The following is a 243390-nucleotide window of genomic DNA, read 5'->3' on the forward strand; positions in this document are numbered from 1 at the left end:
ACTTATCACTATGCCTCTGTTATAAAAACAAATTTTTTTAATGGGAATATTTGTAATCTACTAGAATGTGTGTGTACTCAGTCTCTTAGCCATGTCTGACTCTCTGTGGCCCCATGGACTGTAGCCCACCAGGCTTCTGTGTCCATGGGATTTCCCAGGCAAGAATACTGGAGCAGGTTACCATTTCCTCCAGGGGATCCTCCCGAAATGATTTGATCTAAATGTTTCATTTTTATCCTTTGATTACTCATTATCATGATTACTCCTTCTAGCTTCATTTGGCTAGTGTAGGGAGACACCTGGTGGTGATCCAGTTTTTTAAAACTTCTCATTATGGAAAATTTCACACATACACACTGGCGTGCTACAGGCCATGGGGTCACAGAGAGTCAGGGACACGACTGGACAACAACAACATAAACAGGAGAGAATAATAAATCCCTTCTATAGCCATCACCCAGCTGCAACAATTAAGAGCATTCTGCCATTCTGTTATCATCTTCACCTCCATCCACTCTGGATCCTCCACTCCCCCCCACCCTTTGATTATTTTTATGGTTCTTTTCAAAACAGAATTTACATGTATCAAAATGCACAACACTGTAGCCATTTATCTTGACAAATAGATACACCCGGGTAACTCGTAGCTGCACCAAGTTAGAGAATGTTTCTATCACTCCAGAAATGTCCCCATCCCCCATAACCAGGCAACAGTTGTGATTTTCACTGTAGATTAGCTTTGCTTGTCCTAGAATGCCATATAAATGGAATCATGCAGCATGCAGTCTTTTGTGTGTGAGCTCTTTTGCTCGGCACAATGTCTGTGTCACCGTGCACACCTGTCGTTTCTCTGTTGCTGCTGTACCCATTCTATTGTGTAGATGCTCCACTTATGCGCTCTGGTTGATAGGAACTTGGATTGTTTCCAGTTTGGGGCCATCGTGAATAAACTTGATGTAAACCTTCATGTTCCAGTCTTTTTGTGGACCTATGTCTACATTTCTCTTGTGTAAATACTTCGGAATGGAACTGCTGCATCAAAGGGTACGGGCTTGGTTAACTTCATTAGAAACTGCCAGACGTTTCCCCAGTGATTCGTCCAGTTGATCTTCCTGCCAGCAACGTGTGAAAGTTCTATCGTTTTACATCCTCGAGAATGTCCGATGTTGTCTTTTTCATTTGAACTCTTCTGGTGGCACCTCATTGTGATTCTAAGGGTACATTTCTCTGATGACTAATGATGTTGAGGGCTTTTCTGTGTGCTTATTGACCATCTGTCCGTCTTCATTTGTGAAGTCTTTTGCCCAGTTTCTGTTAGGTCTGAGTTTTTATTTTTTCTTTTAACCAAGCTGAGTATTTTATTCTAGATACAAGTTCGTTGCAGGTATATAACTCATGAATATTTTTTGCCAGCCTGTGGCTGGCTGATTTATTTCTTAACAGCGTCTTCTGATGAGAAGGTTTATGTTTGATGACGTCTAATGGGCATGACAATAGCACGTCATAGGGTCGGAATGAGGATCAATAGAGATAATACTTGTCAAACGGTTAGTGTCATGCTGAAGCAGTGGATGCTGAGTCCCTGGCAGCGCTTCTGGTGCTATAGCCACTGCTTTTCCTATCATCACTTGGATCCCTAACCAGATCATAAATGCTTAATGAAGAAAGCAGAATGTAATCTCTGCTCTCAGCTATCCCCAGGGTCTGGGATCTTGCTATTTCCATACTAGACATGCGATAAAAATGACATGATAAGTGAGTTGCTGAGGAAGGTTGTGTTTTCCGTAGAAAGAAGAAGTGAGACGCAAGCACATCCGTCTGCACGTGGAGGGCACGCTGACCGCCCGGGACAAGGTTGGGGTACAGGATTTTGTGCTGCTGGACGCGTACACCAGTGAATCTGCTTTTCTGGACAACCTCCGCAAGCGTTTCAGCGAGAACCTCATCTATGTAGCGTAACTCATTTCCCAGCTGTTTTTCCTAGTGTGGTGGTTCCCTTCTGGTCCTTGGCCTTAAAAAAAATTTTTTTTTAATTTATTTAATTTGTTTAGCTGCACTGGATATTAGTTACGGCATGTAGGATCTAGTTCCCCGACCAGGGATCAAACCTGGGCCCCCTGCATGGGGAGGGTGGAGTTGTAGCCACCAGACAGCCAGGGAAGTCCCCTGGTCTGTAGTCTTGATGGCTGTGAACAGTATCACTCTAGGCTAACCATCAGAGGGGGCATGTCCAGGAACCACCGGCAGGTGTACTGTGATCTTTTGTATTAAGACCTTTCCGGCTGCCAGTGCTGGAGACCCAACTAAAGTCAGCCTAAGCCCTGAGAGAGAATCTGTCAACCTATGTACTTCAGGGTCCAGAAGCAGATCTCCAGGGTCTAGGATGATGTCTTGAGGACTCTTTCCCATACTCTGCTTTCTTTTGCATCGGTTTCCTTCTGCAGCAGCCTCCCTGCATGGTGGCAAGGCGGCTGCCAGCAGAACCAGGCCTTTCTTAACACACTAAGTGGGGCAGTCTCGATCACTTGGTTGTTTGTCTGCCCGTGCCAGCTAGGTTCCATGACAGTGGAGACATCCCCCCCAACACACACAAGCTGACTTATTTATTGTGTTGTATCCCCAGTAGTGAAGGGGCACATGGGGATCATAGCACATGATGGTCTATTGCCAGAGCCATTTGCACCCTGGAATTCCTTACTAGTGCTTTGGTCTGTTCCTCTAGACGTATATTGGGACCCTCCTTGTGTCTGTGAACCCATACCAAGAGCTGGGAATCTATACTCTGAGCCAGATGGAACTTTATCAAGGGGTCAACTTCTTTGAACTGCCACCACATGTGTAAGTAGCACCCATGGAATCAGCAATAGAAGTATTTTTCTCTTTCTGCCTCTCTTTCCTCCCCCGACCTTCACCACATATGTCCATCTATTACCCACCCACCTACCCATCCATCCACCCATCCATCATCCACCCCATTCATCCATCCATCCATCCACTATCCACCCATCCACTTGTCTACTCATCCATCCATCCACCCACACACTCACCCACATACCCACCCACTTATCCATCCATCCATCCACTAGTCTATGCATCCACCCATCCACCTACACATCCACCCATCTACCCATCCATCCATCCATCCATCATCCACCCCATTCATCCATCCATCTACCCATCCATCCATCCATCCAACATCCACCCCATTCATCCATCCATCTACCGATCCTAATCATCCACTTGTCTACTCATCCATCCATTCACCCACCCACCCATCCACCCATCCGTCATCCACTCCATTCATCCATCCATCTACGTATCTACCCAGCCACCCACCTACCCATCTATCCATCCACCCACTCATCCATCCATTCATATACCCATCCATTTACATTCTTGATGCATGCTCATTAGGTTCTGTACCTCATTTAAATTACTCCCTTCTTCTGAATCAAGTCTTTCAACACAATAGAAAACATCAGCAGATCATTATCAAATCTCATTTTAATTGTGATGAAAAGTAGAATCTTTGTATGACCCCTGTAGCTAGAGTTTCCTTCTCTGGGAAGTGGATTGCTATAGTGCCACCTACTGGTGCTTGAATATCATGGCAGCTGAGAAGAATGCCGGTGACTAGGAACTTAACCGGAGAAGGCAATGGCACACCACTCCAGCACTCTAGCCTGGAAACTCCCATGGATGCAGGAGCCTGGTGGGCCGCAGTCCATGGGGTTGCTAAGAGTCGGACAAGACTCAGTGACTTCACTTTCACTTTTCACTTTCATGCATTGGAGAAGGAAATGGCGATCCACTCCAGTGTTCTTGCCTGGAGAATCCCAGGGACAGGAGAGCCTGGTGGGCTGCCGTCTATGGGGTTGCACAGAGTCGGACACGACTGAAGCGACTTAGCAGCAGCAGCAGCAGCAGGAACTTACCAGGACTGGTGATCCGTTAAGAAAAAAAATATTCTGCCTGGTCTGCATGTGACTCTCGGGCTTTGCTGAATTTCCCTCTTCTCCTCCTTGGTTGACTTTTGGGCTATTATTTAGGGTCTTGCTTCCTTTTTCTTGATGATTCACCTATTCCACTCCCAAGGCATTTATAAATCTTTCTGCCTCACCACCACCAGCGATTACAGAAATACTCAGCTTTCAAACGGCCACATCCTAAAAGTATACCCCGGGAAACCTTCATGCTTCAGTTTCTGATCTTGTAGATAAAGCCTTTATCATAGTATCTGATCTTGTATATAAAGCCTCTATAATAGTGCCCTAAACTTCTGTTTTTAAAACAGAAGTTTTAAATAATTTTTTGTTTCCTATCTCTATATATTTAGTATTTTAGGTTTTGAAGGAAAAAAAATGAGCTCTTTTATCTGTTACATTATTTCCACCTACATTTAATAGAACATCTCTTGGAGATGTAGTTTAGTATGTAGATTATTCTAATAAGAAATATTGATTTTTTTAATTGGTAAATTCTGAAAAAAATTTTTATTCCTGCCCCAAGTCTTCACTTTAACTTTCCTACTATGAGAGTTTGGGGGCTTCCCTGGTGGCTCAGATGGTAAAGAATCCGCCTGCAATGCACGAGACCCAGATTCCATCCCTGGGTCAGGAAGATCCCCCTGGAGAAGGCAATGGCACCCCACTCCAGTGTTCTTGCCTGGAGAATCCCATGGACAGAGGAGCCTGGAGGGCTACAGTCCATGGGGCTGCAAAGAGTCGGACACGATTGAGTGACTAATACACACTAGAGGCTTGCTATCTAGTGGGTAATGGTGAAGATTGCTGGCTCTCTGAGCTAAGTGCCTGGAACCACAGTCTGGATGTGGCTTCTGAGAGTCCGGGTAGTTTGTCCTTCTGCTCTGATGGGCATCAGAGCCAAGGGAAGTAGTGTTATAGTCACTTCCACTCCGTCTTTTAAAAAATTGCCTGGTCTTTATTGCAGCAACGTGGAATCTTTAGTTGCAGCCTGAACCGTTAGTTGCGGCATGTGGGATCTAGTTCCCTGGCCAGGGATCCAACCCGGGCTCCCTGCATTGGGAGCTCAGAGTCTCAGCCACTAGACCGCCAGGGAAGGCCCTACTCCTTCCGTTTCTGTCTCACTCCTTCTCCAGCTATGCCATAGCTGACAACGCTTACCGCATGATGTGCTCTGAACTAAATAACCACTTCATCCTCATTTCTGGAGAGAGCGGGGCAGGGAAAACAGAGGCCTCCAAGAAGATCCTCCAGTATTTTGCAGTGACCTGCCCGATGACTGAGTCACTGCAGATAGCCCGTGACAGACTGCTGTTCTCCAACCCAGTGCTGGAGGTAAGTGATCTTTAAGGACCTAGAAAGGGGAGTTCCAGGGAAGTCAGTAAGTAAGAAGAGCCTCTGCTTGGGTGGATCAGTCAAAATGGGCAGGTCTGGGAGTTAAGAAGAGAACAGATCACAAAGGTAGCACAATCGGTCCCTTATATACGAACAAATTGCATTCTGATAGAGTGCTCGTAAGTCCAATTTGTTTATAAGTCCAACAAAGTTAGCCTAGGTACCCAACTAACACAATCAGCTGTACAGCACTGTGCTGTAATAGGCTTATAATGCTTTTCACACAAATAATACATAAAAAAATAAATAAACATTTTTAGGCTTATAGTACAGTACCTTGAAAAGGACAGTAGTACAGCAGCTGGCATCCAGGGGCTGGCATCAAGTAAACAGGCAGGAAGAGGTACCGACTGGTTGGGGGAGAGGAGGTGGGACATGGTAGAGCTGAAGGATCATCAGCAACAGGAGATGGAGGGCAGGCTGCAGGTGAGACGCGCATTAACTCACGAGACTGGACAGCAAACACGTGTTTGCATCTTTGAAAGCTCACACCTCGAAGGTTCGTACATAGGGGACTTACTATACTATTAGTATATAGTTAATTGTGTTGGTTGGGTACCTAGGCTAACTTCGTTGGGCTTACAAACATGCTTTCAGAACAGAGCTTGTTTGTATGTAGGGGACTTACTGTATCGTGGTGAAAGGTGTGACCCTGAAGTCCAGCAGGCATGGAGACTAAGCCCAGGGTTATCACGTACCAGCAAGCTTCTTCATATCATTCATATCCTGGAGCCAGTTCCCCATCTGGAAAGCGGGCCTACTCATAGTACCTGCCTCTTAGGAGGTTTTGAGAATTAAGCAAGACGAATGCAGAAAAAAAAATGTGATTTGTAGCTCAGTGGGTAAAGAATCTGCCTGCAGTGCAGGAGACCCAGGCTCGATCCCTGGGTTGGGAAGATCCAATGGAGAAGGAAATGGCAACCACTCCAGTATTGTTGCCTAGAGAATCCCATGGACAGAGGAGCCTGGCAGGCTACAGTCCACGGGGTCGCAAGAGTCGGACACAACTTAGTAACTAAACCACCATGCATAAAGAGCACACAGCAGAATTAGTAAGCACTAAAATAATACTCTATTATTCATTAATATTTTTATTAATTAAAATCATCTTGATTATTATTTTTACTACTATAATTCTCTGACTTGTTGGATGATTTTGAATATGTTATTTTCTCCTGTGTTTTTGTTGCTTTTTGTGTAAAAGGCATTTATGGTTGAAGGGATTTTCCCAGTAGACCTTTGGGCTGAACAGTTTACATCTATACTATAGGAAGATGTCTGCTGATGGGGGCCAGCAGTGATGCCTTCTAGAACAGCCAGGGCCTAGGGTCCTATCTAACTCTCCTTGCATTCGTGTTAAGTCACTACAGTTGCTACAGTCATGTCCAACTCTTTGCGACCCACCAGTCTCCTCTGTCCATGGGATTCTCCAGGCAAGAATACTGGAGTGGGTTGCCATTCCCTCCTCCAAAAGATCTTCCAGACTCAGGGACCGAAACTACATCTCCTGTGACTCCTGCATTGCAGGCAGATTCTTTACCACTGAGCCACTAGGGAAGCCCCAACTTCTCCTTAGGCCATTTCTAATATATTCCTAGAATGGATTCTAGAGAGAAGATATTTTCCCCTTCTTTTCTCTGTGTCCAACCCCAATATTTGGCATCAAATACTCTGTAAATAGTGATTTCTTCTTAGCAGATAAAGTGGCTTCCATTCCTGGCTCCCCCTTCTCTCCTCCAATGAGCTTGTCATTCAGGGTCAGGAATTCTATGAACAGGAGAGCTTCAGTGTCAGAGAATGACAGATGGGTTCAGTGTCCCCTCCCTTTGTATTCCAAGGCTTTTGGAAATGCCAAAACACTCCGGAATGACAACTCCAGCAGATTTGGAAAATACATGGACATACAATTCGACTTTAAGGTACACTGACGTTCCTATTACTGCTTCCCGGGGACCCCTTAACTTGAGAGCAACAGAAAGTCAACTCAAGGCATCTTAAGAGAGGAAGGGTTTCTTCTTGGCTCAAATAGTTGAAAAATTTAGGGTTTGCAATAGTTTTAGGAAATGCCAATGAAGACCATGATGACAGATCATATGAGTATATGGGCAAAAATGAAGAAGTCTGGTGAGACCAGATGTTGGCAAAGACATGGATCATGAGTTCCAACACATGGCTGGTGGCAGGGGTGTACGTTGGTCAAACCCATTTGGAAAACAGTGTATCATCTTGGGGTGCTGAAATCACACAATCTAAGGTGGGGCCATTCCACTCCTGGAAATATTCCTACGGATGGGTAAGCATGGCCTCAGCAGCGCTGCTCATGAAAGTAAAGGGACTGGAAAGAACCAACATATCTGGCCAGGATTGGATGCCCATCAACAGGAGAAGGGCCCAACTGTGGGGTGCTCACACGATGAGACGTTTTATGGCAGTGAGAGCATGTGAATGCCAGCTGCATGCAACCTGGACAGGTCATGAGAATGTACTACATGTCAGCGAGATGCCATTTCTTACAAAGCTTGAAAAGATTCCAGAGTAAACAACCTATTGCTTAGGCGTACATGACTTTATGCCATGAGTTGGCAGACTTACATGGATAGGGTCTTGGGCTTTGTGGACCGTACAGCCTCTGTCCCAACTACTCAGCTCCACTGCTGTAGTATGAAAGGAGCCAGAGAAGATACATAACGTATTGTACACAGAGTTTAAATGGGGGCTCACGCAAGTAGGAGGGGTAGGCAGAGCTCTCAGGGACATGTAATTGCAAGTGACACCTTAGGCTAGACAGTAGCTGGCTAGGCGTTTAGTATAGTGAGGAAGACAGACTGACCAAGGATTTCCCAGAGGCTGGAACATGGGTTTCTGGTCATGCATGCACAGACTTGGAAAACATTTTAATAGCATACATATTTTTAAGGTTTTTTTTAGAATCCAACACATACTAAAAAGGACACAGCTCATGGCCACAGCTCAATAAATTTTTCCATTTGAATCTACTTGTGTAACCACCACTCATCTCAAGATATTAACATTTCCAACACCTCGAAATTTCTCCTACCCATCTCTGACAAATATCTGCCCCCCCGCTTCCCAAAAGTTATCACTGTCTGGCATCTATAATCACAGATTCATTTTGCTGGTTCTTGAGCTTCAGAAAAAATGGAATTATATAGTTGTTCTATTTCATGTTTGGCCTCTCTGAATCAGCGTGTCTTGTAAGATTCGACTGTGTTGCTGCATGGAGTTGTTCATTTTTTGATTGCTCGACTTTTATCACTGTTTATAAACACATCATTGTAAAACAATGATGTAAACACTCATTTATGCCGGGTGTAGTCCCAGAAGTTGCACTGCTGGATTCTTACCAGCAATGGTATCACTGAGTTCCAGTTTCTCCACGCCCTTGCCAACATTTGGTATTGTCAGTCCTTTACATCTTAGGCATTCTGGTGGCATATAGTGGTTTCTCTGGTAGGCTGCCGCCTACGGGGTCACACAGAGTCAGACACAACTGAAGCGACTTAGCAGCAGCAGCAGCAGCAATTTTAATGAAGTTTTGCTCATTGGTCCCTTAAAGACCTTCTTGTATATTAAAGTCTTTTGCTCATTTTTAATTGGGTAATTTTTTCTCATTGATTGGCAAGTGTTCAATATATGTCATGGAATACAGATCCTTCATTGAATATATTATTTAAGACAATAATTAAGACAATAATAATTAATATTGGCAAAGAATATATTGACATTAAGAGGCTGATGACCCAGAACAGAGGCTAGAAGCAGCCCAGCTCTCCTTACCTATATGTCACCAGACTTATGACCAAAGCACCACTGAGATTCAATATCAATCAAATTGTCTTTCCAATTAAATGGTGGTCAACTGGAAATCCATATGGATAAAGAGAACTTTGGCCTCTGTTTCACTCCATAAACAAAAATTAAATCACGTTGTATCATAGTCTTAAACATGGATGGTAAAACAGTTGATTCTAAATGAAAACAGAAAATATCTTCATCACCTTGGGGGGTTAGGAATGGAACCCAGAAAACGTGAATCTTAGAAGATGGATAGATCAGGTTGATTCAGACTCACAATTTCAGTTCATCAGGAGACACCAGTAAGAGAGTGGCCTTGATTGTTGTCTTGGCTGGATTTTTTGTTCTCTTTTGAAGGGCATTCCCGTAGGCGGGCATATCATCAGTTACCTGATAGAAAAGTCTCGAGTTGTCTATCAGAATCAGGGCGAGCGGAATTTCCATATCTTCTACCAGCTGCTAGAGGGTGGAGAAGAAGAGCTCCTTGCTTACCTGGGACTGGAGCGAGACCCCCAGCTGTATAAATACCTCTCACAGGTTAGAAGGACCATAACCTGTCTCTGGTGCCCCTTTGGCGGTGAGGGGTGGGGTGGTGTTAGTTCTGTGGGATGTTCAGTAACTTTCTCAGGGCCACGTTACCGGATCCTGATGCCACAGTGCCTTTGGAAATGGCTCAAGCATTTCACCAATACTATTTTGATTGATTTCACGATCTTCTGTGACTTTGGCAAACTTGGTGCCTGTGCTTTGCAGTATATTCGCACTGTTTCCAAACCTCTAGGTGTTCTTTAAGGTCTGACTTAAACTAGCCCTGTCCTTGAAGGGGAGGGAGTGCACGGTGCTGGTTGTGCGGGAGGGATATTTGGGAGGTTGCAGATTTAACATTCCAGTTCACCGGTGAATATTTTCATGGTATGACACCTTTGTTTTTGCTGTGCAACAAGGAACTCTTTTAAAATGATGAATCTTCAGGTAATCAGGAAAAATCTGTACTACAAAAGCAAAATAATAGTAAAAAAAAAAAAAAAAACCCTCATGTAGAAGATTTTCCCTTTAAATTGTGACACTGGTAGTCTGTTACTTATTTAAAAGACAACTTCTAGACTTAGTGGGAAAAGTCTTCTCACACCTCCTGTATCATCTGTATTTCTCTAGATACAAGCTTTTATTTCCTTCAGGGAAGATCTCCTTCTATCTAATCCTGCCTTGAAGTTTTTGATGCTGGTTACTAAGTGTATCAAGATTGTTTTCTTGAATTTAAACACTGTCATTTACTGTATGTTTTGGTAGATACCTAATGACATAAATGTCTTCAATTTGTTCAGCAAAAATGGCAAGAAAGCCTACTTTAAAAAACATACACACAGAAAGATATAGCAGATTTTTTTAAACAAAATTCCAAATTTGAAAAAAGCTGCAGTTGGCAAATCATCAGGTGCTAGACAAGTAGAATAAAACCTGTTTTTTCACAGCTCAGAACATTATAGAACTAGCTTTTTAATGCTCGCAGAGAAAAATTTTGACACCTAACTGTCCTTATGAAAATGCTGTTAAGCGGCCCAATTCTGTGTCAACAGGGTCGCTGTGCCAAAGAGTCATCCGTTAACGACAAGAATGACTGGAAGACTGTTTCCAATGCCTTTTCTGTCATCGATTTTACTAAAGATGATCTTGAGGTATGAGCCCCTCAAGGGTGGAGCTCCCTGTGGTCAGACTTGGGGTTGAGGAAACCATCCTGGTTTATTGGTGATGACACAGAGTTGCCAGAGGGAGCAAATAAAGATACAGGATAACTAGGTACATTGAATTTCAGATAAACACTGGCTGGGTTTGTAGTAGAAGTATGTCCCAACATTGCGTGGGACAAGCTTCATGCTAAAAAAATTAGACACTGCTTACTAACACAACATTGTAAAGCATCTTTACTCCAATACAATTTTTTTAACTAAAAAGAATTAGACATTAGACATTGCTTATTTGAAATTCAAACGTTAGCTGGGCATTCTGCATTTTATCCAGCAGCCCCATATTTCCCCAGTATGGGGTGTCAGCAGGTAGTCGTGTTTCTTCTTCCTCTCAAACCCAGTCTCAAATATTTAATCCCCTAGAATTCTAGGAACATCATTTATTTATGCTTTTATATTGGAACAAGTTGGACCAAATTGTAGGATTTATAAACATTTTGTTTTTACATCTTTTGTCTTATTTGGGGGGTGAGGGGGATTGTGAAACTATTGACTTTTTGAGGACCAGAATACAATTTAAGAAAAATTTACGTGTGTATGTGTGTATCTGGGGCCATGGCATTTGAACACTGGATGGCTTATTGGCAGGGACAAAGGGAGATACCGGCATAGTGGTGTTCCATGCTGGACATAGTGAGGGAGCATCCTGCCCCCCACTGAAGTTCCTTCCCTCTTCCCTTAATATCAGAAGTGGATAAGAGCCCACAGGGCCAATTTCTAGGGGAGGATCTGTGATCTCCAGTCTGGAATTAGGGGTGCGGGGGTGGGCAGGTCTCCCCCGGGTACCACCTCTGATGACGTTTATCAATCAGGCGGCCGCCGTCTTCTCTCCCTGCCCTCCTCACCACTTCCCACGTTCCTAGAATCTCTTTGGCATTATTGCCAGTGTCCTGCACCTGGGGAACATTGGTTTTGAAGAGAACCAGCAAGGTTGTGCCTCTGTACCAGACACTCATGAGATCAAATGGATCGCCAAGGTGATGGTCCACTTTGGGAGAGTGGGGGTGGCAGGCAGGAGAGGCCCCAGACCCTGTCGGGATGGAGGGGTAGGGGAGGAGAGCAAGACAGCTGGGTGCCAATGTCCCAGGTGGCTACCATCTCGTTCTCCCACTTGACGCTGGTTAGGAGGTGGGCAAGGGAGCGAGTGAAAGCCAGTTGGCTGAAAGACCAGACATGCTCTGTGTTGCACCAGAACACGATTAGCAGGTGGGAAAGGGAACCTGAGCCCAGAGACACCACCGACTTTTTACTAGGGGGTCAAATTGGGTTGCTGAATGGCATTTTGTTTTCCATTTATTCAGCTCCTAGGGGTCGACCCATGGGTCCTTCTGGAAGCTCTCACCCACAGAAAGATTGAAGCCAAAACAGAGGAGGTAAAAATGGCTCTAGTGGGGAATGTGCCCACCCTCCCCACTGCTGCTGCCAGTAGGATGGTGGCCCCAGGGGAGGCCAGACTCCTGGATCCTGCCCACCAGGTCCTGTGTGGTCCAGCTTGTCAGCATCTCCAGCCTTAACCTCCCCCATCTCCCGACATTCCACCATCACGGGCTCTTGGTGCTTCACGCTCGCCCTGCCTTCCCTCCATGGGGTCTTTGCATATACTGTTCCCTCTGCTGCAACACCCTTCCCTGTCCTTCACCCAGTTAAATCCTTCCCATCCTTCAGTTCCCAGGGATCACTTCCTCAAAGACCCTCCCCTGCTCATCCCATCCCTGCCCTAAAGCACCATGTGTATCTCCGAATAGCGCTTGTCACTTTCAGCTTCAGGACTGTGATGCTTCTCTGTGTGAGTTGTTAAATGTTGTGCTGTGCTCAGTCACTCAGTCTTTGTGACCCCATGGCCTGTAGCCCGCCAGGCTCCTCTGTCCATGGGATTCTCCAAGCAAGAATACTGGAGTGGGCTGCCATGCCCTCCTCCAGGGGATCTTCCCCACCCAGGGGTCGAACCTGCGTCCCTTATGTCTACAGCATTGGCAGGCGGGTTCTTTACCAGTAGTGTTACCCGGGAAGCCCTGACTTGTTGAATGCCCTCTGCCAGATATGAGCCCACAGAGGCTGAAACTCTTTGTCTTGGTTGAGGCTGTATCTCAGCACAGTGCCTGGCACTCAAGGAACAGCACAGGCGGGAGGTTCCTCCCCCATCAAGTATCCTTCTCTAGTCATCTTTATTTATTTATTTGGCTGTGCCAGGTCTTCATTGCAGCATGTGGGATTTAGTTCCCTGACCAGGGATCGAACCTGGGTCCCCTGCCTTGGGAGCACAGTCTTAGCCCCTCGATCATCAGGGAAGACCACCCCTCTCCCCCAGTCATCTTTAAACCTGGGTTGAAAACTCTGAGGGCTTTAAAAAAATTTTAACCTCTGTAATGATGTACCTGTTGTTCTTCTCAGGTGATATGCCCATTGACACTAGAGCTCTCTGCCTATGCTAGAGACGCAATGGCAAAGGCAGTTTATGGGCGAACATTTACTTGGCTGGTGAACAAAATCAATTCCTCCTTAGTGAACAAGGTTGGTTCATGCATATTGTGTGCCCTGTGCTCTTTAACATGGCCGTGTTTTATAACCAACACCTTTGAAGAATTTGTGAGAATTGAACGTAAGCTCCTGGTGGGCAGAGATACTGTCTTTTCACGTCTACATTTCCAGTCTCTAGCACACAGTAGGCTCACAAAAATGCACTGACAAATGATCTTGTCAGTGGGTCCCCAAGTCTGGGATGCACAGCATTTGAAGTGTACACAGAACCTTTTCATTTTAACAGTAATATATTTTAATGTGTATAAGAAAAAAAAAAGACAGCTCCTTTGAACTCACCCTAAAGGCATATTTCCTTTTTAAGCAGAATTATTTAAATTAAAAAGGGAGCTGACGCAAAGCTGGAAGCTGAGGCAATGATATGAGGGCAACGGGGTGCATGGATATGGTGAGACTCATGGAGGAAATGTGCAAAGGATGGATTTGGATACATTGACTCAGCGCATCATACAGAATGCTACATTGCGTCCCTTAAGAAGAAAAGTCATATTCTCCTTCAATAGCCATCCTTGCCTGACAGCACTTGGCCCTCTGTTGAAAATGATCCAAAATATCTGCTTTCTCTCCAGGGTGAACATCTTCTTCCTAATGTCAGTAGCTTCCTTCCTTCCTCCTTCCCTCCCTTCCTCTCTCCATCTTTCTTTTTCTTTCCCTTCCTCTTCTCTTCCTCTTTCTATCTTGCTCTGCTTTTTTTGGACTGAATGTGGGTTTGGGGGGCTGAGGAGGGCTGAAGCAAGGAAGTGAATCAGAAGGGGAAGGTCAGTCTCTCTACTCTGATGATGAATATGAAAGCCAGGATGGGACCTAGGGAGGCTGCAGGCAGGAGGAGGCAGGCTGGGAAAATTATCTGCACCCTGTTTCTTCTGAAAGCCTTGTTGGAGAGATGAGATTTATAGCCACATCCCAGATTCAGGGGCAGTTGCCAAAGTAAATAACCTCAATGATTAATGGTGTGTGTTACTTTGACTAGGACTTTACTGGGAAAACTGTGATTGGATTGCTGGATATCTATGGGTTTGAAGTCTTTGACAAGAATGGGTGAGTTTGTTTGATTTCATTGTGATCCACTGGTTCTTCATTTTCCTTTGAGGTCTTAGTCTGGTTTATGGCATTTCTGATGTTATTGAAACTCATTTTCCTGTTCCTAGAAATTCTCCAGGTTTGCATAGCCCCTGCCTCATAAACTTTTCTAGAACCAGAATAGCCATTAAAAATGCAAATGTCTTTTACTTTGACTCTTATCAGTTTATTAAATTATTTGTTTAATAAGGACTTCAGTTTTCTGTATGGAAAAAGCATCCTTAAAAATAAGTAAATATAATTTTTTGGAAAAACTTGGTCTACTCACGTAGCTTTAGTTACTTAAATCTTTTGCACCTCCAGTTTTGAACAGTTCTGTATAAATTACTGCAATGAGAAACTCCAGCAACTGTTAATTGAGAGAACCCTAAAAGCGGAACAGGCAGAATATGAAATGGAAGGTATAGAGGTAAATGTTTCAATGTTTTCTCCTCATTTGATTTCTTAACCAAGCAAAAGACATTTCCGTGAGAAATATAATTTCATTGGAGGTTTTTCCTGATGAGTACTAAGAATTATTTTTTCATTCCTTCTCTGCTTGTTTCCTGGGAAATTATGTTGATATTCAGCAAGTATTCTTTTTGAAATGTTAGAGATAAAAATCAGAAAAGAAAAGCTGGACAATCAATTTAAAAGAAATATATTTGATGCTCAATCTTAATCCTTCCTGGAGAATTCTTTCCTCATTGTCATTTTAGTGGGAACCAATTCAATATTTCAACAACAAGATCATCTGTGATTTGGTAGAAGAGAGACACAAAGGAATCATTTCCATTCTGGTGAGAAAATTAACGTTGACTTGGGGCTCATTCCATGGTATCCTCAATACTCAGAAGATCTTTCCCTGGGCTTACAGAGAGTTAAGAGTGAAATCCACTGTATTATTGAAGGATGCAAGTTGAACTCTTTTGCTGAATTTTTGCTCCAAGTTTTAGACTGAGCTTTCCCCTCTTATTCAAATTCATCTATGGTTTGCCACAGATGGATTCAGAGAGCATAGAAATGTTGCTTTGTAAGAATTGTCTCACCAACCTGAACCCAGTTTTCTTGTTGTTGTTTTAATAAAAGCTACAGGGTTGATTCATTTAAAAAAATATTTTATATTAGACTTCAGTACTAGTTTCAGGTATACAGAAAGTGATTCAGTTACATATATATATATATATATATATATATATATATATTCTTTTCAAATTCTTTTCCCATTTAGGTTATTATAGAATACTGAGCAGAGTTCCCTGTACTACACAGTAGGTCTTTGTTGGTTATCTGTTTTAAATATAGTAGCGTGTCTATGTCAATTTTGATTCATTATTTTTTAAGCTTTATTTCTCAGTTATGTTACATATTATGGGTCTGTAAGTGGTGGGTGTAGAAGACGTTCTCTGCTTCTGTCTTTTGGCCATACTGCTTGGCATGGAGGATCTTAGTTCCCTGACCAGGGACTGAACCCACTCCCCCTGCAGTGGAAGCACAGAGTTCTAGCCGCTGGACCACCATGGAATTCTTTTGATTCATTTTTTTTTTTTTTAAGATGGTCATTTAAATGTTAACACTGTTGAGGACCCAAAATAGAAAGTAAAAACAGTTTGTGAACTGGGGAAGGTTAGACTTAACTAGTTTTATGACTTGCTTTTTCTGAAGGCTTTGCTCCTCATTAAAGAGGGTTTGTTGTTGGCCAGCTGGCTAAAACTGGTTAAGAGACACCGAAGTTGAGTGTCTCAGCTAGTTATGGAAGCTGCGAAGTGTCCCTGGGAAGTCTTTGGAAATAGACGTCAGATAGGTGGGAGAGCTGACTTTTCATGGAGTTTCTAGTCCCTCTGGTTCCATGGTTCCTTAATCAGATTTGATACGATGATTACCCCTTCCTCCTCCTGGTAATGTTGACCCAGACTTGTGCACAAGATGATATATTTCAATCCACTGCATTTTGCCATAGCTGCTGGAAATTCCATTTAAACTTGGAATTGATGGAGTGTGGTGCAGTGACCGGAAACTTCTGCTTCTGTTTTGAAGGATGAAGAATGTGTTCGTCCTGGTCCTGCTACAGACTTGAGTTTCCTGGAGAGGTTGGAGGAGAAAGTGGGAAAGCACGCACACTTTGAAACGTAGGTGTCTCATCTGCCAGGCTGTTGCATGGGGGAAGGTCATGCGTTGTGGAGTTGACTTCTAGTGTGTGTATATGGCTGTGCTGGGTCTTAGTCATGGCATACAGGGTCTTTAGTTGCAGCATGCAAACTCTTTCATTATGGCCTGTGGGATCTTGTTCCTGGACCAGGGATTGAGCCTGGATCTCCTCCATTAGAAGCATGGAGTCTGAGCCACTGAACCATCAGGGAAGTCTCCTGTAAAGCTAACCTTTGAACAATACTGGTTTGAACTGTGCAGATCCACTTATACATGGGTTTTTTGTCTCAATAGTAAATGCTATAGTACTACATGACCCCCATCCCCTGCTGGTTGAATCCATGGATACAGAAGGCCAACTATGAGTTACACACAATTTGTTGACTGTGTGGAATCCCTAAGCCCCATGTTGTTCAAAGGTCAACTGTACATCCATTTTCTTAGGTCTGTGGACAGTTCTCCCCAGTAGTACGAAAGTGAAAGTGAAAGTCGCTCAGTCGTGTCTGACTCTTTGCAACCACATGGACTATACAGTCCATGGAATTCTCCAGGCCAGAATACTGGAGTGGGTATTCTTTCTTTCACTTCTCCAGGGGATCTTCCCAACCCAGGGATCAAACCCAGGTCTTCTGCATTGCAGGAAGATTCTTTACCAGCTAAGTCACAAGGGTAGCCCCCTTAGTATAGCTCCCCAATAGTATAGCTACTACAAATTCCAGCTGAGCTATTTCAAGTCCTGAAAGATGATGCTGTGAAAGTGCTGCACTCAATATGTCAGCAAATTTGGAAAACTCAGCAGTGGCCACAGGACTGGAAAAGGTCAGTTTTCATTCCAATCCCAAAGAAAGGCAATGCCAAAGAATGCTCAAACTACCGCACAATTGCACTCATCTCACACGCTAGTAAAGTAATGCTCAAAATTCTCCAAGCCAGGCTTCAGCAATACGTGAACTGTGAACTTCCAGATGTTCAAGCTGGATTTAGAAAAGGCAGAGGAACCAGAGATCAAATTGCCAGCATCCACTGGATCATTGAAAAAGCAAGAGAGTTTCAGAAAAACATCTATTTCTGCTTTATTGACTACGCCAAAGCCTTTGACTGTGTGGATCACAATAAACTGTGGAAAATTCTGAAAGAGATGGGAAAGCAGACCACCTGACCTGCCTCTTGAGAAATCTATATGCAGGTCAGGAAGCAACAGTTAGAACTGGACATGGAACAACAGACTGGTTCAAAATAGGAAAAGGAGTACGTCAAGGCTGTATATTGTCACCCTGCTTATTTAACTTATATGCAGAGTACATCATGAGAAACACTGGGCTGGAAGAAGCACAAGCTGGAATCAAGATTGCCGGGAGAAATATCAATAACCTCAGATATGCAGATGACACCACCCTTATGGCAGAAAGTGAAGAGGAACTAAAACGCCTCTTGATGAAAGTGAAAGTGGAGAGTGAAAAAGTTGGCTTAAAGCTCAACATTCAGAAAATGAAGATCATGGCATCTGGTCCCATCACTTCATGGGACATAGATGGGGAAACAGTGGAAACAGTGTCAGACTTTATTTTGGGGGGCTCCAAAATCACTGCAGATGGTGACTGCAGCCACGAAATTAAAAGATGCTTACTCCTTGGAAGGAAAGTTATGACCAACCTAGATAGCATATTCAAAAGCAGAGACATTACTTTGCCAACAAAGGTCCATCTAGTCAAGGCTATGGTTTTTCCTGTGGTCATGTATGGATGTGAGAGTTGGACTGTGAAGAAAGCTGAGCACCGAAGAATTGATGTTTTTGAACTGTGGTGTTGGAGAAGACTCTTGAGAGTCCCTTGGACTGCAAGGAGATCCAACCAGTCCATTCTGAAGGAGATCAGCCCTGGAATTTCTTTGGAGGGAATGATGCTGAAGCTGAAACTTCAGTACTTTGGCCACCTCATGTGAAGAGTTGACTCATTGGAAGACTCTGATGCTGGGAGGGATTGGGGGCAAGAGGAAAAGGGGACGACAGAGGATGAAATGGCTGGATGGCATCACTGACTCACTGGACGTGAGTCTCAGTGAACTCCGGGAGTTGGTGATGGACAGGGAGGCCTGGCGTGCTGTGATTCATGGGGTCGCAAAGAGTCGGACACGACTGAGCTACTGAACTGAACTGAATTTGGTTTTGGTTGTGCTGTGCAGCATCTTAGTTCCTCAACCAGAGATCAAGTCCACATGCTCTGCATTGGGAGCTCAGAGTCTTGACCACTGGACTGCCAGGGAAGGCCAGCTACTAATTCATACATAGAAATAGCATGATGATACACCAGCTGCACAGCTTTCATTGGTAGTAGTCAAGCTCATGTGAATTCCAAGTAGAATTATTTTTTTAAGATTTTGTATCTTTATTTATCATCATTTCATTTTGGGCATGTCCACATGCATGAAATAGTCAAAAAATGCAGGTGTAAAACACACGCAGTGATGTGTGTAGATCTGAAGTGTGCAACCTGGTGAATCATTATATGTGTGTGTACTCACATCAGCTCCCCACAGATGAAGACACAGAGCATTTACAGAGTCCCAGAAAGTCAACTAGAAATGGAATGCACTCTGAGACAAGGAGGAGAGAATGTAAGGGCATGTGCTCTGGAGTCATAGGGACCTGGTTTTGAGTCCCAGCTCAGACACTTAATAGACACGTGACTTTAGGCAAGCAGTAAGTACTCCTGAGTTTGAGTTTCCCCTTCTGCTGCTGCTGCTGCTGCTAAGTCACTTCAGTCGTGTCCAACTCTGTGTGACACCATAGACGGCAGCCCACCAGGCTCCTCCATCCCTGGGATAATTAATATGCCTACCATACAGCATTGTAAATGATCATTTAAATCACATAGTGTAATTTCTGGTCATGGCAAAGGGGAGCCTGGTGGGCTGCCGTCTATGGGGTCACACAGAGTCAGACACGACTGAAATGACTTAGCAGCAGCAGGAGCAGAGGCTTTATCAAACCTATAGAATATTGAAAGGATAAGTGAGTGGAATTGGATAAATGTATGAATCCAGATTGGAAAAATAGGACTTCCCTGGTGGCTCAGTGGTAAGGAATCTGCCTCCCAATTCAGGAGACACAGGTTTGATCCCTGGTCGGGGAAGATCCCACATGCCTGGCAGCAACTAACCTCACGCACCGCAACTATTGAGCCTGTGCTCTAGAGCCTGGGAGCGGCAACTGCTGAGCCCTGGAGCCCCTGCTCTGCAGCAAGAGAGTAGTCCCCGTTCTCCGCAGCTAGAGAGAGGTCTGAGCAGCGACAAAGACCCAGCACAGCCAAGAATAAATGAATAAATTTTTTTAAAAAGATTGGAAAAATAAATTGTGACATCTTTACAGATTGGGATAATATATGGCCGGGAGAATGAACAATCTAAATACATGCAGTGATGTAAATAAACCGCAAAAACAAGAGAAATGAGACACACAAGAGCACACTATATGGTTCCATTTCCCTAGAGAACAAAACCAGGTACAACCAACCTATTCTGTTAGATGTCAGGCTGTGCCTGGAGAGGGCTCGAGGTGGGGGGTTCTCAGGGCCTAGAGATGTTCTGTCTTTTGATCTGGTATTATTTACGCAGGAGAATTCGGTTTGCAAAAATTCATTGAGCTGTGCACTTCAGAGATGAGTGCTATCAATACACTTGTGTATGCTTTTCAAGAACAATTGTAAAAAACTGTAAATCACCCGAATCTGAAAAACAATGTTTCGTGACTATTTAGTCTCTCCATGTCATAAAAATGTAAAGTAGTAAAATCGGGTTTTAGTCATCACCAAGGAAAATGAACATTATTTCATTGTACAAATAAATGTGTTTGTGTGGCTCATGTAGGTTTTTCATCCCTCAGAGCTCGTGAGAAGGAAGGGTCTAATTTTAGTGAGACCTTGGTCTGTGGCCGGAGGAAATAGTTGAAACAGACTTCAGCGCTGACGTGCAGCTGATCGTCACAGTCCTAAACAGCTCTTCTGCTTTATACGCTGCTGCACTTTGCTGCAGTGAGGTAGGAAGGTTCAGCTCCTGTCTGCTTCTGTTCTGCTACAGCCGGAAGCTGGCGGGTCCGAGGGGCAGAAAGAAGATCGGCTGGATGGAGTTTCGGCTCTTCCACTACGCGGGAGAGGTCACGTACTGCGCCAGGGGTGAGTGTCTGTGGGGTAAAGGTCATAGGTCACGGCCACGCAGGTGCCCCCGAGTCCACTCTAAACATGCTGCATATCCATCTCAAATGTTCCCTAGCCCCACCGCAATCACGGCATTTCAGAAGGATTTTAGGGACTTCCCTGGTGATCCAGTGGTTAACCATGCCTTAAACGCAAGCATGGTTGGGCGCTAAGGTCCCTCACGAATCGCAGCCAAACAACCAAAATGTAAAACAGAAGCAATATAGGAGAAAAAAAGAAGCAATATTGTAACAAATTCAATACTTTTAAAATGTTCCATATCAAAAAATATTTTAAGAAGTATTATAAAATGTAGTAATTGTATATATAACTACTTTCTTGAGAGAATTCACATAGCCCCTGTTTCACTCATTTAAAGTGTACAATTGATGAGTGTTTAGTGTATTCACTGTGCACTTGTGCAACTGTCACCAATTCTATTTTAGAATCACCCCATCACCCCAAAAAGAACCCCTATACACGGCAGCAGGCACTCCCCATTTTCCCCTAGCCCGTCTTCCAGAGCCCTGGGCAACAAACCAGTCAACTTTCTGTGGATATTTGCCTATTCTGGACATTTCCTAAAAATGGACTTACACAGTGTGTGGGGTTTTGTGTCTGGCTTCCTTCCCTCAGAATAACGTTCCCAAGGTCCACCCGTATCCTCTTTCCTGTCTAATTGCCAAATAGCGTTCCCCTGTACGACTCTGCTGCACTTGTCAGTTCACTCATCAGCAGGTGGGCATTGGGGTCTTTGCACTTTGGGGCTGTTATGAATGATGCTGCTGTCCACATGACTGTGTTTTTGTGTGGCCGTATGTTACCCTTTCTCTTGGGTAAATACCTGGGTGTGGCGTTGCTGGGTCCTGTGGTAACTCTATTCTTAATTTCTTGAGTACCTGCCATACTGGTTTTCCAAAGTGGCTACATCATTTTGCTTTCCCACCAGCAGTGTGGAGGGTCTCGGTTTCCCTATTTCCTCACCAACACTTGGCATTGTCTGTCTTCTGATTCCAGCCATCCTAGTGGGTGTGAAGTGGTGGTTTGGATTTGTATTTTCCTAATGCTTAGTGAAGTGGAACATTTTTCCTTGTGCTTATTGGCCATGAGCATTTGTTCCTTGGAGAAATGTTTGTTGAGATCCTTTACCCACTTTTTAAATTGTTTTTGTTACTAGTATTGAGTCGTATGGTTCGTTATGTTCTAGCTACAAGTCCCTTATCAGATAGATAGTTTGCAAGTATTTTCTCCAATCTGTGAGTTATCTTTTTCACTGTCTTGATGGCATCCTTCAAAGCCCAGAAGTTCTTAACTTTGATAAAGGCCACTTTGTTCTCTATTACTTAGAGTAATGTTTTCATGGTTCATCCCTGCTGTTACTATTTTTTAATTGCCAAATAAGCTCCCACTGCGCGGTTACAGCACATGTTGCTTATCCCTTCATCGGTTATGTGCATGGGGGTGGTTTCTACTTTTTCGCTTTCATGAATAATGCTGCTGTGAACATTTTTGCAACACATTTTTCATACATTTTCTTTTGTCACCTCTGCTTTAGGTTCTAGATAATTTTTACTTCTATATAAATTCATTTCACCAAAAAGCTTTAAAAAATAAAATACCATGTATTAGGGTTTTTTTTCCCTTAAATATGTAGAGGTATAAAAAATAAAAGTGAAAGTCACTCAGTCGTGTGCGACTCTTTGTGATCCCATGGACTATACAGTCCATGGAACTCTCCAGGCCAGAATACTGGAGTGGGTAGCCTTTCCCTTCTCCAGGGGATCTTCCCAACCCAAGGATTGAACCCAGGTCTCCTGCATTTCAGGCAGATTCTTTGCCAGCTGAGCCACAAGGGAGCCCAAGAAGGGAAAAAAAAAATGTTAAATAGGACAAATCTCTTTAAGTAGATAACCTACTGATTTTTGCTTAAAGAATAAAGTAATTAAAAAAAAGAATAAAGTAATAGACATGTAGGGTTTCCTTGGTGGCTCAGTGGAAAAAAAAAAAAAATCCACCTGCCAATGCAGGAGATGAGGGTTCAGTCCTGGGTTAGGAAAATCTCCTAAAGAAGGAAATGGCAATCCACTCCAGTGTTTTTGCCTGGGAGATCCCATGAACAGAGCCGCCTGGTGGGTGCAAAGGGGTCAAAATGAGTTGGACACGACTTAGTGACTCAACAATACACATATAAGGCTAGAAATTGCTCACAATACAGAAAGGTACAGAAGGAAAACTAAAAACCCCTTTACCTCCTAGTCTCTCCCTGAGGTAACCACAAGAATCAACTGGAAAATAAAAATATCTTATGCATATAATTACATACGTGGGGACACGTATGCCCACGCATCTAAAGAACACAAATACACATCTAAACAATACGGATTGTTATTTTGTGTTATCTCCTTTGCATTTTTCATTTAATAGATATTGGCGGTGATTTGGACTCCAGCTAACATCCACTGAGCACTTTCTGCGGACCAGGTCCTGCCCCAAATGCTTTACCTCTGTTGCTTGTTTAAACCTCACGGAACGCAGGGAGCTGGGCAGCCTTACTGGTCCCCTTTTAATCTATGAGGCACTGAGCTCAGAGATGTTAAGGCACTTGCCCGCGGTCACTCAGCTATTAAGCGGCAGAGCTGGAGGTCAGACCCAGGCCTTTTACCTCCAGACCTGCATTCACTCTCCAAAGTGGCAGATTCCTCCACGTTTCTTCTGAAAAGCTACACGCACGCCCCATGGGGCCGTGTCCTGTCACCTGTCTGAAGGCCTCTGATTGTTTCCAGCTTTGTCTCTTGTAAACAATGCTGTGTTTGACATCTTTGTATATTTCAGTTAGCCAGTCTGTGCTCCTTATATGCCTGCTGCTGCTGCTGTTGCTAAGTCACTTTCCGACTCTGTGTGACCCCATAGACAGCAGCCCACCAGGTTCCCCTATCCCTGGGATTCTCCAGGCAAGAATACTGGAGTGGGTTGCCATTTCCCTCTCCAATGCATGAAAGTGAAATCGAAGTCGCTCAGTCATGTCTGACTCCTAGAGACCCCATGGACTGCAGCCTACCAGGCTCCTCCATCCATGGGATCTTCCAGGCAAGAGTACTGGAGTGGGGTGCCATTGCCTTCTCCGTCTTATATGCCTAGGATAAGTTTTTCAGAAGTGGCTTTGCTAAGGTCATCAAAAGTTTATTTTGACTACTTCTGGGTAGATATCCAAAAGAACTGAGAGCAGGAATGTGAACAGGTATCTGAACACCCGTGTACACAGGAGCTTTATTCACAGTAGCCAAAAGGTGGACGCACCCAAGTGTCCATCGATGGATGAATGGACACACGAAATGTGCTCTGTCCTTACAATGGGACATATTTCAGGCTTAAAAAGGCAAGAAATTCTGACACCTGCTACAATGTGGATGAACCTTGAAAACATGATGCTAAGTGAAATAAGCCAGACAGAAAAAGAAATATGAAAGAGTTCCACTTATGTGAGGTATGCAGTCCAATCCATAAAGACAAAAAGTAGAACAGTGGTTATCGAGGGTTTCAGGAAGCGAGGAATGGGGAATTAGTGTTTAACCCATACAGAATTTCCACCAGGGGAAAAGGAAAGGGGTTTTAGAGATGGATGGTGGTGATGGTTGTGCAACAATGTAAATTCACGAAATGCTCCTGAACCACACACTTACAAATAGTTTAAATAGTAAATTTTATATTGTGTATCTTAACAGAGCCCAGGACAGCCACCCAAGAACAAGAATGACCCAGCCCCAAATGTCAGTATTGCCCAGTCTGTGAAACTCTTAATTAAGAGATCATTTTTAGGATTTCCCTTTGCAACCAGTATGGAATTATATTTTTAATCAAAGCCATTGATTCAGAAGGTTTTTTTTTCCAATGTTTTACAGGATTCTTGGAAAAGAACAATGATCTCCTCTACAGACATCTGAAAGAAGTAAGTCTGAAACTTAACTCTATGTATTTTTGAAGGTTATGAGATATCACTCAGAATACTGATTTGGGAGGTTTGGCCTTCTGGATTTCTCTCTTTGATGTATTGTATTAGAATTCCAGTACATCATGGCCAGAACAGACAATTCAAGATCATCTTTGTTTTCATTTTTTGGCCGTACCACACATGGCATGAGGGATCCTAGCTCCCCACCCAGGATTCGAACCCTCGCCCTCTGCAGTGGAGGTACTGAGTCTTAACCACTGGACCACCAGGGAAGCCCCCTTTCCATCTTCTTTTTCATGTGCTCCCAAGGCAAACAGCTCTGGTCCGTCATGTACACACTGATGTGAACTTTCCTGAAGAGCCCTTCGTGATTTCTGAGGCAGCCAGTGTGGTGTTCATCTCTCTCTGCCTACAGGTGCTGTGCAGGTCCAAAAACAGAATCCTGAAGGAATGCTTCCTGGTAGCCGAGTTAGAGAACCGGAGAAGGGCGCCGACGGTGAGTGTGTGTGTGGTTGGTGGGGGGGGTGCCTGTGCAAAATTGGAAAGGCAGCAGAAACCACCCAATTTGCACCAACGTGCAATCACTTAACTGTATTTTGTAAGCTGTCCACTCCTTTTTCTGGAAATATCCTCCTCTAACAAGTTTTACTAAACATATACTTTCCAAGGTTAGCAACCAGTGTGCTCATTGGCAGACGTTCATTGAACACCTACTGTGTGCCAGGTGCTGTTCTGGGCACAGGGGAATCCAGGAACAACCAAACAGATAGGGGTCTTCCTCTCCTTGTGGGGTTTACCGTCTATAGGAGGATATTACCCATCAATGAAAGAAACTACTATAGCGAGCCTTTCATAAAGGAAGCTTGGTAACAAGGGGACTGGCTCAGAGGTAATGCTGGCTCCTGCAAGGTGCTCGCTTCATATTCACTGGGTGATAAAACCATCCTGGGATAATGCTTGCCCAGACTCCGCTGCACCAAACGGAGTTCGGACTTCTCAGGCCAGGACATCCAAACCCTTCTCTTCATTGGCAAAACGGCTCGTGACAGGTAGTAAGTATTGGGTTGGCCAAGAAAGTTCATTCTGGTTTGGCAGTACCATGCCTGAATGAACTTTTTGGCCAGCCCACTAGAACTGGTCTGTTAAGAGTTTGGGTCTGAAAGATCAGTCACCACCTTGAGCCAGTCTTCTCTGTATAAATAGGGAGCAATGCTGTGTGGTCAGCTCATTCTGTCTCCCTGCAGGTGGGGACTCAGTTTAAAAACAGTCTGAGCAGCCTTCTGGAAATTCTCATCTCCAAGGAACCTTCGTACATCCGTTGCATCAAGCCCAACGAGAGCAAAGAACCCAGTGAGTTGAGAATCGTTTGGAACCCCGAGCTAAGGGAAGGGAGGCCGGGAGGAAAACCAAGATGGTAGCGGGGTAAAATGCTAAAAACCAGCACAGGCTTGCTGCTTGTCATCAGTATTTAATAAGAGAAGGTAAACGGGGCTTCCCTGGTGGCTCAGTGGTAAAGACTCTGCCTGCCGATGCAGGAGACACAGGTTTGGTCCCGGATCCGGGAACATCCCACATGTTGCAGAGCAACTAAGCCCGCGCAGCACGTCCACTGAGCCTGCGCTCTGGAGCCGGGGAGCTCTGAGCCCTGGAGCCTGTCCTCCGCAACGAGAGAGGACACTGCGGCGCGAAGCCTGCGCACCGCAACTAGCTACAATTAAAGAAAAAGCCCGCCCGGCAATGAAGACCTTGCACAGCCAAAAATAACATTTTTAAAAAAGAATACTTTAAAAAAACATAAAGAAATAGAAGGTGAATGAATAGGGAGGAAGGTGACTTGTGGGCCCGTGTGAACATGGCTCAGAGCCTGGCCAGTTTAAGGCCAACGCAGCTGAGCCTGGCAGAGCTCAGCGGTGAGGGGAAGCCACCTGCTTCTTTCCAGCCAGTGCACAGTTTTCGAGATGGTCTAGGCCTCAGGTATTTGCTGAACCTGTGCCATGCTTTCACAATAAGGTCATGCAGTCAAAGGCTTACAGCAGCCAGGCTGGAAGAGCAAATGAGGGAAGCAGGCTGGCTGTGAGGCAGTAGGGACTGGAGGGGACTGCGGCAAATTGCAGGAGGCACACCCTGTCTACAGGGCACTTATTGCCATATGAGAGTCTAGGTCCAGAATGACCAGATCTTATGGCTTTTCTTAAGATTTTTTTTTTTTTTTGGATATGGGCCATTTTTTTTTTTTAAGTCTTCATTGGATTTGTTACAAAATGGTTTGTTTCTGTATTGGCTCTTTTGGCCACAAGGCATGTGGGATCTTAAGACCCTGACCAGGGATGGAATCTGCACCCTCTGCCCTGGAAGGTGACATCCTAACCCCTGGATCACCAGGGAAGTCCCATCGTGGTTTTTCAAGAGAAACCAGAAGTTCAGATTTTCCTGTTAAACCCCACCCCCATCCCCCACTAAAAGAAACACACTTAGAACCTAACAGGACATATCTGTGGCTAATGGCAACCCACGCCGGTGTTCTTAGCTGGAGAATCCCAGGGAAGGGGGAACCTGGTGAGCTGCCGTCTGTGGGGTCGCACAGAGTCGGACACGACTGAAGCGACTTAGCAGCAGCAGCAGCAGCAGACCTAGTCCAGAGATCGTTAGCGTGTAGCCTCTGGTCTGGTCTTAGATGAAGCACGCCCATGGGGTCCTTTACCGTCACTCTTCCTTCTGTGTTTCCAAAGGCAAGTTTGACGACTTCCTTATCAGGCATCAGGTCAAGTACCTGGGGCTGATGGAGCACCTGCGGGTGAGACGGGCCGGCTTCGCCTACCGACGGAAGTATGAGCATTTCTTGCAAAGGTAAAGTTTGTTTTGTGGATCTTAAGCCGATGAAGTGAGCGACGATGAATAAAAGGTCATCCCCCCAGGGAACTCATTTGCTTCTTACCTGCTGAAGCTGTGACAGTGATGGCATTCCAGAGAATAGGAAGCTGACTTGGTTTACCACCTTCCCTTCATTTTGCTAAACCACTAATGTATTGGCTTGGCCAAAAAGTTCATTTGGGTTTCCCAAAACCTGAATGAGCTTTTTGGCCAACCCAGTACTTCATTGGAATCTCGAAAGTACAAGGGCCAATGCACAGACTTGCCACCAGAAGGCAGACGTGGGCCACACATCCCTGGAGTCTGAAGTTGGCTGGATAAGTCTGTTCCCATGGCTGCTGGTTTATTGTGGGTCAGTCTGGGAGCAATCCCCTTGGCCTCATGGGCTGTCAAGATACGCAAGTGTTAAAAAAAAATTAAGATGCAGGGGTAGTGGTAAGAAGGTGGGCATTGGAGCCACAGATTCTTGGGTAGGAATCCCCAATCTTCCTCTTCCCCCGTGACCTAATTGCTCACGTGCAACACGGGGATTAAGCTGCTCTCAAGAATTTGGTAAGGATTTAATGATATATCCACCCCCACCACCACAGCCCAAATTGCTTGTGCATCAGTTGGGCTGCTTGTGTGTGCAAACAACACATTTTTACCCTTTCAAGAAAAGCATAATAAAATGGTTGTTTTTGTAGGTTAACATGGTTGAATATTGTTAATTCCATATTTTAACTTAACATTCGACTTCTTTTGCACTTTTTTTTGGGGGGGCATGCCTCACAGCAGGTGGGATCTTAGTTCCCTGATCAGGAATAGAATACGCGACCCCCTGCACTGGAAGTGCAGAGTCTTAGCCACTGGACCGCCAGGGAAGTCTCTGAAGTACAACTTCTTTATAATTATAAAAAGCACAGGCATAGGTTACACTTTAAATCTAATTCTTTGCATTATGCCACTTAGGTCAAGATACTGCACTCTGAAATTTCAGCATTTTGGGGTGTTTATTTTCAGTCTTCATTTAATATCAGATTTTTCTCTGCCAATGGTGGTGCTCAGTTGCTCAGTCATGTCCAGCTCTTTGTAGCCCCAGGGACTGTAGCCCACCAGGCACCTCTGTCCATAGGATTCTCCTGGCAAGAACATTGGAGTGGGTTGCCACTTCCTACTCTAGGGGATCTTCCTGACCCAGGGATGGAACCCGCCTTTCTTGCATATCCTGCTCTGGCAGGCGGATTCTTTATCGCTAGTGCCACCTGGCGGAGAAGGCACTGGCAACCCACTCCAGTGTTCTTGGCTGGAGAATCCCAGGGACGGGCGAGCCTGGTGGGCTGCCGCCTGTGGGATCGCACAGAGTCAGACACGACTGAGGCGGCTTAGCAGCAGCAGTGCCACCTGGGAAGCCCTTTCTCTACTGAGGATCTTGCTTAATTTTCTCCCAGAAGCCTTGTGTCTTGATAATGTCTGTTTATATGCATTTATTAAGTAACAATCTCTTCCCCCACTGCTATTTTAATAATTTATCTACCTGCTAATATAAACCTCTGATGAGTAGTGTCCTCCTTCCCAAACTGACATCCACTTAGATCCTCAGAATGTGATTCTTATCAGAAATAGGGTCTTTGCGATGTTGTCAAGGTAAAGATTGAGATGAAATCACACTGAATTGGGGCTTCCCTGGTGGCTCAGAGGTTAAAGCGTCTGCCTGGAATGCGGGAGACCCGGGTTCGATCCCAGGGTCGGGAAGATCTCCTGGAGAAGGAAATGGCACCCCACTCCAGTACTCTTGCCTGGAGAAACCCATGGAGGGAGGAGCCTGGTAGGCTACAGTCCATGGGGTCGCAAAGAGTCAGACACGACTGAGGGACTTCACTTTCACTTTCACAGTCCAATGAGAGTGTTCTTACAACAGAGAGACTCACAGAGGGACACAGGGGAGGAGGCCATGTGAGGACAGGGGCAGAGACTGGAGTGACGCTTCTAGGAGACTTTGGTGTGAAGTCTCCTCTGAGTGGTTGGCATGCCCAGAAGAGCAAAGCAGATCTCCAGGGGAGCCCGTGGAAGGTGTGTGCGTGTGCACGCTCAGTTGCTCAGTTGTGTCCTACTCTTTGTAGCCCCAGGGACTGTAGACCACCAGGCTCCTCTGCCCATGGGATTTCCCAGCCAAGAATAGTGGAGTGGGTTGCCATTTCCTCCTCCAGGGGATCTTCCTGACCCGGGAGCTTTCTAAATGTGCCTGTCCTCTCCCCAGGTATAAGTCCTTGTGCCCAGACACCTGGCCGCACTGGCACGGGCCTCCAGAAGAGGGCGTAGAGCGGCTGATCAAGTACATTGGCTACAAACCCGAGGAGTACAAGTTAGGGAGGTGAGTCCCGGAAATCGCTGTCACAGTGTTTTACGCAACGGTTCGTCTCCATCTTGAGCCTGGAGGTTCATCCTTCAAGAGTTTACGTAGATTTATAAGCAGATACTTTCGTCCACTCAATTTAAATGCAGTTTTGTAAAGAAAACGCTCCTCTGTGTGTCTCCTCCACTCTCAACACTTCACTCACACTCAGAACCCTCCAACACACACACCAGCTAGCTGGGTGTCCTGCAATGAAACTCACGTCTGTCAGCTCCCTGGAGGGGGTGTCAGGTCCCACAGGTGGGGGGCTCAGTCCCCCAAGACTGTCCTCCCCTCAGAAGCCAATCACAAGAGCTGTTTGTCACCTGAGTTTCTGACCAACGAGTTATACGCTGGAGGTTCTCATGACCCCTGTCTTGGGTTTGATTCATTATTCTAGAGCAGTTCAAAGAATGAAGAAAAATAGAGGGTTGGTCAAAAAGTTCATTAGGATTCTTCCGTAACTTCTTATGGAAAACCCTGAATGTTTCACCAACCCAATATTTTACTCACTGGATTACCAGTTTATTACAAAAGGATATAACTCAGGAACAAGGGTAGCAGAGATGCACAGGGCAAGGTATGTGGGAGGGGGGACACTCTTCCAGGTGTCCCCAGAAGATCTCCAAATTGCATTCTTTGGGGGGTTTTCTGGAGGCTTCATTACGCAGACGTGATTGATAAAATCATTGGCCAAGGGTCATTCATTCCACCTCCAGCCCCTCTCCCCTCCAAAGCAGTGGGGCTGTAACTTCCAACTCTCTAATTTCAAGACTGGTTTCCCTGGCGACCAGTTCCCAGCCTTAGGTTATTGAGGGGCTTTCCAAATATCACTTGTTAGGTGATAGTGTGGTTGAAAGGGGTTTGTTATGAATAATAAACGATACCCAGGGAAAAGGAGTTTGGGGGATAAAATAGAAGTGTGGGATCGGCATATAAAACTATATTTAAAATCGATAAGCAGCAAGGTCCTACTGTATAGCACAGGGAACTATATTAAACATCCTGCAATAAACCATAATGGAAAGAAATTTTTAAAAAGACATCCATTTCACCTGTATTGCTTGGAAGCTATTTCAGGAGCAAAAACCAAGAGCGTCAACAAAAGAGGCCCCCGTCGCTGTAATCACTTGGGAAATCACACAGGTTTGGGAGCTGAGACACTGCAATGGGACAAAGACCAGACAGATCTCTTTTATAATAAAACCCAGTATCGCAAACTCTAAATGGCAAGAAAGAAAGGCTACATCGCTGCCTACTGGAGATTAAGTATAAAAGAGCCCTGGGTTCTTAACCTGCATCGGGAGCTGGGAAGAACTTGGTGTCAACGGGAGGACGGGAGCCATGTGAGCCCCTCACCTCTATGTGCCTGGATTCCTTCCTTTTCCAACTGTGGGCCCGACTTCTCAAGGAGTAGTAGGACCTCTGTGATGTGAAAGCTCCTCCAGCTCCCCAGAAGGTGGTGTTCTGGAACTCGGGGTATCATTACTGTAGACCTGTCATTGTTGGCGAGCAGAAGGACTCTCATACATGTTGAAGGCTTGAGGCAGAACTCAATGGGGCCAACCAGGATGATTTTCATCCGCTCTGTTGGTCATTCTGCTGCTGCTGCTCCTGCTAAGTCGCTTCAGTCGTGTCCGACTCTGCGTGACCCCATAGACAGACCCCACCAGGCTCCCCCGTCCCTGGGATTCTCCAGGCAAGAACACTGGAGTGGGTTGCCATTTCCTTCTCCAATGCATGAAAGTGAAAAGTGAAAGTGAAGTCGCTCAGTCGTGTCTGACTCTAAGTGACCCCATGGACTGCAGCCTACAGGCTCCTCCGTCCATGGGATTTTCCAGGCAAGAGTACTGGAGTGGGGTGCCATCGCCTTCTCCAGTTGGTCATTCTGGTCAGCATTAATTTGATTGCATAGGACAGGGTACAGGCATGAAGAGGCTCCATTCTCAGGCCGCAGAGATTGCGGCCTTAGGGATCTCTGCCTTTGAATCTGCCAATGGGCTTTCCCTGCCAACATGTATATCCCATCCTTTACTCTTGTATTCTGGGCCCTGCTCCAAGAGGCAGTGGCCTTTCCAAACCGGATTTCTGAGGAGAATTGGGCGTAGCACATTTGAAGGGAGGTGGGTCATGGGGGTCAGAGGTTGTATCTGCTCCCCATCCATAACCTCCAATGAGAAAGTGGGTTCCTGTGACACCACGCAGTGCTGCCCCCCCAGTGGCTGCCTTGGGAAGTTTCCCTTGAAGTGTTGGGGCTGGGGGAGGGGGTGGTCTGACAATATAAGATCCGTGAGTGGCTCACTGGTAAAGAATCCACCGCCAAGCCGGAGACGTGGGTTGATCCCTGGGTCAGGAAGATCCCCTGGAGAAGAAAATAACAACCCACTCCAGTGTTCTTGCCTGAAGAATCCCATGGACAGAGGACCCTGGTGGGCTTCAGTCCATGGGGTCGAAATAAAGAGTCAGACACAACTTGGCAACAAAACACACACACATTTCTAATTTATCTTTGCTGCTTGGTGGGATCTTCTCTTAAACTTGGACCCATATTCTGTGTCATCACCTTTTAAAGCTCAGGGAAGTAACTTGGGGTTTGGATGGTGAATTAGTTTCCTAGGGCTGCATTACAAATTAACTGTAGGCTGGCTGGCTTAAAACAAGGGAAATTTATTGTCTCACAGTTCTGGAGGACAGAAGGCCAAAACCCAGGTGTCAGCAGGGCATGTTCCCTCCGCAGTCTTGCTGGGAGGCTTCTCCCATGCCATTTCCAGCTGCCTTCTCCCTGTGTTCCTCTGTGTGTCTTTCTCTAAGAACACTCTCATTGGATTTAGGGTCCACCCTAATTCAGTGTGGTTTTTTCCTCAATCTTTACCTTGATGACCTCTCCAAAGACCCTATTTCTGATAAGAATCACATTCTGAGGATCTAAATGGATGTGAATTTAGAGGAGCGGATACTAGTCAACCCACTACAGACAGTGATGACCAGTGAATAATGAAATGATTTTTTTTTTCCTTTCTAGAACCAAAATATTCATTCGCTTCCCCAGAACTCTGTTTGCTACTGAAGATGCCTTTGAATTTAGTAAACATCAATTAGGTATGGTTTCTTCCTCTGCCTTGATTTTTTAAAATTTATTTATAACGTTTGGCTGTGCTGGGTCTTCATTGCTGCGTGTGGGCTTTCTCTAGTTGCGGCGAGTGGGGGCTCCTCCTCGTTGTGGTGCTCGGACTTCTCACTGTGGTGACTTTTGTTGTGGAGGGCATGGGCTCCAGGGTGTGTGGGCTTCACTATTTGCATAGGAGCTTAGCTGCCCCGTGGCACGTGGAATCTTCCCTGACCAGGGATTGAACCTGTGTCCCCTGCATTGGCGGGTGGATTCTTAACCACTGGACCACCAGGGAAGTCCCTGCCCTGATTTTAATAGGGTCCTTCCTGTCACATCCCAAGGCTTCTGCGGTCACCTCTACCCTGCGTGCCCCCAGGGCCACTGCTGATACCCGCTTCTGAAGGTCATAACTGCTAAGATGCCCAATTGAAAGCCGCTTCACCAAAAGCTTTGTTTTCTTTTAAGTTGCGAGAATCCAAGCCACGTACAAACGCTGCCTAGAAAGGAGAGCGTATGTGAGAAAAAGACAAGCAGGTAAGAGCTGGACAGGACCTCTCCAGTTTCCCATGGCCCACCATGTCATCCACAGTGAACACCCAGGACTGATTTCCTTTAGGACTGACTGGTTTGATCTCCTTGCAGTCCAAGGGACTCTCAAGAGTCTTCTCCAGCACCACAGTTCAAAAGCATCAATTCTTCGGCGTTCGGTCTTTTTTATGGTCTGACTCTCATATCTGTACATGACTACTAGAAAAACCATATCTCTGACTATACGGACCTTTGTTGGCAAAGTAACGTCTCTGCTTTTTAATATGCTGTCTAGATTGAGTAGTGATTATAACACTGCAGCCTCTACTTGTTTTGTGGACATGTTTTATTTGATCCACAACATATATGTGTGTTTAAAGAGCAATTTTCTTTTAAGGTTATTAACACCATGACTGTTCTTGGAGCCCCTGTGCTCTGTCCCTCCCAAATCACTTCTCAGCATCACCCCCTCCCTCCACACACACCACTCTTCTGAACTTTGCATTATTATATCCTTGTTTTTCTTTACAATTTTATCATCTCTGGATGCATCATGAAATACTACACTTGTGGGACGGTTTTGAACTCCATAAAATTATACCATTTCTATTTTTTTTTTGGCGACATTATTGTTGCAATAAAACTTTATTTACAAATGGGGCAGTTGGTCCAGGGGGCCACAGTTTGCTGACCCCTGGTGCTCTATGAGCATACCACAATTTAGCTGTTCTGTTGACAGACATTTGGATTGCTTCCGGTTGTTTGTAACAGTGTTGCCATGAGGAACACAAGCAAAGCACTTTGAGTTTCATAATTAACTGGAAAAAAATCTGAAAAGCTTTTAAAAATTGGGACGTGAGCCAGAAGTCTAATTTTTGTATGTCCCGATTTTTAACGTAGATGACTAAAATTATACATGAGCTAGAGACAGGGCAAATGCAGGGGCGAGACCAACCCATGCCACCAAGGGCCACTCTGCTCCCTCAGAAAGGCCTGGGGAACCCGGCCCCCAGCACGATTGCAGGCCTTCCCTTTACACGCCCCAGTTCCCTCTGTTCCTCTGTCCCCCTGGTTCAGGGGTCCCTCTGGGTAGAGACTGAAGACTCTCGCCCCACTTTCCATCTCGGGGGCTGGCGGAGTGCTGCAGCGGCGTCCAGGCATTTGTGGAGGGGGTGCGTCATTCTTGAAGAGGCTCTTGTATTTAAGGGATTGCTCTCACCTTCTAATGCCAGCGGTGACCTCTTTCAGCCATTACACTTGAAGCCCACTGGCGTGGAGCCCTGGCTCGGAAGGAGGCCAAGAGGAGGAAGTGGGCGGTGCAGACTGTAAGAAAGTAAGTTCTCCATCAGCTTTGGTAAGGCGTGGAGGTTTCTGAGTGCTGCCGCCGTACTGCAGAGGGTGGTCGTCGACTTGGCTGAGATTTTTGGCTTTGGGCAGAAAACCCGTCTTTCCTGCAGGATGTCAGCCCTGAGGACTTCCATTCCATCTCCTTTCTCTGAGTACCCTCACTGGACAGTGATCACAGCTCACAACATTTGACGTTTCTCTTAGCCTAGTTCTCAAGTCACAAAGTCAAATGCCTTCTGAGGCCAGGCTGGTGCAGCAGGTCTCATAAGCTGGGATGAAGAAGAACGGTAGGGTGGGTACCGAGGCCAAAAGAAACCCTCGGTGCACCTCAGAGGGGCGGTCATCACCCCGCTTCAGCCCACAGCTCTCAGGCCAGTCTGGCCAGACCTTTGGCTTTCTTTCAAGGAAAGCTGGAAATCTGGCTTTCACGCAATACCTCCAAATTGTTGCTTTTGGCAACAGATTCAGGTTACTCAAAACAAAACCAAAACATGGTGTGGGTGAAATAGAACATGTCTCTGGGGGCAGGTTTGACCCTCGTGGCCCTATGTGGTGAGCAAATTTAATCTCCCATCGTTTTGGCTGACGCTGAATCAAACCAGTGTGGGAGAGAACTCTGAAGAAACAGGAAGTGAGGAAAGAGGCAACTAACAACTCTCTCTCCCGTGTAGGTTCATAAAGGGGTTCATCAATCGCAACAAGCCCCTCTGTCCTGACAACGAGGAGTTCATCGTGTTCGTGCGCAAGAATTACATCTTGAACCTTCGGCATCACGTCCCGAAGAATGTCTTGGACAAGAGCTGGCTGAGGCCTCCTGGCATCTTGGAAACTGTAAGGACCATTCCAGAACACATGTGGCAGATGGCGTGGGTGGAGCTTAGTGAAAGTTGCTCAGTCGTGTCCGACTCTTTGCGACCCCATGGACTGTACAGTCCATGAAATTCTCCAGGCCAGAACACTGGAGTGGGTAGCCATTCCCTTCTCCAGGGGATCTTCCCGACTTAGGGATCGAACTCAGGTCTCCCGCATTGCATGCGGATTCTTTACCAGCTGAGCCTCTAGGGAAGACTGTTGCTTTGTGCTGCCTCACCAGATAAAGCATTTCCCCGTGAGGGTGATGCCTGAGAAACTGAACTCAGAATCTGTCATATTCTCTCTCGAAGTATGACACCAGAGGAGCTCTGTTTACACACAGCACTTCTGAATGGCTTCTGTCCTTATTGGAACCTTTCACATGGGTTCAGGGACGGTCGCCTAGAATAGTGTTTCTCAGAAGATGCTCCGGGGACCCTGTGTGTCTGGAGCGCAAAGTAGGGGCGATTGTAAGATTCCTGGGCCCCCTCCCACCGGGGCCCCTGAGTCGGCGTCTCTTGGAACATCCTAGCCAGCAATCCAGGGGACTCAAGACTCATTCAAGGTTAAAAACCACCAGTTCAGCCATAAGACAGTTTAGCAGAAAGACTGGAAGATGAGCAGCTCTCTTTGATCAGAAAATATTAACGCTGTGCTTTTACATCACACTGAATTCAGCCCTACTTTCAAAGCTTCTGTTTTGGTGGCTGAAGCCTAAAAGTGGGGGCAGGTGAGGGAGGCAGGTGGAAAACGGCGTGTTCCCCACACAGGCATCCGATCTGCTCAGGAAGATGTGCACCAGGAACCTGGTCCGGAAGTACTGCCGTGGGATCACCGCCGAGAGGAGAGCCCTGGTAGGCGCACGGCATGCGGGCAGGTGGCAGGACCAGAGAGGGGTGGGTGGAGCCCCGCGAGGGCCATTGGTCCTCATTCACGTCTCACCTGTAAGCCAAGGCTCACATAAGGCTCATGCCTCATACACGCCTTGAGGATAAGATGCATGTGGCCACTTAGCACAGAGCCCTCCTTAACTGGCAAGTGGCATAAGCACCACCACGCTCTTGCTAGCACTGTTACCATGGAAACACCACCTCGCTCTTGCTAGCACTGTTACCATGGAAACACCATCCAGACAGCCCCCTCTCTGGAGGTGTGGTTTTATGTTCATCTGCCAGTCAGCAGATTTTTTTTTTTTCTATAAAGAGCTAGAGGGCAGTATTCTAGGCTTTGTGGGCCACACCATTTCTGTTGAAATTACTGTGCCACAGCAGCACGCAAGCTGCCGGAGACAACCTGTAAATAAAGGGCACAGCCATGCTCCAAAATATACACCACTCACAACACTTTACTGGATTTGGCCCGCAGGCTGTAGTGTGTCATCTGTGACCTAGAAGAAAGTGCTCTCTGAAACAGTGAACATTCTACTTCCAAGAAGTCAGTGCAAGTAGAGACAAGCCCAAGCATCAACCGCAGTCTCTAAGCAGTAGAGTGTTTGGAGCTTTGGCCCAAGCCAGATGTGTTTGACTTCTGCGTGCTCTGACTCCTCAGCAGAGGTGTGGCAAGGCTCACCAGGGAGCCTGACTTGTTCAGCAAAGTCAGTGCTAACATGGTCCTCTTTGGATCCCCAAAGCCTCATGGCTACCGTTCTGTACTTTTAACTCTACCAGATGCAGGAAAAGGTGGTCACGAGTGAAATATTCCAGGGAAAGAAAGAAGGCTACGCAGAAAGCCTACATCAACCCTTTGCCAACAGCCGAGTAGGTAAGTCCCTTTTTCCATCTACATGCTCATTTGCCCTATTTGAAGAAAAAAAAAAGTCAAAGGACGATGTTTGACACCTAGCATTTCCTGACAGCTATCTCCCAGCTTGAGGTCTAGGTCACAGGGGGATGTAAAACCAGCCGATGCCTCTGGCTTCTGCCCAGGGCTGGTACCCAGTGATGACTCGCTGTGTTCTGGTTGCCTCCTTAGATGAAGGAGACATTAATCCCAAAGTGCTTCAACTCCTCAGCAGCGAGAAAATCCAGGTAGGGAGCTGTGTGTCCTTGCCTGAGACGGGACTTCCCCCCAGGGTCTGAGAATAGGGTGTCTTCTACACAAAGCGGGGCTGGAAGCAGTATCTAAAAGCAGGGGTGCATGTGTGTGGCCCCAGCTCTCAGCTGTGCTGCTCCAGATGCTGAGATGACGGGGACCCATAATCTTTGGTACCCGTTGCTGTTCTTACGGTCCTTATCTGTCACGCCACTGTGTCTGATGTCCTGTGAAGCTGAGTGGAATGTGGCCATGCACGTAATCATTAAACATCCTGTTAGAAGCAGTGTGGCGGGGGTGCCCGGGAACCCATGTGGGCTTCGTAACTGAGCTGTGCAACCCCTGGGCAGGTGACTTACGGTCTCGGTGCCTTCGTGTTTCTGTGAATGGGGAGGACGGAGGGGTCGGGGGGTGTGAGGGGTGCAGGCACGCAGCACCCAGTGACTGTGGTGGCTCGGGGGCTGCTGGATCACTTGGTCTCCTGGGCACCAGAGACCTGTGACTGGGTCATCTCTGCTGAGTTTTCAGAGCAGCCTGGTGAGGCCGATGCCAGGGCCTTGAATTCCTCAGGTCAGCACCATAGGCAGAGCCAGGAATCACGTCTATCTCACAGAGAGCCAGGGTTCAGAGAAAACCCATCTGTGCACCATGTGAGTGCCTGAAGCCACGATGCTTGAGTCCGAGGAACAGGGAACTCAGTAGTCTGCCCCTCGCCCATGATTCGAGCATCCCTCGCAGTGACGGCCACCTCTTTGCAGTACGGCGTTCCGGTCATTAAATATGACAGGAAAGGCTTCAAGACGCGGCAGCGGCAGCTCATCCTCACTCAGAAAGCAGCCTACGTGGTGGAACTTGCCAAAATCAAGCAGAAAATAGAGTACCCCGCCCTCAAAGGTAAGAAGCAGGCAATCTTAAGCTGACTCACTGGGTGGACTCAGCTCCCAGGAGCACCAGCAAGGAAGCAGCTCCTTCACTGAAAGACCAAGTGAGGGACTTCCCTGGTGGTCCAGTGGCTAAGACTCTGCGCTCCCAACGCAGGGGGCCCAGAGGGCCCAGGTTCCCTGTTCAGGGGGTCCTGGACAGGGAACCAGATTCCCACATGGCACAACTAAGACCCAGCACTGCCAAATAAATCAATATTTTAAAAATGACCTAAGTGAAGGGTGCCCACAAAACCCAGGGCAGCCCCAGGCCTGGCCTGTGCCTCTGATTCTGGCATAAAGGCCCATGGCATCTCACTCCAGCATCCAGGTAGGATGCCAGACCTGTGACAGCTTCTTATTCCAAGCACAGATGCTGACTGCTGGAGTATGTGCCCGCCACCCCATAAAGCCCAGCCAGGAGGGAAAAAGCATGGGGTTGGGAGCCCCCAAGCGGGCCTCTTTTCTTGGTATTCACGTCAACTTGTCCAGTTCCTGGCCCCTGACTTTGCATCTGTCCTAAGGTGTCTCCACCAGCAGCCTCAGCGACGGGATCTTAGTCATTCACATTTTGCAAGCAGACATCAAGCAAAAGGTAACTGCTGGCCACGGGGCTATTAACAGGGAGAAACACTGCCGATATCTTTAGCTGCCCCCAGTGAAACCTCAATGGCATTTTTCCTTGAAGCCACTACGGCTGAAGGGCTTCCCAGGTGGTGCTAGTGGTAAAGAACCTGCCCACCAATGCAGGAGACTTAGGTGCGGGTTTGATCCCTGGGTCGGGAAGATCCCGTGGAGGAGGAAATGGCAAGCCACTCCAGGATTCTTGCCTAGTGAATCCCCATGGACAGAAGAGCCTGGCGGGCTACAGTCCATAGACTCACAAAGAGTCAGACACAACCGAGTGACCGAGCACACGCCGCTGAAACGGCTGTGTCCTCTCCTCTCTGCCGCAGGGAGATGTCATCTTACAGTGCGAACACATATTTGAAGCGGTTACTAAGCTCGCCATGCTGGTTAAGAAGGAGAACCTCGTAAATGTTGTTCAGGGAAGGTAGGTGGTTGCATCTGGACTCAGTAAGTCCCTCAGTGTTAAATGTCTATTATCTCATTATTGACTGGGGGAATTTAACAGAAACAAACATCTGTGGCCAGTGATTTTTATTTTGGCCGGCCAAAAATATAATTGTTAATTCACTAACTATTGAATATAACACTAATATATTCAAGTTACACCTGACACCTGTAAAGTCTTCCCCAGCACCGCCTCATTTTCACTTTCCAGATCAGAACCAATCACTCAGGTTTTTTGTCTTTTTGTTGGTCTAACATGCACACCGTCTGAATCAGAACTATATTCTGAAGAACTATCGTCTTCTGAGACACTAGTATCTATGTTGCTCGGGCAATCAGAGAAAGTATCTGCGTAAGATTCACCAAAACATCCTTCTCCATTCAGAATTTCACGATGCGTCAATTTTGAAAACTACAGTAATAAACTTGGCATTTGTGATACACACAAGGTTGGAACAAAAATCTGATGGGGCAAAACGTGAATGATAATGACAACCCTAAGTTGTATACTGAACCTTTGATCAATTTTAAGCCCTAACAACTAGGTACAGGGATGTTAATTGCATCTCTCTCTAAAAATGTATTGATACAACTCCAGTCAATAACATTTGGGTAAGAAAAGACATATTAATATGTCTCTGGTCAATAATGTATTAACAGATCAAGGAAGATGCAAATGTTCATTGATTCACCATGCCTGCCCCTCCCCGAAAAGGAAGCACTGCCTACCTGCAACAACTTTCTTTCCTCCTCAGCTCCTAGGACAAGGGCTCCAGAGAAATGAAGTCAGTGATCACTCGTTTTCCTAAGGGAACCAACAGGGGTCTTACCATCTAGTTTTCCAAAGAGGTGCTTATGGTCTTAAGGGAAGCTGTCACCAGGTGAAAGGGGTACCCCTGAGCCAGAGCAGGTGACAGCCACGCCCCTACTGCTGATGCCTGCGGAAGAGCTGTGCCAAATTGATTTCAGAGTCACTACAAGAATGCATGACCGTTTTCCTAGCTGCAGAAATGGTTTTCTTCTGATCACTCAAATATACAATTAAAGTCTGTAATGAAACAGGAATTTGATCTTGAAACCAGTAAGCATCACAAGTGAATTTCTTTTGCAGAACCAAAGGTGGGGGAGAAAAATAATGGAGCACGTCGGTAATTTATCACTTTGTGTATTAATATTTTAAGTTTACAGTTTTGTATTAGTCCTGGAAAAGAAGGCACAATAGTTTTTGACACCGGACCAGAGGAACAAATCTATAAAGATAAAAACGGACAGTTAACAGTGGTGAGTGGCTGGGTCTGGGGGAGGGAGGCGTAAGCTGTTTTAAATGAGACTACAGGTTAAAATCCTCCTAATTTCAGTCTTCCTTGGGCTTCTTTGGTGGCTCAGACAGTAAAGAATCTACCTACAAAGCAGGAGACCTGGGTTCAGTCCCTGGGTTGGGAAGATCCCCTGGAGAAGGGAACAGGAACCCACTCCAGGATTCCTGCCCGGGAAATCCCATGGACAGAGGAGCTTGGTGGGCTACAGTCCATGGGGTCACAGAGAGTCAGACATGACTGAGTGACAAACACTTTCATAGACTGACCGCAATCACCATCTAGTTTGTTTCTTCCTCTGTCTGAATCCACACTGAACAAGTCAGGAATGGGTACTGGAGGGACAGATGCAAACACTGAATGAAAAAGGAAACAGTTTACTCACCACATTTAGTTGTCAGTGGACCAGAAGCTGACAGTCCATTCTTCTCAGTATTAAATATCCAAGCCCCACTCTTTACTGGGTGGCGAAGGCCTGATGCCTTACCACGTGGTTCTCAAGCGAGTCTCCATGTGGGAAACTCCCAGCGAGCTTTGAAAAATACCCAGTGTTCCTGTCTCCCCCGTCACCACCCCCGAGACACCATGATGCTACCGGCGGAGGGTGAGGCCTGGGCTCTGGAATGGGAGGAGGCTCCTGGGACCAAGCAGCAGAGATTTGGGAAACAGGTCCATGTTAAAAAAAAATCAAGCCTAGTGCTCCTCCCTAGCAAGCCTGATCCAACTTGGCTGGGAAATGACAACTATTCCACCCCAAGGGGTTTGAATCTTTAAGATTATGTTGTATAATATGTACCAAGGATTCACAGTTTGCTATAAACCAATTTGAAAATGGTCTAACAACATAGAGCATCTCGTACACATTGAATGATGAAATGTATTCTGTCAACAGGACAAAATATTTAAGCGTGATTTTTAACCTAACGAATCAGGTGACTTTTTGGTTTACATGCTGTCTTAAAGCCTTCGCCCCGTATTCCTCCCTGGCTGGCTCAGGCTGAAGCTAGCAGGCCTCAGGGAGCCCATTTCTAGATGTGGCTCGGCTCACGGCAGGGGTCGGGCTGTGGGGATGGTACAGGTGGCGGGGCCGGCTGCTCACAGCTTGGCCGCGTCCGCCTCGGCCACGTGGGCAGCTGGGGCGCTAACGGCATCCTTCCAGGGAGGCGAGACCTCAGCCCCGCGTGCACCCCTTTGCCAGGTGTCGGTCTGCCCCAAGTCCTGATGGAAGATGGCGTCTGACCTCGCCCATCGCCATTGTTGTTGCCACTGAGGAGAACGCCCAGGAAGCTCGAATCTGGGGCTGTGAGCAACACCTTCAAGCAAAGGTTCCAGCAGTTCTGGGAAAAGGATCACCCTTGAGGGATGGGAAAGGCATCTTACGCCAAACCCTCAGATGTCCTGTGGCACTAAAAGTGCCTTCTAGGGAGCCAACCTCAAATCGCCCAAAGGGGTGCTTTTAAACGTCCCCAGTAGGACCTGCGCTCAATGGGCACTTGAGTATGTCATTACGGAGGGGGCGACAAGGTCTGTCAGACTGCCCCTGAGGCAGAATGAAATCGTGATCTGAGCGCCTATGGCTGCAAAATGTGAATTCTGCTTTCAGTAAGTGGAACTCAGGAAAATCCCCAATCCTTCACGGCTTTAGGCTCCGCGGGGGTGAGGTGAAGCTCTCCCCACCCCAAACCTGCGCTCAGGGCGAGAGCCGCTGACCGACCATTCACGTTTCCATCAGTCCTGAAGCCTCTCCACCCGACACTTCCTGCCAGTGTTGCGAGTTCAAACACTCCAAAAAATGACTCTGCTTTTCCCATCCTGAGCAACCTGGAGGTGGATCTCTGCTCTGAACCACACCTCAGTGCAGTGGCCGGACTGTGCTGAGCGTTTCTGAAAAGATCCACAAAAACAAGATTTAAGTAGAAGCATTACATATAACTTTTATTTTACATACGTCCACAGAGGCTGGTACAACATACAGCGACTGCTTCTGAAGCTCATAGTGTACTTTTTCCCGTGGCACAAAGACAGAAAGGTTAGTGACACACACGTGTTACGGTGACTCTGGGTGGTAGGGAGCACACATTCCAGACGGAGGGCTGGGGTACCTGCACGGCGACCACCCCGCTGAATCACTGCAGGGGGGCGGCTGTGAGGCCTGGCCAGGAATTGTCATGGGCAGAGGCCCCCCCAGTCACCGCAATCAATGACTTATTTGGAAAGAAAACCTGATTATGAGGGACCTAAAGCCGTATTGGTTCTTCCCACTGTAAGTTATTACAGTGTAATAAAAACTACACTCTAACAAATCTTAGGGCCAGTGATTTGCTTGGATGGTTCTTAAATACAGGTATTGACTTTTGCTGACCCTTCGTGCTCACGTAAGAAATCAGTTCCTTGAAGAATGTGTCTGATAACAGAGCCTTGGGCCAGCCAACGCTTCGTCATCATCAGCTCACGGCTATAGGCAGCTAACAGTATCTCTCTCTGTGGAATGCTTTAATGAACTTGTTCATATCCCAGGGAAGCAGAGAGTCCAGACTCCAAGTGCAAAGTTGGAGGAGACGTGAAAATAGACATGGCCAGAAACATTATTAAGTCATAAGGTGTAGAAGCCCCCGACAGCTCAGACTGATCCACAAACTCACTCTTCACATAAACATTTAAACACAAAAGAGAACTTACGTGATGGCTTTTCCATTCCTACAGAAAACATCAGAACTGACATTCACTTTACCGTTCTAGAAAAGGACAACCCCAACAGCAGGGTTGGTGTTTAAAACTTCCACAGTAGAAAATATTTACAAACCATATTTAATTAAGCCCCCTCCCTCCCATCCTCAGCACTTAATAAAATCCAGGTGGCCTATATACGAAAGTTGCCCACGCAACAGTTTAAAAAGCATCTACCCCTGTATGTGATTTTTAGGTTTGATCATGATTGTTTACAAGTTTTACTGTAGGCTTTGCTGCTGGATACAAAATAAAGGCATACAACTGTCCCAAGTAGGGCCGGATGTACAAAGTCTAAGCAGTAAAAACCATTTCAAAATATAAACTCGTTTCTTGGGGAATACACTGTCAAAGGCTGCCCGTATTAATACCTTTGGTATAAAACAGTCACTTGAATAGCCAACAAAACCCATCCAGACCGTACACACACCCTCACTTCCTGGAACTACTCTACCAGCCTAGTCTCAGCCAGCCACATTCGTCACAACTCCCTCTGGGCCGACACGGGCGTGGAACGGCGGGGAGGTAGGTCACCGAGAACGTCCGCCCCCCACGAGCGCCGTGCGGGCAGCAGGGCTCCAGCGTGGGCCCCCCGGGCCCCCCAGGCACACATCCGCATCCAGTCACGCACGTCCCTTAAACAAACATGAACACGGAAACCGACCGGACCCCAGAAACCTGCACAACCGCTCGGTCTGCTCACTGACGGCTATGTCACACTGTGTAAGACTCTGAGGCAGAGACCCGGAGGGCATCTCCAGGTGACAGCCATCCTGAGGCCACTGTAGTAGGCACTGGTCCTGCCTGGACGCCAGGACAGAGTCTGGGGCCAGATTTCCTTTCTTCTAAGCAAAGGAGAGGGCATCTGCTTGGGGCAGCAAGCCCCGCTTGACAGGGCAGAAGGCCGGGGAGGAAGGAATGGAGCCCACCTGGCAGCAGTCTGTGTGCTGTGCCAGTGAGCAGGCCAGGTGGCCGGCCTGGAATGGAGTGGGTCCCCAAGGTGGGGGGGGGGGCGGGGGGGCATTGCCGCAGCCAGACCACAGATCGCCCGAAGGGGCAACAGGTCTGCCCTTCGGCAGAGCTGGGCAGCCAGGGCCACGCTGGGAACCGCAGCAGAGAGGCATGAACCTCCAGGGCACACCTCCCGCTGCCAGGAGCTGTGGGTCTCCACCCACAAGCTTGGAGCGGTGCCCATGGCCGGATGGGCAGCTCGCGAAGCCCTGGAGCCTGTGCCAGGCCCCGCACACAGGAGCGGGGCCAGGGCGCTGGGCTGCAGGGTGGGGAAACGTGGGGACTCCGCTGGTGACCACCAACCACAGGGCCCCGCTCCCAGCTGGCAAACTGAACCCTGGAGGGAAGGCCCCCGAGATCAGAGGCAGTCAACACCCACCAAAATAAATACTGCACAGGCGCTTCTCACATGCATGTCCACCCGTTCACCCACCCCCTCCTCTGGAAGCAGGGAAAGCCTGGCTCCCGCGCTGCTCGGATTCTCTGGGAAACAGAGACTGTGGACCCGGCTTGTTCACCAGCTGGGTGCATTCACCTGGGTAAAGACATCAATTCACCTTGTCGAGAAACACTAAAATCGTTTGGTTTGTAGGGAAGTCTCTTCAGACTCTGGGGGAAGTGGCAGGCTGGGAGCCGGTGGGGGTGCTCGGTGCACAGCAGCGGGGGGGCGGGCGGCAGGTGGGGGGCGGCAGGGGCCCCCACCCGCTCACTGGTGGAGGTGGGCCCGGTCGTCCGGGCGCTTGATGTGGATCCGCCGCACGCGCTCGATCCGCTCCCGTTCCCGCTCCTCGTCCTCGTCCAGGTGGTGGGAGCGCCCGGCCGCCCCGCCCGTGGCCTCCAGGAGTGCGTTGTCAGGTCCCCGGCCATCCTGGGCCTCGTACAGCAAAATGTTCAGGGTCTCCTCGTAGATCCGGGCTTCGGGGAACTCCACCTGCAGCCCCACGAAACACAAGGCAGAAAGTTAGCATTTCACAGCTCCCCCACCGCCTGCCTCTGCTGCTGCTGCTGAGGACTTGAGAGCAGCGCCGTCTGGCCCCAGCAGGCCCCCAACAATCTGCAAGATGGTCATGATCACATCCCAGGTGGTTACTGTTTTCAATGGGCAACACCCACACGGCGCTGGATTCACAGGAGACAAAGTGGATGCGTGCAATGCGTCTCTCTGCCCCTCGTTGCCCTTCCTTGGACACTGGCATCCCTCCCAACATGGTGCTTCTAACAAACAGGGCTGCATCCTTGCACATCTGTCATTCCACACCTTAAGGCAGCATTCTGTCCAAACAGGGGCCACCAGCAGGGGGCCCTCATGAAACAGACAATTACAATCCCTCCCCGCTCGGTAAAGCACCACGTCTTTTCACCGCCCTTCGGGGTCAGGCGCCACGAATAAGAGGCAGGTCCCAGGCACCTGTCTCAGGCAACAGAATGAATCAGTGAGAGTTGGCAAAGCACTTGCGATGCTGCACCAAGGAAGATGGCAATGATGCAGAAACCCAATTGGGACATCAGTACAGTGACCTAGGGCAACAGAATCCGAGTGTTGGTGCCAAAGCTCAGCTTCTGGAGATTTGGGCTGAAAGGAGGAAGAGGAAACAGTCCCTATGAAGGGGTGGCCATTCCAACACCATCCCCCTGGAGACAGGAGCCTGACGGGATAGGACGCAGAGTGAAGGAAGCCGGGAAGGGAGTCCTGGCCTCCGTCCTGGCTCCACCATGAACCAGCTGCCCAAACAAGAGCTCAGGCTCACTCCAGAGCCCATCCAAGAATCTATACACAGTTGGGATCCGACCGTGAGGTCTCTCAGGACCTCTCCTGCCCCTTAAACTCCAAAAACATAAAGTAACTATTTTAAAGTTCAATCAATATGATGACTAGACTTTGAATATTCAAGGGAAGATTCAATTCACATACAGACACACAAAAAAACAAACTAGGAGCACTTTCCCGGTTTTCCAGTAGTTAAGAAAATGCAGTGGACTCAGGTTCGATCCCTGGCCTGAGAACTAAGATCCCACATGCAGCAAGGCAACTAGGCCTTTGAACTGTGGTGCTGGAGAAGATTCTCGAGAGTCCCTTGGACAGCAAGATCAAACCAGTCAATCCTAAAGAAAATCAACCCTGAATATTCATTGGAAGGACTGATGCTGAAGCAGAAGCTCCAATACTTTGGCCCCCCAACACAAAGAACTGACTTCCTAAAGAAGACCTTGATGCTGGGCAAGACTGAGTGCAGGAGGAGGAGGGGGAGACAGAGGATGACATGGCTGGATGGCATCACTGACTCAATGGACAGGAGTTTAAGCAAACTCCAGGAGACAGTGAAACACAGGGAAGCCTGGTGTGCTGCAGTTCATGGGGTTCAAAGAGTCGGACCCAACTTAGCAACTGAACAAGTAGAGATTATCATATTATGCAAAGTCAGAAAGAGCAAAACAAATACAGTATGGTATCACTTATGCTGGGCTGTAATTAGTCACTCAGTCGTGTCTGACTCTTTGCGACGCCATGGACTGTAGCCCACCAGGCACCTCTGTCCACGGCGATTCTCCAGGCAAGAATACTGGATGGGTTACCGTGCTCTCCTCCCTCCAGAGGATCTTCCCAAAGCAGGGATTGAACCCAGGTCTTCCACATTGCAGGTGGATTCTTTACTGTCTGAGCTACCAGGGAAGCCCAAAAATACTGAAGTGGGGAGCTTATCCCTTCTCCAGGGAGCTTCCCAACCCAGGTATCTAACCAGGGTCTCCTGCATTGTAATTCTTTACCAGTTGAGCTACCAGGGAAGCCCAATATCACTTATATGTAGAATCTAAAATACGGCAGAAGGGAACCTATCTATGAAACAGAAACACAGACTTGAAGCACAGACTGGTGGTTGCCATGTGGGAAATGGGCAGGTGGATCAGGAGTTTGGGATAAGCAGATGTAAACTATTACATACAGGACGGATAAACAACAGGGTCCTACTGGAAAGCACAGGGAACTAGATTCAGTATCCTGTGGTAAACTGTAATGGGAAAGAACATGAAAAAGAATATATGCATGTGTAACCGAGTCACTCTCACAGGAATAACTTAATACCACAGTGTATGATCAACTATACTTCAAAAAAAAAAAAAAAAAAGGAAGGGGGAAGAAAAGAGAAAGGGCACATAAGGGAGGGAGGCAAGCAGAGACGTAAAGGGAGTGAATTCAGTGAGCGTGGGACCTGATCTCTAACCACACTGCAGCATGATGGGGCTCTGCAGAACACAGGGACAGAGGCCAACGGAAAGGTCAGGCCCACTGGCTTGCGGAGGATGACATAAAAATGGGTCCACAGCGTCCAGATCAGTCAGGGAATCGCGCACTGGGAAGGAAGCCCCCGGGGTTCAGGAGGAGTGCCCAGTGAGCCCCGTGAGGGCGGAGGGCTGCCCAGGTCAGTGGGGAGGACAGACGACAAGGAAGGAGTAGGTCACAGCCAGACGCTCAAGGTCAAGACCTTGGAGGGAGCACTGCTCCTGATGAGCGAGATGGATGCAGCCAGGCTGGTGGGAATACATGTCGTGTGGAGGATGGCAAGGTGGTGTCAGATCACTGATGGCAGAGGAGAAAACACGGGTGGCAGGGTACATGTGGGGACAAGGATCCGTGTGAATCCCAGTCACAGAAAAGGAACCCAGCAGCAGTGCGACTGCCTCTCCTTGCTGGGTGTCCGAAACGAAATGCCATGCTGTTTTTCCAAGCCGACAATGGGACCTTTCCAGGGCCCTAGAGATAGTAAGCACCAGTGAGGAGTTGAGTCCAGAAAACATCTTTAGAGCCTTTGCCTCTTGCAGTGGATTTGGCTGAAGGGAAAGGGAAGTTGGACGAACATGGATTTCAGCCCAGCCACCTGGCACCGCCCTCTGCAGGGCCTTACCTTTGTCTGCTTCTTCTCAGTGGCGTAGACGATGGAGGTGCAGCAGACCTCGGCGATCTTGCGGCCCTGGCCGTAGAAGGACCAGCAGCAGATTTCGTCCCCAATGACGTCCTTTATGAACAGGACCCTTCCGTTAAAGCGCAGAGACAGCTTATCAAACAGTTCGATGTTTTTCAACATATTGTCGTCAGAATTGCTGCAAAAGAGCAGGTGATAAGGCAACTGATCACCAGCAGGTGTTACGGGCCACCACCGGTGGGGCAGTGTTTCCACATGCAGACCCCTTATTGCCACCAACCCTTACCAACCTCACAAGAAGCCCAAGAAGGCGGCAGGGTAGTCCCTACTGCTCAAAGGAAAGCAAGGATCAGAGAAATCAGGGAGCTGCCCAAGGTCAAAAACTAATAAATGGCAGAGCTGAGTCTCAAAAAGACAGCTCTGGCCCCCAAGGCTGTGCTCGAGTGGCTGCCCTGCTGTGCCAAAGACAGGGACGAAACGCTGAAAACACAGGGCTCTGCAGGTACAGGCGGCAGGTGGGGGACACAGAGGCATGCTCCATGGAGCCCCGTGAAAGGCTGAGCAACCAGCCCAAAAGAGACTGCTTATCCTGGGTCCATGTACTGGTCTCGACTGACTTCATCAACCCTACTTCCTGTAATTCTTGATTTGGAGCCACATGTTCCCAAGAGGCAAACAGCACTCTAGAAACCCATATATATTGCTAGTGGGAACATAAAATGGTGTAGTAGTCACTGTGGAGAACAGTCCGGCAGGTCCTCAAATGATTAAACCTGGAGTTCCTGCGTGACCCAGCAATTCCACTCCTAGGTATCTACCCAGGAGAAATGGAAATGTGTGTGCGCACACACACGTCCACAGCAGCGTTATTCCTAACAGCCAAAAGGTGGAAACAACCCTAACTGCCCAACCACAACTGGTGGATGGAGAAACAATGTGGTCTGTCTGGATGGTGGAATATTATTCAGCCATAAAGAGGAATGAAGTACTAATCAGGCTACAACATGGATGAACCTTGAAAACATTATGCTGAGTCAAAGAAGCCAGACACAAAAAACAACGTACTGCATGATTCTATCTACATGAAGTGTCCAGTGTAGGCAGATCCACAGAAATAGAAAACACAGCAGTGGCTGCCTAGGGCTGGGGGAGGTAGGAGGGAGGAGCAGTACGGGGAGTGACTGATAACGGGTCCAGGTTTCCTTCTGGGATGATGATAACGGCTTAAAATGAGGTAAGTGGTGATGGGTACACAACTCTGTGAACATAGTAAGAAGCACTGAGCTGTGTATTTTTAAAAGGGTGAATTTTTCAGTGTGTGGGAATTAGATTTCATAACTATCTATCCAGCAGGGCACTCTAGAGGTGCAGAAAGGGAACGTGTGTTTTCAACTGAAGGGAATGTGGGGGCAGGGAGCTGGGCCTGGCAGGCATGAGTACAGAGGTCTTTTCTGGCCAACACCTTACCTGGTATACGAGTATTTGTTGTTACTTCTGTTGTAGAGCAACTTCACAGCTGGCTGTGGGTTGTTTTAGGGAAAAAAACAGAAAGAAGAAAGTTACTTGGGAGTGCAGGTACAGAGAACCACTGGCTTCCCTCGGAGTTGGGGCCCTGCCACCAGCCTGAAGAGGCAGGTAAGCGTAGCCTGCGGGGTGGGGAGGGGCTGAGACGGAGACGGCATGACCCCAATACCAGGGGCAACACAAGGTGAGCCGCAGGCTCCCATTCTTGACCCCATCTCAGACCTTGTGCAAGCAATTTTAGACATATTTCAAAACCTATTCAGAAGAATCCCCACCATTTCAGTAGCAAAAGAAATGCCACAAGGGTGCCTCCAACATACCTTATTCGACGTCGCTATAAGTTTCTGTTCTTCCTTGGATGACGTAATGACGGGAACTTTGCAGAATGGCTCGTAAGTATCTTTGTTCTGCTGGAACAAAACATACTTTCAGCCTGGGAGGCCTGCCCAGCATTGGATTGTTTAAGCTGGCCTGTCAGGCAAAGACAGGTTCTGGTGAGAGAGATGGGGCAGCCACGGCTGCGAAGAGAGGAGGACGATCTTATAAGCTGGGCAACGATCAAGAGTGGAGTTCTCCAATGAACCTGCTCTTTGGCCAGGAGTCTTACATGCCAGAGTGTTCCGTAAATACTATGATAACATTTTTTCATAGCCCAGTGAAAGTGAAAAGAAAGTGAAGCTGCTCAGTCGTGTCCAATTCTTTGCGACCCCATGGACTGTAGCCTACCAGGATCCTCCATCCATGGGATTTTCCAGGCAATAGTACTGGAGTGGGGTGCCATTTCCTTCTCCAGGGGATCTTCCCGACCCAGGGATCGAACCTGGGTCTCCTGCATTGTAGGCAGACACTTTAGCGTCTGTGCCACCAAGGAAGTCTTCTTATGGCCCAGGAAGCCACTCAAAAATAAACCCTAAACAAGGCAGATGAAATATGATTGCATCAAAACTCCTACAAAGTCCACTGCAACGACTGTAGAGAAATGAAAAGGTATCAGCCCGTAAGGAGAAAAGGACAGGAGAAGTACGGTCAGCAGGCAAGAGATGTCACGGATTTGAGGCTGGAAAGCAGGCCTCCGGTGAGTGATGACCAAGCAGAAGGGGAAAGCTGAAACCCAAGCCGGCTGAAAGAGTCTGGGAGATCTTCCCAGAACAGCTCTGAAGGCTGGGGGGCTGAGAGCAGGACTTGAGGACTGCCTGCTTGTTGGCAGAAACACTGGTGAGACCCCAGATGGATGCCCTGCCCCAGCCTGGCAGGAGAAAAGCCCACTTTCCTGGAGAAGTTTGTACAGGAGAGGACAAGGCTGACTTGCTATTCTGAAAAGGGGGGATTCAGTGAATTATCTACACGCTCAATGGTGATACCTACCCCTTCTGCTCAGATCCCAAAAGACAGCCAGTCAGGCTCATACCAACCAGGCTAGAGAGGGGAGGACTCCTCTACGAGAACCACCTGTCCAGAAGAAGCGTTTATAGATTCTGACGTTGAGAGTTCCCACTGAAGAAGTCAGTCTTATCAATCGCCACTGAAGCCCACAGAACAACAAAGACCAATACCTACAGTTTTTTCAGAGCTTAAATTTCAACAGACCGAGGACCATCAGATTAGATTCAGAAAGCCTCTGAAATATGAGACTGAAACCAAGACAAAGAGAACAAGTAAGAGGAGGAGCCACACGATGAAGGCAGCACAAAGGAAACTTCCAATAGTAAGACGGGAATGACAAGAGTATCACATCCTATGAAACAAGGCTGGCGTGCCACATTAAGAGCACGTGGAGAACAAGAAAGGGCTCTTGGGAGTCAGAAATACGAGAGCAGAAACGAAAAACTCAACAGAAGCCTTGAAAAGATACAACTGTCTGAGAACAATAAAAGTGACAGAAACTAGGCGGCCAGGTCCCTGAGGTTTAATCTCAGACTAACAGAAACCACAAAAAGGAGCCAGAGGGCGTCTCTAAGACGAAGGCGAAACAGATTCCCTGATGCGTCTGAGCAGACCAAAAGGAGACTGTGGTTTCTGAGAACTTGGGGCTACATTTGGATTGTGTGCTTAGAAAACCAAGCCAACAAAAAACAATGAAGCAACGACTAATTCTGGCAAACTGAAAAGTTATGAGAGAAAGGAAATAATCGCTGTATACTCTATGGCTCAACTGTTAACAATATTCATATGACTCACTGTGAGCTCTGAGTACCGATTTAATCAGAACTTTGAGAACGATATTGAGAGAAGGAATACATGCATGCAAGTTTGGTAGTGGTTTGGGGTGGTGCATGAGCTAACTTTCCACTTTCTATAGAAATGTCAGTAGATAATGCCGAAAATGGACAATCAATAAATAGCAATGTAAGAAATACGGGAAAAAACAACTGCTGTAAGAATCAGAAGAGGCTGCTTCAGGGTGGGAGGGGGTAGAGGGCGTATGGTAGTGGTTTAGACATCAACCTTACCTACAGTACTGACTTGCCTTTGTAAATGCTTTACCTGCATTACTTTAATAAACATAAACACGAAATGAAAAGAAAAAAGTAAAGACTTCAACGTTCCATTAGATGTACAGTGAGTTCACAGACTCTCAGGGGAGGTGGTATGTGCAAGCTAACAGTTCCTCAGGCAGATAGGCGTGACGGGGCTGTCTCCACGGGGAGTCACGCGGACAGGCGGCTGGGAGAGGCGCAAACGTGAGCCTCACGAATACAGATCAATGCCTCTGACAACCTACAGGGACTCTTCCGATTCTCTGCCGCGTCTTCACAGCTGCTGGCCCATCAAGAGGCTCTAGTTCTGCAGGATTTTACTCTCCCTAGACTTGATGGCACCACGCTCCAGTACTCTTGCCTGGAAGGCTGCAGTCCATGGGGTCACTGAGGGTAGGACACGACCGAGCGACTTCACTTTCACTTTTCGCTTTCATGCATTGGAGAAGGAAATGGCAACCCACTCCAGTGTTCTTGCCTGGAGAATCCCAGGGACGGGGGAGCCTGGTGGGCTGCCGTCTACGAGGTCGCACAGAGTCGGACACGACTGAAGCGACTTAGCAGCAGCAGTAGCAGCAAACTTGATCCCAGTGGTCTTGCCCCAGGTCCAGCTGAGGAGTGAGGGGTATCTGTCTGCAGAGATTATGGTGGACTCTCAACAATGACTCATGGGTAAGTCCCCAGAAGGGTCCAGAAAACAGAACAAGTTGTGTACCCCATAGCTGGGTACTGAAGGGCTGCAATGTACACAGGAGAGGACCCGAAACCACGGGGGCTGAAATACGCTGGAGAGCAATCAGGTGGCCCGGGCGTCCCAGGTAAGCCTCTCAGGGGTCAAGCTGGCCAGAGGGGAGCAGCCCCGAGGTCAACTCACTAACTCGCACAGCAGCTCAGTGAGGGAGAAGTGCCCTCCTCCGCAGAGAGGGGAACCGGAGGCGGGTGGCCCGGCCGGGGGACACCTACTTGCAGGGCGGCCTGGCACTCCTCCACCAGGCCCTGGACCAGGTAGTACTTGGCTTCTGCCAGCAACTCTTCGATCTCCCGACGGCTCTCGGGCAAGGGGACCGCCCCGTCGCGAAGGTAGTTGAGTATCGTACCGAAGTGCTTGCCACACCGGTCAATGAGGATCCAGCCTGCGGTGGGAGGAGGCGGGAAAGAGGGGTTCGTCAGCTGGGTGTGCCTTTCCTGGAAGGTCCTGAGGGGAATGAGGTGGCTCTTGGTTCCGTCCACCTCCCGGGGGCAGCAGGACCACGAAGAAGGCAGCGGCCTCACCCGCCTGGCTCCCAGCAAAGGGCTGATGGAGGTCCTGCCTGGCAGCACCGCCATGGCCTCCCAGCCCTGCTGGCTGCAGACACCACATCCGGACTCACTGGTCTCAGGCTCTTCCAGGTTCAGGGTCCCTGCGTCCTGAAAGTGTGTTTCTAAGTTGCCTCAAAAATCCCTTTGTCAAGTGCATCCTAAGAGGGCCTAATGCCCCACATCTGGATAAAAATAGGGTCCCAACGACCACAACCCATGGATGGTGGGAAGGCTTCTGGGGTGAAAACATCCACCACTCCTTTTTCAACAATACTTTTTTCAGACTCCCACACAGCAGAGCCATTTCTAAGGAAGCAGAAGGCTCGCTGCCCACAGGCTGTGACATCTGGCTCCCAAGGGTGCCCTCCAGGCACTCACCAGCACCACCAGAAGAAATCCCATCCGTGACCCCACACAAGGCATTTAGGGACCTGAGATACAGTGGTGACCAGACAGACCCTGCCCTCGAGTGGTTCAGCCTGACCTGGGGAGACGGCGCTGGCATTTATGAGAAATGGAAACGGCTCCCAGCTGCTGACAGGAAGTAGGCATGGTGCAAAACTGTGCCTTGGGGGTGGGGGCAGGACAAGGCAAGCCCTCTCACTTATCAGCATCCTCTCCAATCTCCAATCCCACACTGGCCTGCGTTGCCCGCTTCTCCGCCACTACAAAGCCATGCTTCTCAGGATTCCTCGGCTGAAACATACATGCTATTGGGAGGGGGAAAGTGGACTAGAGCCTGGGAAGAGGAGAAGGAGGTACCAGAAAAGGAAGTAAGACCAAGCACGCCTCGAGAGAAAATGTGAAGCCAGACAGATGGAGGGGTCTGGGCCTTCCCAACCCGTGGCATCACCCCAGGAAGGGGGCCCCCCCGTCTCCTGTTGCATGCTGCAGGGGAAGGGCAGTTGGGAGGTTTACACAGCAATCAGTCACACTCTGCCTCTGCTTGCTCAGTCTGGGAAAAGCGCCAGGTTTCCACTCCTGAGACCACTATGTCCTCCCCGAGTCCTCCTCAGACCTAGGCCCTGGATCAGCAGAAGTCAACAAAGGCCAAGATCAGCCAAGGCACCTTTTCACACCCGGAGTGGCAAGTCGGCCCACCTGCCCCTAACCCAGCGCCACCAAGGGTGCGCAGGTGCTCTAGCACACGAATTGGGTGGTGCCTATCACCATCACCAGGAATGCTGACAAGGCCATTTCCATGCTTCCCGAGCCAACTACTGCTCAGTCCACGGCTCCCGGGCCTTTGGTTACAGGTTGGTCACAGGCTCTGGATTCCTGAGCACAGTGAGAAGTTTATCTGCAGTCTCGGCAAATGCAAATCAAAGATGGGGGCCTGGATCCGAGGAAGGATGAGGTCTTCACGGGGTGGCGAGTCCTGTCATCTTGACGGTGCCCGCTGATGCTACCGCTCCTTTCTCCAGTGGAGACAACACAGTACAGGCTCAGCGTCTGTCCCGCAGCTCAGATCCTTGAGCAAACAGGACCACTGAGTGTGTATGGGCGGGGCCAATCAGAGTACAGGCCCCACTCCCCAAAGGAAGCTCCTCCCGCTCTAGCCAAAGTGTGGCTGAGAGGCCCAATACTCCAGGAGAAGCCAAAAATGCAGACTTCCCTGTGAAATCTGATTTTTCAGTAAACTGAAGAACTGGAAAAGATCCTGATGCTGGGAAAGACTGAGGACAAGAGCAGAAGCGGGCAGCAGAGGATGAGATGGTCAGACGACACGAGTGACTCAATGGACGTGAGTTAGAGCAAACTCTGGGAGATACTGAAGGACAAGGAACCTGGTGTGCTGCAATCCCTGGGTCTCAAAGAGTTCGGACATGACTCAGTGACTGAACAACAAAACTAGCTGTAAACCTGTCATTAACCCCCCACAGGGCAGCCAGAGCCGGGCCTGCAGGCCACTGCCTTGTGACCTCTGCGACTGTGGATCAAGTGCCCCCTTCCAATGAGCTGACTCAGTACGGTAAGGCCGGATTACCTTCCCACCAGTTCTTGATGAGAGATGCTCACTCTCTTACATTTTCCATAGATAAAAGAGAGGCTCAGAGAGGCTCAGGGACATCCCCTATTTGGGGAGGCAGCAGTAAGCCACAGAGAACAAGCGAGAAACTCGTTGGAAGACTCCTTTCATCTTACAGAACTGAGGAGCCACGGGGAACCTCGGTCTTTGGGAGAAATGGCAACCAGCTCCACTCAGCTGCTCCGGGAAGAAAACCTCCTCCCCTGCCTTCACTGAGTGGACGACTCGGCAGCTAAGAGCAAGGGCCCCTGAAATCAATTACCCGAGTGACACTCCAGAGTCTCCATAAACCAACAGGCGGACCGTGACACTGGGCTCTGGCTCAAGAATGCTGCCAGGAAATGCTTGTGGCGAAGGAATCATACTTTGGACAAATAAGGGAAAAAAAAAAAAGGAGAGCCAGGCGCGCTCTCCATGAGGTTTCAATTAGCATTGTGACTTCAAAAATATTTTTGCTGCTTTCATAGCAGGAATCGATCCCTTTCAAACAGTCAGCTCTGGTTACTAGCGTGTAGACAAGCTGAGAGAGGCCAAGCCACATCAGGATGACCTGGAGTCCCCCAGCCCCTTGGGCAGGGCTGAAAGAAGGGTGAGGGGTGCAGACCCAGAGGCTCTTGGACGGACGGGCTGAAAGACGCACCCAGCGTGGGCCTCTGCTGGAAACCCAGCTCCGCGCTTGCCTGCTGGATGACATCGGCATTTCACTGAACCTCTCGGTCCGGCAGTTTCCCGTTCTAAAATGGTGCCTCCCTGCGCTGGCATAAAGGCGAGAGAATGTACTGGAGCCACAGAGCACAATGCCGGGTCTATCGGCAGCACTCAAACCAGGTCTCTGACGCTGAGCCCTGTATACAGGTCCTCGTGACTGGAGACGGCGTGTTCCAGCCCCGGGGACAGTGGTCTGCATGGCTTCCGGGGAACCTGGGAGAAGGCTCCACTTAGGGTCGGGAGCAGCAGATCACATTCCTCCTCTCTCCTTCCTTCCCCCACCTCCTCCAGGAAGCTTTCACCGACCTCTCCTTTGCCATACTAAGGTAGATCTTTATGGCCCCAAACTTGCCTAGGTACTTGAGTCCCTGTTACAAACTCAGACTCTTGGAAGCAGCCTCCTTCCTGAATCGGGATCTCCAGGGCAGGGTTTCTCTGCCTCGGCACTCCTGACACTTTGGGGTTTTTTTGGCTGCAATGGGCCTTCATTGCAGCACACAAGCTTTCTCTCTAGTTGTGGCTTGCGGGCTTCTCCTATTGCGGCGTGGTCTTAGCTGCCCTGTGGCATGTAGGATCTTAGCTCCCTGATCAGGACGTTGAACCCCTGTCCCCAGCACTGGAAGGTGGACCTTTAACAAGCAGACCACCAAGGAAGTCCCTACTGACACTTTGTGCTGTGCTCAGTCACATTTGTGTCCGACTTGGTGCAACCCTATGGACCGTAGCCTTCCAGGCTCCTCTGCCCATGGGCTTCTCCAGGCAAGAAAACTAGAATGGGTTGCCATACCCTCCTCCAGGGGATCTTCCCAATCCATACGATATACAATTCAGACAGGCAGAAGGGCGTGGAGTGCAAGAGAGTCTGCCACCACCCAGGACCCCGGGTCCCCTCTCCAGAAGCCACCAGCTTCTCAGGTATCCTGTGGAGATTTCTACCAACGCAATGCACACAGTTTGGGGCCTTCAGGGCCCTTGTTCCGTAACCAGAAAGCCGTCCTGCTGGCTTCGCCCACCTGTTTGTGGCACACTTCACTGTCACCGACAGCCTTCCCACCTAAAGGCCAGGATGACGCTGTGAGATGCAGAAAGTCTACCCTGTTTTGCAGATTTGAAGGCATGCTCAGGCCATGGGTGGGGCTGTGCAGTGTTTCCCCAGGGGCCAACAGGATTGCTCTGCCAGCACAGTGCTGGCTGGAGGACCAGACACCCAGCCTGACGTCCAGGCCTGAAAGGGCTTCAGTTCTAAGCTGGTGGTTGGGCCACAAGGCTGCCACACTCGGGCGCCCCAGCCTGAGGGCTGAGCCCACACCAAACTACACAAAGCAGATAGTAAGAGCTAGCCAGTTCTGCCTTCAGTAGCGTCCTCGTTTCCAGCTCTGTATATTTTGAAAAAGCCTTTCACCTCTCTGAGATGTGCCTGAGTGTCAGCTGCTCAGTCATGTCTGACTCTTTGCAACCTCATGGACTGTGCCCCCAGGCTCCTCTGTCCATGGGATTCTCCAAGCAAGAACACTGGAGTGGGTTGCCATGCCTTTTTCCAGGAGATGTTCCCGACCCAGGGATCAAACCCAGGTTCCCCGCACTGCAGACAGATTCTTTACCATCTGAGCCATTAGGGAGTGGATTTCTCACTGATCCGTAATAGCAGCAGCCACCCCTCAAAGGGTTAGGGTGAGACTTAAATGTAACAAAGCCCCCAAAAAGCCATACTGTGAGCTTTTCCTAATGGCTCGAAGGGGGCTGGTGCTCCCCTGAAGTGAAAACAGCTGTGGTTTGGCATATCCAAAAACCACACTCCTTCCCTGGGGACGCTGGGCTTTCCAGGAAGCCCCAGGCAAGCACACGGTCCGGCAGCTGTTGAGAAGCCCACGCAGGCCTGCTGCTGCCACTCCCGGGAGCCTCCCAGCTGGGGGCGGGAAAGCCCCGGACTGCGTCTCCTTTGTGACATGGCATCAGGCCACCACAGGCGAGGGCCCTTCAGGGAGATGAGGCTCCCACTTTGCTTCTGAAGCAACTTGGGCGCTTTTCCTGAGCCCTGCCAAGGACTGGGCAGGGCGGAAGTAAAGCCACAGTGATCCTGGGCTCTCAGATAAGGTCTGTTTCCTTCGGCAGCTGGGGCGCTATTGTCTTGATTTCCACAAACACTCCCGCGATGCCGGGTGTGGCCCAGCAGAGGGGACCCTCCCACTCCTAAGCAGCTCGGCGCGGACTTCTGGGCATGGCGTGGAGGCAGCTCTGGGGCTCTGGCCTCACTCGCCTGCTGCTGCTGGGCCAGAAACCCAAGGTCACTGGGAGCCCAGGGAAGCAGGACTTCGGGCCCCACAGACTGGCTTCTCCAGGACACAGGGAGACGCATCCAGTGGTGGACAGCTCAAGGGTGCGCTCTCTTAGGATCTGAGAACATGATGTGCACACCGGGCCCAGGGCCCCCAATCCCACCAGGGGTCAAAACTCGCCCCTCTCCCAGGCACTACCATCCCCAGAGAGGCAGGGCGTCAGCACAGATGCCAGCCTCAGAAACAGGGAAGGTAAGGTCAAGCCAGGCTGTGGCCTGGTCTCAAGGAAGCTCAGGACAAGCAATGAAAGATGGGGCCATCTTTCAACCAAATGCCACCTTCCTCCGTAAACCCGGTCAGAGAAGGATGCTCTCTCTTTCAGGGTTCTGAGCGTTCCTGGTGGGTTGGAAGCAGGACCACTGGAAGCCAATTCTTTATCTTGTATTAACAGGACTTTCCACGAAAACAAAAAAACCACACACTGAATGCACATATACTGAACGCTTCCTATGGACCAACAGCCCCAGGAAGTAGGTGCCACCGTGCCCATTTAGCAGATGGAGAAACGAGATGTCAGCAGATTAAACAACTTGAGGAGGGTCACCAGACACGAGAACGGGAGCTGCAACCCCAGTTCAGGTCGGTGAGTCCTCAAAAGGCCCCAGCCTAGGAGAGCAAGGGTCACGAGCAGACGCTCCTGCCTCGGTCACACCTGAGTCTCACTCTGAGATCACAGGATCTTCACGAAGAGAATGGGAAGGGAGCCAACCAGGGGAGCCAGTCCAGTGTCTGCTGCACAGAGCTGAGGCCTGGGGGCGGGGAAGTGACATTCTCAAAGTCACAACGCAAGCCAACAGCTAAGTGGAGACTATGACCCCACCCACTTCCCCCCAGGTCTCAGCTTAGGTGTCACCTCCTTAGGGAAGCCCTCCTTGACCACACCCTGAATAGATGTGGTCTCCATTACTCACACTCAAGGCTCCCTCCACATCTGGTAACACTGAGCACAACAGGAAACCCGAGCCGGTTTTGTGTTGCTTTTCTGAACTGGAAGGAAGCCCTCGACCAGAAGCACAGCCCCAGCCCGGGACCCTGGGCTTACCTTCACTGTCCGTGAGCACCTCCATGCGCCCGCTGAACATGGCCTTCAGCATGGTGTCCTGCTTGGTCAGCGTCTGCATGGTGGTGTAGTAGAGGGCTCCACCCACGTTCAGCTTCACGTACTTGGAGCTAGGGCTCGTGCCCTTGAAGGAAGTGGTGCGGGTCGCAGCCGCTGGCACCGCTGAGCTCACCACACTTTCTCCTGACATCTCTTCCTGCCCGGGGACAAGACGCAGGGTCAGCAGGGTCAGGGCACCAGGCCTGATTTCCTTTCCTCAACCAGTGGGCTGCGGCTGGCCTCCAGATGAGTCCTACTTAGTCCTAGTGTGTCCTGCACTGAGAACAAAGTTCACTCCCGGTCTTCACAGCTCAGGAAGAGTTCAGAGGAAAACCTGGATTTCTGGCTTCTCTTAAATCAGAGGCCAGGCCTTCCCTGGTGGCTCCGGGGTAAAGAATCGGCCTGTCAACGCAAGAGACGCAGGTTTGATCTCTGAGCCAGGAGGATCCCACATGCCATGGAGCAACTAAGCCTGGGAGCAGCACTGACTGAGCCCGCAAGCCTAGAGCCTGTGCTCTGCAAAGAGAAGCCACCGCAGTGAAAAGGCTGCACACAGCAACTAGAGTAGGCCCTGCTTGCCACAACTAGAGAACAGCCTGCACAGCAACAAAGACCCAGCGTAACAACAACAACAAAAATCAGAGACCAACTAGGCCAGCAGGGGAACGCATGGTGTGAGCTGGGGTGCCGGCCGCCCCGTAGGCATGCGTATGCAACCCCAACTGGCCCCAAACTCCACGCAGACAGCTGGGCTCACACAGCGGCTTCACCTGTTGACCCTGCAGATCTGCATTTACCACCGAGTCCTGCATTACAAGGAGTTCCTTTGTGTCTACTGCTGATATAACTAAAGGACACCCTGGCTGTGTCCTAAAGCGGCTAAGAGCGCTACCTGGGTCTCTGTCCCCTTGTTGCCATTCACCACGCAACAGATGAAAGTGACGCCTTTCAGCTGAATTACCCATGAAACAAGCTTGGAAGAAATTGAGTGTGATCTCAACTACCATTCCCCTCCAGGGAAACAGTGTTTCCCAGGACTCAGTGAAAGACATAAAGATGCGGTGAACCCAGTTACTGCAAAATTAGAGGCTTCCTGCACTAGCGTCGCCCCACAGCGCAAGATTCACCGAGTCCCTCTAAGAGCCCTGCTGGTGACCATGGGCATCTCAAGTCGTAGAAGCGGATGCCGCTTCTGATCAAAGCAGACGGACGACGGGAGACTGGAACCTGGCGCGCGTGTATGCCAAACTGTTTATAAAATTTAATTGCATTTCTATTGAACTACGGTTGATTTGCAACGTTGTGCCAGTCTCTGTGGCACAGCACTGACTCAGTTACACACACACACATTTTAATACTCTCTTCACTGCGGTTCCCTGTGCGCTACAGTAAGACCATGTTGCTTATCCAGCCTCTATATAAGTCAAGTGGCCTTATGAAGCATCACTACAAACAGAGCTCATGGAGGTGATGGAATTTCAGCTGAGCTATTTCAAAGCCTAAAAGAAGATGTTGTGAAAGAGCTGCACTCAATATGCCAGCAAATTTGGAGAAGTCAGCAGGGGCCACAGGACTGGAAAAGGCCAGTTTTTGTTCCAATCCCAAAGAAAGGCAATGCCAAAGAACGCTCAAACTACTGCACAACTGCACTCATCTCACACGCTAGCAAAGTAATGCTCAAAATTCTCCAAACCAGGCTTCAACAGTACGTGAACCGAGAACTTCCAGATGTTCAAGCTGGATTTAGAAAAAGCAGAGGAACCAGAGATCAAATTGCCAACATCTGCTGGCAGGAGAAATTTCAGAAAAACATCTACTTCTGCTTCACTGATTACGCTAAAAACTGTGACTGTGTGGATCACAACAAACGGAAAAATTCTTGAAGAGATGGGAATACCAGAACACCTGACCTGCCTCCTGAGAAATCCGTACGCAGGTCAAGAAGCTACAGTTAGAACCAGACATCGAACAACAGTCTGGTTGCAAATCGGGAAAGGAGTACGTCAAGGCTGTATACTGTAACCCTGCTTATTTAACTTATATGCAGAGTACATCATGCGAAATGCTGGGCTGGATTCAAGATTGCCAGGGGAAATATCATTAACCTCAGATATACAGATAACACCACCCTTATGGCAGAAAGTGAAGAGGAACTAAAGAGCCTCTTTATGAAAGTGAAAGAGAGCGAAAAAGCTGGCTTAAAACTCAACATTCAAAAAACGAAGATCGTGGCATCCAGTCCCATCAGTTCGTGGTAAACAGATGGGGAAAACAATGGAAACCGTGACAGACTTTATTTTCTTGGGCTCCAAAATCACTGCAGATGGTGACTGCAGCCATGAAATTAAGAGATGCTTGCTCCTTGGAAAGAAAAGCTATGACAAACCTGGACAGCATATTAAAAAGCAGAGACACTTTGCTGACAAAGGTCTACATAGTCAAAGCCATGGTTTTTCCAGTAATCACATATGAATGTTGAGAGGTGGACCATAAAGAAAGCTGAATGCCGAACTGATGCTTTTGAACTGCGGTGCTGGAGAAGACTCTTGAGAGTCCCTTGGACTGCAAGGAGATCCAACCAGTCCATCCTAAAGAAAATCAGTCCTGAACATTCATTGGAAGGACTGATGCTGAAACTCCAATACTTTGGCCACCTGATGCGAAGAGCTGACTCACTGGAAAAGACCCTGATGCTGAGAAATACTACAGAAGGAGAAGGGGATGACAGAGGGTGAGATGGTTGGATGGCATCACTGACTCGATGGACATGAGTTTGAGCAAACTCCGGGAGTTGGTGATGGACAGGGAAGCCTGGTTTGCTGCAGTCCATGGGGTCGCAAAGAGTCGGACACAAATGAACAACTGAACTGATGTAATAGTTTACATCAGCTAATCCCAACTCCCAGTAGAAAACTTTCTTGGGTAGGTAAAATTCTACAGCTGGAGAAGTGTCCGAGAATGGCTGAGTCTTTACTGAACCTGTGGTTTGGGGCTGAGAAGGCAGCCCCTGACGGCCAGCAGCTGCCTGGCCTGCACGCTGAGGCTCTGGGCTGCCTGCAGCCCATCACCACCAGACAAGGCCACCTGGTGGCAGATGGATCAAGATCCAAGCAAGTCCTCTCTGTGATTATGTCTGAACACGGACAAAAACACTGTCCCAAAAAATGACCAGTAGAAGCCAGGGCTGCTTCTTTCCCAATTAGAGCCCAAGCCCCATTCCATCCTTCGCACCTTAAAGGGAGGAATTACGGAGACCCAACCACAGAATTAGCCCTATTTCCTGACAGCATTCAACACAAAGTGAAGCCCCACTTCCCTGATTTCTCCCCAAACTCACCCACCGCCAGCCAGAGTCTCCTGAGCCACCTCACACTTCTCCTTCAATGTATCAAGGAAACAAACTCAACTTTGACTGCAAACATGCTCCTGGTTTTGGCTGGAGGGCATAAAACTGTACTCTGATAACTGCAAAAGGATTTTTTAAAAATATTCTTTATTCCTTTGTCAGCCTTCCCACAATGAACATGTATTATGTTGATAACTGATAAAAACAAACAAAAAAAAGTGTCTTTTTTCTGCTGCAACACCTGGTATGTGGGATCTCTAACCAGGGATGAAACCCACATCCCTGCAGTGGAAATGTGGATTCTTAACCACTGGACCACCAGGGAAGCTCCACAAATGCTATCAGGGACTAACTGATAGCAACCTGCCATCTATCGGTGCTAGTAGAGACAATGGCAAATTTGCTCGACCTCCATCCCCTCAAGAGTGGCCTGGGGAACTGGTGTCAGGGCCTGCTGCGGGAAAAGATGATGAATGGCCTCCTGAAGAGTAAAGTGTTTTCTAAAGAAACTGTTCCTGCTCCATCACGCAAAAACGTCACAAGCAATTAAGGTTTGAAAAGTGCAGGCTGAGCTCACCTGGGGTCTCTGTGGCCTGATGCCAAACGCAAAAGACAGAGGCCAAGAGGAAGCAGGGCCCTCACCTCCCAGCTTCCTTCTGAAACCAGTCCCAGGATTTCAATTGAAATTCGATCCCTGGTTAGAGATCCCACATGCCAGGTGTTGCAGCAGAAAAAAAGACACTTTTGTTTATTTATCAGTTATCAACATAATACATGTTCATTGTGGGAAGGCTGAAAAAGAAAGGAATAAAGAATATTAAAAAAAAATATTTTGCAATATCAGGGTATAGTTTTATGCCCTCCAGCCAAAACCAGTTGGTGACACTAACAGTCATCACCAACCACTTACCCCAGAAAGACACATCGTCCATGGGATGACAGAAACAGCTTATGGGAATAAGGAATTTTGGAAAACTTTGAAGACCTGGAGCAGGGTGGTTAAAAAGCTTGTAGTTAGGGTCTTCCGGTTCAGGATGGTGGAGAAGGACTTGTGCTCATCTCCCCCTGCAAGAGCACCAAAATTGCCACTAGGTGTCGAACAACCATCAACAGGAGGAACTGGAACTCACCAAAATAAGACAGCCGACAAAGAAGCCGCAGCAAAACGGTAGGAGGGGCGCAATCACGAAAAAAATCAAGTCCTACACCCGCCGGGTGGGTGACCCACAGACTGGAGAACAGTAATACCAAAGAAGTTCTCGCACTGCTGTGAAGGTTCTGAACCCCAAGTCAGGCTTCTCAGCCTGGGGATCCAACAAAGGGACTGGGAATCCGACCCTGAAGGCCAGCAGCATTTGATTATAGGACTCCCACAAGACTGGGGGAAACAGACTCCAGTCTTAAAGGGCACAAATGAAATCTTGCCCACACCAAGACCCAGAGGAGAGGAGCAGTGACCCCCCAGGAGACTGAGCCAGAACTACCTGCCAGTGTTGGAGGGCCCCCTGTGGAGCTGTGGGTCAGCAGGGGCTCACCACACGGACGGGAGCACTGGCAGCAGCAGTCCAGGAGTCCCCCTGGGCATGAACCCTCTCGGAGTTCACTGCTAACTCTACCACAGAGCCCAGGGCTGGGTCGTCTCAAGCCAAACAACTACCAGGAAGGGAGTGCAATCCCACCTATCAGCAGACAATTGGATTAAAGCTTTACTGAGCAAGGCCCTGCCCACCAGAGCAAGACCCAGTTTTACCCACCTCCAGTCTCTCCCATTAGGAAGCTTACACAAGCTGCAGCCTCCTCTGTCAGAGGGTGGACAGAAGAAGCAAGAAGAACCACAGTCCCACAGCAAATAAAACAAAAACCACATTAATCAGCATGAAAAAGCAGAAAGTTATGTCCCAGATGAAGAGACAAGATAAAACCCCAGAAAAACCACTAAGTGGAAGTAGGCAATTTTCCAGAAAAAGAATTCAGAATAATGATAGTGAAGATGATTCAGGATCTCAGAAAAAGAATGCAGGCAAAGATTGAGAAGATGCACAAAATGTTTAACTAAGACCTAGAAGAACAAAAGAACAAAGATGAATACAGTAGAAGGAATCAATGGTGGAAAACTGAGCCAGAAGAACACATAAATGACACGGAGGACAGAATGGGGGAAATCAAAGCCACGGAACAGAATACAGAAAAAAGAAATGAAGACAGCCTAAGAGACCTCTGGGACAACATTAAATGCACCAACATCTGAATTGTAGGGGCCCCAGAAGGAGAAGAGAGAGAGAAAGGACCTGAGAAAATATCTGAAGAGATAAGAGCTGAAAACTTCCCAAATATGGGAAAGGACATAGTCAATCAAGTTCAGGAACCATAGAGAATCCTAGGAAGGATAAACCCAAGGAGGAACACACTGAGACACACAGTAATCAAATTGACAAAAATTAAAGAGAGATAAAATACTAAAAGCAACAAGAGAAAAACTACAAATAACATTCAAGGGAACTCCCATCAGGCTATCAGCTGATTTCTCAACAGAAACTCTACAAACCAGAAGAGAATGGCATGATACATTTAAAGTGATGAAAAGGAAGACCCTACAACCGAGAATACTCCACCCAGCAAGACTTTCCTTCAGATTTGATGGAGAAATCAAAAGCTTTCCAGACAAGCAAAAGTTAAAGAGAATTCAGCACCACCAAACCATCTTTACAACAAATGCTAAGGAACTTCTCTAGGCAGGAAACAAGAGAAGGAAAATACCTATCTACAGAAAATAAACCCAAAACAATTAAGAAAACAGTAATAGGATCACACATATTGATAATTACCTTATATGTAAATGGATTAAATACACCAACCAAAAGACACAGACTGGCTGAGGAGATGAAAATATGTGCATATGTGCCCTTCCGCTTATCACATCGCTCTGCTTGGTCCTTCAAACTGTATGTATTTATTTTATATTGTTAGCACATTCCCCTGTGGCCTGCAACTGTAATGACCTTTTATTTTTTTATCTGGCTACTGATTGTGAAAACCAATAAGCATCTTTCATTATTGTGATTATGTAACTATTACTCACTTAATAGCATTGTATGATTGGTCAACAGGAAAATAATAGAGTTTTATATCACCAAAATTATCATTTAACAGAAAACCTGTAATCACTTTTTAAAATCCAGATGCATATCAGAATTATCTTGGAATTTTTTGAAAAATACAAAAGGCCAGACATTGCTATTTTTTTTCTTTCTGCCAGAGCTCAATATGTTTCCAATGAGCAGCCATGTTTAAAAACTGGACTATATAAGGATCTTTTACTTTTATCTAGTTTGTTTCACTTTTTCTATTTCATATTCAGCGCTCCCATTTAATTTAGTTTGTTTTCCAATTTCTCCATCTCTCTTTTTGATGTTCTTTCTCAAGCCTTTATCAAGTGTAGTAAAGCTCTTGTATACACATATAAAAATAATATGTGTAACATATATTTTAGAAAATATGAATTTTTGCCTAACTAAAAAATTTATGACATTTTGATTCCACTTGTTTGACTTAGCCTGAATAGAATGTTAAATTTCTAATTTAAAAAAATAGATATGCAACAAGCAACAAAGGTTTAGTGTATAGCACAGGCAACTATGGTCAATATCTTATAATAACCTATAAAGGAAAATAATTTCAAAAATAATATATATGTATATCTCACATTTCTGTGTACCTGAAACATTGTGTCAACCACACTTCCATAAAATACAAATATTAGAGGAAAAAAGCTTGTATTTATGGATTTTGGGGGGGTCTTGGGTGGGATGGGAGTTCATTAAGGAAATCTGCCCCAAAATGTAAATATTTTTTTAAGCACCCTTGTCAGATCAAAATTTACACAAAAATAAATGTTTTGGGGAAATGATGTAGCATTTTGTAAGGCACCTAACATGAAACAGGTAAATAAAAGTCGTAACAGATAATTTTGTGTACTGTACTTGCTTTGCTTTCCAATACCTTTTTAAAGATAATGTATATACAATAAATGTTTTTTTATATCTGTTTTGGTCACATTGGGTCTGAGCTGCAGCACGTGGGGTCTTCGTTGAGGCGCATAGGCTCTCGAGTTGTGGCGTGAAGGCTTCAGAGCTGGAGGGTTCAGTGGTTGCGGCATGGCCTCTGCCTTGAGGCATGTGGGCTCTTCCCGGACCAGGGATCGAACATGTGTCCCCTACACACCGCAAGGCAGGTTCTTAACCACTGGACCATCAGGGAAGTCCCAAAAAAGTGTATTTTAAGTGTAGAGTTGGATGAGCTTTGATCAATGGATGCATCTATGTGTACTTTAGCTGCTCAGTCAGGTCTGACTCTTTGCAACCCCAAGGACTGTAGCCCGCCAGGCTCCTCTGTTTATGTGATTTCCCAGGCAAGAGTACTGGAGTGGGTGGGCATTCCCTTCTCCAGGGGATCTTCCCGACCCAGGGATGGAAGCCTGGTCTCCCTCACTGCAGTTAGATTCTTCACTGTTTGAGCCACCAGGGAAGCCCATATATGTAGCCCCTACTCAAGATAGAGAACATTTCCATCACTCCAGAGAGCCCCTTTCCTGAAGATGCCACTGTTCTAATGTGTATCATCACAAACAACCATTTAAAATCCAAATAGGGACTTCCCTGGTGGCCCAGTGGCTGAGACTTTGTGTTCCCAATACAGGGGGCCCAGGTTCGATCCCTGGTCAGGGAACTAGATCCTGCATGCGGCAACGAAGGCCTGGCGTAGCCAAATAAATAAATATTTAAATAAATAAAATCTAAACAGTGGTGGAAGCCAGCTATCATTATTTCCCTTTTGTGAATTTGGATACCTTGAGCCCACATTCAGTCACTTCCTGAAGTGCATGGTGACAGAGGCGGCCTGATAACAAAGCGAGAGAAGAACGTGGGCAAGTCCTGCCTGGCCTCAAGCCCACGATTTAATCAATGGTTACACTTGGTACATACAGAGCTATGACACAGAAATTGAGAAAGGAGACCTCACCTCAGTCGTCTTCAGAAAAGCTCCAAAATAAAGACAGGAAGCCATGTGTGGCTGAGGGCTTGGGTTTGCAAATCAGACCTGAGTTTAAGCCCCTGGCCCTGTAACTGACCAGCTGTAGGAGCCTGAAGGAGCCATTCGAGCCTGTGCTTAGCCACTCAGTCATGTCCAATTCTTCTCTACCCTTCAGGCTGCACCCCGCCAGGCTTCTATATCCGTGGGAATTTTCAAGCAAGAATACTGGAGTGGGTTGTCATTTCCTCCTCCAGGGGATCTTTCTGACCCAGGGATCGAACCTGCATCTCTTGGGTCTCCTGCATTACAGGCAGATTCTTTAGCTGCTGGGCCATCAAGGAAGGCCGTCTGGAACCTAGTCTGATCTAGCAAGCAGGACAGGAGCCACACCTCCCTCCCAGGGCTGTGGTGACAGAAGCCCCAGAGGGTGCTGGGCCCAGCCCCTGGCTCAGAGCAACATGAAGCACCCAAAGCATAATCTGAGGATGCGCTCCAAGTCTCAAATTCTCTTCTCTTCAGAGACCATTTCCAGCTCTTCTGACATCTGACTGAATTACTAAGAGGACGAAGGTGGAAAATATCTTGGTCTAGCTTGAGAACTCTGAATAGACAAAGCAAGCCTTGCACCTTTTTGGAGCACACTTCAATACAAGGAGAGGACCTTGGGAAATACGGTTCTGGCTGTTGTCTGTCCCTAAGCCCGAGTCAGATGGAGCGGGGACACAGAGCAGCAGACAAGGAGGCTCTCACAGCCAAACCTCTCTTCGGAGGACTCCCCAGCCATCCCCGCTGGGGTCCTGCTTTGTTCCAAAGGCTTGAGTTCATTATCAATGAGGTTGGGGAGGTGAGGCAGGAGAGAGCAAAACTGGCTATAAGAAACACAGGTAATCAATACTTGACATACTAGTTACCAATTTTATTCAATCAAAAGTTTACTCTAATTATATCAGTAAGTCTGGCTTTCTCTTTCCCAACTCAGAATCAGCACACTGTTGCTGATTCTCAATGGTGGCTCTCCACTTACCAAAAAAAAAAGAGAAAAAAATACTGATGCCTGGGCTCAACCCAGGGAAATTCTGATGTAACTGGTCTGGGGATGTAGCCTGGAAATAGAAATTTAAAATTCCAACTCCCTGGGTGATTCTAGCGTGCAGCCAAGATCGCAACCCTCAGTTCTAAAAGATCTGTGTCACCCCCGGGTCAAGCAGGCTACATTTAACTTCCTGGTCTTGCAGAAGCTGCCCCTCCTCTGGCTCCATGGGCCCTATGAATTCTAGACCACACATAAAAACAAGCCAAATCAGAAACAAAAGCAGGCCTCTGATTCACAGCTTCAGGCCACACACAGAGAGGAAATAACTGTACACTAGCTTAAAAAAAATAAAAAAAATATCAGCCGTGGGGGAAAGCCCTTGACTTGAAAAGAAATCCAGGCAAGTAAGTACAATAGGAAAAAGATACTGAATCCCTCAACCTCCGAAGTGTTCTCTACCATCTCTCTGCAGAACTATGTTCCTTGTTGTGTGTTGGAGGAGACGTGTATGTGGAAGGTTTGGACATGAGTTTAGCAAACTTGGACTGCAGTTCTGTGTGACGCTTAGACACACCAAGTCTCAGTTTCCTAACTTTTTTTTTTAAACTATGGGTTCTACCTGGGAGGATCTGATAAGGGTATTTATTGATTTATTCGGCTGAGCCGGGTCTTAGCTGTGATACGTGGGATCTTTGACCACTGTGGCATACAGAATCTCTAGTTGCGGCATGTGGGATCTAGTTCCTGAAACCAGGGATCAAACCCAGGCCTCATGCATTGGGAGCACGGAGTCTTAGCCAATGGATCACCAGGGAAGCCTCTCAGTTTCCTTACTCGTAACATGAAGTTAAAGTCAAAATCTTCAGAATAATCCTCAAGGAATAAATGTTTAAAAAAAAAGAGTGTCCTTTTCCTTCTGCTCAAGCTATCCTTAAGACCAGAGGGTCCTAGCCCTGGCAGTACTGGAATCACCTGGGTGCTCTTAGATGTGCTGAGAGTTGGCTTCAGCCCAAAACAATTAATCAAATTGTGGAAAGGTGTGGAAACTCAGAAACTAGTGTTTACAAAGCTCTTCAGGTGATTCTAATGTGCAGCCACAAAGCTCAGGTGTTCCTTTAACTAACTAGATCTAAGGGTTCACTGCCTTGAGGCTAATTATAAAACTTCCCAACTCTGGGCACTTCTGCAATTCAAAAAAGTCTGTTCCATTTCAAATCAACTAAATTCAACCAGCCACAAAACTGTAGCATTATCTGGTATCTAAAACCTACAGGACAGCCACTGCTACTTCCAAGTGTTCTGTCAAATTACTTACTCTTCCAGTGTTGAGCACACAGACCATTGTCCTATTTCTTTCAACAGTCTAGTGAGAAAAACGTCATCATTAATCCCATTTTCAAAGGGAAAATGAAAGTATCACAACTATTAGGGTCCTCGGACTCCCACTCTCATGCACTTCTCCTAACAGCCCAAATCAAGAAATCATGACTTTAATCGTTTGCAGGGCTTGCTGGGCCTTACCCCCAGATTAACTCAGTAGTCCGGTAGGGTTTGAAAACTTGGCCACTTCTAACAAGTTCCCAGGTGATGCTGCGGGTCTGGGGACCACAGTTTGAGAACCACTGCTTCAGTGCCGCCTTCCCTTAGGGTGGAACTTACTTGGCACAGAAATGGAGTAGTTCAAAGTCAGATACAGGTAGAGTCATTTCTTCTTCCATATTGGCCTTGGGACTGGTGTTCCCTAAGACTGCACTTTTCAGGGAAGAGACTCCGGGCAAACAAGTGAAGAAAAAAAAAAAGGGTCTGGGCTGAAGTTTGGTCATTCCCACTCAGGGACAAAGCCAAACAGCAAAGCCCTGAAGGATTCCAAGCACAGAGAAACATTCCCACAGATAGGTGATGAGAGGGTGAGACACCCCGAGCTTCTTAGGTGTGGCCACCCCGGTCTCGACGGAAGTTGACTAGATACGTACCCGGGCACCAGTTAAGGTGCTGAACTCCGTGGCTAAAGTATCCTGACCTGAGGCCCCTGGCATCCCTCCGCGGAGTTCCCAGCATCTAATCCACGCTCTCCCACATGCTCCTTCTCGTTTCTTTTCTCCACGCCACTGGCCCGAATACTCAGACGCACCTTGCCAACTTCCCCGAAACCCAGAGACTCTAGCACAACTTCCAAAAACCCCAAACGCCCCGCTCCAAGCAATCTCACTTCGCTCTCTGGTCACCTACACATCCACCTTCACAATCCTTCCTATTTTCCTCATTTTCCACCCCAAAAGTCCACTTTCAATGACATCTCTTTGTTCTCTTCGCAATCACCAATTCTCATTTCTAACCAGCACTCAAGTCTTAAGAGGTGGCCCGGCTCACCACTACCACCCACCCCCCACAACTTACTCAAGTACATATCTACTCCCCAAGCCCAAATACCCTTTCCCGCGTCCCCAAGAGCCAGGGATAAGCCCCCCACCCTACAACAGAGGCACAATTCTCCGCCCAGAGCCCTTCCCCCACCCCCAACCTCGCCCCCCATCCAACCTCCCAACCTCCTCTCCCCTATCGCGACAGTCCATCGTCGCACCCCTTCCTCTCGGTCTCTGCCCTCTCTATTCTGCCTCTGACCGGCTCTCTCAAGCGGCTCTGCAGCCCCTAGTCCGCGGGCAACGCCCTCCTTACCATGAAAAGCCGGAGGAAGCCGGAGTCTCCAAACCCGGACTGAAAGAGACAGGAAACACCCAGCTCGCGTGAGCCGCGGGCGGAGGCGGGGCCGGGGCGGGGACTTCCGCTGTCTGCACCTCACTTCCGCCCCGCAGAGGACACCCTCCTAAAGGGTCCGTCGTACTACTACTAGATAGAGACCGCTTTTCTTCCAAGCTCCCTAGTTAGAATGGGTTGCGTCTCTTCTCGGCTGGGTCAGACGTTTATCCCTCTCCTGAATGCTCCGCTTTTGCAGCTCCCATAAATGACAAGATGCAGGGAGGTTTTCCCATCCGGACGAATAAGCTCTTCGGAAGTGTCGTTTCCGGAACTGGTTGTTGTTTTCCGACGGAACTCTCAGAGTGAACACCCCGGGGCAAGATGGCGGTCGGGCCTCGGCCGCTGCCCCGGGTCTGGCAGAACTCGGGGGTATTGGGCTGAAGCGGTGATAACTGCGGCCTCGATCCCGAGCGCCGGGGCCTCGAGCAGATAAAGGTCTACGGCCTGTGGGTAGCGAGTGGGAACAGGGTTGTGGGTTCTCCGGGTGGTGGGATCGGGGTCTGGGAGGGAGTTAGCCCTAGGGCCGGGTCCCTGCTTCGCCTGGTCGGGGTTGCAGGTGCTGGGGGCTAGTTTTGGGGCTTCAGGGGACGTTTCTCCGTGGCCTTTTTATTTCCGGAGCTACTGAGATAAAAAGAGGCAATAGGCCTTTATAAACAGACTTGTGCTGGATGAAAAAAAATTGTTATTGTGATTGATGCCGAGGACAGACGCCGGGCCTCAGAAGTAATCCGTACCGGAGTTCCAACCGATTCTTTATAACCTTGAGTGAATTCCCTCCCTTCTCTGTGCCTCAGTTTCCAACTCTGTAAAATGGAGTAACTAGCTCCTGTCAAATGGAGGATCTCGTGTGACTCAAGTTTTAGTACGATGCCTGACGGCTCTCAGTAAAAACAGCTGAAGTGAATAATAATAGTAAAGAAAAAGCTGGTAGTAATCTGACTCCATCTTGGCCCCACGGGCAGTCTAGCATTCTTGACTTTGCCTTCTGTGAATGGGGGCGTCCCTGGGTCTTCTCTGTTTCACTTGAAATAAGTAATTGTTTTGGAGTTGGAGATGAGTTCAAAATCAGGAGCCTTGTGAACTCTGACAAGTCATGTCCCTCTCTGAATATCGTTTTCTCTGTGGGAAGGTGGTAGCATGCACCTATATAGGCTATAGCCTTCAATAAATGATAGTGATAGCTGTTATCATTAATAATCTAAGTCCTATTGCTTATTCTTAAGAAAATTAGGCTATTGAGACCTGATAGAGCTGTTGAAAAGTCAGAGGTGATTAAATATCTGTATAGTATTTGACCCATGGTCCACACTTAACCAATGGTGATGGTCGTTCAACCTGGCTGCCCAGCTGTTCCCACCATGCGAGTGGAGAATTCTGTGGGCCTCAGACAGCAGTTGGTATTTATGGTGCTTCACTTTGGGATGACCCTCCCTGGACTGTCAGGCTCTTTCATAGTTCTCCATGACGTTGACCTCATCCAGAAAAGACTGAATCTCTTATGGAACTGTAGAAGTAGGGTCCTAACTCTATTAAAACCTTGGCTCTGTCCCTTACTAGTGGTCTAACCTGGGCTACCTGTGTGTATGTCAGTTGCTCAGTCATGTCCGACTCTTTGTGACCCCGTGGACTGTAGCCCACCAGACTCCTCTGTCCATGGAATTCTGCAGGCAAGAATACTGGAATGGATAGCCATTTCTTTCTCAGGGGATCTTTCTGACCCAGGGATCGAACTCGGGTCTCCTGCGTTGCAGGCAGATTCTTTACCATCTGAGCTCCAGGAAAATCCCAAACTTCAATTTACAGAAAAGGAAATTGAAGCGTACAGAGGATAAGGAACTTGACCAAATGAGAAAGAATCAGAACTGAAAAAACCCAAAGGCTGCTTTGATCCAGGTCTTTCTCTGCTATACACAGCCTTTTCTTTGATCATCCAGGGCATTTAGCAGAGTAAGTACCTCACAAATACTTCTGATGTGTTTTTATTTGATTGATGAACTGTAATAGATATTATGCAGCTAGAAGAAGTGAAGAAGAAAGGATTTGAAAAACTGCAAAGTATGGACCGTTACGTGGTGTAAACAAACCAGCATACAGCGTTGCCCAGGGGTTGGTGAGCTCAAGAAGAGCCCCCGGGAGAAGGGAAGTTTTGAGATAGCCTCATGGGTGCTTAGTCACAGTTTACATGCAGCCTCCCATTTTTCTGTCGGGAAAAGCTCTCTCTTCTCCCTCCCCATCTTTCCCCTGCCCCCCGAGAGAGACTGTCTCCATGTTAAGGGAAGAGTATACCACGTGCTCATGGCTTGGGCAGGTTTGTTTGCAGCTCTGAGAGGCTTGAGGCTGTCACCCAGTCTAAACAGGGCCCAAGCCCAAGGGTTCATAGCCCAGGTGACAGGACTGGTGATACAAAAAACTCTTTTAACAGGTGACCATTCTTTCCTATCCACAGACCCAGAGTGCCTGTACAGTTAAGGGCCTCTAGTAAAGAGTTTTTAAAAGGCAGATCTGTGTGTATAAAAATAATACGTCAGACTTATTGACTATGCGCCCTGTCAGCCACTTCGACGGGTGCTTGATGTCATCATCTCAGTCCTTATGATCAGCCTCTAAGCTGATTAACGGACAAGACAGGATGGCTCAGAGCTGTATCCCCGCAGTACACGGCACAGCTACGGCTCGCTCCTGCTCTGCCTGACTCCAAAACACTCGTGCCTCTCACAGTGCCATGTCGCCTGACCACATGCCTTCTGTGGAGAATTCAAGAAAACAGACCATTTAGGGAAGCAAAGTGTCGCACAGTCCCACTACCTCAAAGCAACCATTCTTCTTTAATTGAAATATAGGTGATGTATAATACATGTAGGTTACAGGGGTGCAGTATACGGTGACTCAGGTTTTCAAGGTTGTCCTCCATTTGCAGTTGTAAAATATTGGCTACATTCCCCCATGTTGTACAAAATATCCCTGCAGCTTGTTTTGTTTTCTGTTGTTGCACTGGGCTTTGTTGCTGCATGTGGGCTTTCTCTAGTTGGGGCGAGTAACAGCTACTCTCTAGTGGCGTGCGGGCTTCTCATTGCTGTGGGTTCTCTTGTTGCAGAGCTCAGGTTCTAGAATGCAGGCTCAGTAGCTGTGGAACACGGGCTTAGTTGTCCCTCGGCATGTGGGATCTTCCCAGACCAGGGATCGAACCCCTGTCCCCTGCATTGCGAGGCTGATTCTTAACCACCAGACCACCAGAAAAGCTCCTGCAGCTTATTTCAAACCTTCCAGTTCGTACCTCTTAGTGCCTTACCCTTTTCTCCTTCCCTGGCCCCACGGGCAACCACTTGTTCTTTATGTCTGTGAGCTTGCTTCTTTTTTGTTATATTCACTGGTTAAAACAAGCATTCCTGTTTTTTCCCCAGTTTTGTATCTACCTGTCCACAGGACTTTTTCTTGATGGAATTGGGGTCATAGGGAAGAATCTTTTGTATTCTATTACAAGTTAATCCCTAAAGGGATGTCGCATATAAGCCTAAATTATACTCAGTGGCCCCTCTTTGGGAACTCTGCCTCCCAGCTAATGAGCCTTAAGCTAAAATACCTTTGTTTAGCTCACAGGAAATATCCTGACCAGGCCTACCCATGAATGACTGCAGGGAGGAAGACATGAACACATCCCCTCTGGAAGCTGACCGGAACCAAGAAATGTTTGACTTTATTGCCTCCCTTTTTAGTATAAAAGAAGCCTGAATTCTAACTCAGGCAAGATGGTTCTTTGGGACATGAGTCCACCATCATCTCGGTTTGCTGTCTTCTCAAATAAAGTCGCTGTTCCCTGCCCCAGCAGTGGTCTCTTGACTTATTGGACTATTGTGTGACAAGCAGTGTGAGCCTGAACTCAATGAGGGTATTGGTTCACGGCCAGCCCCTTTTTCATTTCTTAAGCATAAACATTTTTCCAGTTTGCTAAAAATGCTAAACATAATTTGCAATGGCTTTTAAACATTCCATTCCCTGTGTTATTCTTTCTTGGTTGCCATCATAAAGCCTACAGCTCTAATTCAGCAACTTCTTTGGGCTTATTCTCAACCTGCTTCCTTGAAACTGAGGGCTGGGGAGATACATGTGCCATTTAGATCTGATATTAATTAATTAAAGAGGACATGGGGGTTTTTTTTTTTTTTAAACCAGAGGCCCTGTTTTTATTACTTTTTTTCCCGTGACGAAGATAAGACGATGCCCTGCCTATAAAACTCAATCCGAAATCTGGATTTTTTTTCTTTTGCCAGAAAAGACGAGCTCCTCTGAAGTGAGAAGCCGCCCTTAGCCGTGAGTCCTGTGTAAGATCACTAATGATTACCTGACATTTCTGCGTCACCAGCAGGTCCTCAGGTGAGAAGACTCTATTGCCTGTCTTCTCACACTCCCTCCTGGCATCAGGTGAAAGTTTCAAGATCGAATTACAGGTACTTAGTCACAGTCTGCATGCAACCTCCTGTCTTAATATTGGTTAGAGGCTCCCTCTACTGCTCCCCCGGCACCCCTCGCCACACACACTCCAGGAGGGACTGTCTCCATGTTTGTCTTGAGAATTACTGATGAGAGACCGGCATGTTGGCAAAGCCTTGTTTACCAGCTGTGGATCAGCGTTGAACAGGGGTCACACAGGTCCCTTGGGGAGGAGCCTCACGTGACCCTTTTTATCCTGGATGTTTTCACGTGAGCATGGCTTCGAGTGAGGTAACTTGGTAAAAAGATGGTTTTCTAGAAGTCTGAATTTCTGAATAATTCATTTCAGTGCCTGTGTCAGCTAGGCTGATTATTTTGCATAAAAGGACAAAGTTTTCAAGCATGTAAAGCCATTATCTCAGTGTGAGAGGCTCCATGGACCAGTACTGTGTGCTCTAGGCTGATAGCCACAACCATCCTTTTGGGAAAAGACAGTTACTGGTGATTTAGATGACACTATAATGGCTAATTGAGAGCCTCTGTCCAAGAATGCCAGTCTATGGATGCGGGCATCTCTGCTCTAACATCTTCATAAGCCCTTGGCCGAATGGGAATAGTAAGGACAGCAGGATAAGTTGTGCTTAGAACCAAACACATTCAATGTAATGGATCATCTCACATTCTGGAATCATGTACCTTTGGCTTTCCTTATGTTTAATTGGCCTTTAAAAAAAAATGAAAGGCTTCTTTTGTGCTGGGCACAAAGTAGGTATCAGTAAATATTTGTTGAGTGAATAAATGAATAAAATGATGGTAACAGTAAATAATTATGTTTAATGTTTTGCCCTCCAGTCTTTACTTGGCAAAATAAAAGCTGACTGTTCAGTGAAATATCCAGGGACCTTTGACTTAGAAGATGCCTGGTTTGAATTAGAGCTTTATAGATGGAATCGATTCATGCTTTGTTTATTCATTAAACGATTACTGAGCCTGAACCCTATGCCAGGCGCTGTGTTCCTTCTCTTAAGAAAATGTAATTATTTAGTATAGGAGAAAGCGTCGCTGGTCTGGGGAGTTGCATGAAAGGAGCCGATAGGAAGTAGGGACTCGTGCCAGGAGAGCTTTTAGCCCCTGGGGAGGGTGCCAGGGCTTTCTGCCCTTTGCTCCTAAGCCCCTTTCCATGAGTGTTTTTTGTATCATGACTGACATCAGCCACTGGCTGTTTTCCTTGCAGGCTTTGTGCAAGTTTGCAAACATGTTCACCGTTTCTCAGACCTCGAGAGCTTGGTTCATCGACAGAGCCCGTCAGGCTCGAGAGGAAAGGCTGGTGCAGAAGGAACGAGAACGGGCGGCTGTGGAGATTCAGGCCCACATACGGAGCTTTCTCTGTCGGCGTCGGCTGCAAAGAGAAATCAGGTGGGGGCAGGAATCCTCAGCACGTTTTTTTGTTTTTTAATGTTGTTTTCTGCAGCTTAAAAAAGTATATTCGTTTTGGCCATGCCGGTCTTTGTTGCTGCACGCCAGCTTTTCTCTGGTTGTGGCGAGCGGGAGCTGCCCTCCCATTGTGATGAGACGGCCTCTTCTGGTGGTGCCTTCTCCTGTTGCAGAGGACGGGCTGTAGGCACATGGGCTTCAGTGGTGCGGCTTGCGGCCTCCAGAGTGTGGGCTCAGTACTTAGGGCACAGGGGCTTAGTTACTCTGGGGCATGTGGGGTCGTCTCACACCAGCGACTGAACCCGTGTCCCCTGTGTTGGCAGGCAGATTGCTAACCACTGGGCCACCAGGGAAGTCCCAGCATGTTCACTTTTATTCCCAATAAATAGGGGGGAAAAGAACCAGTTGGTCTTTTCTTAGAGTTCTTGAATAGCCTTCTAGCTGCTATGAGCTCCTAACTAAAAAAATCTTTGTTTTTTACCCTTCCCTCCCTAGGAGAGAGATTGATGAGTTTTTTAAAGCAGAAGACTCTGGGTCCAGTAAAAGAAGCGCACTTTGTATTTTTAAGATTGCCAGGAAACTGCTGTTCTTGTTCAGAATTAAAGAGGATAATGAGGTAAAGTAACAGCAAACACACGTCATGCTTCCTATGCGTCAGATCCTTTTATAAGTATTTGATAAATATTAACTTGTGTTCCTTACAGCAGCTCTGTGAGTCAGGTTGTGTTACCCCCAGGTCCTGCCCCTTTTGTTTTCTTGGAAGCTGTTTTGTAGGGATTATACCCAGTGCTGAGAATCATCATCATTTTTTTTTTCAATAAAGAAATTTGGGGGATTTTTTTTGCTTGTTTGTTTATTTTTTACCATTTATTTATTTGGCCATGTGGCATGTAGGATCTTATTTCCCTGAGCAGGGATCAAACCGGTGCCCCCTGCAGTGAAAGCACAGAGTCTCAACCACAGGATGGCCAGGGAAGGCCCTCATCACGATTGATTTCATGGTAACTCCTGTAAGCAGTTGTCCTCAGATGCGTATAGAAGCCAGACAGGTCAGCAGATGAGTGAGAGAAGCTGTTCATGAGTTACAGCACAGTACAGATCATAATTCATGGTAACTGACAGACGGTGGTGAGGGCATTGGAGGGAGAGGTAGGCTGTGCCATGACCAACCAAAGGAGCAGCCATCCCTTGGCTCCAGCCATTGGGAGACTGATACTCTGGTATTTTTTAAAGAGATGCTAGAGATCTTTGCTACTGTTTTCTAATTTGAAAAAAAGTGAAACTCACTCATGTCCAACTCTTTGCGACCCCATGGACTATAGGCCACAAAGCTCCTCTGCCCATGGGATTTCCCAGGCAAGAATACTGGAGTGGGTTGCCATTCCCTTCTCCAGGGGCTTTTCCTGACCCCAGGAATCAAACCCAAGTCTCCTGCCTTGGCAGATGGATTCTTTACTGTCTGAGCCACCAGGGAAGCCTGGTTGGCAGCTAATTTGAAATTTCTTCTAAAATCCTGCACACCAAACAAACCATGCTAGTTGTACCTTTGGAGTTAGAACCATCAGCCTAGAAAGTAGGGTTCCAAGGAAGGAGCTAGTTATCTGTGACAGTTGTAAGGATACCACTGGGGAGTCCTCTGTGTTCCCAGGGTCAGGCATCCATTGCAGCTAAGCGTCTCGTTGCACCAGACCCTCTTCTGGGTACTGGGGTTCCCGAAAGAAACAGAATGGGTGCCATAGCCCAGCAGAGGGGAGAGGAGGACGCTGGCACTGAGCCCAGTCACTCAGGTGGGGACAGTCGGTGGGGAAGAAAGGGCTCCCCAGTGAACAGAGGAGGAGACCGCAACTTAGCGTGGCCGGGGGCCGCCGGGGCCGCACCGCTTCTAAGGGTGGACCCAGGGTTGGCAGAGCCAGAGTGTGACCCGGGCTCCAGTTTCCACTTTTCTTGCTTTTGCGTTTCAAGATACAAGTGATGATATGACAGCTTGTGAGGCAAAAGTCCGCATGCATGGCGCTTACAAAACGGCAAATGGCTGAGCACGGTTGAGGAGAAACAGCTGCTGGTCTGCGGGACTCCAGGCCCAGTTTGCCAGGCTGATCTTGTTTTCCAAAAGGACCCCTACTCTAGAACACACCCAGGGCTCCTCCTGCCTGCGGGCCACCCGTTGGAGAGCCTTTCCTCAGTCTTTCTGATATCCTCGGTCTCCACATCTGCCAGTTGGAATTAAATAGGGTCCCCACGTGAGTCATTTGGCATGCCACACCAAGGGAACATGTGAGGCTGCCTGATGTCTCTGTTCATCGTGGGAATGTATAACCCCCATTATGCCTCTCTGCAGAGATTTGAGAAGTTGTGTCGCTGTATCCTGAGCAGCATGGAAGCTGAGAATGAACCCAAGGTGAGTGGGGTTGGTAGGGGGGTGCCAAAAAGTCTCCCACCACCCCACAAGCCGGCCTGCTTGGCTCTGAAAGTTCCCCTTGAATGTTCTGACTATTGTGTATGGGTCTGCTTATGTTCATGTGGGTGTGCGCATGTGCTAAGTTGCTTCGGTCGTGTTTGACTCTGCGATCCTATGGACTGTAGCCCACCAGGCTCCTCTGTCCATGGGATTCTCCAGGCAAGAATACTGGAGTGGGTTGGCATATGTTCACATCCACACGCAAATAAGTAATGGATCAGAAATACTAACAAAGTACAGTTGATTTCCTCAGTCTCTGCGTTATCCAAGAAGCTGTGTTCAGCCCTTGCCTCTTACTCAGGACGGCAAATCCCCTTACCAGGCTGTTTACCTTTGAGTTTAGTGTTAAAATGAGTCCTGTTGTTGTTTAGTCCCTCAGTCGTGTCTGACTCTTTTGCAACCCTATGGACTGTAGTCTGCCAGGCTCTTCTGTCCATGGGATTTCCCAGGCAAGAATACTGCAGTGGGTTGCCATTGCCTTCTCCAGGGCATCTTCCAACCCAGCAATTGAACCAGTGTCTCCAGTATGGGCGGGTGGATTCTTTACTGTTGAGCCACCAGGGAAGCCCAGAAGAAATCCTACTCGCTGCTTATTTATCCATTCATCCCCACCTCGTCTGACTCTAGACCTGGCTGTTTGATCCCATTCCAGTCTCTGAAATGTATGTCATTTAATCGTGTAACTGGCCATTACGTTCCTCTTTTTTTCCTGCTTGCAGGTGTGGTACGTGTCCCTGGCTCTTTCCAAGGATCTCACTCTCCTATGGATTAAACAGATCAAAGACATCCTGTGGTATTGCTGTGAGTTTCTTGAGCAGCTCAAGGTAAAAAATAAAAACAAGACTGTAAGCCTGTCCTTTGCACGTGCGGGCTGCAGGGTGTGCTTTCGGAGTCCTCGTGACTCACTCATAGATGTTACTACCTGTGTGATCTCCCAGCTGGAGTCTAGTAATGAATTACTGGAGCCCTGTCCCTGGAGAGAGTGAGTGAGATGCTGTTATCAGCCTGAGCGCCTTTTTCATGCACAAAGTTTTGAATATTGACCTGGTCTCACCACAGTCTTGATGCCAGGAATCTGTTGTTTTCCCTTCTGTCCTTTTGATGTAGTGGATACTCTAGAGTTGACATTATCATGTGAGTCAGGCCCCTGTGACCAGTGCAGACATCCGACATGAGTGCAGCTGGTAATACACACGAGCTACGGAAGGAAGAGGACATCTTGTTGTAGAGTCTTTCTGTAAGAGGCAGCTGGGGATGACGAGCCAGGGGCTGCTGGAGTTGCCATCTCTTCACTGCTGTCCTCTGTCCTCTTCACTGCTGTCCTCCCTTTGGGAATCCCCTCGGCCTCTCCTGCTGTAATCACGGTGGCCAGTGGTTCTGGGCCTTACGTCCTTACTGTGTCCTGACCAAAGGGAAAAGGGAGGGCTCCCCTCCACACACCAGTTCAGAGATCTGGGCGGACTCGTAAAGGTCCAGTGGGATCCTGGCCTCAACCCTGCCCTGGGCACGGTGGCAAGACAGATGGAGTGCCGCCCTCAGCCCCGCCTGGTCCAGTGCCCTCCCTTGTGTTTCAGGAAGGCGGGCAGGGTGTGTGTGTGTGCCAACAGCGGCCATTTCCACTTCGCTCGTGTGGAGGCTAGACGTTTCAGGGGCAGAGGCTTGGCGTGGACCCTGCTGGTGACTGAGTTATGGAGCAAATGTTGCCAGAGCCCCCAGTGATCCATTCCCAGACGTCTCTCTGAAGGCGCTCGCGAATGGCTCTCTCAGCCTTGACCCAGGAGAAAGCATAAATTATAGTCATCATCATAGGAATAGCCAGTATTACCTAGCGTGATCTGTGTGCCAGGTGCTCTTCCTAGTGCTTTACATACATTAATCCATTTGTGTCTCGTAACAACCCAATGGAAGAAGCAGCGTTACTGTCTCCAGTCAACAGGGGAGGAAGTACAGAGAGATTAGGAAACTTGCCCAAGATCACACAGCTAGTAAGTGGTAAAGCCAGAAGTCTGCGCTCACTGTCCTTGTTCTGTTCGATTGCATTTCTTCTCTGTGGCTGCAGTGTACACGCACACACGTGTTAAGTACTAAACGCGTACATGTAAGCAAGCCAGCGCTGGTCATCTTGTTTTCTAAGAATTCTCAATTCACCAGTCTTAAGAGTCTTTCAGGTTCTGTGGTCAAGCCCTCATGTGCCAAAATCCCCATCATTTAACTCCTGAAGCAGTGACTCCTCGAGAGAAAAAGAATCAAAGCTTAGAATCCCGACTCGTTTGTCTGCAGTCAGAAACGTTGTAAATGGATTGTTTTGCTGCCTTGGGCTGGAGGGCGCACGTCTCAGTCTCACTCTGTTGTTTATAGCCGGAAATTTTGCAAGACTCCAAACTCATCACCCTGTACCTCATGATGCTTGTCACCTTCACGGACACGTCAACGTGGAAAATTCTCCGGGGAAAAGGTCGGTGAGACTCACTTCAAAGTCTTCCCCAAGTCGCATTTCCATAGAGAGTTTGGGAGTTTGGGGGACCTTTTCAAGAAGTGTTTTTGCCGCCATGAGCCTCAGGGAGGGGCCTGGAACCACACGCATGGAGATGGCCTTGGCGTGTCCCATCCCGCTGCCCCACGGTGTCTAGAACACGCTCAGTATTGAGAGAAGGCACGGTCCCTCTGAGCTCACTTGTTAACAGCGCCCAGAGCATCGCAGCCTCCAGGCGATCATATTCACTTAAGCCTCGTCGCTTCACATGGAGGATGTTCAGCAGCAAATAATTCTATTTTAGGGACTTCTCTGGTGGTCCAGTGGTTAAGACTCCATGCTTCCAATGCTGGGGTCGTGGGTTCTCTGGAGAACTAAGATCCTGCATGCTGTACAACGCAGCCTAAAAACACTAAAAGCTCATAAGATAATTCTGCTTTGCCCATAAAACTGCCTCTGTCCCTGAATCCTAAACTCAGCCTCACGTGTTTTATACATTCATGTCGTTCATCCATTCATCATAGCGTACTCTGTGCAAGGTGCTGAGCAGGCACCAGAGTTGTGGGAAAGGTCACTGTCCTTCAGGGGCTTTAGGGCTGAACTCTGTGCGCCCACCCCTCCTCAACACACTTGAGTCTGGGGGCCGGAGAGGAGACAGATGTTAGAGAGAGTATGGGGCTTCCCTGGTGGCTCAGTAGTAAAGAATCCACCTGCCCGGTGCAGGAGATCTGAGTTTGATCCCTGGGTCGGGAAGATCTCTTGGAGAAGGAAGTGGCAACCCACTCCAGTATTCTTGCCTGGAGAATCCCATGGACAGAGGAGCCCTGTGGACTGCAGTCCATGAGGTTGTAAGAGTCAGACGTGACTTAGTGAGTGAACGACAATGTGTACACATATATATATTTATATGAATATGTGTGACTGTATGAGTGATGTATGTGAGTATGTACAGGTCACGACACCAGTGTGGCAGGTGGCGCTTGGAAGGAGGAGCCCAGGAGAAGCGAGGTGCAGTGGGGTGAGAGGCCCTGCCTTGTGTGGGGCTCAGGCTTTCCTGAAGAAGCGGTGTCTGAGCTGAGAGCTGGAGGGAGAGGTAGGGTGCGCAGAGGACGGACAGAACTTTGAAGCAGAGGAAACTGCGGTGCCAAGGCTGCAGGCCAGGAAGGAGGGATTCTCTGGGGCCTGATCCTGGACTCTGGGTGGGGGGGAGTCGGGGAAGAAGCATTTAAAACGTGTTGTGTTTTGGGCCCTGCCAGGGACCTTGTGTCCCAGTGGGAAGCGGAGGTTGCCGCAGTGGGTACAAAGTGCCAGGCCCTCGGAGGGACGTAGAAAAGGCGCCGCAGGAGCTTGGAGGCCGAGGACGGTGCTTCTGGGAACCGATAGGACCCTTCTCTTAAGAGGTGACCCTTGAACCAGGCCTTGCAGGAGAGAGAATCCTGAAAATACCGCATCTCTTCTGATACCAGGCCCAAGGGGAGCAGGAAGGCAAGCCAGAGGAGCTCTGGTTTCCTTACGGCCCGGAGCCTGGGGACATAAACAGTTCACGTGACGGTCAGAGGTTTTTTTTTTTTTTTTTTCTTTCTCAGACTTTTTTCCTTCATTCAGGTGAGAGTCTTCGACCAGCCCTGAACCACATCTGTGCAAACATAATGGGCCATCTCAACCAGCGTGGATTCTACCCTGTTCTGCAGGTCTGTGACTTCATTCTTGACGTATGGCTTCATTCTCCAATACCTCAACTTGGGTTTTACCTCTGGTTTTGGCATATCTGCCACCCGCCTCAGAGCAGCAGTTTGTGCAGGAAGGGCTTACAGCCCAGCGCCCTCTCCGCCCTCCCCCGCCTCAGGGTTTGTGTAAAAAGGGGACAGTGGCTGGGATCCCTTTGTTGTGTTTACCTGTTAGTTGTAAGGACAGTCCAGTCACTTGAAGCTTGAGCTCGGGCAGGAGGCCTCAGGACGCGCCCCGTCAGGCTCCTTCTTGGTCAGCACCTAGGACTGTCTTTCTCGTCCCACGTCCTCCAGCAGCCTTTGGTCCACCCTGCGTGTTATCAGGCCAGTTCGCACATCCAGGGAATTGTCAGAAATCTGTCTCATCAGTGTTTAAAAGTACTTTGGAATTCCGGAGTTTGAGAAGTGACGTGGATTGAGTCCATCCTTCCACCTGGGGCTGCGGTGGGCTCTCATCTAGTTGGGTTTCCTTTTCTCCTCATGACAGCCCTGCGAAGCGCCATGGCGGCCCAGGGTGGATTCTCCACAGCTCCTCTCAGTGGCAGCTTCTGCTTCACACCCTAACTCCGAAATGCTTCTAAAATAGTTGCGATCTTAAATCTGGTATTCTTTCTATCAGCTGTTAATTTTTTTTAGCTATTATTCTTAAAAACTTAGGTGTAATACTTAAAGTAGAGTGGGACAACGGACCTCCATACCCATTAGTTTTCTTTCATTTTTTTAGAAACATCCTAATACGTTTTTTTTTAATCTGAAGCACTCGTTGTACCTTTTTTACGTACATGTGAATATAAAGTTGGCATCACCCTGACCAGTTACGATGTTCTTTTCAGATCCTGCTAACCCGTGGCCTGGCGAGACCCCGGCCTTGTCTATCCAAAGGCACTTTAACAGCCGCCTTTTCCCTAGCGATGCGGTAAGTAGGGAGCTGTAGCTGAGGGGCTGGTGTGCTTCTGAAGGCACCTTCTCTTGCAGACTCCTTTTGAAGAAGGCCAGCTAGCGAGTGTTTTCAGATCTTCTGTCACAGCTGCTCTGCCACTGTAGCCAGGCAGCCACAGATGGAGATGGCTGTGTGTTCCCAAGAAACTCTATTTACAAAAATCAGCAGTGGGCAGATTTTGACCTGTGGGCAACAGTTTGCCAAGCTGGTCTAGAAACCATTAGCCACATGGGACTCTTTCAAATGGAAATGTATTAAAATTAAATACAATTAAGAATTCAGTTCCTTGATTTCATTAGCCACATTTCAGGTGGCTCAGAGACCACAGGTGACTAGTGAAAACCATATTGACAGTACAACTTAAGGAATATTTCCATCATCACAGGAGGTTCGGTTGGACAAGCCTGCTCTATCTGATGAGAACTCTATGTAAAAAGTCAAAAGAAAGGGGAGATTAATGATATATTTTATTTAAACCACTGTATCTAAAATTGCCATCTTTGCATGGAATCAATACTTTTATTTATTCTCATTAAAATTGTGTGCATGCTCTGTCACATAAGTTGTATCCGACTCTTTGTGACCCCACAGATTGTAACCCGCCAGGCTCCTCTGTCCGTGGGATTTCCCAGGCAGGAATAACTGGAGTAGGTTGCCATTTCCTTCTCCAGGGAATCTTCCCGACCCAGGGATTGAACCTACCTCTCCTGCAATGGCAGACGAGTTCTTTACCCCTGAGCCACAGGAAGCCCTGTTGGTGACTTAGCAGCAAACACACCCATGTCAGCATCACAGCGCTGGCAGCCCAGGAGCCCCTCTCTGTTTCCTTTCCTGTCACTACTCCCTCCTCCTCTCCCATGTATATAGTTTCTTATCCTGCTCTTTTTAAGTCAGTTAAAGAGTGAGTATTCTCTGATGTCAATAAAACTTCAGTGAATTGATTTTTTCATAGCTTCATCATAAGCCATCACTGATTCAGCCCTTCCCCCAGGGGATGGGCCCATTTCACATCCAGTCTTCCTTGAAGTCCTGTGAAGCATACCTTCAGGGGATTTGGGGGTGTTGGTGGGATTGTTCTTCTGTTCCAGGTTTGCAGTACAGTCCTCTTGAGTGAGGTGATCTGTCTGTGTCTAGCCCCGTGCTTGCTGCACAATTTTCAGACAATCTAATCCGGCCGTTCCTCATCCACATCGTGTCCGTGCCCGCCCTCGTGACTCATCTCAGCACCGTGACCCCCGAGGTCAGTGGGCTCTGCACTCCCACAATCCCATTTTTGCCTTTGTCTTTAGAATAGAAATTTTAGCCTCTTCTCCTGACGTTTCTCCAAAATCAGTATCCACTGTAGACATACTCAGGCTGGAAGCCCAAAGAAAAGGGGTCTCATCTTTCTTTTCTCCCTGGTGATGGAGAACATGTTTGGCAGCCAGGGGGTGGTCTGCAGGTGACGGGGTTCACGCTCTGGTGGGAAATTCCTCCTGTCAGCCTCCACTTTAACAGTCTGCGATTGTTCGCAGCGCCTCACTGTTTTAGAATCTCATGACATGCTCCGTAAATTCATCGCATTTTTAAGAGATGAAGATCGATGCCGTGATGTGTGTGAAAGCTTGGAAGGATGCCATACGCTTTGTCTCATGGGTGAGTACCCACGGTCGGAATTTGATGGTGTCCTGGGCATGGGCAAAAGCCCAGGGGTTTTGCTTTCCACCATTCTGGAGACCACAAGCTGTTTTTAGTACAAGCTGGAAGTGCTTACAGTAAAAGGTAAATAGTTAAACTAGATACATAAAATTGAAAGTCACATGGAAAATGTATCAGCATGGCAGACCAGGTGAGTGACCGTAAGTGAATGTTACATTTCAGCCCTTTTGCTTCCTGGCAGCCAGGGAAAAATGGAAAGGTGTGAGTTCCTGGAGAATTCTCAGCTCAGGAGAGCAGAGAGCACAATGGGTGGGGCTTAGACCAGAATGGAGTCTAGCATTTATTTTACATTTTCATTTAGATGAGGAAAGGGTTTGTGGATAGGAGAGTTTAAAACAGCAGAATTCTGTTTGCCTCATTAGAGGAAATAGAGGAATTAGAAATTAGAGGGGGAAAAAAGGGTTAGAGGAAATATAAAAAGGTTCTTAGGGCTACATTTTAAAGGAGTCGATGGTAAGAGTAAGACATTAAGTAACTTCAGTGAACACTATAAATAACAGTGGTTTTCCAGGACTTTCAGATCTTCTTCAGAAGATCATTCCTTGTGTTGACCCTTGATTTTAGAATACTAGTATAATGAAGTGTTATGCTCACTTAAAAATCTGGCCTTTTGCTTGTTACTTCAAATAATCCTCACATCAAGATAGGGGATCCTTGTTCCAATGTTGCAGAGGAGGAAGCAGACTCGAGAGGTGGGTTGAGGGTCGGCCAGCTCGCCTGCAGCAGAGCCTGGACTGGAGGCCGGATCGGCCTGTTTCTGAGCCCTGACCTGTGCTGCAGCCCCAGCACCACAGGTCCCTCTCCAGGGACTTTATTCCTGCCCATGGACATGGGTGCCTGGGCCCGGGGCAGGGAGCAGGGCTGGGAGGCGAGGAAGCATGTTGGCCCCGGCCCATCGCACTCCACCTTCTCTCTTTGCAGGCAACCTCCTGCAGTTGGGCTCCCTCAGCCCCAGGGTGTTAGAGGAGGAGACAGATGGCTTCGTGAGTCTGCTCACCCAGATGCTCTGCTACTGTCAGAAGTACGTGTCCCAGAAGAAGTCCAACCTGACCCACTGGCACCCCGTCCTCGGCTGGTTCTCCCAGTCCGTGGACTACGGGTGAGTCCTGGAGGCAGAGCCCTGCCTGTCTTGTCTCCTTCTCCTGCCTGCCTCCCACCACTGCCCCCGCCTCTCGTCGAGATTGATGGGCCAGCTATGAAGACGACGGTGCACTAGGCATCAGGCAGCTTTCGTCGACGGGGTGGTGAACAGGATGGAATCAGGATGAAGAGCGAACAGGTCGAGGGTGGCTGGGAGGCGACTGAGACCCATGGGGCCTGGGGAGAGCCGTGGGGCTGCCCCAGCAAAGGAAGCCTGGGTGGAGCACAAGCTGAGGAGGAGATCGGTGCCACTGCACCCGGGCCTCAGCGGCAGTTTGGGGACCCCACACCTCTCTTAGGGTCCTATTTGCCGTGCCGAGGGGCAGTTCCCAGCCACCCCTCCAGATGGCCTCCTGTCAGGTGGGGTTGACATGCCCCCTCTCCTGCTCTCGCCCAGCCTCAACGAGTCCATGCCCTTGATCACCAAGCAGCTGCAGTTCCTGTGGGGGGTGCCTCTTATCCGGGTCTTCTTCAGCGACATCCTGAGCAAGAAGCTGCTGGAGACCCAGGAGCCGGCCCATGCGCCGCCGGCCTCCCCGCAGAACGTGCTGCCCGTGAAGAGTGAGTGGCTCCGCCTGCCCCAAGTCCAGCTCCTCAATGGCCCTGGGTGCCTGGGAGTCCCCTCTGTCACATGACCTCTGTCCTCTCTCTTGAAGATTTGAGATGGCTTAAGTCTAACAGAACAGTGAGAGAAAATCCTTAGGGAGAGAAAACAAGGGCTAGGGAATAACTGTGAACAAAATCAAGGTCGAGTGTCCTGAGCATCCATAGATGGTCCATGAGGGCGGCTGCACTCATTTCTGAGCTTCCATTCGGCTGGAAGTTTCTATTTTGGGCTTTGAATTTCTAATAGCCAGAAATGAGAAGGAATTTATGGACCTTTTCTTATTCTCATTAGTAGAAAGAAGGAGGAGGACTGATTTCTTAAGGGAGGTAGAGCTTTTCTGAGTTTCTAGTCATAAAAGATAACCTCCCCTGTGGAATTCCTAATATAGGGACAGTGGTCACTGGGCAGGCTGCCACCTCAGTGTCCCCCTTGCAGGATCCATGGAAGCGGGTCCCATGGAAAGGTTTCTCATAGCCTATGCCGGTAAAATGAAGGCAGTGCTTCTGGCACATAATTTGGAGGGCTTACCTGCCTGTGGCAGATTGTGGGGTTCAGTGTGGCTTTTCTCCTGCCGCCCAGCGTATTGCAGAGTTCCATGTTGTAGCCATCAGTGAGCACGGGCTTGTACCTTCAGCAGGATATAAATGGGAAGGTGTAAATGAGTGCAACCCCAAACCGAATATGTGTACTTGAAGTTGATGCTGCTACTTGCCTCTGAAAGCACAGCACGTTGGGAATCAGCCAGGCCCCGCACTTCTCCCCCCTTCCCCTAGTAGAGTCCTCAGATTTTACCTTTGTGGGTTCTAAAGTTAAGTGGTTACAGTAAAGGAATCCACAAACTGAATCGATACGTTCTGCTTGTTCTGAAGAGTCTCCTATTCTGAAGAGGTCTTTGTGTTCTCCCAAAAACCTGTTGTCCCTGCTTTTCTGATTTACCCCAAAGAGAGGATTCGAATCACAGGAGAGCCTCCCTGTCTGGCTCCGGCTGGAAGTTTGGAGCTCTACTGAAACGCCCTTCCCTTTTCTGGGGAGGCGTTGGGCAGATGGCTGAGCTCCTACTCACATGCTCCCTCTCCTCTCGCCGGCAGCTCTCCTAAAGCGAGCGTTTCAGAAGTCAGCGTCAGTCCGCAACATACTGAGGCCCGTCGGGGGCAAGCGTGTGGACTCCGCGGAGGCGCAGAAGGTCTGCAGGGTCTGCGTCCTCTACCAGACTTCGCTGGCGACTCTCACCCAGATCCGGCTGCAGGTCCTCACAGGTCCGGGGTCCCAGGGCGGCCTTTGCCCTCGCTCACATCTGCCAGACCAGTTCTCTAAGATGTTGATTTCTCTCCTGGCTTCCTTGACTCAGAAATCATGTTGAAGAAGGGTGTCTTTGCTGTTCTTCTTAGAGATTGGCCCACCTCAGCTATAGCTCGAGTTCATCCTAGGCCTAGCACTTCTAGTTTGTTCCTGAGACCTGGCTTTTATTTCCATTATGAAGTACAACTGGCTTTCTAAAAAAGTTAATTTTTTTTTAATGAATAGAAAACTAGAAAAGACAAGAAACAGAGAAAAGAAAATTTAAACCACTCTTAATCCCACAGTCTGTAGGTAACCATTTGGTCCTGAGTGTGTTACATATATTTGTATTTAGATTGAAATGTATAGTTTTTTTCCCCTTTCTGTTAATCACATTATAAGCATTTTGTCTCAGAATTCTTTAAAACCTCACTTTTTTTAAACTTTTAATTTTGTATTGGGGTATAGCCAATTAACAATGTTGTGTTAGCTTCAGGTGGACAACAAAAGGGACTCAGCCATACATGTACATGTATCCATTCTCCCCGGACTCCCCTCCCATCCAGGCTGCCACTTAACATTGAGCAGAGTTCCCTGTGCTCTACCGTAGGTCCTTGTTGTTAAACTCTCATTTTTATTGGCTGCAGGAGACCTCATTTCATGGATATGCCCGACATTTTCCTTTTTAGCTGAGCAGGGAAGAAAGTCCCCACTGTGAGCAGAGAATTGGGCATCAGGGCTTGGAAGTTGCAATGCAAGAATTGTTCGTATGGTTGGTATTGTGAGGACAAAATGTAAGCCTTGAAGCTGCTGACTGCATAAAGGGTCAAGAATTTCTCTGTTGCTTTTTACGTTTTTTTGAATCAAATTGCTGCTGCTTCTGTCTTTCACTCTTAACTTGTGTTGTTGTTCAGTCGCTCAGTCGTGTCTGACTCTGTGACCTCATGGACAGGCTTCCCTGTCCTTCACTCTTTCCCACAGTTTGCTCAGACTCGTGTCCATTGAGTCGGTGATGCCATCCAACCATCTCATCTTCTGTCATCACTTACTTACTCATCTTCAAATATTTATAGAGCCTGTGAGTGTTGGGCATTGAAGACACAAGAGGGAATAAGACAGCCAAGATCTGTGTTCCCAAAAGTGTTGCATTCTAGTAGTGTGAAGACAATAATAAGCAAGAGGTAAATACATTTGCTATAATGAAGGGCGCAGTGACAGTCAGAGTGATGAGAGACGTTGTTGACTTGGACCAGAGCACATTTGGGGCCAGACAGTTGTGTGTTGTGAAGGTGGTCCTGTCCATTGGAGGATGTTCAGCTGCCCCTGGCACCTTACCTACAGGGTCCAGTAGCCCCTCTTCCCCACTCATGACAACCATACGTGTCTCCCAGCATTGTCCAGTGCCCCTTCTGGGGCAAATCATTCCTGGTTGAGAATCACTGGGCCAATGGGGATGAAAGTGGGAGGATTATGATGTGTTTTAGAGGTGGAATCGACAGGTCTCACGGGTAGATTGGATCTGGGGAAGTGAGGTGAGATCAGGGGGCATCTAGAGTTCTCTTGGGCTGTGATGAGTATAGGGTGCCTGCTGGACCCGCAGTGGAGATGCCAAGCCAGCATGCAAATGTGCTGCTCGGGGGTTGAGCAGAGGGGCGGGTGAAAGGCCTGGGGCTGAGGGCCGCTTTCCTGAGTGCAAAGGAGGGGGCACAGATGAACTGGCATCCCAGCACCCAGTGGGAGAGTCCGGGAAGCATACTGAGTCAGATTTTGAGGTTGTAGCCTGTGTCCAATTTTTTAAGATAACCAGAGTAAACAGCCCCCATTGTCCCAGTGAGAGCATCCAAAAGAAGTTTCCTGGGCAAGCAGAGAATACATGATTTTAGGGAATTCCCTGGCAGTCCAGTGGTTAGAACTCAGTGCTTTCATTGCTGGGAACCGGGTCCAGTCCCTGGATGAGGAACTACAAATCCCACAGGTTGTGCCACATGGCTAATTTAAAAAAAAAAGATAAACTAAAGTCTGTGTAGTATTCATTCTGTCAGTTTGGCTGTACACAGCACTGTACACGAATGATAGCAAGTAACATAGTGGTTTCACAAATGCTGCAGTTTTCCTGCTCTCACAGTCTACAGAAGGTCTCCGTTTGTGCCCCTCACGTTCGTGTGTTGGTCCTGGAGCCACGTGCTGCCCCTCTGACTCGGCTTCCAGGCCACAGCGTCCCTGTTTCTGTCCAAGCTGCTCAGGAGGCAGCCCCACTGAGCTGGTACATCACGCTGTAAATGAGTATGTTTGCCCTGTAGAAGTACACCTGTCATCTCTGCAGTGTTAACTACTTATCCCGTTTCTTTCTTTTTTTTAAGCTGAGTTTTAGTAGTTGACATGCAGCATTATCTTCGTTTCAAGTGCGCAGCATAATCGTTTGGTATTTGTACACGTTGCGAAATGATCCACACAGGCTAGTTAACATTTGTCACCATACATTGTTAAAAAAATTTTTTTTCCTTTTTTCTTTTTCCTGTGATAAGGACTTTCAAGATCCACCCTCTTGGCAGCTTTCAGAAATGCAGTATATATATTGTTAACTGTGGTCCCCATGCTGTACTTTACATCCCCATGGTTTATTTATTTTATAACTTGGAGTATGTCCTTCTTTAAAAATATGTTTTATTTACTTATTTGGCTGTGCCAGGCCTTAGCTGTGGCATGCAGGATCTTTAGTTGTGACACGTGGGATCTAGTTCCCTGACCAGGGATTGACCCAGGGCGCCTGCACTGGGAGCACGGAGTCCTAGCCATGGACCCCCAGGGAAGTTTGTCATTTTTGATCCTCTTCCCCCATTTTGCTTACCTTCCCCCGACCGCCCGCCCCCTTCCCCAGCAACCACTCATCTGTTCTGTGTCTGTTTGTTTTTAGTTCTCACATATAAATGAGATCATACAGTACAGTTGTCCTCAGGGTCCATCCTTGTTGTTACAGGTGGCAAGATGACCGTCCTTTTTTTATGACTGAATAGTATTCCTGTGTGTGTGTGTGTGTACACACTGATGGATACTTAGGTTGTGTCCTTACCTTGGCTATTGTAAACAATGCTCCTGTGAACATGGGGATGCATGTATCTTTCCAAATCAGTGTTTTTGTTTTCTTCCAATGAATGAATATGCAGAAGTAGAATTGTTGGAATCATACGGTAATTGTATTTTCTTTTTTTTTTTGAGGAATCTCCATACTAATTTCCATGATGACTGCACCAATTTACAGTCCCACCAACGGTGCACAAGGGTTCTCTTTTCTCCACATCCTCACCAGCACTAGTTAGTTCTTGTCTTTTTGAAGATAGCCGTGCTGACAGGTGTAAGGTGATCTCTTACCGTGGTTTGGTTTGCATTTCCCTGATGACGAGTAACGTTGAGCACCTTTACGTGTGCCTGTTTGTATGTCTTTTCCGGAAAAATGTGCTCAGATCCTCTGACCGCTTTTTAAGCAGATGGCTTGGGGGTTTTTTTGGTGTGTTTCATGAGTTCTTCATATAATTTGGATATTAACCCCTGATCAGGTATATGATTACAAGTATTTTCTTCCATCCCTTAGATTGCCTTTTCATTTTGTGGACGATTCTTTTGCTGTGCAGAAGCTTTTTAGTTTGCTCTAGTCCCACCTGCTGATTTTTATTTTCATTGGCTTTGTTTTTTCTGAGACCCTTGTCAAGCAACTTATATGATTTCTTCTAGAAGTTTCATGGTTTCAGATCTTATATTCAATTCTTTAATCCATTTTGAGTTTATTTTTGTGTACGGTATAAGATCGTAGTCTAGTTTCATTCTTTCGCCCATGGTGAATTTTTGTATGATGCTTCAAAGTATCTCTGCAGTGGTCGTTCACTGCTTTCCCATTTCTAAGAGATAGAATAATAGAAGTGGATGAGACAAAGCGCTGCTCAATGTGGATAAGCCTACAAGATATTTTAAAACAGGGATCAGCAAACTATGGCGCATGGGCCAAATCAGCTCACGCTTTTGTAAGTAAAGTTTTGTTGGAACACAGCTACATCCATTTCTTTACCTATTGCCTGTGGCTGCTTCTGTTCTGCGATAGTAGCGTTGAGTAGTTTTGACGGAGACTGGTCCAGACTAAAAATCTAAAACTGCTCTCTGGCCTTTTCCACAAAAAAATTGCTAATCCCTGAAATAAAACATAAACACTGAGGGGGCGTCCCCAGTGGTCCAGTGGTTAAGACTTCACCTCGCAGTGCAGGGGTGTGGGCTCAGTCCTGGTTGGGCAGCTAAGATCCCAAGTGCCTCATGGCCAAAAACCCGAAACATGCAATGGAAGCAGTGTTGTAATAATTCGTTACTTTTCAAACGGTCCACATCAAAAAATCTTAAAAAAGAAAAACATAAACTTTGAGTCAGGTAGATCTGGGTTCTATTCTTGGGTCAGACACTTACTGGCTGTGTGATTTGGGGCCAATTACTCAATCTGTCTGGGCTTCAGTTTCCTGCCTTATAAAAGGGCAATATCATGGGTTTCACAAGGTAAAAGGAAGTAGTGCCTGAGTATTCAGAATGGTATCTGATACATAGTAACTAAGCACCCATTGACTCTTAGCTGCTCTTATCATTGTTCTCATGGGCAACATTGTTCTCATGATGCTTTTCTTTGTAATGGCATTTTCTTTCTGTCACAGGCATTGATAAGTTTAATCGTTTTGCTTTCCTGGAGTGGAGGAGAAATAAGGGACCAGGTGGAGCCCCACCTGAAGCTTCGGTTTCTGTCTCCTTTTTCAGGTCTCACTTACCTCGATGACCTGCTGCCCAAACTGTGGGCATTTATCTGTGAGCTGGGGCCCCACGGAGGGCTGAAGCTCTTCTTGGAGTGCCTCAACAATGACACGGAGGAGTCTAAGCAGCTTCTGGCCATGCTGATGCTGTTCTGTGACTGTTCCCGGCACCTCATCACGTAGGTTGACCACTGTGGGGCTGAGTTCCTTTCCCCGAACGTGGAGTGGAGAGACCCAACTACAGTGTCAGCAAGGAAGCCATTGCTGATGGGATTACCTCGAGCATTTGGACCCATCGTTAAAAGGGGCAGTCAAGACGTTTAACAAAGTGGGGGGCTTGTAGTAGACAGCATTTGTTAGCTCCCATCCTCTACAGGAGAGCCAGGCCACTACCGCTCGATGTGGGCTTTGAGGGCCCCTGGAGCTGAGTTCAGGCCACACCTTGGCTACTTACTCACTGGGCTAAGTAGTTACTCGGAAAAATTCCAGAGCCAGGGTGCAGAAGGTGGCCCAGCCACTGGCTGAGACACCCTGGGCCGGGGAGGAAGGGCCTCCGCCTCTCTGGGCCCGTTTCCTGAGCTCTAGTTGGGAACTCGTAGCACCTCTTGGCTGTGTGGCAAGGCAAGGGAGATCAGTGTTCAGCATAGTCTCGGCACAGGAAGAGGTCAGGATGTGCTGGCGGTTCTTGTCAAGCTCACCCTGGGCAAGTTGCTCAACCTCTCTGAGCCTCGGGTTCCTCAACAGTAGAATGGAAAACAGTATTACCAATCGGATAGGGAGTGAATGAGACAAGGAATGTCAAGGAGTTAGTACGGTGCCTGGCACGGCAGGAAATTAACAAATGTGAGCCCCCTGCCCTTCCTTTTTCTTTAAGCGTATGTGTCTACTTGAGTATTTGGTATTTTTTTTAATTTCACTTTTTCCACAAAAGATTAGTAAAGAATTGTAAGATGGAATGGACCTCAGGCAATTGCACACAGGTCTAGGAGGCGTTGGCAGATGGGTATTAGGGACACGTAGGTGGCGGGTTGGGTAAGAGTCATGTAGGGAGGGCTCAGAGAGCAGTTAGAGGTGAGAGCAGGGGTCTGCGGCTGCCGGTGAGAGACCCTTAATTGCCAGGCCAAGGGTGACCCAGGAGTGAGCCAAACTGTTAAGTGAGAATAGAGCAACTCCCAGGACATTTTTAGCTAGAACTGCATCATAAGGCTCATTTATTCATATGGTGTTTCAAACATTTATTCGTTCACCTTCAGATACTTGCCAGGTACCTACTAAGCGCCCCTAGTGTTTGCCACAGACGCAGAGTTAGAGTCTACTACTTCCGTCCGTAGACTCGTAGTCAGGATTCCTTGGTAATTCAAACATGAGTCGTGATAAGTGTCACAGTCAGGTCCTTAGGAATATGGAAAGTATGGAGTAGAGCGTGTTGTATCTTTCCTTTCTCAGTTGTATCTTCAACTTTCTACTACAGACAATTTCAAATCAATCGAAAGTGGAAAGAATAGTATGAACCTTCATGTACCATATCAGTCACCAACTTCAACAGTTACCAACTCACGGCCACTCTTGCTTTGTCTCTACCCGCAAGCCACTCTCCCACAGATCATCTTATCTGTAAAGTTTATTGACAAGTTAGAGCCTATTTCTTAACATTGTTTTGTCCAACGTAAGGTATAGATGTCTCCTTTTTCAGTGGGGAACTGTGAGTAACTGTCTGTCTGACTTAGGATCCTTGATGACATTGAAGTTTATGAAGAACAGATTTCATTCAAACTGGAAGAGCTGGTCACCATCTCCTCTTTTCTGAACTCCTTTGTGTTTAAGATGATCTGGGATGGAATCATAGGTAAAGTAAAGATGTCAGCCGTCTTTCACTTGACGCTCCACCTGGGGAGTCCAGAGTCTAGAACCACAGTTGATTCCTAGCCTTGTCCATCAGAGTTAATTTAAAAAATGCACCTCCATTCATGTAATTAGAAGTTTTATTTCTCCAGTCTCTGTGATCCCTTAACATAGCAGTGTGGTTGTGGAAGTCTTAGCCTACCAGGAAGCCTTCAGGATTTACATGTGTATGTAGGATTATTGTTGTTGTTTAGTCACCAAGTTGTGTCCAGCTCTTTGTGACCCCCATAGACTAGCCTGCCAGGCTCCTCCATCCCAGACAAGGATACTGGAGTGGGTAGCCATTCTCTTCTCCAGAGGATCTTCCCAACCGAGGGATTGAACCCACATCTGCTGCATTGCAGGCCAATTCTTTACCACTGTGCCACCATTATTCATGATTAATTTTGCCCTGAATCTCCTTTTGATTCTTTGAGTTGATCTCCATGAAGATAAAACATGTGCCTGCTCACACTTAAGTTAGAGTGTACTTTGATTAAAAGGTCCTTTAGATGACATCCAAGTGGGAAACAGCATGCGTGATTGTGTCTGAGCGATTCCCGGGTCCCCACAGTTCCTTAGAGTGTACGCATGGAGCCTCTTAATCCTCTTGCTTCCATGTCACGTTCAGCTTGAGGGAGATGACGTCCTTGCTGGGACTCAAGGAGACGGAAGGAGACAGGGCTGTCTTCCCACCCACTCCAGTCCTGAGCAGCTCTCAGACCGTGGCTCTCCCCATTATTCACCCCACAGAGAACGCCAAGGGCGAGACCCTGGAGTTGTTCCAGTCCGTCCATGGGTGGCTGATGGTGCTGTACGAGCGGGACTGCCGGCGGCGCTTCGCGCCTGAGGACCACTGGCTGCGAAAGTGAGCGCCGGGTTTGTGGTGGAGGCAGGTTATGGAGGCCGGGGTCCCTCCATTACACTGGTCACCTGAGTGCTCAGCACACCGTGTTTTAGGGCCAAGAGAAGTTGGTCCTTCATCTTTATCCCGTCCTTTCATCTGCATATGTCCCTGTAAAGCACCTGTCAGGACAGGCCACCGCCCAGTCGCTTCTGTTAGGACCCATTACACTCAGCGTGATGAGAGCTCATTTATGGCTGCAGAGCCAGATCACGTTTAGCAGATACTTCATATGCAAACTGGAAAGAAACGGGTTCTTTTCAGCCCAACTAAGCAACAGGTTATGATCATTAAAGGGCAGTTTTTTTCTGGCAGGATTAGTGGGATAAAAAAACCCATAGCCAGGTTCGTTAGGGGGTGGGGTGGAGGAAGTCCTCTTGCAATAACTAAAAGTAAGATCATGTCTACCTTTTTTTTTTTTTAAATCGAGCAGATCAGCTCTCACATAATTCTATAAGTTGTACCACTAGAGTAGTAACTGGTAGACTTTTCTGTAAAGGGCCACACAGTAGGTAATTTAGGCTTTGCACACCAATGTCTGTTGCCCCTACTGAACGCTGCCATCGTAGTTCAGAAGCAGCCAGAGAGAGTGCACGAAGCCTGGGCGTGACCACGTTCCGTGAAAGCTTGATTTATAAAAAGTGGGCAGCAGGCTGGATTTGGCCCATTGGCCATAGCTGGCCAACCCTGTCTGGAGGATGGTATTCATGCTCTTTATCCCAAACCCGTGTCTTTGCTCTGCAGGGATCTCAAGCCCAGCGTGCTCTTCCAGGAACTTGACAAGGACAGAAAGCGGGCCCAGCTGATCCTGCAGTACATCCCACACGTCATTCCTCACAAAAACGTAAGTTGCTCCTCCCACCACCGTAGGTCCTGACTGTTCATTTTTGTCCCAGCAATGGTCAGACATGAATAAAAGCAATCGTTCCGTCAACGCAGGTGCCAGTGGGTATTCACTGTGTGCCAGGCACCATGCCAAGTGCTGGGAGATACAGTGTGAACTGGCCGTTCAGGTCTTATGGTGTGGACGCTGCAGGAGCCCAGGGCAGGGTCTCGGGAGGGGGTGCCATGGGCAGAAGTGGACAGTGCTCACAGGCCCAGGGTAAGGGAGACTTCGGTGCCAGTGGAGGGCCAGGTGGAATCCAGAGCTGGAGCCAAGGAGGTCTGTAGGAGCTGGAGCAGGAAGAGCCTGGGGAACCAAGAGCAGCAAACAGCCATTGGAGAGTTTTTAGCTCTGGAGGCACCTGGTCAAAGTTCTTCTTAGGAAGCTTCCTTCTGCCTGTAGCGTGGAGGACTGGCGAGAGGCAGATATCATGGTAGCCTGGCCTGGACTCAGGCTGGGGCCCTGGGAATAGGAAGACAAGGATGTCAAGAGATTTTGAAGGAGGCCCTGGAGAATGATGACATTCGGGGGGAAGGAGTGGAGGAATTCAGAGGATGCTCAGGCTTCTGGTTTGGGTGAGAGGGAGCTGTTCTCGGAGGTGGTGTACAGACGAGGGCAGGGCTGGGGGATTGGGGAGCAGGGGACGGGTCTGCGACTCCTCAGTGCCAGCGGACATGGGGGTCTGGAGCTAGAAGAGGACTGGGCTGGAGGTGGGCTCAACACACGGATGACATGCACAGCTCCTCACTGCATTCATGGACGAGGATAAGGTGGTCAGGGAGCCAGAGGGCCCTGAAGCCCGGGGGTGAAGAGCAGCCCCCCTTCCCAGGAGGTGGTTTTGGCCGCTCCTTTTTCTGTCACAACCATACTTATTTACTTCCGAGAGCTCACAGAATGATCAAGTAAAGTGCGTTAGCCTCCCCTCGTGTCTAGTTATCCATTATTACCACTAATGTTGTTGTTCTTACAATGTTTTTATTTAACCATGCTCTTGACTTTGGGGAGATTTCCATTTTTCAAAAAAACAGCTATGGTTGGAGCTGTTATTTATACATTCTGCTGACATGATTTGAGTGTGCTATTATAGGGTGGGGTCAAAGGTTATGTGCTCCTAAGGGAGCCTGTCAGAATCTTGAGAATGCAAGAGGCTTCTTTTTATTTATTTTTAATTTTTTTAATTTTTTATTTTCTGTTGGAATATAGCTGACTAACCACGTTGTGAGAGTTTCAGGTGGACAGCAAAGGGACTTAGCCATACCTATCCACGTATACATTGTCCCCAGAGGGTTCTTTTTTAAATGATGCTTGAGAAATATTACTCTGGGACTGCAGTGTGCTTGAGGACACAGAGAAGGCAGATAGAAAGGTCAGGGGCTTTTATACAGTAGGATCATTGAAAATTTTTTCTGCTGGTGAAAAAAATTCCGTGAAATGTGTTTTTAAATTCACGCTATTGATTTCCTCTAGAGCAGGCACGGTTATATAAAGCAGCCTCTGTAACTCGTGCTGCCGTTGGGTTTTTACGGTGAATTATTGGCTGAACATGGAGAATGATTTTCGCCCAGAGTATTCTTAGCCAGGCGCTGGCTGCAGCCAGACCACTCCTTCGGGACCCTTTCTCCCCTGGCACGGATTCAGCTATCTCTGTAATCCCCAGGAGCGAGCAGAGGACTGTTCACTCTTCTCAAAAGGCACTTCCCTCCCTTAGTGCACATCAGAGCGTCCCGTTCTGGGGGCCTCTCCCACGCTTAACTTTCATTCATTTTGCACAGCGCGTTTTCTGGGATCCTCCACTGTTGACCCCATTTCTGGTCTCACCTTTGCTCATTTCAGAGAGTTCTCCTGTTCCGAAACATGGTGACCAAGGAGAAGGAGAAACTGGGGCTTGTGGAAACCAGCTCGGCCTCCCCTCATGTCACCCACATCACCATCCGCCGGTCCCGGATGCTGGAGGTGAGGAGCTTGTCGCTGAGTGTGCTCAGCCGCGGGGTTTCTATTTCCAGTGGATGACCCCTGAACGGCTCACAGAATGACCGCTGCTTGACCTGATGACCCTGAAGCCGAGGCTCTGGGAGCAGGAGATGCCCATTCGTCCTGCCAGATAGCCTGAGGACTGCTTAATTAGACATGGCCTCCGTGCTGGAGACCCCCGCACAGCGATTCCCTCCCTTTCCCCCAGGAAGTGAGAACAGCCTCACCTCTACAGCGAGGACAGACAGGCTCAGGTCTGTGCTGATTCCATTGTCCCAGCAGGCACTCTGTCCCAACACCCAGCCATGAGTGTGGAAGCTGGAGTGCTGGGCGTTAAGTTGCTGAGCTGTCCTGGGAAACCCATCACAGGACCACAAGTTCTTTGTGGACATAAACTTAGGAAGTGCACGTGAAGTGGCCCACCTTCGCCAGACCTAGCGTCCAGGGTTCCCACCACACAGCAACTTAATGTGACTCAAAAATAGGTGCCTGTCCTCGGAAGACTCGCCTCCCTACATCAGGAAGTTGTCCTTGTATGTTTTGTTGGAACAAGACCCTGGAACGTGACCATCACAAATGCAGGCACCTGCAGTGTCTGCATCGCGCCTGCCAGCCGCTCCCCCGGGTTGTGCAGTGCACAGCCTGCCCATCTGTGCTGCTGCGCGGGTGGTGACTGAGCCCCGTGTCCCCGCTCCCAGGAGCGGCTCGGCCTGTTGACTTGCCCACGCTTGCTCTTTGGACTTCCACCCACTGCACTCCGGCCACAGTTCCTCGTCAGCACGTTCTGCAGGACAGTAGTACAGTCACGGGACCCCAGGTCAGCACGGGGCCACGGTGCCAGCCGCCCGCGCCAGGCGTCCGCGGCCGCCCTTCTCCCCTCGTGTTTGCACCCCTGCCTCAGGCCGTGTGCACCTTGTTTGCCCCTCCTAGGGAACTTGCTTGAGTTTTCTAACCACTGGTGATGGACACTGACGTCTGATGGGGAGAGACAGCTGTGGTAAAAAGACGATTTTGACAGTCTCAAAAGCAGGGATAAGAAGTATAAGTCCCCTCAGGGGCCCTGCCAGTCACAGGGACGAGTCACACTGGCTGACAGTGTCTCAGTGCAGAGACATTTTGGTTTTTTGCTAAACAGATAGAAATATTATCCCCTTCGCCTGCTCTTTCTTGGACCGACCCCACGAGTGCCTGGATGAGTGACAGCTGACAACCAGCCTCAGCGTTGGGGCGCAGGAAAGGGTTGGCAGGGAGAGAACACGCACCCCTGAAGGAGGCCGCCTGCACGTTGCCTTGCGGAGGTTCGGGCTCCATAACGCTCTGACTTTTTAAGAGAAGACTCAAAATTTAGGGTTTTGAAGCCCACAGATCTTGTGTTGTGAACTAGTCGGTCTTTGTAAACCATCTGGAAGGTCGGCAGTCTTCCGGGGACCTTTCTGCCCACTAAACTCAACCTGTGAGCCACCAGAGTGTTCAGCCTCTGCTTCAACTCAGGGGAGAAAAAGCCCGATAGTGTTGTAGGAACTTGATTCTCCAGGGACCTTTCTACCCACTAAACTCAACCTGCGGGCCACCAGAGAGTTCAGCCTCTGCTTCAGCTCAAGGGAGAGAAAGCCCGATAGTGTTGTAGGAACTCGATTCTTCAGCACTTTCTTCTTTGGGCCTGGATGCACCTCTCCTGTCAGACTCCTCCATCCTGCCGCCCATCATGCCCACTCTGACGTGGCCAGCATGACAGGGCGTCTGGGTGGTGGAAGCTGGTGTCTCCCGAGGGTGACAGACTCCCCGCCACCCGCCTCAGATGTCCTGGGAGAGTCGCCCGCTTACCCCAAGCCTGCTCGTCTCAGCACATTCCCCAGGGGCATCAAAGAAGGGAGGTCCATCAGGATTTTAGGCAAAGTCCATTTTCGTCTTTTAAGCTCCTCTGGGATAGATCATGTCATTAAGTTGAACCCTGGTGTTCGTATTGAACTAGGAAGGGGAAAGGGTCATTGACTCAGTTATCTCAGTTCTCAAGACTCAGTGGTTTGGGTCAGTAGAACTCCGGAGCCCAGTGACCTTTGCTTGGTTTGGACACAAGAGGGCATCAGCAAGCTGATACTCAACCGCTGATCTCCTGGGCTTTTATTCTGTCCCCTTTTTTATGGTTTGTACTGAAGGTGGGGCTTGTGTAGGAGGTTTCCAGTTAATGGTCTGAAGTCCTGCAGGAAGGCCTCCCCTCACAGGGGTGAACAGGGGCCAGGTGCCAGCGTTTCAGAACTAGAAGGAACCTTAGACACACCCTCGTCCGCCTCACCCCATCAGAGGCCAGACTGAGGCCGGAGGAGCCCAGTGACAGCGCTGGCCGTCGGTGACAGCGCTGGGCGTGGACGCCGTGCTCCTGGCCCCCGCCTCGCCTCCCCGCCCGCCTCGCCTCCCCACTCGGCACAGATGGACTCTCGAGAGAGGGCAGTGGGGGCAGTAGGAGGCGTGGCAGAGGAGGCAGTGAATGCCTCTCTGCAGTATTTCAGAAGGAGGCTCATGTGGGGCTGGTCCATCAAAATTGAGATTTGAGTCCAGCAAACATTCCTGGCGCGCCGGCCGTGAGCTTGACCCCGTGCTAAGGGCTTTCACATGGACCCTCTTGTTCCGTCTGTGTGACACTAACATAGCTCCTAAGTCTCTCTGAGTTAGGCAGGCATTGTTTGGTGCAGGGTGGAGAACCTGCATTTCCTGCAGGACCTGTTAGGATTCTCTCCCCATCCCCTACTCAGCGCCAAGATCATTATCTTACATTTAGGCAGAGTGACTTAAAAGCCCTGGCAGCTGCATGATGACTTCCTGTTTTTCTCTTCTTTTCATCCAGCTTAATGGTTTTCACATTTCATAGGCATAAAAAGTCCTTTTCAGGACCATGCACTCAAAATCGAGTTCTTGTTCCTTCAGGGGACTTCAGAGGTAATTTTTCTTCCTTGCTCGCTCACTTTGGAGCCTATCTCCTGAGTAAGACGGGGGGCCCTCGTGACCCTGTCCTTGGGGGTGCCATGCATGAGAGGACAGACGTGGCAGCTGATTTGTAACCTGTTCTGGGACAGTTCTGAAGACACGGGTTTGTCCCTGGTTAAGCTGTGGGGCTTCTCACGCCAGGCCAAAGGACTACCCCTGGGCCCTGTCCTGTCCCAAGCACTGTTTTTTAGAGTCACCGCTCTGAAGTGGAAGCCTAAGCAACTTGCCTGTCAGTGCCCACATGCACAGAATCCATTCAATGACAGGATCAGGCAGCAGGAAGACCTCAGCAGATCAGAACCAAGAGAGAAACTGAGCGTGGTGATTTATCTAGCAGGAGAACACTGACGTCACATCCTAGGTTCCGAACAGGGATACGTGCCCGATGGCTCCGTCTCGGGCGTGGACTGCAAGCCGGAGGTGCTGAGGTTTCTCTTCCCACTGCCCCTGCCCTCCCCTAGGCCCAGCATCACCCCTGCACCCATCTCCCCACTTCCCACCAGCCCTCGGCTTTGCTTCCAAAAGAAAATCTTCCTAAGACAGAAAGCCAGCCGTGTCACTCTCTGCCTCAACCCTTCTGTGGCTCCGCAGTGCCCTCGGGTTCTAACCTAAACTTCTCAGCAGGACTCACAGCCTCTCCTGATCTGGGCAGAGGTACCAGGAGTTGAACGGTGAGGGCCTTCTTTTATTCACCTCCCAGAATTCACCTTGTCTTTGTCTCTCTCATCCTGATGACCGAGAGCTCGTCACGCGTCTGGTCCAGTTTGTCCCTCTCGCTGCTAGGCACCCTCCCGAGGGCAGTCTCCCCATGCCCAGGAGTGGTAGCCACATCCCCCAAAGGGAGTTCCTCTTCTGCCAGGCTCTCATCTAGAAGCAGGTGAAAACCGCTGGCTCTCCTCATGCCCCTGTGCTTCTTGACACGTTTAGTAATGACGCCTGGAGGGCTGCACTCGGGGGAGACGGAGCTTTGAGGAGTGAGCCCTGAATTACGCAGGGGGCCTTGGTTCCTGATGGACTGTAATTCTGCCCCTGCAGGACGGCTACGAGCAGCTCCGGCAGCTCTCACAGCACGCCATGAAGGGCGTCATCCGCGTCAAGTTTGTCAACGATCTCGGGGTGGACGAGGCCGGGATTGATCAAGACGGTGTTTTCAAGGAGTTCTTGGAAGAGATAATCAAGAGAGTGTTCGACCCAGCGCTCAATCTGTTCAAGGTATTTAAAGGGCGTGAGCACGCAGTGGACGGCAGCCAGATTCAAGGTGACAGATGAAAAGTGGAGGCGTTTCACTTCCCTGCCCCTCCCCATCCTTCTGCCTTGCAGACGACCAGTGGAGACGAGAGACTCTACCCTTCGCCCACGTCCTACATCCATGAGAATTACCTACAGCTCTTTGAGTTTGTGGGCAAGATGCTGGGGAAGGCGGTGTACGAGGTAAACATCTTAAGGACCATTGAGCTGAAATGGAAAATAAAATGTTGTAAGTACGGAGAGCTTCGTATATGTGGAGGTGACCAGACGCACGTAATGGCGATTACCTGTCATGAAGATCAAGTCAAGGACAGGGACAGGGACCAGCACCAGCCGTGTTCTTAGCAGTGAGGTGGTGGATGAGAGCTGGTTGTCGGTCGCTGTAGGTAGGAAATGAGCTGATACAGGTGAACGCCTCCTCTGGCAGGTCAGGGCTGCCGGCGTCACTGTTACCAGGAGGGAGGGTGTCTGAGCTTTGGCTCCTCGATGTCATGGATTTGGGGTGGTGTGGACTTCCCAGCCACCCTGGGAGCCCACCTGGCTCCTGGTCCCCCTCTCCTGAGACCCCCCCTCCCCCCAGCCATCGGAACTGCCTCCAGGTGGTGCTGGGTCCCCAGCCCTTCTGGTCCTGCTCCCCAGGAAGGAAGTAAAGCCCCCGCTCCAGCCCATCACCGCCTGTCCTCGTGGCCTTGTCAGTGGACTCCAGAGGGGCAGGGGACCATTCCCTTCTCACCCCAGGGGCCAACCCCTGAGCCACACTTACATCCTACCCCTCACAGAGGCCAGGGAGGCCAGGACACCCTCCAGAGGCATAGCCCGCTGCAGGCCCGGCTGAGAAAGGAGGCCACGTGGGCCAAAAATGCTTTGAGTCTCGAATAATACATCATTCCCCCTGTGTAAACAGCCCCATCCGTGGCCTCAGTCCCTGCTATGATGATGTCAGGGGCCCCATCTGAGTCCAAGTCCCCTCCAGTCCTCCTCCTGCCTGAACTGGTTAGGTGGCCTTCTCTGTGCTTCCGTTTCCACGTCTGCAAAATGGTAACACTTCTCAGTTGATCCCCCTCTTTTTCTTTTTTTTACAAAACAAGCAAGCAAAATCCGAAGGCCCCTCCTGGTCGTTTGCCGTGTTTTTTTGCTTCAAATGTGTAGCTTTGACGAGACCCAGAAGCATCTGGGCCAGCTGAAGGCACAACTTCCTGGCTTTGTAAACGTCCTCCCCCACTTCCCAGGCCGAGTCTCTGCCTCCTCCCTCTCCAGCAGCAAGGACACCCCAGGCCCAGTGAGGAGCGGCCTGCATTCACTCACTTGCCCCTCGTGATCCTCAGGACAGGGTGCCGCAAAGTCAGCCTGCCTCCCCGCTCTCCGTCTCCCTGGTCCGCACACTCCCAGTGTCTGCAGGGGCCTCCCAACCATTCCCCACAGGAAGTACAGATCCGCACGTCCCTGCCGGGAGCCCTCCCAGGCCTCGGGAGAGAATCCAGGCTCCAGGAGGCTCGTGAGCACTTCCCCGTCGGGCCCTCCTGCCTCCCTGGCCTCCCCACTCACCCCCTCCCTCACACACCCTCCTGTGGCCAGACCTCATCGCAGCCCTGGAGCACACCTGCGGGCCTTGTACTCAGGGCCTCACACTCAGCTACCCTTCCTTCTGGAAGCGTTCCCCCACCTGGCTTGGTTAATCCTTGAAGCTGAGGCTCTGCTGGCACGCATTTACAGATGAGCAAGCTGGTGCCCCGTGACCTGGCAGCTGGGGTTTGATGCCTGAGCTGTGCGGCTGCAGAGCCGAGGCCCTCAACCACTGTGCCATGAGGTCCCCAGGAGGCACTCGGCGGTGTTGTAAGTGCTAGGGGGCATCGTCGTCCAGAGCGAACATCTCGGCAGTGTTTAGAGGTGTCACTGGGGCCCTCGGAGCCCCCTCTGCAGCCCGAGCAGCCCTGATGAGGTCATAAGATGGGGTCCCGGGCAGCAGGTGGCAGCTCCCGCCTCCTCTCTGGCAGGGAATCGTGGTCGACGTGCCCTTCGCGTCCTTCTTCCTGAGCCAGCTGCTCGGGCACCACCACAGCGTCTTCTACAGCTCTGTGGATGAGCTGCCCTCTCTGGACTCAGAGTTCTACAAAAACCTCACATCCATCAAGGTCAGTGTGGAACGCAGAATGGCCTGGCTGAGTACCCGTAGGGACTCAGGGAAGGGATGCCCACAGGCAGGCTCCAGCTCTGCCCAGCTGTCATGGGAGGCATGGGATCACCTGCCATGGGGAAGTGGCCCACTCCCTAGTTGTGGCAGGCCCCTGTGTCCTGAGCACTTTCTCCCGAGACTGACGCTCACAGCCTCTTTCCTGCAGGGGATGAGGGGCCCCTTCCTCTGCTTCAAGTCTCATGGCAGCCACAGTGGTAGCCGTCCAAGCAGACATCGTCAGAGGAGAGTGTTAAAGCCGTCAGGGATGTAGGACTCACCAGCCCTTACGTTGTCCCTTTCTCTGTTGCTTTAGCGGTATGATGGGGACATCGCTGACTTGGGCCTGACGCTGTCGTATGATGAGGATGTCATGGGTCAGGTACGTGGGCTTCTCTGGCCGGGCTTTCTGCTCCCTTCCTCCTTTGGCTCCCTGAGACCTGCCCTCAGTTCAGTTCAGTCACTCAGTCGTGTCCGACTCTTTGCGACCCCATGGACTGCAGCACACCGGGCTTCCCTGATCATCACCAACTCCCGGAGTTTACTCAAACTCATGTCCGTTGAGTCGGTGATGCCATCCAACCATCTCATCCTCTTGTCATCCCCTTCTCCTCCTTCCTTCAATCTTTCCCAGCATCATTCGCATCAGGTGGCCAAAGTATTGGAGTTTCAGTTTCAGCATCAGTCCTTCCAATGAATATTCAGGACTGATTTCCTTTAGTTTTGACTGTTTGGATTTCCTTTCTGTCCAAGGGACTCTCAAGAGTCTTCTTCAGCACTACAGTTCAAAAGCATCAACTCTTCGGTGCTCAGCTTTCTTTATAGTCCAACTGTCACTTCCATACATGACTACTGGGAAAACCATCGCTTTGACTAGACGGACCTTTGTTGGCCAAATAATGTCTCTGCTTTTTAATATGCTGTCTAGGTTGGTCATAGCTTTTCTTCTAAGGAGCAAGGCTGCAGTCACCATCTGCAGTGATTTTGGAGCCCAAGAAAATAAAGTTTCTCACTGTTTCCCCCATCTATTTGCCATGAAGTGATGGGACCGGATGCCATGATCTTAGTCTTCTGAATGTTGAGTTTTAAGCCAGCTTTTTCGCTTTCCTCTTTCACTTTCATCAAGAGGCTCTTTAGTTCCTCTTCACTTTCTGCCATAAGGGTAGTTGGTGTCATCTGCATTATCTGAGGTTATTGGTATTCTCCTGGCAATCTTGATTCCAGCTTGTGCTTCATCCAGCCTGGCATTTTGCATGATATACTCTGCAAAGAAGTTAAATAAGCAGGGTGACAGTATACAGCCTTTACATACTCCTTTCCCTATTTGGAACCAGTCTGTTGTTCCATGTTCTAACTGTTGCTTCTTGACCTGCATACAGATTTTTCAGGAGGCAGGTCAGGTGGTCTGGTATTCCCATCTCTTTCAGAATTTTCCACAGTTTGTTGTGATCTGCATAGTCAGAGGCTTTTGTGTAGTCAGTAAAGTAGAAATAGATGTTTTTCTGGAACTCTCTTGCTTTTTCGATGATCCAGAGGATGTTGGCAATTTAATCTCTGGTTCCTCTGCCTTTTCTAAATCCAGCTTGAACATTTGGAAGTTCTCAGTTCACATACTGTTGAAGCCTGGCTTGGAGAATTTTGAGCATTACTTTGCTAGTGTGTGAGATAAGGACAATTGTGCAGTAGTTTGAGCATTCTTTGGCATTGCCTTTCTTTGGGATTGGAATGACAACTAACCTTTTCCAGTCCTGTGGCCACTGCTGAGTTTTCCAAATTTGCTGGCATATTGAGTGCAGCACTTTCACAGCATCATCTTTCAGGATTTGAAATAGCTCAACTGGAATTCCATCACCTCCACTAGCTCTGTTCGTAGTGATGCTTTCTAAGGCCCACTTGACTTCGCATTCCAGGATGTCTGGCTCTAGGTGAGTGATCACACCATTGTGATTATCTGGGTTGTGAAGACTTTTTTTGTACAGTTCTTCTGTGTATTCTTGTCACCTCTTCTTAATATCTTCTACTTTTGTTAGGTCCATACCATTTCTGTCTTTATTTAGCCCATCTTTGCATGAAATGTTCCTTGGTATCTCTAATTTTCTTGAAGAGATCTCTATAGTCTTTCCCATTCTATTATTTTCCTCTATTTCTTTGCATTGATCCCTGAGGAAGGCCTTATCTCTGCTTGCTATTCTTTGGAACTCTGCATTCAAATGGGTATATCTTTTTCTCCTTTGCCTTTAGCTTTTCTTTTCTCAGCCATTTATAAGGCCTCCTCAGACAGCCATTTTGCTTTTTTGCATTTCTTTTTTTTGGGGATGGTCTTGATCCACGTCTCCTGTACAGTGTCACGAACCTCCGTCTATAGTTCATCAGGCACTCTGTCTATCAGATCTAGTCCCTTAAATCTATTTCTCACTTCTACTGTATAATTGAAAGGAATTTAATTTAGGTCATACCTGAATGGTCTAGTGTTTTCCCTAGTTTGTTCAATTTAAGTCTGAATTTGGCAATAAGGAGTTCATGATCTGAGCCACAGTTAGCTCTCGGTCTTGAGACCTGCCCTACTCTGGTGTTTTCCCCAGGAGACCCACAGACTGGGGCTCTGTCTGTCTGTGCGTCCTTCTCCTCTGCCTGCCCAAGCCCCTCTCCCACACTGTCAGGCGGGAGGGCACTCGCCTCCCCTTGCCATGACCTAGCCTGGACCTGCTGGTCCCCCACAGAGACCCTGCTCTACTTCCAGTGCATTTTGGGGTTATTCTCGAGGGAACAGTGACTCCCGCTTTTTGTTACCATGGTGAGGATTAGCTGTTCCAAACGAAGGATCTGGACTGGGACGGGGCCGAAGCCACCCAACAGGAGGGACCTCTAACAGAATCCTGTCCTTGTTCCTTCTCGGCACGGACAGCAGAGCAGGGAAAAAAAGACCCTTGAAGTTATGGTGGCAGAGGGGCTCCCCCTAGGCTCGCTCTGTCTTGCTTCCCCCCACAGGGCTCCCGGCCCCTCCAGTTGGATCCCTGGACCCCTGCACGAGCCCCAGTGTGCATGTGGTCCGAGGGCTGCCCTGGAGCTCGTAGTACGAGGCCAGCTTCCCAGGGCCTTAGCAGGGTCACTGCGTCTCCCTGGGCATACTTTGCTTAGCTCACAAGTGCCACTTGTCAAATGAGTCGTTGCTGGGACCAGCGTCATGCCATCGTATCTCCTAATAGCGCCGCTGTATTCCAGGGCATGGCCAGCATGCCTCCGTTTATTTACCCATCTTCTTATGCTCTTCACTAACACGTTCCCCTCCACGACACCCCGGAGCCTTAATCCACACGGGTGAACGAGGATGAGATGAGAAGGAGCCTTTCCTATTGATCAGGCAGGGCCTGCTGGTTGATATTTGAGCCCTGGCTTTCTGTGGAAATGATTGTTCCCACACATGACTCATCTTCCTCCTGGGATTATTATGGATGTCAGCGTCGCGCCTTTCGTCTTTGGGAAGTCGTATTTCCTCATTAGAAATCTCTTGAGTAATTGCTCCCCTTCCTCTCCTCCAGCTTGTTTGCCATGAACTGGTTCCTGGAGGGAAGACCATTCCTGTTACAAATGAAAATAAGTGAGTATGGCAATTAAGTTTTTAAGGTCACCACTTGAAAGGACTTCATTCTGGCTCTCCAGGCTTACTTTGATAATTTATTAAGATAGATTGAAGTAGAAGGAGGCCATAAATATCATAATGGAATTTACTGGTTACAGTTCATAGGCCGAAGTCGTATTAAATTCGATTTGCAGAGTAAGAATTGACAATTTATTTTTTTGCAGTAGCACTTCTAAGGTCAGAGGCACCCAGGCAGCGGTGTTGCTAGGAATTTAATGACGGCTGTAGGTGCAGACAGATGGGTTCTGAGCCGTTTGGGTGTGTGGTCCTGAACCCAGAGGGCGCAGAGGTGGAAAGACTCCTTGAAGGAGGAGATCATTTTGGAACAAGGGTGTGTGGCCACGGTATAGAACGCTGTTCTCAAAGACAGCAGCGATGAACTCAGATGCAGCAGACAGGGCCTCATCCTGGGGAGACCCCAGGGCGAGGCAGCCTTGGCCCAGAAAGCAGCCTTTTATGAGTCTGTCAGCAGTGGTCCCTCAGAGCAAAGCCCCTCCAGGCATGTGTGCACCCAGCCCGTCCTCGCCTAATTGATCGCAGGGCCCGGCACAGGGAGTCGCTGTTGGCCCTTCTATCAGTCCGTCACTGTCCTCCTGTCAGCAGGCTTAGCTGAGCGTCTGAACTGCTCATCTGAGCTTTGCTGTCTTCAGTGACGGGTGAGAGCTTAGCCCTGCCCGATAAGTCACGGGGATCAGATGCGCGTCACAGCTGCTGTCCCGAGCATCACGTCCCTCTCGGGTCGGATCGGTTAGTCCCCGCGCTCGGGTAGCTTTTATTTATTTAGACTGTCAGTACAGCAGACTGAATTATCATCACGATTGATTGATTCTCATCATGCAGTTTTGGCTCTTGGCCTCAGGGCCTTCGTGTGACAAAAGCTGAGAAAGATCAGGGACCACAGGGTGGGAGGAAGATACCTGGGGGTGTCAGAGAGCAGGGTGGGTCCTGAGCCTGCCTGCCATGTGCCTGCAACCATCCCTCCAGAGGATTTCACAGAAGAGCACACGCAGAGTATCTTCTGGGATGTCTGTTGCCACAGAGGGCCTTAATAAATGAGAGCAGTGACCCCACCATCGTCACGTGTATCCCCCCTCAGGAGGGCCCTGTTTTGCCAGGCGTGGCACGGGGGTGATGGTCAGAGCTGTATGTCCAGCAGCCAGTGGAGGTGGGTTGATGCAGTCAGAGTGAGGTTCCTGTCCTGCCTAGAAACCTACGTGGAAGGTCATTTCACAAACTCTTCCCTGTTCTTAGCATAAAACCTCAGTAGGTTTTATGAGGGCAAGGGCATTCCGTTTTGCAGGCTCTTTAAAAGGCCTGGCATCACCAGGACCCACTTCTTCAGGGGGAGGCCTGATCTTGCACTTCCTGGGTGTTCGCCAGGAAAGTCTCGCAGGCTCCCTGCCTCTCTTTTGGAAAAAGGAAAACTGTCAATCGCCAGCTTCAACGAGCCCATGAAAGGAGTAGCAGTGATAGAAAAAGTCATGTTTAAGTGTATCACGTGCAGGCTTGCCAATGGAAGCTTTTTTCCTTAATGTTTATTTGGGTTGCTGTGTAGGCTTTTCTCTAGTTGTGGCGCCTGGGAACTGCTCTCTAGTTGCAGTATACGCACTTTTCATTGCGGTGGCTTCTCCTGTTACAGAGCACAGGCTTTAGGCGCGCTGGCTTTAGTAGTGGTGGCACATGGGCTCAGCAGTTGTGGCGCAGGGGCTTAGTTGCCCCGAGGCATGTGGGATCCTCCCAGATCAGGGATCGAACCCACGTCTCCTACATTGGCCGGTGTATTCTTTACCACTGAGCCACCAGGGAAGCCCCTGGAAGCTTTTTTAAAACAGGAACATTTCCAAGGTCAGTAACTCAGATCTGTGCATCATGGGATAAACAGATTTATTTGGACTGTACAGATTTGGAATGTTGAGAGTTGCCCCTGGGCTGGGCTCACAGTCTTCCGCCTCTGAGTATATGGTTTGCTAAGAAATCGGCCGTGCTGGCAAGCCTGTAGGAGCGCTGTCCCCTGGCCTGAGGCGTTGCGTTGTGTCGTGAGCTGCACCTGCTGCTAGGAACCCTTGTTGGTGCTCCGACTTCTCCCTAAGCCTAATCGTCAGCCAGCTGCATGTGGTTAAAACTTTCCGCAGCCCTGCCTTCTCATGGCCTGGACTCTGTCCAGTCTAGGAAGATTTTGACCGAAGTTTCTTTTCTTTTCTTATTTTATTTATTTGGCTCCACCAGGTCTTAGTTGTGGCACGCGGGATCTTCTGTTGCAGATACGGTATCTAGTTCCCTGACCAGGGATTGAATCCTGGCCCCCTGCACTGGGAGCTTGGAGTCTTGGCCACTGGACCACCATGGACATCCCCTAAAGTTTCAGCATGAAACAGTTTTTCTCTGGAGAACTGAATAGTATCTTAAATGGTTTATGTCCAAAAGGATGAAATGAAATAAAAGTCCCTTCGTACTGAGAAGGGCCCTCTCCTTAGCTGGAGCACGGCTCACTGTGATGCTTGATGGTGGAGTGGTACCCCCTTGTCTGACCTGCTGGCTTGGGGAGGCGCGCAGGAGGTGATGCCCTTGACACCGAGGCTGTCCCGGTGGCTGGCCATGGGCTGTCCAGGAGAGCTGTCGTCCTCGTCGCTGTTGTCCTGGTGAAATGCCCTGGTGCTCCTTGTGTTTGTGTAAGAGACGCTTCAGAGCTGACCGACTCGTCTTCCAGCCCATCGTCAGCCTCCCGCCCTGCCCCGTTAATTTCCGTTGTTTTCCCCTGTTGGTGACAGAATTAGCTACATCCATCTGATGGCCCACTTTCGAATGCACACGCAAATCAAGAACCAGACAGCTGCCCTCATTAGCGGCTTCCGTTCCATCATCAAGCCTGAGTGGATCCGGATGTTCTCGACCCCTGAGCTGCAGCGACTCATCTCTGGAGACAACGCCGAGATCGATCTGGAAGATCTGAAGTAAGGAGCGAGTGCAGGGGGCAAGAGTGAGATTCTTAGGCCTCCCAGAAAGCACGCTGCTCCTTCACCGGGCTCCTTTTGGAGGGTTCTCAGGGTCCTGCTTCCAGAGAGACTCCGACTCCCTGATCTTGCCTTCCCTGTGAACTGCTTTGGAAGAAAAGCTCAAAACCCTTGTCTCTCTGGAGACTAAGAAGGGGAAGCAGAGTCTGAGGCTGTGGTGGGGGGGCTCTCCGAAGTCCTGGGAGACAGATTCAGGGTCTCCTGTCAGCTTCTGCTGGGGAGCACCAGGGCCTGCCACGCAACCCTCTGCCCATTGGGCTTTCGGGACCAGGGGTTATGAAGGCATGAACTTCTGACATTAGAGCAGTTGGTCGTCATCCAGGCCGGGCAGAGTTTCACTGTGCCATTTGTCTGAATTCCATGCCTGCCTGTGTCTGCACGCGCCCGGCAGCATGTGTGGCTGAGCCCTTGTCTGTGTTGTTTTCAGGAAGCACACGGTGTACTACGGAGGTTTCCATGGGAGCCACAGGGTCATCATCTGGCTCTGGGATATCCTTGCCTCTGACTTCACGCCCGAAGAGAGAGCCATGTTTCTGAAGGTAGTTTATACGTTACCTCTGCGTTCATGGGGCCATCGTCCCAGAAGCCAATTATCAGGAGAATCAGTTTTTCCAGGGACTTCCCTCATGACCCAGTGGCTAAGACCCTGTCCTCCCAATGCAGGGGGCCTGGGTTCAATCCCTGGTCAGGGAGCTAGATCCCACATGCCACAACTAAGATCTGCTGCAGCCAAGTAAATAAAAATTTTTAAAAATCACACCTATTGGAAAAAAAGAGAGAATCAGTTTTTCTAACAGGGCCTCTTGTAAGCATCAAATAGTCTCTGCCAACCTATAGCATGGCTCCCCCGCCTCCTAGGAAGAGGAAAGCAGGTCTCTACTTCGGGCGAGTTTGTGTCTCTCGGTGGCCTGTCCCCGTACCTGCAGTCCCTCGTCCTGGGCTTGCACTTTTCTGTGGCTGCAGACTCTGAGGAGGGGTTGGGGGCGGCCCCAGAACCTTCCTACAGGAGGGGATGTGCCTTCTTGAGACGTAACGATGGCAGAGCCCCACAGCTGCCCCTGCCCTCTGATCCTCCTCCCATCCCAGGAGGCTGACCGCGCCTCCCTCCCTGGAGCAGCCCTGGACGGCCGCAGGCAGCGGCCCCAGCAGCCCGAACTGGGAGGGGCCCAGACTCTTCCCGTGTCTGTCTCCACATCCTTCAGATGGTTGGAGTCATGCAATGCCCGAGGCCTGGTTAGAGGGGATCGGGTTCACAGTGGACTCAGCTCAGGGTGGAAATGCTTCTAAACCAGGTCTGTTGCTACAGTCTTTCTGGTGGAAAACACAGGATATTAGGCTAGTAATATATCTTGTCAATAGTTTTTGTAAAAACGGCTTTTGAAGCACGACACACAAACTTCTTGGACGGTCTCAGGAATCTCACTACCATTTATAACATTGTTTAAATGGGAATCTTTATTTTTAAGACCCAAGCACTCATCTTGCCGGGAAATCTTGACGCCAGCTCAGTGCTGTCAGTAGCAGGCCCCTGGATCCCCTCGAGAAGGGAAAGTGTTGCGCTGATGTCGAACTGAAGAAAGCGAAGGGATTCTTAGGACTTCCCTGGGCAGGGTAGCACTTGGATTTCCGGGCGGGTCGATGCCTCTGTCCAGGTAGGGCTAGTCCTTCATGGAAATGACTCGGGAACTGCTGTCTGAAAGATGCCAAGAATTCCAGGGCGGAAGCAGGGACACGAGGCTGGCCCCACAGCCCCCACTGGGGGCGTCCAGTACCTTGGTCCACCCTCAGCCTTGCTGGCTCCCAAGGCCAGGTATTGGTCAGCCTGTTGAGAGCTGGTCAGGGGCCAAGCTCACAGGGACAGCCCTGCCACCTGCAGTCATCATGCCAGTGTGCCTGAGCTGCCAAGTGGGCAGGCAGGTGCCAAGCGAGCGAGATGTTGGTGGCGTGATGCACGTTCCGGAGCCTCAGCCCTCGGCACAGGCCTCTCCCTGCCATGCTTAGCGGGCCCCCTGCCTCCTCCCTCTCCGGTGCTGTCCTTTGGTCACCCCCCACGGACAGCATCTCCCCACTCTGACTCCGGCCCTGCCTTGTGTTGCAGTTTGTGACGAGCTGTTCCCGGCCCCCACTCCTGGGATTCGCCTACCTCAAGCCTCCTTTCTCCATCCGCTGTGTTGAAGTGTCGGATGATCAGGTATACCACTGCTGGGGTAGGGCCAGCCCCACCGACCAGGCAGGGTGCTCACCGGTTGTGTCTACAGGGCGGGCCGCTCAGCACCTTGGTGCCCCAGGCGGTCCCTTTCTCATGACTCCCTTGGGAAAGAATACCTGTGGGGTATTCTCGTAGCTGCTCGTGCCTCCCTGAACTTTGCAGGTCTGAACTGCAGTGTGGGAGAGGGGTTGGGATGTGGGCTCAGGAATGGGACAAGCTCAGGCCTCAAGTCCAGCTTCTCCACCTTCCAGCTCTGCACACCTGGGCCAGCGGCCAACTTCCTCCTCTGCAGAGGGACAGTGGACGCCCTTGGGGTGACCGCGTCCCGTGTGCCGCTGCCTGACCCACAGTGGGTGCTTGGGTGGTGGCCGTCGTTAGACGTTTCTCACCCCCATGAAAACCCAGGGGTCTCTGAGCAGTCGCTGCTCTCCAAGGTGCCCTGTCTGCACACTGCACCCTCCTCTTAGGTGACACCAAATGACTCTCACCCCCTTACTGAAGGAAGGCCACCCTGAGTTACAGTCCGTGCTGCCAAGGTCAGGGAGAAAATGCTAGGCTGTTTCAGAAATGTTACCAAAACATGTGGACAGTGAGCGCTCCGGCTCTTTGAGAATTGGTTGACTGATAGTTAGCAGTTGACCAGAAGGCCCTGTTTCTCAGAGCTGCTTCATGCAGGCCCCTCTCTCTGTGGGGCACCTGAGGAGTCAGGCTCGCTTCCCGGGCACCCATCTCTCCAGTTATCCTCCTCGGGGGGACCAGCCTGGCCCTCTCCCAGGGTGCCCCCCTTAACCCGAGGCTGTGGGCTATGCTTGCTTGCAGGACACGGGGGACACCCTGGGCAGCGTCCTCCGGGGCTTCTTCACCATCCGCAAGCGGGAGCCGGGCGGCCGCCTGCCCACCTCCTCCACCTGCTTCAACCTGCTCAAGCTGCCCAACTACAGCAAGAAGAGCGTCCTGCGGGAGAAGCTACGCTACGCCATCAGCATGAACACGGGCTTCGAGCTCTCCTAGCCCCTGCCCTGCCGACTTGAGGCTCCCAGGCAGCCTCAGCCCTTCTCTATAGCCATGAGATGCCCCTCTGGCCTCAAGAGCTTGGATGCACGTGAGGACACGACCCAGCACTCTCCAGGTGACACTAACGGGAAGCGGGTGTTGGAAATAAACCTCCAGACTCGGCCATCATCGGTCCCTCTTTCCCGCTTTCCAAGGGCCTCACGCCCGGGCCTGTGACGGCAGCCGGGCTTCCCTTTTTGATAGTCTGGTCTTTTTGTGAGTCTTTCTGGTCCTTAACTTCCTGAGCAAGCCGTGCATGAACAAGTCCCAGGAATCCCCAGGCTCCAGAGTGGTTTTCAGGGCGTGGGCCTGAACCCACCAAGCCAACCAGGCGGGAGATGCTTCCCTTCCGTTTCTGAAAACTCTCAGGTAAGGCCTCGCCACACCTCTATGCACCCGACAGTCTCGACCTCCGGCCCTTCCACAGCGGCCTCTCGGCAGCCAGCCAGGCCCGCTGGCTCCCAGGGCAGCAGAGGCACCTGCCAGGGAGACCATGGGGCACCAGGGGCTGGGGGTGCTGTTCCCACCTGGGAGCCCCGTGTTCCCACGGCAGCGGTCCCCTGCCCACTCTCCCCTCAGGGGCTCCCGAGTCCTCGGCGGCCCGCTCCCATCTTGGGCACTCACATCAGCATCCTGAGCTTGGGAGAGAGAACCCATCAGTCCTGAAGAGCAGCTGCTTCCAGCAGGCGCTGGCTGCTTGTTGGCCACCCTTATAGTCCAGTAAGGGACACACACCAGCTGAAGGTCCCTGTCCCGTCTGGCAGTGGCTTCGCTCCGTAGATGGTAGAAGTCCTCAGAAACGTGGGTCTTGCGCCCCATCCTTCCTCGGCACCGGGAGCCCTTGACGCTGACGGGGGCTCACGAGGCCGAGGAACCGTGAGGGCACTCCAGGCTGGTGTTTGGTGTTGCGCTTCGTTTTCTTCTCCAACCCGTTGGACTCATCTGCCGTCACCTTCACGTCTGTCATGAGAACTGTGCTCCAGATCCAGGGAATCGAGGCAGAGGCCTTGTTAGTGTCTGTGTAGACAGCCACGCTCCCTCGCCCGCCTCACCCGTGTGTCCCTGCCACCCAGACTGAAGCCAGACGAGAGGTCAGGAGTGCCCGGTCCCTCAGCCCTGCAGAGCCAGTGGAGGATGCGCCATATAACTCTCCTCCAAGCAGAGAGAGAGAAAAAAAAAAACCCTTCCAGAAAGAACCTTCATGTTGGTGGCAAAGCAGGCAGGACTTATCTCTGTGGCCTCTGGCAGGGGGTCTCAGCCAGGTAGTGGCATCCTGCCCAGGCCCAGGCTGGCCCTGTTAGAGCCCCGGTTCTAAAAACCAGAGCGCGTGTTTTCCCTGATGGGAAGACGGCAAGAAATCTAAGGACAGACAGGAATTTGTTATTGTTATTTAAGATACATTAGTAACCTCAGATTCTGTGGACTTGCCCCTGTCTAAACACTCAGTTCCTTTGAAAGTCTCTTCTACACGTGTGTGTCGTGCTCCGGGCAGGTGGGTACATTTATGCCGGGGCCTGAAGGACTGTCAGCCACAGGAAGAGGTCTGCTGTGCGCTCCCTAGGAGGCCGCCGGGTGGGATCGCAGAAGGTGGTTCTGTGCACCACTGTCAGCTCGCTCTTCTGATGAAGAGGGGTAGTCTGTAATTCATTTAACTTCCGGCTGGCAGAATTGCACTAACGAAGCCCCCAACCTGTACTTCTCTAGCTGGTGTTCACAGACACCGTGATGGCTCTTGATGGCTCTGAAAAGTTGTGGGGGATGGGGTTGTTTTCATAGATAACTTATGGATTAAAACATGATCAAAGACTTTATTAAATTTGTATTTCAGCACACAGTGGCAGCTTTTTTATTTTCTTGGTCCATGCCTGGTGGCATGTGGGATCTTAGTTCCCCGACCAGGGATTGAACCTACACCCCCTGCAATGGAAGCTCGAGAGTCTGAAACCACTGGACCACCAGGGAAGTCCCTCTGTTCTGTTTCTCATGTCAGGAAGGAGCGCTTTCGACCAAGCTTCTGGAGAGCTGACGATGGGGCATCTGGGGCTTAAAGAGCTCCGAGGCTCCCGTGGTGGGAAGAGGACTCAGGAGGAGACAGCAGACAGCCGAGGCCACTGCCTCCCCAGGGTCAGCGCTAGTCACCTTTCAGATAAAGTTCAAGTCCCTTAGGCACACTCCATGTCCCCCACCCCGACCCATCCTTCTCACGCACTCTCCAGAGGCAGCCCCTCCCTGGATCACACGTCTCACCCGGTAACATAATACGGTGACAGGTGTCTGCTGAATCCAGATAATTCGAAAATGCTCAAACTGAGATTTTCCAGCTCCTCTGGGTGTGTTCAGCTTTCCTCCCTTACCAAAGGTTGCAGTTGCAGGCCACGCCAGCCCTGTCTCATCCTGTCACACAAGCCCAGGTTTACACTTGGCAGAAAACCCATCTAACCCTGCCCATCTTTCCAGCTCCTCCTGGGAATTCTCGCTGACTCCTCTGGCCTGGGAGCATCTGAGCATCAGGAGAGGTCTTAAAAGCCTGACAGCTGGGGCACCGCCTCCCGAGAGGAATCGAGAGTAACTCTGAGAAGGGGCTGCTCTCAGGCCCAGACGGGAACCGTGGTTCTCTCCAGCCTTCGGAGCGTGGAGTCAGAATGAAGCAGCCTCCTCATTATAACCCTCATAATGGTTGACATTTGTTGCAAGCACGCTCTTAACAGGCCACAGCTGACTCCCCGAGTCCGGCTGAGTGCAGCTCTGAGGGCGCTGAAGAGACCTGGGGCTTCAGAGCATCTGGACCTGGGTTCGTGTCCAGCTCTGCCTCCCACCAGGTGGGAGGCCGGGGGCAGGGCCCCTTGCTTCTCTGGGCTTCCACTGAATAAGGAGCAAGGCACCCTCCACTGAGAAGGGGAATGAGAAGGGCTTCCTCTCCAGAGCTGTTTTCTGCTGATCTGCTGGGCTCCAGGCCTGGCCCCAGGGGCATGGCTCCTTCTCTGCCCAAGCCCCGACTGAGCTTCGAGCTTCCATGTGCACTCAGGCCAGGTGTCTCCCCAACCCAGGACTCACGGCCACATTCCCTTTGCACTTAGCTCTTGGGAATTTGGGGGTACTGGGGTGAGTCTGTGGGATTACAGATCTTCCACCAAGAAGCCAAATGGCTGGCATCCACTCAGGGACAGCAGAAGCAGTCCTGCTGAAGACGGACCCAGAGGACCCCACAGAGGAGCTGAATCAGAGTGTCATGGACACTCACCTGCACACTGAGTCCCCGGGGAGGTCCTACTTCCGCATGTCTGGCTGATCCACCACGCCACAGACCACACTGGGAGCAAGGGTCAGGGTGCTGTCTTCCACGGCCCAGCCATCAGGCGAAGACCCTGGCCTTGGCATCAGAAACGAGCACAGATCAGCTGAGTGACCCTGGGTAAGTTTCTAACTCCCTGAACCTTCTTGCCTCAGCAGCAAAATCGCCTCAGTAATAGTTGTCTCTGTCCCGAGAACCTCACAGTCAGGAAACGGGCTGTGGGCCCACGGGATGGGTGCTGGGCCCAGCCCGGCCGCCCACTGGCTGTGACCGACTTGACCACCTCTACGAACCTCTGGTTCCTTCTCTGAGAACTGGGTGGAGTGAGGCACTTGAAGAGCATCTTCCTGGTAGCAAATAGTGCACGGGTCAAAAAGAGGGGTTTAAGTAGGAAAGGGCCGATAAAAGAGGCGTTTTTTCATTTTCACTTGGAAAGAGGGTTTCCCCCTTTTTTTGGAGATGGGAAGGGAGGCATCTGGGGCAGAGGAAGCAGCCAGACCAGAGGGGTGGAGGTGGGGGGGGTGGTTAGAACACATCTGTCAGCAAGGACAGGAGTGGGGGCGTCGTGCCATGAATGGTGATGATGGTAGCTGTCTCCCCCCGGCCTTCGCCCAGGCCCAGCTCTGTGCTCAGCCCTCTGCACGAGCAGTCACGTTGCATCCACCTGAGGACCCTGGGCCCCGAGGGTCACTGCTCGGTTCTGCAGATGAGGAGGACACAGCTTCAGAGAGGTGGATTCACTTGCCTGAAGCCACGCAGCTCAAAAGCACGGGAAGTGGGATTTAGCCCTGCGTCAGCGTGGCCAGGGAGGTCACCCTTCCACCTCCACGGGCCCTGCGGCCATAGGGAAGTGTCCCTGACGGACACCCCATGCGGTGGGGGCTTCCGGGGGTGGGAAAGCCAAGGGGGCTAGAAATCGTGGGGTGCAAACAGACCCGGGGGAGCTTCAGGAGACGGACCCTCCAGCGGCAGGCAGGGGAGCCTGAAGGAGGCAGGAAGAGACAAGTCAGGAGGCGCAGGGACGCTTTGTCCTCCATGGTCCTTTCCCCCTCCCCCTGGCCCTGGCCCCACTGACATCCTGCCCTGCCCGTGGCCCACCCAGAGTCCAGGGAAAGGGGGCGCCACCCACGTGGAGCAGTGCAGGGCCACGTGAAGTTGGCCCTGCAGCCTGGGTGGTGTGGTCCCCATCACAGAGGGTGCCAGATGGGCCTGGCAAGCTGGCAGGTGTCCCAGCCCAGGAGGTGGCCCGGGAAACCAGACTGCCAGGGAGTTCAGGCCAAGTCCATTCATCCAGCAAATATTAATAGATACCCAGGACCTACTAGGCTCCAGGCTGGGCTAGGCGCTGGCGGTTCAGGTAGAAGAACGTGGATCCCACCCTGCCCTGCAGCGCTCGCGGTGGGGTTGTGAAAGAAGCGTGACTATCCGAGGAGACCTCGCACAGGTTGGTGGCTGTGCCTGCCTGACCCTCCTGCCTCTCTGTTACAGCTTTAGGCTCGTTGCTCCTCCCTCCCTAAAGGGGTTTAGTGAGACATCCAATCCTACCTCTGCTTCCTTGAACCCTCCCCAAAGCACCCAACAGGAGCCCAAGTCCTCTAAGTTCTTTGAGACACCCGCTTCCTGCATCATGTGCTAACTTGCTGACACAAGACAATTTGCCCAACTGTGGGCGCAATCTTAGTCTTTGGCAGGAGGGCACTGTAAATCAAAAACCCAAAAGTGCCCCCCGAACAAAGCTTTTGTCTCAACTAAATGCAGCCTGGCAGGGAGGGGAGCAGGACCTGCTCCTAAAACAGCGGGGAAACAGCCCTCGAGGGAACTGAGACAAACCAGCCCAAGGAAGTGGCTTCTAGAACCATGGCTTCTGGAACCACAGCCTCTGCCCCCAAGAGACCTGCCTGCTACGTGATGGAGGCAGGAGGTTGGAGGTGGGCTGGGGTGGGAGGTGTCAAGCCATTTCTCACCAGCTTTAATCTTAACTTTGCATGTTTTAATGTGAAATGTAATTACAGATTCTAAATTACAGTGACGCGCCCGTCAGGGCTGACTAATCAATTAGTCAGATAGATTTATAAGGATTTCGTTCTCAGATATTCTATGACCCTTGATGTGTTGTCTCAAGGCCCTGAGAAATCCCTTTCCTGCCCTTTTGCTCTTCTGGGGGGGCCGTAGGGTTGAGAGAACCCTAAAAGGCAGCCTGAAGATCCATACCCACCTCTGAAGTTCCCACCCTTTGGAAATCTGTGAGGGCTTTGGCCCAAGATTCAGAAATGTCAAACACACACGATTTATTCCATTACCTCCATAGCAAGTCATGGCAGACATTACTAATGGATTACCAAACTCGTTCCTGCGGAATCTGGATCCAGCTTCAAGTTCCTTCTTCCCGCAGCCCCTCAGGCAGCCACTGCCGATCAGTCAGACTTGGCGTTGTTTCTTGCTGTCTCTGAGATAAGCCCTGTCTCAGCAGAACAAAGTTGAAAAAAGGAAGCTGGATTCTGCCCTGGAAGGCCCGAAGTCAAGTGGTGGTTTGCAGCACCTAGGAGTCATTCCTCTACGGGTCAGGGCACCAGCTTGTCCAGGTGAACGCAGGGTGATAATGCAGGATGAAAACCCACACGAGATGATTAAATGTGGAAGTCTGCTGTCTCCTCTCAAATTCTGTACAAGTCAAAGATGCAGCAAGCAACAGAGGAGAAAGAAGGATGCCAGCGTCCTGTGAAAAGCTGGCTGAGGCCCTGCTGGGGGCCCTTCAGCGGGGCTGTGATCATATCTCTTCCCTCCGCTGTCGTCCTAGAATGGAAGCCAAGCGTCCACACGCAGGCTGCCTGGGGGGCTGCTCTCCAGACAGACGGCTGTCTCCAACAGAACAAACTCAGGGCACGGTCCCTGGGCTTCTAGTCTTTGGAGAGGCCCTGCGGCTTTGGCTACTGGTGGCCACCCTCTCCTGGGGCTGTGCTCTTGCAGGGAAAGCAGTTGTCAGTTTCCTTACGCTTTTAAAATTATGTTTATCACACAAGTAAGCCTCTGTCATATTATGTTTATCACACAAGTAACCCAAATTCATCATTAAAAAAATTAGAAAATTAAAACAAAAATGAAAGTTTAAACCACCCAGTAATCCTGTGATTTAGAGGTAAGTATTGTTAACGCAGGGCTTCCCTGGTGGCTCAGACTGTAAAGAATCTGCCTGCGATGCGGGAGACCTAGGTTGCATTCCTGGTCGGGAAGATCCCCTGGAGAAGGGAATGGCAACCCACTCGAGTATTCTTGCGTGAAGAATTTCAAGGACAGAGGAGCCTGGTGAGCTACATACAGTCTGTGGGGTCACAAAGAGTCAGACACAACTGAGCGACTCACACACAGATACACACACACATTATTAACATATGGAACAGATCCTTGCATTTTTTTTACACTCTAGTATATTTACACTTGTTTATCTCTCTAACAGGATTTCTATCATTCTATACCTCTCATTTTATAACTTGGGTTTTTTTTTTCACTTTATAGATTATCAACACTTTTCCATAGTAATAAAAGTATAGATACCATCCTTTTCAGTAGCTTTATGATATTTCTTACAGTCCTTTATTGTTAAATATCCATTCTTGAATAATGAGCTCCCTATTTTTGGACATTTGTTTCCAATTTTTCTCTTTAATGAGCAGCAGGCACTGAAAACCAAGAACAATAACCCTATGATTTCACTGATGAATCTCTTTCCTTCGGTGAAATTCTCAGACTTGGAGTTATGGGGCCAGAAGGACGCACATTTCCATGACTCGGATAGGCGTTGCCAGAGCGCCCTTCTGAGAGGTCGAACCTGACGCCACCCCCCCAACAGCGTGGAGTCAGCGTTTCTCTCTCCCCGCTGACGTCTGCAGGTGGAGATCCACAGGCTCGGAACTCTCTCCAGCTGCTGGTCCTGCAACCATATCCCCGAAGGCCCCAGGACTCCAGTTCCTCTTCTCCCAATCCCCACCCCAAAGTACCCGAGAGAACCAGTCACCAGGCAGATCCAGGGTCCCGATGCCACCTGGCGTGGCCACCAGCAGACTCCAACCCCGCTCCCCTTCCACGTGGGCGCCTGAATACCTCTTCTCGAGGCCCGCAGCCCCCACCTCTTGACGGGACAGCGAGCTTCTGAGTTATCGGCAGCCTTATTTCCCTCTACAGCTCCTACAGAGTTAACAGATGTACGCACGTCTGAGGCAGTCATGCGGTAAGAGACTTTGGGGCCAATCCTTCCCGTTTTGACAGTGTGTAATCGAGGTAAAGCCATAAATTTTATAAACAAGAATAAACGACCCTCAGCAACATATGTCTGCTCGACCCTTCCAAGGTGATCGTAAATAAAGGCACCTGCTTGCCGGGGAGGGGCGTGGGCACCGCAGATGGCCAGAGTCAAGGGCCAGAGGGTCTCTGCCTTGGGAGCATCTGGTGGGGGAGGACCCCCCACACCCTGGTCCTGGGTGGACTGAACACCTTTCTGCCATTTATTCAATCTCTTCCGCAGGCTGTCTTTGCCCTGGTGTACCGGGAGCTGGCCTGCGTCTCACCCTTCCTCGGAGAGGTCGCTTGAAGCGGGGTCCTCCTGGGTTTATGGTCCCCTCTTCTCCTCCTCAGGGCTTCCCTGGTAGCTCAGTGGTAAAGAAGCTGCCTGTCAAGGCAGGAGACACAGGTTCGATCCCTGGATCGGGAAGATCCCCTGGAGGAGGAAATGGCAACCCACTCCAGTATTCTCACCTGGGAAATCCCTTGAACAGAAGAGCCTGGCAGGCTACAGTCCATGAGGTCCTAAGAGTCAGATGTGACTTAGTGGCTCAACAACTTCTCCTTCTCCTCTGCCCAAGTTGTCACACTCTCTGTCCCAAGAGGAAACTCTCACGGGAGTCTGAAGACCAGTCTTCTTGTCTAGCTCTGCTACTGCCCACAGGGAGTCCACGGGCAGCGACCCCTTAAAGCTCTCGCTGGCCTGTGACCAGGTCACCTTCCCTTTCACTTTGGCCCGGTGCTCCTGGAGCCACGTCCCCCTGGCTGACCCGGCCCCGCCAGGGGGGACCCTGTCTCCCGCAGCCTCAGGACATCTAAGCAAACCAGACATGCTGCTCAGTTGGTCCTCTGCATCACCCGGGCCTGAGCTATTGAAAGTGCTTTGAAAAAGGATAAACCCTTGATTCGACAAGAGCTACATTTTCTTTTTTTTGAGCTGCAGCCATGTGCCACGCCCATGTAGGCCCATGGGCATATTTCCTGAACCCTTGGAAGCTGGTACCATTATTCCCAAAGATTAAAGTAGGCAATGGAGGCTCAGAGTGGTTGCAGGATTTTCTCAAAGTGCCTCAGCTAGGAAGTGGCAGAGCTGGAACTTGAATTCAAATAGTAACAATCAACTATAATAATAGCAGCTAACATGTGACAGGGGCACCCTGAGCCTTTTAAACATTGCCTCATTAATCTCTCCCAGTGGCCCTATGGGGTAGATATGCTTCACATTCCCATTTTACAGACAAAGAAGTAAGTCTCAGGAAGATGGAACGACTGGCCTGAAGTCGTGACGCTAGGAAGTGACAGAGCTGGTCTTGAACCCCGGTCTGCCTGAAGCCAATGCCTGCGCTGAGCATTTGACTGTTGCTCTCACCCCTGTGCTCCTTGTCACACCTCTGTGGCTCCACATGGCTGGCAGCGAGGCTGATGAAGCAGGCAGCCCCATGCATGGATTCGCTCCTGCAGCGGGTGCTATACTGGAGAGCTAAGAGCAAGGGTTCTTCACTGGGGCTTCCACAGAGCTCTTCAGGTTGTACACAGACTGTGAACACCTGTGTGTCTGTGTCTATCCAGGGAGAAGGTGCACAGAGCCTTCATCCCAAGTCTCTGAATCTGGGGACTTCCTGGGTGGTCCAGTGGTTAAGACTCGTCGCTCCCCAATGCGGGGGACCCAGCTTCAATCCCTGCTCAGGGAACTAGATCTCGCATGCCACAGTGAAGATCAGAGATCCTGTGTGCTGCCACTGAGACCCAGCGCAGCCAAATAAATAAATGTTTAAAAGAAACTTCCGAATCTGTGGATGGGTAAACACCAGGACACCCCCCAAAGTTCCTGGGTCCCCCCCAACCAGCACGTCTCCTGCTTCAGCTCGCATCCCAGCACTGTCTCCCATGATGGACTCCAGAGAAGAAAAGCGACAGGTCGAGGCAAATGAACCCCGCACCCCAGCTGGGCTGCAAAGGAGGCCTCGGTCCCCTCTGTAAGCAAGATCAGACCGGCCTGAAGGGAGGGATGAGGCACAAAGCCTCCCAGGCACTGATTTATGTAGCGTTCATGTGGAATTTATTACACAAAGGATTTTATTCAATTAAACTTGAAATGCGTCTGGGTTCTTAAAGGTTCAGTAGTGATAACTGGGACAGAGGGATCATAAAACTGGATGGGTTGTCGGAGAAAGGTGTCAGGGCGGGGTAGGGAGGAGATGAGGGTGACATTGCAGCTGACGGGGGGGGATTCAGTACCGGGGATGTTTGTCATTGGGATGTGTTACAAGTTTGGGCTGTGAAAATTACTCGGTGAAAAAAATGCACATTAACAATAGCCATGAAATATCAGTTAAGGGAAACTAGGTTGAGAAATGAGACAGCAGAATCTATTAGCGCCTGACATTGTTCTCGGCGGCCCAGGTCATGATTAAAATGACTGTCAAATGGCGGCAGGGGGAGGGGCACCCGGCCAGGAGTCACAGGGCCACGTCCTGGGCCCACATCCTGGCGTTGACTCCCTGACACGAGTTCGTTCTCAAGTCTGTTCCCCCCACTGCTAGGAGGACACAGACGGTGCCTCCCTTGGGGCTGCTGGGTGATTTCAACAAGATAATATCGGTGGAGCCCCCGGCCCAGGGCCTGGCATGTCAACCCTTCAGTGATGTCACCCAGTGGGCTTCTCGCTGCTGGTATATCCAACCACCTCCGGCTGTGGCACTAAATACATTCCTGAGAGCCAGACCAGGACCAGCAGGAGGCAGGTAGAGCACTTTCTTGGGTGCAAACTGTATGGAAATGCCTCCAAATCCAGGAAGCAAGAGAAATAATGCTTTCATGCCATAATTTTTTAAAAACCAAAATTATGCAAAAAAATCTGATTGATAAGGTATCACAATTAAAAATAAAAACTGCCTGCCCTTTCTCCCCCTACCCTTGTTACTGTGTGATGGAAACAATCATTTACGAGGGTTGACAGTGGCTGTAAATGGGCTCTGTTTACAATCATGTTTTGATTGTGGAGTTTTGTTAACTTTTCCCACTGGGTTCCAGACCCAGGAGGATCTTTTGAGGAGTGTCTGGGGGATGAACACATTTTCCCTTTTGCTTCTGGCTCCCACGTGGCTGTGTCAGGCACGGGACATGCCTGCATCTGAACGTTTCTCGGGGATGTTTGTCTCTTCGAGTGTTTGTTTCTCAGAGATGTTCACAATGGAAGGGATGGTGTGGAGCGGTCGGGACTTGGGAACCTGGGGCTACCATCTGGCCTGTGACAGCCCTTCCCAGCAAGGGCTGGTGGGGCGTGGATTTGGCTACAGGCAAAAGGCCTTATTTCAAAGATTAGCCCTTGAGGACGCTATCTACTCAAACCACTTCTCTTGTCCTTTGTAGGATGGTCTACCGTGGTAGGGAGTGCAGGACTGTTTATTATGTACAAACTGCTCCTTCTAGGATGATGCTGCAGGAAAGATCGAGTGACTTGACGGATTCTAGGAGCTCCTGGAACATACCCCCTCCCCAGCCCAGCCTGAGTGCCCACCTGCTCAGCCACAAACTGCCTTTAGCCTATTCTGTGCCATTCTCAGCTCTGTTCACACCAGCCAAGCCGCGTGCTGTGCACCAGACCTGGTGCCAACTGATGGTCGGGGCCACTTTCTGGAACGTTTTCGCTGTCACTAACGGTCACCTGCACCTTACCCTTTGCCCAAGTCCAGGAACAATAGGACCCAGAGGGGAGGAGATATGATGTTCCCTCCAGCGAAATGAGTAGGCAAGTTGGTTAAAAATGAAAGCAGGGGCAAGCACAAAACTCACCATTTTACTGTTTGCTGACTTGCTGGCAAGGATGGCCGGAGGGACCCGCCTTCCCGCCCTTCATGCTAATGACCGATGGCCGGATGGAGTTCACTGGACCTTTCTGCCCTGACTGTGCAAGCCTGCCCCTCCCAACTCGTTTCCTGCAATTAGCGGCGTGGAACCTTCAGGATCTCAGGGCTGCCGCCTCGCTCTTCATAAATATCTCCCTTCCCAAGGACACAGCTGGCGCGGGCAGTGTCGCTTCATAGCGGGAGGGAGCCGCGGTGACAATTGAAATAAAATACAGCCATGGTCTGGATCTCAGAGGGATAAACCAGCCAAGTGCAACATCAGAGAAGTCGGTCTGGTCTGTGTCAGCCTCGCTGGAACCGTAAGAGCTTATTCTCTGAAGCTGAAGGCACTCCACCTCTGGCCCTGGATGCTGCCACCCCAGGCAGGACATGCCCCCTTCAAAGCGGCAGTCTCCCTCTCTTGCGGGGGTCTCTGGCCCCTGATGCAGGGAGACTCCCTTTGAGAGAAGATTCCCCAGGTCACACCCCCGCCACGCACACACTTCAAGTCCAAGTGTTTCCGAGGCCTCGCCTGCCAGTCTGCAGCCATCCTCCGCCTGTGATGAGTGGCTCAGAGGTGACTAAACTCCAAATCCTGTCTGCCTTCCCCTTTATAAATGTGACATTTAAAGCCCCTTTGGCACAGGTAAATCACAGTTACATTTCCAAGGGCCTCTGGTACCATTCCAAATCCTCGGACAGCCAGAGTTGCCAGTGGAAGGCCTCGCGCGCTCTCTCTCTCTCTCTCTCACACTCACACACACACACACACACACACACACACACACACACACACACGGTGCAAGCCTTTCCTTTTTTTAATTCTTTTATTCTTTTTTTCTGCTTGGTTCCTCGATGAAGCAATCACTTTCTTTCCCGCAACACCGACTTCATTCCCACTTCCTCAAAGACCGAGGAGAGCCCAGGGGAGGAGGGTAGGATTCTCCACCAGCCACAGCTCCCAAAGGAAGTGACAGGGCTGTGAAGGAAGCCGGGTCTGGACAGAAGACCAGCTTCTGGCCCCTGTGGGTGAGATCTTCAGGGATCAGGATGCGAGGGAGAAGTCTTCCCTTCACCGTGGTCACTTCCATTCTTTCCCAGAGCCTCAGGTGCGGTCCGATAGGTCATTTTTCTTGTGTATCTTTTCTGGATTCCCTTCCTTCATGGCTGTGTATCTGGCTAATGTGAAGAGATAGTCGCTGAGTCTGGAGGGGCAGAAGCAGGCAAACAGAATGGACTGAAATGAGAGATCAATGCTAACCAGGTCCTCCCTAAACGAGCCTTCAAGAAGGAAATATCAATCACACGCCCCCAGGAGCATTGGGCAGGACAGCAGGTGCTCAGCCAACCCGGGCTTGATGGATGGCACGTGAGGCCAGCTTCCGTGTGAGCCTGGCACCCAGCTCTGGCGCCAGGGCTGGGGCGGTTTCCGCAGGAAGAGGCTGCTGGCCTGCCTGGCCTCACGGGGCTGGCGACTTTGGGCCCCGTCCCTGCTTTCTGCACCTTCCGACGACCAGGCCTGGTGCCTCCCAAACTGGGGCATGTACACAAGTCCCTCAGGGATCCTGGTGATACTCAGATCAGATTCTGATTGCAGAGGACCGGCTGGGCCAGGCCTGGATTTGGCAAGTGTAAGTGACGCCCAGGTGATGCTGGCACTGCTGACTGAGGAACTCACTTTGAGCTGAGGGGGCCTAGGGCTGGCTTCTCAACCTCGGCACAACTGAAGCGAATGAATGAGGGAGGCTAATGTGTGGTCGTCACTCCCCACAATGTGCCTGCGTCTTCTGGCAGGCTCTTCAGATCCCATCTGAGTACCTGTTTAAGAACTTGACCACGTTTGCATCGGTTTCACCCGTCTGGACAAGAGGCACCACGCTAGAAGAGGAGGAGACACAGCATTACACTGTTGTTAGGGGCTCAACACACTCAGGGCCCGGGGCTGAGTCCCGAGCCAGCATCTGCCTCCCGCTGCAGTCTGACTGGGCGTCCTCGCCAGTCTGTGTGCAGACGTTCTAAAGGGTGCTCACTGGAGATGAGGGCCAATGACGTGGCAGCCCCTCCGGGGCCCATCATCTCTGCTGCATAACCCCTGCTGGGAGGCACTCACCCCAAACCGAGGTCCCAGGTGTATGTCCCCTCCCCCAGGGGCTTTGTCACCTGGACACAGGTCTGGTGTCCTGAGGACCCTCCTCTGGCCAGTTCCTGCTGTCGGACCTTTCTTTGGACCGTCTCCACATTTTTGCTACTATGAGCACTGCTGACGTGGACGGCTCTGGGCAAATGACTTTCCTCCTGAAGCTGAAGCTCTTCTGTGACCCAGCGTCCCTTTACAAACCACTTGGGTCCAAGAGCCTTTCATGAAAAGTGAAACTTTCATGACATGGGGCCATGGACAGAGCTCAGGTTTGGAGCAGACACACCTGGGCTCCAATCTGGACTCTGCCATGGACCACCCAGGGGACCCTGGCCATGGTGTCACCTCTGAGCCCCAATTTCCTGACCCCGGCAGAGTGGGGACTGCCACCACCTCTCTTCCAAGCTTACCACAAGGAATCAATGAAATAATGAATACGAAGCTCCCAGCACAGCCTCGTCTGTTGTATACAGACATTTTATTGTCTTTATTGTCGTTTATCTGTAAAGCTGGGTGGCAGCCTGGTCTATGAATCGTGTTAAATGGAGATTTTGCACAATCACTCTTTTATTTATTTCAATATTTATTTGACTATGCTGGGTTTTAGATGCGGTCTTCAATCTTTGTTGTGGCATGCAGTATTTTTTTTTTTTTTAATATTTATTTATTTTGCTGCTCTGGGTCTTAACTTGCGGCAGCTGGGATCTTTTTAGTGGTGGCATGTGAACTCTTAGTTGCGGCACGTGGGATCTAGTTCCCTGACCTGGAATCAAACCTGGGCCCCCTGCATTGGGAACGTGAGTCTTAGCCACTGGACCCTCAGGGAAGTCCCTGCAATTGCTCTTTTAATGTTTCCTTGATAAGGCTGTCAGCAGGTTCTGGGAGGTTCCTTCCTCTCTGACTCTGAATCTGGGGACAGGGGCAGCAGGTGGCTGGCTAGTCTGGGCCCTTCTCCACCCAGCACCCAGAAGTCACCCCATGGCCTAGAGCCAGTCATCAGCTTTCAGGATAAAGGCAGAGCCCTTGGGTGCAGGAGGCCCTGCTCGGCCTGGCCTCAGCTCAGCCTCCGGCCTCACTGTGCCCCATGCCCCTCACTCTGGACCAGACCTTCAGCCTCCTTTCTGTGCGTTCAGCTCAGGCTGCTGCCTCTGCCCTTGCTGTCCCCTTGCCCTGGGCACTCTGTCCACCATTCTCCCCCACTAACTATTGGCCCCCCAAGCCCAGTCCCAGGCTGGGTCACTCTGGGGCCAAGCACCCTCCATCACAGCTTTCATCATGCTGTGGAGCTTTTTGATCTTTCTGCTCAGCAGAGGCCCCCTCCTGTTTAAATTAACCTGAAGAATGGGGAGCCTTCACTGAAGGCTGAATTTCACACCACCTGAGTGGTATTATGATTATGATTAATCAACTAGACCGCTGGGCCTCCCCTGCTCCCTAGTTGCTGGAGCTGTCCGCTTCAGCACCAGCTCTGATCCCACCAGGGACCACTGTGCCCCCCACTCCCGGGGGCCCCATACCGTCTCTCGGCTCGGCGGCACACGGCCCGACAGAAGTGCAGTGCGGAGCTGCTCTTGCCTCCTGACTGAAAGAAGGAAGCGGGTGTTGGCTGGAGTGGGGATGGGGTTGAGGGGCTGGGGGTGCCCACTGCAGACAGGGAGCTTGGACGGACTGACGGACACGCAGGCTCACCCTGCCCCCAACCCAGGGTAGTATTCTGCCTCCAGGGGCCCTACCGCGGCGTAGTCTCTGGGTGTTGTCACTTAGTCATGTCCGACTCTTTGTGACCCTACGGACTGCAGCCCGCCAGGCTCCTCTGTCCATGGGATTCTCTAGGCAAGAATACTGAAGTGGGTGGCCATGCTTTTCTCCAGGTGATCTTCCCGACCCAGGGATTGAACCCAGGTCTCCGGCACTGCAGGCAGATTCTTACTGTCTGAACCTCAAGGGAAGCCTCTGGGTACCCCTCTCTAAGGCAGGCAGGGGTGGGAATGGGACCAGTGAAGGTCTGGAGGGGATTCGGGGGCTGGGGGACAGCTTCTGTCACCGTTACACATTAAAGAGGGGGACTTCGTCACTGCTGGTGTGTTGGGGTCAACACATGCGCCCACAGCCACCCTGCAGGCTAAGGCAGCCGGGTACCTACAGGCAGGATGAAAGCGGTGAGCGGGGGCAGCTGGTGAGAGTATTTGTCGATCCACTGCTCCAGCTCCAGGATGGGCCCCGCCTCGAACGTGGCGTGTTCTGCGGAGCCAAGGAGACCAGCACTGCGTGAGGCCACGGCCCCAGTATCACAGGAGCCTGCCTGTTCCTTTCCATCCAGGTGCCCCACAAACCACTCCACTGGCTCAGAGGCACCTTCCCTCTCAGGCTGCAAGGCCAGGCGGACAGGGGTCCCAGGTGCATCCCAGGAGAGGGTTCCCTGGGCTCCCACAGGGCCCTCTGAGCACACACCCGGTGCATTCAGGGAGAGATTTACTTAAGTGAGCCTCCCTGGCTGAGGAGCGCGGAGTCGCCAGGGCAGAGCCAACGTCCTGCAGGGAGCACTGGATCTGGGGGAGGAAAGGAAGGCGCAGATGAGAACCTCGTCATGCCGGTCACGCGAGGTCCCCTGCGTCCACACGCAGAAGCTGCTGGGCTAGGGCTGGCAGGTCGCTAAGGAGCCAGCATTTAAAGGCTATTAGCAAACTGTCTGAACCTGCAGAACATCTGCCCTGGTTGGCAAGGGACCTGGCTCCCTTGGGGACATCTGGGTGACACAGACAGTGAGCATCAAAGGCCCGGGGTGGTTAGGAAGAACCCTCTCGCCCGACCCTCCTCTCCCATGGGCAGGGGCCCGGTGAGGTCTCTTTCTTTTCTCTAACCTGCCGGCCTTGGTTTTCGAACCTAAAACACCTGGGCTGAGAGACCCAAGGTGGCAGTGCTTTTTATTTTGATCTATATTCTTCTTCTTTTTCAATAATTTATTTTTGGCTGCGCTGGGTCTTTGCTGCTTCGTGGGCTTTCCTCGAGCTGTGGCGAGGGGGGCTACTCTCTAGTGGCGGGTCTGGACTTCCCATTGCCGTGGCTTCTCTTGTTGCGGAGCACGGCTACTGGGGCTCCGGTTTCAGTAGTTGCGGTGCGCAGGCTCTAGAACGCAGGCTCAATAAGTTGTGGTGCACGGGCTTAGTTGCTCTGTGGCATGTGGCATCTTCCCAGATCAGGGATCGAACCTGTGTCTCCGGCATCAGCAGGCAGATTCTTTACCACTGAGCCGCCAGGAAAGCCTGACAGTGCTTTTTAAACTGGACAGGACAGATCTGCCCTCTGATGAGAAGGCCACCATGGCAGAGTGCTGGAAGCAGGACAGAGCTTCTTGGGCCACCAGGCCGCAGACTGTGCTTCAGTTATATGACCACGTGGTGTCTCCATGGCTTCCGGCTTCTGGTGAAAAGTGACTTCACAGTCCCACCCTGCCGTTGGCCACATGCAGCGTTCATGCTGGGGCTGGAGAGAGGTGACTGCTGCCTGGGAATCAGACCCCAGCCCCGCTGGGATTCCTGGCTGCAGGGCCTCGGCCTGAGCCTTGCTTTTGTCCTCTGTAAGATGTGAAAGCTGGCCTCCACCTCACGGGCTTCTGCAGGGAATGCTGGGAACAGGCTGCCTGGCCTTCTATAGGCCCTGGGGCAGCCTAGGAGAACAAGTCACAGTCCATACCCTTGGGGCACCCAGGCCATACGCCTGGTGATTCGTATCTGTGGTAGCTCAGATGGTAAAGCGTCTGCCTGCAAGGTGGGAGGCCTGGGTTCGATCCCTGGGTTGGGAAGATCCCTGAGTCGGGAAGATCCTCTGGAGAAGGAACTGGCAATCCATTCCAGCATTCTTGCCTGGAAGATCCCATGGATAGTGGAGGTTGGCGGGCTACAGTCAATGGGGTTGCAAAGAGTTGAACACGACTGAGCGACTAACACTTTCACTTTCACTTCAGAGGCAGAAGCACAGGAGCTGTGGGAGCCTGGGAGAGGCACCAGCTGGAGGCTGGGGTGGGTGACCTGAGCAGCACTGGAGAAGATGATGTCGAAAGTGTCACTCAAAGTATGTGGCCTAAAGTAAGGGGGGCTCATCGTGTCATTGCACCCCCCTGCCCCCAGGCAAACCCTGCTCAGAGGTGGGCACAGCAGACCAGAAACGACTGCTGTGGGTGCCAACAGTTCCTCACAATGAGGCTGAAGACCAGCCTCCCTCACACAGGAGGTGCCGTGTTCATAGAGCGCTCCAGCTTTTAGGCCTCCCAACCTTGGGCAGCTCCTCACTGCCCTGCGTCTGCTCCCAGGGGCCCCCTTGTGCTCCAGTCTGGCCTGGAGGACTGAAGCGGGCCGAGGGCTGACCCTCCAGGGGGCAGCAGACTCAGGTCAGCACGAAGACTGAAACCTGGGGTGTCCTTCGTCCTCTAGGGGTGCAGCCCTGCCTCCATTTCTGAAGTCCTCTCTGAGGGCCAAAGCCTGGCTGCCTCTTAAGGAACAGAGCAGTCATTCTAAGAACCCTACTAACCCCCCACCCAGGGTTCCCCGTGGCTGGGCCTCCCGCGTTTCTCAACCTCATAGCCACTGACACTTTGGCCCAGGTCATCCTCTGGGGTGGGGATTGGGGGGTGTCCTGTGCGTTGTACGATGTTTAGCTGCTTCCCTGCCTCCACCCACCAAACCCCAACAGCACTTCCACCTCCAGTCGTGACGACCGAAAACATCACTGGAAATTGCCCCATGTCCCCTGAGGGGCAGAACTGGGCTGAGACCACTGACCTCACATTTCCCTCTGAGAGCAAGCCTCCTCACTCACCTGTGAGGGAGAGTGATCTCTGTGTGTTCCCATCTTACAGATGAAGAAACTGAGGCTCACAGAGGGAAAGTGACTAGTCCCAGGTGACACAGAGAGGAAGTGATGGTCAGATGGCAATTCCAGTTATGGCCACCAGGCCTCAGGGTTGAAAAAAATCCCAGCTCCCGGTAAGACAATGTTACTCACTTTCTGAAGCTCTTCCACAAACGGGTGGCCCTTTTCTGCAATTAATTCCATAGCAAACCTACAAGGAAAAAGGAAAAAGAATTTGCCTCGAATATAACATCCCTAGGCCCCGTCTTGAGTGTTAGTCACTCAGTATTTGAGCTCTGTAGCCTACCAGGCTGCTCTGTCCATGGAATTCTCCAGGCAAGAATACTGGAGTGGGTAGAGATTCCCTTCTCCAGGGGAGCTTCCCCATCTAGGGATCAAACCCAGGTCTCTCACACTGCAGGCAGATTCTTTATCATCTGAGCCACCAGGGAAGCCCTGTCTTGCTGGAAGGTAATACCTTCTCAGGTGACAGACCATTTTGCTAACTGAGCTATCACAGGAAAGGGGTTATTTTTTTGTTGACAATGTTTTTATAACATCATAACCTTACGTATGATTGGGGGTATTTGTTTTTCGTATCACTCATCCAGCCAACAACTCTTTCAGTGCCTCCTCTGACCGGGTCCAGGTGATTCATATGAACAGAGCTGACACAGGCAGAAGAATCCACAGCTGAGTTTTGGCCAGGCCCCGGCCCCACATCACCTGAGGGATGATGGGCTGCTGACTGGCTAATTCTGAACAGCCAATGATGCCAGAACCCACCTTCCCGGCCCTCTGCCTGCTTCATCTTGTGTCTCCTTTTCCGCACTTTTCCCACACACACCAAGGGGTCTGCCCTCTACTCTGTGGGCAGTCTAGCTCCACCTCCCATTATCCATCCTGAAAACCTTATTTAGTCAGGCCTGTCATTGAGAACTGGCAGCCCTGAACAAGTAGGTCTTAATAATTAATAATAATGATAATAGCTAGCATTGTGATTAGTGCTAGCTACCTAGCACTAAGGGGGGAACATGGAATTCTCTCACTCCATCCTCACAAGAACCCAATGAGATTGGATACTTTTACTATGATCATTTGACAGAACGGGAAACTGAGGCTCAGAGAGGCCAGGTGATCTGCCTGAAGTCATACAGCCAGTCAGAAGTGTGTGAGAATTTGAACCCAGGTCCATCTGATTACCATGACCTTCACCCGCAAGGCCACAGCAGAGCTTACGAAGAAGCACTGACAGTAACTGCAGCTCACACTGCCAACAGCCTCCTGAGTGGCTTGTACTTTGTTCTCTAATATTTGCTGCCCCTCCCACCCCACCGCTGGCAGGTGTGTCCACGTGCCTGACTCTGGCCAATGAAACATGAGCAGAGATGGCGTGTCACTTCGTGGAAGCCTTAAGAACCAGCATGGGCATTGCCTTGATCTCTCTTCCCCTCTGTCGTGATTACTGGCCAATGCCAGTAATCGTGTTCCAGACAGAAGCTGTCCCACGAGCCTGAGTCCCAGAGCGAAGCCCATGCAGAGAACCACACCCAACCCAGGACAGGCTTGAAGTAAGAGGATGAAATATCTCTTTGGTGGTGCAAGTCATGAGATGTGGGTACTGTTACCCCAGCAAGGCCTGGCCAATCCTGATGACTTCCCCAAGTCCACCTTCTAAGTCATGAGCACAGTGAGGGAGCAGGGAGGGAAGGGTGAGGCACACAGCCAGGGACAGAAGGCGGCACACGAGCAGACGGGAAGGGTGAAGGGGGTCCGCAGCCCGCAGCCTAGCGGAGCTGACCGGCTGCCCCTGCACCTCCAGGATCATTGAGGGCAAGCAGCCTCCAGGACTGGCTCTGGAGGGCCGCACCTCAGTCACACCTGCTAATGACCCACTCATACCCGACCTCAAGGTCAATCCTGTCCTCCTTACCCGATGGCTGAACTTAATTCATCTGTAGTTCCCACGGCTTCAAACACCTGGTCGTCTTTGGATCTTCTTTCTCCAGTGAAGGTGCTAGAAAACCCTGTGAGAAATATTTTGCTTCCCAAATTAAAGAGTTGTTTTTTTTTAATCTTGATACACTTTTTTCCCCCTCAATATTTATTGATTTATTTGACTGCACTGAGTCTTAGTTGCAGCATGTGGGATCTAGTTCCCTGATCAGGGATTGGACCCAGGCCCCCTGCATTGAGAGTGCAGAGTCTTAGCCACTGGACCACCAGGGAAGTCCCCTGTTCTGACAGATTTTAAATTATCAAAACAATATATGCTTGTTACAAAAGATAACAGGATAGGATAAAAATATGTACAGGAAACAATGAAAGCCTGCCTGTTCATTCCTCTCTCTCACTATTCAATCTCTCTCTCAGGTAACAGTCCAAGGTGTAACCTTTCACATTGCCTTTCTGAACACACATATAAACACACACACACACACACACACACACACACACTTTTATCCAATGGATCCCAAGTCTGGATTGTTCTGCAACTTGCTTTTGTCATTTAATTTATCTGGGGCATCTTTCGTTTCGCATCACACTTGGGTGATGCCTACTGAGATCTGTCACATACTTTTTAATGTCTGCAAAGAATATGGAAGAACTTTAAGATGGAATCTGCCATCTCTTCCTTTGCATTTTTCACCTGTCCCCACCCTACCTTTGTCTCCTGTTTTGGTGTAGATCTTGGGGACCTTGGGAGTCTTCGAGGAAGGCTGTGGCCTAAGGAGAAATACACATCAAGAGCTGGTGAGTGAGGATATACGAAATATCCAGGGAGACACCTTCTTCAGTGGGTCACAGCTTGCTACCTGTACCCTTAGTGTCAGAACTTACCCCTTTAGCTTGGATCTCTTGAAATCTTTCCCCTCTGTTCCTCTTAGTTTTAAGCCCTTTGTAGGCCAGTTTTGTGTCTTGTGACACCTGTACCTGCAGAGTAGCTGATGTATTACATTGCTCAATGAAGACACTCAATAAATATTTGCTGAAAGAATTTACTGATCACTTTCCTAGTCTCTGCACTGTGCTAAGTGAATTATTGGCATTATCTCTTGGTATTATCCCTGGAATATTCCCAAGCCCCAAAGGGAGGCACTATCTATGATGTTCATTTTATGTTTAATGAATCTGTAGCTCACAGGATGAGACTCACCTTTCTAGGTCACTCAGGGAAGAAGCAGTAGGGCTGGATTTTGGCCCAGGACTTATTCTGCAACCCCAAACCACCACTCCTGTTCTACCAAGCCAGGGACTCTCTTTTTAAAAAGTATTTACTTTTATTATTTGCATGCACTGGATCTTTAGTTGGGCACATGGTTTCTTTCATCTTCACTGTAGCATGTGGAATCTTTGGTTGCAGCATGTGGGATCTAGGGATGGAACCCAGGCCCCCTGCATTGGGAGATTGGTCAGCTACTGGTAAAGAATCCTCCTGCAATGCTGGAGACCTGGGTTCAATCCTGGGGTTGGGAAGGTCCCTTGGAGAAGGGAAAGGCTACCCACTCCAGTAGTCTGGCCTGGAGAATTCCACAGACTGCATAGTCCATGGGGTCGCAGAGAGTCAGACACGACTGAGTGACTTTCACTTTCACTGGAAAACCAGGGAAGTCCCAAGCCAAGGGCTCTTGAAAGGGAAAAAAACCACTTCATACTATGAAGCTTCAAGTATACTCTGAAATGGAGAATTGCCAAAATAGGGTTCAAAAAGAGGCATTTTCAAATAGCAACACCTTTAATACAGACTTCAACATTAAAATGTGACATTAAAAGGTTATTCAGAGGTTGAATTACTGGATCTATAAAACATATTAATTCAGTACTAAGTCAGATTCTGAGGTCCGGGATGGGGTGCTAGTTTCAAGGTATGTGATGAGAGCCATCTTTACAACGCGCTGGTGTCTCTCTGTGTCTTGACTGCTTTGCAGACAGGTTAAGATCCGAATTGAGGACCCCTACTGATTGTGAGGTCAAGCAAGATGACCCTCCTGGTTCACGTGGGCTATGCCCAGTCCTGATGGATGCTGGGTTCCGTTTGGACTTGCCTCGTGCTAAGAAATCTTGGTCTCTGGTTTCCCCCGAGCCCACGTTGCCATGGTGACGTCAGGATTAAAGAGGACGTCACCTGGCGATTGCTGCGGTGACCTCCCATCGGTGTGACGGAAACACGGCGACGACAACACAACTCAGGTCAGGTGTCTGAGTTAACTTCTCAGCCAGGTACTCACCTGTCCCCGTCTTCCACGCCTTGGGGGCCGCGGCTCTGGAAACGGGGACACAATAGCTTGCGGGCTCCAAGGCACCCGCGCAAGCCAAGGCGACCTCCCAGGCCCCACACAGCCATGCCCCAGGGCTCTAGTCGAGGGCTGACCCCGCCAGCTTTCCGTCCAGGTTCCGAGGTGACTCCACCTACCGCCGGCCGCGCCACCGCTCAGCCATCGTCTTCTATTGGTCCGGGGCTCTCTCCCCAGGGCGGGACACTCCCAGGGACTTGCTTCCTATTGGTCCAGGGAAGGAGTTGGGCGGGGAAATCCGTGAGGTCTTGGTGAACGGCAGCTATTGGCCAATGCTCAAGCCAATTGGTGAAGGGAACTCCCGGCTCGCGCGCTCTGATTGGCTTGGCGGAAGGAAGAAGCCGCCTCTCCTCCGTACCCGCGAGCTCGGGTATGAAGTCTTGGAGCGGCTCGGCTTCGGAAACACAGCACCTGAGGCGACAGGTGAGAGGTTGGGGTTGCGAGGCGGGGTGGAGCGAAGTTCGAGGCCGAGACCCAGAACGACCCTGGACTGGGCTCCCGGCCTCTCACGCTCAGTTTCCTCAGCTCTGAGAATCCGGCTTCCTCAGGAGCCGGCGACCTGGAAACTGACAGGATTTTGAATTTCGGACAAGCAGTAGGTCTCTTCGCTCGGAGTATGAGTTTCCCTCCCTGAGGAACTGGGGTCATAATAGCACTTAGCTCATAGTTCGGTTCAGGTCTCACGCTATTGAAGTAAAGCCTTAAATAGATAGTTTTTTCCCTTTCTGTTTTGTAAGTCGCTCAGTCGTGTCCGACCCTTTGCGACCCCATGGACTGTAGCCTGCCAGGCTCCTCTATCCATGGGATTCTCCAGGGAAGAATACTGGAGTGGGTAGCCAGTCCCTTCTCTGGGGGATCTTCCTGACCCAGGGATCGAACCCAGGTCTCTTGCATTCAGGCGGATTCCTTACCGTCTGAGCCATCAGAGTAGCTTTGCATTATTCATAAAAATCTAAAATGTGCACACGCACACCCAGCAAGTCACTTTCTAGGACTGTCTTGCAGAGATCCTGACTTAAGTGTGCAAAAAAAGGCGGGGTGGGGTGGGGAGGTGTAACAGTTGTTTTTCTGCAGCTTGTTTCTAATTGTGAAACGTTAGAAACAGCCTGGAAATGCCCAGGAAAAAATTTCTTTCCAGTCCATGATTTCATTTAAATTTCTACCTTTAATAGTAGTAATAATAAAAGCTGGAACCAAAAACAGTCAGTAATACAGAGCTATCAGTAACTGACTGTGGTGTGCCAGACACTACTAAGTGTTTTGCTTGTGTTATTTAGTTTAACTTTCTCAAAACCCATAAAGGTGAATAGTTACTGTCCCATGTAACTTTTAAGGTTCGTGGCTATTTGATGGCTATGTGGCTAGCTAAGATGACATCACTGGGGAGCAGTGGGTTCAAACCCAGATTTTTTGGTGTGTCAGGCTGACTGCTGCCCCGCACTGCTTTTGGGGCACACAGCAAGTGCTGAATGGTAGCTGCCTTTTTTGTTATAATGGGGTGCTTGAATTAGGTGTTCTCTGAGGTCTGGGGACCTTCCATCCTCTCTTTGTCTTTCCTTTTCAGGACTCCCAGGAGCCATGTTGTCAGAAGTCCTGCTGGTGTCCGCTCCAGGGAAAGTCATTCTGCATGGAGAGCATGCCGTGGTCCATGGCAAGGTACAGGGCCCCCTGAGCCTCTGAGGGCTGGGAGCTGCTGCTCCTGGACGCCAATCTTTTCTTTTTCTTAAGTTTACTTCTGGCTGCTCTGGGTCTTCGTTGCTGCATGAGGGCTTTCTCTAGCTGTAGCAAGTGCAGGCTTCTTGTTGCAGTGGCTTCTCTCGTTGTGGAGCACAGGCTGTAGACAAGATGGCTACAGTCGTCGTGGTTCGTGGGCTCAGTAGCTGCAGCTCTCAGGGGCCTGGAGCACAGGCTTTGTTGCTCCACAGCATGTGAGATCTTCCTGGACCAGGGATCAAACTTGTGTCTCCTGCACTGGCAGACAGATTCTTAACCACTGGACCACCAGGGAAGTCCCCTGATGCTAATATATTTTTTTAAATGTTTTATTTGTTTATTTGACTGTGCTGGGTTGCAGTTGCGGCACGTGGGATCTAGTTTCCTGACCAGGAACCAAACCCAGACCCCCTGCATTGGGAGCATGGAGTCTTAGCCACTGGCAGCAGGGAAGTCTTCTGATGCTAATCTTAAAAGAAGCTGAAAGAAAGTCTTGAGGTGTAGCCTGGGAGATCAGAGAGGAGGTCAGTTTCTTCCCAGCTGGGCAAAGAAAAGGCAGGTGTTAGGCTCTCTTAAGGACTTCTCTGGCCCACCCAGTAAGATAGCAAGAAAATGACACGGAAAGCCATGTGGGTGGAATGAAGTTACTTAGGAAGTAAGCTTCAGTGGAGAAGAGATGAAGTTTAAGGACTAAACTCTTGGGGAAAATGAATAGGATCCTGCAGAGGAGTCTGAGACACGCATATCTCGTTTAACTCTTACAACTGTCCTCAGAGGTTACACTTCTATTGTCCTATTTTACGGTTGTGGAAGCTGAGGCTTAGGAGAGCGTTGGCAACTTGTTCAAGGTCCCGCACACCTCGGTAGAGTTAGGAGTGACCCTGTCTGCTTGAACCTAAAGCCATGCTTACTCTGTTCCTCCCTGCTGTCATTTTTCATGTTCTTATATTAATCTTTGAAAACACAGTGATTAGGGAAGCCGTCCTTTGGTGTTGAGAAATTCTGAAGTTTTACATGGGAAGGGAAAAGACACGTAGGTATTAACTCCTAACTGATTGGCAGCGGTTGTGCCTGTGAAGAAGGTGCCAAGGTTGATGAGAAGTGTCTGCCAAGGGCATAGGTCAGAGTGGCCCACGTGCTAGTATCTAAATCAGAAGCCATGCATGTTGCCAGCGACCCCCAGGCTAACTGCTAGTATCGTGCGCTTTGTTCTATAGGTAGCACTAGCAGTGGCCTTGAACTTGAGAACATTTCTCCGGCTTCAGCCCCACAGCAATGGGAGAGTGGGCCTCAACTTACCAAACATTGGCGTCAGGAGGGCCTGGGACGTGGCCAGCCTTCAGCTGCTGGACACCAGCTTTCTGGGTAAGTACAGGGAGCAGGAACCAGCTGTGGGAAGAGGCTGGGCCCTGAGGAGAAGGGGAAGGAAGACAGCTGGGCTGTCATCCCAGGCTGTCCCCGAGGGACCCAAGACACATCACCCTGGAGGTGTCTTCTCTCCTGTCCCCCCTAAGAATAGCTTTACTTATTTACTAATATATTAATTTATTTAAAATTTAAAAGCCTTCTACACGCACCGGCCTTTCCCTTCCACCCAAGCAAATCTCCACCTTTCATATTCGCTTGATGTACTTGTCCTATTCTCACTAATTATGTTTTGGGAGAGGGCAATATTGGGGAAGTAATATGGCCTTTCGGAGAAGGCAATGGCACCCCACTCCAGTACTCTTGCCTGGAAAATCCCATGGACGGAGGAGCCTGGTAGGCTGCAGTCCATGAGGTCGCTGAGAGTCGGACACGACTGAGTGACTTCACTTTCACTTTTCACTTTCATGCACTGGAGAAGGAAATGGCAACCCATTCCAGTGTTCTTGCCTGGAGAATCCCAGGGATGGTGGAGCCTGGTGGGCTGCCGTCTATGGGGTCGCATAGAGTCGGACACGACTGAAGCAACTTAGCAGCAGCAGCAGCAGCAGCAATATGGCCTTTAGTTTGTGTGTGTGTGTTTTTAATATTTTGTAGCAATTTTTAAATTACTGGGCAATCTTTTGAAAATGTATCTACATACTTATTTGGCTGCGCTGGGTTCTCAGTTGCAGTGCACAGGATATCTAGTTTGCCGCGTGCAGGGTCATTTAGTTGTGACACGTGAACTCTTACTTGCAGCCTGTGGGATCTAGTTCCCTGACCAAGGATCAAATCTGGGCCGCCTGCCCTGGGACCCTGGAATCTTAGCCATTAGACCACCAGGAAAGCCTCGTGGCCTTTAGTTTTGATATTGTACCACGGAGGTCAAACCCAGGCCTCTGAGTGGTATGTGTGTGTGTTTGAAAACTACTAGCAATTAAGCCCTTACTACATGCCAGGAGCAGTGCTAAGGGTTTTCTGTACCTTTTTTTATTACTCTGCAACAATCCTGGGAGGAGATACCCCTGTTACCTGTTTACCCCTCAGGGAATCTTAGGTGCAGACAGATTAAGTCCCCTATTCAAGGTCAGAAAACCAGTCTTTGGCACAGTCAGGACCCACCCAAACCCAGGCCTGCCTGCCTCCCAAGCCTGCAGTTCACCGACAGCCTTGGCTGTGGAGCTCGGGCCCTGAGCCCATGTCTCTCCAGATTCTGACACCTGGAATGTCTCAGTTTTTTTGTATTCTGGTGTCTGTAAAACCACTGAGGCCTTCTCATCCACCCGCGTACACTTGTTTGCCTGTGTGACAGGGCACGGTGACAGCGCAGCGCTCACCGCGAAGCACGTGGAGAAGCTGAAGGAGGTGGCGGGCTTCCCCAAGGACTGTGTGGATCCTGAGCACCTGGCCATGCTGGCCTTCCTCTACTTGTACCTGTCTATCTGCCAGAGTCAGAGGTATGTGCGCCGCTGGGGCAGGGAGCGCAGGTGCAGCCTGCCCCCAAGATTGAGCCGAAGTTTTGGCTGCTAGACAGCACGTGGGCTCCCTTCCAGGCTCTGAATACCCATCAGCTGTCCTTGCTGCGTTCCAGGCACCATACTGGTGGTTGTTTAGTTGGTGGTTTAGTCGCTTAGTTTTGTCTGACTCTTGCGACCCCGAGGACTGTAGCCCTCCAGGCTCCTCTGTGCATGGGATGCTCCAGGCAAGAATACTGGAGTGGGTTGCCATTTTCTTCTCCAGGGGATCTTCCTGACCCAGGAGTCGAACCCAGATCTCCTGCATTGTAGGCAGATTCTTTACTGGCTGAGTTACAAGGGAAGTCCACCATACTAGACCCTATATGTGTGTGTGTATATATATATGGTCTGCTTTCATATTCACAGCAACCTCACGAGGACACCCTCTCCATTTTGCACAGGGAGAAACTGGGACCCAGAGAGTTAGAGACTCTCTGGGCCACATAGCTAGTTAGTAAGTGTTGAGAGTTGGGAAATCAATTCCGTTCTCTTCAGTTCAACACCTGCCTTTTTAACTCATGCTGCCTCCTTTGGCCTTTCATTTCAGCCGAACCAAAGCCAGAGTCCATTCTCGGATCTGCTGGGTGGCTTCTCTGTGCCATGGCCAGGGAAGCATGCTTGTGCCATGTCCCACGGGCTCCAAGGGAGCTCTGTGATTAGCAGAGTGAAGCCTGTGTTTTGATAAGATCTGGGTTGTCTGCCCTTGGGGAAGCCAGCTCCTAGAGAGGGACATTCCTGGTTGAGGTGGTGTCACGGGGTGATACAGGGCACAGGCTGCATGTGGCTAAGGGTCAGACAGTGTGGGTTCAAACCCCGTGTCACTTTCTAGCTTGTATGAGGTTCTTAGCCTTCCGAGCCTCAGTTTCCTCATCTGTAAAATGGGGGTGGTGACCTCACCTACCTCCAAGGGGTCCTGTGGAAAGTCAGAGCTCTGCCGCCTGGTGTGTTTCAGAGCCCTGCCCAGCCTGGACATCACTGTATGGTCGGAGCTGCCCACTGGGGCCGGGCTGGGCTCCAGTGCCGCCTACTCCGTGTGTTTGGCAGCTGCCCTCCTGACCGCGTGCGAGGAGATCCCAAACCCGCTGAAGGATGGGGAGGCTGCCGGCAGGTAATCAGGCCCTCCCCCTGCTCCTTGTCCCTCCTGGGCACCACACCCCAAGCTGAGATCTGTCCCATGGGCCCCTTACAGCTGGGCATGCTGAGGCGCAGGGTGGCCACACAGCTTGTGGTGGTGGAGTGGGATCTGGACCTGGTGGTCTGAATCTAGAACTTGAGCTCTTTACCACTGCCCCCCGCCACCTCATCCTGACCTTGCCTCCTTTGAGTTCAGATGCTGTGGTTTTTTAGAAGGAACCTGAGCCCACATGTAGGGCAGTGGATCAGATGAGCCATCATGCTTGTCATCAGCTCACTGTGGGACCCTGACCAGTCCACTCCCCCCACTGGGAGCCTCACTCATACCCAGGGGGACATTGCCAGGTCGTACCAAATGGTTATGACAAACAGCGTGCTGAGAAGGAAACACAGGAGCGTCTGTCTGGTCAGGACGTCTCCCCTCCTGTTGATCTTCATGCCCACAAGGTCATAGCGTCTCCTCTGCGGTTCTCACTGTGAGTCACTGAGGCTTATCCTGACAGGGCTGTGGGCGGGCCGTTTCTGTTACTTGGGGAAACTTGAGAAACTGGCCCAAGCATGGATAATGCAGTTTGTCCTGGGAGTCGGGAATGAGGCCGCAGCATCCAGCCTGGCAGCTTCTTGCTGAGGCCTGTCCTCATGGCTTCAAGGAGCCCTCTTGCTGGGGGGCTTCCAGTCCAGCCGTGTGGGCCCAGCTGTGCTGTGTCCGGGAGGGTGTGCTGCTTGCCAAGGCCCAAAGCTCAGTTTGGTCCCTGTGGCCACAGTGGGTCCGGGGGCTGTTGATAGGATTCCCAGTCTGAATTCTCCAAGGCTGCTCTGAAGGGCTCACATGTCGGGGGATGGGGGCCGGCGGAGACAGCCTTGGGAAGCATCTGTCAGGTAATGAGCGATTGCAGCTGCAGGGGGGCCGTTTTTCAGGAATCGCAGTCACGTTCACCTGTTAACTCGCTTTCTCTGGGGCTCTGTTTCTTCATCTGAAAAGGAGTGGCTACACCTGATGAACTCTGGGGTGGGGGAGCTTCCAGCCTTGACGTGCTCACTTCAGGGTAAGAGGGTGACGCAGGACAGAGGCGACAGGACCACCGCTCAGTACCACATGCTGATCGCTGATTGTAGCGCAGAGCAGTGAAGGCCAGGTGGCCTGGGCCCCCCAAACAGACATCTGCCCACGAACCGGCGGACCGGCTCCACCTTTCAAAAGATAAAGGTGGTGTGGGTATGTGCGCGCATGTGCATGCCTGTGGGTGTCCAGGTATGCGTGTGGTCTTTCCTGTCCTGCTTCTTTCCACCTGGTTCCCCCACCTCCTGTGAAGACCCATCACTGCTGAGAACCTGTAGGGAGAGCAGACCTGGCCCCCACCCACCATGCCCCCAGCGTCTCCCAATCAGAAGAAAGAGTCAATTTTGCTGAGCGGACTGGACCCTGGGCCGCATTCAGGTGCCCCTTCCGCACCCCACTCTGGCTCATCTGTGGCCCTGGAAAGGGCCAGCTCTTGTCCAGTCCCAGTCACGGCACAGGCTGCACAGCCTCAGGCTGGACTTCTTTGCCCCCACCTCCTGCCTCCCTGACCACCCCACCTTGTCCCTCAGACCGCCCACCCCTTTCAGAATGGGGTACACTTTGTCCAGTCGGCATTGTACTTCTTGGAGGCTATAGTTAAATATTGGTGACTTCCTGACATCCATTCTGCATTAGACTCCAAGGCTGCAAGCAGTCAGGGACCACGTCTGTGCTCTTAGTCACAGGCGCATAGTAGATGCTCAGTGTATACTGAACAAGTGAGTGAGTGAGTCTCGTCGGCACCCCAAAGGTCAGCAGTTATGAGCTCAGGCTCCAGTGAGCGTATGTGGTTCTGACGTCACCGTGAGTGGCACCATGGTCTTGGGGATACTGTTTCACCCGTCAGAGCCTCAGTGTCCTCTTCTGTAAGAAAGGGAGTGGTGACTGTGGTACCCTCCCTGAGAGGTTATTGTGGGGATTAGGGGAAGCCTGCAGCACAGTGCTTGGCCCTGGGTAATTAGTAGCTCTGAACAGTGTTGACTATTAATCATAGCTTCACAACCACTGGGTGAGTTTCAGGTCCATAAGATCCTCCTCTGACCCTTGAGGAAAGGGGCTCAGAGAGAGTGACTGACTTGCCCAAGGCGCCACAGCAAAGGAGTGGGTGGACCGGGCTTGGGGTGACTTCAGGACAGAGACCCCAGGTGGAATACACACCGTTCCCTGGGCGTTTTGCAGAGCACTGGTGTGCTTTTCCATCCCACAACGTCCTCTGTGATTTGACACCTTCATCCCTGTTTGCTGAAGGAGGACACTGAGGGTCAGAGGTGATGCGGCTGCTCAGGGATGCCCAGTGAGTCGGCGGCAGAATGGGTTCAGACCAGCTCCCTGCTTAGTCCACGGCTCAACCCCCAGCAGCTTCTGTTGGGTCTCGGGGCAGGGACTAGACAGAAGGGAAACGAGCTGAGAGAGAGGGTGGGGCGGTGGGGCTGAGCACGTGTCCTCGTGTGGTCCTCACAGGCTTTCAAGTGATACTCACTCACTGTCATAGTGAGTCCACACCCCTTCTGGGGAGGAATCCAGAGAGGGCTGGATTCCAACGGGCCCACATGCCTGCTGAGCCTGTGCGGAGGCAGGAGTTACGTTCCTCCAGAGTGGGAGAGTGGGGCTCAGAGAGGGCAGGCAAGGGGCCCAGAGTCCTTCAGCTCATGAGAGACAAAGCAGAGCCCCGTGAACTCCAAGCCTCGGGTCTCCTGCTGCACTGGGCAGGAGCGCTCTGCAGGGCCTGCTCTGTAGCCAGGGAGGCTCAGAGCTGTCTATCTGTCTTCTTTCTGAGTTTGGGGGCCCAAACCACTTCGCCTTTTGGTCTCCAGTGAGCCCCACCTGTGACCCCGGCCCTCTGCTGCCCTCAGTGACCCCCAGCTCCCCATTCACCACCGTGGACGGTAAAGACGAATCTCTGTGTCTCCTTCAGGTGGACCGAGGAGAACTTGGAGTTAATTAACAAGTGGGCCTTCCAGGGGGAGAGGGTGATTCACGGGAACCCGTCCGGAGTGGACAACGCCGTCAGCACCTGGGGTAGGTGCTGCCTAGGGCCCACGTGCTCAGCTTTTATTCGTTTAGGAATTCTCGTGACAGGCGTAGCTGCCCAGACTGTGGTTTTGGGATGAACATAGAGTCCATGCGTTCTGAGGAAGATAGAATTTTCCTGATAGGAGGGGGACAGGGGGAACCTCAGGGTTTCCCACCTTCCCGATCCAAATCTCTGGGGGTGGGCCAGGGCCTGGGAAGCTGTGGTTTCAGTGAGACCCCCACCCCCTTGGATCCAGAGGGTGCAGCTGCAGAACCACTGCCATGGGGGCTGCAGACCACACGAGTCAGGCTCCCCTCTGGGGAGGACGCCTGCTCACTGCAGCTGGATGCCCTCTGGCCCCACCTCCACCGCATCACCCTGCGGCCTGTCCAGGGAAGCCTGGACGGAAGGAAGGGACCCCCGGCCCTGGGCACGGAGCACCTCCACGCCCTCCTGGGCCTTTGGTCCTTGAAGCTGAGATGCCTCGTTACGGGGCTGAGTCTGTTATGGTGACACTCTGCCCCACCCCAATCCCACCCCTTTCCCAGGAGGCCCAGATACAGAGCTTTTCCTGTGACTAACCCACCCATTCTTCTCTTTAGGAGGAGCACTCCGATACCAGCAAGGGAAGATTTCATCTTTAAAGAGGTAATTCTGGGGGAGCTGCAGCTTCTGCATCTGGTGGGGGATGCATTTCTTTGTGAAAAGGGGGAGCCCCATTTCTTTGTAAAGGAACCCGGGGCAGGTGCCCCTGGGCATTCCCCTCCCGCATGTGGCCCCACAGGCCATGGGCATGAGGAAGCCTGCTCTTTCCTCTCCACTTTAGCTCTGAAGTTGGCGAGAGATCAGAGCGGGTGGTCAGGTGAGGCTGGGCCACCCCCCTTCCAGAATGCGGCTGTCCCCCAGACCCGCCTTCAGTTACCAGCTCATCTGCCAATCTATTTAGTAAACAAGGAGTGATCCCTTCTTGTGTTCCAGCTGACCCTCCCCTCGGACCCTTGGTATAAACATGGATTTCAGACATAGTTCTGGGTGGTTAGAGACAGACGTGCACACGTGAGCCACCAAAAGACTCCGTGGCGGTTGCCACAGTGATGGCACCACGTCTGAGCAGGACTGGAGCCCACAGGAGGCTCGTGGCAGGCCGAGCGGAGGGACGTTTGGCAACTTTCAGCCTGTTGTAGGTTTCCTTCCTTTCTCCTTCCAGACGCACTGGAATTACAGATGTGTGTATTCAATTCCAGTATCCTCTGTTCTGTTGGCTTGCAGTGTGGGACCGTCAGGGGTAAGGCGTGGGCCTGCGGCCAGGGGCGCAGGTGCCTCCTGGCTGTCCCCTGAGCCCTCCCCCATCAAATGGAGGCGGGGGAATGATGGTTGTCCCAGGGCCCTCTGCTGCCTTGCAGGGGCCTTTCTGCACTCTGAGGGTCCCGGGGCTTGCTCTCTCCTTCTGCAGCCACGGTGGCCTTCTTGGCGGCCAGACAGCAGGTCCCAGACCTCTGCTGCCTCCAGTCAGGGTGCTGCATTCGAGGCTCAGGGGCCTGGCAGGCCGTGGTGTGGACCCCTTCTCTCTACACCTGTAGCTTCTTCTCACGCCTGCTCTGTCGGCTTCCAGAAGCCAGACCTGCCTTTCTGAGGGCTCCAGGTCAGCATTCCTTTAGCCTCAGCACTGTGGACATTTGGGGCTGGAAAATTCCTTGTGGGTGGACCGGTCCTGGGCAGCGTGGGATGTTTAGTAGCTTCCCTGGGCTCTGCCCACGAGAGGCCTGTAGCCCCTCCCCATCTCCAGTGCAACAATCAAAGATAGCTCCAGATGTTGTCACACGGCCCCTGGAGGGCAAGCCCCCCGAGTGACAACCCCTGCACCACAGAGAGGAGGGAGCAGGGCCATTCAGGAGGGTGGAGTAGCTTCTTCTGGCTGCTTATGGAAGCGATGGCGGGGAGGAAATGGGAAGTCTGGCCCCCAGGGGTCGGTGGCTCTGCCGGGTGGCCTGAACACGCATGTAGTGAGATCAGGAGCAAGGGTGGGAGGCTGAGTGTCTGGGCCCAGTCCACCCGCAGCCCACAGTCTCTCAGAGGAGACAGTCATGATGTCGATCTGAAACAAAGGTGTTCTTAGGGCTCTAAGTTGTTGGAGCTGACAGCAGGGAGGTCACCATCGGGCTGCAGATCTGGGGAGTCCTTCACGGGGCAGGGGCAGGTCTCTTTCCTGTGAGCCTGCTGTATCCTAAGCCCTGAGCTGGGCCCTGGGCACAGAAGGCCAGTGCAGATGTGGCTGGGCAGGTGATTAAGAGTGAGCAATGGAGGGTCTCCCAGGCACGGGAGGTAGGGGAGAGGCCCAAAAGTGTGTGCAGTTGCAGGGGGCAGGGGGCAGCGGGTGCTCTGGGGTCCCAGGGTCCACTTGGAGCCTGGCTCTGCCATTTGCCTGCTGTGGGCCCTTAGGTGAGTCATTTCCCCTGGGGCCTCTGTCTTCTCATTTATAGAATGGGACTCCTAGACATGGGAATCCATGGCAGAAACGGTATCTGCCAAGTGCTTTTTATTCTTTGCTGACGGAGTTCATCCATCCAGTCCATAAGTATCTCTGAACAACCACCGGGTGCTGGGGTCTCAGCAGGGAACCCAAAGTCCCACCTTCACGGAGCCCCTACTTTGTGGGAGGAGACGATCCCTGGACATTCGTCTCTGTAAGGGCACGGCAGGCCATCCCCACGGCCTTAGTACACGAAAGGAGAATGAGGGCTGGGATGTGAAGGAGGGAACTGGAGCCCTCTGCCTGGATGGCATTTGAGCAGAGTGCCAAGGCTGGGGGGCAGGTCCCTGGCAGCAGAGATGCATGTGCAAGGGCCCTGAGGCAGGAGTGGGGGCTGAAGTGTTGAACAGCAGCCAGGAGCCAGGGTGGCTGAGTGGAGTGAGCTCCAGGGAGGGGGGAGATGAGATGAGCTTGGTGATGTCACCTGGCCGAGATCACACAGCACTTAGAGGATGTGGCCCTGGGGGGTGGTCACTGGATGTCACAGGAGTCCTGAGTTTTGTGGGGCTGGCAGGGCTGGCAGCAGGCCCGTTTGCAGAGGACTTTATTTGAGAGAGATGAAGACATGATACCCAGACTCCTCCCACCCCGATAGATGGGGACACAGAGCCAGTGATCAACCTTCGTCGCTGGCTTCAGGGCGCTGCGGTGAGCAGATGGCAGGTTCTCTGAGAAGCCGGGAGGCCAGACTCCACATTAATCCCGCCCGTGGCTTAAGGAGAAGCCCTTTACCCCCAAACCACGCATGGTGCTTCACAATTAAGAAAAAAAAATGCATTGTTTGCCAAGTGGATCAAGACGCAGCCTCCCAGAGCGCTGCCCTTTTGAGGAACGGCTTCTCTTTAAAGGGAAGAGAAAAGCCAAATAGAATGTTCATCTTTGGTAAAGTGGAAAAAAAAAGCCAGCCTCCAAGGCTGAGAATCGATATTAATTTCATGGGCTTATGGGCGGTGAGATCAAGCAGGTTTCTGGCAGCCTTTCCCAGCCTTGCTGGATTTTACAGTCTCGATCAGTGAAAAGAAAAGCAAATAAAGGTATCGGGGCCTGTCTGTCTGCAGATGTCTCCGGCCAAAGCTCATTCAGGTCCTCCACCCCTGTCCCCAGCCTCGGGGCAGTGCTCTGAAAGTCAGACGAGATGACAAGAAACAGTGGCTTAAGTCCCCAAAGACAGCCAACCATAAGGACCACTGGGGCTGTGGTTTTAGGAGGGATGGTGGCTCAGATGGTAAAGCATCCGTCTGCAATGCAGGAGACCCGGGTTTGATCCTTGGGTTGGGAAGGTCCACTGGAGAAGGAAATGGCAGCCCACTCCAGTATTCTTGCCTGGAAAATCCCATGGACGGCGGAACCTGGTAGGCTACCGTCTGTGGGGTCGCAAAGAGTCAGGACACAACTGAGTGACTTCACTTTCACTTTCATAGAGCCCAGAGGGCAGGTGAGGACCACGTGGGGGTGCTGGCGGGCCAGCTGGGCGTGGCTGCCCTGGGGCATCTGCTCTCCTACCTGGGCATGACTGACTCCCTCTGACCACATCTGGGGTCCTGCCAGGTCTGGGCACCAATGAGGCAGGGCACGAACGGGCTCAGAACACTGGGACCTGACTCTCCCCGTCCGTGACTCACCCCTGGTCCCGGGGCTTTTTGATTCTCTAGCACCCTCCCCTCCAGCTCCCTGGGGCAGCCCATAGGACAGAGCCTCAACCCCTTCTTGTACCCTTGGTGGTGGCGCCTTTGAACTAACTCCGCGCGTGCCGGGCCCTTTGTCTGCACATTCACTCGAGGTTGAAACAACTGAATGGAGGAGTGAGTCACAAGCCAAAGGAAAACAATTGTCTGCCCAGGGGCCAAAGCAGGGATGCGGCTGTGGGCACCCGCAACTGGGCATCAAGAACCTTGCTTCCCAGACCTGTCTCCAGCTCACTTCCCCAGGCCTCTGCTTCCTGCCCTGAGTCAGCATGGGGTGGAGTCCAGGTGGGCCCCCAGCCCTGGCCCAGCTGCACCGTCCTGGGCTCACCTTGGCCCCTCTTTGCCCCGCAGGCCACCGGTTCTGAAGATCCTGCTGATCAACACCAAAGTGCCTCGCAGCACCAAGGTCCTGGTGGCCAATGTCAGGAGCCGGCTACTGAAGGTGCTGCTGGTTCCACTCCCAGGAGTGTTCCCGGCGGGGCCACAACACTCCCGTTTGGGTGTCAGAGCCCTCCCTCTGCCTCCTGGGTTAGTGGGGGGAGGAGGCAGGGGGAGCAGGGACTTGGGGAGGCTCTGTGCATCCACAGCCCAGCAAGGAGGCAGAACAGGAATCCTTAAACACGCTGCCTTTGCAGTGAGAACCTCCTCTCTGCTTGGGTCCGTAGTGGCCGGGCAAGGCAGGGACCAGGCCCAAAGGAGAGGGGTTCACTCAGAGGATGGGTGTGGGCCATGGGGACACCTTTCCCCTCCACCAGGTGTCTGCTGACCCCTAGGCCTCACGGGCCCTCACTTCCTTTCCCTGCAGTTCCCTGAGATCGTGGCCCCTCTCCTGACCTCCATAGACGCCATCTCCCTGGAGTGCGAGCGGGTGCTGGGGGAGATGGCGGTGGCCCCCACTCCAGAGCACTACCTCACGCTGGAGGTAAGAGCCCACCTGCAGGCTCGGGGTCCCCCACCCACGGCGCTGTCCTGGGCAGGGCCTCCCCATCTGCGCTCGGAATCCCCGGGAGCTAAAGCACAGAGGCTGGGCCTGGAGCCTGTGTGCGCACCCGTGAACAAGTGGGTCTTCTCTTGAAGCCTCTTCCCAAGTGATTGGGAGCAATCAAGGGAACACAGACAGCCCTGAGCGTGGTGTCTAGTGTGTGATAAGTGCAGTGGGCCAGGTTTGGGTCGTGCGTGTAAAGACACAGTCCTCCATAATTCCAGGAGCGATTTCTCCCCTGGCCACTTCTTTCCTGCTCTGTTTGCTAATCCATCAGTTAGTACTAAATACATCAAGTTCACACAGGAGCTATCTCTCACTCGTGTGCCGTGGATCAGACATGGGCTGAAATCTTTCATCAATCCTCCAGCCCCCACCCTTTGCCTAATTCTAGCTTAGCAGTTGAGACCTCACGCTTGGGATTTCATCAGGCCCACGTCTGAATCCTGGCCTCACTGGAGTGTCTTAAGAATGAAGTGAGGTCCCATGGGCGACACGGAGCACAGTGCCTGATGAGCCACCAGCTTAGCCAGAGGGCATGGGCTCATTCCCAGAACCAGCCCATCTGGCCCAGTGAGTGTGCACTAGCATTAAAAAGCCACCTGGCTTCCATGGAAGAACCAGAGGATCCGGCAGGCCCAGCCAACATGGCTGTGCAGCAGTGGGTCAGCCGGAGGTGCCCAGGGAGCACCTCAAGTGAGGCCCTGGGGTCTCTGTTTCTCCGCATTCCCCACCACTGCCTGATCACCGCCCACAGCCGCCGTGCCCTGGGCCTAGGGCCTCCCGTCCTGCTGTAGGCGCTTGAGTCTGCAGCCCCTGTCGTGAGTGGGCGCTGGTACCCTCCAAGCCTCTTCACAGATGATCCCTCACTTAATCCTCCAGCAACCTACCTGTGAAGTGGGTACGTTGCCACCCTGTTACAGATATAAACACCAAGACCTAAAGAAAGTGACTTTCTCTGAGATGTTTCATCAAGTGAGTGGCTGAGCTGGGAGTCACTGACTTGTTTATTCCTTTAGTCAACTTTTTTTTTTTTTTTTTTGGTCTCACTGCACAGCTTGCAGGATCTTAGTTCCCTGACCAGGGATTGAACCTCGTCCAGGGCACTGAAAGCACCAAGTCCTAACCATGGGACCACCAGGGAATCCCCCCCCAAAATTTTTAAGAAGTGTGTACTCCAGGCTCGGTGCACGGACTGCATCTAATTCATTTCCAGGCTTTTGCCCTCGACCCCCCAGCCATCTCCTTCCATCCCTCCAGCCTTTTCCCGCTGGTTCTCGATTTGTTTCACGTAGAAAGGAAGGGAACACAGTCCTCCCGCGGAGGAAATTAATAATGATGGAGTGCTGCCTAAAATACACCCCGTTGAGCCCCTGGAGAATGCCTCAGAACAGCACGTCGATTATACAGTGTGTATATTTTTGGCTGCGGCAGCCGCTGAAATGTGCAGCTCGCCTCCCGGACAGCTCTGCACTCACACCAGTGAGCTGTTCTCCTGTGTCACAGCCTGTCATCCGATCCTTGACAGATTTTGGATCAGAATGTGACAGGTGTCTGGAACCTGCCTTCGCAACATGACACCTGGTGCTCAGGCACCGAGAGGCCCCAGAAGTTTCCCCTCCTCTCCAGCCCCCAGGACCGGTGAAAGACACCCAGGGCTGCCACAGGGCCATCACGCATGTCTGCTCGTTTGTCACAAGTGCTGGGGTGTGGGAGGCAGGCTGCCGGGGAGAGGCAGACACAACCCTGCCCGGCAGCCCCGGGCAGGAGAACCAGGTGGGCCTCGGCACACAGCCCTGTGACGGGCATCCTCCCGGCACATAGGTTCTCCCGGGACCCCGGGGTAGAGCTGCGCGTTGTACAGCTGCACAGAGCAAGGAGAGGGCCAGGGGTGCTCTCAGAGGCGAGAGATGCGCTTCACATCAGGCAGAGCCAGCGTCTGGTGCTGGCTCAGCCCTAACAAGCTCAGCAGCCTTAAGCACATCCCTCTCCCCTCTGAGCCTCAGTTTTCCCCTTTGAAAAATGGGGGTACTGGAAATGCAGCATAAAAGTACTAATAGCAGCTGACGTTTGCTGAGCACTTACCTTTTGCCAGGCTTCATGGGAAAGACGCCTAATTCCATCCTCCTGGCAACAAGGCAGATACTCTTAGAATCCCTGTTTTTCAAGGGGGAGCCTGGGGGCTTTCCAGGTAGCACAGTGATAAAGAATCCACATGCCAATGCAGGAGACTCAAAGAAACTCAGGTTCGATCCCAGGAAGATCCCCTAGAGGAGGAAATGGCAGTCCGCTCCAGTATTCTTGCCTGGGGAATCCCATGGAGAGAGGAGCCTGGAGGGCTGCAATACACGGGGTCGCAAGGAGTCAGATACGACTCAGCACTCAGCACACAAACTGAAGCTCGGCTGAAAGACCTCATTCCAAGACACGCAATCAAGAAGTGTCCTAGCCAGAATTCAAACCCAAGCTCGCCTGCTTTCAGATCCCATGTTCATAACTGCCCGACAGCAGGGACTGGAGCTCATTCTTAGAGCCCCAGCATCTAGCAAGTTGCCTGGCCTTTTGATGGGATTTGCCGACACCACTGGAGTAAGTGAAATATAAATAGGGAATGCCTGGGCAGTGGAGACTGTAAGCTTTTTTATTCCATCAACCTGCCTCTTGTTTGATCTGCAGGAGAGCAGGAATTTTATTATCCATAATCAGAGAAATCTGAACAAACTTAGCAATTCCCCCAACTCGTGACCTAGTTAGAACTACACACACCCATTCTTCTTCTGAAAGTCGGTTCCAGGAAGCAGTAGGATAGCATATTACTTGAGACTTCTTCCACAAATGCCCCAAATCCATCTCAACCAGGCTTTCGCAGCAAAGGAATTTATTGGCTTCTAAATGAGACGACCAGAGGAGACAGCTTCAGGCATAGCTGGATCCAGGGCCCAAGACAACCTAGTTTGAAATGTCTCTCTGTCTTCAGTGTAATCTCTGAGAACATATGCAGGGAACATAACTCCAATGGCATATCTCTGAGGTTGGCCAGTTTTAGCAGCTCCAGTGGAAAGAGGCAGAGTAAACCCTGGGAGGGCTCTCATTGTCTATCCAGTTCCCATGGCCAGAGCCTTCTGTGGCCAGACCTGACGTGTGCTCACCGCCAGCTCCATCCCAGCCCCACTGGGAGTCCTGCAGGAAGGAGAGGGTCTCTTTTATCAGTGGAGAAGGACAGTGTGCTGGGCAGTCAAAGCCTTTTGAGGTCCCAAACCAGCGGCTGTCAGATGGATGGGGCGAGCCCAGGACCTCAGCCTCAGGCAGGCCAAGCTGGAACAGAGAACTTTCTCCCCAGGAGCTCATCGACATGAACCAGCACCATCTGAATGCCCTCGGTGTGGGCCATGCCTCGCTGGACCAGCTGTGCCAGGTGACCACAGCCCACGGACTGCACAGCAAGCTCACTGGCGCGGGCGGCGGGGGCTGTGGCATCACGCTCCTCAGGCCAGGTACCCAGGGGGCGGGCAGAGTTGCCAGCCTGGGCTCACACAAAGCGTCCACACAGGCACTTCCTGGGGGAGGAGGAAGAAGCCTGTGAACAGTCTCACCTCTGCTGTGTGGCCTCAGTCAAGGGAATTAACTGCTCTGGGCCTACATAACATCTAGTTTATGAACAACTGTTGCCTAGATTCAAGGAGGCAAAATGTATGCAGAGAGCCTGGCACAGGGCTTGTTCCTCCCATCTCCTTACCTGCCAAGCTAAGCACAAGCTTGAGAAATAACCAAGGCATTGTCACCATCTACCGTCACCGCCACCACTACCAGCCTTGCATCCCTGCTGTCACCTCCTGATGTGGCCAGGACCAGGACTGACCTTGCTACAAGAGAAATGTGTCTCTCTCCTCTTTGGTCTTTGGGGAAAGAGCAGGGCCGAGGAGCGGGCTTACAGCAGCATGCCCTGTGCTGGGGCGTTGAATCACCGCTGCTTTCGGTCGGCTTCCTCTCCATCTCCTCCTTCCTTTTCTCGTCCTGCTTTCCCCCTTCCTTTGCTGTAAGCCCACAGCGGTCCCCTTACCCTCAGTAGGACTCCCAGGCCTCAAGGAGTTGCTGCATCCCAACTTTGGCCAACCACGACTGTGGGGGCCTAGTTTGGGGCAGTGATGATGGCGGGAGAACATTCCTGGAGAGTGTGCGGTGCACTGGGCCAGGCCCTCCAGCTATAATAGCCTGTGTCAGCCTCTCCGTAAGCCTTGAGGGACAGGTCTCATTGTCAGCCCTACCCCCAGATGAGGAGATGAGGCTCAGAGAGGGGACATCATTTGAGGACCCATGGCCAGGTTCCACATGACTCGGGGGTCCATAACCTTCCCATGGAGGATGCCAGGCTTGGCGTTCCAACAGGAAGACTGGTCCCCTGCCTGTGCCACAAGCAGGGCTGAACACTCTCCAAGGGAGAATGTTCCTCAAGAGAGCCGATGGTTGGAGTGACCTGATGCCCTTTCTCCCTGCAGATGTGGAGCGGCCGGAGGTAGAGGCCACGAAGCGGGCGCTGAGCGGCTGTGGCTTTGACTGCTGGGAAACCAGCGTTGGTGCCCCCGGTGTCTCTGTCCACACGGCCGCCTCCCTGGATGCCTCTGTCCGGCAAGGCCTGGACAGCCTCTGAGAGGAGCCCATGCAGCTGCAGCCCCACCACGAAGCCCTCTCCCAGATTATTCCAGGCGCTGGAGTTGGCTTCTGTGCTGGCCAGTGGGCGCCCAGCACCTGACGCTGACGGGAGGCCCCCAGCCCCTCTGTGACACCCCTCCCGCTGGCCGTGCCCCACATTCTGCACCGTGAGCCAGGCTGCCCGGAAGCCATGGTCTGTGTTCTACAACATTCTCTTGAGCCAGGCCATCAGTGGAGTGTGTGTGGTTGTCTGAGACAAGAGGGCCTCTTTCCCGCCCTCCCGGAAGCTTCCACGGACCCACAGACTCCCTGGCCGAGCTGCTTGGATGCCACATGCAGGGGTCTGGTTCCCAGAGCAGTGGACCTTCTCCTTCCCTCCACTTCTGTACTCCTGCCTGTCTGTCCCACCTCCCCCAGGAAGCCTTCCTGGGGTGTTCCAGTGATGGTCTTTGCCTTCTGCCTTCCATCTGGCATGAGGGTTGGCCGAAGGCAGGGTCGATGTGCAATACCTTCTGGTCTGTGTCTGAAGGGGTTGCAGAAAAGATGGCAAAGGGGAAATAAAAAGATCTTGAGTAAACAGTGCTTCACTCACTTCTTTCCATGTCTAGAAAGATGGGAGGGTCTGGTAGTCTCCATTGCCCATACCTGTCCCCTCTCTCCTGTCCCTTCTTCAGCCACTTTCTTAGTGGAAAGGACTTTGGGTCATTTGGTTGTCTGTGTCCATGGGATAGGGCAGGGTTTCTCCAGATGGCCCTAGTGGACAGGATGGATGTCCGAACATCAAACTCAGCCCATCAGCACAGCTTCAGCCCGCTTTTCCAGAAAGGGGGATTTTAAACTTCCTAGCTCAGGAGGAACTTCCTAACTCATATATACTTACAGCTGATTCATGTTGTTGTATGGCAGAAACTAACAACATGGTAAAGCAATTATACTCCAATTAAAAAGCAGAGACATTACTTTACCAACAAAGGTCCATCTAGTCAAAGCTGTGGTTTTTCCAGTAGTCATGTATGGATGTGAGAGTTGGAGTATAAAGAAAACTGAGCGCCAAAGAATTGATGCTTTTGAACTGTGGTGTTGGAGAAGACTCTTGAGAGTCCTTTGAACTGCAAGGAGATCCAACCAGTTCATCCTAAAGGAGATCAGTCCTGAATATTCATTGGAAGGACTGATGCTGAAGCTGAAACTCCAATACTTTGACTACCTGATGCAAAGAACCGACTCGTGGGAAAAGACCCTGATGCTGGGAAAGATTGAAGGTGGGAGGAGAAGGGGACAACAGAGGATGAGATGGTTGGATGGCTTCACCGATGTGATGGACATGAGTTTGAATAGGCTCCAGGAGTTGGTGATGGACAGGGAAGCCTGGCATGCTGCAGTCCATGGGGTCAGAAAAAGTCGGACATGACTAAGCGACTGAACTGAACTGAAAAAGTAAAAAATAAAAAATAAACTTCCTAACTTCTCAAATCATGAGCACACACTAATTCGCAGACTTTTGTAAGAAATGGAAACATGGGGAGGGAGGTGGAAGGGGGGTTCAGGATGGGGAACACATGTACACCCGTGGCGGATTCATGTCAATGTATGGCAAAACCACTATAATATTGTAAAGTAGCCTCCAATTAAAAAAATTTATATTGAAAAAAATAAATAAACTAATGGTTAAATTAAGAAAGAAAAAAAAAGAAATGGAAACAAAACCTGCTGGCTTTGGGTTGTGGAATATTCCTTCCTGTCTAAAATTGACTGGGTAGGGAAAAGAGACTTGAGTGCCGGTAGCCAGTGTCTGGCACCCACCGAGCCCTATTGGAACTTTATATTGCAAGTCAAGGCTCTTTATGAAATGTCAGAATCCACCCAAAACCTCTAGTAGCCAGCACATTGCCACCCGCAGCTCTGGGAGCCCCTAGTCGACAAGAAGGTGGGGGTGCTGGGGCAAAGAGCAGATTTGGTTTAAATGGCTCTGCGCTTCTGCCCTTGGCCACTAGGGGGCAGCTGGCTTCTTTCCCAGTGTCTTCAGGGGAGGGTCAGGAAGATCCCCTGGAGAAGGAAATGGCAACACACTCCAATACACTTGCCTGGAAAATCCCATGGACAGAGAAGCCTGGTAGACTACAGTCCATGGGATCGCAAAGAGTCGGACACGACTGAGGGACATCACTTTGACTTTCAGGGGAGGGTGGGTAAGAGCGATCTTAGAGCAGTCTCTCTACCCTCCCACACATATCAGGGTTCTGTCTCTCTAGGTTCTGCCTGGGGTCACTGCCAGGAATCAGGGCACTGGGAAGAACGTCTGCCTCAGCTTAACGTGTGAAAATGACCCCGGCATCACTGACCTGTCTCCGGCCTTCAAAACAATACATAAAATGATATCAGTACCGGGTTTTACTACGTGTGGGGCACTGTCCTAAGTACTGTTCCTCAGTCATCTCTTTTTATCTACTCCCAATCTTGGAGAATAATTAATTGCTAGTCCCATTTTACAGATCGGGAAACTGAAGCTCAGAGAGGTCGAGAAACTCGTCCAAGGCCACACAGCTAAGCAGCATCCAAAGCAGGATTCCAGGTCAGACGGTCTGACTCCAACACCAGCCCTCTGCCCCTCTGTGCTTCTGCCTGAACACAGGTTTGTTGTGATTCTTGCTGTTTTCCACGCTCGGGCTCCTCATTTCCTGTGAACGCTGATGTACTTGGTCAGAGTGGACCTGGGCCTGGGTGTTTTTCACAAGCTCCCCACACGATTTGAGTGAGCAGTCAGGGCTACACGATGCATTCTCAGGGCTGATGCTGGTTGACAGCATCCCCGCACTGCGGGACGTGGGCCTGCGAGGAGGGTGTCCAGAGGCCGAGGCCCCAGAACCTATCTGCTCCTTGAGACCCTCCCTCTTCCTCCCTGGGGACCAGGTGTCTCTCCTGGAGCATGAGCCAACCCGTTACCCTTGCCCCAATGAAGCCGCCACCTGGCACGCTTGGCCTGCAGCCTCACCCCAGCCACCACCATCACTGGCCACCATATGGGCCTGGGGGCCCCCACTCCTGGCCACCTGTCTTTGATGTCACATTTGCAGGCGATTTGCATTTGTAGCCTTGCCCTTCTCGTTTTGCCTGGTATGGCATTCTCACTCCCAGCCACGCCTAGAAACCACCCCCAAATGCCTCCCCCCACCCCCAGCTCTTCTGATTTAACACATCTCGAAGGGCTCAATCGTGAGTGGTCTTCACAAGTTCCCAGGTGATTTTAATGTGCAGCCAGGACTGACGTCACTGAACTAGATGTTGCCTAAGGCTGCCAAGAGCTCACCTCTACCTGGGTCCCCATTTCGCTCTGCCAGCCACTCGCCACTTGACCTCTACTCTCGGGGCTGCGGGCTCCCCATCGGGAAGATGGAAATCATAGTAACGCCCACCTTATAGAGTTCCATGAAGATTGAATGAGAAAACGCACGTACACCCTTGGCACGGTGCCTAGCACATTGTAAGCACTCAGAAAACACTCACTATTATGATTAGTATAATTGTTGGCTGCACCACGTGGCACACAGAACTTCCCCAACCAGGGATCAAACCTGCACCTCCCACAGTAGAAGCTAGGAGTCTTAACCACCGGACCCCCAGGAAGTCCAACGCACCTCATTATAACTGTCCTGAACTGAGAAACAAGGGTGTCTCTCAGGGTCCAGAAGTTTCAGAATGGTGCACAGAGCTAATAAGAAGCGCCCGGTCCTGTTGATTCAAACCCCCTAGGTGGAGACCCCCAGGATTGCTGTTCGGGAAACCCAAGAGAATGCCAACTGGCTTTCCAGCCTCCTGGCTTCCTCCTCAAAGATGCGGTGGCACAGCCCCGTGCCCTGTCTGCCAGCCCGAGGACAGCAATTTCTCAAGTCAGCATCTGGAGCAGCTCCCAGCCTCTGCAGCCGATTTCACACCCACCCTCACAGACTGAAGTTCACAGGAAATTTCTCCACTCTGCCAGAGGTCTCGCCGTGGGAGACGGGCAGCAGACACTGTGATCCCTGCTGACAGAGCAGCTGCTGCGGTTGCACCCTGGTTCTTCCTGTCAGTGAGGATGTCTTCTCTCTGAAACTGGCTCCTGCGGACCACTGGCCGCCACGCTGCCCATCTGAGTGGTCTCGGCCCCGCCCCTTTGCCTCTCAAGGTCCCTCTTTTCATCCTTGTTCTCTGGCCAAAGCTTTTTCTTTTTTAAAAAAAGAAAGCTAGCACACAGCCCCTTCTGCAGTGCTGCCTGCCTTTCCAGCTCATTTTGGACCACTCCTGGGCTGTCTCTTAGCACCTACTCTGTGCCAAGCTCAATCATCAGCTTAGGTGAGGAAGGTGAGGCCCAGAGGGGCATAGCAACATGCTTACAATACGTTTTCATCTCCAATGCCCAGAGCATAGGCACATTTCCTCCTAATTGTCTCCTAAATGTCCAGAATCCTGTCCAGGACCATGCATCTGACTGTTACAGCCCTGAATTCTCTCTTAAGCTAGCACTGCTGTCCTGCACACATACACACACACACACACACACCCCTTTTCTCTTCATTACGTGCCTTACCTGGCCGGCCATCCTGCGGAACGTCCCATCTTCTGCACTGGTCATTGCGAGTTACACCCCTCCCCGTGGCTCTGTCAGCTCCCAAGAGGCCAAAAGCAGCTGTCCCAAGCACCTGCTCCATGCCTAGCACGGAGCCTAGCACTTGAGGTGACTTCTCCCTGTGAATCCCCTCGGGAGGTGAGACAGGGAGGTTCCCATCCATTGATGAGTAAACTGAGGCCCAGCAGAGGGAAGTGAGTTGCCTGAGGCTCCGAGGCAAGCAAGTGGCAGAGTGGAAGTTGAACTCAGGTCTGCGTGACCCCTGGGCCCTGCTCTTAGCTGCTGTGGCAGACTGTTTCTCCGGGAGGTGACCCCCCCAAGTCCCCCTCCAGCCCCTGCTCCGCTGTTGTCACACTTGCCCCAGAAACGCCGGCTCAGCCCACCCCGCCAGCCCCCTTGGCCCTCGGTGCTGCCCACACACCTTGGGCCCCCCACCCCCCAACCCGTGGTCCTGCCAACACCGGCTCCTGGGCCACCCCCACCTCCCTCCAAGCAGCAGAAAGGGATGGGGAGGCCTGAACGCATGCATTCACCCACCCTCTTGAGCTCACCGAGCGGGAGGCTGCCTAATCACACACACATGGGAAGAGATGGGAACTGGGCCTCTTTGGCAGGCTGCTCTGCCAAACCCCCCTGGCACAGGAGATTAACTGGGTCTGTTCTCGCACAATGTTTTAAATCTGATAGGGAAAACATCCATTTCGACGCATTTGCATAATGCATTGGCTGAGGAGGTGTCCCCCGCAGATGCTTTCCTGGGATGAGGGCATCCTCCCTGCCCAGAGAGAATGGGGCTGCCCTCCTCCCCATGGCTGCCCAGGGCTGTCGGCGAATTCTGGCCCCTGAGCTCCTGGACGCTCTTCATCCAGCAGATATCAAATGTGCACCTACACATGCCAAGGGGGCTCCCAGGTGGCTCAGTGGAAAGAACCCGTCTGCCAAGGCAGGAGACACGGGATTGATCCCTGGGTCGGGAACATCCCCTGGAGAAGGAAATGGCAGCCCACTCCAGCGTTCTTACCTGGAGAATCCCATGGACAGCTACAGTCCATGGGGTCTCAAAAGATTCAGACACGACTGAGCACGCACACACGTACACATGTGTATATATATGTGCCAGGAACTGGGCGGAGCCCTGGGGAAGCTGGGTGATCGATACGGGCTGCTCCTCCTCTTGTCGGCTCGCTGGTCTGTGGCTCTGGATACTTTCACGTCATTCTCTCCACCTGTATCCGTGAGGCATAAGAAGCCTATGAGGAAAGTAGGGTGAGCCCCACTTTACAGATGAAGAAACTGAGGCCCCCAGAGGGAGTCCCTGCTCCAGGCCATGAAGTCAACAAGTGCAGAAGCTAGGCCTTGAGATGGGTCTCTAGACACCAAGGACTGTGATCTTCCTAAGATGTTCTGGCTGTGAAGAGAAAACCAAAAGGCAGCTTACGGTGTGAACTGAGGCAGTTTCTTGCCTTCTCTGGGCCTGAGTTTTTCCATCCATAGAAATCACAGGGCTCGTTCACTCTGCCAGGAGCTTGCCCTCATGCCCTGGTTTCATCTTCCCAGTGATTACCGTTTTATGTCTCTGAGCTCAGACAGGTCTGGCCTTGTTCTGTGGCTGGATCACCTCCAGCTGTGGGGCTTGCAGTGGCCACGTCACCTGTCTGGGCATCCGATTCCTCGTCTGTAAAGTGGGGATGCTAGGTCACAGTGTACATCAAACACTTGGCCTGGAGCCTAGTACCTGGAGTGAGCATCCAAGATGCATCAGCTCTTGTTGTTATTAGAGGTGGGGAAACTGAGGCTCAGAGAGGGGACGGGACAGCTCTGAGGTGGCCAAGCTGGGACTGGGGCCCGGAAGCATCTGACTCCAAAGCCTGGGGTTTCTTCCACTTTCCTTGCCTGGCGTGGCTGGGTTTTGCCGATGGGACGTCCTGCTCCAGGAGAGAGAAGACTGGATGCTGGTACATCCTCTGATGCCTTAGGGGGCTTGGAGCAGAGCCTGCTCCCAGGAGGGGTGATGGGACAGCACACAGATGCAGGCGTCTTTACTGCTTTGCTGGGGAGCCGGGACAGGGAAGGATGGGGGGGCAGAATCAAGACCCTCCATCTCCCCAGCTGCCTCATGTGGTTGAGAAGAGTGCTACCCGCGACCTGGGAGATTTCTGAAATGCTGTGTGACTTAACCCTGTGGCTTTCCCTCTCTGGGCTTTGGTTGAGTATTTCTAAGGATATTGTTTTCAGTCCCATGAAAAGTGCCCTGGGGTCTTCCATGTGCCCCTCAGCCCCACTCTGAGGGACCCTACCCACCCAGGGGTCTCAAGTTCACAGCCTCCAGGGGCCAGCCAGGCGACACCAACCAGCCAGGCCCCAGGGAGGGGGCAGCACCCGCCCCCCCCAAAGCTCCAGATAGTTGTTGCCCTGCGGGGTGGTCGGTCCACAGTCACCCAACCTTTCTATTTAGTTTTTAAAGAGAATTCAGAAATCTGGAAATTTTGGAGGGTATAATAATAAAATAATAAAGACTGCAAATCAATTTTTAAAACCCCCAAGGGTCAAATCCGACTCTTTTGCAGCTGGAAAACTGCCGGGGTTGAGACCTCTTTCAGAGCCCGTCTCCCCAGCTCAGCTGAGCTCCGGAGAGTGAGCTGGGGAGCAGGGGGCCCACCTGTGGGCGGGCACCCCGCCCCCGCGGAATCTGATTACCCCGGGCGCCCCCTCGAATGGCAGTCGGGCGGGTGGCGGGGGCGGGCGCGGGCGCCAGAGGTTGGGCTGAGAGCGCTTTCCTATCAGGCACAGATGGTATTTTTTTTTTTTTTTATCAGTGTCAGCATTGGCTTCTTTCTGCTCTGATGAATAGATTCTAAAGAGGCAGTGACATTATTCGAGATAACAGAGGGAACAGAAAAAGGGTCAGCGATGGAGAGAAAATGGCAGAGCCAGCAGATAAAGGGGAGGCCGGAGGGGGCGGGGTACCGCGGCTGGGGCGCGGCCCCCCGCCCCCGCCACCGCGATGCCCTCCAAGCCCCGCTCCCTACGGCGGGGGCTGCGGTGCCGCCCGGCCCGGGCAGGGGAGGCCCCCGGCAGCTGCGCGCGCCGCTCCCTCCCAGCATCGCGGCCGCCCATTCCGCCTTTTCAATTCGATTCAATTAGGCCTCCCCGCTCGGAAGCTTGTCTCCTCTGATATCCAGTTTAACTGACAGGGGATTAGAGCTGTTTGTAATACACACACACACTCTCCGCGGCTAAACCACAGGCAGGGCCCAGGGACCCGGGTTATTTATGGAGCCTGCAGCACTGTTCTTCATGACCTGCTGCCTTTGCGGGGGACGGTGGGGTGGGGGGGGGTGGACGGGGGCGGTGGGGAGGGGGGGATAGGGGCCTGCTACCCTGCCACACTCCCCATGCCCCTCTCACCCCCTCTCCGGGCCTGCGCAGGGGAGCAAAAGGGCCCAGGGAGAACTGAGTTTAAATCCAGCTCTGCCACGTGCAAGCCTCAGTTTAGTCATCTGGCAAATGGGAGACAAGCGACTCCATCGTCTTCATGAAGGTGGGGAGGAGGGATGACCTGCGGGGACAGGTGTGGGCCATTTAACCCAGTACCTGTGCATTCCCTTGGCATGCATGCGTGCATGCTCAGTCATGCTCAGTCATGTCTGACTCAGTGACCCCGTGGGCTAGCACACTAGGCTCCACCGTTCATGGGATTATCCCGGCAAAGATATGGAGTGGGTTGCTGTTTCCTACTCCAGGGGATCTTCCCAACCCAGGGATCGAACCCATGTCTCCTTTACCTCCTGCAATTGCAGGCGGATTCTTTACCATTGTGAGCCACCTGGGAAGCCCACCTCCCTTGGCATATCACTCAACAAATACGACTATTTTTTTTTTTTTTTTTTTTTTTTGGCTACAGGATCTTAGTTTCTCAACCAGGGATCCAACCTGTGCCCCCTGTGGTAGAGGCGCAGAGTCTTAACCACTGGACTGCCAGAGAAGTCCCAACAAATATGATGGAGGGACGGACAGCTCTGTGCCAGGTGCTGGTCTGTATCACTGAGGACATAAGGCCCTGGGCCTGCCTTCAGGAAGCTTACATTCCAGAGCAAGACTTGGAAATAAACGAGGATTCCCCCCCAGTGTGACATGGGAGGACCAGACAAGTGAGAAGGAGAACGGGATGTGATGGTGATGGAGTGAGTCCCGCTGTACGGCCTCTGCCTCTGCCTCTGCCTCTGCTGCGTCCTCTGCCTGGAACGACGCCCCCCTCACCATGTCTCCCTTTGTTTTCTCTCCAAACTGCTATCACTTGCCGTGACATCACCTGAGTCGATTGCCATCTCCCCAGGCAATTGCCAGCTCTCCAAGGGCAGTCACCTTAGCTGTCTTCTCAGCTGCCACCTCCTCCCCAAGTTAGCACAGTACCTGATAGGAGCGAAGGGTGAATGAATGGGGACTTCCCTGGTGGTCCGGTGGCTAAGACTTCACACTCCCTACCAGCGGGCCCAGGTTTGATCCCTGGTCAGGGAGCTAGATCCCACATCCTGCAACTGAAAATCCCACGTGTTACAAGGAAGATCAGAGATCTGTGTGCCACAGCTAAGCTCTGGCACAGTCAGAAAAAAGTGTCAGCAGGGCCACGCTCCCTCTGAGACTCTAGGTAGAGACTCCTCGCCTCTTCCAGCTTCTGGTGGTGGCCAGCAGTCCTTGGCATTCCTGGGCGTGATCACAGCCGCCTGCCTCGGATCTCTGCCTCTGTCATTCCCTTGGCCGTCTCCTCTCTGTGTGTCTCTGTCTTCTCAGACATTTCCAGGGACTTCCCTGGTGGTGCGCTGGTTAAGACTCTGCTTTCCAGTGCAGGGAGCATGGGCTCAGTCCCTGGTTGGGGAACTGAGACCCCCACATGCCGTGCAGTGTGGCCACAAAACCCCAAAAATCACTCTGCAAAGCACACAACATTTCCTCTTCTCGTAAAGGCACCAGTCACACTGGATTCAGGCCCACCCTCATGACCTCCTCTTACTTGATGACACCTGCAAAAACCCCATTTGCAAATAAGGTCTCATCTTCAGAGGTACCAGGGGTCAGGACTTCATCTATCTGGTGGTGGGGGGGATGCATGAACTCATGATATGCTTCAGGGCAGCAGTCTTCCTGGTTTCTTTCTGCGTCTGTGGTCCCTGGCACAGAGCCTGATGTTACGTCGTAGCTTGCAGGGGAGTCGTGGGGTGAACACAAGAGCGGACGGAGTCCGGACGTCCAGCCTCTCCTCCGTGGTTGACCCCGGCTCCTCTGGCAACCGCAGCCACCCCAGGCTGAACGGCCCCCCGGGCCGGGCAGATCTCCGGGGACGGCCTCTCCCGGGAAGCCCTGTCGATGTCAGCAGATGCCTATCACCGTTCCCTCCCCAGCAGTCTCAGCTGTCAGAGGAAGTGAAACAGTTGTCGCTTAGCTTTGCGTTTGAGATTTTATTGACAGTTTCATTGTCATCCAAAAAAAAAAGAAAAACCTCCTTTTCTCTGGTTGCGTTTTCATCAGCAGAGCCTGGGGGCAGAAGGGGAGTCAGGGCTGGTTCCCCAAAACTGGTTTTGTCAGGCAGTGGGCGCTGGTTCCGCTGGGCTGGGGACAGCAGTGGCAGATTTCTGTTGTGTGATCTGCCTTGCCTGGGCTTCAGGCCTGCATGGCATCCCTGATCTAGGCGGCCAGAGGGAGGGAGAGGGAGGCACCCTGAGGGCCCCTGGAAATAGCCACAGTGGCCAAATGGGTAGCCCAGACCCCATGGCAGGTCCTTGCGCCCTCCTCCAGTCCTACCCGATGGGCCAGGCTATGCAATCAAGCCCACTGGGATGTGGTTCTCAGCCCAGCCTTGCGCTTGAGGGCAAGTCCTTCACCCTGCAAAGGCTCAACAGCCCCGTCTGTCCAATGGGGTAGTAACATGCGGCCTCAACGTCCGAGGTGTCATCTGGTGCCGTCAGGAGCCTCACCGTCATGGTGTGGGCCTGAGACTCAGAGGGGGGAAGCCTGGCCGTGCCTCCACGGCTGGGACGTGTTGGAGGCTGCATCTGAACCGAGGCTGAGGTGCCAAGCCTGACTGTGGACCTCCTCTTCGGGTCAGTGGGACGGTGCAGGCGTCAAAAGTGTCATGATGCCTGCACGCTGGGAAAGCTGGCTGCTATTACCATGGTTGTTGTTTGCGTAGGGTGGAATGGGCCCATCAGCAGCCACTCTGCCCCCAGGACTTTCTTGACGTCGCTGGGAGGCATTGGCCACATGGCGAGGTGAGCTCAGGCCACAGAGTGAACTCAGAGGCTGAGGGTCCGATCAAGGGGTCCTGTTCTCCTCCATGCCATGGCTCCTCTGCGCTCCCCTTTCCTGACCCCCAGCAGGGCTCCAGGCAGGGCTGTCAGTTACCTGGTGGGCAAGGGCAAGGTCAGCTGCCCACAGCATCAGCCTGAGACCTTGAAAGGCTGCTTCCCCAAGTCCATGCCTCACAGATGGGGAACAAGGGCTGGACAGCCACCCCTGCTCAGGACCACCCGGTGAGGCAGGTGGGTGCTCCAGTTAAAACACGTCCTGGAGTGCATGAGTTTCTGGTGGCCACCTGCTGGCCAGCAAAAGTTGCCGAATGTCACTGAGTCTACATTTCATCCTCTGTAGGATGAGATAATAAAAGGTCTCCCTCGTGAGGTCCAGGGGCTAAATAATGCTCACGGAGTACACTTAACACAGGGTCTGGCACACAGTGAAAAGAAGACAGAATTTTATAACCTAAAGGCTTCATTTTTTTAATATTTATTTTAATTTACTGATCTGACTGCTTTGGGTCTTAGTTGTGGCATGAGGGATCTTAGTCTCCTCACCAGGGATTGGACCCAGGCCCCCTGCATTGGGAGCATGGAGTCTTAGCCACTGGTGCTGCTAAGTCGCTTTAGTCATGTCCAACTCTTTGTGACCCCACGGACTGTAGCCTGCCAGGCTCCTCTGTCCCTGGGATTCTCCAGGCAAGAATACTGAATTGGGTTGCTGTGCCCTTCTCCAGGGGATCTTCCCCACCCAGAGGTTGAACTAGCGTCTCTTAGGACTCTTGCATTGGCAAGCAGGTCTTTACCACTCGTCCACCTGGGAAGCCCCTTAGCCACTGGACCGCTAGGGAAATCTTGCACCTGAGAGCTTCTTAAAGGATCTCAGGCTGTCAACCCCTCCACGAAGAAGAATCAGAAGCCCAGAGAGGAAAGGGTTTCCTCGTATAGCTGGTCTCCAGAGCAGGGCTTGCGCCTTGGCCACTGGACTCCCATTCAGTGCTCCGCCACCACTCCACTCAGCCCTCGGGTCCCCGCCCATCCTTCTCCCTGCGTCTCCGTCTCCCGTGGCTTCGAGAGCCCGAGCCGCAGGCCCCGCAGCGAGGCACGCCATTCTCCCTCTCCCTGGCACACGGAAGGTTTTGAAAGTTAAAGTATTACCGTCGGCTTTGTTGTTGCCTAACTACGACAGACAAATTGAAAACCAGTTGTCAAAATGTCAGCGCACAACAAATCAACATGCAGAACGAGTGGCGGCCCTCTGCGGTGTATAATTAAACAAAAAATCCCTTTTAGAAATTTCAGCGAGCGTTGGTTCCACTTTATATTTGTCTGTGTGATTAATAAAGGCAGCTAATTTTCAGACTTTAAAAACAGCTAGAAAATAGCTCCTAATTACATATTAGGTTCCTAGCGGCCCCCGCTGCGCTGCGCCGGCATCGGTGGGCCGAAGAATTTGGCAGAGCCTTAATTGCATTCTGAGCATCATCTAATTTTAGTTAAATGTAATGTAATCAGCAGCAGATGTCTGAAATAAAATATGAATTATGAATATGATGAAATTTCATTCTTGAATAAAAAAGTAATTTGCTATTTAGTTCATTAAAGTCTTAGAGGTTTATTAGGAGCAGGTATATACAGCCTGGCGAGATGATGTATTAAATGATATCTGGGAGAAAGAGACCCCAAAGAGATGGGAAGTTTTATTCTGAAGTGTCCAGTTATGATTAATTACTGTGGGGCCTGGGGAAGGCCCCTGGGTTGTGGGGGGCTCCGATGGATCTCTCAGGCTCCTTGAGGTGGGCTAGAGTTTTAGGGCAAGGAACTTGGAGTGGGGAGCCATGGGTGCCTCTAAGGCCTGTGCCACCCCTGGGATCCCACCCCATCTCCCTACCACCCATGGCCGGTGTCCCCGGCTTCTGAGATGAGCACGTGGAGGGCTTGCTCCCAGTGACACTGCTCTGTGGCGGGAACCTTGCTGGGTTTGGTGACACCGTGTGGGGCAGTGAGGGGCGTCCCAGGCCGGATTCTGCCTCTCACTGTCAGTGTGATATTAGTTCAAGACCTCAGTTTCCCGTTCTAGAAAATGGGCATAATAATAGCACCTCTCAGACACTCAGAACATGGCAAAGCCCCTGCTTTGCATTGACTGTTGTTGTTGGAGTTATTATTGTTCAGAGAGGTCACAATCCATCAGTATAAAAATGCCTTCTTTGGCTTCATCTTTGAGAGCAGCCTGTGATACAAATCGTACTCTTTCGCTTTTCAGCTGAGGCTCAGAGAGGTTAAGCAACTCGCCGGAAGTTGCACAGCTAGGAATTGCCAGAGTCAGGATTTGAATCTGGGACCATCACTGCTTCCAGAGTTTCCTGCGGCATCCCAGAGCGGTGTAAGTGCTAGCAGAGCTGACCGGAGGGAGGCGGGGCTGAGGATTCGGAAGGGGTCTGGGCAGGAGGGAGCAGGATTCATTTGCCCCAAATCTGAGGCAGAGAGAAGCAGGCAAGGGCCGGGAGGCTGGGCAGAGGGTCCAGGAGGGCATCCTGGCCTCTGCCCAGGGGCCACTCTGGGCAGGTGGGGAAAGAGTCTGCCTCTCCACCCCCACTTCACACCGACCAATAATTTCCTGCAATTATCTGGAAAAGATTAATTAGCGAAGTGCACTGCGTTGACTCGAGGCTGCCCTGGCAATCGATACACTTGGGGCTGACTCCTGGGCGCCTGGAGGAAGAACCAGAACTTGAAAGCAGGGAGGAAGGCCAGGTCTGAGCCTCGCTTTCCAGCCCCGGGAGGGGTGGGGCTTGCTGCTCAACTTCCTGGGTGGGGGTCGAGCTCTGTGTGACTTCCTGGTGGCTTTGAGCAAGTCCCTTTACCTCTCTGAACCTCAGTTTCTCCACCTGTAAAATGGGGGTCTGGGCTGCCCCCAGTCAGGGACTTTCCTTCTTCTCCTGTAAGCTTTGGGAGGTGTCGGGGAAAAGCGGTGTAGAGGCTAGTGAGGCAGTAGCTGTGGAGGGACCCCTCTTCTCACGGCCTCAGGTTCCCTCTGCTGACGTGGCGGCCCGCGGGGGCCAAGGAAACAGAAAACGTTCCCCAAAATGGCCTTTTAAGAACAAAGTTGAACATCTGGTGTTTCCGAGAAATCATCAGCAAAGAGCTCCAAGAGGCCTCTGCTGCCCCAGGTTCTGGTCACGTGAAAAGGTGAGTATGTGCAGCCCTAGGGAGAAGGTGACAGGTTGGTTGAAGGATGGCTCAGGTCCCTACTCCCTCGCCTCCCTGCCGGGTGCCCCAGCCAGTCTCCTGACCCCTCTAAGCCCCAGCGCTCCCCTCTGAAAATCACACATCCCACTGAGCCCATTGGGAGTTTCCAATGGGCCAGGGGATGCCCAAGGCCCAGCCCAGTGTCAGCACAGAGCAGCCGTGGGCAGGATTCCCATCCACATCCTGCAGCATCCCACAGCATCCGGCGGTGGGACCTGCCATCTCACTTGGGTGTACCAATGAGGAGAGTTCAGTGCATGGATTTATGTACGTAGAGGTGCAAGCCAGCCAGGGAACGAGGCCCCAGACTCAAAGGGACACAGAATGCTGCCCCGAGGCAGGCAGAGTGAGGCAGATGTACCCTGAATTCGCCCTCTCCCCCGACCCCGAGCTTCTGATCCTTCCTGGAAGCCAGGGGGTGGGGAAGCCCATGGAGCTTCCCAGGGCACAGAGCTGGGCCAGGAAAGTCAAGAATGGACAGGTGGTAGAAGGAAAGAAACCACCACACCACAGCCCCTCTTCCCAGGACTTTGGATAAGTATTGTGGGGAGGGGAGGTTTTGGAAGGGAGTTGGGACAAGGGGGTCCACAAGCAGGCATGGTGTTCACGCATGTTTCCAACAATGAGTTCCACGTGACCTCTGCCAGGGGTTCTCCCCTCTCCCCATTCAGCCTCATCTCGCCCATCAGTCTCACTTCGCACCAGTGCTCCCAATCAGTGCTCCCTGGGGAGTCAGAGAGGATGGCTGGACAGCCCTGGGTCCTCCAGTTCCCCATGGGCTTGTGCCCCGGGCGTAGGGCCTCCATCTCCCTGAAATTAACTGAGGCCGCATCAGCCAGAGCACCTTGCACAGCGCCTGACACACAGCGGGTGGTCCCCACAGCATCCCCTTCCTTCGCTCAGCACCCTCTTCCTAATCAGCTGCCGTGGCCTCACCCACTCATCGAGAGCAGCTGGACTCCTGCCATGAGCTGGGCCTATGCCAGACTCTCGGCCCAGGCTGCAGCGAAGCGAGAGCCATTTGTCCCGTGGTGAACACTTGCCCTCCGAGCTGGACTCTGGGGACACAGTAGGGACAGAGCAGCACTGGACTCTGCTCCCGTGAGGTCCACGGCGTCCCGAGGAAGCAGACTCAAAGCCAGAGTTTCTAAAGTCTGAGCTGCTGTGGCAGGGGGCCCCCAGAGGGCTGGGGGGCGGAGCACCGGAGGTCAGGTGGCAACATGCTTCTAGGCGACCCCCCATCCGCCACCCGGGTCCTCAGCCTGGGGCCCGGGGGTCGCTCATGTGCAGAGCCCCAGTTGGTGGGTCCAAACAGCCCTAAATCCTGTGCCTGAAGGGCCCTGGAAGGCTGGATGGCTCTGGTGTCTCCCCTCCACCTCACCTCCCGCCAGGCCCCAGCCGAGGCCGCCGGCCTGCCTGCCGCCCCCTGGCCACTCCCAGGCCCAGGTCAGCCGCCTGTCCCTGCTCTATTCATCAAGGGCATGACAGCTAAAATTCATTTGAAGATGAAGAAAGTGCCCGCTAATCCGTTCTGCAAGACATTGATAGACTAGCAGCTCAGGGAGAATTGCACAGCAGTAATGAAATTAGGCTAAAACTGCTGGCGGATTGCAGATAATTGCCCTTGTCTGTCACTAGGAATAACATCTCCCAAATCCAACACAAGGATTGTTCAACTTGCAGGAATTTCTTTTCTTTCTTTTTTTTTTTTTTTTTTAAATAAGAGAGGCAGGAGAGGCAAAGCCAATCAGGGCTTGGAATCTTTGTTTGGGCAGTGGCCTGGGGTGAGGGGGCGGGCATCCCCGTGGTGACTGTCTTTTCTGCCCCTAGAGGCCCCCCAGGAGCCCCAACTCCAGCCAGAGAGATGAAGGGGCTGAGCCACTGCCCCGGAACATTCCTCCTGGAACAGCTCTTTGAGGGTCCCCTCCCCCCGAACCTTGGTTTCTCCTCGATGCCCACCAGCATGGTCCAGCTGGCAAGGCCCTGGGTAGAGATCAGGGAGCAGGGAAATCTTAGGGGACTTTGGCCACAGCACTGATGGCTCCAGGTTCCGGGGGGAACAGAATCTTGTTGGAAGAGGCCATAGGACTTGTATGGAAGTTGCTTTGCATTGTTGTTTAGTTGCTAAATTGTGTCCCACTCTTTGTGACCCCATTGACTGCAGCATACCAAGAGCCTCTGTCCTTCACTATCTCCTGGAGTTTGCTCACATTCATGTCCATTGAGTCAGTGATGCCATCCAACCATCTCATCTTCTGCTGCTCCCTTCTCCTTTTGCCTTCGATCTTTCCTGACATCACGATCTTTTCCAGTGAGTCGACTCTGCATCAGGTGGCCAAAGTATCATAGCTTCAGCTTTAGCATCAGTCCTTCCAATGAATATTCAGGGTTGATATCCTTTTGGATTGACTGGTTTGATCTCCCTGCAGTTCAAGGGACTCTCAAGAGTCTTCTCCGGCACCACAGTTCGAAGGCATCAATTCTTCAGCGCTCAGTCTTTTTTATGGTCCAGCTCTCACTTCCGTACATGACTATTGGAAAAACCACAGCTTTGACTACAAGGCCTTTGTCTCTGCTTTTGAATACGCTGCTTGGTTTGTCATAGCTTTTGTGTTATGTTTAGATAAATCAATCCTTTGTATAAGTGGATGGACCATGGGAGATGAGGACAGTCAATATCTCTGGAAGCCATTCTCTGGTGCCATCTTGAGGGTCTAGATTCCTGGAAAGGAAAGTTCTGAGAAGTGACAGTTTATGGATTCACAGCTTTCCTCAGGCTGTTGGCGAGACCAGCACACAGCTGGCACTCAATTCACACTGATGTCATAGAGCATTCAATGTCAGCCACCACCCGTGTGAATGTCAGAGTACTGTCTTTTACTGTGTTAGCATTATAGACTGTTTGATGTCGATCTCACTGGGTGATGTCACAGAACATTTGAATGTCATTGCCACGCTATGTTCAAATGTCAGTGCCCAGAAAGCTTGACTCACCTCTCATGGGAAGTTGGAGTGTCAATCAACATCATGGAGTGTTAGCACTGAAGCATCATGGACTCAGAGAATTTGGGAGCTGTAGGACTCTTAGAGATTGATCCATACTCTTCATTTGACAGATGAGGACACTGTGGCCCAGAGAGGTTAAGTGATTCGCCAAAGGTCACATAGCGAGAAGGACCCCAAGTGTAAGTTTCATCAAGGTCTCAGTTGTCTCTGTCTCAGCCATCAGAGAACTTGTAACCCCTTCATCTCTTCCAAGCCCCACCCATCCCACTCTCCCCCAGGGTGCAGGGGGGCTCTGCTCCCTGGTGCTCAGCTCTTGGGGTTACACCCATGTTCTGGGATCCATAGCAGAGCTTCCCGGGGTCCTCTGGCTGCTGTTAACTGGATCACTGATTAGCCCCAGCCACTGGCCAGGTCACATTGCCATCTCCTCATTTCTTTGGATCAACTTCTTTCTGTTGAGAGCTTATTGTGTCCAGTGCAGATGCTGAGAGTGAGGTGAGGCTGAAAGGGAGATGCTGAGAGGACTGAAGGTTCAGAGGAGGGAGACATGATCCCCACTGAGGGCTTGTTTCAGGAAGAACTTGACTTTGAACAAAGTCTCGAAAGACCCAAAAGATTTCCTTTAGCAGCTTCATTTAGACTTGGGATTAAGGGGGGACACTTTCCGCCCTGAGTGCAGACGTGGCCCCTGATGATGAAGGCAGGGATGGTGGTACCTGATTGATGAATAGCTGCTCATTAAGGACCATTTGCCCACCCTACTTCATCTGCATTTTCCAACAGCCCTGGTGGCCCTGGGATAATCATCCTAGATCAGTGGTTCTCAAAATGTGCTCCACAGACCTCCTGGGACACCTTTCAGGGAGCCTGGGAGATCAAGACCATTTTCATAATAATCCTAGGTCCTTCCTTGCCCCTTTTCACCGTGTTGATGGTAAACGTGCTGGGCAGGTAAACCCGCTGCTTCACAGCACGAAGAAGCATGGCAGTGACACCAGTGTGGAACAGCGACGGGCGCGTTCTTTATCCTGAACACTCCCTTTGCTAAAAATACAAAAGCCAGTTTCACTTACGAATATTCTTCATGAAAAATAAAAATTATTAATTTTTAAAAATCTCAACTTTTGAGTACACATTGTTTGAACACTCCATGTGACAAAATAGGAAACACACCAGGAAGGGCCCGGAAAAATGCCATGTGACTGTCAGAGTCGCGAGCTGCACTAGCCACGTGTTTCATGGAACATCATTTTCACTCTAAATAATGACTCACGGACCAAACTATAGCCTTGCAGGCTCGACGATTTGGCAGACATTTTCTCGAAAATGTACAAAGTTGCCTGTCAGCTGACAGTACTTGTTGCCAATGATGGAATTTGACTTTCAAGCAAAAAATCTGAATTTTGGAGAACTTGTACCTGCCACTCTGGGTTTGACAGCTTCCTACGGAAAAGATTTCTCGAAGAGCTGGGTGGTAATAGTGAATGTGACTTTTTTTTTTGGATATTGTATAATGAAATATGTCAACATTTGGAAGAGCTACATAATTTAGTAAACCAGTACATTCCTGATGACCAATGCAGAATGTTACAAAGCGAGTAAAAAGATCCATTCAAAGTGCAGAATAGACCAATGGGTTTTTTTTTTCTCATATTCAGAATTTGTGTTATTTATTTTTAATATAAATTTATTTATTTTAATTGGAGGCTAATTACTTTACAATATTGTAGTGGTTTTGCCATACATTGACATGAATCTGCCATGGGTGTACATGTGTTCCCCATCCTGAACCCCCCTCCCACCTCCCTCCCCATCCCATCGCTCTGGGTCATCCCAGTGTACCAGTCCTGAGCACCCTGAATGGAACTGGAGAATTAATGGATGTCGTTTCAGGTGTCATGTTACAGCTAACCTTTAGCGAACGGTCACAGAAGGGCTTTTGGTTTAATATCAAAGAAGAATATCCATAATCATCTGAGATGGCTGTTAGAATACTCGTTTTTCTAGCACACACCTGTGACAGGTCAGATGTTCTTCCTCTGCCTCAACCAAAGCCAAACATCGTGACACTGAAACGCAGAGGCCCATGTGGGAACCCAGCTGTTTCGGTTGGCTAGATGTTAAAAGGATCTGCAACACTGTGAAACAATGAACGAACCATTCCATTTTACAGATGCAGAAACTGAGGCTCAGAAGGCAATGGAGCCAAGCCTTGGACCAAATCTCTGTCCCTGTCTGGGCCTCTGTCGCCCCATCTGGTCAACGACCTCCAAAAATCCTCTAAGAATCCAAGGCCAAGAGTCCTCCCAGGGCTCCTGCCCCAGCCTCAGGGAGGTGAGGCAGAGCAATGCGAAGTCAGACCCTCCCCACCCTGCTCCCATCCCTCCTCCAGCCTGCTAGTCACCCTGCTGCCCAAGGTGGGTGGGGGCCCAGGCCCAGGCAGCTGGCAACTGGCTCCATGTCCCTCGAGTTGGTGAGGAGGTGACCAGGGCCGTTTGCGGTAATGAATTGCGGGCGGGTGGCGGCTGGGTGAAGGAGTGCGCCGGCCATGGCCCGTAATGCCTCACGAGCCAGCTCTGGCACGGGTAATTTACTGCTGCCGACAATAACATATTTCACTTCCCGTCGCCTCGATGAAGATTAGTTGTGTTTGAAAGTGGCTGAGTACACAGTCAATTCCGCTTAAACGTTTACAGTCAACTGAGCACAGATAATGCCCCCTCCAACATGTGTCTGCGCCTCCTGTGGCTTGGGGAGGGGCCCGGAGCGGGGGTGCCGGGGGTCCCCGCCCCGGGAAGGGGCTGCAGCTGCACAGAGGGAGGGATTTGGGAGCTGGGGGCTGGGCGGAGGTCTTCGGCTTCCTCTGGGCCCCACTTTTCAGATAGTCTTTTAAAATCGTCCGTTCAACAGACGTTCAACTGGGACTGGTCAAGGACATCTATATAGATGGGTACAGGGAGGATGCAAAGCTGTGATTGCCTTTCATCCTGACAGCATCCCTGGGAGGCAGGTCTTATCTCCAGTCTCCAAAAGAATGGAAACTAAGACTCAGAGAGGCTCGTTCGTTTTCCAGATGTCACACAGCAGACACCACCTGGAGCCCTGATTTAAACCCAAGCCTGATGGAATGTCTAAGTCTTGAGCTGTTCCTGGTGACCTGGATTCTACCAGCTTGAGCCCTGGGCTGGGTGGGATCATCTGCTCAGGTCTGCTGGGTGAACTGTACACTTGCATCCTCTATGCACCCGTGTTTGGGTCGACAAGCAGGCTCCCGGGCTCCAGTTTATAATCCCTTGGTCATATGGCAGGTCCCATGGCAGGGCTGGAGTGCCGTGAGCCTGATAGGATGGGGGGGCTACAGAGTCCCACACCCAGAATCTCAGTTGTTGGGGAGGGGAAGGCTCCTTGCAACAAGAAGGCTTCTTGCTGTCTTTGGGAGCAGAGTGGTTTGAGGGTTGGGTGCAGCTCCCACCAGGCCTGCCTGTGACACTCGCAGGGGTCTGGATTGGGTACATACGGATGCCCAGCGCCAGTCCCTTCAGGCTTCTCTTCCCATCATGGGCCATGTCTGGAACTGGAGGGGCCTCATTCCCTCCATGGGGGACACCAGCCTGCCCAGGTCCACATGGCCTGCTCAAACAGCCTCCCCTTGACCACCCCTGGGCCTAGGGGTGCTCACATCGGTGGCAGGATCGTGTTGGGAGGATGGTCCTCAGATGGACCTCGGGAGAGGCCCTCCAGGCTTGGAAGCGGGCTCAGGGCTCTTAGAAGGGGTCTGCAGAGGCACAGTCTCCGGTGGGCTTGTCTCCTGGGCCTGTAGAGATTTCACCCAGTGGGAAAGGGCATGGTCAGCCCTGTAAGATACAGGTGTCCCCGTCCAAGGTGGTGCGGCCACCCAGCCAGCCTTGATCACAGAGGGGTGGGGGTGTGAGTATGGGTGGCCAGGCTCCTCCCCTCTGTACTGCTTCCCACCCCAGGCCAGGGGATCCCCGAGGGGCATCCATGCGCAGGCACCCTGCAGACACTGCACCCACTCGAGTCCCTGTGTGACAGATGGGGTGTGTCCCATGCCGAGTGTGATTCTGTGTCTGGTAGGAGACGCCCGTGGATGCTGTGGGCACTGCCTTGACTGTGGTGACGCTGGCCCCGTTGCACTGGCCACATGACCCAAGCTGTTTGTGTGGCACCATTTATCCGTGGCTCATGACACTGTCGGGTGACCTCGTTGTGTCTGCGTGCTGCCATCTCTATGAGGAACTGTAACTGGGTAATTCCCAGGCTTGAAAGCCCGTGCTGGGCTCTGGGTGCTGGCAGAGCCTGGTGGTTGCTGCACCCATAGGTGCAGCCCCGGCCACTCCACCCCCCCTACCCAGCCATGCATGGACTCTGAGGCCTGGGCCCCCGAGTGGGGGAAGTGGTCACAGAGGCTGTGGTCCTTGGCCACACCGAGCAGTGTGCCTGCTACTGGGCAGGGCTGACCCCACGGCATCTTGTCATCCCTCCATACCAGGCGGCACCTCTCACCAGCAACTGTGTCCTCAGCAGCAACGGCGGCAGAGCCCTCCATGCCAGCCCCTCTGTGGCGCCCCCACAGGATACTCCCCCCATCCACTTATCTGGCTCCCATGAGCCAAGCCCGTTCGACACTAGGGATTCAGTCAATTGCCTGCCCTCACCAAGCACAATGAATAAATGTGCCCAGGCCAGGAGCGCCCCCATTCGAGCACCCTCAGATGCTGAGCCCCTGCCTACCTTCTGCCCCACGGTGCCCACAGCACAGCAGAAGCCTCCTGAGTTGGAGGATAAGGAACTCAGGACAGGATCCATGAGCCTGCCCGTTGTCCCCTTGCTGTGTGTCCCTAGGTAGATTGCTTAACTTCTCTGGTCTGAGCCATGAGATGACCTAAGAAAGGGCTTGAAGGTTTGGAAGGGCAGCAGAAACAGTGGCCTGCCCTGCGTGGCAGAGAGCTCTGCGGTGTTCAGAGGGCTGCTGCTGCCGCCTCCATGCTGATGGAGATGTCAGATTCTGTCTCAGTGCAGGCCCGGGGCCAAGCTCCTAGTGTACTGGGTCTCCTCGAGGGCAGGCCCTCTTTTATTTTTCACTTTGCAGATGTAGAAACAGATTCAGAGAGAGCAAGTAACTTGCTCACAGCCACACAGCAAAGACCAAATCTGAGTTAGACCAAATCTGTACTCAGAAAAACCTCTGTGAAGCCTACCGTTGTCTCCAATATGGATGGATCATGGCAGGAATGATTATCCCTTTTAAAAAATTTATCTTTTATTTTATTTTTTAGTATTTATCTTGTTATTTATTCATTTTCTTCATTTGGCTGCACCGGGTCTTAGTAGCGGCATGCAGGATCTTTGATCATCCTTGCGGCATGCGAGATCTTTAGTTGCAACACCTGAACTCTTAGTTGTGGTATGTGGGATCTGGTTTCTGGTTCAGTTCAGTTCAGTTGCTCAGTTGTGTCTGACTCTTTGTGACCCCATGGACTGCAGCACACCAGGCTTCCTTGTCCATCCCAACTCCCGGAGTTTGCTCAAACTCATGACCATTGAGTCGGTGATGGCATCCAACCATCTCATCCTCTATCATCCCCTTCTCTTCCTGCCTTCAATCTTTCCCAACATCAGGGTCTTTTCTGATGAGTCAGTTCTTTGCATCAGGTGGCCAAAGTATTGGGGTTTCAGCTTTAGCATCAGTCCTTCCAATGAATATTCAGGACTGATTTCCTTTAGGATGGACTGGTTGGATCTCCTTGCAGTCCAAGGGACTCTCAAGAGTCTTCTCCAACACCACAGTTCAAAGGCATCAATTCTTCGGCACTCAGCTTTCTTTATATTCCAACTCTCACATCCATACACGACTACTGGAAAAACCACAGCTTTGACTAGACGGGCCTTTTTTGGTAAAGTAATATCTCTGCTTTTTAATATGGTGTCTAGGTTGGTGGACCAGGGATCAAACCCAGGCCCCCTGCATTGGGAACATGGAGTATTACCCTCTGGGTCACCAAGGAAGTCCCATGATTATCCCTTTTACAGATGGGGAAACTGAGGCTCAGAGAGAGGATGTGACATTTTGAGGTCTCTGAACTCCCAAGCCAGTGCTCTCTCCCACCCTCCTCAATCTCTCTACCCTCCTGAGTGCAAATCCCCACGGTGGGGTGGGGGAGGGCTGGGAGGCAAAGAGAGAAGTGCTGTCAGAGACAAAGCGCTGCTGTGGCCGCACAATGGTGACAATCCAAGCCAGATGACAGACACTGGGCTTCAGGAGCAGCCTGGAGCCCACCTGCAGCTCCCTCCAGACAATGAGAAGCCTGTGCTCCTGGGGGCACAATAGACACCCTGTGTTCAGGGGCCTGCCTGTCGCTGCACCACGCTGGGGATGAGAGATGGCCCTGGCAGCCACCGCCTGGCCTAGGAGCAAGGGGCAAGAGACTGGTGAGCTCATACATGGTGGTGGTGGGAGAGGAGAGTGGGCAGCCCACCCACATAGCAGGAGCTGGAAGGTCTCTCTTTCCTGGCCTAAACACTCCACCGTCAATGTGCTCTTACCTTGCCTGAAAGTGTATTAGTAGCTTTCCATTCCCTCTAGGCAAGCAACGTTTCTCCATCTGTGAAATGAAGGGGATAGATTTCACTCGGCAGAGATGCTGTTAGTATTAGATGAGGAGGCATACTGAATGACACATAGTACTGGCTTGAGATGTGTCAGTTCCTTTTCATGATGGGTGAAAGGATGGATGGTTGGTGGGTAGTAAGATGGGTGGATAGGATGGGTGAGGGGGTGGATGGATGAATGAATGAATGGAGAGGAGATGAGTGGAAGCCTGGCTGGATGGATAGAAGGAAGAACGGATAGATGGGTGGGTGGATGGATAGATGGGTGGGAGATTAGATGAGTGGGAGGATGGCTGGCTGGCTGGATGGATAGACAGATGGATCGGTGGATGAGTGGGTAGATGGGTGGGAGATTGATGAGTGGGATGATGGCTGGCTGGCTGGCTGGATACATGGATGGATCAGTGGATGAGTGGATGGATGGATAAGAGCTTAGATGAGTGGAAGGATGGGAGGATGGGAGGATGGGTGATGGATGGAAGGGTGAATGAGTAGATGGATGGATGAATGGATGGGAGATTAGATCAGTGCAAGGACAGGTGGATGGATGGAAGGGTAGATGGGTAGATGGATGGATGAAGAAGACAATAGATGAGTGGAAGGATGGATGGGTGAATATCAGATGAGGGTCCAGGTAGCAGGTGCATGGAGGAATGGCAGATGGAAGGAGGGATGATGGCTGGGAAAGTGAGAGTAACAGAGAGGAGGGTGCTGTGTGTTCCTCAAGGGCAAGCTATGTGCATCTCCCAGCCTGCATCTCCTGGCCTGCTCTCCCCCCACCTCTCCACCCCCACCCCAAGAACAGATGCTCAGAGATCCTGTCTCCCTGGATCTCGAGTCTGTGCTGATTAAGGTCCCAGAGAGTCCTATCTCTCACCAGGCCCTTCCAGCGGCTGGGATGAAGACTCCAAGCCCCTCTCCATCATTGCTGGAGGTGACCAAGGCAGGAAACTTGGAGTCAGTTGGACCTGGTCCAAGTTCCAGTTCTACCTCCTGCTTGCTGTGTGACTTTAGGCCTGTCCCTTCCCGTCTCTGAGACTCAGCCTCTTCTTTGTCCACTAGGCATCCTGATCACAACCTCACTGGTATTGTGGGCAGCAAGAGAGATGGAACACTCAACAGTGGCCCCAGGACTGGAAAAGGTCAGTTTTCATTCCAATCCCAAAGAAGGGCAATGCCAAAGAATGCTCAAACTATAGAACAATTGCACTCATTTCACATGCTAGTAAGATTATGCTCAAAATCCTTCAAGCTAGGCTTCAGCAGTATGTGAACTTAGAACCTCCAGATGTACAAGCTGAGTTTAGAAAAGGTAGAGGAACCAGAGATCAAATTGCCAACATTCGTTGGCTCATAGACAAAGCAAGAGAATTCCAGAAGAACATCTATTTCTGCTTCATTGACTATGCTATAACCTTTGACTGTGTGGATCACAGCAAACCGTGGAAACTTCTTAAAGAGGTGGGAATACCAGACCACCTTACCTGTCTCCTAAGAAACCTGCATGCAGGTCAAGAAGCAATAGTTAGAACCAGACATGGAACAATGGACTGGCTCAAAATTGGGAAAAGAGTATGACAAAGTATTTTATCACTTTGCTTATTTAACTTCTCTTCAGAGTACATCATTCGAAATGCTGGGCTGGATGAAGCACAAGCTGGAGTCAAGATTGCCAGAAGAAATATCAATAACCTCAGATATGCAGATGACACCACTCCAATGGCAGAAAGTGAATAGGAACTAAAGAGCCTCTTGATGAAGGTGAAAGAGGAGAGTGAAAGGCTGGCTTGAAACTCAACATACCAAAAACTAAGATAGTGGCAATCTGGTCCTATCAGTTCATGGCAAATAGAAGGGGAGAAAGTGGAAACAGTGACACGTTTTGTTTTCACTGCAGATGGTGACTGCAACCATGAAATTAAAAGACACTTGCTCCTTGGAAGGAAAGCTATGACAAACCTATTAAGCTTATTAAAAAGCAGAGATATCACTTTGCTGACAAAGGTCCGTCTTGTCAAACCTATGGTTTTTTCAGTAGTTATGTACAGATGTGAGAGTTGGACCATAAAGAAGGCTGAGCACTGAAGAATTGATGCTTTCAAACTGTGGTGTTGGAGAAGACTCTTGAGAGTCCCTTGGACTGCAAGGAGATCAAACCAGTCAGTCCTAAATTAACTCAACCCTGAATATTCATTAGAAGGACTGATGACGAAGATGAAGCTCCAATACCTCGGCCACCTGATGCGAAGAGCGAACTCACTGAAAAAGACTCTGACGCTGGGAAAGATTGAGGCAGGAGGAGAAGGGAGCAACAGAGGATGAGATGGTTGGATGGCATCAACGACTCAGTGGACATGAATTTGAGCAAACTCCAGGAGATAGTGGAAGACCGAGGAGCCAGGTGTGCTACAGTCCTGAGCTACTGAACAAGAGATGATGGAGAGGGAAGCTTCCAGCACATAGCAGGTGGGCAGTCACCAGTCTGGCTGAGAGGTAGGGCAGGGGAGAAGCAGATGGCAGTGAGGAGACTCAGGACTCAGTGCCCCACCAGCTCTGACCCATCCCCTCCTTAATCCCAATGGTCCCATCTCCTGTTCTCTGATCCCTGAAACAGGAAGGAGCCAAAAGGACATTTCATACTTAAAGAGAACAAGCAAGAGACTCTTGAGCCACAGCCACCTCTTTGGAATTACCCAAAAGGGTTTTTTAATTAAAAACAAGAAGTTGGGGACAGGTTCATATCCATAATTCAGGGCCTGGGGCTGTGACCGCCCATGGTTTCATTCCCCTTTATATGCATCTCACTCGTGGCGTGATCTATATTGTTAAAATCCTGCATGAAAAACATGCCCAGCTTTTCAGGTGGAGCTGTAAATATTTACCTTCCCAAACATGGGTTCCCCTGTCACGGAAACTTTGGGGCTTTTAAATGCAACTTAAGACATCCTGGAGCTGTCTCATTAAAATTTAGTCTTGCCTTTTCCATCTGCTGTAATTAACACTCAGGGCATGGGAGAGGCGGCTGGGGACGGGACATAGAAGTTGAGAGGGGAGGGGGTTAGGGGATTCTAGCTCTGCGGGCCTGACATCCTCCCCCCGTGGGGTCTCAGGCACCCTAGCCCGGAAGGTTCGACAGGCAGGGGATGCGGTTGGGAGCTCGTTCTGCCTCTGGGAAGGGGCTTCTCAGGGCTGGTCTGTGGACTGCTCCATCTCTACCCTCCCAGCCTCCTCCTCACAGAGGCAGGGCCTCACAGAGGCAGGGGTCCCCCCTCACATCTCCCTTTCCTCCTCTGAATACATGCTCTTTCTCTCTCTTTTTTTCCCTTTTTTTCTTTTGGCAGCACTCTGCGCACCATGTGGAATCTTAGTTCCCCAACAGGGATTGAACCCACGCTCCCTGCAGTGGAAATCTGGAGACCTAACCACTGGACTGCCAGGGAAGGCCTCTTTTTCTTTGCCACACTCTCTTGAGCCTCTAGGCCTTCACATCTGCTATTCCCTCTGACTGGAATACTTTTCCACCTGGAGTTTCTTCCCATCTCTGTCCGCTCCTTGGGAGATGGTCCCGGTACCAGGCTAGGGGAGGGGCCCTCCTCTCTGTGTTTGCCGGGGTTGTAGCAGTGTCACACCAGACTTTTGTTCCTGCGTGCTTGTCAGCCCCACTCTGTCAGCTTCCTGGAGGAAGGGAGAGTTTCTTGTTCTCCACCAAGCCCCCAGCTCCAGCACCGAGCCTGGAATGTGGAATGAAGATTAAGTGGCTGCATGGGTTCGGGGACGGGCCCAGAGCATCCCCACTGGAGGCTCCTTGTGTTACCTCCTGGGCTGGACCTTATGGCCCTACCCAGCTCTGGGGGGAGGTCTGAAGGCCTGAGGGTACGCCAGCTGGGCCCTCCTTCCAGCCCAGGTGCGGGGGCTGAATCATAGAGACCGTGGGCAGGGGTCCGCTCACCAGGGTTTTGGGGGAACAGCTTCTGTGAGAGATAAATCATACATTCAAAGTGTATCATTTGATGGTTTGCAGTATCTGCACACGGAGAAGGCAATGGCACCCCACTCCAGTACTCTTGCCTGGAAAATCCCATGGACAGAGGAGCCTGGTGGGCTGCAGTCCATGGGGTTGCTAAGAGTCAGGCATAACTGAGCGACTTCACTTTCACTTTTCACTTTCATGCATTGGAGAAGGAAATGGCAACCCACTCCAGTGTTCTTGCCTGGAGAATCCCGGGGACAGAGGAGCCTAGTGGGCTGCCGTCTATGGGGTTGCACAGAGTCGGACACGACTGAAGCGACTTAGCAGCAGCAGCAGCAGCAGTATCTGCACAGAGTTTTGCAAACAGTACAACCATTTTAGAACATTTTCATCATTTCCCCAAAAGGGAACTCCTCGATTGTTAACAGACACACACATATGTGCACACACACGCACACAGACACACCGCCCCTGAGACCGCTGCTCTTTCTGACTCGTGAATTTGCCTCTTCTGGGCATTCCACGTAAATGGGGTCATACAGCACGTGGTCTCTGTGACCGGCCTCCTTCACTCGGCGTCACGTTTTCAAGGTTCGTCCACACTGTAGCATGTGTCGGGGCGTCGTTCCTTTTTCAAGGCTGAATACTGTTCCCCATTTGGACGGACCATGTTTTGTTTGTCCCTCCCTCAGCCGATGGACATCTGAGTTGTTTCTGCCTTTTGTCTGTTATGAATAATGCCGCTTTGTGCATCCAGGCACAAGTTCTTGGTGTGGACACGTGTTTTCATTTCTCGGGGGTAGAAACTGGGAAGGAGACGGAGTTCCCTGGCGGTCCAGTGGTTAGGACTTGGCGCTTTCACTGCCATGACCTGAGTTCCACCCCTGGTCGGGGAACTGAGATCCTGCAAGCTACGTGTTGTGGCCAAAATTTTTTAAAAAAAGAAGTAGAGAAGGAGGATACGCTTGGGTTTCGTGATGGCATTTTGGCAGCTCTGAAACTTTCTGCTGGCCTCCTGGGTGGCGAGGGGAGGTTGTGCTGAGAGACGGTGGGAGGGAGGGGGTGCCAGGTGGAGAGGAACATAGCAGTTTCTAGTTAGCTGCTGTGGTATCTGGCAAGTCTCTGAGCCTCGACCTCCCCATCTGCCAAGTGGGGACAACCAAGGCGCCTCCCAGAGTTGGTGCGGGCCCTGGGAAATGACAAGGCTGCAGGAAGAAGGCTCACAGGAAGCATCCTCCTTTGCGGGATGTGGAAAGGGCCCTGGAGATGCTCAGTTGACTATCCAGTACCCCCGTCCCTGTCAGCAGGGAACGTAGTGGAAGAACCACACTTGATGGTATTTGATTATGTTGCCCTGGGAGGAAGGTGTCATTACAGCCCCCATTTTGCAGATGAGGCTTCAGGAATCAAAATCACTTGCTGAGGTCACAGATCCAGTCCGCAGTCTTCCGGATGACGTCTTTCCCTCAGCCCGCTCCCAGCCTGGCGGCTATGAGAAGCAACGAGAAACCAGGCTCCATTTGTGGCTGTGAGTCCCTGGATGGCTGGGATTGTTTGTCTTGTCCCCCGATGTGGCCCCAGTGCCCAGAACAGCCCTTGGCACAAAGCGGGCGCTTGGCGATTTTGCTGAAAAGATGTGTGATTTGGAGACTCAGTTTCCCCATCTTTGAAATGGGTATGACATCTGATGGCCCCCCCCCCCCCCCCCGGCCCCGCCCCGAGCTTGAGAAAGCACTTGGCACAGAGCTGAGCTTTTCAGATGGCATTCCCGCCTCTTTGTTGTCCCCCAGTGGTGTTGTGGGGGTGGGTGGGAGAGCAGCCCTCACCTGGGGGTCACTCCTCTGGGAGGAGAATGGGATGACAGAGTCCATGGCTAGTCCCACCCTGGAGCTTGTGAGGGCACCTGGCTCCTGCTGCTCCATCCCTCCTCCCAGGCTGGGTATACCATCAGTCAGCTCTTGCACACATTTGTGGGGCCCCAGCCTCAACTTCTGCCTGTCCTGGAGGGGTCAAATGAGTGTGTCTTCTGCACAGAGGTGCCCTGGCTCCTTTTCCAGCTAATGGAGCCAGATAGTGGTGGCTCAGAGGTAAAAAAACCTGCCTGCCAGTTCAGGAGACGCAGTAGATGTGGGTTTGATCCCTGGGTGGGAAAGATCCCCTGGAGGAGGAAATGGCAACCCACTCCAGTATTCTTGCCTGGAAAAAATCCCGTGGTCAGAGGAGCCTGGGGGGCTACAGTCCATGGGGCCGCACAGAGTCAGACATGACTGAGCACGCTGGATAATGGATAGTGATGTCAAGAGGCCTCTCCCCTGTGATTCCAACATAGCGGCCAGAATTTTAGTCCAGATTATCAGATGCCCAGCCCTACCTCTTGCTCACCCCAGAAACCCAGCGGGATGGGTGTTCCCGAGGTGGGGGTGGTCAGAGACCTCCATTCGCAGGCACTGATCCCCCAAGGAATCGGCCCCTGCCCTCTGTGGACTGTGGTCTGGTGAGGAAGAGGGGTATTAGAGTCAGCTCGAGGCCTCCCCGCCTTTCCCTGAACCGGCTCACAAAGGTAGCACCGCTGACTGTAGAGCTGAAATTCCCCAGGGGCTGCCAGGCCCAGAGCCCGCACTTTGTCAACCTTGGTGACAGGCCAGTGCTGTTATGGTGTTGTTATTATTATTGTCAACATCACTCCCCAGATATACTTGGCAAATGGCTGCCTTGGTGAAAAAAGTCATGGGGTGGGATTGAGGGGCCTGGGGCCTGGCCCCTGTCTGCTGTGGTCCCAGTGAACTCGGCAAACACCACCTCCCTGGGCCTGGAGCCACCGTCCCTACAGTGGCAGCGTCTCGCAGTGGCCGAGACCTGGGCAGGGAGCTGGGCTGCCTGCTCTGCTCTGCTCTGCAAAAGCCAGTGAGCTGGGGCAGGTGATTTCAACACTCAGGATCTCCGCTTCCTCATCTGTAAAGAGGGAGCAGAAGAGTTCTCACCCAGCTGGGCCACAGGGAGGATCTCGGTCGGGGTTACACGTGCAATACCCTGACACAGCGATCGTCAGGCATTGGACTGAACTGGGGGGCAGGAGGCATTGTAGGAATGAGACCATAGGGAGACCCCTGACCCCTTGCCTGTGGCAACTGCGCAGGTAGCTGTGTGAGGGGGTGGTCTGACCATGTCACCCAGAGGCTGCGGTTGGAGCGGCCACCGGTCGTGTCATTTTCCAATCTGCCACAAGGAATCAAAGGCTCTGACGGGCCTGTTAGCGCCCATTCTCCGGGGATCACTCAGACAATTTCCGCAGCGCTCCGTGACAATGGGCCGTAATTAAGGTGTCAGCATATCATTTAGCCCTTTCAGCGCAAAGCCCAGAGACAGGCCAGGCAATCTGCAGCCTTTAATGAGAAATGCTCAGAGGGAGTGGGAGGGTGGGAGATGCGCGGGCGTGGGAGGGGGTGCACATCCCCCCTGGACACCTTCGTTGGCCCAAGGGGACGGACCAGGTGGGTGTCTGAGCAGTGGAGGAGGGAGGGAGATAAGATGGCCCTGCAGGTCAGGGGACCAAGGTCAGGCCGGCTGGGTGCCTCAGCTGTGCCCTCAGCCCCCCCTGAGTCCCCCCGTCAGAGTCCTCTCGAGGCTGTGTGGGCAGCTTCGTGTGCAGCCTCACCGCTCAGCTCTGGACAAGGAGCTTCTCCAAGACAGAGGCCACAGGTGCCACCTCTGTCCCTGTGCCTTCAGTTCCTTGACCAGGAGTGGCACTCAGTAAATGCCTAAAGGGCATAAGAAAGAGTGGAGAAAGGGAGGGACAGACAGAAAAACCAACAAGGTAAGAGGAACCAAAGGCAAACATTTGATAGCAGAACTTCCGACACCTGTCATTGGATTTAGGACCCACCCCGATTCAGTATCCTCCGCCCATGGGACTCTCCAGGCAAGAATACTGGAGTGGGTTGCCATGCCCTCCTCCAGGGCATCTTCCCCACCCAGGGACTGAACCTGTGTCTCCGGTGTTGGCGGGCAGATTCTTTACCACTAGAGACACCTGATTTTATTTATTTATTTGCGGCCGCACTGGGTCTTCGTTGCTGCGTGCAGGCTTTCTCTAGTTGCCGCAAGCAGGGGCTACTCTTCATTGCAGTGCGCGGGCTTCTCATTGCGGTGGCTTCGCTTATTGCAGAGCATGGGCTTTAGGCTCACGGGCTTAGTAGTTGCAGCGCACGGGCTTAGTCGACCCACAGCATAGGGAATCTTCCCAGACCAGGGATCTAACCCATGTCGCCTGCATCGGCAGGCAGGTTCTTAACTACTGGACCACCAAGGAAGTCCCTGAACTCTCATCTTATCTTGATGACACTTGCAAAGACCCAGTTTCCAAATAGGGTCACATTCACGGGTACTAGGCATTAGGGCCTCAACATATTTGCGGGCAGGGACACCATTCTTCCCACTACAGCCATTGGCACACTGTCAGCTCATTACTAGAGGCATTTAATAAGTTCTTCATGGGCCCAGGAGCTGGCCCAGATACAGGGCTCCTGGTCTCACAAAGTTTAGAGTCTATGACCACAACGTGGGGCAGAAGCTTGGGGGGCCAGGGATGGGGGCTCAGCAGGGTGGGTCTGTGCCGGGACCACATGTTAGAATACTGTCCTCAGAGCTGGACTAGGAGAGGAGGCAGGCTGGGGGGAAGGGGCTGCAGCCTCGGCCCCCAGCCCTTCCCCTTCTCCCCTGGCATTTGGATAAACCCACAGAGGAGCTCCCGACATCTGGAGCCCATGTAAATGGAACATAAATCAGCTCCAACCATCACATCTGCAGCCGCCACGCTGCAGACTGTTTCCCGCCGAACCCTGGGTGGGCTTGGCATGGGCAGGAGGGCAAAAGCGGGTCCAGAACGTTAGTGGGGCCCCCACGGCTAGCATCATCGTGTTTAGAAGCTTCTGTCGCAACGTGTTCATGCCCAGGACACGCAGGACCCAGGAGGTTCTTTGTAGATGGTGGAATGGGGGTGTTAAGAGATGGGGATGTATGGGACTTCCTGGCAGTCCAGTGGTTAAGACTCCCGAGTTTCCACTGTAGGGGACACAGGTTCAATCCTTCGTGGAGGACCGAAGGTCCCGCATGCCGCACGGCACAGCCGAAAGAAGAGAGACATGTGGACATAGACAAGAAGAACTTTGAAAGGTGGGAGAGGAGGGATGGGACATCTCAAGGGCGTGAAGGAGAGCGAGGCAGGACCAAGTGGTTATGGGGGCATTCGGGGCGGGCACAGGCAAGAGCCAGTGAGGCTCCAGGGCCAGCTCCACAGCCTTCTCCATGCTCCCTCCCTCCCCCACCCTGCCTTGGGGGTCCCAGAGCCATCAGAGGAGGGGAGGGGAGCAAGAGGCCACCATGGACCAGACCTTGACATAAGTTAGGTGATTCCACTTTACCTAACTTTGACCCTGTCCTTGTAAGGTTGTTTGTTTCATCCCCATTTTACAGATGAAGAAACCTAGAGGCTGAGGTGACCCTTAAGAGGCATCTACACCAGGACCCAAACCTCGTACTTCGACTCTTCCTCATCTTCATCGTCTCACCCTGCACCTGATGGAGAAAGCATGTTGCATGTGCGTGTGCTTGAGTGTGTAAGGGCATAAGCACATGTGTGTACATGAATGTCACGCGTGTGTGTGTGTGTGTGTATGTGTGTGTGTGAATGTTGGGGGGAGGCAGTCTCTCCTTGAAACCCAAGATCAAAGTACAGAAACCAGAACCTCTCTCCCCGTCCTGAACCAATCAGCATGATGATTGTCACCATCCAGTCTTAAGCACCTACTGTATACAGGACCAGCGCTTTCAGGCTCAGCCTCTCACCCACCTACTCATTCATTCAATTTCACAGGCCATTTCGTGAGCACCTACCACATGCCAGGCCTTGCACTGGGGACCCTATGTGAGTGGAACACCACCCCTGACCCTAAGGTGCTCGCTCTCCAGTGAAGAACAGCCGTGGAACAGCTGAACTTGGCAGCAGACTGTGGTTGGCATCCTAAGAGATTAAGGAGGTAAGTTTCCAGAGGGTGGCATTTGGGAATTTGCTCCCGGAGCACAGGGACCATGTCTGTCTGGTTCATGCTGAATCCCAGCTCCCAGCGCAATGCCAGACACGCGATTGAGCCTGTATTTGTTTGCTGAATGACTATTGATTGAAAGATGGGCAGGTTCTCAGCATGCAGAGTCAGGTGGGGCTGGTCATCCTGGCTGATGACCCTGAGGTGCAGAGGAGGGGGAGCACTGAGACTGTTGGAAGAACAATGGTTTGGGGAAAACTTGACAAGGAAAAACCTGTCCCCAAGAATCAGGTGTGAGGGAAACCTGGCCCCCACTCGTAGGCTCTAGCTGGGTGAGTCGAAGGCAGGCTTCTTTTCTTTTTTAAGAAACAGTATTATTTATTTGTGTTTGACTGTGCTGGTTCTTCGTTGCTGCACGGCCTTTCCTTTAGTTGCAGAGATCGGGGGCTGCTCTCTAGGTCTGGTGTGTGGGCTTCTCATTGCGGTGGCTTTTCTTGTTGCGGAGAATGGGCTGTAGGACACAGACTCAGGAGTTGTGGCCCTCAGACTTAGTGGCTCCACACCACGTGGGATCTTCCTGGATCAGAGATCGAACCTGTGTCTCCTGCATTGGCAGGCGGATTCTTAACCACTGAGCCACCAGGGAGGCCCTAGGCAGGTTTCTTAACCTTTCTGATCCTCTGCGTTCTCATCTCCAAAATAGATACTCATGTATTTGCAGGGCTATTATTTGGCAGGGGAGGGGGTTGTTTTCCTTTTTAGTATGGAAACTCAAAAAAAAGTATTTATTTGGCTGTGCTGGGTCTTAGTTGCAGAATGCCGGACCTTGTTCTCTGACCAGGGATCGAACCCAGGCCTCCAGCAGGGGGACACAGAGTCTTAGCCACTGGACCACCGGGGAAGTCCCAGTAGACGATATTGACTAATGCAGTTATGGAGGCTGCAAGTCCCAAGACCTGCAGTCGGTAAGTTGGAGGCTGAGGAGAACCAATGGGTTAGTTCCAGTCCAAGTCCGGGTTGGAAGGCAGGAGACGATGGATGTCCCAGCTCAAGGACAGTCGGTGGGGAGAGAGCAAATTCTGTCTTACTCAGTTTTTTGTTCTGTTCGGGCCCTCAGTGGATTGGTTGGGGCACAGACAGTGGGGAGGGCAGTGTGCTGTCCTCAGACCACGATTCAAATGTTCATCTCGTCCAGAAACACCTTCACAGATGCACCCAGAATGATGTTTAACCAAAATGTCTGGACACCATCAGTCCCAGGCAAGTTGACACATGAAAATAACCCTTGTACTCCCAGAACCCAATACTGCCTGACAGAGTAGGGGCTCAATCCATGTTTACTGAATGAATGAAAAATGGGGTTGGAGAGACTTGACTTTGATGTGGGACAGCCCCCCCGACCCCCGCCCCATATGACTGAAGCCACTCTTGCTTCAAATCCTAAAGCCTGCCTCCTTCTCTGGGGCATTCTCCTTGCACCTTCCCCTCCTGAGTTCTGTTCTCCTAGATCCTCTCACCAGCTTCCACTTTAGACTCAAACATGAGGTCATTCCCCACTGGGCCTCAGAGGGGTCTTTCTATGCTCAGAGCTGACCCTGCTCATCCCCTGCCCAAAGTCCTCCCATGATCCCTCAGTGCCCCTGGGACAGGGTGCCTCCCCTCACCCTGCAGGGTCTTCTTTCCATAAACACAATGATCAGACCATTTCGAGTGAGACCCTCTCCAGACCCTGCCATTTCTTTCTCCAGGAAGTGTGTGTTAGTAGCTCAGTGGTGCCCGACTCTTTGCTACTGCATGGACTGTAGCCTGCCAGGCGCCTCTGTCCATGGGATTCTCCAGGCAAGAACACTGGAGTGGGTGGCCATTTCCTATGCCAGGGAATCTTCCCGACCCAGGGTTCGAACCAGCATCTCTTACGTCTCCTGCATTGTCCTCTCCAGGGAGGGAACACACGTAATCTGCCTCCTGCCAACTCCTTTGACCTCTGTCTCCTTGGGCCTCGAAGCTCATGGGATCATGTTGTCTCTGTGGGGACCCTCCAGATTGTCCCCAGGGGTTCCATCCCAGGGAGGACACCTCTCCCCCTGGTAAGCATCCTCTGGGGCAGCATCTGGATTCTATTCATACTGAATGTACAAACGGCCAATGCCCCTCCCTGCTCCAACCCCACTCAAAATAAAGGACTCATGGAGTCCAGGCTTTGAAGGACCTTCTAGCCCCCAGAGGGCTCCCCGGTCCTTGTAGTGGGCCTGGAATGCCGTGGAGCATCAGTCTGGACATAGAGTGGTATCCTCAGAAAGCCCCCCCACCACCCACTTATCCCAGGAAGGTGTAGAGGGTCTACGTTGCCAGGCCCTGGGATTCATGAGTGTGTGGACAGAGCACAGGTGGGGTCTTGTCCCCTTGAGCCCTTGGGGTTGGGGCAGACACAGGAGGTATCACTGCTGTGCCCATGTTACAGATTGGGAAACTGAGGTTTATTTGATAAGGAGGGTCACAACTGACAGCCTGAGTGACCTGCCCAAGATTTCCCTGCTGCTTCTCAGAGGAGTCCAGATTCAGATCCAGGGCTTTCTGACTTTATACCCCATTCCCTTTATCCCTCCGCTAGATGGGATGAAGGGCGGGATCCCTTCATCCTGCCATATTTGGACCACATTTGGGCTCTGGCCCCCAGGTGGCATAGTGGTAAAGAATCCGCCTGCCAAGCAGGAGATGCAGGTTTGATCCCTGGGTCGGGAAGATCCCCTGGAGGAGGAAACAGCAACCCGCTCCAGTATTCTTGCCTGGGAAATCCCATGGACAGGGGAGCCTGGTGGGTTACAGTGCATGAGGTCTCAAAGAGTCGCACATGACTGAGGGACTGAGCACACACGCACACACACCAGCACTATTAGATTCACCGAGGGAACTGGTTTGCAAAGCAGGAATCCCAGGCCTCACTCTGGAGACTCTGCTTCAGTGGATCTGAATTGGGACCCAGGACTCTGCATCTTCGGCCCGCTCCCAAGCCAACTCTGATGCTTTCTGAAGTGTGAGACCCACGGTCTACACTCTGCTGCTTGAAGGGGGTGAGACGTGTGGCTCAGGAACCAGAAGTTTGAAAGCAAGAGTGACCTGGTCCCTGCCTCCCTGAAGGTGGCTGGTCCCCTGGAGCCCTGCTTGATGGGGACTCAGGCTTCTGCCTCTGCCCTCTCCCTGCTCGGGGGCTGCTGCCAGCGAGTGCGGCTCTGCTGGTAAAGTCTTTATCGGGAATGTCGCCTAATGCATTCATATCAAACAATAGCGCCTCATACATCATCCCTGGCAGAGGCCACCTCTGCTAGGACAAGCACAGTCCATTACCCTGACGGGCACAGGCCGTGCACAAAACAGATAACGGGTCCCAGCTGCGTGGGGGGGCCCTGGGTGGGGAGTTGTCACGGCCCGGGCGAGCACCATGGGTAGCTGGGGCACCTGCCCCTGTGTGCGGCTGGGACAGAGGTCACAGCCTTACAGCACGATAGATACAGTGTTGGTTGAGAGCCTGGCTCTGCATCTGCAGGGAAGTAGCTCAGCTTCTCTGAGTCTCATTTTCCCTTCAGTAAGAAGGGGCTCAGCATAGTACTTGCTTCACAGAGACCTGTGAGTGGCCTTAAGGAGAGGACTAAGGAACTTCCTTGGTGGTCCAGTGGTTAAGACTCTGCACTTCCCCTGCAGGGGGCACAGGTTCGATCCTTGGTTGGGGAAGTTCCTCATGCCACATGATGTGGCCAAAAAAACCAAAGAGGACTAAGATGCGCCCAGGTGGTAAGAGTGAGGGGATATGGGTGGGGCACTGCTCTGGGCTGAACTGCGTCTCCCCCAAAATCTGTATGTTCAAGTCCTAACCCCCAGTTCCTCACAATGTGAGTGCATTTGGAGATGGGCCCTTGACACAGGGAGCTAAGGTAAAGTGAGGTCATCTGGGCCACACCCACCCCAGTGGGACTGGTGTCCTTATCACAAGTGATCAGGACACAGACACACACAGCGGGGAAGCCACGTGGAGACCCAGGAAGGAGAAGATGGCCGTCCACAAACCAAGGAGAGAGGCTCTGAGAAATCAAACCCACCAACACCTTGATCTTGGACTTCCAGCTTCTGGAACCATGAGAAAATACATTTCTGTTGTTTGGCTCCAGTCATCTGGTTAACATCACACATGACTTTGAACTGTATGCAGCTGAATACTTTGGCTTCTACTTTTAAATATTATGGCAGGGGTTTTATGGCTTAGAAAACAGTTGAACAGTACTGTGTGTTAGTTATTATTATTGCTAATCCCATTTTAAAGATGACAGACCTGGAGCCAAAGCTGGCAGCTGGCAGAAGGCCAAGGGCAGGAGAGGGCAGATTGGTGCCCGCCCCCCAATATGTGAGACCAAGGTGGCTTCATACCTCCATCCTTTTCAAAGGCAAAGGGCAAGGGTCCTCAGGGGCAGCAGCTTTATACCTGTTCTCTCCACATCATCCGAGTCATGTCAAGGGATCATAAACCAGGGTGGTATTAGCTGTCCTATTGGTGCTGTGGCTGGTCTGAGCTGGGTTTCTTCTCTTGGAACCCAGAAGCTCAGAACCTGATGACCATCACCCACACAGCACCCTGAGCCCCTGAATAATCCAAGAGGGCATACCTAGGGCAGACAGGAATGGAGGTTAGGTTTGGGGTCACATAGCAGCCCAGAGAGAGTGAGGGGCTTCCCTGGTGGCTCAGCAGTAAATCCACATGCAGTGCAGGAGACGCAGGAGACATGGGTTTGATGGCTGAGTCTGGAGGATCCCCGGGAGAAGGAAAGGGCGAACTACCCCAGGAAATCCCATGGACAGAGCCTGGCGGACTATAGTCCATGAGGTTGCAAAGAGTCAGACACAACTTATCAACCAAACAACCACCATGGCAGCCCAGAGAGAGTAGGAGAGTGGGCCAGAGTCTTAACAGCATGTGATTAAAGATCCTAGTAATTGTGTCTGACGGCAGACTCATCCCCAGGGCTGGAAAGGAGGGGGACCCAAAAACCCCAGGTGTGGCCCAGGGTCGGAGGCTGATGGGGGTAGGGGAGCGGCCCCCCTCGGAGCTCCTGAACAGTGAGTCCTGTGGTTTTAGAAGATGGTGTCATACATCACCCGACACGCCTTTCCGTGGGACCAGCCTGGCTGACAGCAGCCATTTATCTGAATGTCATTGGCAGTAAACTGGCGCGGGGGAGGGCAGTGAGGAAGGGGGCTGGGGGCGGGGTCTCCTTGGGAATTTCCCAGAGGCCAGTTCACATACAGCCCCAGCCCTGGAGGGAGTGGGTATAGGCAGGGAGGTGGTGCTGTCCGTGGTCCTGAACCACACTGGCCCCTTTCTCTTTCTCCCTGGGGACAGTGTGGGAAGAGGTGGGACAGTATTTGGAACTCAGCGCTACCCTGGAGTCAGATGGGAGCTGGGGATGGCTGCAGTGGTGAAACACTGACAGGGACGGAAAGTGACAGTCATATATCCTCATGGTTATGGACATGAAATTTGGAGCCATAATCCCAGTGTGTTCACTCATTTAAAGGATATTTAGTGATCAAGAACAGGTTCCTCATGAGATAATCCCTGAAGATGTCAATCAGTCATACAACCTAAGGGGAAAATGTCGACACTAGCTGTGTAACCTTAGGCAAGTTACTCAACCTCTCTGTGCCTCGATGGGCTCATCTGTAAAATGAGGGTGATAATCATAAACACTTCAGAGGATTGTGGGAGGATTCCTGTGATGTAATTAAAGTGCTTAGAACAGAGTCTGGCTGGTGGAAAGTGCTCAGTAAGTCTTAGTTCGTGTTGTTGTCATTATTTATACTATAAAGTGGGCCAGGAGCTCTCAGAGGCAATAACGGGGGAGCCATACTTTGTTTAGAGAATCAGGGAAGACCTGAACGATGATGAAGGCTTGCATGCGGAAGGGTGAACGGCATGGGCAAAGTCCCTGAGGTAGGAAGGGTGCAGGACACCACCAAAGAGCTAAAAAGAAGCCAGAGGGGCTGGACCGCAGACAGCGATGGAAGAGCCTCAGTTTCTTTTTTTTAATATTTATTTACTTATTTGGCTGCACTGGGTATTAACTGTGGCATGTAGGATCTTCAATCTTTGTTGCAGCATGTAGGATCTTTAGTTGTGGCAGGTGGGATCTAGTTCCCTGACCAGGGGTTGAATCCTGGCCCCTCCACTTTGGGATCGAGGAGTGTTAGCCACTGGACCACCAGGGCAGCCCTGAGCCTCAGTTTCTTAATCTGTTAAATGGGCATAATAGTAGAGCCTACCTTCTGCAAAGCTATGAGGGTTAAATGAGATGGTGTGCTTCAAGTTCCCAGCACAAAGCCTGAGCACGCATGGTGATTGGTTGGCTTCCTGGTTCCAACCCCAGGGAGACCACGTTCAATTTGCCACACCCAACATGAAAGCTGGAAAGGATGTCAGAGGCCATTCATTGAACAATAGGAGCACAGAGAACTTTACAGTGATCCAGAAAGGGAGTCTGCAGGGGCTGTGTGTTCTGGCCTCCTTGGGTGGGAGAGAGTGTGGAGAGTAGGGCCTTGGGAACGGAGAGGTGGGGTTAAATCCTGACTCCAGTGCTAACCTGTTGTGAGACTTGGTGGGATGGATGTCTTTAGGCACTGTTTTCTCATCTGTAAGAAGGGGATAATAACACTTACCCTGATGCTGGGAAAGACTGAAGGCAAAAGGAGAAGGGGGCAGCAGAGGATGAGGTGGTTAGATAGCATCACTGACTCAATGGACATGAATTTGAGCAAACTCCAGGAGATAGTGATGGACAGAGGAGTCCATGGGATCGTGAAGAGTTAGACTTAGCAACCTGAACAACAACACAGTTACCCAGAAGGCATTTTTGACTTTCAAAGGGGGTCAGACACTTGGATGCCCACAGGGACCAGGCAGACAATGTAAAGGGGACTTCCCAACGTAGCCCTCCTTCTCAAGAGACCCCTAAATCCTGATTTTATGTAGGTCGTCCCTATTTGTCAGTGTTAGAAATGAGTTCAAGTTTTTTAAGAACACAAGGTGGGTCAAAGCTACTGTGTTTGTGGCCCAGATTTGATCGGTGGACTGCCAGAGTGCAGCCGCTGGTGGAAGGTGGCACTCTGAGTAGGTGCTAAGTAAACGAGGCCCCTTTCTCTTGAGCAGTCCCTCTTTGCCCCCCTGCCCCCCATCTCCAGTGCCCCTCCCTCCTCCGTCTCTATGCCACTACCTGCCTACTTGGAGCTCAGACCTTCCTAGAACCCTCAAATTCAGGAAGGGGCCGAGTCCTACCCAGATCAAAGCCCCTGGCCACCCTCACCCCTCCTTTGTCCCCATCCCAGGAGGCCCTGTCTTACCCAGAAGGTGCTGCCTGGCTGCCTTGGGGACCCAGGGTCACAAAGCACACAGGCAGCTGCTGTGGGAGGCTGGCGTCACAGCCCCATCACCACCACGGTTGTTCCCTCCTCCTGTCTGTGGCATCGGGAAACTCTGGGAACTAGGTGACACTACTCCCCAGGGAGTGTGCCTGCCTCAGAGAGTGGCGGCTGTGACTCAGAGGTGCAGCCAGACTCGGATGCTGGGAGATGCATCAGTAAAACTGGCAGAAAGGGAGTGATGTCAGGTCAGAGCCTCGTGGGGCCTTGGAGCACAACCCAACAGTGAAACCAAGGCTTAGAGAGAGGAAGGCCACATGTCTGCTGACTCACGATTGAATGCTCTTTCTGTAACATCTTCCTGCCAGACTAGAGCAGGGATGTCAGAGCTTGAGGAGGGAACCACACTCCCTGGTCTTTGTATCCCCTGTGTCGTGGCAAGAGGAGGCCTGCAGACTGTTTCCATCCTGGTTCTGCCACTTCCTGCATGTCCTTGGGCAACTCCCATATCCCCTCTGATCACCAGTTTCATCATCTATCAAGTGAGAATGAACCCTTTGCCAAAGCTAAAATGAGAACTTGTGTAAAATGCCTGGTTCATAATGGATGCTGGAAAGTCCTTTTTTAAAGGCACTTATAAAGTGCTAAGTGTTAGTTGCTCAGTCGTGTCTGACTCTTTATGACCCCAAGGACTGTAGCCTGTCAGGCTTCTCTGTCCATGGAATTCTAAGGGCAAGAATACTGGAGTGGGTAGCCATTCCCTTCTCCAGAGGATTTTCCTGACCCAGGGATCGAACCCAGTTCTCCTATATTGCAGATGGATATATATAGCCTCATTTCAAAAAAGGCTTAGAAGTAGCTTACAAATATATACCGCAGTGCCATTGTAGGAAAGACCTAGATGAGAAAACAGGATGATGGAATGGTAGGGTAAGGTCTCATATGGTTTTGAGCAGTGGGCCGCATGTCTGGATCAGAGTTTCCTGGCAGCCAAGCAAAGAGAGAAATGTGAGCCTTATTTGACTCTTGGGGTCCATAAGCTGAGAAACTACCACTTGCTTAGGGGAAAAAAATGAACTTTTCTTGGTAATGAGATGTGAGCAATTTCTCATGTGAGTCTTCAAAAACAGGCCCTTCAGGAGGAAGTAATTATCTTACCTTTCCACTCCCTCACTTCTTTTCCTAGCTATTCCTGGGGGTCACCCAAACCCTATGAACCTCTTGGTTAAAAGGCCTGACCCTGAAGAAAAACACCATTTCTACCACTGTGCAGCCTTGGGCTAGAGACCGCCCCTCTCAGCCTCAGTTTCCTCATCTGTAAAATGGAAGGTTATAATGATAACTAACTCCGGGTTCTTGATCATTAGAGGTGGCAAAACAGTGTGTAAAACACTGACCAGCTTAAATTGGTTTTGCTTCCTTAAAACCTTCAGTTATTTTTTCAGACAGCACTGCGCATGTGCAAAATGGGCACACACACACACACACACACACACACACACACACACACACACCCCGCCTTCCCCCCCCCGCCCCACGTCTCCAAGATGATCCTGGAACCAGGAACCTTCAGCCGGTGGAACCTCAAGAATAGAAATGTTGCCACTGGAACCCTTTACAGAAGTCCTTCAATAAGGATACTCTGACTTCCAGCAGTAGTAGCCTAGTTGGACTGATTCAAGCCTAGCCAGGTAGCTTCCAGGTTTGAAGTTCCCCTAATCCTGTAAATTTCACCCAGAACCCTGGATGGAGGAGACAGATTGGAACCCCCACTTCCTGTCTCCTTGCAGGTCGACCTCCGCAACAAAACTCGTTCTTTCCTCAAACACCAGTGCCATAGTGTCACTGGCTCCTTACATGCCTCAGGCCGCCAGCCCTTGCTGGGTAACGGCTGTATCTTCCATGAAGATCTTCAAGTGGCGTCTTGCACACAGAAGTGCTCCATAAATGGTGGCCGCTCTTACAGCAGGGACTCAATAAATGGTCACTGAATGAGTATCATTGGGCAGCAAAAGCATTTCCCCTCCCAAACTGTCTCTTCAGTGCTTCTGAGCAGCAGGCTTTCTCCCCAAACCAAACTGAAACGGCCTGTGTGTGTTTTAATCAATTCTGTGGTTTGTGGGAGCCAAAAAGCCCAGGTTAATGGAACACAGCCCAATCCCCCATGAATTTCAAACCCTCCTTGAAAGGCCTCTGCTTTTTCCTGCTCAACCACTCGGAAGCTGCTGCCTCTACTCGGGGAGGAGAAATTGAATAATTGATGTAATTTAAATAACACTAGGATTTGTAATGATATTGAAATGTAAAGATAAAAAGGGGCGTGAACGGAGGGGGGGTGGCGGAAGAGGCAAGTTGTTAATAGGCACTTAGGGACTCGTGCAGTGGGGGGAGCTCCCCTGGAAGCGTGCACTGAACAGGCATCTGAGGGAGGAGGCTCTGGAAGGGGTGGGGTGGGCAGCCTCCCCCCACGAGAGAGAAAAGCCATATTCATAAACAAGACGCGGAAATTTCTCCCGACTCAGCACCGCTAACAGTTAGAGAGTGGATAATTATTTAAATGCCAAATCATTCTGTTCATTAGAATCCCAAATCATATCTGAAGAAACTGATTGCCCAGGGCAGGAATGAGAGGGGGGCAGCGGGGAGGAAGAGGAGGTGGCTGGAAAAGCAGGAAATGGGGGGGAGTCTCCCCAACTTCTGGTTCAGGTCAAGCAGAAGGTGGGGTAGAAAGGATGGCAGGATGGTAGGGAAGGAAGGAACACGGGGTGGAAAGAAAGACGTGGGTTCAAAGCCAGGATCTGATACTCTGTGACTGTGGGTCTCCTTTGTTACTCCTCTGAGCCTCAGTTTGCCCATCTGGAAAATGGGTTTGATGCTAAGATGTACTTTGCAGGCAGTGAATGTTAGCTGCTATGATTAATGGAGAGGGGTCAGAATGGGGAATGGACTAGAGCTAGGGGCGAAGCCTCAAGCAAGCCCTAAGCCAGACTCCTTTCTCCTCCCCAGTGCTCTCTTGTCTCCCACCCTAGTCAGAGCTGACTTGAGAGGTAGAGACTGAGCCCCAGAGTGGGTAAGGGATAGGGGCTTTGCCAGGATGACCCAGAGCCAGGGACCCCACGCACACACACATCTTATAATCTCCACAAGCCCCCAACACCCAGCCCGATCTGGACACCCTCCCTGGTGCCAGGAGGTCTCCAAGGTGGGAGCCAGCTCAGTCCCCTGGAGTGTTATCATGTCTGTGGACCAGAGTCATAAGGACAAGTCGGTAAGAATTCAATTATGCTGAGAGGTTCAGGGCTGGCTGGCGCCCCCCACCATGGTGGCTGACCACGCCGCCCCTCCTAGACGAGCAACCAAGTGAGGGTCCTGGAGCAGGGGCACCACAAGGAGCACCGGCTGGGCTCAGCTGGGACAGGAAAACCCCAAAAGGTGAGCAGCATGCTCCCAGGGTAACACTCTGAATGGTGGCGTTAAGGCAACTGCACGCCTGTCGTGCAGTAGTGTGTCGGCTTTTATTCTGTGCCAGGGCCTGTGCTAAGCATTTTATATCACTGAACTCTCATTAGAACCCTGTGGGCAGAGACGATGGGGAAGCTGAAGCCTGGAGAGGTGAGGTGACTTGTTCACGCAGCTCAGAGGCTGTGAGGCTAAGGTTTGAACATGTCGGCCTGAAGCCCAAGCCTCTCAGTATCTCTGAGCTGCACCCCCAGGCTCAGTCCACAGCCAGCGCCTGACTTGGCTCCTCACCATGGCTCTGGGGGGATCCCTTGGGTGCTGTTCTCAAGTGAGACTCTTCGTAGCTCCACGGAGAGTTCGAGAAGGAACTGGGACTCAGATGTGGGCTTTTTAATTTTGGCTGCGCTGGGTCTTCGTTATCCACGGGCTTCTTTAGTTGCAGTGTGCAGGCTCAGTAACTGCAGCGCCCAGGGCCTCAAGTTGTGCACAGGCCTAGTTGCCCCAAAGCACGTGGGATCTTAGCTTCCCGACCAGGGATCGAACCCGCGTCCCCTGCACTGGAAGGCGGATTCATAACAACTGGACCACCAGGGAAGTCCCCAGACGGGGTTGTTCTGTTCTCAGTCTCACACAGCCCTCTGTCTGTCCCTCTCTGGAGCCTCAAACCCTCCCATGTTCTGGCCCATCCTGCTGGCCTCTCTCCACCCTCCTCTTCCTCCATGGCCTCCATGGTCAACGCAGAGAGCAGCCCAGCTGCCACCCTCCCTCCATCCCTTCAAATAGGAACATCCAGCAGCCACATACCCACACCAGAAGCCTGGGGAAACAAGAGGGCCCCCCACCTGCTTGCTTAAGGTCACCGTGGTAGTCACACTCAGTGGAGGTTAGGGGCCAGGACTGCCAAAGTGCCTCAAGTAGTCACTGGAACATTAGCCCAATTATTATTTCAGTGGCCAGTCCTGGCAGGCGACTGCTGTATCTGGGAAGCTGGGTCTTTTCCCAAGAGGCCAGGTGGAGATAGCTGGGAAGCCTTGGGGCCGGGGACAGTCAGAGGATTGGAGCCTGCCTGCATTCCTGCATGGCCTTGATCAAGACCCTTCCTCTCCTGGGCCATGTCTGTCAAATGGAGACATCACTCTTACCTGCTTATAGTGTTACTGGGATTAACCTGGGGCCTGGCATATAACAGGTGCTCGGTAAATGGTAGTATTCCCAAGACCTGTGTTTTCCAAGTTGAGCTGCACATTCTGCCTGCTCCAGAATCCCATGGGACACTCATTACAAGTAAAGACTCCTGGGCTCCTCCTGGACCGGTAGAGCCTTTGTGCTGGGGCCCTGGAGTCTGCCTTTGTGACAGTTGCCCCCTGTGACTCCCCAGCGGCCCTGCTTCCTAGTGTGTGAGGAGGAGCCTAGGCCCCCGGACAAGCAGCTGAGCCTCGGATTTGTTGTTGTTGTTGAGTCATGTCTGACTCTTTGCAACCCCATGAATTGCTGCACGCCAAGCTTCCCTGTCCTTCACCATCTCTCAAAGTTCGCTCAAACTCATGTCCATTGGGAGAAGGCAATGGCACCCCACTCCAGTACTCTTGCCTGGAAAATCCCATGGACTAAGGAGCCTGGTAGGCTGCGGTCTATGGGGTCGCTAGGAGTCGGACACGACTGAGCGACTTCACTTTCACTTTTCACTTTCAAGCATTGAGAAGGAAATGGCAACCCACTCCAGTGTTCTTGCCTGAAGAGTCCCAGGGACAGGGGAGCCTGGTGGGCTGCCGTCTATGGGGTTGCACAGAGTCGGACATGACTGAAGCGACTTAGCAGCAGTAGCAGCAGCATGTCCATTGAGTCGGTGATGCCATCCAACCATCTCATCCTCTGTCACCCACTTCTCCTCTTGCCTTCAATCTTCCCCAGCATCGGGTCTTTTCCAATGAGTCAGCTCTTCGTATCAGGCGGCCAAAGTATTGGTGCCTCGGACTCCTTGTATGAAAATAGGAACAGAGACATTGGCCTCTCAGGGCTTCCTGCAGGGATGCATGAGACTAGGTGCCGGCACATAGTAGGTTCTCAATAAATGATACCACTCCACGCCCCACCACCCACCACTCATGCCCCTTCAGTGGAGGAGTGAGCGTCAGTCCCCTAAAGAGGGGATGGGGGGGTGTCCTGCCCCTGGGGAGCCTCGTCAGCAGTGCCCGCTCGAAATCGATCTTTCCCCCTCGTTTTCACTCACAGTGTCAGCATCTCTTGGGGTGGGAGAAGAAAATGCCAGCATCAGCACACCGCGTGCCCCAGCCAGACACCGCTGCTCTTTATTAATTAACCGCCAGATGTTAGTTTTGCATCTTTTATCAGAGGGAGGTTTATCACAGGCACCCTGTATGTCAGGTCATTAGGGAGAGGCAAGAAAACATCCCTTGGGGGGCCCTGGAGTTGGCAGGGAGCCAGGGAGGGGTACAAGAAGCATGGTCCCCGGCCCAGAGCACCCCTCCTCCCTGGCTACCCACCTCCCCCACCCCGTGCCTCCGTGGTCGCATCCACACTGGCCATTTGGCTCATTTGAAGTGGCTACTTGGGCACTGGCTCACAGGGCCACTGTGGTGAAACAAACCAGACCCAGTCCCTCCTCTCTGGAGCTCACAGTCAGCTGGTGAGACAGCCACATTCCAGTGAACCCAAATAAATAACACAATGACAAATTGTGAGGGCTGTCATGAAGGAAACTGACAAGGTTTTCAGAGCTGGCAAACAGCCGGCAGGGGACCTAATTTAGATGGAGCAGTCTCCCTGGGGAGGTGACATTTAAGTAGCCTCATGGAAAAGGAGCCAGGGGCAGAAGATTCCAGGCAAAGGGCACAACTAGGGCAAGGGCCCTGGGACAGAACTGACTCCACTCAAGGATCTGAAAAAAGATCCAAGAGGCACCACCCAGCCTGCTGAGGTTGGCTGGGCTGGGACCACGGGTCCTGGCAGGGTGCAGAGAGCAGTGAGGATTTCTCATGTTGGGGTCACCAAGGAGTGAGAGCAGACTCTTGAGCAGGGGAGCGGTGTGATGATGCGATTTTAATATGAGAAAGAGCCTTCCCTCTCTGACCTGGAGGCTGAGGAACAGATTAGAGGGGAGGGAGGGAAGCCCACAGGGTGGTCAGTCTGGAAGAGACAGTGAACCCTTAGCTCTGACTGAACACTCACAGGGTGCTGGGCAGTGTTCATATGCAGGAAATATTAGGAAACAGAAATGGGGGGCGAGGGAGAAGGGGGGTCTAGGGTCACTCCGGGGGCCTTGCTCCACACACACCCGGGTCTTCGCGTGCTTCCAGCATCCACGAGACTGGAGTCAGGATCATCTTCATTTCACAGGTGGAGAAATGGGGGACCAGCAAGTGCAGCCACTTGCTCATGGTCACACAGCAAGCAGCAGCAGATCCTGCACTTGAACTTGGTCTGCCTGCCGCGCCGTCCTTCCTGCAAACAGCTGCCCAGTTTCGCGCAGGGTGCGGCAGGTAACTGCTGTCTTCCTCCTGCTGCTTTGTGAATACCGCGCTGCCCTGCCCCCACCCCCATTACGTGGGAAAGCCACTGGGTGGAGCAGAGGGGGTCTGGCTGACCGGAGCAGGTCTGGGGGCAGTGGGTTCCAGGTCTAGCCCTTGTCTGGTCCAGGGCACAGCAAGTCCAGACGCAGGTCAATATCATGTTTTCAAATTGATGGGGCACCATTAGGCAGGGTCATTATTTTCTGCCTGATCCACTTGCCATCTGATAAACAGGTGATTACTTCTCCTCTCAGTTCAGTTTCTGATTTGCATACAATAAATATCACACACACACACACCCCCTGTGGAACAGTGTGTGTGTGTGTGTGTGTGTGTGTGTTGGGGATGGTACACAGGGCTCATGTCTTATTTATGAGAAATAAACAGGAGCACAAGCTCGCATAATCAACATATATTTAATCTGGCTCTTCACCCTTTTGACTCTAATCAGGCCAGGTCTGTGCATGGCTCTGTGTGTGTGTGTGTGCGCCCTGCACTCTCACAGGCTGCACACTCACACCCCTGCCAAGATCTTCATCCCAGCCTGGTTGGGGCTGATTTTGGGGGGAGCAGGTTGCCTAAGCGGTTCTCCTGACCTCAGCACACTCAGTTTGAGAATCCAGGCCTGAGGTATGGGAGGTGGAGGCAATTGCACCCCTCAGCCACTTTGCAGGGAGAACCTTTCTTTCTAATATTGCCAAAGCATGTTTGAACTGTCAAAAGTACCAGCAATATAAATAGTGCAGCGTTAGCTACAGTTCTGTTGGCAGCAACATCCAACATCACATATTTTTCATCAGGATGGAAAAGCCAAACAGGAAAAAAAAAAAAAGGCTAAGCCTTGTGTGGAGAATCAAGGTCACACGTTCATAAATACCAGAGCTGAAGCTTGAACTTGGGACTCTGACCACAAAGTCCAAGTTAGTATCATCCTATGATGCTGACTGACATGATGAATAAGAGATCTGGAAAAACCAGCAGTGGGATCACCTACCCCCATCCAGTTCCTGTTCCACTGATAGAGAAACTGAGGCCAGAAAAATAAAGGCACTTGCCAGTGGTCTTACCCAAACCATGTCAAAGCCAGAATTCAAACCCAGATCTTAATTGTGTGTGTGTGTATTTAAAAAAAAAAACAAAACTGTTTTAATATGTTGGCCTATGCAGGCCACCAAAGGGATAGCGTGTGTTTGCTTGCAGATGACTGGGTTCTAATTTGGAGTGGTTTGAAAGACTAGAAATACATCTGGGGCCCCAGTTCTGCCAAATGGACTCCTGGGTTCTTCATCGAGTTGCATGTGCTGGGGCTGACGTGCCCAGCATGGCTCTTTCACTCGCATATCTGATGCCTGGGCTCAATGTCTGGAACGGCTGGAGCTGCCTTATTATCTCCCTTCTTTGCATGCAGCTCTTCCCCTCAGTTCGGAGAAGGCAATGGCACCCCACTCCAGTACTCTTGCCTGGAAAATCCCATGGACGGAGGAGCCTCGTAGGCTGCAGTTCATGGGGTCACTGAGGGTCGGACACGACTGAGTGACTTCACTTTCACTTTTCACTTTCATGCATTGGAGAAGGAAATGGCAACCCACTCCAGTGTTCTTTGGTGGGCTGCCGTCTATGGGATCGCACAGAGTCAGACACGACTGAAGTGACTCAGCAGCAACCTCCCCTCAGTTAGCTTGGGTTTCCTTACAGCATGGTGGTCTCAGAGTAGTGAGGAGTCTTTCATGGCAGCTGACTTCTACAGGAGAAAGCACTGTGAAATCTTGAGTGTGTTTTTTATTTTGGTATGCTTGTTTGTTTTTATGAATATATCATTTTTATACACACATATATATTACGGGCTTCTCTGGTGGTTCAGATGGTAAAGAATCTGCCTGCAATGCAGGAGGCATGAGTTCAATCCCTGGGTCAGGAAGATCTCTTGGAGAAGGGAATGTCTACCTGCTCCAGTATTCTTGCCTGGAGAATCCCATGGACAGAGGAACCTGGTAGGCTACAGTCCACGGGTTCACAAAGAGTTGGACATGATGGAGCCACTAAACACTTTCACTTTCATGATGAATGTGTGGCATAAAAATTCAAACACTATGGAAAAGTACAAAGATTAGAGGGAGAAAAAAACACTCTAAATTCCACTACCCAGAAATTAATATTTTGGTGAACTTTAATTGAGGAAAAATTTACAACCAAAACCAAAAATAGGATAATGTATGGATGGATAGATGAGGGAGCAACAGGTGGATGGATAGATGGGTGGGTGGGTGAGTAGATGGAGGAAACAAAAGAAGAAAATTCTTACTGTTAAGGATACTTATTGCTGAGAATAAGGACAATGAAGGTTCTGGGTGGTCGGAAAGTGGTGGTGAGAGGCCTGTCGCTCCATAGCAATTACTACTGTTACTATCACTGCCACCATTCCCACTATTAACACTACTATTACTACCACTATTGCTAGTGATATTACACTAATCCCTGGTGACTCAGATGGTAAAGAATCCGCCTGCAATTCAGGAGACCCAGGTTCAATCCCTGGGTTGGGAAGATCCCCTGGAGAAGGGCATGGCTACCCACTCTAGTATCCTTGCCTGGGAAATCCCATGGACAGAGGAGCCTGGAGGGCTACCGTCCATTAGGGTCCCAAAGAGCAGGACACAACTGAGGCACTAAGTGTGCAAGGACAGCGTCACTGTTACCACTGTTGCTACTGTTGCTAGTACTGCCACCAATACCGCTGTTATCAGTCCCGTCAGCACTATTACTATCGCCACCGCTATCGCTGCTATTCCTAGTACTAGACCACGATCGCTACCACCACTGTTACTACTCTTCCTGCCACTGGTACTGGTGCCGCCACCATCCCCGCTATTGCTTCCGTTACTGTTGCTACTACTATTACTTCCACTGTTACTACTCTTCCTATAACTACCTATCTATAGTAGATAGCACTATCTGCTATTACTACTAGTATCGCTGCTGTTACCACTGCTAACCAATACTACTCTTACTATTGCTAACATGATCACGATTACTCCTCCTCCTCCTTCCTCCTTTTCCCCCTCTGCTATAATTGTTATTGTTACTTTTAAATTACAACAAAGGTAATGCATGTTCATGACAGAAAAATTAAGAAATTTTAGAGGTAATTTCAAAGACAAATGAAAACTCACCCCCACATACCACCATCCGGAGGCGTCAGCCCCTGGTAGGTCCCCTTCCTCAGTGGGGTCTGCAAGGCCCCATAGCCAGCTGCTGCCCACCTAACCACCCCATCTTCTCTCTGACCATGTGCTCCAGTCAGACCAAAACGCTAATGCCCCCAGACCCACCTGCCCTCCCTCCCCTCGCCTCTGGGCCCTTGCATGGGCTGTTCCTTGTGCTTATGGCCTTCCTCCTGTCCTCTGGCTGGCTGACCCCCATGCTTCCTAGGCTCTGAGCAGAGACACAGATCCTCCAGGGAGCCCCGCTGAGCACGCTGCCCCTTAGACGGGTCAGGGGTCCCCGTCAGGCCCCAGCAGTGCCTAGGTATTCCCTGCAGAAGCAGACCTCACCCCTCTCCATTTGACCATGTTTCTCCTCCATCATAGGAAGCGGGGACTGTGTCGAGTCATCTCCGTGTGCCCAGAACCTGCTTCCATATGTGTTTGTTGAGTGAATAGGTGAATGCATCTGTCTGGAAAGGTTTCCTGGATGTGGCCTGTCACCCATGCTGGTCACACAACCCATACTGGCCTGGGTTGTAGGGCCAGGCAGCTTTTTTGGCACTGCATAACAGCTCTCTGCATTGACCTTTGATCTGGGCTGTCACCCAGCTGCAGGGTCCCATGTTTGCAAATGCACCAGGCTCCAGTAGTGTGTTTGGGGAGGGCAGGTGCTTCCACCCTCCCACACCACCGAACAGACAGAGCCAGACATGAGGAGCAGGGTTTCTCTGTGCGCTATTGATTTGTCGTAACTGCCTGCCGACAGACAAGGTGAGCAGTTCGCTTTTATGAATCCTTGTTAACAGTGTGGCAAGAGATATTTCACTTTAAGTGCCCCCTTTTCACTGAAAAAGAAAAAGAACAGAAAATGTAAATTATCTCATCACAGAGACGCTGAGAGCTGCGAGCTGGGTCTCCTTCAGAGGAGACAGAGAGGAGAGTTTGGCTGGGATGCCAGGAGGGGAGGCTCCTTCACGCCCCATAAGCAGTCAAGGCTGGCTTAGCAGAGGTTCCCAAAGCAGAACTGGCAGGGACGTGTGGCCACAGAGCCGAGGGCTATGGCGCAGATGGTTACAGCATGGAAGCCAAGTCTGTGCACCCAAATGGGCAAAGAGAAAAGAACAGAGATGCTCATGGCAACCTTTAAGAAAAGCATAAAACTGGAAACAGTCTAAGCATCCAAAAACAGGGCACCAGGTCCGTGTACATTATAATACAGCCCTTTGAGTGGAATACTATGAAGCTAAGAAAAAGGATGAGCTCGTCCTGTGTGGACTAAGAGAGAAGAAAGCATATGAGATGTTACTGAGTGGAAAGAACAGGCTATAGGGCATTTTATAATGTGCTCTCATTTACATAAATGTAGGCATATATGTGCCTGATGTACATGAAAAGGATGTGGAAAGAATCTCACACGAATCTCTTCACGGTTTTTTTCGCTGGCAAGTGAAACCCAAGAACCCAGGATGGGGACAGTTTTTGGTTTTCATTTCATCCACTTTTGTGCTGGTTTAATTCCCTTTTTAAAAAATCGTCGTTTATTTACTCATTTGTTCATTTATTGATTTGGCTGCGCCAGGTCTCAGTCGTGGCACACAGGATCTTTAGTTGCAGCATGTGGGACCTAGTCTCCGACCAGGGATCAAACCCACACCCCTGCATTGGGAGCATGGAGTCTTAGCCACCAGACCACCAGGGAAGTCCCTCATTTAATTTACTTTTTACTATGTGCAGTAGGACTTGTATATTTTTAAAGTTTTAACGCTTTTAAAATGTTCAGCTCCAGAGGCATATTTTAGTTGTTTCCTTGATAATCTTCTCCATGGTTTGAGTTTTTACAACAACAAAGTACTATGTCTGTAAACATAAAAATGTAATACAAAAATTTTAAACAAGAAAGGCAGTCTGGATTCAAATCCCTGCCCTAATCCTCAGCAGCTGTGGACCTGGGGCAAGTCACTCGACCTCTCTAAGTCTCCATTGCCTAGCACCTGCCTCATTGAAGGGTTGGAAGTAGTAGATGAGTTGCTCCACGTGAAAGCATTTGAATAGTGCCTGACACCTGGTCTGGGTGAGCCCTTATTATTAAGATGATTCTGCCACATTCCCACTCATCAGAGTGCCTGTGTGCTGCCTCAGACTGACACGCGTTCGTGTTCTGTCATGTCCAACTCTTTGCAACCCCACAGACTGTAGCCTGCCAGGCTCCTCTGTCCATGGAATTTACTGCAAGAATACTGGGGTGCATTGCCATTTCCGTCTCCAGGGGATCTTCCCGACCCAGGGATTGATCCTGCATCTTCTGCATTGGCAGGCAGGGTCTTTACCACCAAGCCACCTGGGAAACCCTTCCTCAGACTGACAACTCTGAATAAAACTATGCTGCTACGCTGGTTTCATTGGCAAACACCCTGAGATGGCTTTTTACAAAACTTATTGGCAGCTGCTTATCTGTGGCTTAGGATTTTCTGGAGAGTGACCTCAGTGCTGGGCTCCAGGGTCAGAGAGATTCCCAGAGGAGTTTGAGGGACGTGAGCTTGAGCTCCGAGGCACAGTGCACAGCATTGTCTAAGGATGGACCAGGCTGCCCTTCAGGCAATGAGCCCCCTGCAACAGGAAAGGGTTCACAGTGAGGCTGGGCTCCCATGCAGTGAGTGTGTCTTTAATAAGAATGGGAAGGAAGGCTTCACTTACTCTTTCATCAAATATTCACCGTAACCCAGGCACTCGGCTGCATCCCCATTCACTCTCAGATTAGGTCATTTCATAAATGATTTCTTGCTCAGATAGGAGGACTTCTCTGCCAGCCTTCTGGGGGCCGTTTTCATTTTAAAGAGGACCAGGTGTCTGGTTAAAGAATGGGTTTCTAATGGTGGACTCAGGTGCTTGGGTATAGAGAGGGGAGGTGGTCTGGCATCTCACTTGACCGGTGGACAGAATAAGGGAGAGGGACACACCCCACACCTCCCAGGCGGGGTTGCAGATACCACATCAGTGGTATAAGCGTGACCAGCTGAATACACAACACGTGTGCTATCCCATTTCATCTCAGCCGCCCCTGGGGACTGTGGGGTCCCCTAGGCAGGCAGTTTGGCCTCAGACAGCCCTCCCATTTCTGCTCGTCCCCATCCACCAGGAAGTCCTCAACTTTCTCCAGCGCTGAGTGAACAAACAGGCAGGCTGGGGACCAAGATCAAATTGTCCCATTTTCAGATGGGGCCTGGAGGCTTGCCTCCGCAACCCCATAATCCTCCCCAAACCTCCAAGGGTGGTTTTATGCCCATTTAACAGGTGCGAAAGTAGAGGCCCAGGGAGGTAAGTCACCTGCCCAAAGTTTCATGTGAGCTGAGCCAAAGCTCAGCCCAGTTCCATCTAATTTCCCACCCTGGGGTTCCCCATTCCCTGTGGCCTCCTAGAGCAAGACCTTGCATAGACAGAGTGGGTACACAGGCCCTTTTCTTGCTCAGGGTGAAGTGTGTGTAATTGTGTGGAGTGGGCTGCAGGCCAGTGCTTGGAAACTATCAACCCGCCTCTTTCTCTGCAGCCTGGGGAATATCTCACCTGTATTTGCTGCAGGTGTAGCAAATACATCTTTATGTTTCTTCCTCTAAATATAAATGGCAGACGAGTGGCATGTTGTGGGATTTGGTAAAATAAAAAGCAACAGAAAAGTAATTTGCATTAGATATGTGACAAAATCTCAAGAGACAAGTGTTGCTGGGCTCTCGATTAAATCCTGGGCCTCCACCTCAGAGGGTGGTGAGGGTCACAGGAATAATCGGGGCTCTTCACATCCTGAAAGGACAGCCTCTCCCTCTCTCCTCTCATCTCTCCTTTTGTCTCCCTCCCTCCCTCACCTCGCCTTCCTTTCCCAGCTCTCTGATTTTCTCTCTCCCCAGCTCCCCCCCAGAACCCTGCTGGTGCAGCGCTGCACGGAGAAGCAATTTATAAAGCAGATGTTTATTGCAAGGTTTCACACAAGCTTGGTGCCTCGCCAAACGTTATAGTAATTGGAGGCTGTGTTTAATTACTGATCAATGTAAAGTTGGGATGAGACAGGCCTGGAAACCGCCTTTGGTCTAGACTCTCTCCTTTTCAGAGACAGCAGGAGGCCCTGGCCCTCCATGTCTCAGCCCATCCCAAACCAAGGATTGGCTAGTGACCAGGAAGGAGAATGTGGGCTTACAGTGGGCTATAGGCCCACTGGCTTCTGGGAAATGGCTCTGGGGGAGAGGAGACCCATTTCTGCTACTGTCCTTTTCTTGCTGTCCTGTTATTGTGGAGGCCCGGTCTGTGCCGGTTATTGGGGTGACATGGATCAGTGAATTTCTCCCAGTGCCTGGATTAAGAGCTTTACACACGTTGTCATTCAGCCTAACACAAGACCGGTGAGGTAGCCAGGCTCCAAGTGGGCCCTCAGTGAGCCCTGCCTCCTGGTATTTACCTTGCTATGGAGTCCTCTCCCACACGGAGAGATGGACCTGCAGAACCAACACTGTAGAAGTGACAGCTTGTGACTTCCAAGGCTCTGTCATTAAAGACGCTGTAGCCTCCGCCTTGCTCTCTTGAATCACTGGGGAAGGCTGGTAGCCGTATCATGAGGACACTCAAGCAGCTTTGGGGAGCTCCATCCGGGAGGAGCTGAGGAGCCACTGTGGGGATGGGAACCTCCAGTCCATACATGCCTTCAAATGAGAGTGTAGCCCCTGCTGATGGGAGAGCTGCAACCTCATGAGAGACCCTGAGCCAGGACCACCCAGCTAAGTAGCTCCCAAGTTCCCGAACCCACAGAAACTATGAGATACAAAGTGGTTATTGTGGTAAGCCATCAAGTTTTGGAGTGTTAGTCACTCAGTCATGTCCGACTCTCTGTGACCCCATGGATTGTAGCCCACCAGGCTCCTCTGTCCATGGAATTCTCCAGGCAAGAATCCTGGAGTGGGTTGCCACGCCCTTCTCCAGGGCATCTTCCCAACCCAGGGACTGAACCTGGGTCTCCCACATTGCAGGCAGATTCTTTACCTTCTAAGCCAATAGATAACTGATATAACAGCCACGGGAAGGAAGAGAACCAAAGGAAAACTGATAAACAGGAAACACAACAAGTACAGCAAGAATGAGTCCAGCCATGTGCTGTGTGTGGTAAGTTGCCTCAGTCGTGTCTGACTCTTTGCCACCCTATGGACTATCGCTTGCCAGGCTCCTCGGTCCGTGGGATTCTCCAGGCAAAAATACTGGAGTGGATTGTCATTTCCTCCTCCAGGGGACCTTCCCGACCCAGGGATCAAACCTGCATCTCTTACATCTCCTGCATTGGCAGGCAGGCTCTTTACCACTAGCTCCACCTGAGAAGCCTATGTCCAACTCTCTTGCGTCCACATGGTCTGTAACCCGCCAGGCTCCTCTGTCCATGGGATTTCCCAGGGAAGAATACTGGAGTGGGTTGTCATTTCCTTCTCCAGGGGATCTTCCTGACCCAGGGATCAAACCCATATCTCCTGCATTGCAGACAGGTTCTTTACCACTGAGCCACCAGGAAAACTCGAGTCCAGCCATATAATCTCATAATTATATAATGACTATATACGGATATATATTTTAAAAATCTATTTATATATTAATGGGATACATTCTCTATATGATAATATAATCACAATAAATGTGAATGAGTTAGATTCACCAATTAAAAGAAAAAATATTAATTCATTCTTTCCTCCAAATAACCACATAAGATAGGCATTATTATACCAAATCTACAGATGAAGGAGTTGGCTCAGAGTGGGGAATAAACTTGCCCAGGGTTTCCAAAGTCAAGAGTGGATAAAGTTGGGATTCAAACCCAGGCCCTTCTATAAACCTGAAGCTCTAACACCACACTGTGCTGTTAGTTCCCTTGGCTAGAAGAGGAAACTGAGACTCAGAGGGGTTAGTGACCTACCCAGAGCCACACAGCAAGTCATTTCAAAACTGGAGCCAGAACCGGGGCCGATTTGTTGTCTGGTGTCTGCTCCCGTGAACTTCGGGGCTCTGCCATCAAAGCACAAGGATCTCATGTGCTTCTGTCTTCACAGCTGCTTGAGACAGCTGGGGACCTTTGGCTGTGGCCAGAGAGACCCTGTGGAGTCGGGTTGGGGGGCGTTTTCAGGGCGGAACACCAGCACAAAGCAGTGTGCACGGCAGCGTGGGGGTGGCTCACGCATCTAGCTGAACTCCAGTAATTACATCAGGGCCGGCAGCATAATTTGTATCTGGGTGATGAATGTCTGTGTTTTCGGGCCTGATTGCCCTATTTACATTTGGAATTTGCTGATCTATTATTAATGTCTCCTGGAGGCCAGGGTGACAGGCGCGAGCAGCTGGGGAGTCCTCTCCCCCAGGCTAGGGAGTAGGCCCTAGCTCCCCAAAGCCCCTCCGTAGCTCACTTTGTGTGACCCTGATTTTCACGGGGCTCTTGGACTGAGTGGCAGAGGAGCTAACCTGGGATGGGGTTTCCCAGCCTCTTACCTGAGTGTACACACTCAGATGTACTATACATATGCACACAGTACATGCTTACATGCACACGCTTGTACATATGCATACATACACATCCCTATATATCTGTAGGCATATACATGGAATTTACACAAACACGCATATACATGAAATGCATGCATGGACATGCTAACACACTTGTGTGTACAGGCACACTCATGCACGTACATGTGCTCAAGTGTACAGCATACATACTGTTACTACTGAATGTCTGAGTCCCCCTGCCCCCTAAATTTATATGCTGAAGCTCTAACACTCCATGTGATGATGGTATTTGGAGATGATGTCTCTGGGAAGTAATTAGGGTTAAACGAGGTCGTGAGGGTGGAGCCCTCATGATGGGATTGGTGCCCTTATTACAAAAGACACCAAAGAGAGAAATCAATTTTTTCTCCACGCACGTGAAACAAGGAAAGACATGTGAGCATACAGAAAAAAGGTAACTGTCTACCAGCCAGGAACTGAACAGGCTTGAACTTGGACTTCTTGCCCTCCGAACTATGAGAAACTGCATTTCTGTTGTTTAAGTCACCCAGTCCTTAGTATTTTTATGGCAGCCTGAGCTAAGACACACACACTTTCCCATGTGTCTAATCGTGCTGGGAATGGCACAGCAACTTGGCAAGGTCTCCCACCTTGAGAGGGAGGGGTCTATGAACCATGGGCCCAGATGGCCTGGGTGTGAATCCCAGCTCTGCCACTTACCAGCTGTGTGACCTTGAGCAGCTTACTTTACCTCTCTGTGCTTCTGTTTCCCCATATGTAAAATGGGAATGATCGTGTTACTATGTCACAGGGTCGTTGTGAGGATTGACTATGTTAATGGAAGTCACTTGCCTGGTGTACTTTAAGCAGTAGATACATATTTGTGGTGGTGTTATTCTTTATGTGCTTGTCACACAATAGGCTCTGAATCCGGGTGGCAGTGGTGGTAAAGAACCTGCCTGCCAATGCAGGAGACATAAGAGATGCAGGTTCGATCCCTGGGTGGGAAAGATCCCCTGGAGAAGGGCATGGTAATCCATTCCAGTATTCTTGCCTGGAGAAGCCCATGGACAGAGGGGCCTGGTGGTCTACAGTCCGTAGTGTCTCTGAGAGTCGGACATGACTAAAGCGACATAGCATGAACAGATAACTGTATGTGAAAACCCCAAAGCTGCAATACCCACTACCCTACCCTGAGTATTTACTATGCACTAAACATTTCCTATCTGTTTTATCTCATTTCACCCTCATAACCAGGAAACCAAATTAGAGACCCACACATACTTAAGGTCGCACAGGTAGCAGAAATGGGACTTGAACCTGGGTCTTTGCTGCCACAAGAGTCGTGGCCCTTAGCTTAAACTGCTGCATGTCCCAGAAGCAAAGCAGAGAGCAATGGGTTTGCAAGCTGCAACAGGCGGGCTGACCTGAGCACAGCACCTGGAAGCCATAGGAGGGGGTGCCAGGCCCAGGGCTACAGCAGCAAGCCGCGCCCGCTGCGCCCTCCAGAAAGGGCCCCCGGTTTCCCTGCGATCCCAGGGAAGGTCAGGCAGCGAGCACATTAAGGCCATAAATTTGTCATGAAGGCCTGGAAATGAACGAGGCTTATCATTTATGGATGGAATAATTAAGGCACTGTGCTCGGCGGCTCGCCAAGGCCTGTGCCCTGATGCCAGGCGTCACCAGCAGCTGAACTGGCTTGGGGTGTTCATTGTCGCTCTCCGTGTCTCCCCCCGCCCCGCGATCCTCCCCCCGCCCCGCAGCACCTCAGCTCTACCCCTGGAGGAGCAGACTCCATCAGCATCAAGGCAAATGCAAGCCCACATTTAAATAGCGATGGCCCCACCCTCATACCAGCCCTAGCCAATCCCAGGGAGATTTCTCTTGAAGCCCCGCCCATGGGGGAATTGCTGCCCAACCCTCTTAGATGGAGGTAGCGGGCCTGGCTCCTTCTTGGGAGGCAGGCTGGCCTCTTCCTATGGCGCCGAGAATCTTGGACTGATCTGCATTCAAATCTTGACTTTCTCATGCTCCTGCTGTGTGTCTCTAGGCTAGTCACGTCACCTCTCTGAACCTTAGATTTCTCCTCTCAAAAATGGGCAAAATAATATTGTTATGGATTGCATGGTAGATCAAATTAAACCAGAGTTGTGAAGTGCATCGTGAGGGTCTGGCTTAGAGTAAATGCTCCACAAATCCAGCATTTCATGGCTTTTCCCAACAGAGGACTCGGGCAGGCTGGAATCAGAGGCTCAGAGAGGCAACAAGACTTGACCAGAGATGCACAGCAAGTGAGCAGAAAGTGGGCACCTACTTCCTTCCCCTGGAGTTCCTGTCACCTGTCACTTGTGGGTGGGTTCAGCCCATTCCCCAACAAAAGGTCGAGGCCCCTGCCCCAAGTTCCCCAGGTGAGTGGAGGGGAGAGGTGATTGGACAGGTGATTGCCACCACTAACGTACAGAGGGGCACTGTTGTCTTGCTGCCCAGGCCCTGTTCCAGATGCTCTGGAGTTACGATTTCTCTTCATTCTCCAGACAACCCTCCGAGGTAGAAGCCATTATTACCCTTCTCGTTTCAGAGGTGAGGAAACTGAGAACTGCAATCAGCCCCCTGACTTGAGTCACTCAGTCAAGAAGTTGGAATTTGTGTCTGATTTCCTGGGTCCGAGCAATGCCAGGCTTGGGGGGAGAGTGGCAAATTAAAGACTATTTGAATTATTAAAGAAATATCACTTGACATGTTCCAGAATTCCAGTTTTAATATTCTGTATTCTCAAATGGGACTTCCCTGGTGGCTCAGATCATAAAGAATATACCCGCCATGCAGGACACCCAGATTCGACCCCTGGGTTGGGAAGACTCCCCTGGAGGAGGGCATGGCAACCCACTCCAGTATTCTTGCCTGAGAATCCCCATGGACAGAGCAGCCTGGCAGGCTACAGTCCACAGGGTGCCAAATGGGTTCAAGCCCTCACTTTACAGATGGGAAGACTGAGGCCCAGCCACCGGAGACAGAGCCTTGGGGCCTGTCCCATCCATAGTGGGCATCAAGGCTGCTAGAGAGGCTTTTGGCACCTGCCTGGAGGAGGAGTCTGGACCCTCCTTGGCTAACCCCACCCACCCTCCATCACCATGGCAACCATGCAGGTGAGCCTCATCACTGCTAATCCTCTAATTACCAGCCACCTCTTCAATCGGCTGTAATTACTTTGGGGACACAGTTAACCTCTCATTAGGAACGCACGGCCGCTTTCTCCAAAAGCGAAGCAGTGACATGCCTAGTAATTCACCGCCCCGGCTCGCAGGGCCGCTTTGTGTTAACTCGGGCACCATCGCATCCCTGTCATTACTCCAGCCTGGTTGTCATGACGATTAATCATTCAATCCCTCATCAGCAACTTTTGCCAAATGTCACCCCGCTCTTGATCAAAATCCATCCTGCAGCCCGACACTGGGGGACTAATGACTTGGAAATAGGCTTCTCCATTCCAGAGAGCTTTCCCCCAGGACTCCTCAGCTCCCTCCAGGAAAGGGAGAGGGGGCCCCGAGTTCAGTGTGGTGGGGGGTGAGGGGCACAGAAAAACCAGCATGTATCGGGTGCTCGCTCCCTGCTAGGCACCTGAGGGGCACTGGTCCTTTTAACCCTCAAAACCACTGGAGTGCTGCAAGGGAGGCTGGTGGTTTGCCAGCAGGGAAGTTTGGAGAGATTCTAACTCAGACCTGTCTGACTCCAAAGCTGAGACCTTTTTTTTTTTTTTTTAATATCAAACCTCAAGGAGAATGAGCCTTCCCAACTAGCAAGGATCCTACAATGTCAGAGTTTGGGCAGCATTGTAGAAATTAGCCGGCCCATTAAATTCAAGGCAAAAATGCCTTAAGAGACAACTCTGGGCACTTTATGATAAGAAACCCAGTCCAGCGACTTCCCTGGTGGTCCAGTGGTTAAAAATCCACCTTGTGATGCAGGGGACACTGGTTAGATCCCTGGTCGGAGAACTAAGATCCCACATGCCATGAGGCAATTAAGCCCGAGTGGGGCAACAAAGATTCCACATGCTGCAACTAAGACCCAGGCAGTCAAATAAATAAATAAGTAAAAAAAAAAAAGAAACCCAATCCAGAGTGAATACCTAACTGTCATGAACATCCGTGTCCCGAACAACACGGGAGCAACACCCAGCAGACAGCAACCTCAGAACCCAGGTGAAGAAACAGGCTCAGCCATACTTGGACTGACTTGGGTTCAAATCTCGACTCTCTCAAGCTGCAGCTGTGTGCCTCTGGGCTAATATAAGGACCCTTAGAGCTTTATGATGGACTTTAGTGGCTGATGAACTCCCTGAAATACAAGCTGCATTGCCATTAGCTGTGAGTATGTGCATTTTTCTAGGGAGATGCTCAGGAAGATGTTAAGAACCTACTGCTCTTGTATACTTCTCGCATCTCTCCCCACATCCTTCAGTTACAGAAGGGCACACAGGGGCCCAGAAAGGAGCCATGACTTGCCCCAAATTCCACAGCAATTCAGAGTGGGAACCGCTGGTCCAGGCAGGGGTGACCTCTCTCTTTGGTGTCCAGGGCTGTGCAAAGAATTCTTCTTCCTTCACAAGGCTTGGAAACCCCTAGTCCCCAGCCCCTTGAGAAAGCCCAGTCTCCCACCCGCTGAAGGAATCTTCCCGAAGCCCATCCCTGGGAACGTTCTTGCTGGCTGGGCCTCCAGCATGTGTGAGATATAATTACAGCACGTTGTAAATGGCATTAACAGACTGTCACGGAAGCCACATGGTATTAGCAAACGGCTCTGTCTTCATCATGCAGTCCCCACAGCCCCTGGGCTGGAGCACTTCCCAAGGGGTCTTATCCAGGTCCAGGCCGCAGAAACCTCCTGGAGGAGGATTGGGGCGGGGCGGTGATTCAGCTCACAGAAGTCTGGGGGATTTTCCTCACTAAGGCTTTCTGAGATCCCAGAAGAGAGCTGAGTAGAAAGTCAGGAAATCTCATTCGTAAACCTGATTCAGCCTCCAAGAACTAACCTTTGTCAGGCAGCGACTTATGAGCCAGATACTCTGGAGTGTAATCTCATTTAAACCTCATAACCACAACCCCAAAGACTATATCCTTTGCTCTGCTTTATAAATGAGGTCACTGAGGCTCAGAGGGGGAAACGTTACTTGCCCAAGTACCTTCAGATAATGAGTGTGGCCGTTGTAGTATTTGACAGGTATTGTCTCCAATACCTGTGTTTTTTTTAAAGAATTTTTTTGATGTAGACCTTTTTTAAAGCCTTTTTTGAATTTGTTACAATATTGCTTCTGTTTTATGTTTTGTTTTGTTTTTCTTGGACAGGAGGCATGTAGGGTCTCAGCTCCCCAACCAGGGATTGAGCTTGCATTTCCCTGCATTGGAAGGCAAAATCTCAGCCACTGGACTGCCAAGGAAGTCCCCCCTGTGCTTTTTAATATCATGTTGCCTCCTCGGAGAAGTCTTTGATCAGTTTTATACCAATAGGTATTGATACTACAGCCTTGAAAGTACTTCCTGAAGCTACCAGCCCACCAGAAAGTTACCAGCACTCCACCCCCCACGCCCACCCCTCACCCCAGCTTTGCTCACTAGACCTTCCACGCGAGCAACACAGTAACAACACAGTAATAATCAAGATAATAATAAATATTGTCTTTCCATACAGTTTCTCCTATGATCTTAGTAGCAGACCAACAGGGAGAAGAGAACAATTCATGTTTGAGAGCGTTGAGAACCAAGGCCCAGAGAGGGAAAGTGATTTGCCCAAGGCCCCTCGGCAAGTCTGGTGGTAAGGCATAGAATGAACTCCCCTTGTCTCCTGATTCCCAGTCCTGGTTCTTTTCTGCAAACCACTGAGAAAATGTCCATAGATCTGCAGGCTGGAGACTAAGCAGAGGGTCCTTCACTCTTTTGGGTGCTTCCTGCCCTCCCCGTGGGTACCAGCAATTCACGCTTTATCCGGGAGGCCTCCGGGCTGCAGGATGGGCTGCCTCTCGACTGGTAAGCAAATCCCCTGCTGAGCAGGTCATATTTTATCCAGGGCGCCACCTGCCAGCTCATTTGCTTACAGATACAGGTGCTTCATCAGGGAGGAATTAGTGATTACTTAGCCCAGAGACCCTGGCAGACAGAGAGCAAGCCAGGGCGATAGCTGGAGTGGGAAGCCAGGGATCTGACAGTGAAGTCTCTATCTCCTCCCAGGCTGCTTAGCCCTGCTCTGGACCCAAAGCACTGGGGTTAAGGATAGAAGGAAGGACCTCTCTGCTTTGGGAAAAACTGATGGCCCACTCCCACCCCCATACATATCCTACCAGTTCTCCGAGCCTTGGTGCCAATATCCTCCGAGTCTGTTCCCCCAAACCTTTTACGTTGCTTGTTTGAAGCCTTGTTTACTCATTTATCTATTTATTTTTAAAGTAATTTTTAGGGGACTTCCCTGGTGGACCAGTGGTTAAGACTCTGTGCTTCCACTGCAGGGGCACCAGTTTGATTCCCAGTCAGGGAACTAAGATCTCACATGCCTTGCAGTGTGACCAATAATAATAATTATTATTGGTCTTGGAACCATTTTAGATTTACAGAAAAATGACGTCGTGCAGAGAGTTCGCATATGCCTGGCACCCAGTTTCCCCTATTATTAACATCCTACATTTGTATGGTCCATTTGTCACAATTAATGAGTGTGACAATATTAACACATTAAAGATTGAGGGCAGGAGGAGAAGGGGACAACAGTGGATGAGATGGTTGGATGGCATCACCGACTCAGTGAACACAGGTCTGGGCAAACTCCTGGAGATGGTGAAGGACAGGGAAGCCTGGCGTGCTGCAGTCCATGAAGTCGCAAAGAGTCGGACAGAACTCAGCAACTGAACAACGTTATGAAACAAAGTCTATCCTTTGTTCAGATTTCTTTTGTTTTTTAACCTATGGTACCAGGATCCCACCCAAGAGACCACATTCTATTTAATCATCACTTCCTCCTTGGGTTCCTCTTGGCTGCAGACTTTCCTTGATTTGATGACAACCTTGAGAATTTTGAGGAACACTGGTCAGGTGTTTTGTCGAATGTACTTCACTTGGGATCTGTCTGATATATTTTTCCCATAACTAGACTGAGGTTATGTGTTTGGGGGAGGAAGGCTCTCATCACATCCCATCAGGTTTACATACTCTGAATCTGACATATCACTCTTGAGCTTAACCTTGGTCACGTGGCTGGGGTAACATTTGTTAGGCTTCTTCACTGTCAAGTTACTTCTTCCCTCCTTTCCAGATTGTCCTCTTTAGAAGGAAGGCATTGTGTGTAACCCCCACTTAAGGTAGGCTCCACGTTTTGTTTTGTTTTATTTGTATGAGCGACACTCAGTTACTATTTATTTATTTAGGGCTGCGCTGAGTCTTCCTTTCGGAGAAGGCAATGGCACCCCACTCCAGTACTCTTGCCTGGAAAATCCCATGGACGGAGGAGCCTGGTGGCTGCAGTCCACGGGGTCGCTAAGAGTCGGACACGACTGAAGTGATTTAGCAGCAGCAGCAGCAGAGTCTTGCTTTGCTGTGTGGGCTTTCCCTAGTTGCTGCGAGCAGAAGCTACTCTTCATTACAATGCTTGGGCTTATTGCGGTGGCTTCTAGGAACGTGGGCTCAGTAGTTGGGGCTTGGGGGCCCTAGAGCACCTGGATGTCAGTGGTTTTGGCGCACAGGCTTAGTGGAATCTTCTCGGGACAGGGGTTGTCCCTGTGTCCCCGGCATTGGCAGGTGGACTCTCAACCACTGGGCCACTGAGGAAGCCCCATGGTGCCCCTTCTTGATGACACAGTACCTAGAAAAATTATTTGCCATTCTGCACAGGAGATAGGCATATTCTCTCTTTTGTTTCTTGATTCAGCCATTTATTTATGTCAGTACGGACTCATGGGTATTCATTTTATTCTTTGGGTTATAATCCAATACTACTCAGTGCTTTTACAATGACACTTGGTTCTTTCTTCCTTGGTTTATCAGCATTTCCCCAAATCTATTCTGAGACAATCTCATTCCATGGGATTTTAACAGGCAATCCTCTTAAAATAGGTTCCAGAAGCAAGTCATTTGGGGTAACAGTGACTGAAAAGAGATCTTGACTAGAGCACTTGTCAGGTATTTGCATGTGCTTGTAGTGTGACGAGTGAACCACCCAGTGGGGGATATAATAGGTGACATTTCCCACATTTCTTTCCCTGTACCCTAGGGTGGGGTGGGTAAGATTCATGTGCGAAAATAATCTAAATTATATATCTTATATTCCCCTGGAGGCCAGAAGTTCTTAAGAGCAAAAATTATGCTTTATTCTTCTTTTTAACCTCTAGAACTTAGCTCTGCGACGGTGTTAAGGAAAATGGGATAGATGAAAGGAGGAATGATGAAAGAATGGACAGATGGACGGATGGGTGGGTGAGATGGATACATGGATAGACAGACAGACAGAAGGACTTGTGGTTGGGAGACGGATGGATGATAGGCAGCTTGGTAGTTGGGCGGAGATGGATGAGAAGAGTGGTAGGTGGATGAGTGAATGGGTGGGTTGGTAGTTGGGTGGATGGATAAATGACTAGCTGTTTTAGCTGGTAGATGGATGGATGGATGGGTGGACGGATGGACAGGCTAGGAAGTAAACAAACTGGTAGGTGTTGATTTCCAGTCTCAATAGTTCCCTTTGTTAAGATCAAAAGTACTCCTCATCTCTGAGTCACCCACAAACTTCCAGACTTAGGGCTTGAGATAATTGCTCATGACTGACAGAAGGCAGCAAAAGTAATACTCATTTATTATGCCCTGACTGTGTGCCAGGCATTTTACATGCTCTTTCATCCTTATAACATTCTGTGCGATTATTTCTCCTCATTTTTCAAAGAAAGAAACTGAAGATCAGAGAAGTCCAGAAACTTGGACAAAGTCCTCTAACAGGAAAAAAGGATGGAGCTGGAATCGGAGCTAAGATCTAAGTGTCTCTAATCCTTGAGTTTCCCATGATGGCCCTGAGCTTCCAGGCCCATAGACCTCTCTGTTTCCCTTTCCTGGGCCCCACCAGGCCAGTGGGAAAAAGAGAGATCTTCCGGGACCTGAGGAAGACAGAACTAACACTGCAGAAATCTTTTTATCAGCGCCAAGCTCCAGAATGCTCCAGGTGAGAGAGGGCAGAGCATAGGCAACCAGAGTCCCAGGAAGCAAAAAGTAGAGAGGCATTCAGACCAGATGTGTGTGTGTGTGTGTCTGTGTGCATTTGTGGGTATGTGTATATATGCATTTAAAGACAGGTTGTGTTTTGTATAGGGCTTCCCTTGGGCTCAGATGGTAAAAAATCTGCCTACAGTGCGGGTGACCTGGGTTCAATCCCTGGGTTGGGAAGATTCCCCTGGAGAAAGGAGTGGCTACTCACTCCAGTATTCTTGCCTGGAGAATTCCACGGACAATGTTTATACAGCTACCTGTGTCACTTCCAAAAAGTTATATAGATAGTTGACATGTTTTAAAAAACCTTGCCTAGTTAAAATTATACAATTAAAACTAGAAATAAAATACAACAGCCAAGTATGAAGAGAGTTGGGAACAGAGAGGTAGCCAGGCTCTAATATTAGAGGGAATGAGCTGGTGGGGGGAGGCCTGTGCCATTGGATGGGAGTGCAAGGGAGATGCACAAAAAAGGCTCCGTTCTCTGACTACCATCTCCCTGCTTTCCACAGTCGTCCAAGACAATTAACAGGTCAGCATATTCCTTTATTGTTTAAAAGGATCCTTTTTTTTTTTTTTTTTTGAGACTGTATTTTTTTCTCTGGTAATATGTGAGGAGATAGAGTATATCAGAAAACCAAGGTAAGGTAAATAATAGCAATCAAAATCTAAGCTTGGTCCTGAGCTTCCTAGCAGCCATGGCAAAAAGGCAAACAAGTTTGTCTTCCTAGTTCTCGTTGTCTACCAAAAGTCAAGGTTAAGAGAAGTGAAACTCTGAGTTTTCCCAGAGAGAGAGAGGCTTCTCTTAGGTCTGAATCCTAAGAGGGATGTGTCCCTTGGGCCATTCTAGAATCCATATGACATAGAACAACCATGGACAACATTATGATCAGAACAACTGTGGACAACATTATGGATCAGCTTCTTGACAGTGGTTTTGCACAGAGACACTCCACACGTGATTCTTTTTTCCATAAACCCTTAGCAACTGCCAAGAGCTCCATCGCTTCGTGACCCCAGGTGGATGGTCCTCCCAGGAAAAGGTTAATTTGATCTGACTTGATTCAGGGACACAGCCTGGATAACCTAAAGGGTGGAGGCTGAATGTTTTGTGGCCGCAGCAGCAAATAGGACTCTGGCATCTGTGGGAGCAACAGGAGGGTGGGAGGAGAAGGGCACAGGGCAGTTGACTTTCCCTAGCACTCAGGGTCAGGCCAGAAAAATCAGGCCTTTGACGTCCTCTTTTCTCCCCACAAAAGTGCAACCACAACGCGTGCCCTCCAGTAAGAGGTCTCAGCCTCGTCTAGCACAGCTTTGAAGTCAGACGACAAAGACTCGAGTCCCGGCTCTGTCACTAGCTGTGTGATCTGGAGCAAGTCTCTTAGCTTCTTCTTTTCAATTTATTTTTGGTTGTGCTGAGTCTTGGTGGCTGCACACAGGCTTTTTCTAGTTGCAGCAAGTTGAGGATACTCTGTAGTTGCGGTGTGCTGGATTCTCATTGCCGTGGCTTCTCTTGGTGTGGAGCACGGGCTCTAGGCACGTGGGTTTCAGCAGTTGTAGCCTGTGGGCTCCAGAGCGCAGGCTTAGAAGTTGTGGCACATGGGCTTAATTGCCCCACGGCATGTGGAATTCACCCAGACCAAGGACTGAACCCGAGTCTCCTGCATTGGCAGGCAGATTCTTTACTGCTAGCGCCACCAAGGGCTTCCCTGCTAGCTCAGATGGTAAAGAATCCTCCTGCAATACGGGAGGCGTAAGAGACTTGGGTTCAATCCCTGGGTCAGGAGGATCCCCTGGAGAAGGAAATGGCCACCCATTCCAGTATTCTTGCCTGGAGGATCCCGTGAACAGAGGAGCCTGGTGGGCTACAGTCCATGGGGTCGCAAAGAGTCAGACACGACTGAGGAGCTAAGCCTGCACGAAGAAGAGAGGCCATAGTTTCTATCAAATGCCCAAAGGGGCTCATGACCCCTAAAAACCAAGGACCACTGCTCTGAGAGCTGGATCGTGTTTCCTGGCATGTGCCTCCCCAGCTCCAGATCTCAGACCCAGTCCCCAGGTCTTCTGCCAGCCTTGCTAGTCATTGAACCCCAGCTGGCTTCTTCCCCTGCTGGGGGAAGGGAGAAGGAAGGTTCTTAGGAGGGAGCAGTCGGGGACCTGGGCTGGTGCCAGGGTATCAAGGCCCCAGTGTGTATTGAGCACGTAGGAGGGGCCACACATAGCTGCATGCGTCATTTCCTTCTGTCATCCCTGAGCCCTGGGTTGAAAGGGCTGCTATCATCCCTGTTTTATTGTATATTACTTTTGGCCCCAGCTTGCAGCTGGTGGAATCTTAAGTTTCCCGACCGGGGATTGAACCCGTGCCCTTGGCAGTGATTTCTCAGAATCCTAACCAATGGAGTCCCAGGGAATTCCCATCACCCCCATTTTAGAGATGAGAAAACTGAGACCTGGAGAGCGGAGGGGAGGGCACACACAGAGCTAGAGGTAGTGGGATTTGGATCCAGTGCTCACTGATTCTGGAGCCCGTGCTGTTTCCATGGTGTGACTGGGGAAGCGAGGCAGGCCCTGGGGGTCTGAAGATGGGAACAGGGCTGCGGGATACAGGTTTTCAGGTTGCACCTCGCCCAGGGAGTGGGGTTGGGGGTGAAATGCATCCGAAATTCAGTCAGAGTTCCGCTAGCTGGGGCTATGCCAAGAGCCTTCAATAGGCTGGAGAAAGTGCAGCCTTTTTTTGGTCATGATTGCACCCAGAATGGTGCTTTTTCCTCGTGGGTCTGCCCAGAAGGGAATACTTTCCTCTAATTTCAACAAAGCCCCCAGATGGGCTCCCTGTAACACCAGCAGAAACACAGTTTAAAAGGCAAGTGCACCCTCTGGAGCTGGGGAACACTGCCCAGCTTCTAATATAGCCCTGGAGCCGGGGCTCCCACGGGGGCTCCCTGCCCGGGAGATCCAGCCAGCCTCAGCAGGTGGGAGACAGTTTCTAACATTTTCCCCAGGCAAGCAGGCGACAAGGAAGGGGGATGGGACCATCCACCCTGCTCAGTTGTCCTAGACACCCCCTCCCATCCCACCTAGACCCTTCTCCCACCCACCTCTAACCTCCGAAATTCAGGCCTGGGGGTCAGGACCCCGTCTGTGGTCATTTCCTGAGCCACCTTTAAAAGCTGGTACTGTCTTTGGGCTTCCCTGGTGACTCAGTGGTAAAGAATCCACCTGCCAAGGCAAGAGACACAGGTTCGATCTCTGGGTCAGGAAGTTCCCCTGGAGAAGAAAATGGCAATCCACTCCAGTATTCCCGCCTGGGGAAATCCCATGGACAGAGGAGCCTGAAGGGCTACAAGTCCACAGGGTTGCAAAGAGGCAAACACAACTTAGCAACTACACAACAATAATAATAACAAGTGTCTTCTTAGGGAAGGGCAAGCATGTCTTCTCCTCCCCAATCAACAGCATTTGCCAGGAGCAATGGCTGCTCCACCCCGGGTAACCTGATGGCCACTTGTAAGGACTATCACTCGGGTCCTCAGGGCTCAACACCCAGGCTCCCTTCTCTCTCCAACCTTCTCCTCTGCCCTCTTCCTGCCACTACCTTCTGTCTGATTAATTCTCCCAAATCTGCCATGCCACAGTGATTAATCAGGGCGGCGCTCCCCTAATTGGCACTCAGAGACGATAAATGCCTCTGCTCATGGGACTCAGGGGCTGGGCTGGGTTAACTTCCCAGACCCTAATGACCCCAGGTTTGCCCCTAAGATCTGTGAGCGGGAGCCTTGGGGAGGAGAGGGGAGGAGAGGAGCCAGGACAGAAGGGCAGGCCCCACCACAAGCCCCTGCTTGACTCAGCTCTGCCACTTCCTGGCTTAGAACAGGTCATCTCGCTCTCTGAGCCTGACGTTCAGGCTCCTGGGCTATCTGAACTGGGCCTCATCTCCAACCTTAGCCCCTCAGGTACCCTGTCCCTTCCACTCCATCCAACCCGCCCAATCACTGGCTTAGTCCCAGCCCTCTTGGGCGGTGGGAGGGGGAGTGTATGTGTTACATGTGCCTTTGTGGATAATTATAACCTTTATGATATATATTGTATTGATACTGATGTGCAGCACTCAAAAATAATAGTGAAACATACAGTAGTCTTTCTCGTAAATTCCATAGAGCCAATTAATTCTCCTAAAATGCTTTCACTGAAATTTGCCAAGCTCTGGTACCCATAGCCAGCCTACGGTTGGACTTGATGAACAAGGGTAGTTCAGGCATGAATGCTGGTTGATATTTTCATTTAAGTGGTAATGGGTAAACTGAGCGTGGAACAATGGGATTCAATGTCAGAACTTCACTCATTTGTCAGTGATGTGAATTGCACGATGGCTCTTTGCATACTGGAAGAAGATTTCCTCAATTCTGTGTGCTAGTCACATTTAAGGGCTATAAACACAACACACTTTCAAGTCTGATCTGTGTTATTAACGTTTTCTCCATTACTTTCAGTTTCAATAATCAACAGCACAACAAGTTAGACCTTGTATTTGTACCACTTGCCAATTTCTGTGGTGTCAATACTCTGATTTCAAATGCATGCAATTTGTTTTTTTAAAAAATACATGCAATCAGATAAATGACACCCGATTCAGCTATAAACCATCTCCCTCACCACCACTCTGCCCCCGTCTCCCTCTGAATCCCTTTGTGGCCAGTCCCCACCCCCCACACGTTGGCCCCCAGCCACCACCAATCTGCTCTCTGCCACTCTAGTGTGGCCTCTTCTAAAATTTCACACACATGAAATCACACGGTGCCGCAGTCTTCTGAGTTTGGCTCTGAAGGATGGGGGGAGTTTAGCCAGATAAAGGGGCGGGGGGAGGCAGCAAAGAAGCAGCTTTCCAGACAGATGGCAGAGCAGGTGCAACTGTATAAATTTTGTTTTGTTTTGAGATTCACATATGTTGTAGCTTGTACCGAGAGTTCGTTCCTTTCTATCGCTGAGTAGTACTCCATGGTATGAGCAGGCCAGATCTATTTATTTGCTCACCTTGTCACTCCCTGGCTTAGCTGTCTGCACCACAGGTCGCACGGCCCTCCTCCACCCGGCCTTTTCCCCACTGTCCCCGCCCCACCCCTTCACCCTTGCACGCCAGCCCCCTGCCCTGCGTACCCTTCCTGCCACTCTGTTGTTGTTGTTAAGTTGCTAAGTCATGTCCGACTCTGCAACCCCATGCACTGCAGCACGCTGGGCTTCCCTGTCCTTCCCTGTCTCCCGGATTTTGCTCAAACTCACGTCCATTGAGTCTGTGATGCCATCTTCCAAAAAGCCACATCCCTTGGGACCTTAAAAGGTGCAGGTTAAGGAAGTGGCAGTGAACTCCAGCACTGTGGATGGTCACAGTGGCTGTCTCCTCCACCAGCTGAGGCCAAGCCTTTCATCTGGGAAAAAGTTGGGATGAGGGCCAGGCCGGGGAGCCTTGACCAAGGCCCCTTTCCCCCAGGGCCCTAGCTTTGCCTCCTCTGAGCCTTAAGAAAGGAAGCTGAGTCTGGAGAAGGAGGCAGAAGGGACCACTGGTTCCTTCCAGGGCTGCCAAGCATCCCACGGGCTCCCAGGAATGACCTCCTTCAATCCCCACACAGCCTTGTGAGGTATGAGGTTTCCTGTTTCAGAAATAGGAAAAGAGCTTCCCAGAGAGGGCAAGGGTTGCTCAAGATCACACAGCTCAGAGGCCGGGCAAACTGGGATTTCACCTCCTCACCTCCTATTGGCTACTGAGTTGCTTGGAGGTCCCGCAAGATCCAGAGAGGGAGAGAGAGAACCTTCCTAGAAGCAGTCAGCCCTCTGTGAATGTCTGAGAGGAGCCAGGCTAGGCCATCCTCTGCATCCGCCTGGCCTCTCTTCACTGGGGGAGCACGTGGGGAGCAGAAAAGTCACCGCTTCTCTGGACCGTCTTCCCAGGTCCCTGTTCCCACCACCCCTGTGAGCTAAGCCTAAACCCTTCTAGCTGTCAGCTGGCTGATAAAAGGGAAGAAGCCCAGGAGGGGTTCCCTCCCTACCAGGCAGGGGGGAAGGTTAGACCCCAGGGCTAGGAGGAAAGGAAGAGTCACCTGCATCCCTAGGACTTCTTCTTTCTCCCCTACCTGCCTAGTTCCCTTCCCTGCCCCCGCTCCCTCCCGACAAGCCAGTAATAATAATCCATTTCTTAAAACCCTACTGCTGGGCTCGTAGTGAGATAGCTGCCTCTAGCTGTCCGTATACAGGAGAGACAGATGTTGCCAACATCTGGAGACCAGGGAGGCTGGGTCCTGCCTGCAACTGGGAAGAGGGCCCGGCGGGGATGGAGTGCTCCAAGGGGAGGGGGGCCCCCTACCTGTCAGTCATCTGGACGGGGGTCTCCTCCACCGCGGAGGGCCCCCAGGGCCTGGCCAAGGCTCCCAGGCGTGGAGGCCCTTTGCCAGGGAAGCTGGGCGGGTGCTGCCTGCAGGGAGGGGAACTTCAAAGGCTCCCCTAATCCTTGGTGACATTTCAGACACAGGAGTTTGCTTTTTTATGCTGTGGATCAAAGCGCAAAACCTTTATAAATAACCCTCATAAAAACCAAGGGGCTTGTAAAGTTAAACAAGAAGCCACAAAGAGTGTGAGCTTTCAGGGGCAGGACAGAGGCTGGGGGAGTCCAGCCCCCCCACCCCAAATCTGCTGCACCGGATGACCCCCATCCCCCATGAGACCAAAGATTGAAGGCCCAGTGGGAGGTCAGGAGGCAGGCCTGGAGGGCTGGGCTGGACTTGGCATCCTCCTCTCCAGCCCTCTCCCCGAAACCCCCATAGGCATCCTAGAGTGGGCCTTTCATTCATTAAATCGTTTCTTCTCTCATTAATTCTTTCAGTAAGTCAACAAATATTTCCTGATGTTATCCCTGAGCAAGGCCCCTGGCCAAGGCATTGGCATTACTGGGCTTCAAATCACAGCACTGCTGCTTCCAAGTTGGGCAGTTTCTAGAAAAATCACCTCACCTCTCTGAGCCTCAGTTTCCTCATCTATCGAATGGGGCTTCATTTTGAACACGTTCTAGAAGAGTCATTAAGAGTCCTCTGTGGTCATGGCATGTGGTCAAAGCTCAAAAGACTGGTAAAAACTCTCTGGGTGATTATTATTAATAATTGGGCAGATTAATAATAATTATTAGTTATTATTTTAAGACTTTAAAAACATATATTCATTTATTTTTGCTGCATCAGGTCTTCGTTGCGGCACCCAGGATCTTCACTGTGGCAAGGCTCGCAGGCTTCTCTCTAGTTTTGGTGTGAGGGCTCAGTAGTTGCTTTTGGCCCTTCTTACAGTGGAAATTTCCAGAGGGAAGGAGGGACAGGATTGGCAGATGATGAGGGTCCCTAAAACCCAGCACACTGGTGTACACAGTTTGTATGAACCCCCTGGCCCATCGAAGGGCCTCCCCTAAGTGCTCATGGCAGCTTCAGGATGGCAGCAAGTCCATTTCATGGATGAGAAGACCATGGCCCAGGGTGCTGAAGGCATCCGCCTATGGTCACCCAGCTAGATTGTGCCAAGACTGGAGCCCAGGCCTGGCTGGTTCCAGGTCAGCCTTTTCTATTGCTCCTGGAGGCACCCCAGCAGCATCCACCTGACCAGCTCCTCGTCCGGACAAAGCAAATGAGCTCCCAGAACTGAGAACCTGGTTTTACATCTGTGCAGCTCCTATTACATGGGATTCAAATTCAGCTGCTGCCACCCAAGCTGCCAGCTTCCGGATTCTCTGAGAGGAAGGCTGGGGAGCCGAGGGAGGCGGGCATATGTCTTAGTCTGTTTGGGCTGCTGTAACAAGATACTAGAGACCAAGCGGTTTATAATAACAGAAATTTATTTCTCACAGTTCTGGAAGCTGGAAGTCTCAGGGTGCCCACAAGGTCAGGTGAGGGTCCTCTTCTAGTTGCAGATCTCTCACTGTGTTCTCAAGTGGCTTTCAGGGACCACTTGATGGGGTGAGGGATCTCCTGAGGCCTCTTTTATAAAGGCACTAATCTTGGGACTTCCCTGGTGGTCCGGTGGCTAAGACTCTGCACTCCCATTGCAGGGAGCCAGGGTTTGATCCCTGCTTAGGGAACTAAATCCCACATGCCAAAACGAAGAGTTTCCATGCTGCAACTAAAGGTTCCGCATGCCACAAGATCAAAGATCCTGCATGCTGCAACTAGGGCTTGGCACAGCCAAATAAATAAATAAATAGTTTTTTAAATAAATATGGGCACTAATCCCATACATGAGGGCTACACCCTCATGACCTAATCACCTCCCAAAGACCCCACCTCCAAATACCATCATCTTGGGCATTAGTTTTCAACTAAGGTTGGAATTTAGTTTTCAACTAATATGAATTTGGGGGCGACAGGTGCATTCAGGCCATAGCAGCATGCCAATGAATTTCACTCACTGGTTCCATCACTCAGTGAATGACTCAGTCATTAAACAGACGTGAACTGGTCCCTGCCATGTGCCAGGGCCCAGGCTGCATGCCAGGGCTACAGCACACACCAGCTAATCTCAGGGGCCCTGCCCTGCCTAGCTGAGGAGGCAGATACAGTCCAAAGTGATCAGGGCAGGGCTGGGAGCACAGAAGTGGAACCTATGTGTGGAGGAGGGTCAGTGAGAGATTTGGGGTGGAGGTGGACAGTTGAGCTGGGAGGCAAGTATGAGTAGACGTCAGCCTGGAAAAGGGGGTCAGGAAGGACCTTTCAGGCAGAGGGGACAGCCTGGGAAAGGTGAGAAGGCAGAGTGTAGACACAGAAGGGGCCCTCCCACAATGCTCTTTTGTTTCAAGATCAGAATCTTTGGAGGGGCGGGTGTGTCCAGCACCATGTGATCCTCATATCCACTGTGCCCCTCACCCTTAGCCCCAGTTAGATATTCCCATCACAGCACCCAAGGCAAGGGAGGCTCAGAGAGGTTGAGTAACTCAATGACGGTCACACAGCAGACACTTTGGATCTGGACCAGCTTGGTAGGCCAGGGAGATGTTTACAGGGCACCCTCCCAGAACCTCCAGGGTTTACGGTCTACACCCTCAACAAGTCACCTCTCCCTGCTGAATCTCAGTTTCCTTGTCTGTAAAATAAGACTCAAGTGAAGTGCCTCCCCTAACCCTGTTAGAGCCATGTCTCCCACTGACCTCGGTAGGGCAGCTGGCCTGGAAACTGTGGTCCCTAGGGGAGGCTCAGCTACAAACCGTGTCCCAACTAGGCCAGGGACAACAGGACCCCCTGCAGGCATCTGGCCTAGTTGACAAGAGACCCCCGGGAGCTGTGCCTGCTTCACTGTGATCATTTCATGACTCCTGAAACACTGGTCTCGAGTGCCCCTGAGCCGACCCCAGGACCCAGCTCCTCTGTGGCAGGAGGACAGGCTTCAAACACCAGACCCGGCCCCTCCCTCTGCCAAGCCCATGCTGGGCACCTCCCACAGATGCCATCACTCAATTCCTGAAGTGCCCGGTGAGGTCAGTACCTGCATTCCCACTTTCCAGAGGAAGTTTTGGGGTTGAGAGCACCACCCACAGAGCCCTCGCCATGCGGTGGGCAGCCCTGGAGGGCTCCCTGGTGTCCCAAGCCTCGGTTCTCTCGTCTAGAAAATGAGAGTAATGAGGCCCCTCTTGTGGGCAAGGAATGGCCTCCATGTCCTCAGCTGGGGATCTGACTTCCCAGGTTCACATGAGGATTAGCCACCAAATAATAGCAGTGAAAAGTGAAAGTGTTCGTTGCTCAGTTGTGTCCATCTTTGTGACCCCATGGACTGTAGCCCACCAGGCTCCTCTGTCCATGGAATTCTCCAGGCAGGAATACTGGAGTGGGTTGTCATTATCTTCTCCAAGGGATCTTCCTGATCCAGGGATTGAACCTGCCCACACTCCCTGCACTTCCCGTATCTTCCGCCTCCTTCTAGACAGTGACAGAGGGTGCTTTTTGTGGGATCATCTAAGGGACAGAGTTGCAAATGTTTTTTACCTCGACTAGAGTTAGACTGGAGAAGGCAATGGCACCCCACTCCAGTACTCTCGCCTGGAAAATCCCATGGACGGAGGAGCCTGGTAGGCTACAATCCATGGGGTCGCTAAGATTCGGACACGACTGAGCAACTTCACTTTCACTTTTCACTTTCATGCATTGGAGAAGGAAATGGCAACCCACTCCAGTGTTCTTGCCTGGAGAATCCCAGGGACAGGGGAGCCTGGTGAGCTGCTGTCTATGGGGTCACACAGAGTCGGACACGACTGAAGTGACTTAGCAGCAGCAGCAGCAGCAGAGTTAGACAGCAAAGGGGACTTCCCCTGGTGGTCCAGTGGCTAAGACTCCCCACTCCCAATGCAGGGTGTATGGGTTCGATCCCTGGTCAGGGAACTAGAGCTCGCATGCCACCACTAAGACCTGGTGCAGCCAAAGAAATAAATACTAAAAAATAAAAAAGTAAAGTTATAGACAGCAGAAGGAACTTCCCAGCCACGGGGGCTGTGAGCAGAAAAATATGTGTTGCCCATAGTCAAGGCTGAGAGATGCTGAGATAACTCAAAAACCTTTCCCAAGACAGCAAGAAGGGCAGATAACCCTTCCAAGTTCCTTCTGCCTTAGGATCCTAGAAGCAGGGCTGCAGCGGGCCCACACAGTGGCATCTCCCATGTATACTTCTTCCGGGGGCTAGGAAATGCCAGGCTATTGTCTGGCACAGGGGGGAAGGGAAGTTCCTTGATGACTGGATCCTGGGATTGGTGAGAACACCCCCTTCGCCACCCCACGCACGCCGACCCCCCAGAGCAGCTGGGCAGCATTTCTGCTGTCTTCGGGCTCATTTATCATTCCGAGGGGGGCATCGCTGCTGTGAGTTCCCTGGGGACAGCTCTGCCGGGCCCCGTCTGATTGAAATCCAAGCCCAGTGCGCACACAGCCCAGGGAAATGGCCGCCCAGAACCTGAAATAAATAATGCCACAGGCAGGAGGCACAAATCTGCCGCTAATTACGGCATATCCTGATTAAATGGGGTGCGTAAATAAATATTTCAGCTTGGAAGATGAATCGACCAAGAGGACCGCCGTGGCCAGGCCCGCTCTGAGCCTCTCTCGTCCTGCTTCTTCCCTGTAGGAGGAGACAAAGGACAGAGCCGTGGCCTCCCTTGCTGTGGGACTCAGGGTCAATCACTCTCCCCAGTCTTGGCCTCAGTTTCCTCATCCGTCAGATAAGTATCAGTGATCACCCATCAGCCAAGTTCAAAGGTCTGGAGGGAGAATCTGAAAGGGCATTTGGGGTGACTGGGTGTCACAGAGCCAGGGAGGAGTGACATTAACAGAAAAGAATAAAGAATTCAGGGCTTGGTGGTCTTGAGTTGGAATCTCAGCTCTGGGACCAGCCCTTTGCCTCAGTTTCCCCTTCTGTATGTTGGGTGAACCTGAAGGGCCGGTGGGTGCTCTGGGTGCTGCGCCCGGCACATAGCGCAAACGTAGCCCCTGGGAGGATATATGTCTGTGTTAGTCGCTCAGTCGGGTTCAACTCTTTGCGACCCCAAGACCTGTGCCCACCAGTCTCCTCTGTCCATGGAATTCTCCAAGCAAGAATGCTGAAGTGGGTTGCCATTTCCTCCTCCTGGGGATCTTCCCAACCCAGGGATCGAACCCGGGTCTCCTGCATGGAAGATGGATGCGTTACTACCTGAGCCACCAGGGAAGCCCAGGCGCCGTGAGGATAAGAGACACAATACACTTGAGTCTTGGGACGTCGCTGTCATGAAACGTGGAGGTCTCTGGAAGAGCCAGCCCCAGGCATGGTCTGCACTCTCCACACCTGCTCAGACAGCCCCCTCCTAGAGACTCCCGTGTCTGTCCTGGCAGATGCCACCGACTCATTTCCGAGAGGCAGAGCCGTAATAGAATCGGGGGCCCAGGGGAGCAGAGGAGGAGGGCGAATCATCCTGGAAAAGTTTAAATCAATTAACTCCCTTCCAGAAAACAGGCTGGGAAATGTAATGGAGAAATAATGACTTTTCTCCACGGGATGAAATGACATAGACCAGGGCTCAGTGAGGCATCAGGGAGGCAGGAGCAAGAGCCCGGACTGCGACTGCCTGTGTTGCCCTGAGTCCGTCTTGTTTCCCTCTCTGAGCCTTCATTTTTCCATGTGCGCAAGGGGAGGGCTTGGGCCAGCACCGGGAATGGTTAATAGATGGCATGCCTCCCACAGCTCTTCCCTCCTATGCCCACGGCAGGCATTGCTAATCAATCTCAGCACGGTTTTTGTTGAACCTGGATGGGGTAGCAAAACTAATCCAAGCCTGTACTCCAGGCATTTCCCGTGGGGAAGCCAGAGTTGGCATACAGGCACAGACTGGGTTTAGAGCATCTATAAGCCCTCCACTAGCACTAGGTCAGTATTCACCAATTACACTATCACTGTCTTCATAGACTCAATCCATCAGATCACTAATAGCAAAGGTTAGCACTCGCCGAGTGTTAGCTATGGATTAGCCTTAGCATTAGCACTGGTCTAAATGCTTTCATGTATTAACTCATTGAAACCTCAGGGAAACCTCATAACCATTAGGTAAAGCTGTTACTAATTATCATTATGCTCATTTTAAGACCAAGGCTCAGAAAGGGGAAGTGATTAGCCCACAGTCACACAGTTGTAAGTGGAATCAAGATTCAAACCCATGCTCCTGTCTTCCCAGAAACAGCCCAGATGGGGTGAGGAAGCCCTTCTCTTTTAATTGAAAGCCTAGGGAAGAGAACCACCATTTCTTCCCACCAAGCTCTGTGGCAAAAATGTCACACAGGTTTATCAACCTGTTATTCCAGTTGGGGAAACGGAAGCTCAGACCTTCCCAAGGTCATGGTTGGTCGTTTGCAAGGGCTAGGGTGAATGGCAGTGTTCTCTCTTTTCCACTTGCCCTCACCTACAGGAACGATGCCCATTTATCCTGGAACCTCCAGTGCCCAGCCCAGGACCTGGCATCCTGGGGTCAAGGAATGAATGAATGAATGAGCTAGTACTAGAGGAGTTCCAGGCTTGGGGTACACACCAGCCCTTGGACCTCTCTGCCGACTCCTTGTCCCTGTCCTTTGCTGACCCACCTGCCCTGGCTGGGTGACCTCTCACCTCTGCTCATGACCCCAGATGACCCTAAATGCTTCTGACTGGGGACCAAATCCATCATTCCTGAGTGGTCTGTCCCAGCCCTGGCTCCCCCCATCCATCTTCTCACCACAGCTTGAGGGAAGAGGGTAGTACAGGGATGGAGGGGGCAGGATCCCACTCCAGAAAACGCTTGGCCCCACTGAAGTCCTCCCCAGTGTTTCCCCCATCGCCTCCCAGCAGGCTCTCCCCACCCACAAAACTATTTGGTCAAATACCTTGGAACCCAATATATGACGGCAAAGCAGTGGATTCTGGCTGAAGGCTGAGGGTGTGAAGACACCTGCCTAACACCCAACCCTCCCTCTTTGCCTCCCAGCAGCCCCAGGATGGAGACCCCCAGAGCCCCTCAAGAAAGCCATGGTGCAAAACTCTTCCCTGGGGGTCAGACCTGGGTTTGAGTTCCTGCTCAGCCACTGGCTCACTGTGTGACCTGGAGCCAGTGCCGCCCCCTCTCTGGACCTCACTCTTTTCATCTGCAACATGGGAGGGCTGAGCTCAGCGGCTTTCAAACCTTTCATCTTTGGAACAGTGAAGAGTGTTGTGGGTTTTGTTTTTTTTTTTTTTGTTTCCAAATTAAATCACACACTGAGCTCCGAGAGGAAAAAGAGATGAAATTGAATGTTCTCTGGTTGAAATTGGTGATGCCAGAGCTCTATCTTTTTCAGCTCCCTCTGCCCACCCCCACCACTCACTAGTGGTCCCTTAGGACCACTTTCTAAAACCCTAAGCTTCCTAGAAAGATTTTGACAACATAGGAATAGATATTTTTTCAATAATTCTATTATGAAACATTTCAAACCTACAGCAAAGTCAAAGGACATCTACAGTAGACACTCAAATATCCACCATGTAGATTTTACCATTAATGTTTTACTGTAGTTCCCTTATCAAATAAGGGCAACCTCGCAGCTCATGACGCGGAGAGGACTGTGCTGGCTGAAGGGGTGGTTCTAAGTCCTTCCCAGGCCTCACAAGCTCCCAATGGCAACACCAGCTGCTGTAACAAATAGACCCCAGCATCTTAGTGGCATAACTCAACAGAGGTTCATTTCTCACCTACCAGTTCAGAGCCTGTGTTGTTGGTCAACAGGTGGGCATCTTTCCTTTGCAAGTGATTTAGGGATCCAGGTGCCTTTGGCCCTGCCCTGGCCTGGAAGGGTTGATTGTCTGCCTTAGGGCAGGAGAGAAAGCTTAGAGAAAAAGGCACATTCCCATCTCATGTCATGCGTGCTCACATTTCATTGGCAAAAGCTGCTGATTCAGTCATGCCTGGAAATGTCACCCCGGCTACATGTGCTCACTGGGCTCTGTTTCCCAGCGTCATTTCACCCTGGGAAAGGGTTGTGAATTTCAGCAATGGGGTAGCTATCTTTACCATATCCTGAGTGGCTGGAAGTGCCCCACACTGTCCTCCTCAGCCATCCTAAATCATCCTAGCCATCCCGTCTCCAGCTACCCCATGTGAGGCCAGCTCTCCAGGGGAGTTTATACATTACAATTATACAATACATATTTCCTTGCTCAGCAAATATGTATTGAGTTCCTACTGTATACCTGTGCTCTAGTAAAGTGACTTGCCTAAGGTCACACAGCTAGTGGTAGAACTGGGATTTGAACCCAAATATCAAGCTGGTTTTAGAAAAGACAGAGGAACCAGAGATCAAATTGCCAACATCCACTGGATCATCGAAAAAACAAGAGAGTTCCAGAAAAACATCTATTTCTGCTTTATTGACTATGCCAAAGCCTTTGACTGTGTAGATCACAATAAACTGTGGAAAACTCTGAAAGAGATGGGAATACCAGACCACCTGACCTGCCTCTTGAGAAACCTGTATGCAGGTCAGGAAGCAACAGTTAGAACTGGACATGGAACAACTGACTGGTTCCAAATAGGAAAAGGAGTACATCAAGGCTGTATATTGTCACTCTGCTTATTTAATTTATATGCAGAGTACATCATGAGAAATGCTGGGCTGGAAGAAGCACAAGCTGGAATCAAGATTGCCGGGAGAAAGATCAATAACCTCAGATATGCAGATGACACCACCCTTATGGCAGAAAGTGAGGAAGAACTAAAGAGCCTCTTGATGAAAGTGAAAGAGGAGAGTGAAAAAGTTGGCTTAAAGCTCAACATTCAGAAAACGAAGATCATGGCATCTGGTCCCATCACTTCATAGGAAATAGATGGGGAAACAGTGGAAACAGTGGCTAACTTTATTTTTCTGGGCTCCAAAATCACTGCAGTTGGTGACTGCAGCCATGAAATTAAAAGATGCTTACTCCTTGGAAGGAAAGTTATGACCAACCTAGACAGCATATTAAAAAGCAGAGATATTACTTTGCCAACAAAGGTCCGTCTAGTCGAGGCTATGGTTTTTCCTGTGGTCATGTATGGATGTGAGAGTTGGACTATAAAGAAGGCTGAGCACCAAAGAATTGATGCTTTTGAACTATGGTGTTGGAGAAGACTCTTGAGAGTCCCTTGGACTGCTAGGAGATCCAACCAGTCCATCCTAAAGGAGATCAGTCCTGGGTGTTCATTGAAAGGACTGATGTTGAAGCTGAAACTCCAATACTTTGGCCACCTGATGAGAAGAGCTGACTCATTTGGAAAGACCCTGATGCTGGGAAAGATTGAGGGCAGGAGGAGAGGGGGATGACAGAGGATGAGATGGCTGGATGGCATCACCGACTCGATGGACATGGGTTTGGGTGGACTCCTGGAGTTAGTGATGGACAGGGAGGCCTGGCGTGCTGCGGTTCATGGGGTTGCAAAGAGTCAGACACGACTGACCGACTGAACTGAACTGATCACCTTTCTAGTTCCCTGCCCTTTCCTGCTCCATCAAGGTATCTCCTGATATCTGTGGTAGACGACCCTTTTTAAAAAAATTATTTTTTTGCTATACCCTGAAGTGTCTGGGATCTTAGTTCCCAGACCATGGACTGAATCCACACCTACTGCGTGGGAAGGCAGAGTTTTAAGCACTGGGCCGCCAGGGAAGTCCATGGAATCTGTGTAGAAGAGGAACACAGAGCATCAGCTTCCTGACGCAGGCCCTAAGCTAGGGGCTTCACATGTGTCCCCTGATTTCTTCTCTACACCCGTGAACTAGGTGCTGTCATCCTTGTCATTTTAGAAAGCAGAAAACTGAGGCTCAGAGAGGCCAAGTGACTTACCCAAGGCTGCACAGCCAGTTTAATCTCATATCCCGGTCTCTTTGACCCCATTAGGTCACGTCTTGATGTACGAGTGGTTTTGATGGCTAAACGTAGAGGCAGTGGGATTGTTCCTTGTCACAAGGACGGCTTAAAAGGCCAAGGGATACCTTCTTCGCTAAAGATGGCGTGAACATATTTTAAAGAGCGGAATGGCGTCACTGAGCAATAGTGGTTTATAAACTGGCTGCAGAAAGCAGATCCCCTCCCCGCTGGATCCCAGCCAGAAAGAGGCTCCAGGGCGAGGGTGGGGGCACCTTCCTGGAGCCTTCTGGGTCTGAGCCAGGGGCTGGGGCTGCGGGAGGGAGCCCAGGGCGACAGGGGCAGGAAGCAGGGACCCAGCCTATCGACGACCAGGACCCAATCAATGCTATCTCCCCAGGCCATGCCTGGCCAGACATTGATTTCTGCTGCTGCTGTTAACTCCCTGTTTATGTAACGCCTGAACTTTGCACAACTGAACCGTTTCATGTGCAGAAGAGGGCCTGTTGCCATGAAAACCAGGCTGCACATGACAGCCGGGATGCGGCGGTATCCCTGTTTTATTGGCCCGCGCTGAATGTATTTTAACCTTGATAAGTCAATAACTTTTTGTACAAAAGGAAATCTGCCAGGCAGGCTGGGGAGGGCCTGCTGGCCTTTCCAGGCCAGAGGGGCGGTGAGGTGGACTGGGTTTAATCCCCTGGAATCACCCTGCTGCTCAGAGCACCAGGTCCAGCTGGCCAGAGAGAAGAGATGCCTTGTCGGGTGGGGGAGTTGCTCGTGGAGGGGGGTGTCACTGGGACCACCCCCACTTCCATTTACTGTTTCCGGTTTGTTAGGGCCTAAAGCTAAGTTATACGACTTCCCTGGTGGTCCAGGGGCTAAGAATCCGCCTTCCAATGCAGGGGAAGTGGGTTTGATCCTTGGTGGGGGGACTAAGATCCCTCAGGCAGTGGGTCAACTGAGCCTGTGAGTCACAACTAGGAAGAAGCCTTCAGGTCTCAATGGAAGATCCCGAGTGCCGCGGCTAA

General features: G+C 50.9%; 5 protein-coding genes across 21 annotated transcripts; 3 read left to right on the forward strand and 2 right to left on the reverse strand.

Annotated features, from left to right (window-relative positions):
• Nucleotides 1-1023: 1023 nt before the first annotated feature.
• MYO1H (myosin IH) lies at nucleotides 1024-43048 on the forward strand. Its single transcript, XM_005891516.2, has 32 exons — nucleotides 1024-1044; nucleotides 1789-1950; nucleotides 2723-2838; nucleotides 5120-5318; nucleotides 7217-7297; nucleotides 9552-9731; nucleotides 10772-10870; nucleotides 11803-11916; nucleotides 12241-12312; nucleotides 13331-13450; nucleotides 14448-14515; nucleotides 14861-14966; nucleotides 15256-15336; nucleotides 16574-16665; nucleotides 20759-20853; nucleotides 24774-24820; nucleotides 25239-25319; nucleotides 26068-26173; nucleotides 27553-27670; nucleotides 29934-30047; nucleotides 33091-33167; nucleotides 33643-33711; nucleotides 34954-35038; nucleotides 35724-35883; nucleotides 36675-36758; nucleotides 37572-37665; nucleotides 37876-37931; nucleotides 38694-38829; nucleotides 39380-39450; nucleotides 39812-39909; nucleotides 41111-41210; nucleotides 42444-43048. The coding sequence occupies exons 1-32, from the start codon at nucleotides 1024-1026 to the stop codon at nucleotides 42465-42467; spliced, it is 3126 nt and encodes a 1041-aa protein (XP_005891578.2). The 3' UTR covers nucleotides 42468-43048.
• Nucleotides 43049-43153: 105 nt separating this feature from the next.
• KCTD10 (potassium channel tetramerization domain containing 10) lies at nucleotides 43154-72579 on the reverse strand. 3 transcript variants are annotated; one of them, XM_005891507.2, is made up of 7 exons: nucleotides 72462-72579; nucleotides 60319-60532; nucleotides 53868-54037; nucleotides 50748-50834; nucleotides 50371-50423; nucleotides 48886-49081; nucleotides 43154-45914 (listed from the first exon to the last, which is right to left on the reverse strand). In XM_005891507.2, exons 1-7 carry the CDS (start codon nucleotides 72462-72464, stop codon nucleotides 45690-45692), a joined length of 948 nt encoding a protein of 315 aa, XP_005891569.1. In that variant the 5' UTR covers nucleotides 72465-72579; the 3' UTR covers nucleotides 43154-45689. The 3 variants fall into 3 exon arrangements, with proteins under 3 accessions (XP_005891569.1, XP_070242083.1, XP_070242084.1); XM_070385982.1 differs by having other exon boundaries at nucleotides 50748-50837; XM_070385983.1 differs by lacking the exon at nucleotides 72462-72579 and adding an exon at nucleotides 71445-71559 and having other exon boundaries at nucleotides 50748-50837.
• Nucleotides 72580-72830: 251 nt separating this feature from the next.
• On the forward strand, nucleotides 72831-119285 carry UBE3B (ubiquitin protein ligase E3B). Of its 8 annotated transcripts, none has more exons than XM_070385985.1 (29): nucleotides 72837-72988; nucleotides 74346-74489; nucleotides 76811-76987; nucleotides 78205-78386; nucleotides 78900-79020; nucleotides 80743-80802; nucleotides 81582-81686; nucleotides 83221-83317; nucleotides 84941-85026; nucleotides 85896-85978; nucleotides 87137-87242; nucleotides 87517-87637; nucleotides 88622-88799; nucleotides 89238-89401; nucleotides 90536-90703; nucleotides 95511-95682; nucleotides 97231-97349; nucleotides 98138-98252; nucleotides 99033-99132; nucleotides 101005-101124; nucleotides 105160-105336; nucleotides 105445-105555; nucleotides 107367-107504; nucleotides 107859-107924; nucleotides 111082-111140; nucleotides 113951-114133; nucleotides 114621-114732; nucleotides 116292-116384; nucleotides 117222-119285. In XM_070385985.1, the coding sequence occupies exons 4-29, from the start codon at nucleotides 78226-78228 to the stop codon at nucleotides 117411-117413; spliced, it is 3207 nt and encodes a 1068-aa protein (XP_070242086.1). In that variant the 5' UTR covers nucleotides 72837-72988; nucleotides 74346-74489; nucleotides 76811-76987; nucleotides 78205-78225; the 3' UTR covers nucleotides 117414-119285. The 8 variants fall into 8 exon arrangements, with proteins under 8 accessions (XP_070242085.1, XP_070242090.1, XP_070242089.1 ...); XM_070385990.1 differs by having other exon boundaries at nucleotides 76811-76913; XM_070385986.1 differs by having other exon boundaries at nucleotides 72841-72977.
• Nucleotides 119286-129672: 10387 nt separating this feature from the next.
• MMAB (metabolism of cobalamin associated B) lies at nucleotides 129673-140269 on the reverse strand. 7 transcript variants are annotated; one of them, XM_070385991.1, is made up of 10 exons: nucleotides 140085-140269; nucleotides 138521-138582; nucleotides 137789-137882; nucleotides 136009-136066; nucleotides 133459-133556; nucleotides 133151-133248; nucleotides 132525-132589; nucleotides 131031-131225; nucleotides 130689-130748; nucleotides 129673-130075 (listed from the first exon to the last, which is right to left on the reverse strand). In XM_070385991.1, the coding sequence occupies exons 1-9, from the start codon at nucleotides 140198-140200 to the stop codon at nucleotides 130722-130724; spliced, it is 813 nt and encodes a 270-aa protein (XP_070242092.1). In that variant the 5' UTR covers nucleotides 140201-140269; the 3' UTR covers nucleotides 129673-130075; nucleotides 130689-130721. The 7 variants fall into 7 exon arrangements, 4 of the variants coding, with proteins under 4 accessions (XP_070242092.1, XP_005891566.2, XP_014332401.2 ...); XM_005891504.3 differs by lacking the exon at nucleotides 131031-131225 and having other exon boundaries at nucleotides 133484-133556; XM_014476915.2 differs by lacking the exon at nucleotides 131031-131225.
• Nucleotides 140270-140454: 185 nt separating this feature from the next.
• MVK (mevalonate kinase) lies at nucleotides 140455-158978 on the forward strand. Of its 2 annotated transcripts, XM_005891503.3 has the most exons (11): nucleotides 140455-140573; nucleotides 141715-141806; nucleotides 143081-143228; nucleotides 144583-144727; nucleotides 145740-145895; nucleotides 148897-149000; nucleotides 149598-149643; nucleotides 153562-153652; nucleotides 154016-154132; nucleotides 157533-157686; nucleotides 158689-158978. In XM_005891503.3, the coding sequence occupies exons 2-11, from the start codon at nucleotides 141729-141731 to the stop codon at nucleotides 158838-158840; spliced, it is 1191 nt and encodes a 396-aa protein (XP_005891565.1). In that variant the 5' UTR covers nucleotides 140455-140573; nucleotides 141715-141728; the 3' UTR covers nucleotides 158841-158978. The 2 variants fall into 2 exon arrangements, with proteins under 2 accessions (XP_005891565.1, XP_070242093.1); XM_070385992.1 differs by lacking the exon at nucleotides 145740-145895.
• Nucleotides 158979-243390: the final 84412 nt, after the last annotated feature.

The sequence above is a fragment of the Bos mutus genome, chromosome 17, assembly GCF_027580195.1.
Source record: "Bos mutus isolate GX-2022 chromosome 17, NWIPB_WYAK_1.1, whole genome shotgun sequence".
NCBI lineage: Eukaryota > Metazoa > Chordata > Mammalia > Artiodactyla > Bovidae > Bos > Bos mutus.

Coding starts and splice junctions, on each gene's coding strand:
- UBE3B (XM_070385984.1), top strand. CDS start 78,226: ATGTTCACCGTTTCTCAGACCTCGAGAGCTTGGTTCATCGACAGAGCC. Junction 81,687..83,220: donor AGTTTCTTGAGCAGCTCAAG/GTAAAAAATAAA, acceptor TGTTGTTTATAG/CCGGAAATTTTGCAAGACTC. Junction 105,337..105,444: donor CAGCGCTCAATCTGTTCAAG/GTATTTAAAGGG, acceptor TCTGCCTTGCAG/ACGACCAGTGGAGACGAGAG.
- MMAB (XM_070385991.1), bottom strand. CDS start 140,200: ATGGCTGTGTGGGGCCTGGGAGGTCGCCTTGGCTTGCGCGGGTGCCTT. Junction 133,249..133,458: donor TCTCTCCCTGAATGCACCGG/GTGTGTGCTCAG, acceptor TTGGCTCCGCAG/AACACGCCACGTTCGAGGCG. Junction 130,749..131,030: donor GACACCAGACCTGTGTCCAG/GTGACAAAGCCC, acceptor CTCCTCTTCTAG/CGTGGTGCCTCTTGTCCAGA.
- KCTD10 (XM_070385982.1), bottom strand. Junction 50,424..50,747: donor TTATAGCGACGTCGAATAAG/GTATGTTGGAGG, acceptor AACAACCCACAG/CCAGCTGTGAAGTTGCTCTA. Junction 45,915..48,885: donor CTGAGAAGAAGCAGACAAAG/GTAAGGCCCTGC, acceptor GTGGGGCTGCAG/GTGGAGTTCCCCGAAGCCCG.
- MVK (XM_005891503.3), top strand. CDS start 141,729: ATGTTGTCAGAAGTCCTGCTGGTGTCCGCTCCAGGGAAAGTCATTCTG. Junction 153,653..154,015: donor TCAGGAGCCGGCTACTGAAG/GTGCTGCTGGTT, acceptor CTTTCCCTGCAG/TTCCCTGAGATCGTGGCCCC. Junction 154,133..157,532: donor AGCACTACCTCACGCTGGAG/GTAAGAGCCCAC, acceptor CTTTCTCCCCAG/GAGCTCATCGACATGAACCA.
- MYO1H (XM_005891516.2), top strand. CDS start 1,024: ATGGAACTGCTGCATCAAAGG. Junction 14,967..15,255: donor ATGAAATGGAAGGTATAGAG/GTAAATGTTTCA, acceptor TTGTCATTTTAG/TGGGAACCAATTCAATATTT. Junction 20,854..24,773: donor GGTCACGTACTGCGCCAGGG/GTGAGTGTCTGT, acceptor AATGTTTTACAG/GATTCTTGGAAAAGAACAAT.